At 43.5% G+C, this 288,358-nt stretch overlaps 6 protein-coding genes and 1 long non-coding RNA gene across 14 annotated transcripts in view; 3 read left to right on the plus strand and 4 right to left on the minus strand.

Annotated features, from left to right (window-relative positions):
- Nucleotides 1–38,236: 38,236 nt before the first annotated feature.
- Nucleotides 38,237–51,536, plus strand: KCNV1 (potassium voltage-gated channel modifier subfamily V member 1). 3 transcript variants are annotated; one of them, XM_081918868.1, is made up of 4 exons: nucleotides 38,237–38,446; nucleotides 42,660–43,172; nucleotides 44,600–45,126; nucleotides 50,594–51,536. In XM_081918868.1, exons 2-4 carry the CDS (start codon nucleotides 42,691–42,693, stop codon nucleotides 51,103–51,105), a joined length of 1,521 nt encoding a protein of 506 aa, XP_081774994.1. In that variant the 5' UTR covers nucleotides 38,237–38,446; nucleotides 42,660–42,690; the 3' UTR covers nucleotides 51,106–51,536. The 3 variants fall into 3 exon arrangements, with proteins under 3 accessions (XP_081774994.1, XP_081774995.1, XP_081774996.1); XM_081918869.1 differs by having other exon boundaries at nucleotides 38,237–38,395; XM_081918870.1 differs by lacking the exon at nucleotides 38,237–38,446 and adding an exon at nucleotides 38,481–38,596.
- A 63,897-nt stretch (nucleotides 51,537–115,433) lies between these two features.
- Nucleotides 115,434–159,980, plus strand: SYBU (syntabulin). Of its 4 annotated transcripts, none has more exons than XM_081918812.1 (7): nucleotides 115,434–115,654; nucleotides 118,295–118,502; nucleotides 137,691–137,891; nucleotides 147,594–147,696; nucleotides 152,967–153,173; nucleotides 157,003–157,152; nucleotides 158,159–159,980. In XM_081918812.1, exons 1-7 carry the CDS (start codon nucleotides 115,628–115,630, stop codon nucleotides 159,252–159,254), a joined length of 1,992 nt encoding a protein of 663 aa, XP_081774938.1. In that variant the 5' UTR covers nucleotides 115,434–115,627; the 3' UTR covers nucleotides 159,255–159,980. The 4 variants fall into 4 exon arrangements, with proteins under 4 accessions (XP_081774938.1, XP_081774939.1, XP_081774941.1 ...); XM_081918813.1 differs by having other exon boundaries at nucleotides 152,967–153,074; XM_081918815.1 differs by lacking the exon at nucleotides 152,967–153,173.
- Nucleotides 159,981–164,185: 4,205 nt separating this feature from the next.
- Nucleotides 164,186–179,725, minus strand: EBAG9 (estrogen receptor binding site associated antigen 9). Of its 2 annotated transcripts, XM_081919039.1 has the most exons (7): nucleotides 179,480–179,720; nucleotides 172,279–172,376; nucleotides 170,104–170,182; nucleotides 169,820–169,978; nucleotides 168,704–168,811; nucleotides 167,064–167,155; nucleotides 164,186–164,691 (listed from the first exon to the last, which is right to left on the minus strand). In XM_081919039.1, the coding sequence occupies exons 2-7, from the start codon at nucleotides 172,359–172,361 to the stop codon at nucleotides 164,571–164,573; spliced, it is 642 nt and encodes a 213-aa protein (XP_081775165.1). In that variant the 5' UTR covers nucleotides 172,362–172,376; nucleotides 179,480–179,720; the 3' UTR covers nucleotides 164,186–164,570. The 2 variants fall into 2 exon arrangements, with proteins under 2 accessions (XP_081775165.1, XP_081775164.1); XM_081919038.1 differs by lacking the exon at nucleotides 172,279–172,376 and having other exon boundaries at nucleotides 179,480–179,725.
- A 1,554-nt stretch (nucleotides 179,726–181,279) lies between these two features.
- Nucleotides 181,280–187,663, minus strand: ENY2 (ENY2 transcription and export complex 2 subunit). 2 transcript variants are annotated; one of them, XM_081919092.1, is made up of 6 exons: nucleotides 187,530–187,663; nucleotides 186,258–186,328; nucleotides 184,003–184,104; nucleotides 183,346–183,416; nucleotides 182,698–182,772; nucleotides 181,280–181,531 (listed from the first exon to the last, which is right to left on the minus strand). In XM_081919092.1, the coding sequence occupies exons 3-6, from the start codon at nucleotides 184,068–184,070 to the stop codon at nucleotides 181,455–181,457; spliced, it is 291 nt and encodes a 96-aa protein (XP_081775218.1). In that variant the 5' UTR covers nucleotides 184,071–184,104; nucleotides 186,258–186,328; nucleotides 187,530–187,663; the 3' UTR covers nucleotides 181,280–181,454. The 2 variants fall into 2 exon arrangements, with proteins under 2 accessions (XP_081775218.1, XP_081775219.1); XM_081919093.1 differs by lacking the exon at nucleotides 187,530–187,663 and adding an exon at nucleotides 187,270–187,440.
- Nucleotides 187,664–189,093: 1,430 nt separating this feature from the next.
- Nucleotides 189,094–239,912, plus strand: NUDCD1 (NudC domain containing 1). The gene is made up of 10 exons (XM_081918844.1): nucleotides 189,094–189,276; nucleotides 194,883–195,037; nucleotides 200,124–200,309; nucleotides 204,476–204,659; nucleotides 207,498–207,683; nucleotides 208,843–209,053; nucleotides 214,725–214,869; nucleotides 226,880–227,005; nucleotides 237,023–237,179; nucleotides 239,110–239,912. Exons 1-10 carry the CDS (start codon nucleotides 189,159–189,161, stop codon nucleotides 239,400–239,402), a joined length of 1,761 nt encoding a protein of 586 aa, XP_081774970.1. The 5' UTR covers nucleotides 189,094–189,158; the 3' UTR covers nucleotides 239,403–239,912.
- On the minus strand, nucleotides 225,250–226,871 carry LOC309374241. The gene is made up of 2 exons (XR_014170440.1): nucleotides 226,733–226,871; nucleotides 225,250–226,186 (listed from the first exon to the last, which is right to left on the minus strand). It is a non-coding gene; the product is annotated as an uncharacterized lncRNA (long non-coding RNA).
- A 44,323-nt stretch (nucleotides 239,913–284,235) lies between the features above and the next one.
- The window catches only part of TRHR (thyrotropin releasing hormone receptor), a 29,013-nt gene continuing 24,890 nt past the window's right edge, over nucleotides 284,236–288,358 (minus strand). The window contains exon 4 of the mRNA XM_081918906.1: nucleotides 284,236–288,268. Coding sequence (XP_081775032.1) covers nucleotides 288,260–288,268 — 9 coding nt within the window. The 3' untranslated portion in view covers nucleotides 284,236–288,259. The remainder of the gene's footprint in view (nucleotides 288,269–288,358) is intronic.

The raw sequence follows: 288,358 nt of genomic DNA on the forward strand, positions 1-288,358 counted from the left end.
TCTGTATTTCCCATTCACGACAATGGGAAATCCAAACATGACAACAACTCTTTCTCCTTTTGGCCAAAGTGGGTGGAATTTATAAGCACAGAGTCCTTCCAAATTGGATTAAGCCTGCCAGAGTGTAGACATGTACATCCAGGTGTTTTTGTGTGCAGGGCATCTTTACACTTTGGGTTAAAAAACGAAGGAAAAACTATAACTTTTTGATTTTCATTTGCATGCATAACTACCCTTTCTAAGGGATGCAGTCTGCAAATTTCAGAATGATAGTGATTCTGCCACTTTACCATTCGGGGGTGGGTAGAATAGGAATCATGGGGGGGCATATTGGGGGGGGATGTGACCCACTTTTACTCCAAGGGTCATTGGTGGAGAGTGATGATCTCTTTTACATTTGTGTCCTAAGTCATTCAGGGCTTTAAACATGAATGTGAGCACCTTGAACTGAACCTGGAAATGATCTAACAGTCAGTGCCTGACATCTAAGTTAATCAATCACAAGTAGGCAGCATAACCAAGTCTTCCCACAAACAAGCTCTAAGTCAATGGTTTTCAAATTTGCTACCTTAGGACAGTGATGGCCAAACTTGGCCCTCCAGCTGTTTTGGGACTACAACTCCCATCATCCCTAGCTAACAGGACCAGTGGTCAGGGATGGTGGGAATTGTACTCCCCAAACAGCTGGAGGGCCATGTTTGGCCATCACAGCCTTAGGAGATCATTTTCCACATCAACTTGTCTTCTGAAGTAAGAACTCCCTGCATGTCTGCCACAGAGCATCTGTGCATGAAGGAATACTATGGCTAGGCTTTCCTGATACTCCATGTGAACTGAGAATGTGCACCAGAACACACCCAACACTTCTGTACAGCTGTGCATAGCATGGAAGTTCATTAATGGTGACTTACAAGATTTAAAGGACTTCAGAGTTTTCCAGGAATGTTATTTTTTACAGACCACTGGTCTGAGTCAATATACATTAAAAATAATTGGAAAACGTTTTTGTTATATACTAAGACCACAATCCTAACCCCACATACCTGGGAGCAAACCCCACTGAATTAAATAGGACTCATTTCTGAGCTGACGCGGTTACTGAGGTATACGATTAAAGAAGACTTCCCTGACAAGCAAGTATTGTGGGAGGTAGAACTTTTTTCTGTTAATGTTTCCTATTGTTTGTTAGGAAGCTCTCCAAAGTATTTCATGCATAATCCATAGCATGTGCACACTCGAAAAAGGTCAAAGAATTTGGGGACATCATCTGCCTTGACAGAACGCAGGTGCTCTGCCCTTTTGTGAAGTTCTTCCCAAGCAAAGATCATGTCAGGTGAGGTAGCCACATGGCGTTTGGGTCACACACAAGCTTACTTATTCATGGGAATATTGACCACAGGTCTTGTGTTCAACCAGATGTACCCTTGAGCCAATACAGCAAAACAGATTGGGCTGTTGAAGGCATTAAATATTGACCACATGAAATAACAGGAAGTTTAATGTGCCTCTGCAGAAAAAGAAAAAGAAACATTGGAAGTCAGTAGGTTTTCATCCGGTGGTTAGTATAATTCAGAGGCGGTGGTGGCAATAGTTCATGCAGATTATGAAGCATGAGAAATGATAAAGGAGGCACAAACTGCCTCTTAAATGTTCCCATCATACTTTTAGTATCTTGTGCACCACTTGATCTAGCACTTGATTGTTTCTTTTTGTTTTTACTGTATTTATATCCAGTATTAGCCACCCTGAGCTGGGTCTTGGCTGGGGAGGGCAGGGTATAAATAAAAATTTTATTACTATTATTATTATTATTATTATTATTATTATTATTATTATTATCATCATCCACTTTGTATTAGACAACTTCATTCAACATCAATTATTAAACTGTGACCAAGAAACTATGGTAATATATAGTTGAGTGCTCCCCAAAAATGTAAGCCGAGAGAAATGAAGCCTCTTCCCACAACGGATCCCATCAACAACAGCCCAAAAATCTCCTTCTGCACTTATTCAACCACTCTAGATGCACAGAATTAAGCACTGATTATTATAAGATGTCTTTTAGGCAAAACAGCACTATTCAGATCTGAATGAGTGATGCATGTCTCTGTGACATGAAGTATGTAAAAATCTATCAGCATTTCTGCTTCTCCTTTCCTGTCACCTAATGCATGAATTTTGCTTGAAGTGCAAAGCACAGTATTGGGATTATAGGGGGGAGGGCGTTGATTCAGTTCACATTTCATAGAATCATAGAATTGTAGAATTGGAAGGGACCCCAAGGAGCATCTAGTCCAATCCCCTGCAAGGCAGGAATACGCAGCTGTCCCATGCGAGGATCAAACCCGCAAGCTTGCCATTACAGTGGTACTTCTGGTTACAGACACTTCAGGTTACAGACACTTCAGGTTACAGACTTCGCTAACCCAGAAATAGTGCCTCAGGTTAAGAACTTTGCTTCAGGATGAGAACAGAAATCGTGTGGCAGCAGTGGGAGGCCCCATTAGCTAAAGTGGTACCTCAGGTTAAGAAAAGTTTCAGGTTAAGAACGGACCTCCAGAACGAATTAAGTTCTTAACCCAAGGTACCACTGTATCAGCACAATGCTTTTAATAGTTAGCCTACCTAATTTGCAGTTTACAAAACAATAGGTGAATGAAACATTATCAATAATAATAATAATAATAATAATAATAATAATAATAATAATAATAATAATTTTTTTGTAGCCCGACCATCTGGCTGGGCTTTCCCAGCCACTCTGGGTGACTTCCAACAAAGATTAAAAATACATTAAAATGTCACACATTAAAAACTTCCCGGAACAGGGCTGCCTTCAGATGTCTTCTAAAAGTCTGGTAGTTGTTTATCTCTTTGACATCTGATGGGAGGGCGTTCCACAGCTTGGGCGCCACTACCAAGAAGGCTCTCTGCCTGGTTCCCTGTAGCTTTGCTTCTCGCAGTGCGGGAACCGCCAGAAGGCCCTCGGCGCTGGTCCTCAGTGTCCGGGCAGAATGATGGGGGTGGAGACGCTCCTTTAGGTATACTGGGTCAAGGCCGTTTAGGGCTTTAAAGGTCAACACCAACACTTTGAGTTGTGCTCAGAAATGTACTGGGAGCCAATGTAGGTCTTTCAGGACCGGTATTATATGGTCTCGGCGGTTGCCCCCAGTCACCAGTCTAGCTGCCGCATTTTGGAATAGTTGTATTTTCCGGGTCAACTTCAAAGGTAGCCCCACGTAGAGCGCATTGCAGTAGTCCAAGCCAGCATTTAGAATTTCCACTTCTCTAAATTTTGCAATGCAGTTTTCCAGCCAAGTAATGAATACAACTCTACAATCCTATGACTCCACTGGTAGCAGCACATGGGCAGCATTGCAGTAATGCAATTTTAAGGTCGCCAGTGCATGGACTACTGTGGTCAACCTATCCCTGTCCAGGAATGGCCACACCCAAAGCTGAAAAAAGGTACTCATAGCCATGAAGGGCACCTGAGCTTCCTGTGACAGAGTTGGATTTAGGATTACTCCAGGCTATGCAGCTGCTCTTTCGGGGGGGGGGGTACAACCCCATCAAGGGTGAGCAACTTACTGACTTGAATTTGTGGTTGTATTTCTTTGAAATGAACAAAATGTAGTGACAAAGTGAATCCCACCCCTGAAAATCAGGCTCTGGGTTGGAAAAGAGAACTGTTTGCTAGAAAAATAAAACACTCCCCCCAAATGGCACTGTGTCCCAAGTTTGAATTCAACCCCAGTTCAAAACTTGAGATCAGCAGCAGAACAAGACTCTGATCCATCTCCCAGCTCTCCAATTCATTCCCAACCTCTCACTTACCCGCCCAATTCATCTCACTGCATTATTACACTCTGCAAAGGAGACACAACACAAATGGGTGTGTGTATGTGTAATCAGTTGCATATTGTTTGTGAACTGAAAGCACCTACACATATTCATTGAATTGATTTCCATTCCAAACATAGGACAAATAAGCAAACTAGCAATCTCCACTCCTGTTTCTGATTTCATCAGAATTCTACAACATTCTAGTTTAGAGAAACTTTGTACAGGCAACAACAAACATTTTTCTAATGAGATAATCTTCTAATACATATTATTATTATTAATATAGCTTTTGTAAGGTGGGGGATAAAAAAAAACACCTAGCACAAATTTGATGACTACATGCCAATCAGTCTGCTTCTCACTCAATATTGGGCAAACCTACCACTCTAAATATGCAGAAACACTACAAGGGAAACTGTGTAACCATAGAAACTACCTTCTATCAATTGTAAAATACCTTTAGAATTATATACGAAATAAAGGCGAGAAAGACACTCCAAACTGCCAACAATGAATAGTACGTATATATGCAACAGGGAATGTATAAATGTAATAGTTTCTTAAGCACAGTGGTTTGGAATTGTAATCACAGGCCACCGAGGAGCTGCTTCCTGAACAAACCAGCTCTTCTTTCATGTGCCAGGAAAAGTAAATCTTCTTTTAAAAATGTGTTTCATAACATCCCTGGGAGCTGCTCTGTAGGTTTCCAAACTCCTTGTTTAATAGCTTGTGTTGCGTGTTTAAGACACGGCAATCCAAGGCTGTAAAACTAAGCAGGCTTTCATTTTTTTTCTGTTTCATGGTGATCTGCTTGGGTTTCTACCTCTCCTGAATTCAATTTATGAACTGTTCTGTAGGGACGGACTCAGAGGGAGGCTCCAAAGTGAAGGAAGCACAAAATCCAAAGCCCTGCCGAGTCCGCAATGAAAGATAAGGGTGATGTTTTCACAAGCCCCTGACATGGTCAAGCACAGCCCCAGCGATAGGCTGCCAGAAGCAGTGTTGATGCCCCTATTGGAGGGAATCTAAGTGAATTGGTGGAGCTTATGCCCGTGCTGCCCGGGGGGGGTGCTCCTGAGAGGGGTGTGGCACGGAGGGTGCCCTCCCAGGCACGGGATAGCCTCTCAGGTGCCCGGAGCGCGCACATGCCCTGCAGCCAGGGACGGAGGTGTCAGAAGCTTGTCCTACATTCGAGTAGGACCCTGGCAGAGACACATGTCCGACTGGCATGTTCCCTCCCTCCCTCATGGTCAATCATTCAGGAGCTTCAAAAGCTTTCTTCAGCCTGCACATCACAGCGACCGATGCCAACAGACATCAGCACACTTAGGGATTTGCAGAGACTTCGCAGCTTGTGTGACAGACCTCAGCAACTCAGCGTTTTGGCTAATCTGCTTTATTTACATATAAACACACACGGAGCACTGCAGCATGTCTCCCTCTCTCTCTAGCATCAGACAGCAAAGCGAAAAAGAACAAAGGACAATAGTCCTACGGAACACAGTAACACAAACATCCTGTCTCCGTCACTTCCCACTTTGTGGATTCAAAACATACACCGTCATGTGAAAGACAACAATCCCATGACTGCAATCATGGAGCAGGAATTCTAACAGGAGCGAGCCACCTATGGGGGAGGAGCAAGCCACTCACAGGGGTGGAGCAAGCTGCCCATGGTAGACATTTGGTGCACCACCCACCCACAACTCCCAAGCCTCCCCCAAGCTGTCAAAACAAAGGGGGAAGGGGGGGATGCCACCGGCAAAATGGCGCAGCTCCCCCCTTACTTAACCTGATGGCTCGGGGTAGGCTTGGGAGTCGTGGGTGGGCGGCGCACCAAATGTATTCCCCCTCAGTGAGGGCACCCGGGGCACCCCCCCCCCTTCCCACACCTAAGTGCATAAGTAAACATTGCTCTTTTTTCTAGAAAAAGAGGTGCCAGAACTCACCATGAACACCTCCCTCATTCTTTTAGAGTGGAAATGGCATCCACCTGAGAGGTGCCAGAACTGAGCTCCTGTGAGTTCACATGGAAAAAAGTCATATATATAGATATAAGTGTTTTAAAATTACTGATTTTAATTTTTATGTAGCTTTTTTTTTTTTGAGGGGCGGAATATTTATGAATTCTTTAGACTGTCTTGTAAATCTAGGAATAAGAATAATAGTAAGAATAAGAATAATTTATTATTTATATGCAGTCCATCTGATTGGGTTTCCCCAAACTCCCTGGGCAGCTTTCAGCAAATTAAAACATTAAGTACATCAAACACCAAACATTTGAAGTCTTTTATTCTAGAAAGCATTATATAATTGTTGCATTAAAATGCAACAGCATTAGAGCTTACTTACCCATGCTGATTTTGCATACCTGCTGAGAGAACAGGAGAGTTTTGGATTAAGGCTATGCAAAACCTCTCCTGATTTATCCATTTCCTGTTACATTTTAATACTATGAAACAACGACTGACTGAGTGGCAAGGATTGGGGAGGGTTTCTAAGACTAGAATAACATGCAAACATCCATAGAATATTTGTGGCTGACAGATTATGCTTTGGGTAACAAAAGGCCTAGCGGAAAATCGTTGCTAAAAGCCATTAGTACAGAAAATAAGCATAAGTGACTCTTGACACAGAAGTGATTATGCTTGGGTAAGATCTTTGAATAAGGATTTGATGAACACAGGTTTTTTAGAAATGAACATGCTTAGGTCAGACCATTAAATAAAGAGGTGATGAAAGAAGGTTTTCAGCAGCTAGCATGCTTAAGTCGGGGCATAAATACAGATTTTAGCATCAATGTGCGTAGATTAGAGGGTTGTTGTTCTAACCAGACAGTAAGACTAATACACACACAAACCCTCCAAGTGTCCCTATTTTCCAGGGACAGTCTGGAACAATGAAAGTCACCATGGCTTCTGATTTGATTTGACGTTTCCGAGCACAATGCAAAGTGTTGGTGCTTTCTTATGTACCTGCTAGGGTATGAAGGTCTGTGGTAAAGTCATTCATGTCATAGTTCTAATAAAAAGGAAAATGGTGACAATGAAACTGGACTTTGCTTCCTGTGTTCAGGGTTTGGTCATCCACCTTCCATGATCATATGGAGAAAACAGGAAAATTCACAGTTGGTATCAATATGATGGCAATAATGCATAATGTGCTTTGATCAGAGGAAGGAAATTATGTTTTCTCCTCTGTCTTTTTGAGGGGTTTTTTTAAAGCCTTTTGGGCTCAGCCAGCCCCCATAGCAGTCTCCATTTCAGCATTAATGGAACTAATCTACCTCATTCATATTTAATAAGAGAGGGCTCAGCCAAGTATTAACATGACTGAAATTCTCACTAATGCTTTCTGACTGTAAGTACCTTCTAATGCCTTGGTGGAATAGCCCTAAACTGCTACATGCAGTGGTTGAATAGAAAGGGGGGGGGGGTGAAACCTCCCAGGAATCAGCTTTGGAGTGCACTGTTGCAGTGGTGGAATCAGAAACTTATTTTCCACTGGTGGATTCAGTGATTAGCTGACATGATGAATTCAAAACGCACAGCAGGTTCGGCTAGATGGGAAGAAAACCAATCTCGAGATGTATTCAACTGAATCTCTCCTCGTTGCTTGGGCCAAAACTTTGCTAACGTATATCGTTGTGAATGGATAGGATAGCAGTCAGGGTCAGGCTGGGTAAGAAACTGGGATCAGATGTCACAGCAAACACGCAGAACATTTCACCTCAACGCCCGGCATCTGTAACTGGCCAGATCATCACCACAGGAATTGCCAAGACCTGTCTAGTCCAGCATTCTGTATTCAACAAAGGCCTGCCAAATTTCTCTGGGCACTCACAGCCAGGGCCGTACCATGAAATAGTCATACAGCCAATGAAATTTGTCTACATGATGGGGTGTATGGGCTCCTTCTGGGGTACTTTGACTACCTCAGGTCTCATCTGTGGCACCTAGAAGCTGTAAGAATGCAACAGAGGCCACACCCAGGTAACAGCTTAAGGAGAAAAACTAGGATATACAGTCATACCTTGGTTCCTGAACGCCTTGCAAATTGAATGTTTTGGCTCCTGAATGCTGTAAACCTGAAAGTGAGTGTTCCAGTTTGCGAACATTCTTTGGAACCCAAAAGTCTGACATGGCTTCCATGGTTTCTGATTGGCTGCAGGGACGCACCTTGGTTTGGAAGTCGAATGGACTTCCAGAACAGAATCCGTTCAACTTCCGAGGTATACATTATTATAAAGCAATCAGTCAGTAAGTCATGGGGTTAGATCAAGATTTAGTCTCATAGTCTCATTTGAACAGGTCTACTCTAAGCATGACTAAGTCTGGATCCAAACCACGGAAATTATCACTATATTCATTTCAAGTTACTTCTGTATCAAATTTGGGAGAAGGTGCCCATGTCTCACAAGAAGGAAAGGCAAGGCAAAAGGAGAAACGTTTTTCTTTCACCGCCTAGTTATACACTTAAACTGCAATCTTAACCCCACTTACCCTTGAATGCTTGTTGTGTTTGGGATAAGAAGGACAGGGCTGAGTGAACTTAAGCACCACATTTTTAAAAAGAAGAGCAATGCCAAAACTTTCTAATAGGCCCATGTGTAGGAGTATAGTGATCACACTTTATAAAACAATTGTGACTTCCCTACAGAGGAGCTTCTCACACCTTCATTGTATGGATTTTGCAGCAGATGCACTTTTTTTACTCTGGCCTTTAAAGGTAAAGGTAAAGGTACCCCTGCCCGTACGGGCCAGTCTTGCCAGACTCTGGGGTTGTGCGCCCATCTCACTCAAGAGGCCAGGGGCCAGCGCTGTCCGAAGACACTTCCGGGTCACATGGCCAGTGTGACATCGCTGCTCTGGCGAGCCAGAGCCGCACACGGAAACGCCGTTTACCTTCCCGCTGGTAAGCGGTCCCTATTTATCTACTTGCACCCGGAGGTGCTTTCGAACTGCTAGGTTGGCAGGCGCTGGGACCGAGCAGCGGGAGCGCACCCCGCAGCAGGGATTCGAACCGCCGACCTTTCGATCGGCAAGTCCTAGGTGCTGAGGCTTTAACCCACAGCGCCACCTGCGTCCCTCTAACCCGAGGTACCACTGTGTATATTAGGAACCCACCCTATTCTTCTGATTGCAACTGTTTTAATTGATTTTACTTATGGTGGGAAATAAAAATACAAGCAATATAATGCCGGTTGCTTGGACTCACAGGTGGGCAGAGTGCTATTGTACTTATGGCCAGCTTCAGACTTCCTTCAGGCATCTAGTTGGCCATTGTGCAGGATCCTGGACTAAATGGACCTTTGGTCTGATCCAGAAGGGATCTCTTTGTGTTCTGACGTCATATCATCATGCACTTGGCAAAAGCAGCACAATTTGAATCAAGGCAGAAGTCACTCCCATTGCTAATGGCATGCTCCGTTTTGTTTTGCTTTAAATCACATGAGGCAGTTATTTGAAAATTGTGCTTAAGGTGGAGAGAGAAAAAAGAACCCACCTGACATCAGTTGAGGTTTAGAGAATGATAAGTGGAAATGTATATTTAAAAACTTCCCTACATGGTTGGAAATTGCTGGCCAAAGGAAGTTTCTCTTTTCTTTGTTTTATATAAACAAGTATACATTATTCATCAGGGAAGCCTATCCTCTGGTCTCATGTGCAATTAATGAGCTGGTTCCATGGAGCAGTAAAGCCACAGGAATCATGACAAAGCAGTCCTGGCAGGTGATTTATGGACAGATGGGGTATTTTCATTTTTATATATATTAAAAAAAAACCCTAGACTAATCCTAACAACGTTTCCTTGAAAATCAGTTCTGCTGATTTCAGCAGAGTTTTGTCTTGCTAAATATGCTTAGGAGTTTCTCTTTTTTAAATATTTTTTATTAGTTTTTTTTTTTAAAAAACCACATCATTTTCAACAGTAATTAAACATACTTTTTTAAATAATATAATTAAATATGCTTAGGAGTTTCATCTGGGCATAGGATGTCATAAAATCATAGAGTTACAGAGCTGGAAGGGATCTTGAGGCTCATCTAGTTCATATATATATATACATTTTTATTGGTTTTTTTTACATATCATTTCCAACAATCATTTAACATAACTTCTTATCTTATACGATACAATGTTTTAGACTTCCATCAACCACCTCTGATGATTTTCCATTCTTTATCACTTATTCTTAATTTCTTAATTTCTCTATTACTCTTAATTATCATTAACTAATAGTTCTCTACATAGTCTTTCTTGTAATATTTCAAATAGTCCTCCTTACAGAACTTCTTGCAGTCCTACTAGCATAATCTGTTCATTACAATTGCTTTTCAAATAGTTCATATATTTACTCCAGTCTTCTAAGAATCTGTGGTCCCGCAGGTTTTTGAATCCTTCCTGTTAATTTATCTAATTCTGCATAGTCCAGAGGGCCATCTAGGCCAACCCTCTGCAATGCAGGAATCTTTTGCCCAACATTCTAACCATGGGTAGAATCTGGTGCCCTTGTTCCATTAGCACAAGGGTTTCTGCTTCGACAATGGCTCCCATCTTCTCCCTGTGCATGAACCCCATGCAGTATCTGGATGGTTGGAGGAACCCCCAGAACAGATTTTCAGGGTATATCAGGAGAAAGGAGGGGAAGATCCTTTGCACAAGCAGAAATCCCTGTTCTAACAGAGCGAGTGACCTAGCACTACTTTGGAAATAAGTCATTCCTTGAAAGTTGGATTGTGGGACAATTCATTGCAGCAAAGGTTAGGTTTGAAGTTGGCTAATAAAAATTATACATATAGCCCATAAGATTTTGGGCTGGCTACACTTTTTCTGGACATGGCACCCCAAAAGTGCTTTTGGGGGGCACAATCTTGTGTGGGTCACATGACTTCTTCGGTAGCACAAACCCGGAAGATGGCATCCCAGGTTTTGTCCATGTCATGTTGGAAGGTATGCAAGCTGCTCACCTCTTGTGCAATGACTTCCTTTAGCTCCATGAAAAAGCATAGGCTCAAATATTCTGTTAGATGAATATAGTGTTCCTTACCACCCAGTCCTGTGTGGGATGTGAGCAATTGATTGTGTATTAATGCCTTCCTGCTGCAGGTGTTTGGAAATGTTATCTGTTTGGTCCCAAGTTTTGCTGACTGATAGCACAGAGCATTCAAATGGAAAGTTGGAAGCCTTCAGACAAATGGCTGAAGAAGACACAAAAAATCTCCGAGGAGTTGGCTCACAGTTGGTGACAGCTACTGTGCCCTCAAAATTAATCCTCATGGCAACATAAAGCAATGCAACCTTTTTGCAATTCAGGATATGGTTCCACTGGGATAACTCTTAAGCATTTTGCGTTCTGATGAAATACAAAGCAACCAGGGGAAAGCATCCTATCAAAATGGCAGATTAATGAATTATATGATAACGTGAATGCCTATTTAATACATTGTATATAACTGCACGTAGGATTTACAGGTGTTGCAACCTTTTATTTGAATGATAGAATCAGTCCTGGTCATCCCTTTTTTCTCTCCCTCCAAACGGTAATTCTCAATCTGCCTCCCCTGAATATGGGAATCATGAGAAGGGGGAAGAAAAAAATAATAATTAAAATAGTAGATCAGAGTCACATGGTTCACACAAAACTTGCTGCCTTAGTAGCACACAGGTCTCTGATTGGGGGCGAGAGGAATAACAGCATACTATCATTTCTCTCAAAGGGACGCGGGTGGTGCTGTGGTCTAAACCACTGTGCCTCTTGGGCTGCCGATCAGAAGGTCGGCAGTTCAAATCCCTGCAACGGGGTGAACTTCCATTGCTTGGTCCCAGCTCCTAGCAGTTCGAAAGCATGCCAAAAAGCGCAAGTAAATTAATATGTACTGCTCCGGCAGGAAGGTAAACGGCGTTTCCGTGTGTGGCTCTGGTTTCAGTGTTCCATTGCGCCAGAAGCGGCTTAGGCATGCTGGCCACATGACCCGGAAAAACTGTCTGTGGACAAACACTGGCTCCCTCGGCCTGTAAAGCGAGATGAGCACTGCAACACCAGAGTAATCTGTGACTGGACTTAACTGTCAGGGGTCCTTTACTTTTTTATCATTTCTCTCACATCTTTTCATTTGACACAAACTCTCGTACCTTCTTCGAGTCTCTCCGTCAATACCATGTATTAGTTTTATACTACGTTTTATGCTAAGACTGGCCACTACTCTATGAAGCCTAGCAACTGTCTATTGCAACTGACAGTGGCAAGCCTGGTCCAGTAATGAGGCAGGTGGGACCAATGTCTCAGGAGGAGGAGAAAGAGCAGCAAATTGGCACCTCTGGGTCCTCAGCTTGCTTCATTATTAACTTGTTTGGGTGGCTGCCCAGCTACCAAGCCACTCCAGTGAAGCGTTTTGCTGCCCCTCCACATTTCCCCCCCTGCCTTGCTCTGAGGAATGGCCAAAGGGATCCTTCAGAGCATGATGTTCAGGGTAAGGCAGCCTCACTGAAATGAATGAGGCAAGTTATCCATCATTAACTGAATCCCCAATGGGACTAAAGAATGAGAAATGTCCTCTGGACTCTCCCATACTAGCAATGGCATGGCAGCCACACAAGTTGTTCCTATCAGCAGTGAGGAAGAGGCAAATGTCAGCAACTAGTCTAGGGCATAGACCAGGCTTTTGGAACCTTGGGTTCCCAGATGCTGCTGTACTACAACTCCCATCATTCCTAGCCAGCCTGACCAGGGATGATGGGAGTTGAAGTTCAAGAATATCAGAGGACCCAAAGTTGAGAAAGGCTGGCTGGGAGTGTATAGAAGGCAGTAGTACAGTATTGGCTCTCCAAGACCACCTGATTCTCAGGTGCAGATCAACTCATATAGAGAATAGGTGTGTCTCAACCATAGAGCTCACGGCTTATGCTCCATAGTAACTGACACAAACCTAGAGCTTGTCAAAGTGCAGCCATTACTGGTGATCTATTGACATTCCTACCATGGCCACAACCAGGTTGCAAAAACACCATACTTTACAGCGGATTGCTTCCCCCAGAGGATCCTGGGAACTGTAGTTAACTCCTTGCAGAGTTATAATTCCCAGCTCAGCAAACTACACTTCCCAGAATTCTTTGGGGGAAGCTTTAAATGTCTGCTGTGTATGCAGCCATGCACTCTGGTCACATACACACAGCACTCCAAAAGTAACTCTTACCCACTACAAAAACCATCATCCGCTGCAGACTCTGACATATAAAAATGGCGCATACATATATTGGGAGTGAGGTAGCCACCTGAAGATTTTGAAGAAGAAATAAGTAATTGAGAACTACTACAAATCTTTAAAAATATGTTTTCTTCATAAAGATAAAGATTACCTCTGGTACATTGCCTCTGGTAACATCTCAAAGGTTGCTATAGCAACCCCTGCAATGTAAATTAGCATGAAGCTTTATCACAAGATTTTTAGATTGCTGGATCTTGGGGACAAAACTGAGAACATCAATTGTAGTGAAAAATGTGCTACAAGATGACCTAAAGGGGCCAATTAATAGTCAGTTGTGGTGGTCCATTGGTGACTAGGCACAATGCAGTCTTTCCATTAACTGCTGAGCTGATAAATCCAACAATAAATGGCTACAATGGATCTTACTTTCTTTTGCACATTCCTCAATATCTAAGGAAATTTTCCTACAGATTAAAACCTAAAATCTCATTTATCGTCCCTTCAAATAAGAATCTCAAAGCACCTGAGAGACTTGCAAATATATAATTATACTTTCCATCAGTATTGTTGTTGATATTGTTACCACAGTTTATTGCTCACCCTGCTGCCTAAGGTCCGAGAGCAGGTTTTAACAATTAAAGCACAATGTTAAATTAAAACACAATTAATACACACTATTAAAAACAAATGTAAACAACTTACAATTACAAAAATAAAATAGGTCCTGAAAATATACATCTCTAGTGTCAAAAGCCAGGGTGAACAGGTGCATTTTCAGCATTCAATCATTCATTCATTTTACTTGTATGCCACTTTTCCACACGCAGTATTTCAGTACTACAACTATAACAATATCACTTAAACAACATGCAACCTCCAATAGCAAAAATAACAAAGGAGCTTCACAGTTTCTCCTTTGTCCTAGAACATCCCTCCCATGAGGTTGCTCACAGTCAGTGGCGGAGCTTCATGCTCCAGCACCGGGGGGTGGGTGGAGAGTAGGTGGGGGCGAGGCTGGCACGCGTCCTGGGGGCGGGGCATGCCGCCTGTGGGGGCGCGGTGCCCAGCGTGGGCGAGGGGCGCCCCACCGGGATTGCGCTGCCGGGAGTGGTGCGCTCCCCCTGCACTCCTCTTCCTCCGCCAGTGCTCACAGTCCCTCTCCTATAGCAGCTTGCTATAAGGTTTCCAAAGGCAAGGGGTGGGGTACCCCTCCCATTCAGCAAAAGCTGTATAATGAGGCTGGTAGACACACTTCTGTGGATTGGGAGTTCCACATCTTAGAGGCTGTTAAAGAGAACAACCTCTTCCAGGCTGCCACCTCCCAGGCTTCTGAGAGCAGTGGAAAACCCAAAACCAAGAGGGCCCAAGGTAGAGGATGGTGGAAATTGAGTGCCAAGGGTCCTGAGCCTCTTAGGTAATAAACACACACATATATTTAAGTTAATGGTTACAGGTGTGAGCAGTTTGGCTTAGGCATTGGGTGAAACCCGACTATCTCCTGATTCCTGCCCATCTGCAGGGAGTCTCCTAAGGGTACACCACCGATAGGGGGAGCACTATGATATACATTAAATTGAGGCATCCCCAGGGTCCCCAATGGGGTTGTGGCATGGCCCTAGCCAGATCCCTTTAATGGGATACCCTTAACGAGGAGAGGCAGGCAGAGGCTATAACCTCCCCTCCCATAAGCAAGGCTTACCCAATGCCTAACCGCCACTCGCTCGCCACCAACACCCTCACATCTGCAACCAATCCTGAATGCCCTTAACAATATCAACCAACCAAATATCATTTCCCATACTGGAAAGAGGAACACCATCATTACAAGAAAAGGAGGGTGCGCCCCAGGCTGTACCGCAGTTTAAATGGCCACCAGCCATGTCCCCAGCTGTCCCGATAGGTCAGCCTGGGGCGTGACATGGTTGGGAGTCCTGGTGACATGGGCAGCGCGCACACACACACACACACACACACACACACACCCTCCCACTAGGTCACTGCGAGGCCCGGATGCGCCGCCGCAATGCCGCCCACCGGGGGAAGGGAGTGGTTTGTAGTCTAAAACATTGTAGTCTAAAACACATTGACTACACCTGCTCTATTGAATAGTCCTGCCAGGAAAGGCATGTTCAACCCCTTGCAATCCAGGAATCTCAACTAAAGCATCCATGGCCATCCAAACTCTGCTGAAAAGCGTCCAAGGAAACAGAGTTCACAACCTCACAGGGAAGTTCATTCCACTGTTGAACAGCTCTTGCTGTCAGAAAGTTTTTCCTGTATACTTAGTCGGAATCTCCTTTCTCGTAACTTGAAGCCATTGGTTCAACTTGTGCCCTCCAGAGCTGGAAGAAACAAACTTGTTTCCTCTTCTATGTGACAGCCCATCAGTTATTTGAAGAGGGCTATCATATCTCCTCTAAGTATCCTCTTTTCCAGGCTAAACATACCCAGCTCCTTCAACCATTCCTCATCAGGCTTGGTTTTCAGACCCTTGATCATCCTGGTCGCTCTTCTCTGCACACATTCCAGTTTGTCAACTTGTGGAACAAAGCTCATTCTCTCATCAGTATATCTCCACTGCCACCACTGCCCCCAATCTTGCTTTTATTGCTGTGCATGTGTGTGAAAGGCCATGTATTTAAGCTCTGGGTAATAAAGCACAGACATGTTTACAAATTCATGTGTATATGTGTGTGTGTGCGTGCGCACCCGTGTGCATGTGAAAAATTCAAGAGGGGCCATCTCATTAGATTCCAATGGGGTGCTTTGAAGTCATTTCAGCACCAGGTTGGTGGGGGATGGGAATCATTCTCCCAACACCCCACCCATCTGTCCTATATTTTGCCAGAACAAAGGTGGCAACCCTAATTGTCATTTAGTTGAAATTTGGTTGGCTCAGTTAGTTGGCAGTTCTCCCAAGCCTGTGTGTTCACTTCGAACTTAAAGAACAAATGCCCCCTATTTGCAGAAATCTGTACAATTCCTGGCATAATACCGAGCCTCTTTGGGCTATATGTCATATAGTGTATGATGTGATATAATGCAAACACTAAGTAATGGTAATAAAAAATAATAAGGCATTTGCCTAAATGCAAAAGTCAGCAGAAAAACAACAGCAACATGGTTTTACAATACTACTGTTCTTCTGTGCTGATAATGTTTTTCCCCCTTCCTTAACAATGCTTTAATAATGAAAGTTACATAATTTACTATATCAACAACATTGTTCCTGGGCTTCCTGCAAGAACGGGTATTTTCAAAGGGAAACAGTGCTCTCCTGTGATCAAATAAAGGAACTGCTTGACTCGTAAAATAGATTGTTCTCCCTATTCCCAGGCAAAAAAACAGCAGAAACAAATATCAGGAATGACTGGCATGGACATAGCTGCAAAAGTACCCTTTGTGAAATACTGAAAACTTTAAATTGAAGTCGCGGCAGTAAGAAAAGAAGATGTGTGCCCTCTATTTCAGTCTCCAAATGAACACATGGGAGAGGAGATAGAAAATATAGCATCCTTCGTTCCCCCTTCTAGTACTGCTGACCAGGCTTACAACATCACAACAGTATGACCCCACTACTTACTGGCTTGACCAATCTATGAGGACTTAAGAGCAGCCTTGTTCAAGAATTTAAATTGACCATTTCAGAGATCAATTAGGTATCTGATTAACTTTCTATTAGGGGACAGGTTTGCGTGCTGAGGTCCCACAACACCCCTAACCCAATAACTCAGACATCACACATAATTTTTGTTTGGTTTTTGGCATAATTTTGGCCACAACTTTATTTTTATACAAATTGAGAGTGGTTGCATAGGCATTGGTATGACTACCTGTCCCCCCCCCCGCCTTGGGGGACAGCACTGACTCCTTAGCCAGTCCCGGAAGAATCATGGTCAGAGTCAGATGGAGCTGCGTAACAGACTCTCACTGCTCCGCGCATGTTCCTTGAAGCTTACACGGCCCGCACCCTGCCGTCAGGGTTTGGACGAAGGGGATGGTAAGCTTCAGAATTCCTTTAACGGAATACCCGTCAGCAGCAGCATTGGAGGGGCAGGCACAGCCAATCCATACCCCTCCACCAACCAATTTTTACCAATGCCTAACCGCCAACCTTACAAGTTGTGACGATTTGCTACGCAGTAGGCAAAACCCAAAGGCACACACTAATCAGCCAATTGGGCAAATTCCTACTGGGCCCTCGCACCAATGCGAGCGACCCCATGACAGGCAGAGCAAGGTCAAGCGCAAGCCCAAAACAAGGGAGGGCGGGCGGGAGATCCGATGTCCACAGCAAAAGAGAAAGAGAAAGCTGTGGACCCTGCTTATATATGGGGACTAAACCCACCCCTAAATTGGCAACATCCTTTTTGCCCCAGTAACAACTTCAACCAATCTGCTCCAGCCCATTGCCCTCAATGAGCTGGTCACTATCTGGGTTTTGTTTGGCCCCATCCGCAACACGTGCTCTCTCTTTTAGGAGAACACGCTTTCCCCCTACACCTCTGAAAATGTGGTCTGTTTTGTCTTTAAAGCAGCAATTTTAAGGAGAAAAGTTTGTGGCGATGAAAGATTAAATTCTTCAGGGGAGCAAACTCTTTTAATGCCTGGTTTTAATAATTATTTTAACTGTAATGTATTTTATTCTGTTTAAGGTATTTTTTTGTAACGGCTTTGGCTCCACAAATAACTAATATTCATAATTCATAACAGTACAAGCCATTATTATTATTATTATTACTATTATTATTATTATGCTTCCCATCTGACTGGGTTCCTCCAACCACTCTGGGTGGCTTCCAACAAACTAAAACACAATACGACCTATGGCAGTCATAGCATATATTTTTCCTTCAAAATACCTATAAACATAAACACAGCATTTCCCTCACAGTCTTCCTAACGTGGCAGAGCCATGGAGAACCTCCAAGACAAGGAAGTAGGGGCAAGTTGTGTAAGACTTAAGAAGCAGATAGAATGGCTTGGTAACTGAAGACTTGCTGATGAGAGCTTAATTGTTTGTTTCTTCTTATTAAATTTATATACTGCCCCTTACCCAAAGATCACAGGGCAGTTTACAGCACAAAGATATTAAATGAAAAACGCAAAATACCTATCATAATAACAACAAAAACCAATAACCCCCTCCCACAAACACTCGTAAAAGGCCATCAATGGTTTAATCAGCCAAAGGTCTAGTTATATAGAGGAATGTTTTTGCCTGGTTTCTCATCACTTAGCTCAGACTAAAGAGATGAGGGCAGTGGCATAGTGTGGGGGGTGCAGGGGGGCCGGCCGCACCGGGCGCAACATCTGGGGGTTAGGGTTAGGGGGCGCAAATCCACAGGTTAGGGGGCACAAATTACTTGCCTTGCCCCGGGTGCTGACAACCCACGCTACGCCACTGGATGAGGGGAGGAGTTTAGAGTTCAGCAGAATCTCTGATCTGGACCTTGTGTGGAAATTACTTCTCTCCAGCACAGGAGTGCATTTCCAAGCTTTACAGCAAACTTGAGAAGCCTGTGAACATTTAAAAGAACAGTCTTAAATATCAGTTGCAATAAGATAAATGTAACAAAGCAGCGCATTGCAAGAAAACAATGGGGTTCAGTCCTTTGTGCAGTTCAGTAAACCTTCCTCTCTCTGGTCCCAGAGAGAGATCTTAAGCTTGTTTGTCTTTGCTGTGCTTCTCTGCTGCTGCTGCTGCTGCTACCACCAGCCGTCTCCAACAAACACACCCAGGCTTCTCAAGTTTCAGCTTCCTGCTGTGGGAGCTCTGCAGCTCCTGTTTCCAGTGATGAGTCATCAGGTAGTTTAGTTCATTGAAATGGAAAAATACCAGCCTTCCCTGACGCTTCTGCCATAGTGGAACCTTTTGCCTAAGGTAAACATTCCTATACAGCATTTTAAACGCAAACCTTCAAACACACACACATATTTTGTTCATTAAACTTATAACTTTAACAAAAGCTGTCTGCAGGGCCAAGGGAGGGAGGGGGGAGCAGCAGCGTGGAGTGTCAGTCTCTTGTGACTGTTGGAATGAAGAGAAGACTCCCAGGGAAGCACAGCCAATTGGAACTACACTTACATCAATGGGTGCATCCAGACTGTTGGAAGAGCCTTGCAGAGAGTGTTGGTGAGACTTCACTGGAGTGGACAGAATAAAAAGGCAATCTGGTTTAAAGGGTTTGAGTGTCTATTTCCTTCCAAGGCTGAATCTACACATATTTTAAAAAAAACGCTGTGAAAATGCTTTTAAAAAAATGTTTTAAAATATATATGACATTTGCCATTAGCTCACCAGCACAATCTAGTTTCACATTTGTATAATGCACTTAAAATGTTATATTTGCAGCTGTATAGCTGAGTCCCAATTGTCACAGTTTAATATTATTAGTTCAATATAAGCTGTAGTGTAGTCTAATTAAAAGCTACAGAACCATCTTAGAGTAACTTGAAAAGCTTGTGCATTTCAAAAACTTTTTTTGTGGGGAAGATACCATTAATATCTTTGTTTAATATACCGTATTTTTCGCCCCATAGGACGCACTTTTTCCCCTCCAAAAATGAAGGGGAAATGTGTGTGCGTCCTATGGGGCGAATGCAGGCTTTCACTGAAGCCTGGAGAGCGAGAGGGGTCGGTGTGCACCAACCCCTCTCGCTCTCCAGGCTTCGCGCAGATCTCCGCAAGCCGTGGGAGCCCATGCTGGGCTCCCGTGGCTTGTGGAGAGTTGCCTGCATGCCGAAGGCTGGGCGCACTGAGCTCAGTGCACCCAGACTTCGCGCAGCTCTCCGCAAGGTGCGGGAGCCTGGCGCCGGGCTCCCACGGCTTGCGGAGAGTTGCCTGTTCTGGGGGTTGGGGTTGGGGGGAGCTCGGGCCTCCCCCACCCCAGCCCCGCACCTGGGGGAGAAATAATTATTTTTCCTTTATCCCCCCCCAAAAAAACTAGGTGCGCCTTATGGGACGGTGCGTCCTATAGGGCGAAAAATATGGTAATAACTGGCTTTGTAGCACACCTGTACCCCATGGCTATTGGGTTATTGGTAAATTGAGGGTCCAGAAAGAATAAGTAGAAAGTGATGATGGCAGCATAAAGGGACCCTCTCTGAAGCCATTCGGTTCAGGGTCTAAAACAGGAGTAGGTAACATATTTCATCCTGTTGACCATATTCTTTCATGGGCAGCCTTTTGGGAGCCAGTAACTGGTGAGGTCAGAGACAAAACTGAAGTGACATGTGCTTCATACAGTAGACCACACAAAAGCTAGTGATTCTAATCACTCACATACACAGACATTTTTCCATCATTCATCCTGGCAGGCAAGGGCACATTACACCACTCAAGGGCACATTACAGCTGGGCAAAAGCACTCAAGGAGGCTGGCAAGGGCTATGGTATGAGGATCAGGACTGTGGCTTGGGGAGAATCCCAAAGGCCAAAAGGAAAAGCCTGGACAACCACATTCAGCTGCTGAGCCTGAGATTCCCCATCCCTGATCTAAAACTACATAGCTGCACCACTGTTAATAGGGAAATGCTGTATTATCTTCCCGGCAGATGGGTCATTTTATTTTTAATCCTCTGCCTTACTGGTGAATGTGCTGATGACAAAGTGAAACTACGCAAATATGTCACTTTGACAAAGGAATTCAAGGAATGTGCTTTAGATCAGCAAAGACTGTAAAAATTCAAAAACAGTGTGGCAAAAAAATAGTGTTGGACACCCCACTGACAGTTGGCATTGTGCAGCAACCGCTGGATGAACTATTGAAAGAATTCAAAGCTGTGATGCATAAAATGGCAAACCAAAATGGACTAGATGTTGCTGAGACAGCAACATCTAGTCCATTTTGGACTATATCATTAGAAAATGATATAGATGGAAGACTGCCAGGACAAGAGAGTGAATGGTAGGGTTGGATGCAGTGGATGATGAAATGGAGAGGACTTCCACATAGGTACCTGGAAGAATGAAACAGCCAAATGGTAAAGAAATATCCTCAGCTGACAGAGTTGAGAAAGGACACTGCATATAATTTGAAGTGAATTTTGAGGGGAAAGCCACCAAATCTCTGGCAGCACTGTTGGAAAAAGAATGGAAGAAGAGGAAATGGAAGTAAATTTCTCCTAAGTTAGAATGAAAAACCACAGCCAGAAGGAAAAGGGATTGGGAAAGGAAGATCTCCCAGGGTGGGAGGCTGGGAGAAGAATTGGGAATCTCCTAGGTGAGAGCTGGGAGGAGCCACCTCTTTCTATGTGAGTCAAGGGCTAAGATCTACCTGTGAGAGAGGACTCTCCAGTCTTTTTCCTCTTTCTTTTTTCTGTTTTGGTTTAGATTCATTTATTTTGTTTATTGCATTGTATATGAAAAGCCTCAATAAACCATATTGGGGTAAACACACCGGCAGGAATGCCAGCCTCCCAGCTGCCTTGCAACCTTTCTGCTAGGAAGCTAATAGAGCTGTTTCTGCTGGCAATTCTTCTCTTGGTTAAACTATGGCATTTTCTATCTGAAGATGTAGAGATGAGTGGCTTCAAAAGAGTTGTAGACAAGTTCATGGAGAATGAAGCTATTGGGGTTACCCAGCATGATGCCTGTATTCTGTGTCCATGATTAGATGCATGAGGCCTCTGTAAATCTGTTGCTTGGGTGCCTGGGCAGAAGTGCTCTTATGCTCATATTTTGCTTCCAGGCATCCCACGGGCACCTGCTTGGCCTCGAGAACAGAATTCTGGATTAGACAGGCCTTCTTGTTCTTATGTATGTATGGAATAGAAGCCAGGTTTTTGTACTGATTCACTCTTGCCTGTAGTTTTTCTGCATCTGTAAAAAGCAAAACAAGACAACATTATTCTGTCCTTGGGCTCTTTCTGACACAAAACACCAAATATATGAAACTCCACAGCTCTCTGATCTTATGTCATTTTTAAAAATTACCCACCTGTGGCTCTAAAAATCCTTTCCCCTTGTAGCGATGTTATTTTTGTTGTTCTTGTTTTTACCAGCAACTCTTGAGAGGAACATGGATCATCTCTGCTGGAAACTGAACTTTATATAATTACGTTGCACGGCACTTAGGCTGTTGTTTAAACAAAGTTAAATGTGTCTCCGTTTTGGCTTTTGAAGTTTAAAATGGCTCTCAGAAGCTTAAGCATGTGAGGGAAGCACTGTGGAAGAAGACAATTATTTTAATTCATTGGTGCTGTACAATGATAGGAGAGTCGCTATGCTATGGATTTCTGAAGGGCTGTATTATCATAACAGCACAGATGCAAGGCTGCTTATGGTCTCATTTGTTTCAAATGCTGCCGTTATTTTCCTCACAGAGAGAGAGAAACTATTTAAAGAAGAAGAGATGGCTCCTCATTTCTGCCAGTAATAGGTAAATATGCATATTAATCGCACAACCGATATTAAGACTACTTGAACTTGGAATGAAATGCCTTGAAGAATTTGGAACTTCTTTCTTTAATACTTATGGTGAATATAAACAACGAAGGGATAATTCAGCCATGCATTTTGGCCCCGTAGATTTTCATTGGAGTTAAGCACTCAAGGAATCAAAGTGCTTACACTTGACTGACTTGTGTCCTGTGGAAGAGTTGTTGTTTTTAAATACAGAAAAATCTCATCCCATTGTGACTTTTTCCTGTCATTCTTGCATGGTTTTTTATTCTTAAAATGTACCCCAACATTTTGATAGAATCTTGGAAATTCATGTGTTTCTTCTGACATTTTCTGGTGTTTGCATCCTGTTGGATTCCATCTCTACAATAAGACTTTTCTCTATAGAACTTGATTATCCAGACTACAGTGGTACCTGGGGTTAAGTACTTACTGGTAATTCGTTCTGGAGGTCCGTACTTAACCTGAAACTGTTCTTAACCTGAAGCACCACTTTAGCGAATGGGGCGTCCTGCTGCTGCTGCACCACCGGAGCACGATTTCTGTTCTCATCCTGAAGCAAAGTTCTTAACCTGAAGCATTATTTCTGGGTAGCGGAGTCTGTAACCTGAAGCGTATGTAACCTGAAGCATATGTAACCTGAGGCACCACTGTAATCACTATTTATAATAAGAATTTTATTTGCCTAATATGGCAAATAGATGAAACTTTTGCTTTCAGGGCTGCCATCATTTAATTGGGCAGATTAAGCACAGTCTAGCTATTTACCATATCAAAGCCTGAAAGTTCATTCAAACATAATGCTCAACTATGGTTTATTGTTACATGAAGAACAAAGTCTTGTACTCTATCCTGTAATCCTTCAACTCAGCCAAACTTTCATTTCTGTTTTAAACCGCACTTTGGTACTAAATCAAAATCCCCAAAATTAGTAACCACTGTTTATTGGAAAAAGCCAGTTTCAAGAACTATGATTTGGAGCTGACTTACATCAGTAAACCATAGTTAAGACTAACCACACTTTGTCCCAATCTGAGCTTCCAAACTCGTCTTTGTGCATGCAGTGGACAAAGGGATGGAGGGGAAGTATATGAACCCAAGGTTCATCTAAGCTTCTTCATTTAACAGTAAACCATAGCTTAGCATAATGTTCAAATGAGGCCTTATTGTGACCACTGTCATGGCCTACTCTTCACATAATCTTACCTTATTTTAATAGTTTTAACTTTATAAACTGTCATGGAAGTCCTTGTAGACTAAATGTCCAGGATTTAATTTGCTTCTAAACCTGAAAGAACCATAGCTCAGTGGTAATGCATCTACCTTGCTTGGAGAAAGTCCCAAGTAGGGCTCACCTCCATGTAGGGCTGAGAAAGTGTGGAAAATCTGGTGAGCTACTGCCAGGCAGTACACAAAGCACCAAGCTGGATGCACCAATGACCTGACTCAATATAAGGCAACTTCCTATGTTCTCATGTTCGCAAAGGCAAGAAGGGTTGATCTTCTACTTTGTTGTTGTTTAGCCGTTTAGTCGTGTCCGACTCTTCGTGACCCCATGGACCAGAGAACGCCAGGCACCTCTGTCCTCCACTGCCTCCCGCAGTTTGGTCAGACTCATGCTGGTAACCTCGAAAACACTATCCAACCATCTCGTCCTCTGTCGCCCCCTTCTCCTTGTGCCCGCCATCTTTCCCAATGTCAGGGTCTTCTCCAGGGAGTCTTCTCTTCTCATGAGGTGGCCAAAGTACTGGAGCCTCAGCTTCACAATCTGCCCTTCCAGTGAGCACTCAGGGTTGATTTCCTTCAGTATGGAGAGGTTTGATCTTCTTGCAGTCCATGGGACTCTCAAGAGTCTCCTCCAGCACCAGAATTCAAAAGCATCAATTCTTCGGCGATCAGCCTTCTTTATGGTCCAGCTCTCACTTCCATACATCACTACTGGGAAAACCATAGCTTTAACTATACGAACCTTTGTTGGCAAGGTGGTGTCTCTACTTCTCAAGATGCTGTCTAGGCCTGTCATTGCCCTTCTCAATCTTCTACTAGGCCTGCTCTATTGGTTATCCTACAAATGCAGCAGAACAAAGTGGGGGATAAGTTGGGATGCAGAACTTTTGCATTTGCTGAAGTCGGTATGAACAAACTTTACCAAAATGAAAAAAACCTCCCAAAAGTGTAAACCACCTCCAAGAATGATGAATAAGTGGCAACCCTCTTTGCCCCTGGAAAACAAAAGAATCCTAGCACTTCTCTCGCTAAGAATCTTTTCTCTTTCGAGTGACAGTCAGCAGGCCTCAAACATTCTTGCATATCGTGTAAGAGGGATCATGAATATTTGAAGCCTGTTGTCATTCTCTGCTGAGCAAGAAAAAAATGAGATTCGCAGAAGAGGTAAATGTAACAAAGGTCAAAGGAAGCACTGAAAAAGCTGAGTCTAAACTTCCTGCCTTCTTGGGGCACGAAGGAGCTGAAGCACCAGGAAAAAATATATGGAACTTTCAACTTTCCAGGGCATGTTTTGATATTTAACGTTCAGAAATACAAAAAAGCTCTTGCTTGTGCCTCATTAGGCTACAGAATAAATATGAGGATACACTAGCCCCTGCCCCCCAGAGGGCTGATTGATATTACTGCAGATAACTTACTATATATACATTATACATGACCCCGGGGAGAAGAAGTCATCCCTCATCCCAAAATAGCATTGTGTCTTCCTTGTCTAGTGAAGATCTTTTTGTCTTCCAGCTCCTAATACACATGTGCTCACAAATACATAAACAGAAAATGCCCCGTGGCATCGTAAAGACATAGAGATACAGAGAAGTCTATGCCCAAAAAAGTCGCTTGATGTTTCACTGCATAGTACACAATCAAGTGTCACTCACTGTGGACCCTGGAGACAAAGCTGCGGAAGAGAGGATCTACATCTGGAACTGGAAAGACAAATGGCTGTATCCAATATTAGCTTTACTCAGAGTAGCCCTCCTGAAATTAATGGACTTGGCATCCTTGGTTCCATTAGTTTCAGTGGTTCGACTCTGAGTAGAACCAGGTCAGCAACAGCCCTAGCGGTGCAATCCCATACATGTCTTCTCAAAAGCAAGTGGGTATAGGATTACCATGAGCAGGCAAACAGCAGAATACGACTGAGCAGCATAAGCACCACCAAGGCAGTGTGGCCCTCAGGATGGAAAAAGTTCCTCATCCCTGTATGAGAACTAAGTAGCCACTCTTCCTGTACTTTCCATATCTGGATGGTGTCAGGCGTAGAGAGTCCTCTCCTTCCCCAGTAACATCATAGGCAAGAACAACATGCAGTTGTATTTTATAGTGCTTTTATTCAGTCACCTGGTTGCAAAACAAGAATTCATATCCCTGCACAAAGAGAGCGGTTGGCTACTCTGAGCCCTTCCTCTTCCATTCCCAGCAACATCCTGGGCACGAACGGGGAACCCCACCCCTCTTCATTCTCTGTTCTCTAATATGGAGAGACCTACAAGCCTGAGAGGAGGGGGGATTGCCCAGGCTCTCTGGGGAGGTCTCTGTTGGCTGTTCCCTCCCTTCCCCCTCTTCTTCCACTATCTCATAACTAGGCAACTCCTGCTGGAGCTGTACAGCGTCCTTGTCTCTCTCTCCTACTGAAACTGTTGAAGACAAGAGGGGCGAATCTTCCACCTCCTCCTCTTCAGAGAGAAGCTGAGGATACACTTCCTAATCCTCCTGTTCAGACCATTCCCTGAAAGGTGGGGTGATAGGGGCACAGGAGAGCCCTTCATTCCTACCAATCCAATGTGGATCAAGGTGGGTCTGTGCCAGGAGCCATTCAGACTCTCCAAGTTTTTGAAAGAAGGAATGTTCCATCAGCCTAAGGATAAGCTGCCTTCCTGGTGTTTTCTTCCCCAGAGTTTGAGAATCCCTGTTTTAAGAATTTCCCACATCAGGACCTACCCTAAACAATAATCTCCCACTCTGTCTGAACCACTACCCTTACCTTCCAGTTGAATGTTCAAGGGCTGCTACTCTCCATGCGTTAGCAGTCCTGTGAAAATGTTGCCTGTACGATTCTACCATTAGAAGAAAAATATTGGCCAGGCAGTGAAATAACTCCAGTCGTGTAAATGAGACAACGAATGGAATATGAAACCTGGCGTTATTTAATTACATATATAAAACCACGCAAATTCAATTAGAATCTCCTTATTACCAGCTGAACTCATGCTGAGAAGGAAAGAAGCATTAGCGGAAGAGCGAAACAAGCCCATAAACAGCCAAATCTAGGATGATTCCATGCAGAGACAATGTATTTATGGCTGCTATATGTTATTTAAGCTTCGATGCATGACTCAAAGGAAATGAGTAACAGGCAGCTCTGAATGCATCAGTCCTTTGCTCACACTTTAATAGGCAGACTATGGTGAGGTATAACTGCTCAAGCATTGTGCTGGACTAAAATGACAGTGCTCACAGCCTTTTTCTATAGATCAGATGAAGGTTCCATAAAGATTTGTGGAAGGGCATGAGTAGATTAGGCTTGAGAGTCTGTAGCAATCTGAAAGTTTCCTGTGAGCTCCACGGCAGAGTTGGCGTTTGCATTATTCATTGTGTAAAATACCCTGCAGGTAGTAAACTAGTAAATTCTGAAGGAAGGATTAGGGCCTAAAATCTTAGGTCTGGGGAACATTTTCCACCCCAAGGACCACATTCCCTCGAGGATAACCTTCTTTTTATGGGCTTTCAGCTATGTGGAGCATCACCTACAAGCATACACTTGAACAGGCAGGCGCATTATGTGCCCCATGAGAACAGCAAAATATCCAGACTGTACAACGGTGATGGGATAAAATCAGTTCAAATATTTATTGAAAACAGCAGGCAGGCTATGCCATGGGAGTCAGCAAATGTTGAACCTTACCATGGTGTAAGCCAAGCAAGCAAGGTGTCACTGGGGGACCAGGGTGCAGATTCCAACCAGGCAGATACCCCAGACTGAGTTTGGGGGTGCCATGGTCAATTGTCCCCTCAGGCCCCTTTTCAGGGGGTCCTGTACCATATTGATCCTGCCCAATTCCATTGCCACCCTCATACAAACAACGTTCTTCCACCCAACAAAGGAAAGCCATAATTTCACAGAGGGAAAAGGGGGGGGGGACCCAACCATGTACCAATCAGGTTGAAAGAAAAAAAATCCTTTCTGGTTCTGTCAACCAGCAACCCAACATTGCTCAGTGAAGGCCCCTAACCCAAAGGTGGGCATGTGGGAAGCGCTCAAGGCAAAATGGCCCTGAGCTCCAGGGAAAGTAGGTGTATACAGTGGTACCTCGGATTACAGCTGTCCCATGCGAGGATCAAACCTGCAAGCTTGCCATTACAGAGGTACTTTGGGTTACAGACGATTCAGGTTACAGACTCCGCTAACCCAGAAATAGTACCTCGGGTGAAGAACTTTGCTTCAGAATGAGAACAGAAATCGTGTGGCGGTGGCACAGCAGCAGCGGGAGGCCCCATTAGCTAAAGTGGTACCTCAGGTTAAGAACAGTTTCAGGTTAAGAATGGACCTCCAGAACGAATTAAGTTCTTAACCTGAGGTACCACTGTATAGGCTTTCCCTCCCTTTTGCAAGGGCTTCATGGGATTTTGCTGCAATCTATGAGCTGCAGTACCAAAGGCGTCCCATGCTTATTAGGCACGGAATGAGATTTGTAGAGGTAAATATACATTGCAAATGCACCTTTTGATGCACAGAAGCAGGGGCGTAGGAAGGGGATGTGGGGGCGGGTTGCCCCGGGTGTCATCCATGAGGGGAGTGACAAAAAGGCACACCCCATGCGTGGCGGCTTGAGCTGCTGCCACTGCGCGCAGCAGATGGCCCAGCCACACACAGCAGATCGGCCCACTGTTGCCGTGTGCAGTGGATCACCTCCCCCCCAGCTCACACCCCCCCCCCAGGTGCATGGCATGGCCGCCACTCTGGGCACGCATCCAGCTAACTCCACCACTACACAGAAGGCAGGGCAGAGACTGACATTGCCCATGTTTTCATTGTATGCATGGAGAAGAGCCCAAACATGGAAGAAGTCTGGATTGAACCTTTATTTTGAGTCAAGTTAATACCACATGGAATTTTGTACCACTGAGCAGTCAAATGTTCAAACATTCCCCCTAATTGGTGTTGCCCATCCCCTGAGCTCTTGAGAGGATTTCAGTTACACTTATAAAGCACAGCGATATTTTGAAGCATACACAAAGCTAGCAGAATACGGCCTTATGGGACCAGATGACCTATTGTGCAATTAAAGAGAAGAACAGTGCTCAGTCGAAGATGTTAATAAAGTGGTGACATATTGTTAGGGACAATACAACCTTGCCTGCCGTGAGCTATTTGAAGTGCATGGGGAGAAATACAATTTGAATAATTTATTTCTGTAGCTACAGCGGGATAATTTTTTTAAAAAAGTTATGAAAGCTCTCACTAGAAGCTCATTTAAAAAGAGCTAAAGAAGCAAAGGGCTACTTGGAATAAAGTAAAAATTAAGCCTTACATTTTGCTATTCATGAAGACTAAGGGAGCGATCCCATGCAGAAGAAGCTGGTGTAAAGCAAGCTATCATAAGTTACTGTATGCTATACAGTTGGGGGACCCTGTCTATTAATGTTATACAGGCACCATCTCTGTACGTCTTTACTTGTTAAATAATTTTTATTAATTTCAATTACAAAAATACAATATGCGCCATTTTATGTTAACACCAAATAGCAATACCAATTCAAATACAAATTAATTACAAAGTCAATTATAAATTTTGTGTGGCTTCCCACATGCTGTAGTTCAAGGTCTTATTCCCTTTAATTCTGCCTCCAGATTATTGCTCAAACCAAATACAATCCATTCCTGATAAAATCCCTTATACCGCAGCTACAACAATTAACTTCATTTCGCATTAAAACATATAATAATTTGTGAATTCGCAAGTGAAGTTCTCCTTTCTTCTTCCTGTGTGAGGTTTTAATTTCCATCAATAGTTTCTTTAATTCTTTATCTAATATTATTATGTCCATTTGAGTTATTCCTGATCCCTTTGTGCCTGTTGGCTTTGTTGACTCGAAGTTACTCTGGAGAGAGATCGCTCTCTTTGTTCTCAACTCTTCTGATTGCAGTTGTAAAATTCCACTTTTGATTTCAGGCAGAGAGTCACCTAATGTCCTGCCAAAGCCATGGCAGGCTTCCAAATTCTCTCCTCCGCACCCAAACAAAACAATTAATTATAGAAGAATGATCTGGTGTCCCACCAAAGCCCACACGAGTCTTCAAAGTCCAGTCCCTTCTCCCCTCAGTCACGGGTTTAAAAACTAACGTAAGCCCCTTGAATTGGGCCCAGAAATGAACCAGCAACCAGTTCTGACTCAAAGTAGTCCCATAGCCATGTCTAAGTTAGTTTAATAATTAGTTTAATAATTAGTTTATTAGTTTAATAATTTCAGTGAGGCTACAGTTGGCTACAACTCTCTTACTTGTCTCTACGGTTTATAGACTACTTACTACTCTCTCTCTCTCTCTCTCTCTCTCTCTCTCTCTCTCTCTCTCTCTCTCTTTGTGCAGTGCCAGATTTACATATAAGCTAAACAAGTTATAGCTTAGGGTCCCGCTCTCTTGGGGGCCCCCAAAAAAATTAAAGGGAAAAACCCTGGATGTACATTTCCAAAATATAAGATAAAAAACAAATAAAATAAAACCTACATACAGCAACAGTGTTTTGTGTTGTGTAGGCTCCGATTTGTTATGTGCAAATGGCTTTAGATACCTATTAGGTCCATAAATTACCATATAGCATATATTCAACACACACAAAAAGCGGCAATTTGTCTAGGACAGCTAGACATATAAAGGGCCCCATTACCTTCAGTAGCTTAGAGCCTCATCAAACCTAAATCCGGCTGTGTGTGTGTGTGTGTGTGTGTGTGTGTGTGTGTGTGTGTAAAGGAATTAGTGGCAGCATGAAAGATTTTTGTGAGTCTGATTACTGTAATTACATTCCACTGCTCTTTAATTATAGCTGCGTTTGTTTATTTATTTATTTATTTACCAAAAGGAAAAAAGCAGCTGGGTTCACAAAGATGGAAGTAAAATTCATGTAGAAAGACTATTATACTTTTCCAGTAACAGCATATTTTAACTCTCTGTAGGGGCTGTGTGCAAAATTAAATACATGCCAACTTGGTTGGGAAATAAATTTGTACCAAACATCTGTGCCATCTTACCATATTTCCAGCAGAATTATTTGGTCAATCAAATACACATCTAACACATTAAAATATATATTTGATAGCTTAGATGATAATAGTTTTTTTTTTTTATTAATGTGGGAATTAAATGTTGAAAGGAGGGTTGTGTAAAAACTTACCATTTCAAGATGGCTTAGAAAGAAATGCTCGCTAATCTGCCTTATGCCAAATTTATTTTGAAGTACAGTGGTACCTCGGGTTACGTACTTAATTTGTTCTGGACGTCCGTTCTTAACCTGAAACTGTTCTTAACCTGAAGCACCACTTTAGCTAATGGGGCCTCCTGCTGCCGCTGCGCCACCGGAGCACGATTTCTGTTCTCATCCTGAAGCAAAGTTCTTAACCTGAAGCACTATTTCTGGGTTAGTGGAGTCTGTAACCTGAAGTGTATGTAACTTGAAGCGTATGTAACCTGAGGTACCACTGTATAATGGTGCATATGAACTAAGTGTAAGATGTAAAGGTGCAGTCACCTTTCCGACAGAGGACTAATGGCTTCCATGTTCTAACCAGTTGCTGTGACAGTCACCAGTTTGTCGGTTGCTGGTAGTTTTGAAAGATAACTGCTCAGTTGCAGTCACCTCAAGACCAACTTCCCTCTGGTATAGTTTATTTGCTTGTTATGTAACCTAAGCCTGCCTTCAGGTACAGTTCTGTAAACCTGAATGAATCTGAGAGTAAAATTAACATGAATCAGATTCGTGTGTGTATTCTTTAAGAGGGATTCAAAGGGATTTTTAACCAGGAAGGTATCTTTATTAGTAGAACTCAGACAAGTCAGCAACAAGCTGATCGCTGCGTAAACTTAAAAAAGAGGACTGTTTAACTCTGCTAAAGTAAACCTTCCCACACTAGGCAGGGTACCTAATTTTTGCTCATTTTTGTTCTCTTCCTTCCCCTCACCCAAATCTTCAGGGCTGCCACATGATGATGATGATGATAATGATGATGATGATGATGATAATAATAATAATAATAATAATAATAATAATAATAATAATAATAATAATATTGTATTTATACCCCGCCCTCCCTGGCTCAGGGCAGCTAAAATTACAATAAAAACATAATGGGAGGCAATTTAAAATACAGGTTAAAAATACAATTTAAAATGCAGCCTCATTTTAATAGTAGCCCATAGATCAAAACATACCCAAAAGGTTGGGAAACCCTCCAAAACAGTACAGAATATGGGGTGGAGGACTATAGTAGGTGAGCACAGGTAGTAGCATACCATGGGGGGTGTGCACAAAGGCAGTTGCCCCGGATGCAAAATTGTTAGGGGCACAAAATTTCAACACCCGGTGCTGCATCAATTCAGCTGCATGCTTCCATCACTGGCCTCCACTGAAAATGGCTTCTCCAATGCGAACCTGGAAGTGACCTCTTTAGACAACAAAATGACTTTTCTAATCATAGGCTTAGAGGAGGGGGCCCAAAGATTTCATCCAAGCCAACTCCCCAATCCTATAACAATATCCTTTGAAACTTGGATTGGGATTAATGTTGGACAAAAAAGCCTTGGATCTATGGTCTTTGTTTGATGGAAGTATGCAACCTTTTAGTCTTCTTCAAAGGCTATGTGAATGCTTTGTCATAATCAATGCAATGTGTGTGTTTGGGGGGCAGGTGAACACCAGAAGCAGAGAACCTATGTTCCTCCAAATATTGTAGGATTACAACTTCTATCATCCCTAAGCACCAGCTGGGGCTGATGGAAAGTAAAACAGAATTCTAGGCTAGGTTAAGGTTAGCAGATTTTTTCCCCATGAATCCCGGGACACTTTTCAACTTCAATGGATTCTCTATGGGGACCGATTTGTAAATCTGGGGACTGTCCCCAGGAAACAGGGACCTTAGGCTAGGTGGAACTTTGATCCAAGTCCAGCAGGCCTCTTCAGAGATTGAAATTATTATTGTCACCATGAGAACCACAAAATATTCACACTTTCCACTAAGAAGCCCAAGCTTACCTCTGCCTGATGTGTGTGAAATGATCCAAAGTCTCGTGCACAACAGCACCGTTTTACATAAACAGTAGGAAAGCATTTTGGAAAAGTAACAGCAGATGGCAGTGTTACATCAGAACTGTCACTTCTGTTTGGCACATTTTCTTCCTGGACAATGAAACCAATGCACAAATAGTTTCTAAATCTGTACAATATACAGTTGTAGCTTGGATCTCAAATGCCTTGGCTCCTGAACAAATTGGCTCTTGAATGATCAAAACCTGGAAGTGAGTGTTCCGGTTTTTGAATGATTTTCGGAAGCCAAATGAAAATTAAAAACCGGTTGAAGGGATGGAGGGAAGTCACGAGCTCAGCAGAGCAAAGAATTTATTTGTTTTGTTATTGGTATGTTGAAATATTGTGTTAAAAAAGAAATCAATAAAAATTATATATATATATTTTAAATCGCCATTCCCCTTTTTACTTCTCACTTTGTTGGTGAAATCCGCATTCTGTGCAAATCTGAATTCTGAAAGAACTTCTCACATTTAACCTGGGTGTTCATGAGTATCAAGTTGACTGAGAGGTTTGGGTTAACTTTTGAAAGTGCCATCCACAATGACGGTAATGGGAATCTGCCTGTTTGCCAGTACAGCAAAGATAATCTGAGAAGATGTTTGAGAATCCCAAATTAACCATAAAGAATGCAATTATGCAAATTTACTAATGAGTTGCTTTGTTGTCATCAGTGAGCCTTATTTGCGACATCCAAGATGTGTCTCTCTTAATGATTTGCAGGCTTCCATATGCATACGACTTCCATCTGAAATATCTAGCTAATTGTACTATTTTTACACTTCATTTTTGCATTAACATGAGCACTCGCCATATGCCTCACACACCCAAGTGCTGGGTCGGCTATATAAGTTGCGCATTGTAGTTCAGCACCCTATTAAATGTTGAAGTGTGTAGGATACAACACCATATGCTGAAGAAATGACCGAGATCACAATGGAGAACCGAACTGTAAGTGAACTGTTCTGCAACCACTGTTCTGTGTAAAACTCCCTTGCCCTAGTCACTCTCAAATTGTAAAATTGATATTGACTTTGCAATTGCAGCACAACGTCTAGGCTGTATTCATCATCAGTCAATACATAATTAACAAGATGGTGTGAATTATTAAAATGTGGGGAGGTATGGAAATGGGCGGGACTTTTCTTTGGTTCCATTTATGAATGGCTATGGAACAATATCTTAACAAAGTCACAGAGACAGAGTGGAAGCAAGCAAACAGAGGGACAGGAGCCTTTCAGCTGATTGAAAGGTGATTTGATCAAAGGACTTCTGCAATGTTAGTGCAGAACGCATGGATCCCAAAAATATCTGCATAGCATGCTTTCCGTTACATGGCATGCATGGCCACTGGAGTGTGGCCAACTGTGCATGATCCTGCTCTTTCTCCACTGTGCTTGATCCAGAAGCTGAAGCTAGTGCAGAATGCTGCAGCATGACTGCTGGCAGGGGTGAGGCCTTGGAAGCATAAAACACCCTTTCTTGGGAACTTGCAGGGGCTGCTGATTTGTAACTGGACCAAGTTCAAGGTGTCACTATTACTATATAAAGCCCTTAATAATTTGGGACCAGTTTAGCCATGAGATTGCCTGGCCCCAAGTATGCCCACTGGACCACTTCAATCTGCAGAACTGCCAGTGTTACAGGTGCCACATAATACCGATTATTCAATTCTCAACAAATTCTTTCCAGGGAACACTGGAAAGTGTAGCACTGCAAAGAGGCTAGAAGTCTCCTAACAACTTCTAGCTCAAACACCTCAGCTCTGACTTTTGCTTTTCTAACTAACAGATAGCTGAGGAAGGGGGCCCAACCCATTTGGTTTCTGGCACAGAGCCACTTCCTTTGTTACCTTAATGACCCATACTTGGGCCATTACCTCAGCAGGAAGCTAGCCAGGAATTGAATCCATGCTGGATCCAGGAATGAGAAGGCAGCTCAGGCATATAGTCTATTCCACCCCACCCCACCCCCAAAAAAACCTCACAGGCACAGACTCCAGCTGTCTGAAAAAAAGATCAGTCAATGGTGCTTCCTGCTGACTGACTTAAGGTATGAATTTGTTTAGTCCTCTGCTTTGGGGATGAATGAACCATCTGCTTATATCCTCTGTGAATAATCAGAAAGGCAGAGCAGATGTTTCTGGGTCTCCCAGAGAGTTGTAAAGCATTGTAGCAGCTGATGCTCTTTTTATCTCCAGAGATCGGAAGGGAAGCACCTTCTCGCGTCTGATCCCTGGGAACACCAGGGAGCAGAGCTGAAATGGGGACAGAATTTCCAGTGAAGCGACCTAGCTTAAATTTGCATCCAGGCATAAATTTCAAAGACAGTTTATCCAAATTTGAATTGTTCTGTCATATTTGCGCCAGATAAATCCTGCATGTGTCTTTTCAGAAATAAGCCCCGCCAAGTTTAATGGGACTTACTCCTGGCTACATACGTAAATAACTGCAGCCTCAGTTATGAATGATGCTGAATTTTAAAACTTTAGAAAAACAGGGTGTACAGGCAGGGGCAGAGGAAGGGGCGGAGGGGGCGGTCGCCCCGGGTGCCACTGTGGGAGGGGTGACAAGATGGCCCCTGTCTCTCCCCAGCTGTAGAGCGGCTGAGGGTGTGCGCGGTCCATATGGGTGTCCGTACGGGATGCTGCTCAAGCAGCAGCCCGTACATACTGTGCATGTGTGGCATCCTGTACGGACTGTGCATGTGCATCATCCCATACGGTTGCCGCACATGCACAGTCTGTACAGGCTGCGCCACCCCGGATGCCGGAGAGGGTTCCTCCGCCACTGTGTACAGGTCTGTTAGTCATTACCACACCAGAGAGAGCTGCATGGTTTGAGTCTACTTTGACACTAGTCCTGGGGAAGAGAAACTTTTTCAGCCTGAGACACATTCCCTACTAGACAACCTTTGAGTGACCTCTTCCGCCAGAGGCAAAAGCAGGCAAAGAAAGAAAGAAAAATGTTAATTTTACCTTGCGGAATATCTTTGGGAGAACCAAAGGCTAAGGAGTGAACCCTACACAAATCTGGAGTGGAGTCCCTAAGACAGTTGGGTGGTGTATTGTACGCCTCCTTCTGGCAATTCCTGCAGCCAAGCTGGTGCCAAATGTATTGCTCTGCTTTCATTGGACCACATCAGGAAGGCTGAGAGGAGGGTCTTGTCTTCTGGGCAGCCCAGGACCTCCATGCACACTGTCTGGGCTTGCGCTACAGGGAGATCACTCCAGTGAGGTTTGACTGTACCCTCAGAGGCACATTCCATTATTTCCTAAGATAGACAGACAGATGCCAACAACTATACATCTCCGTCTTCCATCCAGGCAAGCAAAGAGACACAATCAGAGTTCAGGAACACATTCCAGTCAGGCCAAAGTACCCAAGCAGGGTGCAAAGCAGGCCTGGTGAGCATAGCTGTCAACCTTCCCTTTTTTTGCGGGAAATTCCCTTATTCCAGCGCCGTTTCCTGCTGCTTCCCGCTGCTATCCCGGATTGCTAGATATCCCATAGACTGTCCCCGGGACAGGTGAGGCTGCTGATCCCTTATTTTCAAATCTGAAAGTTGACAGCTATGCTGGTGTGCAGTGTGGCTGGGAAGGGGTGTGGCTTAAAGAGAGTCCCGGGGACCAAATAAATAAGTCATTCACCTGTGGAGCTTATAGCCAAGAAATAGCTGTGCAAGCCTTTGGGAGGCAGAGACATGAGAGGGCATCAGAGGAGAGAGGGAAGTAAAGAAGGACAGAGGCCAGTGTTGCCCACGGCACCCCTGAACATCATTCAAGGCACCCCAGGGTGCCACAGCACACTAGATGAAAACCACTGATCTAGTCCATGAAAGCTCCATGTTATTTGTTACCTTTTTTAATGCTACTGTTGTTTTTGCTGCAACAGACTCACAGGGTTGTCCTTCTGAAAAGTAATAGCACATGTTTAATGATAATTTATTGGTCTTAAATGAGAAGCAGTCATTGACAAGCAATCAAGATACTATTTCTCTTGTGTTTTGTATTTCAGGGTGCTAGTGGCAAGAAAAGGGGGCAAGAAACAAGAGGAGGAAAGGAACATTAAAGGTCTATTAAAGTAGGGCTGAACTTTCTCTCTGTGCTATAATAATTGAGGGGCCAATCCTATGGCAGATCTGCCAGGATGAGCAGTTTAGGATGCAGCAGAGCTCCAGATCAGTCAGCTGATTCCCCTGGAATTAAATCTCCAGCCCTGGCTCTGCCCAATCCAAAAAGGGGCAAGGCAGGTACAGGATCCAATGCCCTTCCAGCACAGACAGGTGACCTGGCAACCCACTGGGCAACCCACTGCTTACCTTCCCTCTGCCAGTCTTAGGCAGAGCAGCAGCCCCACTGCTGAATGGAATTTTGATCTGATGTAACTTTACACCAGATTAACTTACACCAGTTTGCTTTACACCAGTTTTTTGTGCAGAGGGTTGCTTTCTCATAGACTGTCATCCTTGGGTATTAGACTAGCACAGCAGGAAGCTTTAACTGCTGCCAGATCGCAATCATAAAGTTCATAATGAACTTGGCGAGATTCACTTCCATGAAAACATTCATCATTCATAAGCTGCAAGGCTGCCATCCTGGGCATTCGTCCTTGAGAAGATAAGTTCCACTGGACTCCTCGGGTTGGATTTGGAGATGTAAGAATGTCATTTCAATGGGCCAGCACCAAGCTTGACTAAGGACACTTTCAGAGTGCCACTACTTTGAAGGTGGCCTTCAACTGTCCATAAGCAATTTGAGGCTGCACAATTAAAGTGGGATTTGGTGCTATTTTACTGCAAACCCACTCTCCCTCCCCTGCCCCCCCCCAAACACACGAACTTTTGTGATAGAGAAAGTGATGAAAGCAGTGTGTAGGGCAGCAACTGTGAGATCCTATAATCTCCCAACACAATCAGAATAAAAGCTCAATAAGTTCCCAGCAAACCTTGTGCAAACAAATCAGGATGAATACCTAATAAATATTGTCTGAAAGCAACCTAAGTCTGGATCCCTTTGATTTCATTGGTGCCACTCTGTGCACGAGGAAGCCCGGCTCCCATTGGTTTCAAGCTCACTGGGTGACCTTGGGCTGTTCACAGTCTCTCACCATAACTCAGCGCACAAGGTTTTTGTGAGGACAAAATGCAGAGGAAATGAACTATGTACACCTCCTTGGAGGAGATGTGGGATTTAAACGCAATAGTCTCTGCTCCATGCATGACCAAGTCTGGATCCAAGTCAGCATGCAAGCGAAGGAGCTGCCAAACTACCGAGTACTCAGGGAACAAACTTTTCTGCAGGGCGCGCAGCCGGCTGCGGATTCTTCCTTCCTAAGCACGTGGCTCCCGCTCCAGGGTCTTTAAAAGATGTCCCGGGTGGTGAACCCCACCCTTCTCTTGCTGTCGCCTCGGAGCTGCGCTCTGATTTGCTCGTGCGCCTGCTCACGCGCCTAACCAAGAAGCGCTGCCCAGAAGTTGGCGAGCTGCAGGCGCCGGCGGCAGAGCGCGCTTGTGCGCAGAGAAGCGCGGAGCTGGCGAGCCTTCCGCCCTTAAAGGCGAGTGCCACCCGGGGAAGGCGCGGAGAGCTGTAGCCCTGCGATGTGCCCGGAGCTGCACGAGTGGAGGCAGGTAAGGGGGCGTGGCTCTTGCACCTTTGAAGGCGATGCCTGGCTGGAATAGGTGAGCTCCTGTCAATCCATCAGAGTTGCTTCTGTGTGTCGGGTTTCTTGGGTTTATTTCGCGGGGATTCGGCGGGGTCTTCGAGGGCGCAACCTTATGCATGCTTACTCGGAAGTAAGCGTCGCTGTGCTGAATGAGGCTTGCCTGCAGGTTAGTGTGCATGGGACTGCAGGCTCATCTATCTTTAACGTCCTACATACTCTGGGTTTTTGTTTAAAAAAATAATAATTTGCTGGTTTTCAGCGTTAACACTTGGTTTCGAGATGATGGATCCAATGCCATTTGGTGTTGACATCTAGTGTGTGCTTGCAAAGACAGAGTAAGTCTCATTAAAATCAGTGGAACTTGCTTCCAAGTAAACGTGCAGAGGAGTAACGTGAATCACAGAACTGTAGAGTTGGAAGGGACCACAAAGCCGACTAGTGCAGGATTTTTTGCCCAATGTGGGGCTCAAACCCACAATCCTGAGATTAAGAGTCTCATGCTCTACTGACTGAGCTATCACAGGGGTGTTGATGGATGATTATTGACCTGGTGTCTGGGTAGAGTGTTGGACTTGGACTAAGGAGATCCATGCTCTGACCTTGTGCCAGTCCCACACTCTCAGGCTAACCTACCTTACAGGGTTGTTGTTGTAAGGATAAAATGGGGGAAGCAGTGTGATCTGTGTATAGCACCTTGAACTCCTTGGAGGAAAGGTGGGGTATAAATGCATGTAATAATAATTAAATTAAGATATTGTGAATTGCTTCACAGCTGTGTATAATAATAGTAATTATTATTAATAATAAAACTCTAGTATTCTGTGCACAGGTAGGGGAAGGGCTCTAGCTCACTGGTGAAGCATCTGCCTTGCATGCAAAAGTTCTAAGGTTCAATCCCTGGCATCTCAAGATAGGGTTTGAAGTGTCCCTTGTCTGAAACCCTGGAGAGCTGCTGCTACTTGGCATAGATAATGCTAAGCTAGATGGACGAAAGGTCGGATTCAGTGTAAGGCAGCTTCCTGTGTTCTTGCCAGTTGCTTATTTTTAAGATTCTTAGAGAGACAAAACAGAATTGGTAGGCTGGTGATATAAACTGATGAAGGGATATGCTGATTAAAATGCACATTTTATTAGCATATAAATGCACATTTATTTAATGCTGCACTAATTATTATTATTACTGCTGCATAGTATTGATGCTGCAGTTTATTATTAAGTAGTTTTTAATTGTTGCACTAATAATCATGAAGTATCTAAAGTTGCACAGGACGCAGGTGGTGCTGTGGTCCAAACCACTGAGCCTTTTGGGCTTGCCGATCAGAAGGTCGGTGGTTTGAATCCCCAAGACGGGGTGAGCTCCCGTTGTTCGGTCCCAGCTCCTGCCCACCTAGCAGTTCGAAAGCACGTCAAGTGCAAGTAGATAAATAGGTACCACTCCAGCGGGAAGGTAAAAGGCATTTCCATGTGCTGTTCTGGTTTGCCAGAAGCGGCTTAGTCATGCTGGCCACATGACCTGGAAGCTGTCTGCGGACAAACGCTGGCTCCCTCAGCCTATAGAGCAAGATGAGCGCCACAATCCCAGAGTCATCTGCAACTGGACCCAATGGTCAGGGGTACCTTTACCTTTACCTATCTAAAGTTGCACTAAGCAATGGACATACAGACCAACACCCCCACACACACACATACACTCAAAAAAGAGAGAACAGTGTGTAATTTACAGAATGGGTAAAGAATGTGAAGGACTAATTGGTGCATTTGTTTTAATTTTTAAAGTGCCACGGATGTAAATTGCAGCTCCTGTTCCTTGCCAAGGTTAATTGAAAAATCCATGGAAGAAGCAAGCCCCGTTGTGTTTAATAGGGCTTATTCCTAGATAAGTGTGCAGAGGATTGCAGCCTAGATGTTGAAAAGGAAACTGCCTCATATTAAACAAAATTCCAGTGAGGAAACCTAATGTGTACATTAGCCATTGTTTTGATTGCCGGCCAATAGAACCAGTGATAATGAGCTGTCTTCTTTTTAACTGCAAGGGATTGCTAAGCAGTTTCAAGAGATCTCGTGAGTGGTCATCCCTAAATGTCATGGCATGCAACTTCTCTGCACTTGTGCTTTTAGTGAAGCATTTCCCAGTCATCATTTTTTGTTATGCAAGCAGCCACCTGGTAAGGTACCTTGTTCTCCTAGGCTCTAGCATGCTGTACAAGCTGAGAACAGGTAGTGTAGAAGGACCAAAATGGGAAATCTCTGGTCCTCCAAATGTTGCAGAACTCCAGCTCCCATCAGCCCCAGCTAGTATGGTGAATGGGCAATGGGAGTCGCTGATCTTTATTTGTTTATATACTGCTTATCCACCCAAAAGGCTTCCAAGCAGTTTACAACTATAAAATCAAGTGTAAAAGCATTACCTAATTAAAATACACAGTAACAATTCCATTGGGACTTAATTAGGATGTACAATATAGGAGCTAGCGCAACTGGTAAAACAGTTAAAACAATAAAATCAGAAGTTCAGTTTAGGGGATTGCATACTTAAACAGGTGTGTCTTCAGGGGCCGGCGGAATGCCAATATTGATGGAGCCTCTTGTATTTCAGCAGTGAGGGCATTCCCTAACACTGGTGCAGCCAGTGAAAAAGCCCAATAATTATCAGATTGTGAGAAATCTAACCAGGTTCCATTCACTGATTGTAGTGCCCTTACCAGGCAGTGGGGAGAAAGATGGTTTTTCAGGTAACCTAGTCCAGATTAATTTAGGACTTTGTATGTAAGTAGCAGAACCTTAAAACTGGCTTGGTTGCTCATAGGCCACTGCTATTAGTAGTGGGAAGTGTGCTGAACTTAGCTCCCATGAAACTGCATCTCTGCTTAACCTGCCCTGCAGTGTTGGACATTTAGTCATAAAAAAGTTACTTTCATATCTAGTACCTTATGGTTCCATACCGACTTTAAGTAACCTGTAACTGCTGCAAAAAAAACCAACCCTCCACATTCTATACCCAGAGGGATTATATTATGAAGACAGAGCAATATTTATATATTTCAAATATTTGGATCTCAAACCTTATGGTTAGTGGTCAGTTGGTTCTATTTACTACAGGAAAGGACATAGAAGATACAAACCTGAGCAACTTGATATCCTCCTAGACTTTGTTTACTTATTTCTGCAACCATAGTGGCTAGCACTAAGACACACACCCTCACCTTAACAAAAAAAGCCCTTCATTTCTTCTGATCCTGAAATCTGTACTGTGCAGTGAGGAATGGGTTCTTCTGTTGCAGCACTGGATGCAACCCAATTTAAAAAAGCATCAAAAGGTGAGAGAAATTTAAAAACCACAGCATCCAGCCAGAAAGACTTGTTGAAACAAAAATGCCTTCCACAGTTTCCAGAAATTACAAATAGTGGGTGTTTATTGTATCTCAACAAGGATGCAGTTCCACAAAACAGGGGCAGACACAGAGAAGGCCCTGCTCTGTGTTACTGGGGATGCTCCCCTGGATTCAGGCATGGGCACAAGCCCCTTTTGGGGGTTGACCAAACCAAGTTGAGTCCCTGGATTCCTTTAACGGAATGCCATTCACATAGGGATGGTGAGACCGTTCTCCCACCCCTATCACGTGAACCAGGGCCTATCCGCAACCTTGTGACGAATTGCTATGTGGCAGACGAAACCCAAATGGCCACAGCCAATCAGCCAAGTGGGGAAAATTTCTGCCGTGCCCCTGTCCCAACAACAGACAACACACGACGGCATAGCAAGGTCAATCACAAAATGCCCTAAAATTAGGGAGAGGTGGGCAGGTGTTCTGATGCACAAGCTGAAAGAGGAGGCTCTGGGATACATGCATGGGTTTATATAGGCCCCTTGATCCACTTAGACTGCGTACCATTGGCCAGATTACACCCAGCAATGAGGGACCTACCAATTGGGTGTTGTGGCTATCCAATAGACCCACCCACAACCAGGTCAGCCTCCAGGTCTCACTGCAAGACGTGCCCTCTTTTTGGGAGGACACGATCTCTCAGGCAGACTGCATCTGAGCTGCATAGGGCCTTGTATGTTAGCACCAAAATCTTGACCCAGTAGCAGATTGGCAGCCACTGCAGATCTTGCAGACAGTGCTACATGAGGAATTGAGGAAACTGCAAACAACGATGCATAATTGTTCATTCTGTTGCTTTGCCCCAGCATGGGCTCTTTGACTTGCATGTGTCATTTTCTCTAGGAGAGAGAAGGCTGCCTCTGGCAGCTGAAGAATGAAGTCCCCTCCTTGCTGCCTGTCCCTTTCTTCAGGAGCATCTGGAGAGGAGCTGGGTGAGAGCACGTCCTTTGGATCTGTGGAGTCCAGTGTTTTCTGCAGCGAGGAGGAGCCAGGAACCTTGCTGCGGCCGGTGGCCCCGTCCTTGGACTGCATCACAGTCAATGTGGGAGGGGCCCGCTTTGTGCTGTCCCAGAAAAAGCTGTGCTGCTACCCGGACACCCGCCTGGGCAAGCTGGCTGTAGTGGTGTCAGCTGCCCGGGATGTTGCCTCCAGCCTCCTGGAACTCTGCGATGATGCCAATTTGGTGGAGAATGAATATTTCTTTGATCGGAGCTCTCAGGCATTTAGTTACATCCATAATTACTACCAGACGGGCCGGCTGCATGTGATGGATCAGCTCTGTGCACTTTCCTTCCTGCAGGAGATCCAGTACTGGGGGCTAGATGAGCTCAGCATTGACTCTTGCTGCAGAGACAGGTGGGTAATCGATGGGGCCATGGGCCCAAATCCAGTAGGGCTGGGGAAGGCTTCAGTAGGGCATTGTAGATTAATTCTGCAGTTGGGGAGAGTAGAGGTAAGCACAGATGAAGGGAATTAAGATGAGGTGGTGGCCTGGGTGCCACTGATGTGGATTCTTGCCACCTAGGCAAGGCAGCAGCTGGACAGAAAATGATGGCAGTGGTTGAGTTTGGTATTGAAGTAACCCAGTTGCTTGTGTACTTGGAAAGGGGGTAGAAGTTGGGGTTGTGGATGGGCCCGCTGCAGAAGGGCTCACTGGGGGTGGGGGTGGCAAGGTGAGGGAGGGAGGAAAGCAGACAAGTGCTGGGGGGGGGCAACTCCAACAGTTTTTTTCTAGAAAAAAATCACTGGGTATACTACAACTACTACTACTACTACTAATAATAATAATAATAATACCTTATTATTTATACCCCAGCCACTCCGGGTGCTCCCAATGGAATATTAAACAGAATAAAACTTCAAACATTAAAATCTTCCCTGACCAGGGCTGCCTTCAGATGTCTTCTAAAAGTCAGATACAGTGGTACCTCGGGTTAAGTACTTAATTCGTTCTGGAGGTCCGTTCTTAACCTGAAACTGTTCTTAACCTGAAGCACCACTTTAGCTAATGGGGCCTCCTGCTGCCGCCAGCCCCCGGAGCACGATTTCTGTTCTCATCCTGAAGCAAAGTTCTTAACCTGAAGCACTATTTCTGGGTTAGCGGAGTCTGTAACCTGAAGTGTATGTAACCTGAAGTGTATGTAACCTGAAGCATATGTAACCCGAGGTACCACTGCAGTTGTTTATTTCCTTGACATCTGGTGGGAGGGCGTTCCACAGGGCAGGTGCCACTACTGAGAAGGCCCTCTGCCTGGTTCCCTGTAACCTCACTTCTTGCAGTGAGGGAACCATCAGAAGGCCCTCAGAGCTAAACAATGGGGGTGGAGGTATACTGGGCTGAGGCTGCCTAATGTAACCTTGAAACAGGTTCCTCTTGGGATTAAATGAATGTATGATCTAAAGCAGGGACGACTAGCTTGTGACTCTCTGGATGTTGATGAGCTACAACTCCCATCAGCCCTGCCAATTAGCCATACTGGTTGGAGCTGATGGGAGCTGTAGTCCAAGACACCTTGAGGGCCACTGGTTAGCCACCCCTGTTTTTAAGGCAGACTTGATGTGTAGCACGGAGGAGTTGAGGTTCATTTTAGGTTTGTCCCTTTTGCTGATCATCCGGCTTTACAGCTCTGAGGTTCACAAGAGCACACCTTGAAGTTTGTGGCCGCTGTCTTTTTGCATTTCTAACTGAAGTTGGTTGTGGTGTGCACATGCTGCCACGTGTGTTTGCATTCATTTCAGATGTACTATAAGTTTCACATTTTGTGTTTCGCTGCCCTGCACAGGTACTTCAGGAGGAAGGAACTAAGCGAAGCCTTGGATATCAAGAAAGAAGCTGAAGCACTTGATGCCCAGGAAGAGGAAGAGGACTTCTCCGGGAGCCTCTGCCCCAGATTCAGGCAGAAGCTTTGGGAGGTATTGGAAAAACCTGGGTCTTCTGTCGCTGCCAGGACTTTTGGAACCATCTCCATGGCCTTTGTCATCATCTCTATTGCCAACATGGCCCTCATCTCTGTGGAACTGAGCTGGCTGCCACCACACCTCCTTGACATCCTAGAGTACGTGTGTATTGCCTGGTTCACAGGAGAGTTTGTCCTGCGTTTCCTGTGCGCACAGAAGAAATTCTACTTCATACGGAATGTAGCAAACATCATAGACCTGCTGGCCATTTTGCCCTTCTACATCACTCTGGTAGTGGAGAGCTTGCGTGGCAGACACAGCTCCCAGGAGCTGGAAAACATGGGACGTATTGTTCAGGTGTTAAGGCTGCTGAGGGGTCTGCGCATGCTGAAGTTGGGCCGCCATTCAACAGGTAAATCTACATGGTGTAGGAAACTCTTGGGGAAATTCATTCTTTTGTGGTTCTGCCTAAGGGGGGGGGGGACTTTAAGAAACTCAGATAAGAAGCTGACTTCCATATGAGCAGAGGCCCACAACATGAGACTGGTCCCATGTTGCAAGCTAAACTTTGTAGCCACCAAACTCCAGACAGACCCTTCCCCAGAATCATTTCCAAGGCAAGCAGGTGACTGTACATATCCAAGATAGGTTTAACAGTCCATCACTCTTGATGGGGAACAGGGGTCTCCTATCAACTCTCAGCACCCTTGACAAACTACAGCTCCCAGAAGTCTTTGGGGAAGCCACAACTGTTTAAAAGTGGTATCCAGTGCTTTGTGTGAGTGTAGGGTGTGTGTGTCGGTACTCACCATGAAGTTGTTACAGTAAGTGCCATACTTTTAACATTTGGGGGAGGGAAATGTGCCGGTACTGCGTACCCCTGAGTGCCCCCCAGTCAGAGAGAAAAGCACTGGTAGTATCATAGTGCTTTAAATATATGGTGTGAATGTGGCCAGAGAAAGGGTATTTCATAATTCCATTCCTTTCACTTTATCGACTTACTGTGTCACCACAATGCCTAATTTCAACAGTGCTTCCTCTGTCATCTGATGGACACAGTCTCTTGTCTGAAAGCTGCCTTAAACCAGGTGATGCTATCTCCTGATCTCCCTCAGTATAGTCTACTTTGCCCAGCAGTGCCTCTCCAGGATCAAAAGCAGATGTCTTTCCTGCCATTTGATCCTTCTAAGAAGAGATGCTGGGCATTGAACCAAGGATCTTTTGCATGCAAAACAGAAGCTCTACCTCGGAGCTGTGGTACCTTTCCTAGGACCTTTCATCATAAGAGTTGGAAGATGTCCATTAAACTTTAATTAGTTTAATGTTAAGTAAACATCCAGTGCGCTTCCAACGCCATAAATCTTATCTCAGCAGAGAATTTCGTGCAGCGGCTGAAGAAGGCAGGAGAGTCAGTACCTTTCAATGAAGAATCCTGGAGCAAGCACTTTGGAACTCAGGAAAAAACTTTATTTACAAAAGAAAAACCCTGGCGATAAAGCACACATGCTTTTATCTCCGGCATAAAGAAAACTTTACTCTAAACTTAACTCATATCAGCAAACACGCCCATGGCCACAAACTGAGTCTGCGAGTCAGGTCAAGGGGGGAGGGAGGGAAAACACACAGGTGAACTGACTATTTATACAAACTAACTCACATTCCTGGATGCTTAATGACTTCCAGCTGCTCAGTGATTAGAGCGACTTGTTACCTCTTAACCCTTTAGTACCAACAGAAGAAAGGGACGCAGGTGGCGCTGTGGGTTAAAGCCTCAGCGCCTAGGGCTTGCCGATCGAAAGGTCGGCGGTTCGAATCCCCGCGGCGGGGTGCGCTCCCGTTGTTCGGTCCCAGCGCCTGCCAACCTAGCAGTTCGAAAGCACGCTCGGGTGCAAGTAGATAAATAGGGACCGCTTTCTAGCGGGAAGGTAAACGGCGTTTCTGTGTGCAGCTCTGGCTCGCCAGAGCAGCGATGTCACGCTGGCCACGTGACCCGGAAGTGTCTTCGGACAGCGCTGGCCCCTGGCCTCTTGAGTGAGATGGGCGCACAACCCCAGAGTCTGGCAAGACTGGCCCGTACGGGCAGGGGTACCTTTACCTTTACCTTTTACCAACAGAAGAGACCATGAGGACCATCTAGTCCAACCCGCTGCAATGCAGGAATTTTTCACCCAGCATGGGGCTTGACCCATAGCTCTCAGATTAAGAGTCTCCTGCTCTAGTGCCTTCTTAGCAAGCCACACTTTCCAAAGGAAACAGAATCTTTTCTGTATCCCACAATTGTGGGAGGATTAAGCCGAGGGGACCAGTTCACCTCAGGATGACATCTCCCTCTAGAAAACTATGTAAATCTGCCCTGAGGTCCTACAGTTCTGAGAAGCTGAATAGGCAAATGATTTTTAGGTTACCAGGGTGGGAAGTCTGTGACCCTTCTAGCTGTCGATGGACTCCCATCAGCCTCTGCCAGGAATGATGGGAGTTGTAACCCAGCAACATTTGAAGGGCAACTGGTTCCTCACCCCTGGTCTGAGGCCTAGTTCTTACAAGGAACAAACCTGTTTCTGAACTGCGCCAATAGTTGTAGGGTCCGGCAGGAATTACATGACTGAATTCTCCTTCGTACAACAACAACAGAAGAAAAATCCCTACATGCAGGAAAACTAACATGTTAGGAAGAAGACTGGCCTAAAACCTTCACTGCATCTAGTTTTCTCTGTTCAGGGAATTTGACTTGTTTGGGCAGTGGGGTGGAAGAGTATCCAATCATGTTAGCATCCTGAAGTGGTACAGTCCAGAAATAATGTTATTACCCCAACACAGGTTAATTGGACCGTCATGCTAGAAACTCCCTCTAATCACTTCTCCTAACCTTTTCATCACCCCCCTATTAGTGCTATATAAGCTAATTTGGTTGCCTGCCCGTTTCATTGTCAACCGTGAGTAAACTGGCAAGGGTCAGAGATGCCCTGCTATCAGCATTGCATTACTATTCAAAATAAAACTGGATTCATATCTGCAAACATTTGCCTAGAAGGGGTTGCCTATATGAACACAGCTATTCTGAATTTATAATACTCTATTCACTTCTTTTATTCTTGAACAGATCAGATTGGAAAGTCATAGCAGCAAGGCTGTGTTTGCAGCTGATGGGCTCAAATGTTGCCTCAGGTGAATCTGTTGTTGCAACATGTTCCCCACTTCCTCAAATGAAGATAATTCCAGGAGGCTCAGAAAACAATGTAAAACTGTTAAAGATACTGAAACACTCAAACACATATTTGTTTCTCTCTCAAACTTCCAGCATTGCAGCCAACCTCTGGGTATCTAATTCAGAAAAGATGCCAGCTTCCAGGAGACAACCTCCTTACAATAGGTTCCCATTGACAAGCTGTAAATAAACTGAGCATTATTGAACTGTTAACAAAGCAATGGGCTTCCAGCATCTGTAATTTCTTTTATTTTCAGAATCATTACAGTTTGTAACATATTGCAGGAAGAAAGAGAGAGGAAAGAAACTTTTATGTCCATATAACATATGTGATCTAGGTTAGTCAGGGGTGCCATGAAAGATAAGAGAGTCCTCTTTCCTTGCTGGTCCCTTGGAATCAATTTTCACTCATCATAGGAGGTGAGGTGAGAATTTATTTAAAGAGACAATGAGGAATATTGAGATTGAGTAAGGGCAGAAGAAACTTGCTGGTATCCAAGCCGGGGCAAAATGGCAATGAACTCTTATGGTGAGGACTTCTACTCACAATGCATCCTGGTGTTAAAGAGTCCATGTATTGTGTTAAAACATGATACCACTCCTGCAGGCAAGTTATACTTGCTACTCCATCAGACTAGCATAAGTTATAGAAAGTGCTAACTTGACACATCTTGACACTACGGCATATTGTTTTTATGTCGTATCTCCCATACATAGATTGATGGATCACCAGCTCTTGAATTGTTCCATCTCTGAAGAAACTTGGAGAAGGCTTGAGATGGAAAACAGTCAATTTTTATTTTAAGCAACTGAGATGTGCCATTAAAATGACATTCACAAGAGACATAAATTAGGTGCTATGCATTGCAAGCCTGTTTGTGCTTGGAAGGAACCCCATCAAGTTCAATGAGACTAACTCCCAGATGTCTGTATAGGACTTCAGTCTAAAAATATGAGGGTTGAGGCTGTTTTTACACGTGCATGTACATAAATTGCAGCTGTGTGGAGTACCTCAATCGAACAGAATCTTGTTTTGATGTGAAGCTAGTTGATATGAAAGGGGATTTTTTGGGAGGAGGGGCCAGGGCTGGTGATAATAAAGCTATAGTCCTGAACTCATACAGTTGGCAGTTAACTGCATCTAAAATTCATTATTTCATTTACATTTAGTATTGAGGTACAGCAGATGAATGTCAGCTCTTGCATGCAGGAAATGATTCTCAAGTACAAAATTTGGAGAGATGACTGGGTAAGCAGTATCACTTACTTAAGGACTTCAGCAGAACTCAGATGGATCCTGAGTCAACAAACTAAATATGAGCCAACAGCGTGATGCTGCTTTAAAAGGGCAAATGCTAATATGGGTTACACAGAAGTACTGCATCGAAGGCATGGGAAGAAATTGTTCTACTCTACTGAGTGCTGGTTAATTCCCAGCTACATAAGGATACTAAATATGTTTTGTTTTGGTTTTAACCGTTAAAGAAGAATAGCAGGGCTGAATTCGTTGGAAGAATTGTTCCATTCATTCAGACCCCATGTCCATCCCCTCCAAAAGCATTTTCCTTCCTCTTTTGCGATATTGGGCCTCCTCCCCTAATAAATACTGGGTGAGATGAGAGCACTTTTTCAACCCAAGGGCTACATCCTCTCCTGAGGACCACATGCCAGTGGTAGGTGGGACCAGAGGCAAAAGTGGGTGGATAAATAAATGCAGATTTTACCTTTGTACAGTAGGCCAGGAAAGGAGGCTTGTGCCCTAGGGAGAGTTTTGAGGGCCCAATAGAAAGACCTAGAGACATTTGGCCTCTGAGCCACCTCAAACCTAAGGAAATATATGTACCAGGGACTGTTCTCCCTGCCAAGTTGGACGTGGGAAGTGTCCAAGTGGGCTTTAGTTCAACCTCTACTGCTCAGAAGGCAGGAGTTCACATGACCACAGCTTTGCTCAAGGCCTCTCTATCCCACTCCATTACTGGTCCTGTTTAGCTTGTTTTACTATTGCCCTTGCAGCAGGGAGGAGAATGGGGACAAAACTAGAATTATGGGGCTTAGCTGTCATTGGTGCAGGTTCCACCTGCCGTTGGCATCCCAGCCATCCACCCTACAAGTCCCAGGGACATCAGGCTTCAGGGAATCTGATCCCTCCCACGGTGGCAGCCAAGAAGCAGATAAACAAAAAATGTTTCTTACCAAGTAATTTATTCACTATGCACAGAGAGAGCTGAAGGAATGCATTCTAACTAGGATAATGCCATTGCTCTGAGTAAAGTCCCACCCCCTCCGTCTGTTCTATTGTATGTCACACCTAATGTGAGCTTTCTGCCTCTGAGCTTTCTATTCTACTACCCTCAGTGCACGCCTGGTCCTGGGAGAGGGGAGGTCAGGAATGCTTTCCAAAGACACTGAGTCTGTCAGTGGTCTTTCCCCTGGTGCTGCTTCTTCCTGCTGTTCGTCTTCCAATATTTCCCAGCTTCTCCCCTCTGCAGTCTCTGAACCATGCCCTTCTGCAAACCACTGTTCTAAATCTATACAGTCCTCCTGTTCTTGGGAAGGTTCAGGAGAAGGGGTGGTGGTCCCCACCATTCCTCCTCAGTCCGGCCCCTGAGAAGGGGGCACCTGCCACCACTGATGGAGGCTGTGACCTGAACTGAAATCCTCTATTGTGTTGCAGGTTTGCGGTCCCTGGGCATGACCATTGCCCAGTGCTACGAAGAGGTCGGCATGCTTCTGCTTTTCCTCTCTGTGGGCATCTCCATCTTCTCCACCATGGAGTTCTTTGTCGAGCAAGGTGTCCATGGCACAACCTTTACAAGTGTGCCCTGTGCTTGGTGGTGGGCTACGACATCCATGACTACAGTTGGCTACGGAGACATTAGGCCGGACACAACCATCGGCAAGATAGTGGCGTTCGTGTGTATATTGTCGGGAATTCTCATTCTGGCTTTGCCGATAGCCATCATCAATGACCGCTTTTCTGCCTGTTACTTCACGCTGAAGATAAAGGAAGCTGCTCTCCGGCAGCGTGAAGCCTTAAAGAAGCTCACAAAGAACATGTCCAGCGATTGCACCGTCAATGTTAATTTGCGCGACGTCTATGCTCGAAGTGTCATGGATGTGCTGAGGCTAAAAGGCCGGGACAGAACAAGCACCAGAAGCAGTGGTGGTGATGAGTTTTGGTTTTGATTTCTTTAAAAAACAAAACAGCATAAGGCAGGGGTAGCCAATGTTGTACTGTCCAGATATTGTTAGACTACAACACCCATCATTTTATTACCATTGGCAATGTTTGCTGGGACTGATGGGAGTTGTAATCCAACAACTTCTAGAGAACACTACACTGTTTAAAATGTGTGTCTAATGTTTCGTCAGCCTTGATAATAAATGCTGTGTTGAATACGAGGCTAACAATTGTTTCATGTTCTCCCCTATTAAATTTCCCTTTCCAGGTTTCTGAGCATATGACAACAATTACCCTAACCCAAAGGCTTATTAAAAGCAAAAACTCTCAGGTTATACTGACTCTTACCATTTAGACCATTCATTGGCATAAAATGGCAGATTCATCTACATAAAACAATGTTTCGGTTATTTGGTAATAGTTCTTATGCTTGCTTTAATATGAAAAAATAAAGTGTTAGCAAAATGAAAGTTGTTGCACTGTTTTGTTTTATATTTTAAAGAGTTTTTTATAAAAAAAAAATAGCAAGAGATGAGGAGCCTTTACAGTTGTGTCACAATAGCCAATTTGAGACATGATTTAGTCCATCTCAGACTCAGCTTCTCTTAATCTCATTTACCCTTTTGAGGAAAGTCATACTTATAGCCTAAATCAGATGTGAGGAACCTGAGACGCTCCAGATGTTATTGAACTCCAACCAGTAGTGCCTGGGAACTGGTGGGCAAAAGGCAGGGATCCCTCTGACAGGCAGAGCCAATTAATTCTAAATTTTGGTGCCTCCCAGCATGGCCAATAGTCAGAGATGATGGAAGTTAAATATTCCAGCAACATCCAGAGGACTACAGGTCTCCCATTCTTGCTCTTACATTTGCCATAGTGACTCTCACAATGCATATCTGAAACCCTGCTCCCCCACACACACCCCGCACAAATACTTACATTCTAATCCTGTGCACAGCTACTGTGGAATAAGTTCCACGTTGTCATTTACTCGCAGGATGTATGCATAGAATTGCAGCTTTAAACAATCATAGAGTTGGAAGAGACCCTGAGGATCATCGAGTCCAACTCCCTACAATGGAGGAATATGCAGTGGTCCCATACAGGGAATGAACATGAAACCTTGGCATTAGCAGTACCACACAATCAAAATGGGGGTGTAGGAGATTGGGATGTAGGAGAAGAAGAAGAAGAGTTTGGATTTGATATCCCACCTTTCACTCCCTTTAAGGAGTCTCAAAGCAGCTAACATTCTCCTTTCCCTTCCTCCCCCACAACAAACACTCTGTGAGGTGAGTGGGGCTGAGAGACTTCAAAGAAGCGTGACTGGCCCAAGGTCACCCAGCAGCTGCATGTGGAAGAGCAGAGATGCGAACCTGGTTCCCCAGATTATGAGACTACCGCTCTTAACCACTACACCACACTGGCTCTCCAGAGACATCCACATCATACATTTAAAGCATGTGGCTCCCGACCCCAAGTCCCCTGAGGACAGCAGTTTGTTCCTTTCTTTTTCTTTTTTTAAATAATATTTATTATTTTCAGTAGATAAACATAGTAAAGAAAGAAAAGATTAACAATAATAAAAACAAAAAAGAAAAGAAAAAGAGAAAAAAGAAAGAAGATACATACAACATATTACCACTTAATTACTGTAATTAAAATTAAGTACCATCCATCATCATAAACATAGTATTTGACTTCCTCGAATCTCTTCCATCCGAATTTCTTAGTAATTATATGTAGCAGTTTCCAATATCAGTGTCTCAAAAGACCATATCACAGTCCTAATCATATTACATAGCTTTCCTTATCGTACATTTTCTAATTTATAAATTTAATTCCATTTTAATCCTAGGCCTAATTGTTTCTTTCAAGTGGTTACATATCTTTAATATTACAATATTTATTCAAATAGTCTTTAAATTTCTTCCAGTCTTCTTGATGTTCCTCTTCTTTCTAGCTGCAGATTCTCCCGGTGAGATCAGCCAGCTCCATAAACTCCATCATCTTCATCTGCCATTCTTCTACCACTGGTAGTTCTTGTGTTTTTCATTTTTTGGCTAATAAAATCCGTGCAGCAGTTGTGGCATACAAAAATACTTTTACATCTTTTTTGGGTGCAGTTTGTGCCTTTCTGAGGGGTAATTCCCAGCAGCCTTAAACTAAAGTTCCCAAGATTCTTGGGTGTCGGGAGGAGAGTCATGTGCTTTAAATGTGTGGTACAGATGTGACCTCAGAGCAGGTAGGGCTCTGAAATGATCATTGTGGTTTAATAGATCTGAGCTTCTGTTTTGCATATGACTATAGATGTATTTCCTGTGCTGGCTTGCACTGATGTCGAACTCTATATACCCTTAATAATTGATACAGGGCTGCTTTCCAGCTCCGAGTTACTCTCTAACATCAGTGTGACAAGAGGGTGCCTCTTTTTCTTTGTGGCTCACATGTCATCGACCCTCTTCTTACCAAGTCCCCTGCCAGACAGCTGATGAATGCTTTCAGAAACAGTAGCAATTTATATGTTAACGTTGATGCCCACTGGCGCACTGTCAATAGTATCATCTGCTGGCATTTCCATTCCGAGGCCTGCGGCAGTGCGTGTTGTTGCTTGGTTTCCACTCTGTGCATAGGGACGTTGTCAGCACAACTGAGTCCATAAATTAACTGTGCCTTCTGGATCTCCTTACTGCCAGGATGCAAATAGGATCTTGTGACACACCTGTGCTAAGACACTGAAAAAACAACAACTGCTCTTCGCTTGCATTTGCCGGCAAATAGGATGACCTGAGCCATACGGCCTTGTTCACAAAGAACTACCTATCTAAGAACTATCTAAGGTATCGAACTGTTGGAGATGTAACAGGGGTAATGCTTCTCTAAAACACATGTCCTTTCATTGTCCTATATTGAAAGCTTTTTGGTAGAAGGTAACTGAAACTATTAACAGAACTGTATGGAACAACCTTACATTTACAGAGCAAAATACCCTCTTGAATTATATACCCAGCACATGGAACCTTACAAAAGGACAATATGAGTGGACTCTCCTTGCCCTTACTATAGCAAAAAGACTCATACTGATGAATTGGAAAAATAAAAATGTGGCTCCCTTCTACGATTGGATTGAAGACTTATACAAACTCACAACATATGAACAACTTGCATATAAATGCAGACTTGCCATGGACAAATTCAGTGATATTTGGAATCCATTCTTACAAGTTCAGTAATAGATTAAAATCTGGTGAAGTACAATAACAACTTTGTAAAATGTACAGTTTTTGGTTTCCTCCCTTTCCCCCTTTATTTTCCCTTCTGCACGGGTCCTGTTTCTCTTCTTCTTTTTTCTTTTATTTATGTCTCACCATGTTTAGTGCACATATAATTATGTACTTTTTGAATTTTCAATAAAGATGTTGAAAGAAAGAAAGAAAGAAAGAAAGAAAGAAAGAAAGAAAGAAAGAAAGAAAGAAAGAAAGAAAGAGAAAGAACTGTTCCACTCGTAGCTCCCCTACATTCGTAGCTCCCCCTAAATAATTCTGGGAGCTAGAGTTTTGTTGAGGGTCCTAAGATCCCCTATCCCATACCCAGAGCCACAATTCCAGAGTGGTTTAATAATCAATCCCTCTTCACGTGGACTCTGAGAATTGTACATGTCTGAGGGGAATGAGGGTTTCCTAACAGCGCTCACCACCCTTAACAAATAATAGTTCCCAGGGTTCTTTGGGGGAGCCATTAACTGTTTAAAATGCTTTAAATCTATGAAGGTGGCTTAAGTTAAACAAGTGAGAACTGATGCAACCAGCCCCTCCAGGCGTCCCTATTTTCCAGGGACAGTCCCAGAGTTCCCATTTCTGCTTCTGGGATACTGTAAGCCTTGATTCGGGAAGATCAATGTGCTTTAAATGTATGCTGTGTACCCAGCCAGAAAGAGAGAGCGCTATCAATTGGCTGTAGCCAAAGCATTTTGGAGTGCGGGCTCTTTCTCTGATGCTTTGCTGCCTTTTAGGAGCACTCTTTGCTTCCACTTACGCTCTGCCCTGTTATCTGTAAACAAATCAATTACTGCAATATGTCATATGTCTCCACTGCTCTCATTCAAAGCGAAATAAATCTGGCCAGGCAGCTCTTTAACACAGCACTAGAATGCATGCTTTATGTGCAAAAGGTCACCAGAACATGCAGTCAAAAGGACCAGGAATAAGTGATATGAAAGACCGTTCTTTACCTCCAACCCTGCAGAGCTGATGCCAATAGGAACAAACAATACTGTTCTAGACAGACAAATATTCTGACCTGGTATAAAATAGGTCCTACAATCCTAGAACTTGGGGAAGAGGGTATATGTTATACTTTTTTAAAAAATGCATAGGATGTTATATTCTGTGCACAAACAAAAGGCCAGCATCTATACCACCTGATGCCCACCAGATGTTTTAAGATACAATTTCCATAAACCCTGACCATGGGCCATGTTTGTTTGAGAAAAATCCTAATCCAGAGCAACTGGAGGGTGGTAGGTTAAGGAATGCTGAACTAGACTGATCTAGCTCAACTCATGCAGGAAAGCAAAATTTTCCAAAATGAATACACTGGGGAAAGTAAGCAAGTTCCATCAAGTTGCTTGTTCGCATCGTTTGCATCTAGTTCAGCAGCAGCGTAGGCAAATTCACAACTTGCACACTCAAACTCTTGCAGATGAGAGGGATGAACTATGCAGATTCCCATAATCCTGACTCTGGCCCTAGCTGTGGTGGTGAATGATATTGTGTGCCAAGGTATCATAAAGCCCGATAATGGATTAGGACCTAGATTTCTCATGCCTAGACTCTCATCCTGCATCAGGAATCACATCTAAGGAATCCCTGACAGATGGCCAACCAACCTCTGTTTAAAAACCTGCCATGAAGAAGAGTCCACTACCTTCTGAATGGTTCCACTGTCAAACAGCTCTTACAGCCAGAAAGTTCTTCCTGGTGTTTAGTCAGAATCTCGTTTCTTGTAATTTGAACCCACTGGTTCTGATCCTACCTCCTGGCGTAACACAAAATAGCTGCTGTTGGTTGCTCAAACTCAGACCCTCCAAGGGACCCTATTTTCCAAGGACACCCCTGATTTAGAGAAGCTGTCCCAGTTTCTGATTTGATCCTGGAATATCCCACTTGTCCTTCTGATGTTCCTATTATCATTGGAGAAATGTTGGAGGGTATGGAGTTATCCAATCCCCAAGCTGTCTGAAGGCAATCCTGTATAGGGAAGCTTTTTAATGTTTTCATATATGTTGGAAGCTGCCCAGAGTGGCTGGGGCAACCCAGTAAGAATAGTAAAGTTATCATTGTGGAATGGGACATCCCTATTTTCATTGGAGAAATGTTGGAGGGTATGCAAACTTTGTGGAAAATATAGAAGGAAAACAGGTAAACTATCAACAGAGACCCCTCCATATTGCATTCATCAACTATTGCTACAGCCAAATAAGAGCAGAGAAAATGACGTCAACAAATGCAATTTTGTGAGCAAGCCATTTAAAAAGCTGCCTGGAATCTCATCATATTGTCTTAAAGTTGTTGCCCAAAGCTGTGGCAATATTGTTGCCACAGCAACCTCAACTTGTTAACCATATTGTTATTCATGAGAAACACATGAGTACTGTATGTGAATCTTTCTCTAGCAACTAGAACTAAAGCTATGGTGGAATATATTTATTTGCTGCTTAAAAAAATAAAAATAAGACCAGTACCCTGTTCTCAAAGTGGCCAATCAGATTCATTGGCTGTGGTTTGAGGAAAGCTCCAAAGATAGAGAAGATTCAGATAGAGAGACCTAGGGCCACATTTGTCTCCCAGTTCTAAGGCTATCCACCCCTGAACTAGATGGATAAATAGTCTAATCTGGTGTAAGACAGTTTCCTGTCTACCATAATGTTGGTACTCATACTATGAAAATAAAAAAGCATTTACATTCTGTGTTTGCTCCATCCATCCATAATGAAGGCAAGTTTCTTGAAGCTAAAACTTGAAGGTGAGTTTCAAAACAGCCATGCTTTTGCATAAATTCACATTTTATTCTTTAAAAAAAATGCTACAGCTTTTTTTTTAAGTACTTCAAAAAGCAGTGGCCAGATGAGTGAATTATGTGGGTTATTAGTAGCAATCACTAAGCACTGTTGCCGTTCCCTTGCCCCCTCCAAAAACAGTGCTTGTCAAACTAAAAAGCTGTCTGAGCTTCATCTAATACTGCTGTAGGGACACTGAGAAATAAGTGTCTGTATATGGGAGGGACATCCAGCTTCTAAGAGACTGCAATCTACTCACAGAATAAAAAAACTGGCAGTGATCTATCCATTTTTGGGGGGATGGTTCAGGTCAAAATTGTTGAGCTTTTTAGGGAGGAAATTTGATCTTTGGAGGGGGGTATATGGCATGTAATAAAATTACAGGGTGTGCAATTGTAGAATAATGAGTTAGTTAACGGATGTGACCATGGACAGTTCAGGATGCAAGCATCTTTTTCTGCTGTGATGGCCAACAACTTTAAAAGAGAATTCAACAAATTCATGGAGGACAGGACACTTGCTATGATCTTATGAGTGTCAATACCAGGATTTAAGTGCCTGGATCTCTACAGCTTCCTTTAATGGATATAGCAAAAGGTCACAATGAATTTGCTTAAGAAAGACATTTAATTTTCCATTCCCTGGCAACTAAGTAACAAATAATTAATATCTAGGTCATTTAAAAAGAAAAAGGAAAAACCCACTAAACAGGAAACATAGGGAATTTTGAATCCACCCACAACCTTTAATGCAATTAATGGAAACTGCATCTAAGCAAGCCTTCATAAAAGTAGTTGAAAGCAAGCATAGTTTCTAAAATGGTTTCCAATTACTTTGGAATATAATTGTCATAAGAAGAGCGCTCCAAAGCAAAGCGAAAACATTATATAAAACCTGCCAGATGGGAATGGTATGGTACCATAACAGAAATTGCAAATGAAATCATTTAACAAAAAAACAAGAATCCCTAAGGTAGATGCAACGTTGGAGTCAGATATATTTTTTAAGCTGTTCCACAAAAACAAGCCTTCATATGCATTTCAATTGCTTCTATAAAAAGAGAAGAATTAATTGCAATGATATGCATGGATTTTGACCTATGTTCTTGCAAGGTTTTTCTCCAGTTCAGTTCAGGTATTGGCTCATCTAACCAGGTGATGACGCTGCTGTTTGGTGGTTGCTTTTTAAAAATACCAGTAGATTTACAGTAAATTCAGATATAAAGTTGCCATATACACTTACAGGACCCCACATTATCTGGTTCTGGTGCTGTCTCCAACTGCATTGGGGCAGGCTGCACAACTCCTAAACAAGAAGCTCCTGATAGGTCCAATGTTGCCATGTGATGCACACGGCACATTGATGGCACTTATTAATATAAGTACAATTATTTTCCATTTTTATCACACATTTGTTCCCAAAGGAGCCCTGGAAAGCCATACAGCATCATAAATGGAACAATATGATTACAAAAGCATTACAAAATGTACAGCTACAACAAAGAAAGAACCCCTTCAGAATACATACCAAGGGTGTAAGATTTGCCTTGGACCTGAATCTGTTCATTTCCCCAATCCAACCTTTTAATCTGTTTCAGAGTAATTCTGGGCCCTTTCTACTTTCATCTGTGTTCCGGAGTCCGAGCTACTCTGTATAAAGTGAACTCTGGGTCCCCCTAGTGACTATAATGGGGAATCTAAAAATAGTTCCCCTTTTGGCCAAAGTGGATAAAATTTCAGGCACCTCCTAGGATCCACCCACAGCCAAAAGGTGGCTTAAGGCTGCCAAACCTTTATTGGCATACAGACAAAATTCTGAAAGTTTCCGTATAATAAAATCACTCAGCAAAATCTGCATCTAGCAATTAAAATACTGTTGTATAACATTCATGGATCTTCACTGCATGTTGCAGAAACCTGGCTACTATCTCCGTCTTGTCCCCATCCCGGTTAAACATTAGAAAGGCTACCTTACATTTGTCTGACTGCCACTCCCTCAAACAACCAGCTGATTAATGAGCTTAGGTCAAATTATCTGACACAAGGGGCAGTGCAAAAGAACATGCACGACTGATTCTATATGATTCTTTCCATCAATCTCTGTGAGTGGCATTTTCTGGAATCTCCCCTTTGGTATTGCTGATGGTAGCACATTTATAGTCCCCTATCTATAAATTTATCTTATCAGAATTATCTTATCAGAATTTTAGAGGAAGGAAGGAAGGAAGGAAGGAAGGAAGGAAGGAAGGAAGGAAGGAAGGGAAGAAGAAGAAGAAGAAGAAGAAGAAGAAGAAGAAGAAGAAGAAGAAGAAGAAGAAGAAGAAGAGGAAGAATAGTAGTAGTAGTAGTAGTAGTAGTTTGGATTTGATATCCCGCTTTATCACTACCCAAAGGAGTCTCAAAGCGGCTAACATTCTCCTTTCCCTTCCTCCCCCACAACAAACACTCTGTGAGGTGAGTGGGGTTGAGAGACTTCAGAGAAGTGTGACTGGCCCAAAGTCACCCAGCAGGTGCATGTGGAGGAGCAGAGACGCGAACCCGGTTCCCCAGATTATGAGACTACCGCTCTTAACCACTACACCACACTGGCTCTTATCCATCTATGCATGTTGACCTCTAGTCTTCTCACACCAATAAAGAGAGCAGCTCTTGCAGGTTGGGGATATTTACCGTATATGCCCAACAGAGCCCACACAGCTGCAAGCAAGTGCAAGAACAGGGCGACAGAGTGTTTTAAATCCCCTGATTACCAAAATGGGCCATTAGGATACTGATAAATAGCAGCAGTTGACTATTTCCATGTAAGGGATTAGAAGCTTCCAACTTTGGGTCTTGTGGCTTATTTTGTTGACATGAAAAGTCTGCAGCGATTAAAGCAGCTTCTTGTTTTTGTAAACATTAAACTTGTGTCCTCTATGTACTTCAATAAAAGGAACAAAAAATATGACCTTATCCGGAACAAGATGAGCTTTTGCCAACACGGCTGCACTCAAAATATTATTATAGGCAGATTTTAGCATAAATAATTTTGATGTTTTGATAAACAATATTCCTTTCTTTTCAATCTGTTGATGTCATTTTCAGTCTTGTTGCTTTACATTGCAGTAATCCAGATGTGTAATCATAACTTAAGGCAGCCCTGTTCAGGGAAGTTTTTAATATGTAATGCTGTACTGTTTTTAACACTGATTGGGAGCCACCCAGAGTGGCTGGGGAGGCTCAGCCAGATGGGCGGGGTATAAATAAATAATTATTATTATTATTATTATTATTATTATTATTATTATTATTATTATTATAACTAAGGCTTTGCTTATATGGGAAAATTTGAGATGGAAACGACATCTTTTATAGTGTGTTAAATTGGTAGCATTTAATCTGTTCAGTTCCAGAACTCAACTTTATCACCACACTGCAATATGGGAAACTCTATTGACATTTTCTCTCATATATGTCTGATTTTCCAAATAAATTTAAGATTGGGGAAGTGGGCATTTTACACACCTTTATAATACAATCCTATCAGAAAAGGGGAGCTGGTTGATTTTGTTTTCTGAGGGCATGGTCGGCCAATTGGTGCCAAAGAAAGATAGAACGTTTTTTATGTATGCCACAACAGCAGCAAGAATACTTATTGCAAAGTATTGGAAGACACAAGATCTACCTACCAGGGAAGAATGGCAGATGAAACTGATGGACTACATGGAAATGGCGGAAATGACTGGCAGAATCCGAGACCAGGGAGAAGAGTTAATGGAAGAAGATTGGAAAAAAATTAAAGTATATTTTAAAAAATATTGTAAAATTGATGAATGTTAGAAAGATGCTGGAATGAATTTACATGGTCTTAGCAGAAAGGTTGTAAAGAATTAAGTTAAAATGGATTGTTAATGGGTTAAAGTGTAAAATTTAAGGTTAAGTTGCGTTAAGATAAATTATGCAACAAAATCTGAGAAAGAGGGAAAGGACTTGCTGAAACAATTATGAATTAGAATACAAAAAGGGAGGTGTGAGGAAGTCAAGGAAATAAGTAAATGAAAGATAAAGATATGAAAATACTGGATGTTAGTGTTTTTAAATGTTATTGTTTAGCTGTATCGTTTTGGGGGCTTTTTTTCTCTTCTCCTTCTTTTCTCTTTTTAGTATTGTATTTTCCTTTATTTTTGAAGTATTGTAATCTTTTTTGTATTATTATTGTCTGTATTTCTTTTTTCTGTAACTGTTAAACCTTAATAAATATCTTTTTTAAAAAAAGATTTTGTTTTCTGAACACAATTTTATTCAACTTCTTTGATCTTTTCAACCACTGTGCTATGTACCCACATGTAAGATTTACACATGATAGGATTAACTTTATTCTTAAACTGAGGTCACGGAGCATGTGCCCTTCCATCATTCTTTCTACTTATTGACTACTTTCAAGGGGTTACAAGATGTTCACTAGTTTTATATCAGCTACATTTACAACTTTGTTGGCGTTATAATAGCATTAGTCAATGTATGCTGGATCAACATGTTAATTGCTGCAATTCTTGCAACTGAAGCTATTATACTTCACTTGACTTTATATCATTTGACATGCTTGCTCAAACATCTGATGTGATTACTTCTGTCAGTGTGAGATTGCTCTGCATTCATGTCTGACACACCTTGGCTCTTTTACAAAATTAGCTTCATTAGCAGCTTTTAGCACAAATCAGCTGTTTGCCCCCATTGCGGCTAAAACAGGATCCTATGCCCACACAAACGGTGAAGAATGAAATATCAAATGGTTTTATTAAATGTCAATCAACCCTCCTTTGCACATTCACTCAACTGCGGGGGTAAATGCACATGTGAAGCCATTTGTGGGGAAAATATAGAATCATAGAATCATAGAGTTGGAAGAGACCACAAGGGCCATCGAGTCCAACCCCCTGCCAAGCAGGAAACACCATCAGAGCACTCCTGACATATGGTTGTCAAGCCTCTGCTTAAAGACCTCCAAAGGAGGAGACTCCACCACACTCCTTGGCAGCAAATTCCACTGTCGAACAGCTCTTACTGTCAGGAAGTTCTTCCTCATGTTTAGGTGGAATCTTCTTTCTTGTAGTTTGGATCCATTGCTCTGTGTCTGCTTCTCTGGAGCAGCAGAAAACAACCTTTCTCCCTCCTCTATGTGACATCCTTTTATATATTTGAACATGGCTATCATATCACCCCTTAACCTCCTCTTCTCCAGGCTAAACATGCCCAGCTCCCTTAGCCGTTCCTCATAAGGCATCGTTTCCAGGCCTTAGACCATTTTGGTTGCCCTCCTCTGGACACGTTCCAGTTTGTCAGTGTCCTTCTTGAACTGTGGTGCCCAGAAGTGGACACAGTACTCCAGGTGAGGTCTGACCAGAGCAGAATACAGTGGCACTATTACTTCCCTTGATCTAGATGCTATACTCCTATTGATGCAGCCCAGAATTGCATTGGCTTTTTTAGCTGCCGCGTCACACTGTTGGCTCATGTCATATGATCCAGGGGTCACTACCACCTGATTGCAATATGCTTCTAGGGCAATGCTTAGGGAATTTCCAGAGCAAACTATGATAAATGGCACACAAATAACTCAACTTCTTATACCTTTTCAACACAACGGTACTGACTCTCCGTTAGTGAGACTAAAAAAGGTAAGTTAAAGGACCCCTGGACGGTTAAGTCCAGTCAAAGCTGACTATGGCGTTGCGGCGCTCATCTCACTTTCAGGCCAAGGGAGCTAGAGTTTGTCCACAAACAGCTTTCCAGGTCATGTGGCCAGCATGACTAAACCGCTTCTGGTGCAACAGAACACCGTGACAGACACCAGAGTACAGGGAAATGCCGTTTACCTTCCCGCCACAGTGGTACCTATTTATCTACTTGCAGTGGTGTCCTTTCGAACCACTAGGCTGGCAGGAACTGGGACAGAGCAACGGGAGCTCACCCCGTTGCAGAGATTTGAACTGCTGAACTTTTGACCAGCAAGCCCAAGAGGGTCAGTGGTTTAGACCACGGTGCCACCTGCATCTAGTGAGACTAGAAATGGTTATTCAAGCAGCTGAGCTGGCATGAATAGGTCAGGGGCTGGCAGGATGCTGATGAGTGTGCACTGGGGGAAGAGAGGCTGCATTCTGTCTCGGGAGAGGGAGGTCAGCAATTTGTGGAGAACTGTTCCAGCCAGGAGGCAAGAGTTGGAAGCTGGGGAAGCTTGAGAGCTGGAGGCTGGAGTATGGGTGGGTCAGAAGAAGAGGAGGAAGAGGCAATCCAGGCAAGTGAAGGGCCGGGTGCTTCTTCACCCTCTCCTGCACCACTGTCTCCCAGAACCAGGAGGGGATTGAAAAAACATTGGGCAGAGAAAGTTTCCACATAAACACAGTCTCCAGCTGCATGTGCATGGCCCATCAGGGGAAGGTACTGTACATAAACTGAGGCAGAAGGAGTGGTCCCCTGTTGCTGCAACTGCTCCTTAGAGGTGGACCTGAGAATAGCTGCCTAGATGCTAAAGGGGTATGCAGAGGTATGCAGTGTTAGAATTCCTGCTCCATGATTGCAGTCATGGGATTGTTGTCTATCTCATGACTGTATATGTTTTGACTCCGCAAAGTGGGAAGTGACGGAGACAGGATGCTTGTGCTACTGTGTTCCGTGAAGTGGGACTATTATCCTTTGTTCTTTTTCTCTTTGCTGTCTGATGGTAGAGAGGGAGGGAGCCATGTTGCAGTGCTCCGTGTGTGTTTATATGTAAATAAAGTAGACTAGCCAAAATGCTGAGTTGCTGAGGTCTGTTACGCATGATGCGCAAACTCTGTGGATCCCTAAGTGTGCCGGTGTTGGTTGGCATCGGTCACTGTGATGTTGGGGCAGAAGAAAGCTTTTGAAGCTCCCAAGCGATCAAGCAGGAGGGAGAGAACATGCCAGTTGGGCATATGTCTCTACCAGGGACCTACTTGAGTGTAGGCTGAGCTCCTGACATGCAGAACTCTAGAAGTGACTGTAAATGTTATCTTTGACAACACAAATTTAATTATCTTCCTTGTGAATTCCTTTGGCTGGGAAGTGCCCTTGACAGAATATGTTTAATGTCTTGGCTGATAAATATCTCAGTGGTCCAGAATCAAAACACTTCCCTGTTTTTGTCCCTCCTCACATCTAGAACAGGTGCATAGGAGTGCAGGTGGTGCTTAATTTGAATGTACCAACCTGTCATCATCACTTGCTTTGGAAATGGCTTCTCACTCAAAGAGTGCAAGTGAGGAGGCATCAAAAGCAGGGAGGGGGGAGAGGAAGTCAGAGGCATCCAGGAAATGGCAGGTGATCCCTTACTGCAGTGTGGGCTTCAATAGTTGCCCAACAATGCCAACTTATAATGCCAGCCCGACAACTGTGATGTGCTACACGTGAGGCAGCCCTGAAGACAATTTGGGAATTGCAGCTGTTGCAAAAGTAAATAAAAAAGTCCTTTGGGATTTGGGAACTGCATTTTGCAATCGGTGATTCTGCCATATTAAAAACCTTTCCCAAATACTTTAATATGAGCATTTCTGTACACATTGCAAGGCAGATCACCAGCCGAGTAAAATTCAGGGAAGTGCAGTTTTTTGGAAGATGGCTGTTTCCGTTTACATGTTGTTTCAGAAAGTGTAAATGATAAGTTTGCCTTTAAAAATGAACTGATTCGAATTTCTTCCTTTTCCTTAGTTTTGCAGTAATTCTTCTTTTTTTAGATTCTCCTGACAAGGCAATATGCTTGATGGAAATAATCTGCAGGAAAACATCCCAGTCACATCAACCGCAAACTGTAATAGTTTTTTGAAAAGGTTGTTTTTAAATGAGATTAACCTGATTTTCTTATCACAGTGGCATGTCTTTCTTAAACAGCTCCTATTAAGCTAACTAATTGGCAGCACATTTTTTTTCCAATTCAGTGCTCAAAGAGACAGCCCCCCCCCCTCTCTCATATATATATATATATATATATATATATATATATATATATATATATATATATATGGGGGGGTGTTCCAGCAGCTATTTACTGTCCATAGGGAATTTTCAAGACTAATCTTATGTCACACTTTTCTTTAACTGGCATTATCTGTGCAATCATGATGATATGTGTTTATAATAGATGTCAAGTCAGGGTGAGCATCTCTCAATAAACAAGTGACAGATAAGGATCAGTCATGCAAACACATAAAGAAAATGAATAGGAGTCCTTGCAAAATTTGAAATGGGTTTTGAAAGCCCTTCTGTCAAAGAAAGGCAGGGTGCTTCTTCGAGATTTTGTATGTTTATTTCTTTTTGTGCAAAGATTAAAACCAGCAGGGTCTCACAGATACTTACCTTAACATTTGCCCCTAGAATGGAAGAGAACTATTAGTTGGCAGAAGCTCTATGGAGGCATTCAAAGGTTCAGGCAGTGGAGATGTGCTAGCTGGGTCTGCAACCAGAGAGAAACTTTGCAGTGGGTAGTCTGCTATGTTTGGGTAGGTCTTTACCCAATTGGCAGAGCAATCCAAACATCTTTTGCATTAGGCTGGGACAAGGGGAGCTCTCTCATCAGCGGGAAAGAGTACCCCAATGCACCAACCCAAATGGAGCTCTATTAAAAGTCAAGTCAAGCAGCAGTAAAAAGTAAAGGTAAAGGGCCCCTGGATGGCTAAGTCCAATCAAAGGTGATTATGGGGTGTGGTGCTCATCTCGCTTTTCAGGCTGGGGGACCAGTTTTCCTGGTCACGTGGCCAGCAGGGCTAAACTGTTTCTGGTGCGATGGGACACTGTGACAGAAACCAGAGCACATGGAAATGCCGTTTACCTTCCTGCCAAACTGGTAACTATTTATCTACTTGCACTGGTGTGCTTTCGAACTGCTAGGTTGGCAGAAGCTGGGACAGAAACACGGGAGCTAACCCCATTGCAGGGATTCAAACTGCCAACCAATTGGCAAGCCCAAGAGGCTCAGTGGTTTAGACCACAGCATCACCCGTGTCCCTTCAAGCAGCAGTATAGTGTTAGGAATATAAGTTGTGAGTATTTTCTGTCCCATTTACAACCCTCCCCTCTTTCTACCCCTTTTGCAAGAAACAGACAACACAATGCTAAGTAAATTTAAAATTATTTACTTACAGATTCAAAGACTTGATGCTTGTGTTGTTCCATGCAGCTGCAAGGAGAACACAGGCAAAATACTCTTGGGCAGAAAATACAGAAGGTAGTTCCAAACACATGGTCTAAGCTTGGGAGCAAGTGTATGCATTTCATCCTTCATTGGTTACCTGGTGCAGAGAGAGAGAACAGGAAGAGAAGGATTCACTTCCTCCTTCATCGAAGAAGAAGGGGCATGACCCAACTGAGTCTAGGAACACAGTTCTATTGCCCCCTTTGCTGCACCAGCCCAGGAGCTAAAGAACAGGATGGTAAAATTCAGAGAATTTCAATGGATAGCTATGTTTTGGTTCACATACTGAAGCAAATAAGGAAGGTTCATTAAACTGTGAACCAAACCAAATTTCACTCTCATCCCCATTGCATTAATTTTCAAATATCTACCTTACCAAGAGCACGAGAAGCAAATGTAATTGTTTAATTTGTCTCCCCAGATTATTAATAGGGACACAAAACTGCAGGAAGTTACAGAGTTCCTGTAATTCTTCCTCTTTTCTTCTACAAAGTCCACTGCATTAACAGCTTTAGGCAACTTAATATGCCATTACTTGTAAATTTGTGTAATGCTCAGACTTTGAGTCTGCACAGCATTCTTCTGACAGAATTTCAGCTCATTTCCTGCTCTCTCTCGCAGAGGGAAATCTAATTATTGACATTAGCTATATATGACAATTCTGTACAGTATCCAGATTTTCAACTACACCCCAACAGAATAGATTTTTTCTTTTTTAGTCACAACTATTATTATATATCCAAAATACTTGTCCCCACATGCTGGTAAGCCCCACTCCATTTCCACAGCTGGGGTGCTAGAACAGAGAACCCCATGTAGAGTAATCAAAGTAACATTGCAGCTGACGTTCAGGGTTGGTGGTCGTACGACAGCACACAGTGTAACAACAGCTGAGAGATTGGGGGGAGGGGGCTCGTTTAATCTCACTGTAAACAAGTGGTACAGTGACAATAAAGTATTTCTATTTTCTATTTCTATACCTTCACTGACTGACTATCAGCTCCTGTACTATCTTCAAGATCTGCTATATAAAGCTGTGAACTACATTCTGCTGTTTAGACCCATTTGATAATTCAGGGGGAAATCCCATGGCCACTGAGGTGAACAGATTAGCATGCAACAAATCTCCAGCTCAGCTGGCTGGTTCCCAGTTCAGCTGCGCTCAGTCAGCATTTAGTCCCCAACCGACAATATACAGGAATAAATTGCTCTTCCCAGCTCAGCCAGGGCTAAGTCAGAACTCAGGAAGCTGAGCCAAAGCCCTTCCAAATTGGGTCCTCCCTTAAAGAGGGCATGTATTGTGGTGAGACCTGGACAACCAACACCCTGTGTTGTGGGTGGGTGCTATTGGTCAGCCACAACACTCAATTGGTAGGTCCCTTGAAGCTTGGTACAATCTGGCCAATGGGATGCAGTCCAAACGGTTTGAGGGACCTATTTGTGCCCATGCACGTGACCCAGAGTTTCCTCTTTCAGTGTGTGCATTCGGAACACCTGCCCACCTCTCCCTACTTTTAGGGCTTTACGCTTGACCTTGCTATGCCATCGTGTGTCGTCTGTCATTGGGACAGGGGCATGGCAGGAATTTTCCCCACTTGGCTGATTGGCTGTTGCCATTTGGGTTTCGTCTGCCACATAGCAAATCGTCACAACTTGTAAGGTTGCGGACAGGCTTTGGTTCAGGTGATAGGGATGGGAGAATGCTCTCACCATCCCTATGTGAAGGGTATTCCATTAAAGGAATCCAGGGACTCGATGGTTTGGTCAACCCCTGAGAGGGGGTTGTGCCCATGCCTGAGTCCAGGGAGACATTTGGGTGGCGGAGATAGCCTGTTCCTGGCTCTCCACTTATCCAGGTGTTCACCCTTGACTGACCTATGCTGAAATCCTGGGTCAGCGCTACCTGTTTGCTGGTTCCTTGCTAAAGTTTCATGGGGGACTTTGTCAAAAGCCTCATTGAAATCAAGATACACTATGTCCACAGCATTCCCCTGATCCACCAAGCTTGTAACTCTATCAAAAACAGAAATGAGATTTGTCTGACATGACTTGTTTTTGAGAAACCCATGCTTGGTCTCAGTAATCAGACCATCCTTTTCTGAGTGCACACAGACAGACTGTTTAATTATCTGTTCTAGGACCTTTCCTGATTGATGTCAAGATGACCAGACAGTAATTACCTGGGTCTTCTCTCTGTCCCGCCCCTTCTTGAAGATGAGGACAACATTTGCCCCCCTCCAGGCTGCAGGGACCTCATTTGTTCTCCAAGAATTCTCAAAGATTATAGACAGAGGCTCTGAGATTATTGTCCCTGCTTGTCTTCACTGCTGTCCCACAAATGAATAGGCTGTCTGATTCTAAATGAGTTATGTGGAAGTGAATTGCAGAGAATTCAATTGGGCTTCCAAGTAATGTGTTTAGAACTGGGCAGGCAATGTAAAATGTGAAGTTGGAAAAGGAGCTATCCGGGAAAATTAACTTTTGATATTTTTATGGTCAATGGAAACATGCCTAGCAGTGATTGGTCAAGCTATGGGGTGTGGCCAATTCACATTTCCTTTTCTCCAGTCCATCTCCCATATAGCAATGGTGGGCTTTAAGCTTTCCAGCTAGTCATCTACTCTTGCACACACGTGCATTCGCAAAGAGAATGAGGGAGATGGGGTACATTTATTTCACCTGCACCAGAACCAGGAGCGACCCCCAAACCAGCTAGCTTGCCATAGTTTTTAGCCTCTCTGGGAGCAGCGAACGCAGTTGTTGTCAAACCGGCCTCTGTTTAGGGCTGCTCCAAGTTGCTCTGTGACTTACTCTAATAACTTTATGGAGGAGGAGGAGGAGGAGGAGGAAGAGGAGGAGGAGGAGGAGGAGGAGGAGGAGGAGGAGGAGGAGGAGGAGGAGGAAGAGGAGGAGTTTGGATTTGATATCCCGCTTTATCCCTCCCCTTCAGGAGTCTCAAAGCAGCTAACATTCTCCTTTCCCTTCCTCCCCCACAACAAACACTCTGTGAGGTGAGTGGGGCTGAGAGACTTCAAAGAAGTGTTACTAGCCCAAGGTCGCCCATAAGCTGCATGTGGAGGAGCGGAGACGCGAACCCGGTTCTCCAGATTACGAGACTACCGCTCTTAACCACTACACCACACTGGCTCTTATGGTGAGTTACGGCACCTACTTTTGTTGAAACAAAGCAGAGGTATTGATCCACACCAGGGGTCTTATACCCATTTGTACTGGGCAAAGCTTCCACTGGAACTCATGGGAATTTTCAACCCTAATGGATATAATAGATGTGGGGTCTCAATATGGATTGGGAGCACTCTGTTGTTGCTTTTGTTAAAGTATTTGGAGGCAAGAAAAACTATTGATAATTTACTGCTAGTGCCTCGGAGAGCTACTAGTAGATGATCTACCTACTGCTTACCATCCCTAGGAAGGAATGTAGGAAATCTGCCTTATCCTGAGTCAGACCATTGGCCCATCTAGCTCACTACACTAAATGGCAGGAGCTCTCCTGAATTTCAGACAAGAGTCTCTGCAAGCCTTACCAGGGAATGCTAGGAACTGAGCCTGGGGATTGAGCCTTCATGCAAAACACATGGCCTGCCTTACAATGCTTCACTGGTCTGTGTAAGCAGGACTTTCCATCCAGGACTTGGATGAAAAATGGCCAAACAGATTCAATATTTATGTCATTTGCATCACTATTTGACAAAAGTTGGCTCCTCTCAAAAATGCAAATTTCTTCAGGTCAATGAATAGTGAACCAAAATGCAATTCAGCCTTAGCTTTAACTCCTGCAGTGAGACGACAGCTTCAGCCCTAAAACGATTTGAAGTTTGTTGACTCAAATACTGATGTTCCAGTTTCACACATGCAGACTTCCAGGCACTGTTCTCTCTTGCACTTTTGCAAAGGAGTAGAAACAGACACGCTGAGTCAATCTCAAGCTTGACACCCTTCCCGAATTTGCAGATTTAAATCTGACTGCATGTCAAAGGAAAAGAATAATGGAGATTAATTTTATGTCAGGTGTTTTTTATTTATTTATCCCCAGCTAACAACATTTCAAAAACTTAGATTCACTGAAAGCAACAAGGTGCTTTCATGATTGGTATCCCAAATACTCTTTTCATTTGTAACAGAGTTTGCATTTTAATTTAATTTAAATCATTTTTTTTAAAAAATGTGGATATGGTTAATTGCAGCATGCACTGCGGAGGAAATTGTTCTGAATTTTGAATTAATTTCAGTCAACCCTTGCAGAGGTAGCTGTTGAATTCTGATGATCTGGCAGACAAGCTTTTTCATGAGCCAGTGAACAGGCATGATAAAGATGGATTTGGTTGCTGGATATTTTTATTATTATTTTGTATTGACAAACACAGCAGTTAAGCTCTCCCACACTAGAAAAAGAGAAGTGGATATTTCTGAAGGCTCACCAGACTCAATGGGACTTACTTTTGAGTAGGTGCAGGAAGTTGCCTTATACAGAGGCACACCACTGCTCTTTCTACGTCAGCACTGACTGGCAGTCGCTCTCTAGGGGTTCAGGAAATGGTCTCTCCTAGCCCTACCTGCAGATGCTGGGGATTGAACTCATGACCTGGTTGTTCTATGATTGAGCTGCAGCCCTTCTTCAGGGTAAAGGATGTTTGAGAACTTCATTATGCTGGACAGCAGCTTCGTGAGAAGAATTGTCTGGCCTGGTACAGTCCCTAACTGCATAACTTGCCTCCTGTGCTCGGAAAAGCCAATTGGAACCCCCACACACACACCCTTTTAGTTCAGCACTATGGCTTGGCAAAAATATGTGGTCTCAAAAACGCAACCAGCAGGTTCCCTCTTGATGCATTTAGCAATAGCTGGGAATATCTGACATGGCGAAAGCCATTGTCTCAGATAACCAGATCCCAATGCATTTGGAGCCTTATAGGCTAACAGCCCAACCTTTGGGAAAGGGCTTCAGCACAGTGGTAAAACCTCGCTTTGTGTCCCAGGTTCAGTCCCAAGTATGTCCAGGTAGGGCTGAGAGAGCCTTTTGTCTGAAACCCTCCAGAGTTGCTTCTAGTTGGTATGTATAGCTGAGCTAGATGGACCCATGATCTGGTTCGTGATTAACTGTACATTGAAATGGAAAATAGCTCTGAATGCGTATTGCTAAAGAGGCATGGAAAATTCCATTGAAGCTCAGAAGAGCTCTCTGGGTAACCAAATAGGTTTGGTCTGCCCCCACAAGGGTCAGTTATTAATCTGTGTATTAGTATTTGGTAGAAGGAATAACAACTCTGCCCTTTAGCAAAAGATAGTGCCTTTCCCCCTTTTTTTAGACCTCAAGGCAGGTTGGGAACTGTATGCACAGCAATATTCTAGTTTCTATTGGCTCTGCCTCCTAGAGAGGGAAAAGACCTCTCTTCCATTGGCTCTGCCCAGACAGGGATGAAACCTCCCTTCCTCCTTTGTTTCAGTCTAGTGCTTGCATACCTAGAAAGAAGGGTGAACTCATTTGTTCTTACATAACTCATGAACTCCAAAGAGAACATCTTTTGGGAATGTGATTCCAAATCATGTGTCTTGGAATCATGTGCCTTGATTCTCTTCAGTAAATCTATGAGAGCTTTGTGGAGTTTTGTGGAATACTATCCAGATTGAGAGAAAAGTCTCAGGACAGAATAAGGTTGATAATTAACTGGCTGGCTCTCTCACGTGGTGTTTTACTTTAGATCATGTGAGAGGTATACAGTTACAAATCATCATCTTGAAGAGAGTTATCTTTCTCTGTAAGCCACCAAGGACAAAGGATGTGATAACAGTTTCTCTCCAGGAGAACATAGCCTTAGGCTGGAATGCAGGCTATGGGAGCGAGAGAGCTTTAATTTCAGCTCTGATCATAGTTATTTTATATTTTTAAGAGGCTGAACCTATGCTTGGACAAGCATGTGATATTATGCAACTATTTGGATGTATCATCACTTGTTTTTGTATCTGTTTGGAACAAGTTCTGTTAGTAAAGCTTTTAAACAATATTTTGGGTCTGGACAAATTTTATTCCAAGAAGTGTCAGTTTTTATTCATCCTACTGCTTCAAGCTATGAGCTATTAATATATGCAATAATTCATTATAAGACCTCTTTGTGTACTTCTGCGTTGAGCAGAATGAATGCTGATGCGTACTCAAATACATGGCAAAGCAACTTTGGATGTGAGGCCTTTCGGTGTTTATTCGTTGCTTGTAAGAGGTCCATTGGCATCATATGGTATAGATGAAAGCTTGCAATAAAGATGGGAATGCTGATCTTCAACCACTGTCCTAGGCTATATATGTGTCTATACTTGAATTTATTCCAATGTTTCTTTCAATAGCATATCAGTAGCAAAGGCAATGCCTTGAAACAATTGTGTTTGATGTCAGCAACTGGACACACCAGCCAATAAGCTATCTGCTCCAACATGCAGAAGCTGCTAACTAGCTAGCTTTGGTTTAATCCCAATGTATTTTTTATTTTTGTCGTGGAAGCCTTCTTGAGAGAGGGCTTTTTTATTCTTAAAGACAGCCTAATAAATGATTTAAATAATCAATACTAGAAATATTAAAGCAGTATGCTTTTAAGAAAATCTTTAAAAATGGCAATTTCTCCTGGATTTTATTAGAAATTAGGATGTCTCTCTTTTTCTTTTAAAAGAAAAAACACACGAATGGGATGGAATTGCACATAATTTATGAGAGGCTGTAAGATTTCTATCTGCTGTAATGTTCTAATGGCAATTATTAGTAATATGCATCACTGTGAAATGTACTTTTTGAGTGGCTTGACTGTGATGCCAACTTCTGTCCCAAAGCAAGCAACAGAGTGCAAATGCAATCAGAAATCAATTACTAACTGAAGAGCACACTGCTTTAAAGTTTGATGTCTCCCCTTACGTGATCCATTATCCAAATTGTTGGTGCCAAGGTTCTGTCTCTAACTGTCTAGCTTAGAACCAATTTGACACTGATGTAACTTGTGGCTGCATTTATTTCTCAGCCTGCTCTCAAAGAGGTTTACACAACGTGCCCCCAAATTATTCTGTCTGCTCTTCAGTGAAAACAGGTAACTGATGCCTTAGTTCTTCTTTATTTTTAGGCCTGTTATATTTATCCCGTATGAAGGCTGCAAATCTTAATTGTTGGAGAGGGAGGGGAAAGAGGAAATAACAGGAAGCAAAAGCAGGACATGTTTTACAAAGGTCTACCATTTGGCAGAGTAAGGCAGGGGATGCTGGTTGCAATGACAAATTGTTAGAGACAGAGCTGTGTGTGCCGCCCCACCACCACCAACCCCCTAAGCTCAGCTGCTGTGGAGAACATATCCTGTCACCAGCACTGAAGTCAGATTCAAGTCTTAGTAAAATCAGCTCCTATACATGAAACAGAGTAGGGCACCATCTTGTTCTTTGCTTCAAGCAGCAAAATGGCTTTGGCTCACCGTGGACTTCCTGACAAAAGAACCAGAGATTGCTAGCCTTATCATGAGGGAGGGATGTGCAGCAGCCACCTCAGGTGGCAGATTTCAGTTATTGTTGTTGTTGTTGTTGTTGTTGTTGTTGTTCCAGTTACAGTTAGGTAGCCGTGTTGGTCTGCCATAGTCAAAACAAAAAAAATTCCTTCCAGTAGCACCTTAAAGACCAACTAAGTTAGTTCTTGGTATGAGCTTTCGTGTGCATGCACACTTCTTCAGATACACCTCTGTGTATCTGAAGAAGTATGCATGCACACAAAAGCTCATACCAATTATTATTGATATTGTTGCAATGGAGAGATCAGCAAAGGCAGTATGTAGGATACCGTGGTTCCCTGAAATCAAGAACTTAAAAAGGCAGTGGGAGAAAGCTTGCAAAAACCTTTATAAGTCTACCTCCCTTCCCTTTTAAGTCCCAAATCTCACTCTTTGCTCATTAGCTGACCGGCAGAGGTCAAAACCTGCTGCCTTGGCTGTGCAATTTTGTTCCCTGCTGGAACAGGGCAGCCCAATCAATGGAAGATTAAACCGTGTCCTCTCAACCAACAGCTGACATCACCAATGACATCAGCTGGTGGGTGGACATGGTTTGCAGAAAATGGCATGGTGGGCCAAACTGGACTTGCTATCTGCTCTAATTGGCATAAGAAAGCAATAGGATCTAAGAGAGAATGACCAGAGTGCTCTCCTTACCTTTCCACATCCATGCTAAACCACAGTCACCTCTGGTATGGAAGCTCATTAGCACTTTGTGGACTTCACATGCATGCTGATGTTTGGGTTAGGAGTCTCTGTCAGCACATCCCTGCTTCCATTTGCTCTTCAGGTGAGCATAGCTTAGTCAATTTCCCCTAACAGCCCAAACAATATCAGTGTCTCTATTGCCACCAATTGCTACATGCTGACAGTACTGTACATCCAAATTTTAACACCCAGTTTAGAGGACCCAGTTTCTTCAAGATCTTAATAATAATAATACCCTGCCCATCTCGCTGGGTTTCCCCAGCCACTCTGGATGGCTCCTAATAGAATATTCAGAACACAATAAAATATCAGACATTAAAACATTCCCTAAACAGGGCTGGATCATACAATATACTGGATAATAATAATAATAATAATAATAATAATAATAATAATAATAGGATCTCAGTTTTGCACAAGACCTCTATATCCATTGTTAAAGGGGGTGAAACCAGATAGGAATAGATGCTGCCCTCTCCTCAACCCATGAAAGCACAAGCCTTCATTTTGCCCATTGTGAAACATTGCATGCTTCTGGTAGGGCAATTTTCTTGAAAGGCAGAGGTCCAGAAATACCTGCACCCATGTCTAGAACAGAATAAAGTAGCGGAGAGCCAGGGGAGTGGACAATGAAGGCCAAAGCCTCAACACAGTATGGAAACATTCTCTCAAGGATTTTCCACTGGTGAGGACAGGAAACAGCATAATACTTTGAAAAACCTAGGACTAAAAACAGTGTGAGTTGGTTGTGTGCCAGTTTTGCATACAGGAAGAAATGAATCTGAACACCCCATTTGCAACATAAACCCAAAGCACTCGTGGTTTCTTTGACAGGACAGTGACAGCTGTCTCATTTTAATTAATTAATGTAGCTAGTTTGGTTGATAGTAACTGTCAAAACTTCAGTAGGAGAAAGTGAAACTCGTTATCCTGTGCTTTGATTCTTAAATTATCTGAGGTTTGCTTAACAAGATAAATACCTAGGAAGCAAATATTATGGAAAGCTGAACCTCGGCCCATTGGGATTGTGTCCTAATTTCTGAGCGAAATGGCCAATTAGTTTGCAGTACAGTCAGCTCTGGGACTCAATAAAGTACTGCATTGAATGGTTACCTGGAGCTTTTCTATGCATGCTTATTGAGAGAAATTTGCACTAAAATGCTGATGGGTGATGGGAGAAATGAGAAATTTAAGTTGACAGATTTGTTCATCCCTAGGGAGTGATCCCTGATATAATATAGGACCTTTACAAATGTGTCCCTGTTTTGTTTGTGAAATGTGGCAGACTACACACTGTGCTTACGGATGCCGCTCACATGCTGTGGTAACATCAGAAGGAATTTGCATACATGACCCCTACTTCTCATCTCCATCTGGGTGTCTGTGGATTCGAACTCTGCACTACCAGTTTTATTTTTGTTTCATTTCAATCTTACAAGTAGAAAAATAATACTCCTGGAAGCATCGTTTTGCCAAAAGTCAGCACAAGTGCTGATTATCTGCAGTGAAATACCCTTCAATTATAAAAATGGTAGAGGGAGATTGAATCTGGTTTTTTCTCTGAAGCTGGAAGAGAAGTGAGAGCATCTGTTCCTATTTTCCTCCTTCTATCCACAACGTTTGTCATTTTGTGCCATGTGGCAGGAACACCGGGATCACAGAGGTGGACAGGGTTGCCTTGGGAAAGAGAAATATGGCTTCCTAACTCTTCTACTGAGATGTCTCTACGTTTTGATCCGGGATATGAAGCATTAGCTAGGCTCCTCTGGGTCATTAAACTTTAAATAATGGGTTTCCTTGGCTTAATCCAGAGTTCCTGAAACTCTTATGTCATTCTGAGAACTGCTAGACATTATTTTTCAACTAGCATACAAGCTATCTTGACTGTGGACTTGCAAACTGTACAGTTCTAATGACTCTTTTGATCTCCCACCAGACCAGTTTTCCAGCCCTATCATAAGGCAAAATGAGCCAGCTGCCTCAGGCAATGGTTGCCGATGGGCACAGTGTAGAGGCAAAATGCTGGATGACAACACACAGTTGTGACGCACATAGCTAGCCTGCTGCATTAGGTATAATGAAGGTTGCTGTCTGCTCACTAGTGCTGAAGTTTCTGTGTGTGCAAAATGTCTTGAGCCAACCCCAGTTGTTTTTCTCTCTATGTGTGTATGTGTGTTTGTGCCTGTATATAAACTTTTAAATCTAATACACCCAAATAAAAATATTATAATAAAGAGTAAGCAGGAAGAAACAGACTATAAAATTATGCATGGTGTAAAGCAGGTGGATACAGAGTTTTCTTCAGCTCTCGTAATACTAGTATCTGAAGAAATGTGCATGCACACGAAAGCTTATACCAAGAACAAACTTAGTTGGTCTCCAAGATGCTACTGGACAATTGTTTTAATATATTTCAACTGCATCAGACCAACATGGCTACCTACCTGAATCTAATACTAGATCAGCAAAGCTGAACGGTGAATTCAAGTCGGACCAAAGGCAATATTTGGAATTCTGTGAACTTATGGAATTTGCTACCACAAAACGTATTGGTGGCCACCATCTTGGATAGATTTAAAAGTAGAGTGGGCAAATCCATAGACAATAAGGCAAATTAAAGGCTACTGGTCACAGACTACTTCCATGCTTATGAATGCCTCTTGCACAACAGTGAGAAAGGCTCTCGTATCCCGCTTGTGATCTTTCTATAGGCATCAGGTTAGCCATTGTTAGCATACTGGACTAGAAATGCATTTGGCCTGATCCAAGCAGGACTCTACATTTATCTTTATTACTCCTTTTCTAGACCTCTATTCCTATCCCACTCCCTCGAGTAGCAGCCATTTTGCATGCCTTGTCCCTTCCTTCACTAGTCCCTGCCAGTCGCTTTGCTATCATAACCATTGCATCCATCTAGAATGACAGGATTCCCTGTTAACTATGGATAGCAGAATGAAACCCGGCATACTGGTGGAATGCAACAGATTTAAGAGTGGGAGTCTATATAAAGGATGTCCTTGGAATTGGCTCCTTTCTCTCTCTCTCTCTGCTGCTGCTGTAACACTGTTTCTCCTTCTGTTTAGTATTTCCTTTTATCTTGTTCAAACTTCTCATTCCAATTCCCACGTTATCTGACATACTATGGAATCCTGGGCTTCACCAGTTCTCTTCCACCACCACCACCACCTTCACCAGCGCTTCCATTTTACTCTAAAGTGTTAGGGGTAGTAAACCTGAAAATTTAACATATCCCCCACAGAGAGATGTGTCTTCCCCCCACCACCATATTCTCTAGCATGCATCTATTTATCACAGATGGCAGAATCCATATGAGTTCGTCTCTTTGCTTGGCAGTGATACTTAGCGTGGTTCTTACAGTACCTTCTGATTTGGCTGAGCTGCCAGAGCATCAAACTCAGCAACGACTGATAAATTATTGTCATCAACTAAAGTGGGGAAGTGCAAGGATGATAATTAAACTTTCTTGCACCGTTAGTGGGAGTGTAGCAAGAATGTGAAGCTGTGCAAGTTCTGCTGTATATGAGATAGGAGATCAAAGCCTCTGATCAACATTTTGTACATTATTTGATCAGCGGGGGGCGGGGGGTGGGGAGAAACGGCAACAGGCCAATGGCAAAATACCAAAAAGATGGTTGCCATAGAGACCTGCTTTTGCTATAGCTTATACCCTGAATTTTCAGTATGGTTCATTTGCTAGACAGGTGATTCTCATTCAATTCACCAGCTCGGTCTGTAAAGCTGGTTCATGCTGGAACAAGCCAAAACGCCATCTAATTTCCACAAGAGCACTCTCCCCTCTTGCAGCTTCCAGCAGCTGGTATTCAGAAGGATACAGCTTCCAACCATGGAGCCAAAGCATGGTCATCCTAGCTAGTGGCCAATGGTAGCCTTATTCTTCATGGATTTCTTTAACTCTCTTTTAAAACCATCCAGATCTGTGCTCATCACTGCCTCTGTGTGGGAACGAGTTCCTGAATGAAGAAGTAAAAGGTAAAGGTACCCCTGCCCGTACGGGCCAGTCGTGTCCGACTGTAGGGTTGTGCGCCCATCTCACTTAAGAGGCCAGGGGCCAGCGCTGTCCGGAGACACTTCGGGTCATGTGGCCAGCGTGACGAAGCTGCTCTGGCGAGCCAGCACCAGCACAGTACACGGAAACGCCATTTACCTTCCCGCTATAAAGCGGTACCTATTTATCTACTTGCACTTAAGGGTGCTTTCGAACTGCTAGGTGGGCAGGAGCTGGGACCGAATGACAGGAGCTCACCCCGCCGCGGGGATTCGAACCGCCGACCATGCGATCGGCAAGCCCTAGGCACTGAGGTTTTACCCACAGCACCACCCGCGTCCCTGAATGAAGAAGTACTTTCTTTTATCTCTTCCAAATCTTTCAACATTGGATGTCCACAAGTTCTGGTGATAATAGAGACAGAAACTTTTCTCTACCCACTTTCTTCATGTCATGAGACAAAGTGCAGTGACCGCCTCAGGCGGCAGACTCCTCAGGGGCAGCAGATTGCCATGTAAATATTTACTCATCTTTTGTTCCCGATATAGGTCTTCACGTAACCCTTCTTCCCTAGCAGGGAGAGGGTGCCATTTTGTGGTTTGCCACAGGTGCCAAACCGTATTGGGCTGTCCCTGACAGCATGTATAATTTTATAAACTTCTACCATGTCACTTTTCAATCATGCAGTATATAACTTTTGTAAATAAATAAACACATTTTATTTCATGATTGCAACTTGCCTGAGTAGTGGAAAGCTTATGGGACAGCCTTTAATAAAGTCATTTTCATTGTCTGGAATGGGTACTGGAGACTTGCGCTGTTTTTGTAATAGTTGAATATTTATCTACACAAATGAATCCATTATTATCCCCCATGAACTTGTCAAGTCCCCTTTTAAACCCACTTACATTATTGCTGTTAACATGCCTTGGAGCAGTGTGATTCAGTAGTACTCCATCAAGGGGAAATCCATTTGGCTTCTTCTGTATTTCTGTATTAATTATTTGATGGGATGTCCAACAGCATTACTAGTAGTGTTTTGTAACCTTAACCATAGTTACGTTTTCAGTACTGCATTTATTCCCCACTCCATGCCAAACGTACAAAATACATTTGTCATAACCCTGTATTGTTTATAAGCAAAAGAGCCAGAACGGTATCCTGGTTCCCACTTCTGCATGCAGTTCATGGACTCTCAGCTCAGCTATTACCAAAGGTTTTATTCCAAAATTCACTATTCAGCCTAAACATAAATCATTTTACAAGGTTCACACTTGTCAGGAGTGCATGCAGGAGCCAGGCCCTGTGACCAGTAGGGCTTCGCAGGACTGGGGCCTTCTTCCGTTTGTCCACTTAGTAACTCATTGGTGGCAAGAGCCAGGAAGGGATATAAGGTCAGCATTTCCCTTCAGCTCTTTGCCACAGGAACACGCTTCCTGCCTTGGGCTTCTTGCTTCCTAATCCTTGGACCTCAGCTTCGTGACTCCCTGCTTCTTGATCCTCAGACCCTTGACTTTGTGACTCCTTGCTTCCTGACCCTTTGACTCCTGGACTCTCATTCCTGCTCCCACCCTGCCATCTTGCCCCCGGTCCTAATGTCCTCAGTCAGGTCTTTGATCACCTATAGACCGGACCTTGACAACACTTCACAAACTAATACAGAGCTCTAGGGTACATGGCTAGACATAAGCCAAGATGTTGCTCTAACACTTGATACACACCCTGGAACTCCCCTTTTGAAGAGTGGGGTAGACACAATCATTTGTGCAGGTCTCATCTGAGCCACAAAACTGGGTAAACAAGTGGCCCCTCCTACAAGTAGGCTGGGTTTGCTCATGCCACTGCAACTGGTGTTGCATCCCTGATGGTGGTGGCTCCTTGTCTGGCCTAGACTCAAGTACCTCCTCAGAGGTATGACTGCTTCACCAGTAAGAGGTGAGACAATGACTGATTCAGACACCTCTCCCACTGTGCTTGGGATATTTGCTATTCCTGCCGTGGAGCTTTCTCCTGACTACCTGCTCAGCCCCTCCCCAATGTCCAGATCAGCACCTCCCAAGCCACTGTACTGCTCCTCATGACTGGTTTCCAGAGTCACATCTCATTCCCCCATCCCTCTGACCAGCCCTGCCAAGGTGTTTTCGCAAGACCTCCGTATAACACTGCTCTCCCCTCTTGTGGTATCAGCAGTGGAGGGAGAACATAACCATAGGAGACAGTAGCCACCATCTGCCTTATTCTCCATCATTTTTTCTAATCTTCTTTTAAAGTCATCCAGGTTGATGACCATCACTACCAACTTGGTGGAACCTGAACCAACACATCCCACTTGCCATATGCTGTGGCCTGACCCACAGACTGAGAGCCCCAATGTCTTCTGCAGAGAGCAGAAGAATGGTAAATGAGCCTCTAGTTGGCCATCTTCCATGGCTGGTGCTTTATGACAGGTTTCACGGGACACAAGTTGTGCATGTTTCCATTAGTTCAAACTTTTATTACCCCTTGAAGACACCACACTTACCCAGACTGGTGATGGTTGTTGATACAAAGGTCTCGCTTTCATGAAAATACACTCTGAAAACAACAAGGTGCATTTGAGTTGTTCTCAACTGGGGGGGGTGCTCCCTTGAGGAGTAATCCTTCCTGAGCAGAAAGCCACTTCTCCCGTAAATGGATTGTGCTCTCCTTGAGCCAAACATAAATGCATCAAATCCCCATCGTCTTATCCTTAATAATGCTAGTCACAAAGAGGGGGATGAATGGAACATCTCTTGAGATGATGAAAATGCTGTGCACTTTGTTCAGAGCATTCTATGCTGCTGTCACTCACAGTATTTTCTTCAGGATGGCAAAAAGTAAGAAGGCTATGCTGTTAAACTACAACAGGACTGACCTTCCAGATATTGTTGAACTACAAGTCCCATCATCCCTGGCTGTTGGCCACACTGGCTGGGGCTCATGGGAACTGGAGTCCAGCAACATCTAGAGGGCCAGAATGTTTCCACCCTGAACTCCAGCACAAGCAACCATAAGGTGTCTATTTCTTTCATTTTTCAATGAATTCTGAAAGCACTTCATTGTAATGATTGATGAAAGCTGATTGATGGATGCAGAGACAGTAACAGGACATTTATAGCATCTTGAGTGAGCTGTCATACATGGACAATGAATTGTGATTAGTTTGGTGGGTCACAAGTTGTGTACATCTGATGTAGCTGGACTTTAAAAAGAAATGATTACGAGCAAGTAACCCAACCATTATGCCCTCAAAATTAGATTATTTTTTCATCTCATATGGATCAGATATAAGTTACAATCCTATTTCAATTTAAAAGTTGCATTTAGCAATGTCATCCAAATGCGGTTGGGATATGCTTTGCTTAATCATGCAGGAAAGACTAATTATCAAGGGTTATGTAGGTCTTTAACTAATTCCCATTTCTTTTCTGCCTTGTTCTCTCTCTTAAAAAACAAAACAGAGTCTTTGTTAACTTCTCCAATTGAATGTCTAGATACTGATGAGCTAACAGTTCAATAGAACACATTAAACAATACAAGTTTCATGTGATGCATTCAGTATCAAGCCAGCAAGATGAAGTTTGCATAAGATGCAAATGCCATCAATAGCTGCAACAAAGAAACCCATTTTATATTTGCTCAGCCTGTCTATAGATGGGAACAGCATTGTCTACAGTGTTTATGTTTTTAATCAAAAGGCATTCCCATTTCTACTTTCCCTTCTATGGTCTACTTAATTAAGTTGATCTTTGCCTATTGAAATAGCTTACTACTTTCAAAACATGCAAGAAAGAAACCTGTTTGCCATTATGTTTCTGATGCTTTCTAATATTTCTCTCGTGTGTGTGTTAGAGCCACACTTTTCTGTGAGCTATGCACTGGTGAAAGCAAACCCAGGACCTTCTGAATTGCCTTCTGCATCAAATCAAAGGTTCATCTTATTCAATATTCTTTTCCAGCAGTGGCTGCACAAATACCCCAGATACCTAATAAGCATGGTGTGACAAGGATGACCGTTCTGCCTCTGGAGTAGAGAGGGTACACAGCATAGGAGCCAGCTCCAGGGGGCCATGGGTGCTAGAGCACCCACAATAATATACAGTGGTACATTGGGTTAAGAATTTAATTGGTTCTGGAGGTCCATACTTAACCTGAAACTGTTCTTAACCTGTGGTACCACTTTAGCTAATGGGCCCTTCTGTCACTGCTGTGCCACCGCCGCGTGATTTCTGTTCTCATCCTGAAGCAAAGTTATTAACCCAAGGTACTATTTCTTGATTAGCAGAGTCTGTAACCTGAAGCATCTGTAACCTGAGGCATCTGTAACCCGAGGTACCACTGTAATTGTGGGGGCCAGGCACCCACAAAGTCAATGAGAAAAGCCAGCAGGTGGCAGTGCTGCTGCTTCTGAGAAACAAGCGGTTCAGCGCCGCCCTCCACAGCCAGCCTGCGAGGCACCCTTTTCCAGGGGGTGGGGCCTTGGAAACTGAGGCAGGGTCTCTTTGCCTCCAAGCTTGAGCCCCTGCCCACGGAAAAGGGTGCCTCACTGGCTGTGAAGAGGAAGAAGAGGAGCCGCCGCCACCAAACGCTGCCATGTGGATGTGCAACGTCCCATACACATGCCTGCACATAGTGTGTGTGGCGTCATATGGAGCTCCAGTTGAGCATTTCAATTGTTTATTACCAAGTTTACAACAGCAGAAAAATACACAGGAAACTGACTTTCAGCACTGGAATTCTAAGCATTGAGAGTTTTGCAACAATAGAATCTGTGGCATGTTATTTTTGCAGATTTCCACTGTCTCTCCGATGTGCATATAAGGTCATCTCCAGACTGCCAGTCTTTTGCAGGAGAGTTTAATCAACGCACTGTAATTTTAGGTTTGCACGGTCATTTAATTCATTCATTTCTTACATTTGTAGCCCACATTTCCTCCAAGGAGCTCAAGGTGGCATACGTGGTTCTCTTCCACCCCATTTCATTATCATGATACCCCTGTGAGGTGGGTAAGGCTAAGAGACTGTGACTGGCCCAAGGTCTCCCAGTGAGCTTCATGGCTGAGCGGGAATTTGAACTCTGAAACACGCTTAAAAATGTCATCCTTACCTGTGGCTGAAGAAGGCAGTGAAAAGCCATCAGCCCTACAGCACAATCAGTTTCCACAGATGAAGTAGAGGAAACTGTTCACTCAGAAAAAGATCTCCAAGAAGATGACTGTGTTGTCGTAGAACATTTCTTTAGGTTACAGTCAGTCCAATATATCTGAAGGAGCGTCTCCACCCCAATTGTTCTACCCGGACACTGAGGTCCAGCACTGAGGGCCTTCTGGCAGTTCCCTCATTGTGAGAAGCCAAGCTACAGGGAACCAGGCAGAGGGCCTTCTTGGTAGTGGCACCCGCCCTGTGGAACGCCCTCCCACCAGACGTCAAAGAGAACAACAACTACCAGACTTTTAGAAGACATCTGAAGGCAGCCCTGTTTAGGGAAGCTTTTAATGTTTGATGCATTGCTGTATTTTAATATTTTGTTGGAAGCCGCCCAGAGTGGCTGGGGAAGCCCAGCCAGATGGGCAGGGTATAAATAATAATTAAGAATAAGCATAAGAAAAAAGCAATCAGTTACCCTAATACAAGAAAAACTACTTTTAAAAACAACAACAACCAACAACAACAACCTTTTTGCAGTTAGGAAAGTGATGAGAAAATGAACTGATTAGAGTGGGATAGAGGAATGATTAATGGGAAGGTGTATAAAGACCACACAAGCAAACCAGGGTGAATAGGAGGAATGCTTATTGTCACAGAATCTCCTTGAAATGCTCACTAGAGACAAAACATAATCTAACCACAGTGTAAGTTACCTAGCTTCCCCTTATCATATTCTAACACAACACAATGGCATATGTATCCATACATAAATATTCAGCCTGGGCATGAGTTTTTCCAGGATCCGTGTAGTAATAGAAACTGAAAGGAATGAAAAAAATATTTTTATAGCATGATTTCTCGATGGAGGAAAGAGACTGTAGACCGTTCTGCTAAGCCAACTTTCCAAATGGTTAGAAGAACTATAGCCAGAGGTTAGTGAAAGAGGCTGATGTAATGCTGTGGTCCAGGGAAGAGCAAAAACACACACACAAAAGACCCAGAGATAATTATAGCTACTTTGGGATGGTAATGAATAAAGACAGTCACAATAATGAGGCAGTAGGCTTTAATTGGAGGAAAATTCAAACTGGAGACTAAAGAGAAAAAGTCACTTCAAAGAGCTGAATGGAGGGCACTGCAGAAGCCAAAGCCATTCATAAGCACATAAGCAGAGGCTGCTGGATCAGGCCAATGGCATATCTAGTCCAGCATCCTGTTCTCACAGTGGCCAACAAGATGCCTGTGGGAATCCCACAAGCAGGACCCAAGCATAAGAGCACACACACTCCTCTTGTAATCTCCAGTATTCAGAAACAGTACTGCCTCCAACTGTGGAAACAGAGCATAACCACCAAGGTTCACTTAACCCTGGTTCTGTCAGGAACTGGGTAGAGGAGGAGCTATGGTGGAGACCGCCTCCCCATCCTGACTCTTTGTCAGGAGTGCGTGCAGGAGCCAGGCCCTGTGACCAGTAGGACTTTGCAGGACTGGGGCCTTCCAAATTTGTTCTGAAGAGGCAAGGTGCGGCCACACAGGTGAGGCCGATTGGTAATTCACAGCACCTGGTGGCAAGAGCTGGGAAGGGATATAAGGTCAGCATTTCCTTTTGGCTCTTTGCCACAGAAACATGCTCCCTGCCTTGCTGTGTTTGGCTCCTTGATACCTTGCTTCTTGATCCTCAGACCCTTGACTTTGTGACTCCTTGCTCCTTGATCCTTGGACCCCTGACTTCATGACTCCTTGCTCCTTGATGCTTGGAACCCTAACTTCATGACTCCTTGCTTTCTGACTCTCGGACCCTTGGCTTCTCGACTCCTGGCTCTCTGACCATCAGACTCTTGGCTTCCTGACTCCTGGCTTCTGGACTCCTGTTCCTGCTCCCACCCTGCCATCTTGCCCCCAAGTCCCGACGTCCCCAGCCGGGACTTCGACCACCCATGAACCGGACCATGACACCCTTCCAGGGAGGAGGGGGAGGAGGAGGAGGAGGAAGAAGAAGACAGTATAGATTTACAACAGGAGGTTGAGGGAGGTCACAGCTCAGAGGCAGATGAAGGGGAAAGTTGGAAATAATGGGAGAGCCAGAGCAACACCCAGCTGACACGTCATAAGAAAGCATTGCAGACCCACCATCTCCCAGAACCTGGGAAGCCTTAAAAGCAGTAGAGCCAAGAGTTCAAAGACAGAGGGCATTTAGCGGCACCCATAGAGGAGGTGATGATGACGGCGAATGAAGAACTGGGAGAGAAGGGGTGGGTAGAGATTCCCTCGGGACAACAACATTATCCAAGAGGCTGGGTTCTATAGCCTCTCTCTGTAAAGTTTGAAATAAAGAAAAGGACAGTAAGAAACTTATTTGTCTTTATACTTACCTGGGCAACCAACTGGGAGTCAATGACAGCATCCTGACAGGTTCACACACAGATGCAATAGTGTGCTGGGGCAGAGTTGTGGAGCTGCTCTTCCAACACCATCTCTGAACGGAGCTGGGGCAGAGCAGGGTAGCACAAGGCAGTGCCAGTCACTTCCACAGCTCTGGATCCTACACAAACCAATCTAGCACCTACTATTTCCAGGTGTGCAATCAATGAAGCACTTGCAACAACTGGGGACCACTCCCCCTCCCCCAATTTATACACCTTCTCCTGCTAGGCTGCTCACATGCAGCCAGAGACTATGCCTGTGTGGAATCTGCTTCTGGTCTTCCCACTTCAGTTCTCTACTGGTTCAGGGAGACAGTGGTGCAGGGGAAGGTGGGGAAGCACCCGACCCTTCACTTGCCTGACCTGCCTCTTCCGCCTCTTCCTCCTCTTCTTCCAGCTCTGATTTTTGCCTCCTGGCTGGTACAGGTCCCTACAGACCAATATATCCCACTCTGCCAAGTCAGACTCCAACCCCCCTTCCCCTGATGAACACATGTCAGTATTGTGCCAGTCCCTGACACATGTATGGGGGACCTATCACCCTCTGGGCATTGTTGGATTCTCATTGTATTGAACCATTGGCCATGGTGGCTGGGGCTGATGGGAGTTGGAGTCTAAACAGCATTTGGAAAAGCAGCATTTGGACAGTTCCTCACTCAGACTACTGACTTACCAATCTGGTGGGTGGGTGGAATCCTCCAGATAAAGGCAGCGGCAACCCGCTTCAAGTTTTTCTTTCTTAATACAATGAATCAAGGATCTGGTATTTTCCCCCATGCATTGCTTCTGTGCCTTCTGCCAAGTAAAGGGGGCAAGTGGAATGAATGTGCATGTGTCTTTCCCAATTAAAATGAGTCCCATCTATTTTTGACTCGGGAGGCACCTGTAGCAGATCAGCCCTGGGGGACACTTTGCTTGCCTGTCACCAATTTGGAATTCTTGCCGTGTGATGTTGTTGATTCCAGCCTTCAGCAACATAATCCAATTAGGCGCATCTCAAACATTGGGGAATATCCCAAATTCGTGCAGGTAGCAGATGTATCACTTCAACATGCAAATGATGTCCTTCGCAAGGCTGACAACCATGCACAGAAAATCTTAGGTGACATGATCCAGTCCTACAGCTTTCAACAAAGACACAAAGTGAAGCACAGAACCTATTTGTGCTCCTTGTGCGATAGCATTGTTACGAAATGTCACCATTACTCATGGTATATATGTCAGAAGAGTCTAGAGTATTTATGCATTTCCCTAGATGGTGCCATATTACAAATTTAGCGGCAAACAACATTTAAGAAATTGGAAGAAAATGTCTTGACCTTTACAAGAAGTTCTTTCATCAGCAAGGGAGGCCTTGCCATGCAAGATGCCTGTGGAACACCCACCAGCAGGATTTGGGTGCAACAGTGTTCTCTTCATACTTAGAATTCCCAACAATAGAATTCAGAGGCATGTTGACTCTAGCAAAGTAGTGAGAACATAAGGGAACAACATAAGACAGGGCCAGCTTCATGGTAGCACCCTGTTTATGCAACTCCTTATGCAGTAGCAGCCTATGTGGTAGGGTAGAATTGTCGGAGCTTCCATACGACCGAACTGTAATGGCTCTTCTTTTCCATACTTCGGAATCCATCGAGGCTTTGCTCTGACAGTGATTAACGACCTAAGCCTTTGATGAGGCTTCAGGCACACTCCCCCATTATGCAGAGTATCCAAACAGCAGAAGGAAATATGTGCTACATTGCTACGTTTATTTTTATATACGCAGAACAGAAAAGAATACGCGTCTGCTCTCTGTGAGAGACAGTGAACGACTGGGAACAAAGAAACAGGAAACCAGTAACATCAACATCTGTCTCCCATCCCCCGTGAGACTTCCAACAGTCTGGAATGTAAACAGAGTCTTGTGACTCAAAAAACTGCACAGTGGCATAACAGAAATCTAACAAGAATAACCCTCCCAACACCAGTCGCTTACCTGGATGGAGATGGGTCCAGGTGATGGTGAGGTTGAGGCCATGTTGGTGTGCCAGTTTGAGCACTGGATTGGCTCTGCCTGCCAGAGCACCCTTTGAAAGCTCATTTGGGGGTGCATGTTGGAGAAAGATGAGGAGAACAACAGGCAGGTTAAGCAAGAGAATTTGTTGGACCGAGTTATTTAGTTATGTCCCAACTTTCATCCAAGGAACTCATTGGTTCTCATTGCCCCCAATTTGACCTTTCAACATTCTGTGAGGTAGGTTAGGCTGAGAGATAGTTACTGGCCCAATATCACCCAGTGGGTTTCTTGGCTGAGGCAGGATTTGAACCTGGTTCTTCACAGTCCTAAATCATCCCTCAACTATTAAACCACACTGATTTCCCTTGATTCCTATTTTCTTAAAACATACACTGAAAAGCCAGACGCTATCCTGAGACCTAATGGAGGCAGGTTGTCATTATTCAGTGGTGAATAAAAACACTTTGCACATGCCTAGAGGTGATCTTCTTTTTTTAATTTCCCAGGTTCTGGAGCTGAGTGCTGAAAACAAATTCTACAACCCAAATCTACATGCCCTGGAGCAATATTAAGGCAGGGGGGATTTTAATTCTGACTATTCTCACTGGTAAACGAAACAGGGTTTGCAAATGGCACAGTGGCAAACAACAGCCAGTGCTATGTTTTCTTTAATTTCTGCTCTTGATAGATTATATTTCTCACACCCCTGTTGCATGCTGGTGTGAAGGCCACGGTGTGACCTGGTGTCAGCTATGCAATTAAGAGAACCATTTCTAAGTCACACAGCTGGCCCTGGTGCATGAGAAATTGGCTTAGAAATCACTCTGCGGATTTCTTTTTCCGTGCATGCTCCTCTAAGCACAGCATTAGCCTCCCCTTCTGTCACTTCCCAGGGGCAGGAAGAGAAGAGAGAGATGAGAGAGGAGTTCAGAGGCTTGTGGAGTGTTGCCTGCAGATACTGCTGCTTGAGAGTGAGAAGTGATCTCTTGGGAATCTCAGCAAGAACATTAAGACCACCCGAGTCTCAACCCCATTCTCCAGAAGTACTGCTGCTGATCAATCATTGATTCCTTTTCCCAAAGGGTCCCAGCAACAGCTGAACAACAAAATAGTCACAAATACACTTGAACTGCCAACCAATGATTCATTATTTATTTCTACACTGCTTCAAATTGACAGTGGTCTACCACTGGTCTACCACAGCCAGAGTAGACACTACTGAGCCAGATGGACCATTGGTCTGAAAGAGATATGATGCAGCTTCCTTTGTTCCCCATGTTTGTTCCCAAGTCATGTAAGGCTGCATGGGAGTCCTCATGATCCCTTGGTCAACCTCCTCCCATTCAGGGAAATGGTGCCATGGATTCTGAGCAAAAGGACAGAATTCTCCCCAACAGCAACCCCGGGCAACCTTCAATGGTGGGCCCATTTGGCTACCACCTCCCAGGCTTAAGGAAGTCATGCTGCCATCATCCTCAAGAGTCAAAGGATTCTGGCACAGAAATCACATTGTAACTACAGCCTCCTCAGTGGTTACAAAGGAACTGTCCTGGTCAGAGACATATCTAGGCCATACACTCTTGCCAAGGAGATGTAGTGGTGCCCTTGGCAAAGAGTGAAGCTGAGAGAGAATATGGACCAAAACTCAAAGAGTTTGCTTTTCGTTGCCTTTCACACTCCACCAATGACTATCTCTGTGGCCATCTATATTGGGTCTGCTATGATCCACCTCCCCTCCATCGGTCCATCGGTCTACCTGCCTTCTTACCTTTCTACCTCCCTCTGCTCCCTGCTTTCCTTTCTCCATCCTTCCTCCCTTCCTTTTTGCTTCTCCTGCAACTCCACTCTCTCCATTCTTCTACTCTCTGAGCCCAACTGGGCACTGCTGGCCAACTGGGGGGGGGATCCCCACAGGGCTGCTATGAAGGCCTATGTCAGATACTGGATTCCTCCACCCGGGTGCCCAAAGGAGCCAACGTGTCTTGCCCAGCCACACAGAGCAGTGGACTAGTTGCTTGCAGAGTGCCCAGGCATTCTTTTAGCCACACCAAGCCAGACCAAAGTGGAGTGGCGCAAGTTTTGCATTCCTACCCCTGGTAGGTGCCAACTTCATCAACTCCTAGGTACACCACTGGTTCTGCTGGATCAGGCCGAAGGTCTACCTAGTCACAGCAGCCAACTGTACTACTACGAGCAAACAGGACATGTGAATGAATCCCTTCTCAATATATATGTTGAGACCTGGCCCAAACACTCCTAAGTCCCACTGATTTCAGTGCAATTTAAGTTTTGTCTGTACTTGGAACCCTTTTTATTCAGCAGGAGTTAAGTAAGCAGTCTCCTTCATCATAACATTTCTTTTTAGGGGATTTATCCAGTTCCCTCTCTTGATATTATTCACATGCCATCTGGTGGCCAGTTTGGAGATTTCTCCACCAAAAGTTCCAAAATCTTGCATATCGGGGCCGTCACTTAATAAATAACTTAATTTTGTCTGACCTGCTCTAGAGTATGTCCTGTCTAGTTTCCATCTCCAATACATTTTTGTACTATATTTAATGCTATATTAGTACCAAATTTGGTCAGCATAATTCAGATGGCAATCTACATTTGCAATCTGATTGTACTCTGGGACTTACTTTGGGGTAAATATGCATAACCAACCTTTACTACGTCCATAAAAGTGAAGATGACATTATTCTCCCCTTTGTGCCATCTTGCAAGTAACATTCCACAAAAGTTATGACCGTCCAAAAAAAAAGTTGTGTTCACTATCTGCCCACTCATATCTATGTCAGGTATCTGTAGCCTGAAGAGAATTGTGCATAGCAAGGAGAAAGAGGACAAAGAATTATTTCTGTCTGTCTCATAGCACTGGAACTCATGGACTTGCAATGAAGCTCAATGTTAAAAGAGTCAGGGCAGATAAAATAAAGCACTTCATGCAGGAACTTGCTCTCATGGGAGGCAGTGATAGCCAGCAACTGGGATAGCTTTAAAAAATGTTTAGACAAATTCAAGGAGTACAACCCTGTCAATGGCTGGTAACCATTATGACTATGACAGTCAGAGGCAGTGTGTTTATAAGTACCAGTTTCTAGAAACAATGGGGGGGGGGTTTGCTCAGGTCTTGTTGGTGGGTTTCCTCCAGACATCTGATTGGCCACTGTGAGAACAGGATGCTACACCAGGTGGACCAATGGCTTGATCCAGCAGGCTGTTCTTATGTTGTCATGAGAAGCTGCTTTTGTCAAGTTTTCCTATGTGGACTGCTGGAGCCAACCATACCTTTTCACAGAGTGGCAATTTAGAGACCTTCCCATAGTGCTTTTCGAAGATCGATGGAGATAATTTCAGAGGGCATTTTTCAGATGCTGACATTAATTCGGATGTGTTTGCTGTTGGCAATGATATTTGTATTTTGCAGGGTTTATTTGTACACAGGAACAGCCCAGCAAGGCCAGAACATGCCCAGTGGCAATGGAATGCTAAAGACTGTTAGAGGGAGGGGGTGGAAAGCACAGGGGATGAGGAATGTAATGGAGTATCCTGGAAAAGGTATGGGATGCCAGCTTGGCCCTGTGACTGCTGGTGTCCAAGGTCATGGGTGCCATGCAGCGTGCATGGCCCTGGCACCAAAGTTTGTGGGTGCCCAGGCCCTTCATGGGGAATTTTGTGGGTGCTCAGGCCCCAGGGCATTGGCACCTATGGTTCCAGCCAGCCAGGAAGAAGAGCACTCCACAACGCTATATTTTGTTTCAGGTCCCATTTGTTCCATTTCCAATGTTCGGAAATGAGTGCTGTTGTGTATGTAGCACCACCTCTGAACAGGAAAACTCCTTTGCAAACAAAACTGATGAAAAAGGGGGAGGGACCCAAAATAAAAGCCCATTGCGGACTGAGCATGCTCAGTGACCATGGAATGCTGATTAATAGTTAAGAGGACAAAAGTGGATAATGTGAAGGGGAAATGGAATAGACTAGCATCCTAGACCAGAGTCCTTGACATTGCAATGTTTTATGGCAGACCACACTTGTTGTCGTAATTTATGCTATGCTATGTGCTTATTTAAGCCAAGAGGGATATAAAAATATAGTAAGCAGCTACACCACAATAGAATATTATAAAACAAAAGAGCTGAATGTGTGTAGAGATGGTTCACACTTTTAAACTTGACACGTAAATTGAGAGATACAATCTAGTGTCAAGAGACAGAAGCAATATAAGTGCACAGGTAAACTGAGCAAGAAGCTGCATGCAGGGCCTGCCTGGAAGGAGACACATCTGTAAAGAGCTACATTCATTTTGTATACAGTCCTATAAATGGCCTTCTGCAAAACAAAGCCCATTATCTGACCTCTAGGTGTCAGCATTTACTCTCTTTCCTTTGTTTGAAACACAGCAGTTTCATACATTCTCTTTCACTGCTCAGAACATAGTACTATCCATGTCTCCAGGTGTGCTGGCTTATGGCAGGCATGTCCAAAATCCATTTCGGGGGGCTAATCCGGCCTGCCAGTCGATTTAATCCAGCCCCATGGCAGTACAGTGGTACCTCGGGTTAAGAACTTAATTCGTTCTGGAGGTCTGTTCTTAACCTGAAACACCACTTCAGCTAATGGGGCCTCCCACTGCCGCCACGCCGCCGGAGCACGATTTCTGTTCTCATCCTGAAGCAAAGTTCTTAACCCGAGGTACTGTATCTGGGTTAGAAGAGTCTGTAACCTGAAGCGTCTGTAACCTGAGGTACCACTATATATGTTGCTCAGCAACTTCAATCCTAAAAAAAGCTCAACTTTGGTCCTCATCAAATCTGGCCCTCTTTGAAAAAAGTTTGGGCACCCCTCGCTTAAGGTATACAGCTTGGCAGTTGTGGCACAGAATTAAATGTAGCACTGCCACAAACATATTTCAGTTTGCCAGATGGAACCATCCCCCTTTCCTCCCATGTGTGGCTGTTCTGGGGGCTTCTCCCACCCCACCCCCTGCTGCCGCCACCAAAGCCAATTTGCAGGGCAGGGGAGGAGAGGGGAAGCACCATTGTCCAAGCACAAGTCCTTGCACAGAACACCCACTAATGGGACCGGTCAGATGAATCCCACCCATAAAATTTGGAAGTGACCTTGTAAGACATCTAGGTTAGGGTTACCAGATGTCCCCGGTTCCCAGGGACAGTCCCCGGGTTTGCAAATCTGTCCATGGACAAATTCTGTCCCTGGAATGTCCCCAGATTTGCAAATCTGTCCCCGAGGAAACGTGGCAGCCCAGAGCCAGCCTGGTAGTGCAGTTGGCTCTGGTTGGCTTCAGGCGCTGCTCGCTGCCGCCACTGTAGCACCCTGCTTGTGGTTAACGCTTAGCTGGAATGAAATATTCAACGCAGCAATAGAGAAATTAAAATAATAATTTATTTGTCAGACAAATAAATGAGAGGCACAGTGGTATATGGTTACCAAGCTCTGGCCTGGGCTCCTGCCATTATGGCCAGCACTTATATTCCCTCAGCCCAGCCTCCTTGCTCCTCCTTTGGCTGCCTCTGTCCAATCAGCCTGGTTGAAATTCCCATTGGCTGTTTGCTAGAACCAATCACAAAAGATACACCCATTTCCTTTTGCCTTTTATGGGAAACAAAAAGCTATATATTCTTCTATCTATAAATGACAAATAAGTAGTCATATATCTTACATTTATCTCAACAAGGAACCTTAATTACCAGCTCACCTCTTGCCCTCCTTGCCCTATTGCCCTCCAAAACAGATGGTTAATAGTTTTAAATTTTTATCTTAAACAGATGTCAGAGATCTTGAGTTTATCATTGAAAGATCTCCTTCTTTTGGAGGTCTTTAAACAAAGGCCTGACAACCATATATCAGGAGTGCTCGATGGCGTCTCCTGTCTGGCAGGGGGCTGGGCTCGTTTGCCCCTCTGGTCTCCTACAGCAATATGACTCTATGAAATAAGAATTTAACATTTCTTTCTTTCTAGATCCTTTGCATAATTACATTTAAGCTAATATATTTCATACATTATCATAGGTAGCCTTTTTAAAAGAATAAACCTTCTCAAAGTAAAAAGGAACAGTTTACAGCCTCAAAATAAAATAGGAAGAAATCTCTTCTTCTGTTTACACCCCATTCTCCAGCCAAGCCAGCTGCTTTTCCATTTGCTCTTGGCCTTTTAACCTTAGGAAGATATGGCTCATTTTACTATTTACCAACTCTCAATTTGTAGGGTCAGTGTAACCTTGCTCTTAGCCTGTAATTCCCTTTTTTACGACTTTGAGAATTGTTTTCTGCTATAAATCAGGGGGCCCCCTTGTCCAGGAGGATAAACATTTAGGCAGCTGGTCTTCTGCCTGGCATAAAACATTTGAAAATCTTTAAGCTCATTTTAAAATACGGATCCTGATTAATATATAAGCCTTGATAAAAATGCAGGCTATGATTAGATGCCTCACCACCACTGCCGAAGGAGAACCGGGATGTCCGGCAGTAGAGATCTCCTGCCCCCTTCTGCCTTTGTTTTCACAGATCAAGGGAGGCTCAGGAGTCAAGGGTGGGCAGCCGTTGCCCAGGAGGGGCACAAGGCATGCGGTTTCTCTGCCAGGCAAGGTGCAAAGCCCTTCTTTTGCAACCTGTGAAACATAAATGCACAGTCAAAACAAAGGGGGGAGGGGGAAGAGATTGAGGGAGGTTCAGTAGTCACTGGCGGGCAGTGCGCTGTTGCCCAGTTTTTTAAAAACTCTGCACATTTATGTTTCACAGGGTGCAAAAGAAGGGCTTTGCACCTTTATACAATAGGCATGTGTGCTTGGGCCCAGGGTCTTTGGCCTCACCATCCCCACTACTGAATCCCTGTTGCTACTCAGCTTCAAAAAAAAAAAAAAAGTGTCGCAATATTCATTGAAAAAAATCTGGTAACCATAATCTAGGTCCCACCTGACACTTATATTTATATCAGTATCATAGAACTGTAGTGTTGGAAGGGATCCTGAGGGTCATCTAGTCCAACCCCCTGCAATGCAGGAATCTCAACATGCGGTCTCCCATCCAATTTGGAATCATACCAGGTCCTGCTTAGCTTCGCAAATGTGCCAGCAGTTTTATTGCTGCACCAGCATACCACTTTAAATAGTCACGGTTATCCCCAGAGAGTCCCCAGTTTGTTAGGGATGCCGATAGTCAATAATAGACCTTTATTCCCTTCTCAGAGCTACAATTCCCAGAGTGGTTTAACAATCCATCCCTCTTCCCAGGGAATGCTGGGAAATGTAACTCTGTGAGGGGAATAGACATCTCCTGAAAATGGCAGGCTTAGCTTTTGGCTATCTAAAATGGAAGTCTTGGCATTTAGCACAAAATAAATACCACCCAGCCACCTAAACGTCAACCTCGTCTTCTGATATAGCGAAATGTCAGCACAAATGGGGAGTGGGATGCTGGTACTGAACACAACATTCCCTCTGCACTTTGAGCACCGAAGATCCAGCTACTCTATATGGGTGCAGTTCAAATGCTCAACACTGTTGAGGCAATGGATGGTATGTTTAGAAAAACAGCAGAGGGGAAATATCAAAATCTAATAGTCAGTTTTATCAATCAACACACAGTTGATTGTGTGCTTTTTTTTACATTTTTTCCACATCTATAAACTCCCTGATGCATTTCAGATGAATCCAGAAACTCTGAAACGACTATTTAGCATTCATTCACTCTACTTAGCATTCATTCAACACTCCCTCTTGCCTCACAAATGGGAGGTTTTAGAGAAGCAGAAAGATGTTATTTAAGGTTGTATGAATCACTGGATTTATATTGAAGATTTTGGCCAGGATTCAAATAATGACCTTAGGCTGCCCAAACGCTTCAAAATACCCGGCAAGATTCCTTTTGGTTGTGCTTGGAACAGCAGACTCCATCGTGTCATATCATAAGCTGCCTCTGAAAGTCCCTTGAGTTTCAAAAACCCTTTGCCATGTAGCGTGGAGGACTGCTGTTTTACCAGAGATTTTCAAGAATACATAAAGAACAAATGTAACAGTTCTTTGAATCCTGTATTGCTTCCAATCTTAGGGCTGTTTAGTACTGCTGAGGCACAAGTTTTCCACCATCAGCTAGAAGCATTTCATGTAGTGCTACTGTATATTCCTTGTGAAAAACTGGTGTTACCGTTTGTTAGATTCTACTACAGTCATACCTCGGGCTGAATGTGCTTCAGGTTGAGCGCTTTTGCGTTGCACTCCGCAGCAACCTGGAAGTAACAGAGCACATTACTTCTGGGTTTCACCGCTCACGCATGCGCAGACACTCAAAATGACATCATGCGCATGCGCGGAAGCTGCAAACCGCAATCCGTGCAAGCACAGACGCACCATCGCATCTTACGTTCCATTCAGGATGCGAATGGGGCTCCGGAAAGGATCCCGTTCACATCCCAAGGTACCACTGTACATGTTTAGTTAGAAGTCTCTCCTGTTCAGCAAAAACCTTCTAACACTGTCCCTTTAATTAGTAGCTTCCTCCTTGCTTCTTCTTTTTTTAAAAAAGCGTCTACCTCTTTAATTATTTCCTTCCTGTTCCCTTGTATAGCTGCAGTGTTCCTAACTTGGTCATTAGACAGTATCTATTTTCCTGATGGGAGAATTAATGAACATATTTCACATCATAATTATCAATACCAAGACTTGGAAAGGGGTGGAAGGAACTACAGATAGCAAAAACTGACTTAAATCACTGACAACCCTTGCAGTGCTCTTATGTGAAGGAGAAAAAAAATGTTTTAGGAAAACATTGATGATCATGGATCGTCACGCTGAGAAACCCCTGATACACCTAAGAGTGAACCAAGTTTCTCAGGAACACAGCATGAGAACCATTCTGCTAACAAAAACATTGATAGTAACTGTGGCTTGGATTCTGAGATCCCATGAATCAAACTCCACAAATGGGACTCTCCCATTGGTGGAGGTGGGGGCGCATGATCTTCATTTATTGTCATTTTTACAGTGTCTTCTGCCCCTTTGGCACTTTCTCATCCTTTGCTGAATCAAAAGAATTCTTCCATTCAAGCAACTGGCTGTAGTCCAGCACACTTCAGCCTCCTTAATTCAAATGCCCATAACCCTGAACTGTAGCCAAATAAATCAGAGTGCTCTGCAGGTATCTCGCTCTGCTCTGGCAAATTGCCTCAGCATCTCTTGTGGGATAATGATGGCTTTGGGAGATGCTCACTTTACCATTGGCATTGTTCCTGAGTTTCCCAGCCAATCAGAGAGCCCACATGACTGGGGGGGGGGGGCGGGACAGGACGGGAGAGAGAACATGTTGCAAAGCCATTTAATGAAAACTATTGATCAGTTTTCTACATCATCCTTGACCATTTCTTCAAACTCAGCTTCAATAAGGCTACTCAGTTTGCATCCCTGAGCATTGCCTTCCATAATGCAGTACGTGGAGTTTACATTTCCCTCCCTCCCTATATTTATATATAAATGAGGTGCACTCTGCTGTAACAAATGTGCTTGAAGATGAGACTGGCATAATGGGGTCAGTGTGCTGCTGCCTTGAAGTGCCACAAATTTCCCAACAAACCTTCACCGCTGAGGCTGCCTCTTGAGCATTGTCTGCTTCTGCTCAGAGCCTGCCGTTCGGTGTCACATGGAGATCTGCCAGAAGCCACAAAAGCAATCTTGCATGGAACCTGATGTCATTCATCCCAGAGACTCCCCCATGCAGCAACCTGGATCCAGCTGAGATGGGTTGCAAGCTGACACAGAAGGTGGGTGGCAGGAAGATATCTGCATTTGTTGCTTAACATAGCAGCTTGCTTGGTTTTTAATGAATGAGCAGGCTGGTTCTAGGGCCTAGTGGTGGACTTTGGGTGATGCTACAATTTGGCACATGGGATGCGGGTGGCACTGTGGGTTAAACCACAGAGCCTAGGACTTGCCAATCAGAAGATCAGTGGTTCGAATCCCCACGACGGGGTGAATTTCCGTTTCTCAGTCCCTGCTCCTGCCAACCAAGCAGTTCAAAAACATGTCAAAGTGCAAGTAGATAAATAGGTACCACTCCAGTGGGAAGGTAAACGGTGTTTTGGTGCGCTGCTCTGGTTCACCAGAAGCAGCTTAGTCATGCTGGCCACATGACCCAGAAGCTGCACGCCGGCTCCCTTGGCCAATAAAGCGAGATGAGTGCCGCAACCCCAGAGTTGGCCAAGACTGGACCTAATGGTCAGGGGTCCCTTTACCTTTACAATTTGGCACACACACACCTGCTTCTCACACTCCATTCTACAGCATTGTTGTAGCACCCCAAACTGGTCATGTTCTCCTAAAACTACCACTGCTAGGGCCCCATTCATTCATATCTTGAATGAAAATGGGCTTTGTGCAGTGGTGGAATGCCACTGGTCTCCTGCCCTTTCACCCCAAAGATAACACTACACTGTGATCCATTGCAGTGCAGAAAGCTGGACTAGGATAAGATAGGGGAACTTTTTTCAACTGCATCTCTGGTGTATAACATTCATGGGGGTAGAGCACATGGCAATGGCAGGCAAAGCCAAGGCAACAGCAGGTGGATCAATAGATATCACTCCTATCTGCATTCTAGCCACACAAAATCCAGAGGTTTTCACACACTCCTTCGTCTTTTTGTGATCCATTGGGATGGCCACCACCATGAATGCCCAAGCAAGGAGAGGTAGCAACCAAGATGATCAAGGGCCTGGAAGCCAAGCTTTATAAGACACAGTTGAGGGAGTTGGGTATGTTTAGCCTGGATAAGAGGAGACTGAGAGGAGATATGGTAGCCATCTCCAAATATCTAGAGGGCTGTTACATGGAAGATGGAGCAGGCTTGTTTTCTCCTGCTCCAAGAGAATGACCGGAAGCATTACCGGTAACTTCAAGTTCCAAGAAAGGAGATTCCAACTAATCATCAAGAAGAACTTTCTGACTGTAAGAACTGTTAGACAGTGGAATGGACTCCCTTTAGAGGTCATGGACTTTCCTTCCTTGGAGGTTTTTAAGCAGAGATTGGGTGGCCACCTGTTATGACATTTCTGCTTTCCAATTGATTTGAGTAGATGATCCTCAGCGTCCCTTCCAACTCTGCAATTTTATGATTTGAGGTCAGTAACCCCTGACCAAGCAGGTTAACCTGGAGGAAGATAATGCCAAACACCCAAGTTGTCTCTGCAAAGCATCATGATACCTACTGCTACTTCCAGGATCAGAGGCCCTATGTTTCTCTGAATACTAGTTGAACATGGCTATGAGCTCAGCAGCAACAAGATGAATGAAAAATGTATGGGAAATAGATACTTTCCTTTCTTTCCATCCTTTGCAGTCATTATTTTTTTGTTTCTGCTCATCAGGTTCCAACTCCCCTCTTGGAATGAATTATTTATTCTGTTTTTCTGTTGGAAGAATAACTAGACACAGAGAATCCAGTATTGCCTCCCATTGCCTGTCACAGAAAATAGTTTTCCTATTTACTCTATGGTTGACATTAAGACACATGGCTAGAATTAGTTGGCATTTCGCCCCAGGTATGGTGGCTAATTGTGACTAGCCTGATAACATGCATTATCAGGTAGCCAACGTGGTGTCTTCCAGATGTGGTGTCCTCCAGATGTGATGATCCTCCAGATCTCCTTCTCCATCTACCACCACAGAGTTATGACTGAGCCAGAGTTGTCCTAATGCACAGCTCAGTGTCTTGGACACCATGTTACATCAGGGTGTGTGTGTGCTTCTTTTTTAAAATGTGTGACAGCTACCAGATGTGCATATGATCAGAAGCAGCTTCTCTGGGAAGTGCAGAAGCCGAAGCAGCAACGCTTATCACCATGGAAACACGGGGAAGGAAAAGGATGATTTAGTACGGAATCTGGGTCCTTCTCATTTTTTTGTTCATTTCATACTTCCACGTTGCTGCCTTAGCTATTGCCGTTGCCCTCATGCTCTGCTTGTGGGATTCCCATAGGATTCATCATTGATGGTGGACATCATCTGCCCTGTGGGAATGGAGCAAAGAGTCGGATACAGGAGAGAGGCAAAGCTCACATGAAGGCCTGATCCAGCCCCCTTTCCTCTCGGGACAACTTTTTTATTTTATGTCATTTGTTTGTCTGGGTAATTTAAAATTATAAACTGCCTGGAGCGCCTTGGCAGAAGGTCAGCGTATGAATGCAATCAGAAAACAAATGAATAAATGGCATCTGTCTATCTGCTGTGGGAAAAGATTTATGAACTAGGTAGGGCTTTGGCCTGATCCCTTTTAGACACTTGCTGGATAATTCTCTATGCTGCGAGGCTTCTGCTGACAGTTAAAAAACACCCACTTTCCCACAGTTAGCCAGAGTTTTGTGACTGGTGATTTTTATGTAGGATTATTGTATGTAGGGGTTGTGTGTGTGTGTGTTGCTATACACTGCTTTGATTTTCTTTTAATGAAATTGATATATATAAGCATTTTTATAAATAAATAAATAAATAAATAAATATTGATCAACAGCTAAATAGAATCAAATAACTGTAGAATCTGAAGATACCTTGAGGGTCATCTAGTCCAAACCCCTGCAATGGAGGAATCTTTTGCCCAACGTGGGGCTTGAACCCACAACCCTGAAATCATGCTCTACCGACTGAGTTATCCCAGTTTGAATGGATATAGATATAGATGTATGAATGAATACAATTCATGAAGTTAAACTTTCCCTTGAAGTAGTTTGAGTTGTCAAACAGAGAGAGAGAGAGAGGGTTTCAATTCCACAAGGGACTTAGAGTTATTATTCATGACACCACGAGTGAATTATGCTGTATGATAAACTTTCTGCTCTGTCCTTGGTACTGAAATATGAATAGGTGAGTTTGAGCAGATGAAGGGCTGCAGTACATTTATTGCATGTAAAAGCTTATTTTTTTTTCCTATTTGTGTAATATGTTTTATAGTTGTGCCAACAAATGGATTATTGGGCGGGGGGGGGGGAGAGAGAGATAGGCAAAACCAGAAAACAGGCTGCAATGGAATGGAATGACTGGCATCCTGAACAGCTATGCTCTACGTCGCAACGTTTTGTTGCAGTACCCACGTACAGTAGCTCATTAAAGAGAAATGGGAAGTGTTGGCTTCTAGCTTGACAATAGACTTACACATTTTTGATCTGTACTTATGCTGCCTTTAGCAAGCCATTGCACAGTCTAGAGAAGAAAGAGAGGGCAACCTTTATTTTATTTCCATCTCAGCATTTGGCTTCAAACCATTTGTCAGTTCAAATCACTGGTCAATGAAGCAGCAGCAGTAAGGAGAAGACTGGAGTGCTAACATATAGCATGCTGCCTAGGAGGAAAGAACAGTTCATGAGCCAAAGATGGGTGGATTTCCTTCCACGGTGTGTTTGCATGCTTTCCAGAAGGCCATCACAAGGACAGGATCCTGCACTCAAATGGAGGGGAGGAACATAGTACTGCAAGTCCCAAGAAGCTACTGAAGGTAATGGGGCCCTTTATATATCCAGCTGTCCTTTGTCAACAACAAATTGTCGCTCTTTTTTGTGTTGAATATATGCTATATGGTAATTTATGGACCTAATAGGTATCTAAAGCCATTTGCACATGTTGCCATGAACCAGTCTATGCAGAATGTAAGCACCCTATATATAGAAATGAGCAAACCAGTGATATTTTAGGGAGCAGGCTAGCAGGCGGGGCCCATTGCTTACACCGCAAGAGCCTACACAACACAAAACACTGTTGCTGTATGTAGGTTTTATTTGTTTTTTATCTTATATTTTGGAAATGTACATCCAGTTTTTCCCCTTTAATTTTTTTGGGGGGGGCCAAGAGAGTGGGGCCCTAAGCTATAGCTTGTTTAGCTTATATGTAAATCCGGCACTGGCCCCAACACATGCTGTTTTCCTTTTTTAAAGATGGCGTATTTTTTTAAATAAAAAAATAAGTTATGGTCACCCCGCTTCTCTGAGCAATGAGAAGCTTCAGGGGTGCAGCATTTACCCCGTATTTGGTTCTTCTTGGAAGGGCACTAAAAAGCTTATTGGGGTTCTATTGTATTTGCATTTATTCACAGATGCTCAGGTTGAACATAGATGGAGGCACAGTTTAAAACACTGAGAAAGCCTACTTGCCTCCACGACAGATCTCTAGCAAGACAGCCAGCACCCTAAGGCCTGGTTTGCATGCAGCATTAAACTATGGTTTCAAACTTGGGTGGCTAACCTCCAGGTGTTGTTCGACTCCAACTCCCATCCAATCCCCAGCCAGCATGGTCGGTTGCCAGGGATGATGGGAGTTGTAGTCTGGCAACATCTGGAGGGCCACAGGTTCCCCACCCTAGTTTAAAATGAACTATGGTTGAGCCTGCACAGCCACTTTGCTCCTCACCCATTTCTGAAGTGTAGGGGGGAATCAAGCCAGAGTCTGGTTTGTTATGATGACCAAACCCAAACTTGTGGCTTCCTTCTTCCAAGCAATCTATGAGTGTTAAACCAAGAACACACCCTGGATTCTGCTTGTGATTTGGAAGGAAACAAACCAGACACTTAGGCTTACATATGTATATCAACAAGCTTGTTCCCTCCCTCACATGGCACAGTCAAGAGTAGCAGAGATTCAAGGTACTCATGCATGTTAAACCATAGGTAAAGGTCCAGTCGTGACCGACTCTGGGGTTGCGGCACTCATCTTGCTTTATTGGCCAAGGGAGCTGGTGTACAGCTTCTGGGTCATGTGGCCAGCATGACTACGCTGCTTCTGGCAAACCAGAGCAGCTCATGGAAACGCCGTTTACCTTCCCGCCGGAGCGGTACCTATTTATCTACTTGCACTTTGACATGCTTTTGAACTGCTAGGTTGGCAGGAGCAGGGACCGAGCAACGGGAGCTCACCCTGTCATGGGGATTTGAACTGCCAACCTCCTGATCCTAGGCTCTGTGGTTTAACCCACGTCCCCATGTTAAACCATAGTTTGTTGTAAATAGTGGTTTTATGTTATGTGCAAGCCAGGCACAAGAAGATGCTTACAAGCCAAATTCTGTGGTCACATCCACACCATTTAAATCCTAGACACCTGTATGAGAATGCTCCCTGGCAGGACACTGGCTGTAGTTTTAAAGGCTTGCTTCCCATTTAGCATTAAATGATGTTAATTATGATTTTGCTTTTTCAGAACATTTAGCATTCCCTAATGAGCAAAATAAAAGCCTGTATCTCTGCTTAGTGAAAGTAGAGTTTCCCTGGCAATGTGGGTTCTTTACTTGCAGGGTTGAGACTTCCACAATGATAAGGCTTCTGGTTTTGACTGGTGTCATTGCAATATGCACTACCTTCTGAAACATGGCTCTGGAAGGTGCTGGTATTCACAGCAGGTTCTCTGTTATCCTGTCCTCAAGCGGAATACTTAGTGATATTTCTGGAGAGATAGAGAATTAAGAGAGCGAGAGATAATCATCTTGCATGAAAAATGAAAAGCATAGATTGTATCTGACAAAGTCATCCCATTAATGCAATAATAATAATAATTTATTATTTATACCCTGCCCATCTGGCTGGGTTTCCGCAGCCACTCTGGGCGGCTTCCAGCAAAACACTAAAATACAACAACCTATTAAACATTAAAAGCTTCCCTAAACAGGGCTGTCTTCAGAAGTCTTCTTAAAGTTTGGTAGTTATTTTTCTCTTTGACATCTGGTGGGAGGGCGTTCCACAGGGCGGGTGCCAGTACCGAGAAGGCCCTCTGCCTGGTTCCCTGTAACTTGGCTTCTCGCAGCGAGGGAACCACCAGAAGGCCCTCAGCGCTGGACCTCAGTGTCCAGGCAGAACGATGGAGATGGAGACGCTCCTTCAGATATACTCGGAAATGTACAGGGAGCCAGTGTAGGCCTTCAAGACCAGTGTTATATGGTCTCGTAGGCCGCTCCCAGTCACCAGTCTAGCTGCAAGGCATCCTACCTACACAACATGACTTGCTCGATCTCTCCTCTCACTGTGTAGGCCCTGTTTCCCCCACCCCTACCCCCACCCCCACCCAAAAAATGTTTGGGAGTTCTCCAACCCTCTGGAGAAGATTTATGGGCCATATGGGGAGAGGAAAGGGAGAATAAAGTCTGATGTGCAGGTAGAAATCCTTGTGCTAATGGGGCATCTTCTTTAGATGCAACTCTCTATTTATAGCTGTGTGGTCCACTGTTTTGTACAGACAGGGTATGTACAGAGAACACTGAGGTCTGTAGTCCTACCCCAAGGAATCTCTGTGAAGGAACTCTTGATTTCAAGTCAAAGGGCAGGTTTTGATCTTGATTTCCAACATCACTCACACAGTTTGTGTGTGAGTCCACTTCCCAACCCAGGAATAAGTGATAGCTTTCTGTTCCAAGGCCACCCACCCTATGAGGCAAGGTGAGGCGACTTTCTCAGGCAGCAGGATCTACAGGGACAGCAGATCCAGCCTCCAAGGAACACATTGTGTGTAGATATTTATTCCTGCCCAATGCAGAGTTTCACCCCCCCCCCTTCCCTGGTGAGGGATGCCATTTTGCTGTTTGCCTCAGTTGCCAAAATGTCTCGGATTGGCCCTGGTCCATTCTATAGGAGAACATTAAGGGATGGGATCAGGGATTAATTTTTCTCTTTGGGCCTGATCATTCAAGTTGTTAAGCAAAGGCTGGGTGGTCATCTGTCAGGGATAATTTAGTCGTGATTCCTGCATTACAGGAGAATGGACATTACAGGAGGGTGGAGGAAGGGGGTGCGGTGGGGGCAGGTCACCTCAGGTGTCACCACTGAGGGGGGTGACAAAATGCCGGGTGGCACTCACTGCGGGACCTGCAGCACGCCTGATCCACATGTCTCTCCTAGGAGTGATGTGGTGGCTTGGGCACCCACAGACTGCGCGCTGCCCCAAATGGTCTGCCCACTGCCTCTCCCTCAGCTGTAGGGCGGCAGTAGGCAGGCAGACTCCTCAGAGGCCCCACAGAGCATCCTGCCTCCTCAGAGGCCCCACAGAGCATCCTGCCCCAGCTCGCCTGAGCCCACAGGCAGCTGGCCCCGCCCTCGCTGGCAGCTAGCCCCACCCCTGGGCACAGGGCACGCTCCAGGTGCCCACTCAGCGTGCTCCACCACTGGTTGTACTAGATGACTCCAACTCCACAATTCTATGATTCAATCAACAAATCAATCACGTCTCCTCTTATCTGGATTGAGCCATGCCCTGGGCTCTCTTTTTTGGTCATGCTGGAATGGTGGCTCGGTGTGCTAACTATGTGCAACCAAATGCCGTTCATCCATAGACAGGTAGATGTTATTTGCAGGCATTCCCTTAGGCAGTGACAGCCATCTGTAGCAAGTGAGAAAAGGCTTGCTAGGCCTTCAGCTCCACTGCATTTCCAGGTGAAATGCCCCCCACTAATGATGCTCTGGAGAAAAGGTCTGCAGAGATGAGCCTACTATACCCAAGTAGAGTACAATTGGGGATCTAAATGCATGATTTCAAATCCTGAAGACCAGCTGCCTCTTCAGACCCTCACCTCAAGTGTGTAAGGGTTGGGGGGGGAGGTCTGGCAGAATAATATTTTTTTTTTATTTATACCCCGCCCTCCCCAGCCAAGGCTGGGCTCAGAACGGCTTACAAGCAATAATAAAAACAAGATGAATGATTACAACTTAAAAACAAAAATAAAATACAACATTAAAATAATGGAACATTAAAATATTAAAATGTAGCCTCATCGCAGGAGGAGAAGGAAAAGAAAGAAGAAGAAAAAAGAGAGAGAGGGAGGGAATCAAATTGGCTCCAATCCGAAGGCCAGGCGGAACAACTCTGTCTTACAGGCCCTGTAAGACAGGAACAACTCTGTCTTACAGAAATCAGATCCTGCAGGGCCCTGGTCTCATGAGGCAGAGCGTTCCACCAGGCCGGAGCCAGAGTTGAAAAGGCCCTGGCTCTGGTTGAAGCCAATCTAACTTCCTTAGGGCCTGGGACCACTAGGGTGTTGTTATTTATGGACCTTGAGGCTCTCCGTGGAGGATACCAGGAGAGGCGGTCGCGTAGGTACGAGGGTCCTAGGCCGTGAAGGGCTTTAAAGGTCAAAAGCAGCACCTTAAATCTGACCCTGTACTCCACCGGGAGCCAGTGCAGCTGGAAAAGCACTGGGTGAATATGCTCCCATGGCAGAGACCCCGTGAGGAGCCTCGCTGCAGCATTCTGTACCCGCTGGAGTTTCTGGGACAGCTTCAAGGGCAGCCCCGCATAGAGGGAATTACAGTAGTCAAGCCTGGAGATGACCGTCGCATGGTTCACTGTGGCCAGGTCAGGGCGGGAAAGGTAAGGGACCAACTGCTTGATGCGGCGAAGGTGGAAAAATGTCGCCTTGGCTGTTGCTGTAACTTGAGCCTCCATGGAAAGGGAGGCATCAAGGATTACACCCAAACTCTTAACGGAAGGCAATGGCACTAATTGGGCCCCCGCAAGAGAAGGGAGTTGGTTCCTCATCCCCATGCCATCCCAACCTAGCCATAGGACCTCTGTCTTCGAAGGATTTAGCTTCAATCGGCTCCCACGAAACCATCCAGCCACAGCTTCCAAGCATCTGGTCAGTGTGTTCGGGGCCGAGTCAGTGTGGCCATCCATCAGCAGATAGAGCTGAGTGCCATCAGCATATTGGTGACAGCCCAGCCCAAAGCTCCGGATAATCTGGGCCATGGGGCGCATAAAGATGTTAAAAAGCATCGGGGAGAGAATTGCGCCCTGCGGCACTCCACACACCAAGGAGTGGCGCGACGACATTTCCCTCCCTAGTGCCACCCTCTGTCCCCGACCAGAGATAAAAGAGCACAACCAGTTACGGGCTATGCCCTGTATCCCCATGTCTGCAAGGCGGTAGTCCAGAAGATCATGGTCGACCATGTCAAAGGCTGCTGACATGAGGAGGCAGTGGCTGAAAAGAGCTAGATAACAACTTTACTGTTGTTATTACATCATTCACCCAAACTGCCAGTTGACAGCAAGCGGGGGGGGGCTGACATCATGGGGCTCAGTCCCAATGTGTCCTCAGAGGTCCTCAGCGGGATTCCTGCCTAGCAGGAAAAGGACACAAAGGGCATTCTAGATTGAGGGCAAGAAATCCTTCTTGGTTAATCCAGGCAACATGTCAATATCATGTTCCTGTGACTAGACGTGAGTGCGATTTTTAATGTGCAAATCTGTTTTCACCTGCCTTGAGAACCTCTTTGGGAAGAAGAAGACAAAGGAGGAGGAGAGAGGGATAAAAGTCTCCTAAGTATAATAATAATAATAACAAACGCATTGCACTGCAAAATTGCAAATTGACATCCTTTCTGAAGTCGGCAGCCTACTTGTGTCAGCTTTGACCTACATTGCAAGGGCCTAAACATTTCTTTCCTTCCTGTGCAAGCCTAAATTATTCACGTCAAGGAGCAGGATTTGCTCGTGCACTGCATAGTTTTCCCATTGTCTGATGGTTCCAAGACAGAGAAGGGCCCACAGAATTGCTTTTCCTGCCTGGTGAAATGGTCCCTTTCAATTTCTGGCTTTCTTCTCTTCGGGGACCATACATAATATACACTCAATGCAACTTTTGTGACCGATCTTCTAGAAAAAGAGTCTGGTGGCGTCTCAGGCCATCTACACATTACTGTCTTAAAACACAGTGAGGTCATTCCCAACCCCTGTTACATTTCAAGTCACATTTGTGTCTTGCTGTACACAGTAGAGAGGGGCAGGGATGTGTTCATGCAATGCATGGACCTCTTAGGTGTTCCTGCATCTGCAACACAATGATCCTGATATTCTTATACATGAAGCTGTCATTTGTGCATGCACAGTGGCTATCCCAAATGTACACACCTCAGCTTTACTGAGAATTAAATGTAGCTTACAATTTCAAATTGGATGGAAGCTAGTTTGATGGAAAGCCTATCTAACAGCAGTTTCTCTCAAGAAACTACAGGACTGCGGCTAATGTGTACACAGCTTCAAACACCAGCAGCGGGAGTGCATAGGAGCCAAAGTAAATGGTCATGTGCAGACAGTCTTAGTGACAACACATGTATTATGGTGCAAGCCTTCTGTCCAACCCTATTGCCAAAAGAGACAACATTCTCCTTGCAGGCAGCAACGCCACATTTCTGGATAGCCAGAAGAGGGTATCAGAGAACAAGCTATCCCTGGAGAAGAGATAAACAACTGTGTCTGTATTGTCTGCCCATCTTCCACTTATGGAGATCAAGCCAGGTATAATCACCAAATTCACATATTTATCACAATGGAAATGTTCCATAAAGAATCTTTGGACTCAGTTAGAAAGACCTGTTTGCAAATGTAGATACAGTTGAGGTATTTGGTTAAAGAATAACATGCAGCTAGTAAGGTATAATAAAAGGAAAATTTCCTGGATGCCTAGATCCAGGTTTGGGCCAAGTACTCTTTGGTGAGAGAGCCACAGCAGAGATTTAAAGTCACAAAATATGCAGCAAAGAAAAGCGTGGAAATATAGGTGGTTAGACTTTTAAAAGACACCCTTCATAGTTGCTTCCAAAGTTCCCCACCTCCCTTAGCATAAAAAGAGACAAATGAGTTACTTACAAACTCTTCCAAAGTCAGTTTCATGTGCTTTTCCATAAAGCAGCAAGAAAAGACTGGCAGTATAACTTAGGTTACAAAATGGTAAAATGTTTTAAAATTATTTGTATAGAAACCCAAAGATGGCTTGCTTAAGCCACATGGTCTAAGTTTGGAGCATCCAGCTTAGACCTCCTTACTGGTAAGGTTCACATGGTGGAAGAGAGAAAACAAAGAGTTTGGGAACTCAATATGAGGGAGGGTGACGGAACAGCTTAATCTATAGTTGTAACTCGTTCGTGCGGTAATTAGAGTTAAGCATGTTGGTTATCTGAGGCTGGAGAGATATTGGCTTTAGCATAAAATATCAGATATTGGGAAGCAATTTAGAAATAAAAAATGACAATAATGCATGACCCAAAACCATGAGTCAGGAAGGAACTGGCTAGTGTTACTTTATATGGATTTTGAAAAAAATGAAAACCTCCTTTGTCATTGGTGATTTGTAAATTGTTCTCCAACACCTGATGTTTATGCCAAACTGTAGGTGTAAATCCACATTGCATGCCAGCAGAAGATATGGCCAACTCTCTCTCTCCTCTCTCTCTCTCTCTCTCTCTCTCTCTCTCTCTCTCTCTCTCTCTCTCTCTCTCTCTTTCTCTCTTTCTTGTGCACACACACACAAGCATACAACCTTGTGTCCTCAGCAGGTTCATGTAGATAGCTAAGGTGGGTTGTCTCTCCCTCTTCATGCATTAAATGCTAGATCTCATTACCTGAGCAGGAGCAATATGCATTCCCAGCAGAGCACTGACTCCACTCATTCCACATTAGCACTATGTCCACATTAGTGTTTTATTTTTACCATGACTGCTGCCAAAATCCATGGAGTTTAGAAAAAATCCACTTGGGAGGCTGAATCAGACCCCCCAAAGTAGGGGAACCCCTAGCTGCTTCTGCCCTATCCAAATACATGGGTCTCCATATAATGCCCCTCACCTTTTAGCTAGAGTTTTGTGTGCATGCATACATGTTTATACAGGCAAATACGCACATCTGGGTATGTAATAACTTGAACATCACCAGATATGTATTATTTATTTATTTGATATTGTTGGACTCCAACTTCGTCAGATTGCCCAGCATCATAAGGAGGTCCACAGGCTCCCCAACCCTGGTATAAGGAGTCAACGTGTAATATAATTCCATGCTGTTCAAGACTAGTTGTCTCTTGTAGTCAGTAATACACTTGAAGCAAAGATCATAGAATCATAGAAGAGTTGGAAGAGACCACAAGGGCCATCGAGTCCAACCCCCTGCCAAGCAGGAAACACCATCAGAGCACTCCTGACATGTGGTTGTCAAGCCTCTGCTTAAAGACCTCCAAAGAAGGAGACTCCACCACACTCCTTGGCAGCAAATTCCACTGTCGAACAGCTCTTACTGTCAGGAAGTTCTTCCTAATGTTTAGGTGGAATCTTCTTTCTTGTAGTTTGGATCCATTGCTCCGTGTCCGCTTCTCTGGAGCAGCTGAAAACAACCTTACTCCCTCCTCTATGTGACATCCTTTTATATATTTGGACATGGCTATCATATCACCCCTTAACCTCCTCTTCTCCAGGCTAAACATGCCCACCAGTGTCAAAGCAATGATTCTTCAACATCAACTTCATTGGACTGATCATGTTGTTTGGATGCCTGATTATTGTCTTCCAAAGCAACTACTCTACTCCGAACTTGAAAATGGAAAGCGTAATGCTGGTGGTCAACAAAAGACTCTCTCAAGGCAAATCTTAAAAAAAAAAAAATGTAGTATAAACACCGACAATTGGGAAACACTGGCCTGTGGCCACTCCAATTGGAGAACAGGCTTTACCAAAGATCTCATGGGCTTTGAAGACGCTCGAACTCCAGATGAAAAGGAGAAACATGCTAAGAGGAAGGCATGCTTGGCAAACCCTTACTCCCGCCCTGAAACCTATACCTCCATTGTGAAAGGACGTGTGGATCCAGAATTGGCCTCCACAGTCACTTATGAACTCACTGTTAAAACCATGTTTATGGAAGGCAATCTTACTCGGCTATGAGCGATCTCCAAAGAAGAAGAAGAAGAAATACTCATGATATTTAGTGTGCTCTTTTTCCAAACTCCTCTAACAATGCTAAGATTAAGGACTTTAAAAACCAAAATAGAAACAGGTTTAACTTGTTTACATAGCACACACCTGAAACAACAGTGAACAAAGAGTACTAGTCCCACTTCTCTGTTAGCCAACAAACACCTGAAATCCAATACCTAGCTTGCGAACACTGGATCCCATGTATGCCATTGTGGGATAAAAGGGATCGCATGAAGGATTATGCTATTGGTGGCTGCTAGCCACAATGGCTATCTATGTTCTACCTCCACTATTGGAGACATAGTGTCTTTGAATGCCAGTTGCAATCAGGGAAGAGGTGCTGTTGTACTCAGGTGCTGCTTGCTAGCTTCCCATAAGCATCTAGCTGGCCACTGTGAGAAGAAGATGCTAGACTAGATGAGCAATTGTCTTGATCCAGCAAGTTCTTCTAATCTTTTGAAGTTGCCTAATCTTGCCTCAACTTTCAGAATCCCGCTTGCTGAGAATCACAATTAGGAAGAGTGCTGCTGCTCTCAGGTGGACTTCCCACAAACCTTGCTTGGCCACTATAAGAACAGGGTACTGGACTCAATGGGTCTTTGGTCCGATTCATCAGAGCTCTTGTAATGTTCTTACCAGACTTCTGGCCAAATCCAACTTTGTTGTTGTTTAGTCGTTTAGTAGTGTCCAACTCTTCATGGCCCCATGGACCGGAGCACGCCAGGCACTCCTGTCTTTCACTGCCTCCTGCAGTTTGGTCAAACTCATGCTGGTAGCTTCGAGAACACTATCCAACCATCTCGTCCTCTGTCGTCCCCTTCTACTTGTTTGGATTCTTGGCAGGGATACTGGAGTCGCTTGCTGGTTCCTGCTCCAGATGGATCACGTTTGGTCAAAACTCTCCACTATGACCTGTCCATCTTGGGTGGACCTGTCCATCTTGATCCATGAAGGGGCAAATCCAACTGGAGAGAGTTTATCATTATCTGGATCAGCAAACACTTGTTTCTTTAAAAGCTAATATTTGCAGATCACTACTTTTCATCACCATCTAGTTTGCTTTAAAGCTGGCAGTTTTTCAAGAGTGTTTTTCAAGAGTTTTTCAAGAGTCTGGAAATATATCTGCCGGTCAGGTTTCCTTGTAAGATTAAATTTATATAAACAGAAATAGTTTGCATTATTTGAATAAACATCCACAAATTTATGAATAGAATATATGACAGATAAGGTAATGATGAAGACAGAAGTGCCTGGCGTGCTCTGGTCCATGGGGTCACAAAGAGTTGGACACAACTAAATGACTAAACAACAACAAAGGTAATGATATGTATAATTTTTAACATGCAGAGAATAACAAGTGCAAACAAATCAGAGAAGGGAGCTGAGGGAAGTCTCAGGAGAGAAGGAGGGATGGGGAGTAGGGGGATAAAAAGGGGAAGAAAATGATGCAACTGATTACTTGGATGGATAATTTGTTTTGTTGAAATTGTTTAATAAAAATATTTTTTAAAAAAAGAAGAAAGAAATAGTTTGCATTGAATGTTAAGCTTACAGCAGTCTGGGATTCTGCAGCAGCCAATTACAATTATTTGGCACAATTCAGAAGTCACAATTTAGTGTAGTACATCAGTGCCCCTGTTCTGATGTGCAATGCTACCCAAATGCCCACCTGCAGGAGTGAGCAGAGCTACTTGCAGGGATTATGTGGAATTGCACGTCTTTGTGGAGCCTTTACTAACACAGCTGACCTCTTCAGAATATGTCCTGTCCCAGTTCACATGATCTGCACTTCTACATGATTTCCTGCTGGACTGAAAGGCTGACCGGAGCTGTTCCATTTATCCCACCCCTGCCACATGGTTCAAAATTTCACCTTACCCAGGAAGCCCAAGGAGCTATCCAGAAGACCAAGAAGTGCTCTTTGTTAGGAGCGGGTGGCAGGCTTCAGGCTTGCAGGGTCTATTGTTCTTGTGGTTTTGGACTAGAACCCTGAGATCTACCAGCCAGAGCCAAGCACAAAATATATATAGATACACACAGAGACAGAGAGAGAGAGTTTGGAATGGTCAACTTTTAATAATTGCTTTTGTTACCATGTAATGTCATGAGTTACAAAATAGCTAGAAAAAACTATGAAGTTCTGAAAAGGCTTCAGTTTATTTGTGTGTTTTTTAATTTTAAAAAGAGCCATATTCATTACAAAAATGTTTCAGGCATTTTGTAGGACTCCTCTGGATAAAAGCCCTTCTCAGGAGTCCTCAAAACTGCATGATCCACTTTGGGATCAAGGCCCTCTTAATTAGGCTCCTTATGCTTAGAGTATGCAAACCTCCAAAAAGAGAACGGGAAAACCAGCATGTCAGGAAGGATGCCACACAAAGCTTACAGTAGCTGATCAGCAATCTGAGAAGAAAAGCAACCAGAGAAAAGAATTACATGAGGTCAGGGAATCTGTTTTTTTCCAAGCACCAAAACAGAATGGAGTTTGCAGTTATCACACACACAAATCCTTTCCTGAAGACTGCAAACATTGTTTATTTCAGCTATGTAATTTAGGGCCATGTTGTTGTTGCTGCTGTGGTTAATTGGGAGTTGGAAATCCTTGCTGAACCACTGCAAATCACCCAGAGCCCAGCAGTTGATCCCCGTCTGCTTCTCTGTCCATCCTTCTCTAGATAGTAAGGAAACTGTCCGGCAAAAAGTCTTAGGGAGCACAGTAGCTGCTCAGCTCCCTATCTCTTACAGGGCTGTTGCTGCTGCTCTTTCTGGGCGATCCTGCAAAGTAAGGGAGTGCTGAACCACTTTTCAAGGAGGCTGCCAGCTGCTCCACCCCATTGGGAATGGGGAAGGCTGAAGCTCAGGGACAGAGCATCTCTATGCATGTGTAATTGCCCAGGTTCAATCCCCTCCAGCATCGCCAGGTAAGACTGGGAGTGTCCCCTGCCTGTGGCATTGGAGAGACACTTCCATGTGTCAGGCAGCTTCCTGTGGTCCTACGAATGAGGGCAAAGCTGGTGATGGCTGCAGCAGGACTGCTGGGGGTGGTGGTAGAATTGGCACTGAGGGGGCACCAAAGGTGGCCATCCCAGCCCCCGCGCTATCTATACTGTGTAGTGGTTAGAGAGCTGGACTAGGACCTGGCAGAGTTGTTGTTATTGTTTAGTCGTTTAGTTGTGTCCGACTCTTCGTGACCCCATGGACCAGAGCACGCCAGGCACTCCTGTCTTCCACTGCCTCCCGCAGTTTGGCCAAACTCATGCTAGTAGCTTCGAGAACACTATCCAACCATCTAGTCCTCTGTCATCCCCTTCTCCTTGTGTCCTCCATCTTTCCCAACATCAGGGTCTTTTCCAGGAAGTCTTCTCTTCTCATGAGGTGGCCAAAGTATTGGAGTCTCAGCTTCAGGATCTGTCCTTCCAGTGAGCACTCAGGGCTGATTTCCTTAAGAATGGAGAGGTTTGATCCACCTGGAGCAGGAACAGGCAAGCCACTCTAGTATCCCTGCCAATAAAACTCCATGAACCTGGCAGAGACCAAGGGTCAAATCCCCACTAAGCCATGAAGCTCACTGGGTGACCTTGGGCTAGTCCCTACCCTCTGGGCCCAGCCTACCTTACAAGGTTGTTCTGGGGGTTAAATGAGGAAGCTCCTCAAGCTCCTTGGAGAGGCAAAAGGTGGGATAGAAATGCAATAAATAAATAAATACAAACAAATAAAAATTGTGTGTCACATTCCTGCATATTACCAGAGTGAAGGGCATCAAATCCACCCTCAAAATGTATGATGCAACTACAGTGGTACCTCCGGTTACAGATGCTTCTTGTTTCAGACTCCACTAGCCCAGAAATAGTGCCTCAGGTTAAGAACTTTGCTTCAGAATGAGAACAGAAACCCTGTGGCGGCGGGGGCAGGAGGCCCCATTAGCTAAAGGTTAAGAACAGGTTCAGGTTAAGAACGGCCCTCCAGAACGAATTAAGTTCTCAACTCGAGGTACCACTGTATTTGTTTAAAAGATGGCAGACTTCAATCCTTTAGAAATGGAGGCAACTGGGTTGGTAAATTCCATGTACTTCTTCCATTAAAAAATAAAATAAAGTACGGTAGTTACAGGCGTGTGTTGACAGTACTGCTTGTTCTCAGCTGATTTCTCAAACACCTGCGATCTCCGCTTCGCTCCAAGACGAAAAACTTCCTTCCTTGGAGGTTGGACGGGCCCTCCGTCATGGATGTTTTGGTTGAGATTCTTGCAATTGGGGTGGACTAGATGACCCTGGGGGTTCCCTTCCAACTCTACAGTTCTAAGACGACACCGCGCGCTGCTCAGAGAAAGAAGTGGGCGCAAGAGGCTCCCTCCCCAAAGCAAACCGAAGCGCCCCTCGGTTCCCTGCCCGCGGCGCTTCTGCCCTCTGCCAGGAGGCGTCCACGGCTGCAGCAGCGCCAGGCAGCCAAGCGGACCAGGCAGAAGCAGCCGGCGGCAACGGCGGCTCCACGTGTCAGGGCGGGGCGAGGCAGCGCTCGGGCTGGGCAGGGCTGGAGCTGCTGCGCGCTAGCAAGGGAGCGAGCGAGGCAGCGGCAGGCAGGCAGGAGGGCGAGCGAGCGAGCGAGGAGGCTGCTGCGGCATTGACGGCGCCTCGCCTCTGCCTCCTCCCCTGGCGAGCAGCTCTGTGTCCCGCGCCACCTCCCACCGCAGCTGCGTCGCCGGGTCCAGGCGGGATGGGACCCCTCCGGGAAAGCAGCAAGGTGAGCGCACGGCGGAGGGGCTCGCAGGTAGGACGGGCTAGGGGCGGGATGGGACACCTCGGGGACAGCTGCCAGGTGAGGTAAGAGGGCTCTCCGGTGGGGCTGGCGGGGAGGATGAGGAAATCAGGTCCATGCACGTGCAGCCCCCAAAACACGCGTTCGGTGTGTCGCGTGTACGTGTGAATACTTGCCATAATGTGTGCGAGTGAATGCGGGGTGTTGTATGTGCTGGCACCGGGGTTCAAGCTTTGGCTAAGGCAGGAGCGGTGTTTAAGACTAGGATACACCAGCAGAAAAAGTGGGATGATGGATATTTTCACTTTCCCCCTCCCCTCCCCTCCTCATCTCTAAAATGCCCAGCAACAGACGCTAAAAGAGCAAACGCTGCTGAGTCCGCCCCTGATGGAGTCTGACATCATTAAGGCAAAATTTGTGGGATTCAGGGTGTGTGTATTTATTTGAGGAAGTGAAGTCGAACACGGGGGATGGAGATGTGTGGGGCAAAGGCAAGGGATCGGGGTGAAGGAAATTCATAAGTGGGGGTCCCCAAGCAAAGGGGAGATGAAAGGTGTCTCTCGCCCTCCCCACCTTCCTTGCAACAGCATCACCCAGAAGAGTGTCCCTCGAGTCCACCTCTGATGGAGTCTGACATCATCACTGCTGCTGTGCCCCTGCCGCAGATTTTTCGCTGGAGTGGAGATTTGGGGGGGGGGGGCAGAGCAGGGAGAGACCTAGCTCACAATTACGTCACCCCAAAGCTGGGAAGGCTGACCAGAATCCCCATTTTCTCTGGGCTGTCCTTCCCCAACCTCTTTGCATTTGCTGGAACCTCTTGGGGGCTGTAGCCCTGCCGATACAGGTGGCAAGGATGCTGCAAACGGCTGTGATAATTGCCTTTCAGTGCTTTTCCAGCTGATCCAATTTTAGCACAGTAATTGCAGTGCTGGTACTTGGTTGTCTTTGCATAGGATCTGTGCATCTCCAGCCAGCCTGGCAAACCTTTCGCTTTTAGCTGTTGACTTCTGCTTTTTTTCTACCTCTCCGGCAGGGGAGTGCACTTCTGTGTGGATACTCCCACGCACACATTGATCGAACAAGGCTAACCCCCATCTGCTAGGTGTGGATACAAGTGGGGCTTTTTATGGTGATATGTTGGACTGTTGCACAAGAGCAAAACTCCAGCATTTACAGATTGCTGGAAAAGCCCTGCGAGCCATTTTGCACATTACAACGGAGTTGCCTCAGCAGCAGCAAATTGCATCTTCCTAGCAAGTAGACCATGTGACGAATACATATGCTTGCAAAGATGCTTGCCACATCAATGTCTGCATGTGACATTTCCCACATTCTCGCCTCGTTTTTAGCTCTGCTCAGTTCAGCAGTGGCATAACAGCCGCTGCAAATCACTTCCGCATGGGCAGAACCACAGTTAGGCTGTGTGCACGACATACATTTAAAGCCCATCGTTTAACCTGCACAGAGCTACAATTCCCAGCGCCCTTAACAAACTACAGCTGCCAGGATTCTTGGCGGGAGGAGGGAGGTAATGTGCTTGGCATTTATGGTGCACAGAACCTTAGTACAGTGGTACCTCGGGTTACATATGCTTCAGGTTACATACACTTCAGGTTACAGACTCCGCTAACCCAGAAATTGTACCTCGGGTTAAGAACTTTGCTTCAGGATGAGAACAGAAATCGGGCTCTGGCGGTGCGGCAGCAGCAGGAGGCCCCATTAGCTAAAGTGGTGCTTCAGGTTAGGAAGAGTTTCAGGTTAAGAACGGACCTCTGGAACGAATTAAGTACTTAACCCGAGGTACCACTGTATCATGTTCATCGTCAGTGTAGTTTCAGTCTACATCAAGGAAATAAGATAGGAAATATCCAGCCAGTCCATCTGGCTTTGTACTGCATCCAGAATTTTAGGTCCAGGATTTTAGCTACTAGCCATGATGACTATGTTCTGCCTCCACAGTTGGAGGCAGCAATGCTTCTAAATACCCTTTCCTGAAAACTACAAGAGGGGAGAGTGATCTTGTGTTTGGGTTTCTTGCTGGGGGTTTCCTACAGGCATCTGCTGGTCCACAATGAGAACAGGATGCTAAACAAGTTGGGCCATTGCCCTCATCCAGCAGCTTTTATGTTCTTACATTGTACCATTGAGATGGCCCTTCCATGTGGCTCACTGTGGCCAACTGGAATGCTATCCATGGGCAGCTCCACCTGAGCAGAAGCAGTTTTTGGTGGGGATCATACCCATTTGGAAGGGACCCCAAGGATCATCGAAGTCCAACCTCCTGCAATGCAGGAATAAGCAGCTGTCCTGTATGGGGGTCGAACCTGCAACCTGGGCGTTATCAGACCATGCTCTAGCCCAGTGTTTCCCAACCTTGTGCCTCCAGATGTTTTTGGCCTACAACTCCCATCATCCCTGACTAGCAAGACCAGTGGCAAGGGATGATGGGAATTGTAGGCCAAAAACAGCTGGAGGCACAAGGTTGGGAAACACTGCTCTAGCCAACTGAGCTATCCAGGGGTGTTAGCTGACCTGCTGACTCCATACATTGAGCCAGACCTTTGGGTGGGGCGGGGCTGGGAAATACGCATGGACTGATGTGCCCGTTTTCTCTGTCATTGGAAGGAGCACAAAATGCAGGACAAGGAGATCTGCCGCAGCCGCATTCCTCGCCTGGTCCTCCGGCCTCATCTCCCCCAGCAGCAGCTCCGCCACCAGAAAGTGTCCCCGGCGTCCGAGTCACCCTTCTCGGAGGAGGAAAGCAGAGAATTCCACCCCCTCAGCTCTTCTGGAGGGTCTGCAAGGACCATCAGCAGCAACAGTTTCTGCTCAGGTACTAGAAGAAACAGTGTGTCTGTGGCAATGCTGATATTATAGTCCAGAGATGGGGAACTAATAATAACAAAAACAAAAATTTTATTTTTACTCCGCCCTCCCCAGCCAAGACTGGGCTCAGGGTGGCTAAGACCAGATATAAAACAATTGATTAAGATACAACTTCAAAACAAGATTAAAATACAACATTAAAATGCAGCCTCATTTCAATAGAAACTCAAATCGAAAACTTTTTGGGGATGAAAACGTCAAATCTTCACCAAGGCCAACTATCCAGACTGGTCATACAGGGAAGCCCCCAAATAGGAGTTCCATCACAGAAGGAGAAAGGAAAAAGGAAAGAGGGGGAGGGGATCAAGTTGATTCCAAGCCAAAGGCCAGGTGGACAGGGACGCGGACGTATAAAAAATATTGGGGGGGCCCGGGAAAGCTCATGAATAATAAATAAGCTCATGAATATGCAAATAAAGTGGCGCCGCCTCCTCGTGAGCGAATAGGGGAGAGCGTGCTGCGCCTATTAATCAGCTCCAAAGGAAATTGGGTGGAGCTTTTGCTCGGGAGGGAGGGCAGGAGGCATGCAGCCCGCCCCTCCCTGTGCATTTTGGGCTGGGGGAGGGGCGGCGATGGCGCTCTGCTGGAGGGGCGCCGGAGATTATTGGGGGGCGGAGCCCCCCCAAACGAATTTTTGAGGGGGCTCGGGCCCCCTCAAGCCCCATGGAGTCGGCGCCTATGCAGGTGGAACAACTCAGTCTTACAGGCCCTGCAGAAAGAAATCAGATCCTGCAGGGCCCTGGTCTCATGAGACAGAGTGTTCCACCAGGCCAGAGCCAGTGTTGAAAAGGCCCTGGCTCTGGTTGAGGCTAATCTAACTTCCTTAGGGCCCGGGACCTCTACGGTGTTGCTATTTATGGACCTAGTAGGCATGATAACCATGGTGACTATGTTCTGCCTTGACAGTTGGTGGCAGTGATAACAGTTTCTGAAAACCATAGAAGGGCAGTGCCCTTGTGCTTGAGTCTTGCTTGAGCATTTCCCATTGGCATCTGGGTGGCCACTGTGACAGCAGGATGCTAGATTAGATGAGCCACTGGCGTGGTCCATTAGGTTCTTCTTATGTTCTCCAGATATTGTTGAACAGCAAGTCCCATCATGCCAGGCCTTTGGCTATTTGGGAAAGGATATGGGGTATTTATTGGAAAATGAAAGTAATGGACACATTATAATTGCATGTTCAAGGGAATGTCTTATCAGATGTCAAGTAACTGTACAGTGGTACCTCGGGTTAAATACTTAATATGTTCCGGAGGTCCATTCTTAACCTGAAACTGTTCTTAACCTGAAGCACCACTTTAGCTAATGGGGCCTCCTGATGCTGCCGCGCCATTGGAGCACAATTTCTGTTCTCATCCTGAAGCAAAGTTCTTAACCCGAGGTACTATTTCTGGGTTACTGGAATCTGTAACCTGAAGCGTATGTAACCTGAAGCATATGTAACCCAAGGTACCACTGTACAATCTTTAGAGGAAATCTGAGTGCAGTGCTGCATAGGGATGTTTTTAATGCTTGATGATTTATTATGCTTTTACATTTGTTGGAAGCCACCCAGAGTGGCTGGGACAACCCAGTCAGATGAGCGGGATACAAATAAAATTATTACTGTTATTATTACTATTATAGGAGGGGGTTGGGCCTCCGCTCATATCAGCCACTGCCATCATGGTCAATGGTCAGGAGTCATGAGACTTGTAGTCCAACAACAACTGGAGGGCTATAGATTCCCCACGCATTTTAGCCCAATTGCTTTTCCTCTCTACCCAAGAAAATAGAATAACTTTCCTAACGGGGTCAGTGGTAGCAAATATACCAACTGAAACCTGTAGAAAATTAATCAGTTTGCTGCATTGTGGGAGCCTAGGAAGCCAGGTTCAGCTATATCAGCTTTGTCTACACTGAATGACAGCAGCTCTCTCTAGGATTTTAGGCAAAGTTCCCTCCCTGCCTGGAGGTGCTGTGAGTTGGACTTGGGATCTTTTGTATGCAAAGCAGATGCTCTTTCACTAAGCTGCAGCCCTTCTCCAGTTACAGTACTTTGTCAGAAATGTATCCCAAGAGGCACCAAATATATATTGTTCCACATTGCCAATTGCCTGGCTCCATACAGTGGAGCTTTAGAGAGAAATAAAGTCACTGTCAATGAAACTCAGCTCTGAGCACATGAAGCATGTGCCGCTGACTGAAATCAGATGTTTCTGTTTGGATTAGTAAGTGTTTATCTTGAACGCTGCATGAAAAAAAAAATTGGCATGCCCATTTTAAACAGAGCTGAGGTTTACACACTTGGAGAATCTGAAGGGTGAGGTTCACCCAGGAGCAGCTTAGATCTGTGAATTTAAGTTTGCATGTGAAACGAGAGGGATAATTGGTTCAGGAGAGTACCGATTTACAGTTTCAAAAGATGGTTTCTAAAGAGAGCTTATATCCAAAGGTGTTTCTAATCCCTGTCTCAATTATAAGTGACGCAGCAGATGTCATGCAACAACACTGATTCGTGACACTCAACCTCCCACTGATTCACTGTGTCACATGTGTGGGTCAGTAATCAAATAATGACCATCTAATACAGGTGTAAAGGGACACAGGTGGCACTATGGGTTAAACCACAGAGCATAGGAATTGCCGATCAGAAGGTTGGCGGTTCGAATCCCCGCAATGGGGTGAGCTCCCGTTGTTCGGTCCCAGCTTCTGCCAACCTAGCAGTTCGAAAGCACATCAAATTGTAAGTAGATAAATAGGTACCGCTCCGACGGGAAGGTAAACAGCGTTTCCGTGTGCTGCTCTGGTTAACCAGAAGTGGCTTAGTCATGCTGGCCACATGACCCGGAAGCCGTCTGCGGACAAACGCCGACTCCCTCGGCCAATAAAGCGAGATGAGCACCGCAACCCCAGAGTCGGTCACGACTGGACCTAATGGTCAGGGGTCCCTTTACCTTTTAATACAGGTGTATGGAACTTTTGGCTCTCTAGATGCTGCTGAACTACAACTTCCATCATCCCTGGCCATTGGCCATGCTTGCTTGCTAGAGCTGATGGGAGTTGCAGTTCAGCAACATCTAGGGAGCCAAATGTTTGCTACCCCCGGTCCCATATAAGCAATGTTGAGTGTGGAAATTACAGCGTGCAAATGAAAATACAGTCTTGCCCCACCTCCATACCCTGCAGATATTGATACTAATTAGACTAGTGGGAATTTTCCTATAACCACACAGTGGCTTAGTGATTCAAGTCCAAAGACAATTTGGAACAATTGTCCAAAGGGAGAGTGTACAAGGTGGCACAAGGGATTTCTTAGTTATAGGGGAACATCTATATTGCTAATAATGTACACTGGCTTTCTAAGAACTCAAGTCAAACCTGTATGCAACATCACTCTTCCCATTTGTGGTTCCTAGAAACTGGTTATTTAGAGTCCTACTACCTCTAACAGAGAGGGATGCGGGTGGCACTGTAGGTTAAACCACAGAGCTGAGGACTTGCCAATCAGAAGGTCAGCGGTTCGAAACTCCGCAATGGGGTGAGCTCACTTTGCTCAGTCCCTGCTCCTGCCAACCTAGCAGTTTAAAAGCATGTCAAAGTGCAAGTAGATAAAAAGGTACCGCTCCAGCGAGAAGGTAAACGGCGTTTCCGTGCACTGCACTGGTTCGCCAGAAGTGGCTTAGTCATGCTGGCCACATGACCCGGAACCTGTACGCCAGCTCCCTTGGCCAATAAAGCGAGATGAGCGCCCAGAGTCAGCCATGACTGGACCTAATGGTCAGGGGTCCCTTTACCTTACATCTAACAGTGTGCTAGATCATGGCTGCTAACCACTGATAGCCTTGTCCTCCATGAATTTGTTCAATCCACTTTCACAGCTATCCAGTTCAGTGGCCATCGTTGCCTCTCCAGGGAGTGAATTCCATAGTTCAACTTCATTCTGTGTGGAGGAAGTACTTATTTTTGCCTACCACTTTAACATTCACAGCTTCCCCTGGTAGGACTTATAGTTCAAAGAGGGTGACAAGGATTCAAAGCAGGCCTCCGGCTCTGTCTTTCAGAGGAGAGGGAGCGGCTGTTCAATAAGCCCCGAATGACAGTGCACGACAGTCACAGAGCCAGGACTCCAGTCATAATTGATGCCAAAAGCAGCCCTGCTAAGCTTTTCACAATTGGGCAGGAGGAGAGCTGGATTGGCAGGGCTGCTTAAAGAAAAGACTTGCTGACTCATAAAGTATAACCACATGTGTGGAGAAGTTATAGCCACCCTCCCTGCTATACCCATCTCTTTTGCTTTCAGCGCTTCTCCAGCGTACTCCCATTGAAAAGAGGGGTATGATAGCAGACAGTTGCTAGCTGGTTGTGGTGGGGGTGGACAAGTGAAAGTGGGGGTGGGGCTGTGGTTGTCCTGCTCTTCTCCCTTCTTATGACTGCTCTGCTCATTGAGTTGGTACCTTTTGGGTCTCTGCTGTGCTGCTCTGCTCTTCCCCTAACTCCTTGACTGGCTAGCAGGCAGGCTAGATATAGTGAGGAGATGAAGAAGAGTTTGGATTTGATATCCCGCTTTATCACTACCCGAAGGAGTCTCAAAGCGGCTAACATTCTCCTTTCCCTTCCTCCCCCACAACAAACACTCTGTGAGGTTAGCGAGGCTGAGAGGCTTCACAGAAGTGTGCTAGCCCAAGGTCACCCAGCAGCTGCATGTGGAGGAGCGGAGACGTGAACCCATTTCCCCAGATTACAAGTCTACCGCTCCTAACCACTACACCACACTGGCTCTCAGTAGCATAGCTATAGCGATAAAGTAGCATAGCTATAGCGATAAAGCATCTAATTTGGGTTCAGAACATCCCAGGTTCAATGTACAGCAGATCTGGGGACCCCCAGTACAGTCATACCTTGGGTTACAGACACTTTAGGTTGCACATTTTTGGGTTGCACACCGCACTGAACCTGGAAGTACCAGAACGGATTACTTCCCGGTTTTGGCACTCGCGCATGCGCAGAAACACTAAATCGCACTTTGCGCATGTGCAGAAGTGCCAAATCATGACCCGCGTCCACTGTGCTGGGAATGTCCCCAGTCTAAAGCCTTGCAGAATGTAGCCAGCCAATGTAGACCAGAGCTTCTCAAAGGGTGTGGCAGGAGAGAATGGCAAGTGTGGCAGGAAGATTCAAGGAACATGAAAGAAGCATTTAAACATTTCAGTGTAGTATGGTAGAGTATCAAAATATTATTATTATTATTTTGCAGAATATGGATAGGTATCTTTTGAAAATGAGAGCGAGAGTCAAGATTATTTGTGTTGATGAGGAGATGAGAGTTTGTTTGTCTCAAATTAGGCCTAATATAAATGAGATTACCCAGCAAAAGCAAGTTCACACCTCTCACTGAGGTTGTATACATACTTAAGATCCATGCTTTTTTTCCCCTTAAAAATGTTTAGGGGTACTCTCATTTTGTCTTAAGAAAATCACAATTTTATAGTTCATATCAGGAAAAATAAATACAAGACAAAAAATAAATACAAGACAAAAGTACAAAGATTCACAAAATGTTTAGGGGTATGCGTCCCCCTTGTGCACTGCTTAAGGTAAATATGTAAGAGGATCATTTATAATTATATTTTGGGGACAATTTGTGTTCTTACGTAGCTGCATTGTTTATTATTATTATTATTATTATTATTATTATTATTATTATTATTATTAATATCCTGTACCAGCACTGCTGATTGTCCCCCTGACTTATGTATTTCTTATCAATTAAAAATCAGTCTGGCACGAGCAAATTTTTAATGTGAAAGGGTTGCCCAGAGGAAGGAAGTTTGAGAACCAGTGATGAAGACAATATTGAGCTATATGGATCAAGACATATAAACGACCCCAAGTGATGATAACATAGCTCAGGTTACAGATGCTTCAGGTTACAGACTCCGCCAACCCAGAAATAGTACCTCAGGTTAAGAACCTTGCTTCAGGATGAGAACAGAAATCGTGCTCCGGCGGCGCAGCGGCACCTGGAGGCCCCATTAGCTAAAGTGGTGCTTCATGTTAAGAACAGTTTCAGGTTAAGAACAGACCTCCAGAACGAATTAAGTTCTTAACCCGAAGTACCAATGTACATTGGCTTCCAGTACGTTTCCGAGCACGATTCAAAGTGTTGGTGCTGACCTTAAAAGCCCTAAATGGCCTCGGTGCTGTGCAGCTGAAGAAGCATCAGCCCAGACCTTGAAGTCCAGCTCTGAGGGTCTTTTGGTGGTTCCCTCATTGTGAGAAGAGAGGTTACAGGGAACCACACAGAGGGTACTTGCACCTGCCTGGTGGAATGCCCTCCTGCCAGATGTCAAACAGATAAACAACTATCTGATTTTTAGAAGACATCTGAAGGCAGCCCTATATAGTTTTTAATGTTTGATGTCTTACTGTGGTTTTATAATTTGTTGGAAACCGCCCAGAGTGGTTGGGGCAACCCAGTCATATGGGCAGCGATAAATAAATTGTTATTGTTATTATTAGAGCGTATGCCCCCTTGGACTCGCTAGGACTTATTTCCCCATAACACTACATATAATAATAATAAGGATGCATAGGATTCTCTGTGGAATAGGATTTATGCATGCTGTATAAACATCCTGCAAACGTTTTGAAATGAGGCTACTCTGGATTAATTCATTTGTAAGTGGCATCCTTGCTGATAAAATGAGAATAAGATTTCTGCGTCTGCATTTTTACACATTTTTTAAGAGAGAGAGGGTATGGCCTGTTGATCTCAGAGGGGCTGCAAAAGTCACAGGAAGATGTTGGGCTGTATCCAACTAAGTTCTACTCAGAGTAATCCATTGGCATTAGACAGGTCTATTCATTTCAGTGGGTCTACTCTGAGCATGGCTAACATCAGCTGCCCCCTATTATTTCTTCTATGAAATTATTGATCGGGGGGGGGGGGGAGCCAGCTTTCAAAACCCTCATTTGTTCCAGCCAATTGCATGTGGAGCTCGTTATAAAACTTCCAGCTGGATGCTAGGCTTCGATAAAACGAAACAAATGCTTTGGCGTGCGTGCTGTCTGTCATCTGACATTGAAACAGGCACCCTCCTGCCTTCCCCCTCCGGTTTGGATTTCAGCTGCAGGGTTCATATGTCAAGCAGAGAGAAAAACATTCTCCCAGCAGCAACGCCTGCCTCATCAGCTGCCGAATATTTCACCACATCAGGTCTGTTATCCTTGTGAGTTGCATAGTAGGGGCTGCTTGGGAGCGGTTCTCTACAGAGTGCTGCATTTACCTTGTCCACCTGGAAAAGGGGATGTCCGCAAAGCATTGTCAGCTATTCAGCTTTGAATGGCCCTTTCATGGCCTGGGTGTTCCAGAGAAAGGCAACCCAAAAGAGTGTCATAGAATCATAGAATCATAGAGTTGGAAGAGACCACAAGGGCCATCTGCAGCCCAGAATTGCATTGGCTTTTTTAGCTGCCGTGTCTCCTGAGCACTCTGGAGAACGTAGGCTGTGGAGATCTGCCTGCAAGGTAGTAGGACATGTGTGGCACTCACAGCAAATGGGACATCTTTTTCACACCAAGCATTACATTCCCTAGCACACGCCAGTGATTGGCAGTGCAAGAGGCAAAGGGTTGGTAGAGTATCTGTGGGAATGTTCAGGGAGGCAGGAGAGGATATATTGTTTACTAATATCCTTCCTAACTTGCGTTAGCAAGTTTCTTTACTTAGCAGAGTGTTTTCCCTTCCCCTTTATACAGCACATCAGATAGCTGGTTGCAGGCTTGTGTGAGCCTCTAACTAGTATACAATTCAATCTGTCTCAGATTGAATTGTACATTCCTGGTAAGCTCCCTTGAATCCCTCCTAAAAGAATAAAGACACCACAGTCTTATTCATAAGTAAGAAAAAGAAAGTTTACTCACGATCAGGCAGAGCACAGTGTGATCTCTGAAGGCAGGCTTAAGGCTTAAAGTTACAAATATGTACATGTGGATCTACCCCATATGAGTGAATAATCCCAGTGACTGCAAGATAACAGTCCAGCGCTTCACCCAACAAAAGGAAGATGGAAAAGAGAGAGAGAGTTGCAGTGTGACTCGTCCTTTTGTTACCTGGACAGGTTAGGTCACACCCACCTTCTGTCACATGCAAAAGGTAGGATGTTCCAGCCAGGAGGAACAGGAAGTTTTGACTGGCTGGACCAAACATTCCCTTGCATGTCTTCTCTAGCATCACAAGGAATGTTGTACTTGACTGCTCCCAGCAGATTACATCCCACAGTATCCAGTATGGCACTTATCATCATGTAGTAGCCTATATTCCAGGAAAATCTCTTCCATCCAAGCAAGCAAGCAAGCAAGCAGGAGACATCAGAACAATTCAAAGGAACAGGAGATATTCACATTAATTGCTTCATCTTGTCCTGCACACCACTGGCAAGTGGCCCCTGGGTGGCTGTTGAGATGAGAACAGAATATGGCCCTCTGGCTCAAAAGATCCCCCACCTCTGATGTATCCACTTACTACTGCTGCTGCTACTACTACTACTACTACTATTTTAATTTATATCCTACCCATCTTGCTGGGTTTCCCCAGCCACTCTGGGTGTCTAACAACATATATAAAAACACAACAAAGCATCAAACATTAAAAAACAAAATATCCTATATGAGCAACAAACAAACCAATAAATCAATAGAAACCAATAACAACAATAACAATACAGTGGTACCTTGGTACTCGAATGGCTTGGCTCCTGAACAAATTGGCTCCCAAACGCCACAAATGTAGAAGTGAATGTTCTTGTTTGCAAACGTTTTTCAGAAGCTGAATTCCAACGCTGCTTCCTCAGCTTCCGGTTGAGTGCAGGAAGCTGCTGCAGCCAATCGGAAGCTGTGCCTTGGTTTTCAAACCATTTCGGGAGTCGAATGGACTCCCAGAACGGATTGAGTTCAAGAACCAAGGTACCACTGTAATGGCAATAATAAACAGTTTACAATTGCACCGAAATTAAAACAACCACCAACCCCAACTGAACATTTAACCTTTGGAATAAGCTCCATTGAACTTAGTGGGGCTTGCATTTCTGCAGATGTGCATAGGATCCCACCGTTAGGCTGCAATTCTTGTATACATTTGCTCAAGAGTGAGCCTTGTTGAACTCAGCAGGGTTTGTTTCAGAGTGTGCATATGCCTAGGGTCAGAATGCACATGAATGAATATGGAATTATCTTGCCTGGCAACTCCTGGAAAACTGATATAGTCTTGCAAGAGCCCTTCTGCAAAGCAGTTTCCCTCATCTCAGTGCTCGGTGCACCTGCTTGAGAAGTCACACCCGATGACTTTCGCTTCTGTCTTCACCTGCTTTGTACATCAATCACCACAGTGAGCTGGAAGAGAGGAGCACCTGGCAATGTATGCCTCATCCTTCCCCACTTTATTTCATTTCTTTTTCAATGCATCTGCACATAGGACTCGGTGCAAAGTTTGAAGTTACACTTTACAATTTATTTTAAAGCTTTTGAAAGCATCCTTTGGCACTGATGGATGGTTGCAAAGCTCATCGACGTTAGAAAACAAAAGCGCACAATACATTCATTGCAAGTTAGCTCTTAAGGGCCTTCATTACAAACTTAAAACTGGCTTAATATTTATTTTCTCTTTCTTTTTTCTGTATATCATTTTTATTAAATTTTCTGTTTTACAATTTAAAATACTCATTTTACATCCTTAAAATATCAGTGACTTCCCTTCTTCTCTTTCCATGGTACATTTTACATATCATAAATCCCTGCATATTTTACAAATACTATACCCAGTGCTTTTTTCCTGGGGGACACAGGGGTATGCATACCCCTAAACATTTTGTTTGGCCTCATTGAGGGGGCAGTATTTCAATATGAGTAGGAAAATGAGAATGCCCCTAAACATTTTTTAAGGGGGGGGAAGCACTGACTACACCATTCAGTATTCTATTATTGCACCCATCAAAACTTATTTACACTGTTGAATTTATCTTAATGCTGCCAGTGTTTTCTTTTCCCTTTCTAGGGCACCAGGAATTCTAGGGTAGGGAGACTAGGGATCTGTAAAGAGATCATTCTTAGTGCAGACCTTCCAAGTGTCCCTATTTTCCAGGGACAGTCACGGATTCCCAGAAACCATCCTGGTTTCTGATTTGATCCCAGAATGTCTCACTTTTCCTTAAAGTGAAGGTAAAGGGACCCCTGACCATTAGGTCCAGTCGTGACCAACTCTAGGGTTGCAGCGCTCATCTCGCTTTATTGGTACAGCTTCCGGGTCATGTGGCCAGCATGACTAAGCTGCTTCTGGCAAACCAGAGCAGTGCATGGAAACACCGTTTACCTTTCTGCCAGAGTGGTACCTATTTATCTACTTGCACTTTGGCATGCTTTCAAACTGCTAGGTTGGCAGGAGCAGGGACCGAGCAACGGGAGCTCACCCCGTCACAGGGATTCGAACCGCCGACCTTCTAATCAGCAAGTCCTAGGCTCTGTGGTTTAACCCACAGCGTCACCCGTATCCCTCTTTTCCTTAGGACGTCCCTATTTTCATTGGGAAAATGTTGGAAGATATGGAGATATCCAACCCCCTCAGCCAAGCAGATAAGTGATTATACATCATGTTGGAAGCCACCCAGTGAGGCTGGGGCAACCAGTCAGGTGGGAGGAGGTAGAAAGGTGTTTTTGTTTTTGTTTTTGTTGTTGAATAAGAGGTCCCTATTTTCATCAGAGAAATGTTGGAGGGTATGATAGTGCCTTCACCAGACTGCAGTTCCAGGATTCTTTGGGGGAAAGCCCTGAAAATTGCACTGGTATAATACCAGTTTCAGATTGTCAGAAGTGGTTTCATGTGCTTCCTTGCACATACAACCAGTGACAGAACTTAGGCTGGATCTAAACACATCAAAGAGGCGTGTCTGTAGCGTTGTAAATTTAAACAGGGAAAACAGGTAGAGAAAAACAGGACTCCACATCGCCATCTGGCGACACAATGTTATATCGCATATACAACACACATAAATCGCTTTTTCTTTACCAGTCTAGCTGAGCCCTTAGTCTTCATTCTCTTGTGAGCTGGAAGGGGGGCTGCAGTCCAGCTAGTTCAGCTCCCTTTTTAAAGTCAATGTTTGGTATATCTTGGCTGTGGGTCCTGGAAGACCTGCTCCCTGCCTTGCAAACCTTTTCCCACCTGGCCTGGGAGGGTGGAGACCTGGCTGACTCTAGCCAAAAAAAAAAAGCTGAGGCTGCTGAACAGACTCTCGGGCTATCTTCCCCCTCGCCACACTGGTTCAAGTAACTCTTGATTGCATATTTACTCCACCTTTCCCTCCAATGAACTCAATGCAGCTTCTTCCTTGAATTTATCCTCCCAGCACCCTCGTGAGTTAGATTAGGCTGAATGATAGGAGCTGGCTGAAGGTCACACAATGAAGTTTATGGGGATTGGAATCTGATCAGTCATCCTCTGGCACTGCTTTGCACTAGCTCTATACATGCACATGGTCTGTGCATTGCAAGCAGATCCAGATCTGGATTGGGATGCTAGGTTTGGATCATATTGAAGCTTCATATATGTTAAGAGAGTTTAACTACCAGGAGCAGGAGCCTTGAGCAGGTTACTTTCTGTCTCAGTTCCCCACCATTAAAATGACGGTCTAGTTTAGTGATGAATGCACTTTTCTCATTGCAATTCACTACTTATTATTATACCCTGCATTCTTATAACATAGTTTGAGGGCTGGCATCCATGAACAACTTCCAGGACCCTGACACTGCCCATATGGACAAATGTCCGTTTCTCTCGGTTTCTCATTTTTTTCAGTCTTAAATTCAGTTCACCACAAGAGTTTGTGATTTTTTTTTTAATTAAAAAATTCTTATGAAAAGTCAACAGCATTTTGGTATGATTTTTACCTACTACAGTGGTACCTTGGGTTACATATGCTTCAGGTTACATACGCTTCAGGTTACAGACTCCTCTAACCCAGAAATAGTACCTTGGGTTAAGAACTTTGCTTCAGGATGAGAACAGAAATCGTGCTTCAGCGGCACAGCAGCAGTAGGAGGCCCCATTAGCTAAAGTGGTGCTTCAGGTTAAGAACAGTTTCAGGTTAAGAACAGACCTCTGGAACGAATTAAGTACTTAACCCAAGGTACCACTGTATATATATTTTATATGCATTGTCACCTAATCATAGAATCATAGAGTTGTAAGGGACCACTGAGGATCATCTAGATCCTTCAATCTCTGCAAATCAGGAATGTGCAGCTGTCCCTTTCGAATCCGTAATCAGCGTGTGAGCCTTGAAACCTGCTTTTGGAGTTCCATTTGGGCCATCTTCATAGTCAACTCAACATCATGTCATCTGTAAGCATCATTTTTGGTGGTTTGGGGAAGAATAGGGCCTGTTCTTAATTCCCAGGCAATTGAAGATTTATTTATTTTTTATGTGCTTGTTCTGCAAAGGGATTAACATCCTGCCTGAGTTGTCAGCCAAGTTATAGCTGACGTCTGTTAGAAACTGTTTGTAACAGACGGCCTTCTGAAAAAAGGCGGGGCAAACATTTTGTGCCATCCAAGATTAAGAGTTGCCAAGTCATGAAAGCAGAAAGCTGACAGAATGAACCTTGCTTCTTTTCTTTTCTTTTTTAATAACAAAAAATGCTATGTCCAAGTGAACAGAGGAATAAGAGCTGGTGATAACCAACTCGTGGTTTGATGGTACCACCAAGTCCCATCCTTCCCTTTTCCTCTTAATTTCTTCTGCGCAACGATAGTCATAGCCTCAGGGAAATGTTATCTCCGGTTACGAATGGACGACATGGAAATTTCCTCTCCGTTCCAGTCAGGACTCTGGCTGTGCCTTCACAATCTGGTAAATGCTTCTTACGCTGCTATGGAAGTGTCTGTAGATGTGTTGCTCTGATATATTTTATTTTTTAAAAGAAAGCGGTGTCTCTCCCCACGCTGTAAGGAATCTTGTCAGATTGCTGGACCTTGAGCAGATTTGCTAAGTTTCCAGCGTGGAGATGCATGAGGTCTTCAAGATACTCCAGAGGTCAGCCCACTGTCCTTCTAGTGACTGATCCGGCAGTGGGATGATTTGTGACAAGGCAATGGAGGTAGGCAGAGAAAATGCATGGTCCATGGCCAGGGGTTATGGGAAATGTAGTCATAAAAGGTCTGGAGGGGCACCAGGTTGAAGAAGGCTGGTTTATATATGCAGGGATGTAAACTGTGTCCTACATCAAGGAATGACTTTGCTTCTTGTGATGGGCAGTGCACTGCTGCTATTTTGGGTGACGGCGAAAATTTTGATCCTGCAAAAGATCTTGAGTTCAAATGTACATCTGATACATTTATATGCATTGCTGGGGGAGGTGGGGAGGTGGAAATGTCTCTGGCAGAATGAGCTGGGTCCTGCAACTGTCCAGATGTACCGTATATTTTCCATGTGGCTGCTTTGTGGGGAGGGGTGTATATTAGGTATATCGTTTATTTAGAAATAACAGAAGGGTCATAGGAAAGAGGATTGCATGCAACAAATCCTTTCATTGTCTACAGCTGAATTCAAAAGCCTGGCTTAGTTATTGGTATGTCTAAAGGTCATTAATGTTGATAGGAGCCAAGAGGAGGAATTGTTGCCTGTGCCAAGTTCAGTTTGTTCCCATGATAAGCAGCCTGATGTCTGTGAAAGCTGGAGAGCTTAAGCAATTTCAGTTAAAATGGAGGAGTTGTGAGGCTGAATTTAGCTTTCAGGGCTGGAGCCATGTTTGAGAGGGCGCAGGAGAAAATGCCGCAATTTCCCCCTTCTCTGTGAGTTTACCAGCCAGTAGGAGGAGGTAGCAGCAGACTGCACTGATCCAAGCAGTGATGGGTCAATGCAGCCCACCAGTTTGAATTTCCCAGAATGCCCTGGGCTTCTGCCATGTTGAAGGCTTTGTAGAAAATTAAAATGGCAGCTTGGACCCATGGTCCTGCTTGGTGTCTAAGCTGGGGGGAAAGAATTAGAAAGGGATACAGTGAAGATATCAGTGGTGTGCCCTAGCAGGGCTTGTAAGCCCTGGCAGTTTCCCAAGGGAGTTGGGAAGCTTTGTGTGGTAGTCTCGTAATCTGGGGAACTGGGTTCGCGTCTCGGCTCCTCCACATGCAGCTGCTGGGTGACCTTGGGCCAGTCACACTTCTCTGAAGTCTCTCAGCCCCATTCACCTCACAGAGTGTTTGTTGTGGGGGAGGAAGGGAAAGGAGATTGTGGAAGAGTGGCAGATGAAGGTGATGGACTATATGGAATTGGCGGAAATGACTGGCAGAATCCGAGACCTGGGAGAAGAGTTGGTGGAAGAAGATTGAAAGAAATTTAAAGACTATCTGCAGAAACACTGTAAAATTAATGAAATTATGTTGGATTGAAAATAAGTGGCATTAGCAACAAAGTTAATAAGAATATGCAAAAATGAATTGATAATGGATGAAAATATAGAGTTATAAAATGTGATGATATAGAGTTAAGATAAATGAAAGAGGGTGAGGATTTGCTGATTTGATTATGTAAATGGGAATACAAGAATGGGAGGTGTGAGGAGGTCAAAGAAACAAGCAAATGAGTTTAAGGTTATGAAAAACGGATTTGTTTTTAAAATAGTTTCTTATTTTCTTTTTGTTCTTTGTATGTTGTATTTTTAATTTTCTTTTTTCATGTATTTTTGTATTCATATTTTTGTAAAATTTTAATAAATATTTCATTTAAAAAAAGGAAAGGAGACTCTTTCCTTTTGCCACTTTGAGACTCCTTCGGGTAGTGATAAAATGGGATATCAAATCCAAACTACTACTACTACTACTACTATTCTTCTTCTTCTTCTTCTTCTTCTTCTTCTTCTTCTTCTTCTTCTTCTTCTTCTTCAATGTACATAGACATTATAATGTTGTAGAATTGAATCCCCTTGTGAAGGGTTCAAACAATTAGCCTCAGCCACGGGCATAGTGTTTCCACCAAATGTAGTTTCCACCAAATGTATTTTGTTCCAGTAGTTTCTATCCATTGAAGATAGGGGTTCCAACTGTTCCTTATTGTGGTGGACTTGACCTTCCATGTTTTTTTCCTGTAACATGACTGCAACAATGTCCGACTGAATAAATTCAAACAAATTCCATGCTTCTACTGTCCATGTTTCTCTGTCTTTCCAACCTAAAGCTATCGTTGCCTTTCCCACTAAAATCATAGCTTTGAAGGTAAGCTGGTCACCTTTCTCTGTAGCCATGTTTCCAAGTATACCCATAGTCATGAAATCAAAGTCTATTGAAAGCTTCACTAATAAATTAATAACCTTTAGGGTTTTATTCCAGAATTCCTTTACCTGTTGGCATTCCCAGTACATATGGGAAAACCATCCCTTGGCTACCCCCTTGTGAATTCTACACTGCATATTTCTGACTATAAACTATGCAGTGATTTAAGTTTGGGAGAATGTATCCCCTGTGGGATGTGATACATAAGTAGCAGTCAAGTACAACATTCCCATCTGCAATATGGGGACAATAAGGATTGCAACACGGTACTGTTCAAACTCTGAATAGGCTAAGTGTGGATCTACCGGGGGGGGGCACTATAAATAGGTCAGAAATTAAATCATTATAACCAAAGAAAACCGCTATGTAAAATCTCAAAGAGGGTTTTTTTTTGCTCTCCAGCACCATCTGGTGTTGCATGTTTATAATGCATTCAAAGCACTGGTTGTTGACTAATATAGCTGAGTCCTAAATGTGTTATATGAAGTTTTTTTTTTTTATTTTTTTTTATTCATGATGAAGTATTATGAAGTACAGTATCATGAATTATTATGAATTAGTATTAGTATTAATAGTATTATCCAAACAATAAGGATTGCAACAAGGTACTACTGAAACTCTCAATGAGCTACATTTTTATTTATTTATTTATTATTAAAGATTTTCTTGTTTTACAGAAGTATGTGTAATGTCTCTCGTATTTTTTTCCATGTAACATTTTTACAAATCAGTTTCATTTGTTGAGACATTAGGAAGAAAAGGGGGGGAGGGGGGGGAAGATGGATGGGGTCGGGTGGCGATGTTTCTATTTTGCTTAATGTATGTAGGCTATATGAAGTATTATTATTATTAGGACAGGTGGCACTTGATTCCTGCATTGCAGGGGGGTTGGACTAGTTGACCCTTGGGGTCCCTTCCAGCTGTACAGTTCTATGATTCATGGTGACAGAAGATACTTTGCACATGCTTTATATAATAGTGCTTTATAGATGTTCCTTGAAAAAGAGGGATATGAAATTGGCTGTGAGTGTTCAATGCTTTGAAGCACTTCTAGACTGAGTATGAATATATTCTGCATTGACTCCTGCAGATTCTCTTTTGAAGGTCTTCTTCCCTCCTCACTGGAACAAAGAATCCCAGTCCCTCCTCTGAAAGAGAAACCTGGAAAACTGTGCTGTAGGTCTTGAAGGCTTTCCCTTTTGCTAATGAAATATGATTCCCTGTAACGCAGCAGCTTGTTGCCAACACCTGCTCTGTTTACTTTGACCAGGCTGTCAGCAAACGCATCTAGCTTACAGCTCTCCTAAACCATTTCCAAACTTCGCAGGTTTCCTAAACTTGGTTGCACACCAGTGAAGCTTGTGCTTTAAAAACAAAGCAAAACAAAACTTGGCTAGCATTTTGGAGACATAGAGAAATCGATGTGCATTCCACTTTTTTGGCATTTTCCCAAACTGCTTCTGAGAACGACTTGCCTTTTAAAATAATTGGATGAAGATGGGCCATAGTGGAAACTTGCCCCTTAGGCCAGAGGTGTGGAACCTCAGGCACCAGGCCAAACCTGGCCCTCCAGGGCTATCTTATCCAGCCCCCGAGGCTCAGAATGTAGGTATTGCACAACAACTCCTTTAACAGAACTGGGAGGACCCTGTACTGTATTAATAAAGGAACATATCTGTGGTGTTCAATATCCCTTGTGAAGAATTGTGGGATGATATCAATTTAAATTGAGGCATTGACCAGATTTGATTCTAGTCTTCTAGCCGCCTTTAGTTTGTAAACCAAATTTAGCCTTTGGTTTGTAAACCCGAATTCATTCTCCAATAGCAATTTCTATATTGCTGATTCTTACCCTTTGGAGATGTCTCCTTACCCAGTCACTGTTTTCTCAAATTGTACCAGTTGCCTTGTGCCATCGTCAGCTTTTCTATGCAGAGAGAAAAACTGGCTTGATTGGAAAATATGAATGGGAGACTGTGAATGATGCATGATTAGAGGAATCATTCCCTATATTAGGAAAGTGTCCTCCTTCCAGCAACTCTTGCAGCCAAGCTGGTGCCAAACATATTGCCTTGCTTTCCTTTGGACCACATCAGCAAGAGCAAGACTTGTCTTGTCGTCTGGGAAGCCCAGGACCTCCGTACACACTGCCCAGGCTTGCAACCCAAGGGAGGCCACTTAGGTGCTGCTAACACAGCGATTTGACTGTACCCCAGAGGCACACTCCATTGCCTCTTGAGAGAGACGGGTGCCAACAACAACATCCTATCCAGATTTGGGGATCCAGGGTGCCTAACTGGAGGTGGTGTAGCAGAAAGGAGTCAGGGATGAGTAGAAAAGCTCTTTGCACCATCCCCACAATAAACAGGTGGAAACTGAGAGGTGCGCATGCTGCTCTGATGCTGTCAGAGAAGAAGAAGAAGAAGAAGAAGAAGAAGAAGAAGAAGAAGAAGAAGAAGAAGAAGAAGAAGAAATTTATTATTTATACCACGCCCATCTGGCTGGGTTTCTCCAGCCACTCTGGGCGGCTTCCAACAGAATATTAAAATACAATAGTCTATTAAACATTAAAAGCTTCCCTAAACAGGGCTGCCTTCAGATGTCTTCTTTAGTTGTTCTCTTTGACATCTGGTGGGAGGGCGTTCCACAGGGCGGGTGCCACTACCGAGAAGGCCCTCTGCCTGGTTCCCTGTAACTTGGCTTCTCACAGTGAGGGAACCGCCAGAAGGCCCTCAGCACTGGACCTCAGTGTCTGGGTAGAACGATGGGGGTGGAAATGCTCCTTCAGGTATACTGGACCTGGAATCTCCCCAGCAGCTGAGAGTAGCAAGCTGCTTGGAGGCTTGGCCAAGTCAGTTTGATGCCCGAGGAAAAGGACAAGATAGCACCACATAGACACCTCCTTTCCGTTTACAGAATCCCACCAGGCAGGCAACTGAATCTTATTTCTCAAATGGCAATGGGAAATGGTAGAATAGGAATCACATGGGGAATGATGGAGGGCCTCAGCACCTGGTGTTTGGGGCTGCTGCCTCATAGGCCAAATGGTAGGGCTGTCCTGGGAGTGACAGCCCCACCCCCATTCCCGGGTCACCTGCTTATTTGAGAGGCTGTTGCTTTTCCCCTTCCAGCCTGGGGATGTGTGAGGTGCAGACACGTGGCGCAGACACATCCCTCAAGACAGATTCTTTCCCCTTCCAAAATCCTGTCAGTGGGTGAGGGATTGCTACAGAGGCATTGCCACTGAAAGGAATGAAGGTTGGGGGCAGGAGAACAGGGGCATGTGTCACGAGGTGTGTGTCCCCTCCCCCAAAAGCCAAATCTACACTCCTAATAATATGCTCTTGGAGATTAAGGAGGCTTGCTCCCTAGCCTATTCAATGATAATTCTCCTTTTTCACTCTCTTCTTATTCCCTCCCTGTTACAGAGCAGAGGCTTTTCTGTGTCCCTGAACCATACCATAAATAAAAGCTGTATATCAATCCACAGTTCAGCAGGTCTCCTTTGACATCACCAGGAAGCAGCAGGTTAAGGAATTCATGGTGGCTTTTTTCTTTCACGGTCCTTAGATGTCCAAGGAACCAGCTGCTGTCCCCAAAATGTGCCCCTTCCACGTTTTTCAATACAGGCACAGAATTCCCCCCACAGAAAGCAAATGTCTTTTCTATCTAGCTATTGCAGGATTTACACACATGCTTCATTGGCTGTGTGATATACTTAACAGATAGTAATAATAATTAAAAGAGAACAGTTCTCCATCATCTGTTTTCAGTCGGACGAAGGATCTCTCCTGTAGCGCATTTTGGTTTTATTTTTTGCTTTTGCTCTCCTGTTTGCAGATGACACAGGTTGCCCCAGCAGCCAGTCCGTCTCTCCAGTAAAGACTCCTCCTGATGCTGGAAACAGTCCAGTTGGTTTTTGTACAGGCAATGATGGAGGAGACTACACAAGGAAGAAATTTAATTCGGGAACAATGGGGGATGGAACTCAACAGCCGGCTCGATATAAGAAGGAAACAAAGACAAGCTTCATAAAGCCAGGTAAGATCACGTTTGGGTCTCTGAATTTGCCAGTGGCACTTTTGCTTTGTCTCATGACAGGTGATGGTCAGAATGTCTCTAAAATTGCATGCAATACCCACTGCTTGTAAATCAGATACTTTGCCTACATTTACATAGCTATGTGGATTGCTAGATCTTTGCAATTGTTTAGATGCAATGATGCAAAATACTACGAAGTGTTGTTTTTAAAAAACAGACAGAAAATTACAGACGAACAAAAAGGTGACAGTGTCTTCCTATGGGGCCTGGTGCAGTAGCTAGAAGATCAGGAAACATTTGAACACTTTGATTGATATACAAACTTCATTTGAAGCCTTCTAGGAACTGCCTGGGTTTTTTGTCATTTTGTTGTCATTGTCTCATCATTCGGGGGTGTTTTGCTGCTAGGATGAAAAGATCTTTTCTCTCTGCTTTGAGATGTATGATACTAGCTGACAAATGGTCACATTGTTTTGTTTTTCTCATCTGTCTATTAGTTAATTGCCTTGGGTTTCTTCCAAATTTTGTATTGTGGCGTTGTTTGGGCTTTGGTCGACCTTGTTACAGCTAAGATCACTAATCTCAGCAGAAAATTTAATGAAAAAAGACAGCTTCAACCCGTTATTATCACTGTTCTTATTACGATTGTTTAAATTTATATACCACCCTTTGTCAAAAGACCACAGGGCAGTTTACGACACCGAACACAAATGTCAAAATGTAACATAATATCTATATAATATAAAAAGTGAAGCAGTCAATTATAGTCAGAAATACGTAACAGAATGCAGATTCCAATAAAAGACAGATTCCCATAAAAGCAAAAACATAAAAAATAAGCAACGAGAAAATCAGCTGCAGGGTATCTGAAATACCCCCCACCCCAAAGTGTAGAAATATACAGAATTTTCTCTCTATCCAAGGCTTAATCCTGGCTCCCACAGAAAATTACAAAGCCTTCCAGGTCTCACCTGTGATCTTTCCTTCCATCTCCCAGTCTCTCACTCTAGGAATTATTCATGGGTGCATACTGTTCTATTTTTGAGTTAACTTTCTGCAAGTGCAGGGGAGATTGACAGAAATGTGTTGCTGTGCATGTGTCCCAGTTTGGGTGTATCATGTACAGTAAATTCTGCGTTTCTGAACTGGGGTGGGGGCTGGGAAACCTCCTGGAACCGCTCCTAAGTCTGGATGCCAGACGTTTCTTCACTATATTGTGTGGCTGTAAACCACCTGTGATGAATAAAGTCAGGGCAGTAGCCAAGCAAGCACCCTTTTAAGCGTCAGGAATGCTTCTTGTAGGAATTGTTCTTTTTCCCTTTTATTTTAAAAAAGTTAAGCTGCTGCTCAGCTAAAAACATCCAAACCAGCTAACAAAACACATGCTAACAATGATACAAAAGCAAACATAATGCTAAAACTCGGGGGGGGGGGTTATTTTTTAAAAAATGGCAACCTATAAATAATAACTAGCAGAAGCAAAAATATGAAGCGGTTCCAGATGCACTTCAAAAAATGAAGACTTCCAGAGAAAGGAGGCCTTTGCCAGCGTTCTAAAAGGAACAGAGGCAGAGCTAGCGTCCTGGGGGTGGGTGGCAATGTCACCCCCCCCAGGGATGACACCCAGGGCAGATCGCACCTACTGCACCCCCTGCCTCCTCCAGTGAAAAGGAAAGTCCCTTAGTGAGGGAAATAAGCAGCTTTGCTGCTGCTGTAAATAAGGCTTCTTCCATGTCTTCAGCTTGCTATACTTCAGACAACGCTTTTGTCAGGCAGGTAGGTCCATATGAGAGCTGGCAGCTATTAAATTATCCTGTGCGCAAGGCTTTCTCCTGCCTGCCCGTCCCTCCCCAAATCTGCTCTGAAACTTCCTTGCACTGCACAGCTGCGGAGCAAGCCAATTGAGCGCCTGTAATCTGTGCCCAGGGGCGGGACCAGCCACCCACAGGGGCGGGGCAAGCTGGGGCAGGATGCTCTATGTGGCCTTGGAGGAGTCTGCCTGCCTCCTCCCACTCAGCCACCCTACAGCTGAGGGGGAGGCGGCAGGCAGACCGTTTGGGGCAGCGCAGAGCCTGCGGGCACCCAAGCCACCATGTCACTCCCGGGAGAGATGCGTGGCTTGGGCGTGCTGCAGGCCCCGCAGTGAGTGCCACCCAGGATTTTGTCATCTCCCTCAGTGGAGACACCCAGGGCAGATCGCCCCCACTGCACCCCCCTTCCTATGCCCCTGGCACTGATGGGACCCTGACTTAGCACTACACCAAGTCCCTGGATCCTATGTTTAATAGCTTTCCTTCTTCGTTTCACACTATTCATCGCAAAGTCAATCAATGTGTGATTAAGCTAGAATTACTTGAGTTTTACAGCACAATGCTATCCCTGTCTGCAGGGAAATTAGTCCCATTCAGCTCAGTTGCATTGCATTGCATCACAGCCTTCTCCCTCTTTGGGGAAACTCTAGATGTTGCTGAACTACAACTCCCATCAGCCCCAGGAAACGTGGCTAATGGCTTGGGATGATGGGAGTTGCAGTTCAGCAATATCTGGAGGGCCAAAGGTTCCCCACATCTGATTCATTAGGATTTGGACTTTGATGTGTGTGTTTTGAGACATGGTTTGGTACTACAGCTCCATTGGCCTCTCCAAACAGAATGAAAAAATTATGAGAAAATTGACCAATCACTTTAAAGCACACTGGTTGGCATTTAATGTTTTCCTGTTTAAGAGACACAGACATGACTTTGCAAGAAGAGCTTGTGATCTGTAGGAAGTCACGCAAGGCATGATGCTTCACATTCATCCAAAAGTATAATATTCTGTTCTTGGAGGAAAACATGCTTGGCAAAGTGTTTTATAAAAATGACATTTGTAATGTTTTGCTTGGATCGCTGCTCTTTGTTCTCACTTTGCTGCAAAGATCAGCAAATTGGGGGGAATAATGTGTTTGCTGTTCGGACACAGATACAGAATGTGCTAAGTTGAATAGTGCCTTTGTCATGGGAATGGTTGAGTGGCTTTTGGGATAACAGTTATGCATTGACCTATTGTCAAAAGTGAAAATGCTGCTTAGTCCATTCTTACTGGAGATTAGATTTTGAAGATAGGGTTATGCTGTTTCACCATTGATACCGAGAAAGTTGTGCTTTTTTGAGAGGTTTTGTGTGTGTTTTCCACTTCATTTGTTCTTGAGCAGAAAAAAATGTTGGCCCTGCTTTCATTTCCATGGAAAAGGGGATTGATGATCTTACCAGTTACTTCTGTTGCCATTTATTTTATAGCAACTGTCTTTGCTCTTCTGCAGAAGGAAAATTCGGGAGAAGGCACATTTATGTCTTGTTGTTTGCTGTCATTTGCTCTGGCTCACTTAATTTCGTCCTACAAGTCCAGTTTTATTTGTTCATACATGACACTGAACACAAGGACAAGGTATCTCTTCTTATGTACAAATGCTTGTGTAAAACAGTATACGCTTGTTTATTTATTTGTACAGCTCAACTGTTGTGTACAGAGGTATACAGACTATACATTCGTGGAACTTTAAATGCAAATAGCTGTTCAAGTGAACCACTCGATGGTTTGTCCACACAGGTGCACAAGATTTTCCACACACTGAAGGTGAAATGTGAACACCCCTTGTTTCAATTCAAGAGCACCACTTTTTTCAGTTCTGCCTTTTGGCTGTTGCCTCCAGGATGCTAGTGTGATGCTTAACAGCTTGTCTTCTCTTTCCCCAATGGAAGTTGGGCTCCGAATATACACATGTGGCAATACTTGACAGGATTGGTACTAGGATGGCCATGTGGCCTAATTTACAGAGGACCGTCCTCTACCTGAAGGGTTATCTGGTCCACCTCTGACGTAGAACCAGAAGAATGTGCCTATCAGTGCTAAGCACCTTGACAGCACACTGAGCAGGCACATCGCCCATCTGCCTTCAGTCTTCCCCCAATGGAGAGATGAATTGCATTTCTATTTAAATTACATTCACGGTTTCTATTTTTTTCTGTTATATAATTTTTATTAATTTTAAATTACAAAAATCCAATATGTGCCATATTATATTAATACCAAATGGCAATACCAATTCAAATACAAATCAATTACATAGCCAATTATAAATTTTGTGTAGCCTCCCACGTGCTGTACTTCAAGGTCTGATTCCCTTTAATTCTGCCTCCAGACTATTGCTCAAACCAAATACAATCCATTCTTGATAAAATCCCTTATACCATAGGCACGATTCCTAGAGTTGCATCTATATACCATACAGCTGCATCTTTCCGGGCGTGGGCCATAGCTTTGCGTGAATAATGCCCCAGACTCAGTCCCTAGGATCTCCAAGTAGGACTGGGGGCAAACCCTATCTGACATCCTGGGCGATACTGATTTGGATAGAGTAAAGGTCAGACTCAATATAAGGGAGCGCCTTGTGTACCTACGTAGATATAAATTAGCATGTGCAAATTGCATGCAAATTTCTGTCCCCTTTTACTTCCCCTGCTTTTTTAACTGCTGATACGTAAGTGGCCACCCTGAGGGATATGTCTTGCTAGATGGAATGACATTGGTCCTACAGGCAACACAACAACCCCCAAGCAAAGAAGGACTCTAAGATGAGATGGACAGAGATTCAGAGCTATATGCGTTTTCTAACATCAATTTGCCTCTTCCCAGTTACTGTATTTTGCAGAATGATGCTGCGTCTACCACCAGTTGCTCCTAACAAACAGCATTGTCTGGGTCCTTACACGCCGTGAGCCTTAAGGCAATGGCTTCCTGTTCAGTCCTTTGTTTTCCTTTGCACCTTCTTGAAATGGGTAGTGTCCCTTCTGGTAAGCCAGCCTGCGCATCGCGATAATGTGCTGTGCAGATTCCCCAGAGAGAAGGAGATGCTGCTCATTTGCTGATAGGCTCCCCCGTTCGTCTCAAGTCTGTTGCCATGGAGCTGGATAGCTTTGCTTACTTGACCTGCTAACTTGAGGAGTTATTAAAGGATCTGTCTCCATGGATACGCCTGCACGAAACTATACTCCACAGAAGGCATAAAATACACACATCTCTCTGCAAAATGTGCTCTTGTTTTTTTGTGTGTGTGTTTTTGTACAGTGATATACTTTCACCTTTTTCTGAAAGCTTAAGTAAACACACCCCCTGAAATGTAAGCAATGAGATAGACACTGTTTCGGGTATCTTCCATTTCGTGCTGAAGGAGCCACTGGTGAATATTAAAATACTGTGAAATGATGAGTCTAGAGATGTTGAAGCTGAAAGTTGCCTTTTGTGAGTGGGCACATTGGGTTTGCCACCATATATATATGAACGCCAATTCCTGTGTTCTGTCTTTGAGACAATATAATATGAGCAGAGAATGGGAATTAGGGTAGAGCTAAGCAGAGAGAGATGATGGAATACCATCAGAATACCAATAGAAAGGAGATCAGGGATGTAGTGGCAAATTCAGAAGTGCAGGATCAATTCATGATAGCCATAGCCATGTCCCCTCTCAGTTACGCCCCTTCTAAGATCTTGCAACCTAATTATACCGTTATACCATAATAATAATAATTAGGATTGCCTTGCAACAGTTTCTCCATGCCTTTCAGCTACATCTACTTTTCTGTGCCTGCACATGGGCAATGATTTGGAGTGCTCTGATATCTTCTTTCGAAGTGACTTAAATTGAAACAGAAGCACCCAGTGCTTCCAGTGCTTCTAAATACTGTACTTGTCTTTGGAGTATACAGTGGCTAAAAAGCTCCCCTTGGTTTGATGCCTCTTGCAGGCTGGAGACAGGGTCTCTGCTACAGAAATAGTCAAAGGTCTTCAACCACCTGCAATCCCAGACACTACTTCACTCTGTTCAACTTCATTCAGTAACATACATACATACATACATACATACATGTATGTATGTAAATTGCTTTGCAAAAAAAGTGTTTATTAGGAGCAATTAGCAGCAAAACATTGATGAATGAGGACTTAAATTATTTGCGTGTTCAGACCCAGAGACCTCCCTCCTAAATAAAGACACATTTGACTCAAATTTTAGTTTTGATTTTGGGCAGAATTTAAGCCACAACTTTATTGATTACAGAAAAGTGAGTGGTTGCATAGGCTCTGGTTCGACTAGCTCCCTACACCCTTGCAGGTATCGCTGACCCAGGTCAGCCAAGGGTGAACACCTGAGGCAGGTGAAAAGCCTGGGAACAGACTCTGTTCACTCCCCAGATGCTCCCCTAGACTCAGGCACGGGCACAACCCCCTTTCGGGGGTTTACCAAACCAAGTTGAGTCCCTGGATTCCTTTAACAGAATACCCTTCACATAGGGATGGCGAGACCGTTCTCCCATCCCTATCACATGAACCAATGCATATCCGCAACCTTACAAGGTGTGACGAATTGCTACGCAGTAGGCGAAACCCAAATGGCTACAGCCAGTCAGCCATGTGGGGAAAATTCCTGTCGTGCCCCTGTCCCAACGACAGATGACACACGATGGCATAGCAAGGTCAATCACAAAATGCCCTAAAATTAGGGAGAGGTGGGCAGGTGTTCCTGTGCATGAGCTGAAAGAGAAAGCTCTGGGACACATGCATGGGTTTATATAGGTCGCTCGATCCATTTAGACTGCACCCCATTGGCCAGATTAAACCCAGCAACGAGAGACCTACCAATCGGGTGTTGTGACTATCCAATAGACCCACCCACAACCAGGAGGTCAGTCTCCAGGTCTCACCACAACACATGCCCTCTTTTAGAGAGGACAAGATATATCACAAACTGATGTGAAAATGCAGAGAACTGAATTTAAGGTGGGGGGGGGGACCGAGATTAAACCAAACCTGACAGATTCGCTCATTCCTAGTTCCAAGTGCTCAGCTCTTTAAAAAGAAAAAGAAAAAAATGGGACCAGATTATTTATTAACTTGTCGGCATACAGCCCAGCTACAAACGTACTTGGCTTGAAATGGTTTGGAATAGCTCCTAAGTACATCTGTTATTGTTAAAATGTCCTTATATGCTTGCAGCAGCTGCCTACTTGAAACTGGCAAGAAAGGCCGTTGCGCAACAAAGTTGAAGGTAGCACACACCACCTCCAGTTGTGGTCCATAGAAGAGACCTGCGCAATTTCAACAGAGTGACAATTTGCGATTTCATGCAAGAACCTCTGTTCATAGTATGTATCCCTAGCCTGCCGTCCAATCTCTGTTGCAGTTCTTTGGAATTAGACATGAATGTGATGCATTCCCTGGGACAGCAATACTGTTTGGAAGTACAGCAACTTCCTCTTTCCCCTTCGCTTAGCTGTGATGACATTGAGCCAACAAAAATATGTAACCGTTGCCATAAGCACTCCACACAATCTGCCGTTTATTTTAGTAGGTGGAAAAGGTTGACCCGGAGCATGGTTTTACAGCTCGTCTGTTTACTTCCATTTTTCCTCTCATCTCCTTTGCTGAAATCTCCTCCTTTTGGCCCCACAATATATCCCCCCCCCACATTGTTGTAGGAGACACCTAGTCCATAATTAAAATGTCATAATATGTCTAAAGATGGAGAATTGAGGGGGACTAGAACTACTTCTATCAGGTACATCAGAAATGGGGGACCCTGTGTCCCTCTAGATGTTTTCAGACTCTATCTCCCAGCCAAAATGGCCTATAGCCAGAGATGAACGTGTTTGTCATCTCAACAATATCTAGAGGGCCACAGGTTCCCTATCCCTGAAGTACATCTTTATGCATGTTTAAAACCCTACCAAAGTAAGGGAGATTTAAAGTTCAAAACCCATACCCTTCAACTGTCCCGCTTTGAGTGGGACATCCCGGAATTACAGAAGTCATCCAGCTTCTGACTGGATCCTGGGATGTCCTGTTTCGGCTCCCACAAGAGCACATCCTCCAAAGATGCCTGTTTGGGTGGGCCATTCTCTCACGCAAGTCACCTGGCTTCCACAAGAGCGCAGCCCCGAAAGACGCACACCCTGATTTTTCTCTGCGACATGTTGGAGGGTATGCAGATCCCATGTGCAGTTGCATGAAAGTGGGAACACTGTGGGACTTCCTTACTTCTCAGCAATCATATAGGACAGAGCAATCCAGAAGTGAGAGGAGGAAGAAGAGCTAAAGGCAAATTGACCCCCTTTTCATATGCCCTTCTGTTCATTTGTTTGTTTTAAACAGTTTCCCCCTTATTCATTCCAATGGGAGGGAATTAAACCTCACAGACTCCAGGGCTGGCCTTCATTACTTTCCAGTGTTTATGTGTTGGGGGCTGGGGGAAGAGAAGGGCGTTGGGGTACTGCAGACCCACAGCCTCTCTTGGCATGCCCTCAGAACATTTCCCCTTTGCCCTTTCCAGTGTTGAGGCGCTGGTTGCAAACCTTTTTGCCACAGGAACGGGAACCCTTTTGAGAGTGAGGGCCACGTTCACTTCCTGGGGCCACATAATGGTGGTGGGTGGGGCCAGAGACAAATGTGGGTTGGGCAACGACTCTACCTTTCATACAGTAGACTAGTTTCTTCACTCTGACAGATCCCTCTCTATCCTGAAATACAGGCCGGAGGCTGCCCATCTCTGTTTTATAGCAATGGCAGTGTTCCCAGTGTCCCTGTGGTCCCAGGGCCATAAGATTGCTCTCCATTTGAATATAACTCTGAACTGGATTGCAGCTATGGCATTTGCAGATAACAAGCCATCTAGCAGCATCTCTCAGGTGTTTTCTGAAACTGATCCAGCAAGACAGTTGGTTAGTGCTGTTCCTGCCGAAATGAATGGAATCTGCACCAACAAATTACTTCACACCTTGGAACATATTCAGCATCTTTCTTAGAGTCATAGAGTTGGAAGGGCCCACGAAAGTCATCTAGTCCAACCCCCTGCAATGCAGGAATCTTTTTGCCCAGTGTGAGGATCAGACCCACAACCCTGAGATTAAGAGTCTCATACCCCACCAACTGAGCTATGTTAATTGTATTTTTTTTAAAAAAAAATGTTTCTTCCCGCTTTTGATTTTTTGTTCAATAAATGGCTCAAAGAAAGAAGGAAATGCATGGGCCAGTAAGGGAAGATCGTTTAGAACCAGTGAGAGGTGTTCCACCAAGTGCCCAGAAATATGCAGCTGTATTTTGAGTTAGTCACAGTTTCTGAACAGTCTTCAGAGGCAGCCCCCATGTACATTGCTCTTCAGTAATCTAACAAGGTTTACCAAAGCTCTAGTTGGTGTGCAGGCCTCAGATGGTAAAAGGCCCTCATCCTGCCTTGGAAGATGAATTTTGATATTTCTTCTTGTGTGCTTTTGTTTCTTATTGGTCTTATGTGTTTTAAGCTTGTGTTTGTAAACCACTGTGGACTTTTTTTTTTTTGGAGAAGTGGTAAACTTCAAATAATAAAGGAAATGAATGCTATAGTCAGCCTATACTTATTGTAGACCTGGTGGAAAAGTAGATCTCGGCTGTTTCAAAATGTCTATATTGTAAAAGCCAAGCTTTTTTAAAAAAAATCCAGAATAACGTTTGCATCCTTTTTCTTTGAGGAAATGTGAAGAAGCTGAAACGGATCCACCCTTAACATTTTGCAAAACTGCAGGCTTGGTTTCCAAATTCCAGTGGGAGAGGCAAGGAAGGATGGCAGTGATTCACCACATCAATCCTTGAGCTACGGTTTCCATCAGACATTTACTCTTCCCTTTCCTTTTCCAGGAAGCGAAGCTGATTTTAGCTCCTCAAGCAGTACAGGCAGCATCTCAGCTCCTGAAGTCCACATGTCTGCTGCTGGAAGCAAGAGGTCATCTTTTTCTCGCAAGTACGCAACAGCATCTTTGCCCAACTCCCAGCCTGTGAATGTTGCTTCTGTTGAAGATCGGCTTGTTTTGGTTTGGGTGTGGAGGATAGAAGTTGGAGGTGGAGGTTGACCAGGAGCCTTCCCTCAATTCATTTCTGTCTCCTCATGTTGTTGCAAATGCGTTTTGTGGTACAAACCAGAATCTGACATCTAGGTGAGGGCTGATATCTAATGCAGAGATATTGCTTCCAGGGGTGCCCAAACTTTTTTCAAAGAGGGCCAGATTTGATGAAATGAACATGCGTGAGGGCCAACCAAAGTTGTTGAGCTTTTTTTAGGATTTTACCCCAGGAGATAGACTGCCACAGGGGCTGGATTAGGCCCCCGAAATGGACTTTGGACATGCCTGGCTTAATACCATCGTGTCTAAGCAGTGCACAGCAAAGCTACAAACAAGATAAAATCTGTTTACATCAATCATAAAATGTGGGGGTTCAACACCTGTTGAATGTTGCTCAGCTGCAGAGAACTGGCTAAAGGACAGGGATGAGGAGAAAAGATACCTCTAAATTTAATGGCAAATCATAAAAGGCAGAAGTCATTTAAAAACAGCAGTGGAACTTAGCATCATATTTGGTTGGATAGAATTGTTTTCTGCTTCTGTCTAAAAGACAATAAGGAGGCAGCCAGGCAAATCTCTACATGAGGGATAGGCAACTATCTAGGTGTTGTGGAACTTTAACTCTAGAGTTATGCGCTCCATCCAGAATGGGCCAATGGTCGGGAATGATGGGAGTTTGAGGATTCCAGGTTCCCCATACCTGATCTCAATGTTTTAAGTATGCCACAAAAGAGGCTGTTCCTCAGTATTCAGCACATTCCATTTTGCAAGCCAGCAAAGCAGATAAGAAAAACACAATTAGGATTCAAAATTGGGGAAGCAGCTGGACGTATAGTCCCTTAACTGTACCCTGTCAAAGCAATTAACCTTCATCCTCTCTGGTCAGCACACATTTTTGGCAGTAATGTTTTGCCAGTGCAGCATGGGCTTTGCAGTCAGTTGAAAAGTTGTGACACTGGTGTAATACCTCTGTTGTTGCATACTAAAGGCTATGGGAGCCTCTGATGATTGGCTGAACTTGCCTTATGTCACAGAGCAGGGAGAAGAGATTCTGGCAGAGTCAGAGGGTCAGGCCATCTGGAAAGGGCTAGAGGAGGACTAGGAGAACAAAGAAGTAAGGTCCTAGGTAGGGATGCAAAGGCCCCGGAGGGCATTGGAGGAGGGAGTTCAAACTTAAACGAGAAGATACAAGATTTGGAAAAACAGTAGCAACAGAGTGGATGGGCACTGCAGTTTCTTTTGCAGCAGTACTGCTTTATGGCAGACTTCACTTAGGGCAATTTACTACATTTTGCAGTGCACAGTCTCCATGTGTGTATCATGAGATCATGATCTAGTATGTAGGGTTGGGTGAGATCTGATTTTCAACTTTGTGATATATCACCAGCTAAACATTGCAATATACTGATATATTACAATGTCTATAATAAGGATGGAGCAATGTAGAGGCATTGGCTGGCTGCAGTTTTTTCCCCACATTGTGATTTTTGCATAGCACATTCACAATATATTGCCAAGTCAAAAATGGTGAAACCAATATCATGATATGGACTTGAAACTGGTTTTAGATGATATATCACCCAGCCCTAACACACATCATGATTCGCAATATATTGCCAGGTCAAAAACTATGAAACTGATATCATTATATGAACTTCCAACCAGTTTTGGACAATATATCAATACAACTAGCAACTAACTCTTTCTTAAAAGCATGTACGTATGGTGTGTTTTTATATATACCCCCACTATGGCAAAGCTGTGGAGAATATGACTTTTTCTAGTTCATTACAGAACATTCTATAATTAATAAATCATTCCTGGTTAATCACAGGAGCTCCTGAGAACAATTTGCTCTGCCCTGGCAATGCAACGAACATCATCTCTCCCATATGCTCAAAACATACAAGCTGCTATCCTTGCTTACAGCTATGAAAACAAGCCCCACCAAGTCTTCCACATTTCTAGGGATGCCATATTTCAAAAAGTAAAAACCAGGACACCCCGAAAGTCATTGAGCATTTTTTTTTTTACAAAAATGCAACCCCCCCCAAAAAAATCAATTTTTCGATTGACTTGCCTAAGATCCACCTGGAATGTGGTTCACCTTGACTATGGTTAGTTGAAACAAGTGGACTTCATAGACTATGGTCTGAAGTTGGCTCATTTCCACTAACTATAGTTAAGATTATTCACAGGCCAGAGTTTGGGTGATGCTGCAAGCTGCAATTAATTTAAAATCAAAGTGAAAGTTTCTGAACTCCCTTGAGGCTCGCTGAGGGTTTATTTAGTTTTTAACTTGAGAAGCAACTTTGGGAAGCTGTGATTTTGAGTGTGGGTTGGCAAATGCTCCATCCTTTTTCCACTGGCCATTTATCCCACTCAGAATCAACCCCTGCTATCCTCCTTCCTCCTGCAGGTTTCTAGCTCCATAATTTAAATATACCTGGAACTGTGTGTGAGGGAGACAGCTTGTGGGGGACATTTTGCAAAGAAGAGCATTGCCCTGAACTCTTCAGAGGAGAGGCAGGATAAAAATGCCATAAACTAGCAAAGCTTAATACCTGGAAAATGCCCCTCTTTTAGACAATAAAATAAAGTAAAATCCACTTTCCCCTCCTTCTAACAAAATTCTCCACTGAAAGAAGCTTGATACCATAATGAAACAAATTTGCTGGAACTGGGAACTGGATTAACCTGAGTCACACAAGTAACTTGGTCACCTTCATGCAGTTTCTCCTAAAAGAATTGCACCCTAGGATATTTGAGTTAAAGCTATTTATAATGATCTTTTAAAAAAGAAAAAGGAAAAAAAAGTTATTTGAGCAAGGAAGTGAAGAGGGGAAGCCACAGAGCCAAGCCTTAAAATCCCCTCGCTCAAGCTCCATAAAATATCCTTTTCAAATACATCCTTTGAGCCAACAAGGCAAATTACGCTTGCCAAAAATATCTCTGCTGCGCCATGTGTGCAAAATGCAAACAGGTTTTTTTTCTTCCTCTTTTACTGTTTTCCTCCACTTGCCACATTTTTAGAGTCTTTAAAAATATATATATACTATTTGGTTTTGGTTCCTGTGCAAGGGCAAGGTGCAGTTGTGAGAGATTTGCTCAGCGTATCAGTCCAGTACAGCTGTCTAGCGTCCACGACAGCTTTCCATTGTGTCCACATAGGCAAATCAGAGTGGAGCTAACCCAACCACAACCTTGGGATGCTGCCTTGCTGCAGCACAACTCATTCCGCCATCTGGTCTGTATAAAGTGTTCCATGCAAAGAGAGAAGGAAAACCAGTTCAAACGCTTTCTAAATTCAGAGCTTTCTGCCTCGTGATTTGCGGTGTATCTCCTGCGCTTCCTCTGGCTTTCCCCCCTTCTGCTCTCAGCTGTTGCCGTCTTTGATCTTTTTAAAAGAAACGGTTTTGGGGTTGCTTGTTTGTTTTACGTCCAGTAGGAGGTGAACAACAGGTTTGACAGAGCCTGCTTTAGAGACTTCCCGTGCTGCTAATTTCCATTTATACTATTAACCTAATTTGTATTCCCCCCTCCCCCCCCCACACATTGGGTAGATCCCATGTCAGCAGATGCAGTGGTGAAGATCCTTTGAATTTTGCTATCTCTCTTAAATAATAATAAAAAAGGAGTGGAAAGTTCTTAGAAAGTAAAACAATAAACATGGCTTTTACAGTATGTTCTCCTAGAAAGTGAGTTTTTCAGATGCTATGCCCTCTTATTTTCCAGCTTCATTTTGCAATATTTACAATGTGTAGATAGAAAAGTTGTTGTTTTAAAAAGCATTTAAATTAGGGTGATGCGTATAGAAAGATAAGCATCTAAACAGGGTAAATAGGTTTGGGACAGTAGCAATTTTACAACATCATGGTAAAAGCCTGAAGATGAAAAGTAAAGTCAAATATATCTAAGACATCTATTTTCTCTTTCTTTAGCCTTTGAATTACTTCCATGGACAGTAATAATACTTTTATTTCTCCAGCAGTAGATTTATTGAACTTGTCTCCTGAGTTTCCTGGTGACAACTATAGCAATTGCAGGTCTTTATAGGACTAAAACTAGTTAAGAGGCAGCTAAAGGCTGCTTTAATCAGAGGTGTTAAATTCAGATTGACTGAATCTATCATAATGAGCCCTTTGCCTGAAATTTACTGTGCCATCCTATATATGTCTACCCAGACATAAGCCCAGTGGAGTTCAGTGGAGCTTACTCCAAAGTAGATGTGCATGGGATTGCAGTTGTAATTATGGTTTGACATCAATACAGCGGCGATCACATCTCCAGTGGCTATTGCATCACAGAAATGGGAGAGCATGCATGTGCATATATCTATTTTTAGTAAACGTGCACTATTAGTATCTAATACATATTAGAGCTACCACCCAGTTAAAGAAATCTGAAGCTGATTCATTGCGTGAGGTTTAGCCGGTCAATCAGGTGATTAAATCTGCATAGGTTTGCAAATGAATAAAAACAATAGCTGTGAAGAAAGGAGCATTCTAGTCATTGCTGTTAGGTTGGACGCTTCAAATGTTGTTGGACTCTCATAATCACCAGCCAGCATGGCCAGTAGTCAGGGATAGTGCGAGCTTGAGTTCTACAACATCTGGAGCCATAAAGGTTCTCCACCTCTGTTTTGGAAGATGCTCGTGTGCCCCAAAAATCACTGCCTTTAAATGAACTTTCCCTCTTATGTAGAGTGGAAGGATACCTCTTTGAAAGTGGTGACAACTACAGCTGTACCTTGGGTTACAGATGCTTCAGGTTACAGACGCTTCAGGTTACAGATTCCACTAATCCAGAAATAGTACTTCGGGTTAAGAACTTTGCTTCAGGATGAGAACAGAAATCGCGTGGCAGCGCAGCAGCAGCGGGAGGCCCCATTACCTAAAGTGGTACCTCAGGTTAAGAACAGTTTCAGGTTAAGAACAGACCTCCAGAATGAATTAAGTTCTTAACCTGAGGTACCACTGTACATGCAATTTTAATTATTTTTATTTTTTAAAGCAACATTTAAAAAATGGATGCCCTGCCCAATTAATTTGGGATACCTTTTTCCACCAACCAAGAGGCTCTTAAACAGATTAATGCAACTGGCTGATTGTAACTCTGATGTATATTTCCCTCGTGCCCTATAACACATTGTTTTTGCTGTCTACTCCAGCCGGGGTCCCCACGGACGGAATAACGGAGCCGTGTCTTACAAGTCTGGATCTAGCCCTCCTACCACGTCCCGCGAAAAGGACTTCCTGTCAATGCTGTGCAAAAATCAGTTGAGTCCCATTAGCACCCACCCGAATTATGAGGCTTCTTCGGCCAGCAGCAGCAATTCAGGCTCATACAAGGGAAATGATAACAGCCCCATTTTGAGGCAAGTGAGCTTCTCGCAGCTTTTTCCTCTCTCTGCCCTGCCAATCACCTAAGCCCCCCTCCGTTCACAGCTGTCATCAGAATCTCCAATTGTAACTGAAGGTTTTCTTCGTTACATGGTACATCAGGCTCGTAAATTCTCTAGGCGTTTCAGTGACATCCTTTAGGCATTTGAACAGGTGTGGTGGCAGTGACGACACCATCAGCGCACCCGCCAAACCAATTAATTTCCCTCCGAGGGAAGAAGCTTAGCAAAAGGCTGCGTATTCCTTGCTAACTCGACAGTCTACAATAACGGATAGTATAGAATTTAACCCTGCTTGCCATTGCCTTGACCTGCAGCTGCTGCAAAAAGAGCCTCTGGTGTTGTCGCATCGTGTGGTGTCCTTTGATGTGTGACCCTCCTGACCTTTGTGTGGCCACTTCTTCACTTGATGTCTTTACTAGAGGCAGATGGGTGTTGCTTGCTATCTGCTCCATCTAGAGCACTTAAGTATGCTCCAGGAAATACGATGTCCAGGAAGGGCATAGCTCAGTGGTGGAATGCCTGTTTTGCATGCACTAGGTCTCATATTTGATCCCTGGAAGCTCCAGGAAGGGCCTGGAATGTGCCCTGCCTGGAGAGCTTCTGCCAGTCATTTCTCACTCCCTCACCACTGAACCTCCTCGACCTCCCATTTTTTGTCCCCCCCCTGCTGTGTCCCCACCAATGGGACACACCACACACACCCTCCACTGTCCTGAAAAACCTCTTAATCCCAATTTTGTTTTATTCCTTGGTAGATTTTAGATTTTAGAAGGGACACGGGTGGCGCTGTGGGTTAAGCCACAGAGCCTAGGACTTGCTGATCAGAAGTTGGCGGTTCGAATCCCCATGACAGGGTGAGCTCCCGTTGCTCGGTCCCTGCTCCTGCCAACCTAGCAGCTTGAAAGCATGTCAAAGGGCAAGTAGATAAATAGGTACCACTCCGGCGGGAAGGTAAACGGCGTTTCCGTGCGCTGCTCTGGTTTGCCAGAAGCGGCTTAGTCATGCTGGCCACATGACCCGGAAGCTGTACGTCGGCTCCCTCAGCCAATAAAGTGAGGTGAGCGCTGCAACCCCAGAGTCGGCCACGACTGGACCTAATGGTCAGGGCTCCCTCTACCTTTACCTTTAGATTTTAGAAACAGGCAAGATTCAATGTGGGCGCACAAAGTATTTTTTAATTAAAAGGGCCAAGACTCCTTGCACTCTGCTCACTCTTTCTTCCTGCCCAGGGTAGCCCTGCTCTCTGCCTGCCCCCCAGCAGCTGCTACGAGCTGCCCAAGGGAGGAGGCCAGCTGTGGTGGCCATGGAAAGGCAACAGGATGCACCCTCGCAGCCTGTCACTCAAGACAAGCGCCAGCTCATCCTCCTCCCTGAGCCCACTGGTGAAGGGAATAGAGACATTCTGGGATCAAAGCAGAAGCCAGGATGGCTTTCGCAGTTCTGAAGCTGTGCATGGAAAACAGGGACACTAGAAGAGTATGAGCTGGATGGACCAATGGTCTAACCAAGCATATGGCAGCTCCTGTGTACCTAATGTGAGGGTCGCAGCCATGGTTACAGTTCTCCTTGTGCCATTGGCCAATCAAACTCCCAAGGTCCTTCTGGGTTAAAACAAAAGGCATCATTTGCTCACCTGGCAGTGCATGTGCTGCTCACCAAGCGTGCAAATGTTTTCACTCCTTCTTTCATGACAGTGAGCAACCAGAAGACTGTACTATGGTTTCCACGTTGGTGTATAACTACATTGTTGACATGCAATGGTGCGGTGGTGAATTCTGAAGTGCAGGCCCTCTTCCTGACAACCCCCAGAGCTATGCCCCCAGAGCCACTCCTTCTGAGACCTGGCAACAAAAATAAAGTTGTGGCCAATGCAGACGTTATGGCTTCAAAACGAAGCCATTTTCCCTCATCCGCTGCTCTTGGCTTTGCTGAACATCCAGGCTGATTAAGAGTTCGGCGGGGGGGGGGGGGAGTCAGAAGCTTGCTCTTTATATCTGGTGATAATAAAGGGACTTGAGAGTTTTTCAAAATAGAAGCAGACCTCGGCTATGCATGCTTAGCATGATGGGCAGGTTTCTCTCTGAGAAAAGCCTATTTGTCTGGCCTGCAGAGGACTGGCAAATAGCAATTGCTATCATTTAACACTGGCAAATATCAATTACTATCATTTAACACATGTGCCTTTCCTTCTCTCCGCCCCACCCCCCAGCTGATCTATGAAATAAGTGCTGGTGGTGCTTTGTCCTGGCCTGTCCCTACTTCACTACACCACAGGTTACATTACAGGTGGGGAGTCAGTTTGGGTACTGCAGTTGCAGGCAGCGATGTAGGGAGCCTGCTGGAAGATGCTCCAGGGAAAATGGAGAAAAGCAGCCCACTTTATTGGAAAACACTTAACTACATCTCTAGAAGGTGCTGAAAACTAATTAGCACATGCATGCCAACAGGTTCTCACCCCCGCCAAAAGCGTTCCAACAGCATCACAGTTGTGGATTCTTCCTGATATTTCTGAAATCATTTGTAGGCAGTTTTTGTTGCTTTGTCGTTTACTTACTGGAATGGTGGATGAGACAATGTCTGACTGCGATACAGGCAGCCAGAAAAAGGTGCATTCTGTCAACAGTCTGCCTCCAGTGTCAGACTGGTGGTTGACTCAATTACTATCATTTAACACATGTGCCTTTCCTTCTTCCCCACCCTCCTAGCCATATGTTTAAAAGTGGAGTTTTAAACCCTAGTTAAACATGCAGTCAGGCGGAGGGAGAGGAAATGTGGGTCCCCTTTTCTCTCTCCCCCCCCCCCCCCGGTCCATATGCTTAATCCTGGGGTTTTATATCCTGATGAAATATATGGTCCGAGGCAGGGAGATAGACGCAGACTGCCTGCATGTCTCAGTCTCCCCCCTCTTCTCACTGCCAGACTGTCCCTTGCTTTGAGAGCCCTGAATCGTTCTGATGGACTTGATCTGTTCCAAGTAGATCTGGGGCCGCCTCAGTCCTATGCACCCGAATCCAAGGTTAACCAGGATTGTCCCAATTTGGTTTGGGATGAAGTACAGAGGCCTTACTAGGGCCTTTTAGGTAGGAGGGCCTTTTTGGTGATGGCACCCATATCGTGGATGTTGCCCTCTAGGTGTTGAACTGCAGCCCCCATCATCCCTGAACCTTGGGATTAACCTTGAATTTTCAGAACCTTAAAGCTGGCCCAGTAACACATGGGAAGCTGTAAGCAGCTGAAATATTTGTTGATGGCATCTGTCCCCATCAACAGTTTAGCCTCAGCAATTTGCACAACTGGCGCTTCCAAGGGTAGTCTCCCACATGTCATGATGTAGCACTGTTTATTATGAGTTAGTTTATACTTTTATATTCCACCTTTCCTCAATAAGCCCAAGGTGGCCAACATCAGACATAAGCAACCTTTAAAAAATAACTTGACCACACCAATAAATAGTGACATCATCATTATTAAGTTCGTTGTTGTTTATTATAACCTCACTTCACCGTAAGGTCCCAGGGTGGGTTGAATATTAAAACACAAAATTAAAAGCAGTTTAAAACAACTTGCAATCACAAAAATACAATAGAGGAGCCATACCACATTATGAAAAAAAGATTGTAAATCAGTAATGACAATTATTTCACCTCAGCAATTTAAAACAGCTTCAAAAAGGGAACAACCATTTCAGTGCAACTTACTCCCAGGTAAGTCTGTACAGAATTGCAACCTAAATCACCGGTTCTTGCCTTAAGCAGAATGTAAACCTAAAATTTGCAGGCACAACAACATTTTTCTGTTGTAGGCGGCCGGCAAGATACACCTCTTGTGGAGAGAACCACGGCATCAAACCACCTAGCCCAGAGCAGTATCTGACCCCTCTACAGCAAAAGGAGGTTACAGTGAGGCACCTGAAAACAAAACTGAAGGAATCTGAGAGCAGACTGCAAGAAAGGTAAGAGTTTCTACTAATAGGGCCTTTTCAGTGATGGCACCCTGATTTCAGATGCCCTTCCCAGTGAAGCTCACTTAACATGTACATTAAGTGGCTTTAGTGCTGGGGTAGCCAACGTGGTTCCCTGCAGATACTGTTGGACTACAACTCTTCTTATTCCATCACATTGGCTACCCTGGGTGAATGCATGGATGGCCTTCAAAACATTGCTCCCATCTTCCTGGATCATTGGCCATGCTGGCTGGGGGCTGATGCAAGATGGATTTTACCCCCTCCAATCTGCCCCAGAGACTTGGAGAAACCCTCCAGAACTGATTTGAAAGAAGGGGGCAGGAGATTGCGGGGGTTGGAACTGAAGGGGACTTTCATTCACACCACATTGGGTTTCATCCATAACGTTCTTGCTTAAACATGAGGACAATCAATGGCCCAAGAAACAGTTTATATCATGGGTAGGCAAACTAAGGCCCAGGGGCCGGATCCAGCCCAATTGTCTTCTAAATCCAGCCCGCAGATGGTCCAGGAATCAGCGTGTTTTTACATAAAAGAATGTGTTCTTTTATTTAAAATGTATCTCTGGGTTATTTGTGGGGCGTAGGAATTCGTTCATTTTCCCCCCTTCAAAATATAGTCCAGCCCCCCACAAGGTCTGAGGGACAGTGGACTGGCCCCCTGCTGAAAGGGTTTGCTGACCCCTGGTTTATATAATAGTTTTGTTATAAAAGCCAATTTCTTGATATATGGGTATCTCTTTACTCTACCACAGGAGTAGGTAACATGGTGTGCTCTCACCATGATTGTCAGAGATGATGGGACTTGTAGTCCAACAGTATCCAGAGGAGTTAACCATGTCTATGAGCTGACCATGTCTGATTCAAGCAGAAAACGTCTACCTCCCTTCATGCATCTTGTTCACCATATCTTTTCCCTCCTAGCTTGGTAACCTCAAAAGGGCAGGTTCTCCTCACAGGAAATGATGCCTTGTTTTGTTTTGCCTTCCATTCAGAGAAACAGAAATCAAGGAACTCAAATCTCAACTTGCCCGCATGAGGGAAGACTGGATTGAAGAAGAGTGTCATCGGGTGGAAGCCCAGCTTGCCTTGAAGGAAGCAAGGAAGGAGATCAAACAACTCAAGCAGGTTATCGAAACCATGAAGAACAGCTTGGCTGAGAAAGACAAAGGGATTCAGAAGTATTTTGCGGACATCAACATCCAGAACAAAAAGCTGGAGACCTTGCTCCAGAGCATGGAAATGGCACAGAACGGCTCTTGTCACGAGGATCACAGCCTAGATTATGTGTGTGGGTCACCTGATAAGTCTTTGACTCCGAGTGCGGCCTACTCCAAAATGGCTGACAGCATGCTCATGGAAGACCACTCTGTGGAGGATATGGCAGATAGCGGCGTATTGCTTAGTGACGACGTGGCCAATGGGAACGATGTATTTGAAGAGACAGCGATGGACGCCACACTCGAACTCTTTACACCTTCCCCCTTAAACCATTTGGATCTCGTTAAAAACCTCACAAACGCCAAAGAAGAAGATGACAGCCACAGCCATAGTTTGGCAATGGAGCAGGCAGTTCAGGCTGATGTGTTGCTGTACAGCTCAAGCATGGAGCAGCTGATTCAGAACATATTCAAGGCGCACGAGGGACGCCCCATCAGCCCTTCTTCAGCTTCGAAAGAATCCGATGGATCTGGTCTCGAAAGCATCACAGACTTGCTCGTGGACTTGACTCCATGCGATCCGAATTCCGCTATCCTTTTATCCCCGCTGGAGTCGGCACACGATGCTGTGGATTCTAGGTATTACGAAAACAGAGTCATGAAGGAACTGGACTTCACAGACTATCACGCCGAAGGCTTTGGGAATGTCACGAAGTTGTCTGAGAGGAGCGTTGTGAAAAGATACTGGAGCAGCAGCTTCTTCGTCGATGCTTTGGCCGTAGCCGCTCCCATCCTGCCAACGGTAATGTGGATGTTCAGTACACAGCGAGGAGGGACTAACCCTGTCTACAATTTCGGAGCATTGCTTCGAGGATGCTGCCTGGTTGCCTTGAATTCTCTCCGCCACGTACCCGTCAGCGTCCGACCCTAGAGGGAATTCTCCTGTACAGTTGTGCCAAGAGGCTGAGTTCTGGTGGGTGTGGTTCTGGTTGCGTGAATATAATGTTGGGTTCTGTCCGTCCTGCTCCTAAATGTTTGATTTGCACTATATTTAGTTCAGAACATGTTCATTGTTTGAAACTGAAGAAGAAGAAGGTGGCACAGAGACTTTCTGCTGCTAAATGTAAACGCAAGTGCATTTTTATTTTTTAAAAGAAGCATGCTAAGCACTTCTCGTTCTGTCGTCGGATGTGTGGATTGTGATACCAAATTGTTTTCAGATGGGAGGGGAAAGTACACTCTTACAAAGGCAGCTTACATAAGCCTCGCATGTATTGTCTGTCTGTGCTTCTTCGTGGTGCTTTAATTATGTAATTGCCCCCTGCATTCCACTGATCCTGTGTACAAGGGGACCGTAAACCAAAAATTAAAAAGAGAGGGGGAAATGTTATTGCAGATGGGTGGGTGGGTGGGGAGTCTTGAATCTTGTTATTAACCACGTTTATAAATATGATTGTGAATATATTTTATGAAGTCTGTTCAAAGTCTTAAATGAAGTCTTACTCGGAACGTACTGTTGTCACACAAGTGTATGAAGGAATATTTTAAATGTATGTGTACTAACTTATTTTTTTTTTCTTGTTAAATAATCTTTTAAGGAAAAAGAAGAAGAATGCTTTATAATCACAAGCTATAAGTAAAGCATGTTGAAACTGAACTGGTCTCTTTGATTTAGCTGGGCGTGGATGACTGCGAGAGATCTGGGTGCTCGCCTCGGTTAGAAAACAAGTAGGGATTACACAATGTGTAGCCAGTGGCTGAGGGCCACGAGATGTGGCTGGACTGCAATTCCCAGCAGCACCGGCTGTCATGCTCAATGGAAGATATGGTGACCTTAGGCCCTCCCACTGTTGGTTTGTGTCATGAAATTTATACACCACTTGAATACGGGGGGGGGGACCCCTCGAGAGGATAAAACAAGAAAACCAAGAAAAATGTACAACTGTACTTTAAAACACACAAAAGTAAAAATACTAAAACAGATTAAAATTACCCCAACTTCCTAAGCACCTGTGTAGGCTTGTCTAAAGAGTTGGTTTTTAGCAGGTGCCGGAAAGAGCAGTGATCTCAATAGTCAGGATGCAACACTAAACATTCAGGTTCTTACAAATGCAAAACGGGCATTACATGGCACCTGTAGTAGTCTCAGTTCGGCTGGTTGATGCAGTCAAGTGGGCACACGTTGGGTAAGGTATTGTAGGTAAACTGGTTCTAAGTTGTTAAGGGCTTTAAATATTAATAGTAACCTCCTGAACACGGCTTCTTCCGATTCAGATATTATGGAGAAATAGAATTGAGTGTGATCAGCACCTTGCTCTGAAACGCCTAATGAACAGCTTCATGTAGATATGAAATAGTGCTGGAGATAAGATAGTCCTCTGCAGCACCCCATAACATAGCGGTCAGGGGGCCGAAAGGCACTCTACCAATGCTACTGTCCGACTTGGTCCTGAAGGTAGGATTGGAATCAGTGTAATAATACAATACCCCACCTCCCCAAATTCCAGTTCCCTGCTGGTGGTATCAAGTGATCAAGATCAATAAGCAGGAGCCAGTCACACTCCCCGTATCCTGCTCTCCATCAAGGCAACAAAGGGCAACTTAGCTCCGTGGCCAGGACTAGACCCAGATTGGGATGGATCTAAATAATCCTTGGGGTGTCCTCCAAGATTGCCTGCAGCTGCCTGACTACAGTCCTTCTCTCAAAAGGGGGTATTTGCAATTGGCCATTAGCTATTGAAATCTGAAGGATCCAGGGATGGTGAGATTTATAGTTCAGCAACATCTGGAGGGCCAGATCCCTCACATCTGGTTAGTGGTCAGGGAAAGAAGGTGACACCCAACATCTGGAGGTCCACAGACTCCACAGCCATAGTTTAGGCACTTGCCAATGTTATTGCTTTTGCTCATCTTGAAGCAAAGCAGCATACAGTGGTACCTTGGGTTACATATGCTTCAGGTTACAGACTCCGCTAACTCAGAAATAGTACCTCGGATTAAGAACCTTGCTTCAGGATGAGAACAGAAATCGTGCTCCGGCAGCACATCAGCAACAGGAGACCCCATTAGCGAAAGTGATGCTTCAGGTTAAGAACAGTTTCAGCTTAAGAACGGACCTCCAGAACGAATCAAGTATGTAACCAGAGGTATCACTGTACAGTGCAGTTACAGTTCCTATCGTGACCAAAGAAGACCTTGTTAATTACCACTTACTGCACTCAGCACCCGCCCTCGTCTTTACCACCTTCAGGTAAATTAGGCCTGGGAAGCTTGTGAGTTGTCTACAGAGATGCAAGGAGTTTCGCAGCTGATCTAAGGGCAGGAAACCGGTTTGTTTTAAACATGGATATGAAGTGGGAAATATAGGATGATCTTTCGCACAAAGGGTAAATACACGTATGCACTGAATTGAACTTTCCTGCTGGTGTCATACACTGCCCTTAGTTAAGACTCAGGATACTGAAAATGAGTCCTACTGGAGCAAACGGGATCTGGGGTTCAGGGAAAGGTAATCAGTGAGCATGAGGACCACTTCGCAATCTTAAGTTGCTGTCTGCTCATTTCCCCATCCTTGCCCTGTAACCACCACCCTGGTTCTGGCTAGCCTAATAAAATCCTGTTAAAACCACAGGGGAAATTCCTTGCCCAGTTCTGCTTACAATGACTGTGGCAGAGAGAGCAGGTTTGTGGGGTTCTAGTCACACTGTTGAATTCATTTACTTTATATAGCTGTCCTCATAAGAGGAAGTTTCTGGACAATTCACAAAGGCAAAAGAAAACCACAGTAAAACAATAATATGTATGACTAACTAGGTGGGACTGTGAAAAGGAATATCTCGTTCAGACCAATGCACTGAAGATGTGCTTTCTTATTAAAGGGCAACGTCTGCCTCTCCACATCTTCCCACAAAAGCCACTTTTATAAAACTTCATTTTTTCTTTTCTAAGAGACTGAGTGGGTCAAGTAGAGAGTGTAGCCAAACAACATTCCCTTAAAGCATGTAAGAAACAAATTCCACTGGTTTTGATTATTTTATATTCAGCAAATATTCATACACATCCTTCATGTACAAAACCCAGAGTTTAATTACCCAAGTAATATAACCACCAGGACAACAAAAAACAATAATCATTATATTGGCCAAGATATTATTCAGGGACCCAAGTCTATAGACTATTTACAACTGAAATCAATTCACTCTTTTGGGAAAATTATGTATTGGGGCTGTAAGATATAACCTATTTAGTTGGTAGATAACTAAAGATTTGGGAACCAATTTAAATCTGAGGGCAAATTAACTGGGGGATAGACTGATTAAATGCATATTTTTAGGTGTTGCTGTAATAGAAATGAAAAAAGGATTCTTTCAAAAAATTGCTGTGATCCAAATAAAATTGCTACTAAATCCCATTAATTACTGACAAATGCTTACATATTTCTTGTAGTGGGTGACTATCCTGCTGGGAAAGGGAAAGGGAAAAGACCACTGGATGGTTAAGACCAGTCAAAGGCGACTATGGGGTGTGGCACTCATCTCACTTTAAGGCTGAGTGAGCTGGCGTTTGTCCACAGGTTTCCGGGCCATGTGGCAAGCATGACTAAACTGCTTCTGGCACAACAGAACACCATGATAGAAGCCAGATCACACAGAAATGCCATTTACCTTCCCACTGCAGCAGTACCTATTTATCTACTTGCACTGGTATGCTTTCAAACTGCTAGTTTGGCAGAAGCTGGGACAGAGCAATGGGAGCTCACCCCATCATGCAGATTCGAACCACAAACCTTCTGATCAGCAGGCCCAAGAGGCTCAGTGGTTTATACCACAGCGCCACCCGCATCCCTGCTTATACACTCCAACACATTTGATATGGAAGCCTACCTGAAAAATAGGGCCGGTGATACACATTAAAATCTAACATAGGAATCTTACCTCCATTTATCTACACGACAAAGGTAAAATGTAGGCTGGCCCTCAGCACAAGCACCAATGCCCCTATTTCATAAGTGGCAAATTAAACATGGAACTATGAGTTCCTAAGCAAGCAACCTGGGAAAACAGGAGTCCATATAAGTTTTTCCAGCTGCCTTCAGCTTTGACAAACAGCCCAAGGATTGGCTCAGCATGCTAAATTAAGCGATACATACTAGAGCAATTCATTCCGGTGCAATCAACTGCCCATTTTTTCCTTAGTGAGGCCAGCTTCAAGTTGATCTGACAACTCAATATTTCCATGTGACACACTCTTCAAAGTTTTGGATGTTTGGCATAGATGCAATGACCCTTCATTACCAGGAAAGGAAAGGCTTCTTTGCACTTGGGCTGGAAGAAACCTGATCGCATGCATTGGAGTACAGTCCAGCTTTGTAGGTAGAGGAAAAGCCCATCTGCCTGCCGGGACTTACACAACTGCCTCGCCCCTGAGACTTCAGCATATCAAAGGAGTTTTGTGCCCTTAAAACTTGGATTTCAAAGTTCAGAAGCAGCCACTGATGTATTAATCTGCATAAGCAATGCCTAGATCACCACCCAAGCAGTTCTGGAATTTTTCATGAAAGCAGGCAGACACCTGTTGCCTATGTTTTGGAAGTAGAAGTTGCTATTTCAGCTTAACCTTCCAGCAGGGCTTTTATCTTGGGAATTTAAAGATGCAAGAAAGCAAACATCACCACAGGTACATCGAACAAAGCAAGATAATAGCAACATCTTCTTTTTTGCCTGAAGTCATGGCTGGCCTTAAGTAAATTATCCTTCTATGTACGACACCGTCAGCTTAACTGGCTTCCCTAAAATTTATAATGAGGCACTTAGTACTGCAATAAAGGCAGGGTTTTGTGAAAACAAGCAGTGAAGCAACACATTCTTTAAAATTATTTAATTACACACCTTTCTCGTAATGAGCATAATAGACAATAGATTGCCATCATTCAATTATTTACACCCTTTTCCCTTTAGCTTCAAAACAGGCATTTGAAGAGTTTATGAAGTAGCAGCTCTTCTTGCAGTGGGAGTGCACGGGGAAAGGGCTTCTGCAGGAAACACTGTCCCAACTTGATGGGATTAAATGGGATGATGCTGTCGCTGTTTGAACTGTCCAGTTGCTTTATGGAAGAACCAACCGTCTCTTCCAAGATGGCTTTAAAATAAGTAGTGAGCCGGAGTTCTAAAAATACTGAGATCAATACAAAATGATGAAGCTGAATTCTCTCCCCACTGCTGGCTCCGTGAGACCAAGGCAAATGTTGTTAGGACAGCTTCACACCAATTTTATTTTGTTCTTTCTTCATTAACCGCTGTGCTTCTTTCTCCATTTTCTTCCTTTGTTGCTCAGCTGCCCTTTTCTCCCTTTCTGCTATTTTCTGCTGCCTGCAATTTGACAAAAAATAGAATTGCATCAATGGATGCAAAAGATGGAAATGACTTTCCATCTAATGGATGCAAATACTTTCCATATACAGAAGGTGCACAAATATAGTGACACAGAATTAATGGCTGCCTGAGATGGGACCAATAGAGGCCCACCCATGGAATATAATCTACTTTCCAATACAATTTAGAGCTAAGCAGTGGAACATGTTAACCAACATAAGCTTGGTAAAACAGATGTGAGCATTGTTTGAAGTAAAATTCACCCCTTCTCGTAGCAGTTGGGTAAGATTTCAGACCATGTATTGTGACTACTGCATGGGAAACCATCCATGGCCTTAACACTAATCCTCAAGAAAGTGAAATATAAGGAACGGTGATTATTCTTTAAGCAAGAATGGGAGAGGCTTGGATGTATACTGAGCCCTCTGGTGGCTAGGGAAGGTATGATTTTAAGGATTCAGTATTTCCAACAATTTAAACTATTCTTTGCCAAGTATAGGGTCGTACCCTGGTTCTCGAACGCCTTGTGACTCGAATGTTTTGGCTCCTGAACACCACAAACCTGGAAGTGTTTTGTGAACTTTTTGGAAGCCAAATGTCTGACGCCTTCTGATTGAGTACAGGAAGCTCCTGCAGCCAATCGGAAGCCATGCCTTGGTTTCTGAATGTTTTTGGAAGTTGAACAGACTTCCAGAACGGATTCTGCTTGAGAACCAAGGTACGACTGTATATTATAACAACAACCTTTCCTGCTCATCTTTACAACTATACTTAAACAAAACTCATCAATGCTTTTCTACCAATCAGAATGGGATTTTGAATGAAGCGCTGTAGCATTCTGTTCAGTACGCTTCAACATTTTTTATCAGCAACTTAGATGAAGCGGAATCCTTAGCAAATACTGCAGATCCCGCCTTTCTTCCATCATGAAAGAAAGATGGTGTACATGTGGCTCCAGTTCAGGCACAGCTTCTTGTGCCTTCAAACCACGCCGTTTGGGTTCTTGTGCTGACTAAGTACGCAATAGGAAGGTATAGAGAAGCTGTCATTCATAAACTCTTAGCTGAGTCGGACCCTGGATATGCCCTTTACTCCACTTTTTATTGATAAATAGTATTTTTTACAAGTAAGCAAACAAAAGGGGCTGCATTCAATATTTCCACTGGTGTAATGAGACTTCTCTTCCCTGTGCACACTGCAAAATCTGCTCTAGAAGGGCCCTCGAACATCTGGGGATGGCGGGGCGGAGAGAAGAGGAAGCCCCGCTGCATGCATGAAAGTCCATCATGCCAGCAGACCTGAAGCATTGGATATGGTCCATAATTTTTATCCTGATTTTAAACCAAATCTGCAAAAGCAGAAGAAAATAGAACCGAACAATAAAATGTTCAAATTAAAAGCAGAAAACAGACTTAAACAGAAGCAATCAAATGCCTGGGTGAATAGAAGATTATTGGCCTGGTGCCTAAAGCGCTGGATATGTGACAAGTGAGCAGCACTGGGAACAGCATTCCAATATTAAAGTCACAAAAGTGTTGGGGCTTTTCAAATTGCAATGATTTTACTGTTATGAATCTTCACAGTAATTGTATTGCCTCTTTATACTTGGGGTTTCTGTTTACAGTGGTACTTCTAGTCACGCACAATTTGTTCCGGAGGTTCGTTCTTAACCTGAACTGTTCTTAACTAGAGGCGTGCTTTCACTAATGGGGCCTCTTGCTGCCGCTGCGCTGCTGGCACACGATTTCCGTTCTCATCCTGGGGCAAAGTTCTCAACTCGAGGCAACTCTTCCAGGTTAGCGGAGTTTGTAACCTGAAGCATTTGTAACCTGAGGCGTTTGTAACTCAAGGTACCACTGTATTTTTTAATTCTCTTATATGAATGCTGTGCTCAGTACAGTGAAGAGCTTAGGTGACCTTAAACTTGCACACTTCCCAGTCCCTCTGGTGAGCTGCTTTCATTTTCTACTCGCCACAAGCCAATTTCAAACCCTGGTTTATGAAGCTTGCTGGTTTCTATAAGCCACAATTAAAATTTAACTGCTTGAACATGCTTCTGTTCAAAAACAAGCAACGGGTTGCATCCAGTGTTCTGTGCTAATCAGTCCACTGACGCAATTGTTGAATGCACTGAAGTTCACTGTGCCAGCGAAAATGACCCAATAGCGGCTAATAGCTTATGACTGTATCAGAAAAGGAAAAGGGGTCAGGGAGGAGCATACAAGCTGAAGGGTTCATTCATATGACAATGAACTATAGCTTAGTGTTACATGCAAACACGATTAAAAGTGCATGCTCCCTGAATCAATGCCTGCTAGTTAACAGCAAATATTTGCAGTACAGCTAATTATAAGATTGTGCAAATTTACCTAAGAACCTCTTCGGCTTGCCAGGAGGCATCTTCCTCTTCTTCCCAAGCATTTCTGTTTTCCTGCCATGTCTCCAAGTCTCCCAGTTCTGGCTGGAAAAGGACAAGAATTCAACACACATCTATAGAGAGAGACTCAACTTGCTAAATCTCAGAAAACTGTTATTCCACATTTGGGGTGTGTCATCCAATTTATAGGAATGGAATCCTAGTTAGGCAACAGCAACTCTACCACTCTCCACAGTACTTAATGAAGACAGCCATGTGTTGAATGAACTTCAAAAAACCCAGAAGCATTTTCTGCTTTCTAGTGCTGGCCAAGACATTATTAATTCCTTTACTGTGTATACATCACTCTTCCATGTTCCTGCCATACTAGATTGTAACATTCCCTTTGGGAACATCTGTCTAAAACTCCTGAAGTTTTTACTAGCAGACAAAGCAAACTATCCCAGATGTCTTTGTCACGTCCTAGTTTTTACACACATGAAATCCTAAATTTATGTCAACGAAAGGTATGATATATAGGATTGGATCCAGAAAAGTTCCCAAGAAAGGGAGTTAGCACAAGGTGAGTTTTCTTGCTCCTCTTTCCTCAGCATCTTCCAAGGATTAGGGGCACCCTGATGAATGGGGTGGGCTGCAGAACAGGGTGAACTGCAGGAAGTCTTCAGAGAAGGTGTTTCCACCTGATTTTCCACAGTCCCCCTTTCAACCTCAACTCCCCCGCTGAGCACAACACACCCTATTCAGCAGAGTCCCCTTGACACCCATGGGAGCCTTTTGGCAGGCTTGGGAGGTTGACAACCACTTCCTTTTATGGGCAATTGTCTAATGCATCACATCCTTTTCATGGGAGGTAGTGGAAAATCACCACACTTATCGATAGAGAGAACAAATGGATGCACTGGTTTCGTTCTTAATTTTGATAGAAATACTTGTTGCATGTAATAGGGCAGGCATGTCCAAAGTCCATTTCAGGGGCCTAATCCAGCCCGCTGGTCGGTTTAATCAGGCCCCTGTGGCAGTTTATTTCCTGGGGTAAAATCCAATAAAAAGCTCAACAACTTCAATCCTAAAAAAAGGTCAACACCTTTGGTCAGCCCTTTGGCTGGCCCTCACGCATGTTCACTTCATCAAATCTGGCAGTCTGGAAAAAGTTTGGATACCCCTGTAATAGGGGTTAAGGGGGAAGTGAATGAATTGAAGCAATCCTACAATTTGAAAAGCTGGGGGAGCAGACTGGATCAACCAATACTGCAGCTGGGCTAACATGCCATGGAGAACAATAAGCAGGAAAGAAAGTGTAGTGAGCCATGCCTGAAGCTACTCTACAACAAGCCACCAAAATAGCTGGTCAATGCTTGGAAGGGTGAGGCTTTGGCAGTTCAACCATTTTTATTTTGCAATTTAGCAGGTCTTTTGTATTATGGGAGGTAGGAGTACAGGTAGGAGTGATATAATCAACAAGTTTCAAGATACACTCTTTGAAACAAAGTGCTGCCTTTGGAAATTTGGCATTGGAAAGTACCCTTAAGAGACATTCCAACAACAACCTGCCTCTGAAAAAGCAAAATTAGTTACACATTCGTCTGAGATAAAACAAACACAGAAAGTGATCAGTACAGAGAAGATACTTACAGACTGATGAATAAAAGGAGTGTCTTGTGTTGCTGCTAATCTACTAGAAAATCCTGCACTGACATCCTGGTTCCCAAAACTTAAGGGTTCGCGTTTTTTAACAATAATCTGAAATATAACATTGGAGAAGAAAGAGAAAACATATCATAAATACCTCCATTATTAACAGAATGAATTGCAAGATTTTCAGCTTATTAGCCTACTGTGGCCACAATGAATCATGCCTCATGACAATATGATAACTGACTACTTGACAATAAGATACAGACTCACACCCGCACATCTGTGAATTGGAAGGAAACTCGTGCACACAGGCATTCCCACACTTCCCAAACAATGAACCACTCTGCATGACCTTTAGACTTATGCTGCTCACTCTCCCTCCCAACCTCTTGCAGCCAAATGATCAGAAGCATCTGCATCCAATTTTAAAATATGATTTCCCGTTATGTCCGAACTTTGGTAACGCTGCTTTACTTAAGCTCTAGTCAGCGAGAATTTAGCCAGGATTAAACCATGGTCTCAGATTTCAGTGTGTTTCCACTAACCAGAGTTAAACAAACTGGTGTTTCCCATGTTTGGGCAAAAACAGAACCCCATGGCCTGTTTAAAAACAGAAAAGGTGCTTATGATTTCCTCTTTGTGCATTCCAAGGAGAAGAAAAGGGACAAAACCAAAGCTTATGAAGGCTCGTACACTTCTGAACCGAGTCAACACTGCTCTGGAAAGCTTAATTGAACCAACTCCCTTCGTATCATACTGTCGCCAGTAAACATACAAGCCAGTCACCTGATTACAAATCAAGTTCTAAGCTACAGAAAGGAGTAAGCTTCCTCTGAAGTCTCCAAAATTTGATACAAGCAGCAATAATGCAACTATCCATGCTGGTGTACTTGTAGCAACCCAGACTAGCCAGTTAAGAGATCAAGATGGAGTAACACCTTTAATTTTGCATGTTATCCCTCTGCCACATACAACCATGTTGTTGCATTACAATACTAAAATGCACCAGACCAGCTGATTCACACAAAGAAATTTCCTCTGCACCAAATACTAATAAGGACTACTTTATAAGATGTTACATAATGTTTGGTGTCAAGCGTGCTTGAAACCTACTTTCTGTGTTTTCCTTATTGTTGGCGTCATGTCCTTAAAATAGTCAGGCTCCATTTCTTCCAAACCATTTTGCTGATTGGCCACATCGCCATTGCCACCTTCAATCTTCACGCTTGTAGGTGCATCTTCATCCCACGAAGTCCAGTCTTCTACTTCTGACTAAAGATGAAAACAGTGAGACTTCAGCTTTCTATTTGCAGCTTGACACTCATAAAAAACAATCTATATTTGACTGAGCCACTTGGAATTACTATTGTTCAATCACTGACATTAAAAGGTATTACCTGCTTTGGAACCAACGAGTAATCCACAGTAGTTGGTAGAGTTATTTGATCTCCACTAAGTTTTCGCCCTCTTCCAGTCCTGAAAAAGAAAGACAAGGATCTTCTTAGTTCTGAAAAGACGAACACTAAAAGCTATTAGTAAGGCTAAATATGTTAAAGAAAATGATTGAATGTAGCTAAGTGAAAATGCAGTGGATTGAAAAGGTTAGTAATTTTTGTGTGAACAAGCAAAGATTAATATCTGCTTTTGAAGAAGTGCTGGTCTATATCTTTTTCTTAATTTAAACCTCCCACTACTATCCTAGTTACTGTAGATGTCTCTCAGCTGATGCAAGTGATTTCCTTCATAAGAATCAACATACCTGACTACTTCTTACCAAGGTACAGACTCCTGCTTGCACATCTGTGATTTGGAAGGGAACACATACACAGTGTGATGACATCTAGATAGTATGGACTACAATTCTCTTTGATTCCAACCATTCCACATGCTGGCTGAGGCTGATGGAGTTAGTGTCCATACCATTAGGAGAGCATCTTATTAGCTCCCCCTGCTTTACAATATATAAAAAGAAGAGGTCACTTCCTTTTCCAATTGCTCTTCCTCCTGTGGAATCTGGCCATTAAAATCCTTGTGTTGGGACATTAACTGAAGCAGTAGCCTGAATAGTTTCTCTGTACCAAAACACAGGCACTGAAGTGTGTAAAGAACTTTGAACTTTGAAGAGAGAACTGTGCCTGGAAGACACAGCTTTGAGTCTTTAGTTCGATAAAGTCTTGCTAAATTTCTTGAATAAAGCAGCCCAAATGGATGGAACAGTGTTTAACATTCTTTATTGTATGCATGCTTCTCACTATTTATATTGGGGTGATGGTGAGTGAGTGAGTATAAAGCCAGAGAGAATAATAAGGGAGTGGGAATGGGATCTATGCTGTAACTACCAAAATCTTCACATGGACTGTACTTTTGTTTTCTAATTTATAAGTAAAGTGTTAATATTTTCAAGGTTCAATCTTGAACCAAATTAAAGTTCATAGAACCACTACTGAATGAAAACTACAGAAGCAACAAGCATACTTCTACATTTAAAAAAAAAAAGTAGTAGAGGGGTAGCTTAGTCGGTAGCATGAGACTCCTAATCTCAGCGCCATGGGTTCAAACTCCACTTTGGGTGAAAGATTCCTGAATTCCGGAAAGTTGGACTAGATGATCCTTGTGGTCCCTTCCAATGCTATGATTCTATCTGCATGCCTCAATTTGTCCATGGTTTTTTTTTTTTAGCTGGGGGGGGGGGGCAGGATTGAGTAACAGATAAAGATTCATTGGCACCTTAGACCAGTGTAATTACTGCTGCAAAGACTTTCTGAAATTGTTTCTATTTGATGTTTATTTACAGTATTATCTAGCTATGTTTATTCAGCAAGAGGAAAAATATTGAGTATGCAGATAACAAACAAACAAATATTGAGGACAGAAGATCCAGTGACATGAATACAAGATCTAGTTAGCTCTGGTAAGACCCACTCCTGAAAAGTATTGTGACACCTACTGCTCCCTGGAACTGCTTGACTTTGTCCCTAACAAAGAATGCAAGACTTTTTACTCTTCTCTCTGTACTCAGAATTTTATCTACTTAATTAATTCCTCCAAGGAGCCCAGGGCAGTAATGCAGATATGTCAGCTAATTAAAATGACCTCATCATGCATTCAAAGGTGTAGATTCTGGCCCACAAACACTAATGCCACAATAAGTGGCTTAAGGTGTCCCAGCAGTCTCTGTTGCTTTTGCAGCATAGCATTTCCTTTTTCCAAAGAAATGTTTACATTGTTAGCTTCTATGTTGCTAAAAGTGTCATTTCAAACCAGAAAAAAAAATTGTTCAACATTTCCAAGTTCCAGAAAAAGTTATATAGATGACATGAAAAAGAAGAGGTGAAAGTAGGTGCTTTAAAACAACTGTCAAGGCTATTTCTTAGCAGTCCAAATAAGGAATAAAATGATATATATATATTTTACAACTCTTTTAGGTACAACTCATTTAAACGTGTAACCATGCAAATTAAGGTAGAGCTTTACACAGCCTGAAATTAAATAAGAAAACAAAGTTCTTCACAAATGAAGAGGGGAAAAACCTTACAATTAAACCAAAATCACATGCAAGAGAAGCTATTTACCTGCATATTAAGCGCTTAAAAAAAGACAGTACTGCTGCCAGGCATGTACAAATTTTAAAAAGACGGAACTGTGTAATGGCCATGGTGAAAGTCTTCACCTGCAAAAGAATTAATACAATTATGCTGACATGTATTACACAACTTTTTACTACCTTATGGATGCAGGAACAAAGCCAGCACAGTCCCATTCGCTAAACCACTCTTTGGCTGTAACATCCAAACTAGGCCTAACCAGCCCTTCTATGTTTATGCTCACTGAATTCATGAGTTTACATATTTTTTTCAGACCACCTTCAAGTCTTGCTTTTTTACCAAGGAAAGCAGATATTAAGAAGCCAAACTATAAGCAGCCTCTTGAAATTATCAGGTCCAGGGGAGAGGCGGGTTCTCTAAACTGCCTTTGCACTTCACTCCCTAAGCCCCACAAAGATAATTTGGAATCAGACACTTAAATAGTCCAAATAAAAATGGAAAAACTATAATTCAAGTGTGTGGTTCTCTTCTTTATCAAGTTCCACAAATGGTTTTCAGTAACTGCGGCATCAGGGCATTCAACTTACTATTAATTTTTAAAATCACAAAAAATTACTAGCCTGCCTGCCCTATGTTAATAACTTCTGACACATTAACAGCCTGAAGTGAACAAAAGAACCACCTCTCTGCCTCAACCAAATATTCCCTGCATGGAAGCAATTCTTACTTGCCATAGTTTATCAACTGAGTTGATTCAAGTGAGTTTCTACTGCACTTCAACAGGGCTTCACAAGAAGCTAATCTGAATTTTTTAAAAGAGGTTTATACTAATTAATGAAAAGTCAATCACACATTCTGTTTTTCACTTGATTTCATTAATGCAATGAATAGTATTTTGGATCTTTTTATGTCTCATTCACAGACAGACTTAAACTGGAAAATACAAATATGAACTTTCTCCTGTACTCCCACTCTGTAAACATACAGCCCATAATGCTTACCATTCTGGCAGAGTTTATTACAGTTCAGAACAGTCAGTGTTACCATGAAGTCAGTTAACCCTACATTTTCTCATGATATGCAACACTAAGCCTGCAATCCTGTACATATTCACCTGGGAATAACCATCAAGGAATTCTTTCAGACAGAGAAAAATAATTCTCAGACAATGACTATCACCATTTCAGCTTCAACAGTGCAATCTTGTGAAATAATTGAGAGTCCTACAACTCAAAATCTATTCTATTATACAGAAACTACTTTATAGTTCTCCCAGGAGCTTTACAGCATATTTGGAATTTTGTTATCTAACAAGGTCTTGTCTGTATGTCACAATGCCTATGATTTTTTATTCTTACAAACTGTATATAGGAATTGCATTTTATGACCACAAATAACTTTATTAAGACAGCATGGGGTTGAAGCATATCCTCATATCCCATAATATATCATAAGTGTACTGTAAAGGACAAGAAGAATAGAAGAGTAAATAACATGATGGAAGGCAATAGTGGCAGACGGGCAATCCTGTCCTGTTACTGCCTTGCCCTTCATTTAGGAGGGAAAGGTGCTTCATCATTCAAAAAAAGGGGAGGCGGGAAGCTCTTAATGCTCAGCAGCAACTGATACTCCAGTGGCTTATCTACCTGTGGAAACTTCTGGAATTGGCACAGCAACGAAGTTTCTGAAGACATTTCAAAATATATAAGTGTACTGTGAGATTGCCAACATTTCTTCCCCTTGGATGGTCAACCCTCTTTTTTCAGCCAAGTGTATAAAGCTGAATTCACACAAGTTAAATAGTTGTAACTCAACTGTGTGAGGCTTTATAAAGGTCAGTAAGAAAAATGTACAAATAAGCTAACTATACACATATCAGGTGTATCAGGACAAATAACCCCTCCAAAAAGATATATGTAGATTCGAAGATCTAGGTTCTCCTGGACTGGAGTTAATGTATAAAATGAACAGAAACCAATCAATGTCAAAAGCATTATTTCATTCACTTCAACTAAGTAGGCTTGTATTATTATATTTACTTCAACTAAGCATGCCTAGGTTTGCAGGCCAAGATGGAGGAGTTCTCCCTGAGAAAGAATAAAAGTTTATCTTCACACCCCTTTCCCAATTTGACACCAACTCGGAACCGAGGTGGGGGGATATAACCCTATAGTAACACAGTTACCTCAATAAGCAAAGGGTTCACATACACCTAAGAGGATGGAAACAGAAGTGGTAAGTTAGGTGATCTGTATTTTCTCAGGGATAAATTCAGTATCTATTAGTAACAGATGTTGAAGCAATACCCTGAAAATCACAAGGATTCAAATGCATTCTGCAGAGTTAACAAGCATGCAACTGTTAAATGCCATGAAAATAATCTCTCTCAACCAACAGCTCCAACCAGTTACAGCAACTAGATAAGAGTGGCATTATAAAATAAGAACATAAATTTAGAACAATCAGACATTCATGATGCTCCTCCCCTTTACCCGCCAACCAATGTACACTGTAATGAACTAGTAAATACTAGTACTAACTTAAGTTATGGAGCTAGCATTTCTCAGAGTATGTAAAAAAGGGCTGAAAATACAGTATCAGTCTCTGAAAATGTCCTTCTACCTTCTTCCACAACTTAAAGACCCTCCACTGCAAGGAGGTAGTCCTACCATGTACCTTAAGCATATCTCAGATTCAGTGAGCCCCTGTCATTGAATCGTAGCTCCCAAGAGAACATCTGGCTGCTACCCAGAAGGTTAATGGTTTGAGCTCACCCAGAGACGGCTGTGGGCAGGACTCCTGAATTGCAGGGGGTTGAATTGTAAGTTGAGTCTGTTCCAGCTTACAATTCTATGATTTTATGTCCACCAGTCTCATTTCTTCATCTTCTTCTTCATCATCTTCTTCTACCTTCTTAGTCTACTTTCCTGGATTGTTCTGAAGTGTAAATGGCCCATAACTCTCTGCACAAGTCCTCACAAGCCATACCTCAGGTATATAAGAAAAGTTCATCTTGGTTGCCAAAGCAACACACAGTTAGCGAATTCTCTCCAGCCTACTCACTTTTCTCCCTTCAGTTAAAACTGGTCTTTTGGCCTATAGTGTTTGCCATCCTTTTGGACTTCCCTTTGTCATCTCAGAAGCCATGGGTAATCCAATACAACCTCTTTAACATTGTCTGTTGTAGGTTGTTTAGAGAGCTAGACTATATGGTGGCCACGTTTGTTGATGACACCAAATTAAATGGGATGATTAAATGAAAAGGGATAATAAAGAGTTCCACATAAAGAGTTGAATGGGTACTAAAAGAGAAAATGGTGTTTAGTTAAGCAGGAAGTGATGCACACTGGGGAAGAAAATCCTAGTTTCATATATACAATGACGGGGCCTGATCTAGTGGCTACTACCCTGGCAAGCAATCTTGAAGTCATGTTGAATAGCTCAATGCAAACATCAATCCTGCATTATGAAAATGGCAAAATCCATGCTGGAGATGAACAGGAAATGTATTAAAATAAAAAGACCAATACTATAATGGCCTTATACAAATCTCTGATCAAACTTCATATGGAATACTGTGCACAGTTCCAGTCACTGCGCCTTGCTGTGGTGGAAAAGGTGCAGAGAAAGACAACCAAAATTAGCAGGGGCCTGAAGCTACTCCTCTAACAAGTGAAGGATGCAATGGTTGGAGCTTTTTCATTTAGAGCAAAGGTAAATAAAGGAAGGATATGATAAGAGGTTTGCAAGTTATGCCTTTGTCCCAGTAAAAAGATAGGAGACCCTCAAATTATAGGCATTGCCCCTACTTTCTGCCTGTCCTTGTTATCTGGTTTACCCCATTTAGCTATACAGGTACAGGAATTCTTCTTTAGCACTATAGTACTTAATTTGTTCAGAGCAAGGGACAGTTCTTATCAATTAAGAGAAAACATGGTTCATAACCCCTCATTCTCATAAGGGAGTAAAGGTAAAGGACCCCTGGATGGTTAAGTTCAGTCAAAATTGACTATGGGGTGCTGTAAGTGGACAACTGTATTATTCCCATTAGCCACTCTTCCAGATAGCTTGGAAATTCATCTAGGGGCCAAGAGGTGTTTTGCTTTTTCAAAGTGACAAAATATATAGATTGAATATAGCAAACCCTTAATTTCTTTCAATACAAGTAGTAATCATCACTACATACTATAATGTATGCTAGGCATATGAACGTCTCTTGTGGATTTTCATGGGTGCAAAAAAAAAATTGTCACAAATGTCAACTCATACTGCTCAAAAAATGGCTATTCCTTAAACAGCAACTCCCACTAATGTCCAGCATTCCTAATGTGTCACAACCAAAGTGAGTCAAATGCATAAAGTAGAAGCTTTGCCTTTTAAATATCAACGGTGTAACGTTCAAGTTGTTCAATTTAAATGGAATCTAAAATATATGACCCTGTATTTAAAAACAAAAAATCTGGTAGCCACAATTACCAAGACTCATGAGTGATAGCCAGTTTCCCTTCCAACCAACATCAAATTCCACTGAGCTCGCTGGGACTTGCTTCCCAGTAAACATGCACAAAGTTACTGTAATGCTTATCCTAAAATTTTAACTATCAATATGACATGCCCATGACTTAAGAATCAATCTCATAACTCAAACTTATTTAGCATAGAATAATAAACTATACAGCTCGAGGTGCTATTATGAATCAAATCTAGGGGAACAGGTATGCAGTAAAGACATCTGGACAGTTGAACATGGAGTTTTTCTCCTCAAATACTAGGTCAATACAACAGTTTACAGTGAGTGACCCCTTCCTTGACCAGCTTAAGCATGCTGGACTTGTCTGAAGTCTCATCCAGTATAAGGTAAGGTACCCCTGCCCGTCAGGGCCAGTCGTGACCGACTCTAGGGTTGTACGCTCATCTCGCTCAAGAGGCCGGGAGCCGGCGCTGTCCGAAGACACTTCCGGGTCACATGGCCAGCATGACGAAGCTGCATCTGGCGAGCCAGCACCAGCACCGCACACGGAAACGCCTTTTACCTTCCCGCTATAAAGTGGTCCCTATTTATCTACTTGCACTTGGGGGTGCTTTTGAACTGCTAGGTTGACAGGAGCTGGGACCGAACGACGGGAGCTCACCCCGCCGCGGGGATTCGAACCGCCAATGATCATAAGTCCTAGGCACTGAGGTTTTACCCAAAGCGCCACCCACTCATCCAGTATAACATGCATTAAATACAGCCAAGGAGCTTTTCTCTGCATCTCACATGATCAAGGTCAGTTCTCCCTATCTCTAGATATAGTTCTCATAATTTGTGATACCAGAAGTAAGTTCAGTATTTCTTTGAAGAAAAAGGCAATCTCACAAGTGATGCATATAGGTAGGCACAGTAAAAGTTCAAAAGAAGAAGAGGAACTATAACTTTTATCTAGTGATGCACATCCCCTAATGCTTGAAGTTTTATTTAGCTGCACATGTCAGAGGGTACCCCCAAACCTTTTTAAAAGGTGGGCTTTGGTTCCAAGTGGGAAGCACTGTTTTATAAAGAACTACAGTGGTACCTCAGGTTAAGAACTTAATTCGTTCTGGAGGTTTGTTCTTAACCTGAAACTGTTCTTAACCTGAGATACCACTTTAGCTAATGCGGCCTCCCACTGCTGCCGTGCGATTTCTGTTCTCATCCTGAAGCATCTGTAACCCAAGGTACCACTGTACAACTATCACTAGTATTTATAGTACCTAGTTTAGAGCAGCTTCCAACTTTTACTCAACTCATTCCCACAAAAGGAAAACCAAGCTTATCAATTGAGCTTCAAACAAGGTTATGGCCTTTGACTCAACTACAGATGCTAATTACAGTAACTAACCGGTGCCAGGATGTTTACCATAAACACCGCTAGATTGATGCAACCGTGTTTTCCACACGTTTACACTTTACTGCCATTATCCCTGCCTGTATTCCTTCCAGTTTCATTTCCCCACTGACCTCAGGAACTAACATATTGAATGTGTCTTGAATCTATCAAGAGGCTTTCAAGCCAAGGTTGGATGGACATGTGTCAGGGATTCTTCAGTCACGATTCCTGCCTGGCTTTGCCTAAATTTAAACCCCACTGGCCTACTACCCTTAGCATCACAAGACTGTCATGAGAGTGCTTGGACTAAAATTGTCAACCAAAAGCATTACTTTTCTGGTTCATCACCACAACAGTTACTAACACTGGGCTTCAGCGAAGCAAATAATTTAATTAGACAGCGCCTGTATGATATCGAGCGAGAGAATAATTTGGCCACAATAAGGACATTTTGTCCATGGTATGATTATTTTCCACCTAGTCATCTTGACACTTTGGCACCCTATCTGCAAAATTTAACAATTCCAAAGTACAGACGTGCTTTCACTTTTGCAAGATTGAATACACTGCCTTCGGCTGGACTTCAGGGTCAATTTCAAAAAATTCCACCAGAAAAACAGTTATGTCCATGTGGAGATGGCAGTATTGCATCAGTTACTCATGTGCTTCTGGCTTGCATTCCTTATAAAGATTTGAGGACCGAGGTGATTACCCCTTTATTATTGTCCATGCCGGGTCACTCAGTCACTGCTACTGTGTCCTTCCTTTTAGCACATCGAGATGATCAGGTGACAGGAAAAACTGCAAGGTTTTTAGTGGGGGCAATTAGAATAAGATCTATTATTTGATTATTGATGTAAACCCCCAAAATGCATTTTCTATAGCTAAGTTTCCACCTCTGTCTTCAGTACATTTTATTTTATTGCTATGGCTAGTGGCTGTTGCAAATAAAGATTCTTTTTCTCCTCTCTCTCTCTCCCCCTCATAAAGCAAAAAGCACATGCCCGAATAAACTCTTATTTTCTTTTTGCAGAACACCTCCCGCTGGCTTTCCACAACAAGGCTGCGACTCTTACATTACAAGGTGAGAAAGGGGTAAGAACACCTTTTGGGGCTTCCCTGGTTAGCTGAGCTCGGCAGAGGGGAAGCGGGTGTCTGGCAAGTTGGAACTCCTCGCTCCGGCGGAAGAGCAGCCACTGGGAAGCGGGGGGAGAACCGCGGCTGGCCAACCAGCGGCCGCCCCATCAGGGCTCGCAGGCGGGCCGAGGGAGGGACGGGGCCCGCCTGCTTCCTCTCCGAGCCGGGGAAGCAGCTGCCCAGCTCACCCCCCGGGACGAGGCGCCTCCAGGGCGGGCAGCGCCTCCCCGGCGCCCGCTCACCTTGTCCAGCGCCAAGCGGGAGAAGAGGCGACACGACGGCGGCGGCGCGAGCCGAGGGGGAGCCGCTTCCCTCGGCGACCGCGGGCTCCCTTCATTCAAGGGCGGACGCGGCCTCCCGCTCAGACGTGGCCGTTGCCGCCGCTGCTGCTGCCGCCGCTGCTGCCATCGCTTGCTTCCCTCATAGGCCGTTGCCGCCAGCCCGGCCTCGCTGTCACCTGGGAGACCCGCTCGCGAGCTCGGACCCGCCTCTTCCGGCCGCGCCCCGCCGCTCTCGGCCAACCAGGCGCGGAATAGCGAGGAAGAAGACAGGAAACGGAAAAGGCGTTTTGCGCAAGCGCCTCAGTGTTCTTGTCTCCGCCTTCCGAGGCGTCATCTCGCACTTTGGCCCGAGGAAGGCGCGCGGGGGGAGGAGAGATGGGCGGGGCTTTAAAATGAGAGGCATGCATAGCCAAAAGAAAATTAACTGTCAGGCTGACAGAAAAATGCAGTATTAACATTTTATTTGTAATTCACTTCAGAAATTTAAAAACATGGGGGGGGGGGACTCGGATGGCTTTAAAACTGACACAAATGATTACTTATATACACATAGGCATCCGTTTGGGACGTGGCACGTTACTCTTTTATGATGTATTCTGTGTTCTCATTTTGTATTTTGTTCTTGCAAACCGCTCTGTGATCTTGAAAAGAAGGGCTGTACACAAACTTAAATAATTATTAATAATAATAAACAAGTAGTGACAAGTTACATGTCATTTAAATGTTATCCCAGCCATGTGGGTACCAGCAACTGCTGTTGCAAATGGCCCATTCTGTTCTTAACTACTGGTGCTGTTTGAATTCCATGTACAGAAAAATAGTTTTGGCCGCTCTTGCAGGAAATACACCATAGAATTGGAAAGTATCGAAGGGACCACAATGATCCTCTAGTCCAAACCCCTTCCTCTTGTGTAATAAGGCTGTATCCAATACTAATCCTCCTCAGAGTAAACCCACTGAGATTAATGAACACGATTTAGAGCCATTGATTTTAATGGGTAAAGCTTAGTTGGATACATCCCATAGTCTGCAACCTAAAGTATATTTGCTCAGCATTAATTCCACTGAATTACCGGGTAAATAGGAGTTTCTAGATAACATAAGATTGCAATTAAAAAATACCATTGGATAAAATGGATTAGGATTTCAAGGTTCTCGATCGGGGGGGGGGGGGCAAGATGCACATTTTTTCTCCTTAGCTGTGCCATCAGGACCTTAAAATAACATCAGAGGAAGATTTGATTTCTGAGATTAGTTTCTCATGGTCTTACAGGCAGGCATACTACCTTATTTTGTTGTCAAATTTGCCTTAAAGATCTAGCTTCCATTGCCATGACCTCATATCCCTCCCAAATCTTAACTGCTTCTTTTAAAAACAGCATCTCTTTCAACTCAGCATCACAATTACGGTAAGTACTATAGGCAGTGTTTAGCTATAGTATAGCTATAGGCTAGGGCATCAAAATATATTGATGCTCCCAGGTTGGGAAAGGGTAGGCTAAGAGAATACCCATCTACCCAAAATCCTACCCATCACGGCTCTGCCCCATCCTGTATCATATGGGCATCCTTCTTTTTCTCTGCTGTTAACCAAATACTTTATCTAGCATGTGTTCTACTGTTATTATTTCTACTACTGCAATTTTAAGAGACATTTGGAATAGTTAATAGTGATGAAAAAGATGTCAATCACGTTAAGCGACACAATAACCTTTTAATGGCAAGAAATGGCATCTCTTTCCAACATACACCCACAAGTAGTTCATTTTATTTTTTATTAAAATAGCAAGAATTAAGAAGTCAATGTAGCAAAGTACGCTTCCAGTAACTAAACATTAAAAAAAAAGTGAACTTTCAACCCTAAAGCATGGAAAAACGTCTTCCAGTTTCTGGCAAGATTCACGTAATACAACACGGTAAGACTCAATGGAAGAAATCAAAGGCTGGCGTGTTGAGCGAGGAATGTTCTTATTCTTTGTAGAAGCTCTTTCTTTACACTGTCGGGTACCAAGGCTGGAAAGTAAAAATAGGCAGCAAAGATGAGAGTGGGGAAAAGATGTGAGAAATCAAGCTGTAGCTACATTACATGTGACAACAGGAGCTTACAAGTGCTGCAGTGCAAACACCATTTTTATAGAATACATACAAAGTGAAGAGCCCAATTTTATATCCCTCGAGATTCATCCTGTTTAGCCCAGATTAATAACAAACCCCATGAAATCAGAACTTTGGCTCTACAAAGCTCAACAGCCATGTATAGTTCCGGTCTACTGGGAAGTTGGTATCTCTGGGTTTGTCCAAGTTGTTGAGCATCTGGCAGGTCGCAATTTATAGCCCATGGGCTGTCTTTGGATTGATGGATCATATGAACTTTTGCACAGTGGCACGTTTGCGTCATTCTCTTCTAAGAGAAATCCCCAAGCCTTAGTCTTTATGGGTTTGTAAAAAAATGCCAGGCAGTCAGGCTAGGCTGAATTAAACTTTGATGTTACCTGAAATTATTGTATCTGTTTTTGTGTTATAACTCAATTCTATGTCCTTTAATTATTGCCAGTGGTTTAATTTGCTGTGATCCACAATGAACTCTGCTTGGACAAAACAGAAGAGGCTCTTCCAATCACTGAGAACTAATTAGGATCCAAGCCATTAATATGCATCAGGAAATACTGAACTAGCTGAATGCATTTTATGATAATATTGAGGGTGCATGTCCAGTTGTTACATGAGACTAGTTGCTGGTGCCAGTGTTTCACTCAGTACAATTCTTTCTTTCTTTCTTTCTTTCTTTCTTTCTTTCTTTCTTTCTTTCTTTCTTTCTTTCTTTCCTAATTGCCTATGGCTGATCACATTAAACACATTCAATGCATCTCTTCGCAATTAAGTAAATGAGCACCGTAAATGAGCACCATTAGGTACATGCCTCAAGATGACAGAGAATCTTGTTTACAGTAAACCAATTGCGGCATTCTCCTAGATCAAGGATGGAGAAGGTGCATCTCTCCAGGTGTTGTTGCACTCCGACTCCCATCAGGACCAGCCAATATGGCCAAAGATTAGGAATGATGGAAGTTGAGGTCCAGATTCACTTTCCTTGTCCTAGATGCAGCAGTACATAAATCTCAGCCAGATACACATCAGTGTTCTTTGCGTATGTGTCAAAGCAATGTTACTTCTCTTACCTCTGCCTTTGGGAGTAATTTCTGCCACCAAATCGTCAACCGTGACATGCTCTAGGCCTTTGTCTTTGATGACATCTAAGCAAGGTTACACACAATACTTCAAATTAGAAAATGATACTGGCCAATATGAAAAAACTCAACACATGTATTAGGGTTCATTCCAAAGCGCATTTACACATTTAACTTTAAGTGATCAGATGTGTCATGTCTGCATTGGACCTATACAGAAATAGGAAGGAAAAATATACTTGAACTAGTGACCATATAAAAGTAGGAACCTTAGTCAACCTAATTCTGAAATCATTATCAGATTTAGCTTGTTAGAAGCATAGCCTGGGTATAAATATAATAAACAGAAAAATTAAACTTTTTTTAATAGAAATTTTAAGCAGCTGATGATTATGCGCTATAGGGTGGAATAAATCTTCTGGGAAATGGACATTTTGGTTCTAGAAGGAACTGGGTCTAAAATGCAGTGCTTAAAACTGCTAGAATGGAAGATGGAAAGAAACAGTCAGGTGGTTTTTTTTAAAAAAAATCTATCAGTATTTTAAATGCAGATATATAGGCACTCACTTCCATATGCTTTGTACTTATGGCTTAGCTCTGTCAATACATTCACAATTACCGAGATCAACCGACAATTACCTTTGCAGTGTGCCTTCAGCTGGTCCTTCCAACCACATTCGATTAATTTGGCTCTCAGTAACTCTTTAAGGCTGTAAAACAACATGTCGTTAGAGGACAGTAAAGTAAACCGCATTATCGAGCCCCAAATATAAACTACCACACATAAGAGAGATTAGCACAAACAAATGCTTGGAATGTGGAATCTGCACTGGCCAAACCTAATCCAAGGGTGACACAGCTGTAACCCTCCAGATGTTGTTGGATTGCAGCCATGCTAGCTGGGGCAGAGGGGTCCAACAACCTGAATTAGAAAGCTAACATGGACCCAATAAGCAAAATCCCAAACCAGCTATATTTGTAGTTTTTTTTACTCCAAGTGATTAAGGGCAGCATGCATGGTCCCTACCACCCACCAATTTTATTGTCTCTACAATCACACTTAGTTAGGCTGAGTGATACCATCTGGCTACAGGTCCTCCTCTCCATCTGTGAGAACAGGATGCTGGACTAGATGGGCCACTGGCCTGATCCAGAAGGACTCTTCGTATATTAACACAACTTTTTCCCCTAGTAACAAACACAGAAGTCTCCAATCCTAACCATGTGGGGTTAAGACTGCAGCCATAGTGATGCGATATATTCCTACATGTGGAACAAGAAACAAAGCCCACCTACCGTTCTCGTTCTCCTGTTTCGATTAGCTTTTGGTTTATGCTTGCTCTCATTTGGGCATCTTTATTCATTTTTTGGGGAGTCTATCTGTGAACAACCGATCTACTAAAAATAAAATAAAATGCAGAGATGAACCTTACTGAGACACAACATCCACCATCCATCTAAACTGGGTGTACACAAAAAAGGTGAATATAGCCCATGAGTGGCTGCTTGCCAGAGACTTGGGAAGAAGAAGAAGAAGAAGAAGAAGAAGAAGAAGAAGAAGAAGAAGAAGAAGAAGAAGGAGGAGGAGGAGGAGGAGTAGTAGTAGTAGTAGTAGTAGTAGTAGTAGTAGTTTGGATTTGATATCCTGCCTTTCACTCCCTTTAAGGAGTCTCAAAGCGGCTAACATTCTCCTTTCCCTTCTTCCCCCACAACAAACACTCTGTGAGGTGAGTGGGGCTGAGAGACTTCAAAAAAGTGTGACTGGCCCAAGGTCACCCAGCAGCTGCATGTGGAGGAGCGGGGACGCAAACCCGGTTCCCCAGATTACGAGACTACCGCTCTTAACCACTACACCACACTGGTAACAGGAAAGTCTCAGAAGCTGACAATGCATGGTTGGATGGGCAGGGTTTGATCAGGGGGGAATCGCAAAGTACACAGACCTGTTCTGAGATTTTCCAATGTTTTGTTAGTTGGTTCTGTTTTTATAGTTGGATACTACATAAATCCATTCTTTGCATCTGACACAAGGACCTCAGTGGCAAGACAACAACTTCCGTTGTTGATTCAAGAGCCAAGCACAATGATTTTCTTAGACCAGAACAGTGAGATCATACGCAAGTGCAATGTTTTATTAATAGTTTTTTTACGAATTCCAAACCACTCCCAATAAATGTGGCTCTTTGTTCCCAATATTTTGACCTGGTGCCAATCCTAGGCACATTTACTGGAACGAAGTCCTATTAAATTCAATGCAATTAATCCCAAGTAAGTGTATACAGCCGTCTTTGCCAGCCTGTGCCCTCCAAATGTTCTGGAATACATCTCCTATCATCCTTGGCCAGCACTAATGGGAGATGTGGTCCAAAACAACTTAGTTCAGTGCACTGCAGCATTAAAAAGGACCAGGGAGGAGTAAAACAGCTTAAAGCTCCTCTCTGGAACCACGTACATTTTTGTGGGCTCCGTAAGTCATAGTTTGGCTTAGCATATTGTGAAAATGAGCTCATTGTTTTATTTATTATGATAGTCAATTTTTTTCTGGCAAAACTAAACATGGATTCCCCCCCCTTCAGTTAGGAACAGCTGGGGACAGGGAAAATGAGTGTGGGCTTTTGGCAGGGGGTGTATCTTCCTGTCTGTTCCATCCCCCCACTCATTTAAAATCAACCCTAAAGCAACCATTAGCCCCAAAGAGGAAGGTACACTACAGGAAACAGTCTTGTTTCTTCTTTGAGACCACTAACAGCTGGGGGCAATTTAAATTCAGGAAATACTGTAAAATGGAAAGGGTTAAGACTCCCCCCTCCAACATCAATCTAAATCTCTCCTCCCACCCTCTAATATTTGTTCTTAATAAAAAAAATCATTTTAGAATCCCAATAATGGATACCCCACGTTTTTTATTATTATTATTATTAAGGATTTTCTTGTTTTACAGAAGTGTAGTGCCTCGTATTTTTTTCTTCTTCTTCTTCCACGTAGCGTTTTTACAAATCTGTTTCATTTGTTGAGGCATTAGGGGAGAAGAAAAAAGAAAGAAAAAAGAAAGGGGGTGGAGAGAGGGAAGATGGATGGGGGTGGGGTCGGGTGGCGGTGTTTCTATTATGTTTAATGTATGTATTGATTGATCTGCAGCTTTGGGCAAGCAGATATCAGATGCACCAGCACTGGGCTGAAAGTGTTGATTGATGAAAGTCTCTCGCTGTCTTGATGTGGGAATGGTGCATCTCAAGTTAGATAAAGAGATTCTCCTCCCCTCATGCAGGCTACTGCCTGTGCTCCATTGGACCCTTGATCTTCACTGACCGTTACTGGTCCTTCAGTATTTCAGTTAGGGATCTGTTCCAGCCCTGCTCCGAGATACTGGGAACTTAACCTGGGACATTTTACATATAAAGCAAAAGCACCGTCTATGAGCTATGACTCTTCACTTCATACACAGAGGAGTATATAAAAGTAAATGTAAGTTGTGAGGGGAAAAGTAAAAGACAGGAGCCAAAAAGTGCACGTTTGGAAATTTTGGTCTAGAGGAATGACGAGAAACTTACGTTTTAAGAAAGGAACACACACTATGCTGTTCCCAAACGGATTTCAATCACCAAGGATTTCAGCGCTCCCTCTGCAAGGAAGATACAACTGATAGTTTTAAAACTGATCAGAAATAATGAAGCAAAGTCATTATGATAACGAGTCAAATTTAAAAGGAAAAAACAACAAAGCATTTGTCCTTCAAAACCAGGCATAGGAAAACTTGGCCCTCTAGTTGTTTTGGGACTACAGCTCCTATCATCCCTAGCTAAAAGGACCAGTGGTCAGGGGTGATGGGAATTGTAGTCCCAAAACATCTGGAGGGCCGAGTTTGCCTATACCTGTTTAAAACTGTAATGCTTTTAATGCAATTGATGGTCACTATTTGTAGTCACCAATGATGTCTTTCCACCCCTGTCTTTCTGCATTTGCAGAGAACATAGGAAGGCATATGGACAGAGCTCAGCAAAAAGTAGAAAACAGAAGCTGGAAGCAGCAACGGGAGGTCCTTTCTTAACCTGAAACTGTTCTTAACCTGATGCACCACTTTAGCTAATGGGGCCTCTTGCTGCCGCTGCACCGCCAGAGCATGAATTCTGTTCTCATCCTGAAGCAAAGTTCTTAACCTGAGGTACTATTTCTGGGTTAGCGGAGTCTGTAACCTGAAGCATATGTAACCTGAAGCATATGTAACCCAAGGTACCACTGTAAAGCACTTGGTGAACAATCCCACTCTGCACCACAGAGGATCAGAAAGATCCCTATTTGAAGCCCTGTACAACTGCTGCCAATAAATCATACTGAAAACCAGGCTGGTCAATTGGCTTATCGCACGGCAGCAAAACCAGAAGCGCATACACTGGTGTACCAATCAGGCATTATGTGTTCTCAGACTGGGGGAAACTCCGGCGTGCACACGCCACAGTCACGTTTAACGTGAGAACGCACCCTGGATCACCATCCCATTTTAAATGCGTGCACGTTTCTAGTTGCCTGGCCAGCAAATTTCCAAAACACGCAGATGCGACCTACTGAAGTCAGGCGAATTTACAGCCACCCCGATTTTACACTGGGGAACTTGGATCTGAAAGAAAGAGCCTTTCTCGACCCCCGTATCTGGAAATGGGGAGGGGGGGGGGAAGAGAAAGAGAGAGTAGTCAATTCCAAGTGGGGAGATCGGGAAAAGAGAGAAGGAGGGAGAGGAAAGGGAGCCATTCTTCAGTCTAGGCGACCAAGACGCCGCCTCCTCCGCTATCACCCCCCACGCCCCTGCCGCCGACAACTCGGATTACCTGCCCCGGAGGAGACCCGATCCCTTCCCGTCCGGCTCCCGAGACCAAGACTTAACAGAAATCTCAACGCCCTGCCTAATCTTTCCCGCCGCAGGGATGCATGGGAAATGTAGTCTTTGGTTGCGAACTCTGCGAGCACTGGTTAGGCAAAAGAACTACAACTCCCAGAAGGCCCTCCAGCCGCTCGCCTGCTTTCCTCGAGCCCCACCCCCCCCGCCTCGAGATGAAACTATGTCTCCCACAATCCCTTTCGGCAGCTTCGACTCGGGCAACCCGCAGGAGGGTGTTTTTTCCACGCAGACTTGCGCGGGTTCAATTCAGAGTGGTGCAGGCATAGAAAGCAGGCGGAGGAGGAAGGCTGGTTTTCGTGGGGTCTAGGTTGCGAAACTTCACCCGGGAGTTTAGGTGTCACTCAATTCAGTAGGAGTTAATGGATTTGCTCCCATCGAGTGTGCAGCTTTCCTTAGATGCAAATCTTTGCTGATTTCTTTCATATATATATATATGAAAGAAATCAGCAAAGATATATATATATATATATATATATATATATATATATATATATATATATATATATATAAAATATATTATATATATATATATTATATTTGCTTTCGTAGATTTTCACGGGTACAGGAATGCAGGTTTTGGTGTCCTCGGGTGTCTTCCCGTGTAAAAGTTGGGGTGTCTAGGCGACGTTTCGACGAGGTCTCACTCGTCATCTTCAGGCTGGTGCTTTCGGCTTCTTGTTAAGAGAAGCCGAAAGCACCAGCCTGAAGATGACGAGTGAGACCTCGTCGAAACGTCGCCTAGACACCCCAACTTTTACACGGGAAGACACCCGAGGACACCAAAACCTATATATTATATTATATATATATGATTTCTTTCATATATATATATATGAAAACCATATATATATATATATATCGTTTTTCAAATTAAATTTTTACAGAGATATATCACACATAAATAATAAAAAACACGATTCCAAGGAATCTCTTGAACTTCCATCCTCCCCTTTGCGGGTCCTATTATTAATCCTTTCCTCCCGCATCTTTTATGATAATCCAAAACCTTTACCTCTTTTCCGTTATGTCCAGAATTCAACCTTCCAACTACACGTGATAATTCCGATCCTACTAACGATTTTAACTGTTTACAACGGTCTAAGGTAAGTTATAAATTTTCCCCATTCCTTCTTAAAATATTGGTCTTCCTGATTTCTGACTTTTAAATCTTTGCTGAATTCACTCCCAGGCAAATATGCCTAGCTAAAGCTAAACAGGGTTAATTAATACGTAAGAAAAGCACGCAAGTGTGTTTAGCAAACTTAATGGGCACCTCATCAACTCTTGTCACTAGGAAGCAAAAAAAACAACAACACCAAAAACCCTTTGAAAGTGCAGTTTACTTCTGAGCAAGGTCCACAGGATTAGATTGCAAGACGTGCAATCATAGAGTTGGGCACCCGAGGGTCTTCCAGTCCAGCCTGGAGCCTAGAGCTACTGAACTACATCTCCCGGCGTGCCTCAGTACCCAGGATCCTTTGCGGCCGCGAGAGGCGCTTCGTCGGCCGATCGCGACGCCTCGCCGTTTCAACAACAACTTTATTGGTTCCCGGGCGGCATGGAGGCGGCGGCGAATTGCTCCCTTCGCGTCAAGCGGCTGCTCTTGGACCCCAAGTTCGAGGGATACAAGTTGTCGCTGGAGCCGCTGGCCTGTTACCAAGTGGGCCTGGACTCGCGTGAGTTCCGTGGGGGAGAAAGCCGTGAGGGGCCTGGACGCCTCAGTCACCACCCTGGGGGGGGGGGGGAGGAAGGAAAATGAACCCCCTTTCGAAACTAGAGCAGTGTTTATTGGGGATGATTTGTTACTTTTTATTATCTTTACTATTGCCTGTAAGACAGGCGGGCTAAAAAGTACTGGAAGTTTTCTCTTTTTAAAAAAGCGATGGGGGTTCCTGCATTGCAGTAGGGTGGGCTAGATGAAGCTCATGGGCCCCTTCACTACAATTTTATGATACTGTGATATCAGATCCTCAAAGTGTCCCTGATTTAGAGAAGCCATCCCGGTTTCTGATTTGATCCCAGAATGTCCCACTTTTCATTAGGATGTCCCTATTTTCATTGGAGAAATGTTGGAGGGTATGGAGTTATCCAACCCCCGAGCCATCTGAAGGCAATCCTGTATATTATATGTTGGAAACATATTTTTTTGATGGTCCTAAATTTTTATTCTGTGCCCCTGCAAGCAGCATGACATTCTGTGGAGGTAGTGAGCTACTGTTTGCAATTCTGTTAAATATTTACCCTAGACCTTCCAAGTGCCCCTATTTTCCAGGGATGTCCCTGATTTAGAGAAACCACCCGGTTTCTGATTTGATCCCAGAATGTTCCACTTTTCCTTTAGGTTTCCTTATTTTCATCGAAGAAATGTTGGAGAATGGAGTTATCTGACTCCTGAGCCGTCTGAAGGCAATCTTGTATAGGGAAGTTTTTTAAAACAAACAAAAAGTTTAATGTTTAATTATGTGTTTTTATGTGTGTTGGAAGCTGCCAGAGTGGCTGGGCCAACCCAGTCAGATGTGTGGAGTGTAAATAGTAAAATTATCATTATGGAATGGAACGCCCCTATTTTCCATTGGAGAAATGTTGGAAGGTATGTGATATAAACTCTTGACGATTAAGAGTTAATGTTACAAACCCTTCCTCTGCCAGGCAGGCCTGGAGCCTAAAACGTATTGCATGTGAGTGGGGTTTTATTATAATTATCACAAAAGTTTAATAGGGATAATAATAACCCCTCTAGCTTTCAAATGAAGCTGAAGGTGGTTGGCAAATCCATATATATATATATCAGTTAGGTTGGCATCCATCTGTCTCAGGAGACTGGTGGTGTGTGCCCGTGGGGATGAAGTTAAAAACTGTTGAGTGACTGGCAAATCCAAATATTTATTTATTGAATTTGTATGCCACCCTTCTTCCGAAGCTCTCAGGGAAGTTTACAGAATAAAAATGCAAACATGCATAACATAAAAGCAAATAAAACAATACCTGCTCCGCACACAGTTTAAAAGCCATTTTTGTTGTTGTTTAGTTGTTTAGTCATTTCCGACTCTTCATGACCCCATAGACCAGAGCACGCCAGGCACTCCTGTCTTCCACTGCCTCCCAAAGTTTCGTCAAATTCATGTTGGTAGTTTCGAGAACATTGTCCAACCATCTCATCCTCTGTCATCCCCTTCTCCTTGTGCCCTCAATCTTTCCCAACATCAGGGTCTTTTCCAGGAAGTCTTCTCTTCTCATGAGGTGGCCAAAGTATTGGAGCCTCAGCTTCAAGATCTGTCCTTGCAGTGAGCACTCAGGGCTGGTTTCCTTCAGAATGGATAGGTTTGATCTTCTTGTAGTCCATGGGACTCTCAAGGGTCTCTTCCAGCACCATAATTCAAAAGCATCAATTCTTCGGCGATCAGCCTTCTTATGGTTCAGCTCTTACTTCCATACATCACTACTGGGAAAACCATAGCTTTAGTTTGTTCAGGTTACAGATAGGTAGCCGTGTTGGTCTGCCGTAGTCAAAACAAAAAATTCCTTCCAGTAGCACCTTAAAGACCAACTAAGTTAGTTCTTGGTATGAGCTTTCTTCTGCATGCACACTTCTTCAGATACACTTCTTCAGATACACTCAGTGTATCTGAAGAAGTGTGCATGCACACGAAAGCTCATACCAAGAACTAACTTAGTTGGTCTTTAAGGTGCTACTGGAAGGATTTTTTTTTGTTTTAGTTTGTTCAATTAGCCAAAGGCCACACTACAGTGGTACATCAGGTTACATATGCTTCAGGTTACATATGCTTCACGTTACAGACTCCGCTTACCCAGAAATAGTGCTTCAGGTTAAGAACTTTGCTTCAGGGTGAGAACAGAAATTGTGCTCCTGCGGTGCGGCAGCAGCAGCAGAAGGAGGAGGCCGCATTATCTAAAGTGGTGTTTCAGGTTAAGAACAGACCTCCGGAACAAATTAAGTATATAACCCAAGGTACCACTGTATTGAAATACTGCAATTTCTGTGTCTAGCACTAATCTTTATATCAGAATATTGATGTAGAAAACTGAAACCATTAATAATTCCAAAATAGCCATCTAAACTAAAGCAGCATCAGAAATAAACTGGTGGGGTGGGGTTTGGTGGATGATAAGGGGGTGTTTATGAAAATCTTTTAACAAGGTATGTTTTTGCCATCCGTCTGGGACAATGGTGACGGGGCATGCCTGACATTTCTCACTGGGTTTCACAGGGCGATTGCTGCTAGAAAACCTTCCTAAGAGGCTCAAGGGATAGGAGGATCTTGATTATAAGGCCAGAAAGGGCCTTTAAGATTAATGGGTGTTGGTGTCAGTTGACGTCTTCAACATTTTCATATACAGGCCTTGCTTTTAACCTCACCATGCAACACTTTTTTTTAAAAAAAAAAAGACTGATCCTGCACATGTTTACTCAGAAGCTAGTCCCACCATGCTTTGTTGTTGTTTAATTGCTTAGTTGGTCGTATTTCCTAACTAAGTCTGCTTACTATTTGCATCCTTAGGCTGCAGTTTTGTTTGCTGAGAGTAAATCTGATTGAGCTCAATGCTTCTGAGAAAACATGTTTAGGATTGCACTGTAAGTTATTTAAAATATAAGCAATTTTTTAAAGTTGAAAAGCTCCCAAGTGGGTTCATGGTTTTTCTCTCCAAAGGAAATCATGGACGCTATGTGCTAAGCCAAGAACAGGACTTCATTACAGCTCATGGTTTGTTTGGCAAGACACAAACCATGAGTCTGAGTTAGGATGTAACACAAGGAAATCCACGACTTTGCTGCTCCTCTGCTATTAAGTGGTCACAATTTTCTTCCTATGCACCAGCACACAGTGAATGCTCATCTTTAAACCATAGTTAGCTTCAACTGTTCTTTAAAGCAGGGGCTCCTAAAGTAATTCATGAACCATCAATGGTCCATGAGTTTCATCCAGATGGTCCACAGTAGCAACTCTGCAGAGCAGCATAGCTATGTGTGTGTGAAGAACAGTGGGTGCAGAGGCTGCTCCATCCTTCTTAGAACACAGCAGTCTACCCAGAAGGTGAGCAAGAGGGGCTTGAAGTGATGGGGAGAGGAGAATCTGCCTTTTTCCGAAGAATAAACCCACAGCTGGCAGCAAGACGATGGAAGGTCTCCAGTGCGGAAAAGAGTCTGATAAGCCACTTGAAAGGAGTGGAGAGTTGATACATATTTTGCATCTGGCTCAGCACATTATGATTGCGAAACAACAAAAAGAAAAATCATTTTAATTGGTCTATCGAGTACCTAATTTTCAAGTGGTTGTGGGGAGAAGAGTAAAGGTTGGGAACCACTGGTTTAAAATGTGTTTGTAAGCTGTGGCAGGTTTGATCCACAGGATGGCAGTACAATGCAGAGAGTTGCCTTGGCTATCATTTCTAAAGCTTTCTGCTTAAAGATGGTGGTGAGAGAAGATTTATATATTGAGAGAGAATGTTTATATATATTGGTATCTTGGTGCACAATGAATAGCCCAGAGGCTATAGAAGACCACCCAGGTTCTTACACCTGTTACTGGCAGGTCACCTGATTGATACTTTCTAAGGAGAGGAGTTGTGGCAGTTTATAGATTGTAGATGTAGCCCAAAGCTTGCCTTGTTCAGGAGACAGAGAATGGTATGAAACTACAGTGGTGCCTTGCAAGACGAAAAGAATCCGTTCCGCGAGTCTCTTCGTCTTGCGGTTTTTTGTCTTGCGAAGCAAGCCGCTTAGCGGATTAGCGCTATTAGCGGCTTAGCGGGCTTAGCGGATCAGCTAATAAGTGGCTTAGCGGATCAGCTGATAAGCGGCTTAGCGGATCAGCTGCTAAGCGGCTTAGCAGCTTGGGAAAGGGGGGGGGGAGGAAAAAACCCCGAAAAAATGTCTTGCGAAGCGAGCCCATAGGAAATTCGTTTTGCGAAGCACCTCCAAAACGGAAAACCCTTTCGTCTAGCGGGTTTTCCGTCTTGCGAGGCATTCGTCTTGCGGGGCACCACTGTATTTACACACCAGGGCCAGGGCAGTGACTCAATGGCAGGTGAAGAATATGAAGTAGAGCAGTCACTGCCTTAGTCCCATAAACCCAGTGACCTTTATGGGCTCATTGTTGAATCTGACTTGAAGAGGAAGCTTGGGGTAACCAGAATAACTGAGTCTGCTATACTTGGGTAGAGGAAATATGCTCCAACAGAGCTGTGTGTATGAGTGGTATAGAATTACATAGTATCTTCTCTCTCTAACTTATTTTCTTCTTTAGTGTTAAGTGTATGAACCTTGGATTTGTGTGCTTTCCCACATGCAGCTTCAAGGAAGATGCTGGAAGCATCTGTTTCTTTTTTCAACTCATGGTTTGTTTTGTGCAGTCAAGGAACTGCATTTAGTCAACTGTAGTTTATTAAAATAAGTCAGAATCATTAACCAAAATTTAAGTTGGCTCGTTTCAAAAATCATAGGTAACAATAAGCACACTTTGTCTAGTGTTGGCAACAACCTATGGTAAGTTGGAAGCTGAAACAAAAGCTTCCCATCTCCTTGTGGCCATGCTGGAGGACATCAGCCCTTTGGCTTGTGAATGTAACACAATGCCATGATTTAGCATTCCTGGAAAGATGGCCATTCCGTTACTGCCTGATAGTGGTGATCACACAATACTGTATGCAATTTTCTTGTATTTCAGCTAGCAGTTCACCAAAAGTTATGTATAAATTGGGTATTGGGAAACAGGACCTGATAGCCTAGAACATTAGCAGTGGAAGTTTCACTGTTCCTGTTTGTGTGTGTGTGTGTGTGTGTGTGTGTGTGTGTTCATAATGATTGCAAACCTCATGAAAATATTATGCGAAATGACATGGCCATAGCACTTTGAAGGTCTGCCAGGCTTGATTATGGCTTTGTTGCCACTTTCTCTCTACGTTTTTGGGACACCAAACAAATGTGAAGCTTTGATGACAATAGGGAAAAGAACCTAAACCGTTTTACAGAGTTGTCTCTTGCATATGTACAACTTAAGCTAGAGGCAGCAGGTGGCACTCTGGGGTTGTTGTTGTTTTATCAGATCTGCTTCACCGTATTTGATGATGATGATGATATAGTTTGAATAAAACATCTAAATTCAGTAAGTCAGAGACTTAAAGGACAATTCTATTTTTCAATGAAGTTACCATTTTGAATTATAGGTCCCAAAGAATTATTATCTATTAAATGTAACTTGAGATTTTTGTTTTTAATGGATGCAGGATCTTACATTTTCTGGGTTTGTGTTTTGTTTTTCAGCTGTAGCAGAAGTCAAACTTCGGGATGATCAGTATACCCTGGATCACATGCGTGCCTTTGGCATGTACAATTATCTACACCTGGATCCCTGGTACCAAGATAATGTTTATTATGTTGATCAACTTGGAAGAGTCATGAATTTAAGCATTACTCTGGTAAGGATGCCATGAAAAAAGAAATAAAAAGTTGAGTCAGTCGCCTCAAACTGAAGTCCATTGATTTCACTGGTTCTTCTTTGAGTATGACTTAGTCAGATGCCACCAAGTAAAAACAGTGGTACCTCGGGTTAAGTACTTAATTCGTTCCGGAGGTCCGTTCTTAACCTGAAACTGTTCTTAACCTGAAGCACCACTTTAGCTAATGGGGCCTCCTGCTTCCGCCGGAGCACGATTTCAGTTGTCATCCTGAAGCAAAGTTCTTAACCTGAAGCACTATTTCTGGGTTAGCGGAGGCTGTAACCTGAAGCGTATGTAACCCAAGGTACCACTGTACTAGTATTCATAATATAAACATACTTTTTAACATATTTCTTTCAGTAACTTATGATGCTTGAATATCATTAAACATCTTTGTGTTTATGATTTGTAATTTAAAGAGATTAGACACTATAGAATTGATTTTTTTTAAAATGCACTTTTGACCTTAAATATGGGCATTTCTGAATTCCATTAATTGTGTGATCCAATAAAGATTACACATTCTCCAATAATGTTGCTATTTCACTATTCATTGCTATTAATTAAGCTACCCAACACATTTGCACGATATTAACTGCACTGTATTTCACCTTAGGTAGTCAAGAATTGCACTCACAGGGTTATGCACAGTTTAATTATGTCTATTCAGTTAGTTGCACAGAGCAATACTTTGCACATTTCTTTTTTCAAATTTGAAGTTAGAACTGAAGCTGCAGGCTTACTAATTGCTTAAATGGGGTCGTCTGACAATCTTGCCATATCTAATGTCTGTTCAAACAGTCCCGGAAGGCAGATGTACGACATGTGCTTCCATCTAATCATCACTCTGTGCTTAGGTTTCTGCATACTCAAATGATTTTGCTTCCAGAAGCTTTATTTGTGATCCCTTCCAGAGCTGGCACACACACTTATTTGTGAAATATCCTGATTCTTCTCAAAGGCAGTGATACAGATAGAGAATGCTTTGGGTTTTACAAAGAAAGGCAAGCCTCTGTAGCTATCCCTGGCCAAGCTTGGAAGGCAGTTGTCTGGAACGGAGAACACCTTCGCAGAAAGTGCTGCCATTGTTTATAAAGATCTGAGTACAACGTACTATTAGGAAAGAGGCAGGATTGCTGGGCAGACATGGTGGATGGGAACCGAAAAACTAAGGAGGCATGGCCAAAAACAGAATACGTAGTAGGCTGATATGAGCAGGAAGGATGGATGGAGGAGGCAGGGGTTAGTGGAAAGCGGTGCGGAACAGCAAGGAAACTCAAGCAACAGGTTTGGGGTAATGCAATTGACAGAAAATGGGCATTCGAAGGTATTCTGTTAGTGAAGGTTGCTGAACTTCCTGCTTGAGTGCAGTCTGTTGAATAATATTGCAATACAGTGGTACCTTGGGTTAAGTACTTAATTCATTTCAGAGGTCCGTTCTTAACCTGAAACTGTTCTTAACCTGAAGCTCCGCTTTAGCTAATGGGGCCTCCTGCTGCCACTGTGCCGCCGCTGCACGCTTTCTGTTCTCATCCTGAAGCAAAGTTCTTAACCCAAGGTAATATTTCTGGGTTAGCGGAGTCTGTAACCTGAAGCGTATGTAACCCGAAGCGTATGTAACCCAAGGTACCACTGTAGTACTGTATAACTTTCAAAATAGTGTGGTTAAGAAGTAAGGCAAAGATGGAAATAATTGTTTCCACCCTTAAGGATTGTGAGAGATGGATAATGTGCTTTTGTGACTTGTTTGCTGAGAAATGTGCCCCTGCCTCAATAAATAATTGAGGAAACAAACATGTCGCACTTCTTACTCAGAATTTGTTATAGAAATGTACAGAGAAGTATAAAACACGTTGTTTCTCTGAACCTTTTGGAAGTATTGTTTTTTTAATTAAAAAAATGATTGCCGTAAAAACAGTTTTCACACACACACACACACACACAAATCTTTCTCCACTCTGAAAGCAAAGTTATTTCTTTCCCTTTCCTTCCAAACAATTATGCTGGTCATGATGGGATGAGCTTTCCCTTCCTCATTTCTGCCATATCCTTAGAAATTGCAGCTCTGGGTGAGGTGCTGCCCCAGAGTTATCTGCAAACTGTTTCCAGCAAGCAGGTCATGGTGTCATTCTGTGTGGGTATGTGCCAGAAACACTGTGCTCATACTAAATGCTAACTATTGAAGAGCTGTTACCTTGGAGACCATGATGCTGAAAGACTTTTTTGGTCCCTGAAAAATGGAAGCTGACTTCAAGAGGGAACTTGATATTTAGGCGAGAGTGTAGGTTGTCTGGGAACAAATCATCTTAGTCCCATCTGTAGCGGAGAGGGCATCTGAAGCATCTAGTTTTATCATTCATGTCCAAGAACATTAGGAACGAAGCCTATGCAGCCTATTCTTCCAGTCCATTTCCAAGTACAATACAAGGTGATAGTTATTACCTAAATGGCTTGGGACCAAAGTACTTGAACAGCTGGTCTCTCTTAGGTGCATCTGCCTATCCTTTAAGATCAGCTATTGTGCTTCTCTCGTGTGTGCCATTTCCTTCTAAGGCAAGTGGTAGCATGCAAGAAAGCTTTCGCTGGTTGCTCCAATACGTGGAAATCCCTGCCTCACAGAGTTACATTAGTTTACCCATCATTTTGTGTTATACTGGCAATTCAAAACATTCCTTTTTGAATGCAAGCCTTCAATTCCATTGTGCTTATAATTTGTTGAGTCTTGAGTGCTGTTCTGTATATTCCTTGGGTTTCTGCAGTTTTTTTGTTTGATTTGCTCCATGCTTGCATTACTGTTCCGAGCCACTTTGAGCAATCCCTTTGTGTATGGGAAAGCAGGGTATGTATTTTTAAAATAAGAATAACTCACAAAACTGAAGACACACACACACACTGCATTTTGCTTTGGTCAGAACCTAAGAGCCCTACTGGATTGAACCAAGATCCATCCAGTCTAGCATTCAATTTCTTGCTGTGGTCAGCCAAATACTTCTGGGAAGCAGAGCATGAAGGTAACAACCCTTTTCCTCTTGATGGCTAAAACAGAACTGAAAATGCATATATTGATATTTTTACCATGTTGAGACAACAATTTTTAACACAGTTTATAGCAAAGCCTGTTTGCTCAAAACTGCATAAAAACACCCGTTTATATCTTAGTCTAAACTATGTATCTGAAGAGTGCGCTAGAATTGTTTTGACTTTCTTTGTATACTCTTTAAATGTTGCCTTAGTGCAAACACAATATCATCTTTTTCTTTATACGTATACATTTTTTTAATGACTAAGGAAAAAGAGATTCATTCAAACAGTAGCAGTTGAGAGATGAGTAGCCTTGCCTTCCTGGCTTCCAAACATTGCAGATGCTTCTGGTAACCAGGAGAGGCAAGGCAGCAGGCAGGTTGGAAGGTGCAGTGGCACCACATTGGATTGACTCTGCCACTGCACCCGCACCACACTGCATCCCCACCGCTTTGCCTCTCTCCCTCTTGGTTACTGGCAGCAGTGTCCTTTGCACTAGGAAGCCACACAAGTACTGCCACACACACACTGCATTCAGATATAAGTAGTGTTGCTAACTGTAACAAAATAGTCAAACTTCTTCCAGTGAAAATGTTTTCTCTAAGCATGCCATCTTCAGATTCATCTTGTTTTAAGATACTTATAAACCGACTCTCATTTTAACAGTAAAAGCATTACAAGGTTTTGCTTACAAGGCTTGCAAAAAGAAAAAGTAGAAGATAATACCAAACTCTTCCATAAATCCCTAAACTGAATAGATAGGCACCGCATGTTACTCAACGTATTTGTAGCTTTCAAGCTGGCATGACCTCTTCCCTCTGCCAAAAGATATACATTGTGCACAGGACAAGCACTTGCATTCAGAATGTGGTTCAGTGGTAAGAGTGCATGCAAATTCAATCCACAGCATCTCTATTTAGGGTTGGGACAGATCCCTGCCTGAAACCCTGGAGAACTGCTGCCAATCAGTGCAGCCAATCCTGAGTGAGATAGAGCAGTGGTATAACATTGTATAAACGAAGCAACTGCCTTTGTTCCCAAAGGAATTGCCCCATAGTCAGTAATTTGCAGGCTGGCTTTGTTCCATGGGTTGCCAGTTCCCAACCTGCTTCTAATCTAGGGAAGCTGAAGCCTTTTCACAATTTATCAGATAACTGCAGTCTGGATCTTTTACATTCTTCTCTTCATGTTTTTATTAAGTGTATAATTAATGTAGCTTGTTAAGTCTTAAAAACAGTGATTCATAATAGCAGGGATGATTTAATAACACTAGTAAATTAATAAAATTCTGTGTAATGGCAATTAGTAAGCAACTCTCAATTTCCACAGCAAAGATATATATATGATGGATGTATCTTATTAGAATAAAAAGGCAATTGTACCAACCAAGCTATATCCCATATATTTTTTCAAGCCATTGCAAAATTGTTGGAAATTGTGAAATTAGTGTTACATGGCAATACTAATGCATGCAATTGTAAGTAAGTTACTTATCTCTGGAACTGTTGCTTCTATCATAACCTTTATGTAATCCAACAAAATCTTCTTTGGGACCAGAAGAATATTATACCTGGACATATTTGAGTATCATTTAACACCCCCTTCCAGAAAGGTCATACATGTGTGTGCCACGAGAAAATATGCATTAAATATGCCTTGTTTCACCTTTCTAATATTTGTCTTTCGTATTTGGATATATCTATCTCTTTAAACCTACACAGAGTCAAATAACACTGAAACTTTTTTTATGGGATTAACTGGATCTTCAAAATTATTATTGTCATGTACCAGCTGTAGGTTTTTCTTAACATTCGCTCTCCTGGTATGAATTTCTCTAGGGCTCAGTTCATATGTCATTCTTCTAATAAGGGGATGGTGGCAGTTTGTTATCCTGAGATAAGGATGAGGTGTCTCTTCTCCTTGTATTCCAAACTATTTGCTGATAAAATATGTGAACTTGCAAACATTTGCCAGCAACATTTGTTCATCAAGGTGTGATTGTCATTCGTCTAATTTCAGCTCTGTTTTTGTTTCCTACTTGCAGGACACTGCCTTAAAAAAGCCCAGAGAAGTATTCAGGCTTCCTGCGGACTTGATAGCTTGTGATAATCGCCTTTGTGCATCTGTACACTTTACATCTTCCACCTGGGTTACGCTTTCAGATGGAACAGGAAGGCTGTATCTGATTCGAACAGGAAAACGTGGTGATGGTTCATGTGAAAAGTGGGAAGTAAGTATTGTAAAGCCTAGCTTTTCTATTTCCAGATGGTTGAATATGCTTAAGCAAAGCTGGAAGTTACTGCCTCCTGCTCTTCCAGTGTAAACCAGCTCTTTCCCCTCTTATTGCATCTTGAAGGTCTTCGGATCTCCAGAACCTTAACTTGGGTCATCCTTCATTTGTGCAAGAACACTTGCCAATCAGGGTTATATGGTATCCAAGCCATGCTACCTTACTTAACATGTACAAGAGTGGTCTAGGAAACGCTGCCAGCTGGAGAGGAGAATGTATGGCAGAGAAGGTGAATTTTGACTGTAGAACAGGGAATGGCGCAAGAGACACTGAGAAAGTACAGTGGTAGCTCTGGTTGTGAACGCCTCTGGTTGCGCACACTGCGGGTTATGAGCAAGCTCTGATAACCTGGAAGTAGTTTCTCCCAGTTGCGAACTTTGCCCCAGGATGTGAGCGGAAATCGCGCGTCAGAGGCCCGCACGCAATGAGAGGCATGCTTTCGCTAATAACGCCTCATATTATGAGCAGTTTCCAGTTACGAACGGACCTCCGGAACGGATTCAGTTCGTAACCAGAGGTACCACTGTATGAGAGAGTGAGAAACATCTTTCAGGATTAGCTGAAAAGTTCAGTATGTGGTTTTAAATAGTTGCCACCCAGAAATCTCTGAGAAGCTTACAAGCAGGCATGAAGGCAGCAGGTACCCATTGTGGTGCCTTCCTAGTTTCTGATACTTGGGTATACTGCCTCCAAATGTGGTGGTGTCGTTTGGACAGGCTTCTAATGGCAAGTACATTTTCCCAAAAAATATATATAATGGTTTTATTCCAAGCCTCAGAGAAAAGTGATCTCCCTGATCTTGTACTGAGCCTCAGTACAGCTCAGAAAACAGCGAGATGTGGGCAAGCAGGGACAAAACCTTTTCTCTCAGCATGTCCTAAGCTTGGAAGCACAGGGGAGGGTGGGGCTCACCTCTACAATCTTGCTGGACTTTGTAAGCACTTCAGATACCTCTAGTTGGAGGTGTCATGTTATAATCTGGACCCCGTAGGATAGATGGCCAGCACACCTTTTGACTGGCTACCAAAGTCAGCCAAATTTTCTTCACCCTTGCATTTTGTTGCCATGCTGTATCTGTAGCCTGGGGTGTAACTTCACATCTGGATAGCACATCCAGAAAGCAATCGAAGTTACTCAGATGAATCTCTCCTGCTGATATTTCTTAAGTGAATTTGAAAACAGATGTAGAAATGCCAAGTGCTGAAGCTATGGTCTTCTTAATGTCTGAAGCTGCTTGATTCCAAGTCATTTGTTTACTGTGATTACTTGTTTAAGACCTTTCTATGCCCTGCAGCCTGAGCTTATGGGAACTCGGCTAAGCGCTGCCTATGACACACTAGTTCTGTGTTGTACTCTATGGCTTCTCCCACTACATTCAGTCTTACCAAGTCAAGGTAATTATAGTAAAAGTACATTTGAAGTGAAGTCAAGCAAATATAAGCACATTAAGTGAAAAGGCGTATGAGAAGTATGCATCTTTCTAAAGTGTCTTGTGGGGACCTTGCTGCCTTTCGAAGTGTGCCTTTCATAGTCACTCTGTGATTTTGTTGATACTTGAAATGTGAAATTTGATTTTGTTTGCAAGTCATAGATCTGCAACCATAATTCATCAGGAGAATTAAGTATTAATATAAACCGTGGAAGAAATTTGTGGATTCCATATTAACATTAATAGCGTTTAGATGGGCACTAATCCTAGCTTTATACCATAAGTGGTTTCATTGAGCATTGAAGAATCCACTTTGCTTGCTTTATTTCCAAGCATCCTAAATTGACTATCTGAATTGTTTTTGCGAGAGAATAATGAAGCATAGAGATTGTTTCTCCCCATTGCTTCCCGTTGAAAGACACAGTAGCAGCAGAACATGTCATCTGTGTCCTGCTTTGAGGGCTCAAAGCACTTTGTGTATGTTGGTTCATTAACAACAGTGTTACGATATTGAAGCAATGCTGCTGCAAAGTCCTAGCATGAAAAGTAAACATGATGGGAATGTTGAGACTGTTCGTGGGAAACAGAGGGACAGTTAATTCACTGTGCGAAGCACCGGAATTAGCTCAGAGTGAAATATGAGCTCTTCCGCTTATTCCTGTCCGGGATGTACAGGAAGTGTTAGTTTTCAACACTGCTGGAGTTTGAAGAGAGCAGTCATGTTTTTTGTAATGCTGCAAAGACAGAAATAAAGGCATGTAAATACGTTTCTGTCTATCTCTTTCCCCTGCCAGGGGGGGCAGCAAAGAGGGTGTGTTCTTCTCACGTTTGAGAAGAATCGCCTATCGAGACCTAGCCTGCGCTTGCTGAGAATGCAGCCAGGGAGGTCAACAGGGAATCAAGCTGGGTGCCTGGGATTGTTACCAGCTTCTCCTGAGAAGAGCTTGAATTTCCCGACAAACAGCACTACTGTAGTCAAGTCATTATTGTACCTGTTTTGAAAATGGAGGGGTTGAAATGTAAATTAAATGGTGATGTACATAAACTCACCTACTTACACAAACGTATTGGAAACGTATCTTACTGAGCAGGTGAAATGCTTCAAAAGAATACCCAGCACTAAAGCCACCCAGTCATCAGTAATCTGATAACACAAAGAGCCAATAGTGACCCACTGGGTCATAAAAAGCAGCAACTTCCAACTGGCTTCTCCGTCTGGGCAGTCGGTATTTCAGACATGGACTGAGCCTCATTCAGATAATCCATCCCCATTTCCCTTCACTTCACCCAACTCTGACAGCAGCTGGTTACTAATAATAAAATGTTATGCAAATTAATTTCATAATCATGTATGGGGTAAGTCCAGTAGGCAGGGATTGTATGACTTTTGCCTTGTTCATTAAAAAAAACCAACCCATTCCTGGTTCTAAGATAATCGCACAGCTAGGGTAGGATATCTGTGCATCGTATAAAAAGTATGTGGCACAAAAGCTTATATTCAGACTTTCCACGGTCTGAAATCTCTTTCAGTGCACAGGATATCTAAGTTATTAATGCTGCTTATCATTGGGGACTGTTTAAAGAGAAAGCTGATGGAAGGAGTCTTGCTTGGAATGCTTTTTCAACTTAATGGCATATATTTTCATTGTAAGGCCTTACTTATCTAGATGTACTTTATGCTGTGGGGAAAAGCTTGCTAGTTTGCAAACCAAGCTCATGCTGATTTTCCAGATGAAAGAGTAATAATCTGTTTCCTGTGAACAGTTGTGTAAAAAAGCAAAGTTGTCCTAAGCAAGTGCATATACAAATTTTCAAGCATTAGTATAACTTGAATTTTATTTCCGTGTCAGTTTACAACAAAGGCCATATAATAAAACTTTGGGGGCGGGGGTAATACAAAATCTAGGAAAATACAGATACTGAAACCTAGGTAACAATGGTTGCAAATGCTTATTTATTGATTAAAACATTTATATGAGAAGTCAGCAACTTCCTTCTTCCCTCTGCTTGTTCAATGATGCTCAAAAACTGCTCAGTGAATACACTGGTGCTTAATGGTAACAGAGCATGATTGCAGCCAATTATTCTACCCATTTTTAAAAATACTTTTGACTAAAGTTGATGACAACTCATAACCCTTATTCAAAACCCATTTCCTTCTAATTACGGGGCTTAAAATGCAGAGTCATTATCAAGCCTGTTTCTTCGGACTGTACATTGCCCACACATTTATTAGACAGTGGAAATTATCTAGTTTCCAGGGGTGGTGGGAATGTCAGATTTGTAGGCACCAGAAACAAATTATTTATACGCATGAAACAAGTAAAAATGGGAAGAAAAATCTATGCTTGAAATGAAAATGATGCTATGCTTTCAGCGAATTTTTAAACCTCTCATGTAATAACACTCCCAGTACCAATAAAGCTGGATGGATGTCTTGGAAAAATGAGTGTTGTGTGTACCTTATCAGCATTTTCCAAAAGGTAATAACTCTTGTGGAACCAGGTACTAGAGCAGAGATGCCACCAAAACCCAACATTCCTGTGTCATCTTCTCCCCCACCCCACTCTGCACTGTATTTTTGTCTCATCCTTGAGTTATCTGTTTGATCTGAAACATGCCTTGTGCATTCAGAAGGCATGACACAGTAGCATTCACAAAGTCCGTCTCTTCTCAGATACTATTCAATGAAGAATTCGGGAGTCCCTTTGTTATAGTCCACAGCATCTCCTTTCTGCAGTCTGATGCTCATTCAGTGGGCGTACTACTCCTTCGCGTAGAAAAAGATGAATTGGATGTACAAGGCAGTGGCTTCCATGTTTCCTTGGAATGGGTCACAATTACAAAAACAACCAAGGAGAGTAAGTATTTTACTTGCCGTTGCTTTCTTTGTGTCTGAAAAAGAGACTCGTACTCCTTATATGTTTAGGAAATTGCCTTTCCAGTGGCTCGGGTAGCTGGAAATAAGTTTGCCATCTTTTTGATAGTTGTGTGAAGGATCTGAATCTGAAGTCATTTGGGGGACTGTTGGATCCCTGAGAATCAAAACAGTCATTGAGGAAGGCAACAAGCATCTTGTAAATCAAATTTAAATCAGTGGGGCTGACTTCTAAGTCAATGGGTGTCTTGGAAATGTGGCTGCTGTGTGCCCCTTGTTAGTGTACACATGGAACTGGAACCAGACATTAAGGACAGATGCAAGCAGCACATTTGCAACTTCTCCTTTCTCCCTTGAAATAATTATGAGATACTAATTGCAACTCAGTTGTCAGAGCACTGATCCTTCTGTAGTCCAAACAGCAGCATCTGTGCACAAGAGCTGGTATCAGCAGCTGCAGAGGGAGAACCCACATTTTGCACAGAAGATAAACAAGTCTTTAAAAGGGAAAGCACTTTTATTTATTTTTAAGGTATTTTCAGACCACCTTTTAGGGCCAAACCCCCAAAACAGCCCAGTGAGGACCGAGCCTTCTTAGAAGGCATTGAATGCAAGTTTACTGGAGCAAACGTTAATGGAATAGAGGAGTTATGGAAGGGGAAGGAATGGCATGGAGCATCCTGAAGAGGAGAACTCCGCATGGCATTTTGTAATACCAAATCTGTGATTTGATATTGTCACAGGACAATAGTTGCCTTTTCACTTAGTTAGCTGTCTCCTGCAGGACTTGGGATAGTTGCAGCATGATGATGTTTTACCAATACAGTGGTACCTCGGGTTACATACGCTTCAGGTTACAGACTCCGCTAACCCAGAAATGATACCTCGGGTTAAGAACTTTGCTTCTGGATGAGAACAGAAATCGTGTTGCGGCGGTGCGGCAGCAGCGGGAGGCCCCATTAGCTAAAGTGGTGCTTCAAGTTAAGAACAGTTTCAGGTTAAGAACGGACCTCCAGAACGAATTAAGTACGTAACCAGAGGTCCCACTGTACTATTGTTCCCACCACCAAAATACTGTGTACCCTGCCTCTCTGTTAAGTATTCTGGAGATGGCTAACAACATACGTTACCAAAAAAATCCAATGCCCACAGTAAAACCATTGTGATACTGCTCTTTCCTGCTGGTACCACTCTTCCTTCAAAAGTATTTTTCACTGCAGTGCCACTCTTTCATATAGACAAATGACTCCTGTACATCCCACATGAAGGCTAAAGAGTAAGAAGATCAAGGCAGTATTAAGTTCTCATTCCCCTCCCCAGCTGATCAGTACAGAAATACTCAGTGCCCTCAGGCACCAGCCATGGCTGGCTGGAACAGAAACTCCATGTTTCCTCGGAGCCATCTTTTAGAATAGCTTACCTGCTGGTGCAAAGAACCTTGCGGTAAATATTAATATGGCCTTTATTTGTATTCCTGTGTTCAACAGATCCTGCTGTCTTCCTGTAGCAGTTATTGGTATCTAATTTTCTGCATTTCCTGAGGTCTTTCCAACACAGTACTGGTGGTTACTTTTAAAGGGGGGGGCCTGGGTTTTAATTACAAACCACAAAAGAGCAAATCTAGGAAAGAAAAGGCTAATGAAATAGCTAGAAGACTAATAGAGAATTGCCTCTTTTAGAGCAGCAAAATGAATTCGTATTGTTATCAGCCTGGATATTTATTATGTAGCTGCTTCAGGTTACTGAAAAGTGCTGTATTTATTTAAGTGTATGTATTTAAGGAGAAAACAATTCTTAGAATAATACTGTATCAGGGTTTTCACTGTTTTCTGAAATATGCTTATTTTTCAGGTAAGCCTCTGTGTGGGGCTACCCAGTTTTGCAAGCTATGTCTGGCATAAATGGAAACACCTAGATGGGTGGGGTGGGTTTGCATACCTGCAGCCAGAATCCAAGGAAAGCCCAGTGCATGCTGGCATTTTTGTGCAACAACAGAGGAGTGAGATGCTAGTTATTAGAGGGGACATCTTATGAACAAAACAGGCTACTAAATTAGGTTAAGACGGGCTCATTCTAGGGACCTATTCTTCTGTAAGGCTATACAGAGGGGCAAATCCTTAACAACTAGCCAAGCTCTCTATTTGCAATAAAAAAATATTAGCAAGGATGCCTCAGAGGATGTGGGAAGTGGGTAGAAGAGGCTTAGGACATACTTCCATATAGTTTTTAGTCTGAATATGACAAGAGGAAGCTCGGCATATGGAAACGAAGAAACTCTCCAAATTGGCAACAGATTTAGTTGTCTTTGGAGAGAGGGAGGTAATGAGAGCAGAGCCAAGTGTACCCAGGAAGCTTAAAAGCAGCATGAATCCTCTAGGAATGGGGTCAGAAATGGTTTCTGGAGACCATTTGCCTAGAAATAGTCTTCATTACAGTTCTGCAGGTGAGAGTCAACAGTACTATGCTAGAAGGCTTGTCGAAGAGCATTAACCTCGGAGATATTTGTGTTTGTTTGACTTCTTTCTCGCACTGTCACCCCATGACGCTGCAATCAGATAGAATTGACTTTTTTCAAGTAGTGCTTTGGGGGTTACCTTGCAGTCTGTCATGCCAGGAATATTGAAAGCCTGCTAGATTGAAAAGCCTGCAGACAGCTGTCTCAGCGTTTCTGCATTGACTTTTTGTATGTTCAAGGTCTTCCCAACTTGATTTCTGTTAAAGACAACCAGCCAGCGGGTTGGATTTTTGTCCTTTAAAAACTGGGACGAGCAGGGTTGGGTGGTGTCAGCACATTCAAAGGAATTGTTTCTCTTTCGATCAGGTGACCATGGGTATGAAATCTCCAAGCGTCGAGTTCTTCAAGGAAAGTCAGTTCCGCATTATGCAGCTATAGAGCCAAGTGGCGATGGCCTGATGGTTATTTCGTACAAGCCCTATGCTCTCACACAGAATGGTGAGGATAAGCACGACAAAAGTGAAAAGGAGAAAGCTGAGGAAAACAAAAAAGGTAACCTTGCATTCCTGACAATAGGTTAGACAACTAGCTCATTATTTATTATTGCTTTATAAATTTCTATCTCACCTTTCAGGGCACACTAGGGAGCAAAGCATGGTCTAGGAGCTTATATTTGTGTTAGAAATGCAGTGCACTTTACATTCAGTGCTGTCTTAAGTGTTAGTAAAGGTAAAGTAAAGGTACCCCTGCCCGTACGGGCCAGTCGTGACCAACTCTAGGGTTGCGCACTCATCTTGCTCAAGAGGCCGGGAGCCGGCGCCGTCCAAAGACACTTCCGGGTCACGTGGCCAGTGTGACGAAGCTGCTCTGGCGAGCCAGCACCATTGCCGCACACGGAAACGCCGTTTACCTTCTCGCTATAAAGCGATACCTATTTATCTACTTGCACTTAGGGGTGCTTTCAAACTGCTAGGTGGGCAGGAGCTGGGACCAAACGACAGGAGCTCACCCCGCCGCAGGGATTCGAACTGCCAACCTTATGAACAGCAAGTCCTAGGCACTGAGGTTTTACCCACAGCACCACCCGCGTCCCTTAGTAGTAGACCCGCGACCCGTGTTAGTAGTATGGTTTTAAAGTTATCTGTGCAGAAATCAACCTGTCAGTTCTCCAAATGAGCAAGATGCAGCTTGTTTATTTGGAAGGGTGAATAGCTTGATGGTCATTACCTGAGGATTCAGCAGACTTAACAAGTACATGCCTCAAGACAAAAGCTGATCACCTGCAGGGATTAGGAAAATTATTGCTTCCCCTCTCCACACGCTCAGCATTTCACTTAATTGATTATATGATGCTGCGTTGAAACAACAGGGAGTGCTTGGTATGTTGGATAGATTACAGAGGGTAATCTTAGTGTGATGTTTCTGTTTTATGCAAGGGGTCTCCTCTTAACTTCTGTTTTGTTCTGGCACAGGTTTTCCATGTTAAGGTAGAAAGATTTGCTCAAAAAACTTCAGGAAAAAAAACAGGGAAGGGGAGAGAGAAAGATCTTTTTCTGAAAATTTCCAGGTTTTTTCTCGCAGGCCTTCACATCTCTACCAGGTCATAGCCTTAACATTCCAGCCACTACACCACCCTGCCTGTCCTACAGGTGTGCTTAGTGTTGCAGTTCACCATCAGTGATCCATTCCTTTTTGTGTTCTTGGTTTGTAGAACCTCTCTACTACTGGCAAGAGACTGAAGATGATTTGACGGTTACTTTTCAGCTACCAGAAGACTTTGCCAAAGAGGACATTCAAGTCCGTTTTTCTCCAGGCCATCTCAGTGTCGCACTGAAAGATCCCCTCAGCCCTGTATTAGAAGGAACACTTTTTTCATCGATTGATCACGAAAGCTCCACGTGGATAATTAAAGAAAATAATAGGTATTTCTTGCAGTACTGAGTAGTCTGGTCTGGTGTCTGTATAGCTGAATGCCTAAGTAGCTCAATAGCCCTGGGCACTAAAGTGTGTAATACTGTGAACCTGAGCTGTCTTATTAGGTGTGCTTCCTTTCCTTGCAGGCTGCTTCCTTTTCTTCACGGAAACAGAAACTGGTCACAGTTAGTCATACGTAGACATTTTATAAGGAGAGACAATGGAATTTGAACAGAATTTGAACAAGGAGGAAGGGCCTTCCACTATTTCCAGTACATTTGTTGCTCGATAGGAATTGCTGATAAATCATGTCTTCTCTTCAATGAATGCTTGTGATTTAATACTATTACCTTTTGTGCCTCTAAGCAGGCTGCTGCAACAGCAAAGTTAGTGGGTTATATGCAGTTGTTGTTGTTGTTGTTAATTAAATTTGTATACCGCCCTATACCCGCAGGTCCCAAGGCGGATCACAAGATAAAGTCACAATATAATATATATATAATAAAAACAATATAATATAATAAAAACAAAAGCAACCCAATAATCCCCCCCCCTAACACATTTTAAAAGTGCATTGGATGTCAATCAGTAAAAGGCCTGGTTAAAGGGGAACGTTTTTGCCTGGTGCCTAAAGGTGTATAATGAAGGCGCCAGGCGAATGTCCCTGGGGAGAGCATTCCACAAACGGGGAGCCACCGCAGAATATTATTATTAATTATGACACTTTAGAGTTCAGCATGTATGTATTCACCATTATAGCAAGATCTATATAGATTGATTTATCCAGAGATCTATATAAATCCAGTATGTAGTCTTAAATAAAGGAAGAGAGTAACTCAGCACTGGATGCTAATGTAACTTGTTCAGTCCATTTAATTGGAACAATCATTAAACAAATGTCTTTCATTAGGCCGGTTTCAGTATTGGATTTCTCTGAGGGGGGTTAATTTATTTTAATGAAAGCAACACTATTTTCATACCAGTGAGGAGAACTATAGACTGGAAATTAAAATGCTTTAGCTCACCTCGGCATGGATAACTTAGAGATGTCTACTGTTGCTTCAGATTAAAGTTTTGAAAATCTATCCAGTTTTCCAAGAGATTTTTTTGGTTGTTTTAACAGCCTTAATCAATCATTTTATTTGTACGCCAAAGTTAAAACTGTGCTCAAGGCCACATACGGCATGTAAATAATTCCGTAACTGCAAACATAACAAAAGTAGTCATAAACGATCTCTTGATCATTTCGGGATTGAAAAAAGCCTTTTCTAATCATATCATATGTTGATCATGAAAGCGAAAGCTCTTTCCATCTAAATTAACTTCTTCAAAACAATGGGATTATTTCAATGCTTCTATCCCCATTATCTTTCTTCCAGCTGTCAGTGTTTCGGGTTGATTTGGCTGGCTTTTCTTTCCACAAAGCTAATTAAGACATTTGCAAGGATCATTTTTGACAACAAATGTGTTTCAAGTTTTTCCTCTGACTTAAGTGTTTGAAAACAAAGGCGTGGTATGGGCTACATTTGGTACTCTATTTTTAGAAATGGAGATAAGTGCATACTGATCCAATCTTCCAGATTCCTTTTCTTTTTCCTCCCTTAAAGCTTTTTAAAATACTGCTTTTTCTTGTCCCCCTTTGTTTTCTACTCCTACCTTCTAATAGGCAAAAAAAAAAAAAGTTTAACAGATATTTCTGTATAGGAGAAGGGGTCCTGGAAGGGCCATAGCTTGATTCTATAGAGCACATGTGTTGTATGCAGCAGGTCCCAGATTCAAGCCCATCATAGCTTTGAGAACAGCGCACTTAGCCAGGTGGCCTTGGTTGAACTAGAGATCAAAACGAAGTACATATTTGAAACATATCTGCTTCAGACCATGCTCAGTGACATAATCTTTTGCATGCACTTTGGGAAGCCTCATTTAAAATCTATGGCTGTTTCCAGAGTTTCTTTTGCAGCCAGAACACTCCTCTCCTGAGAAGACCTGTGTAATCCTGGTGTTTTTGGGTGAAGACAACAGCTTTGGTTGTCCATCCAAAATAGGTTGGAGTTCCTGCACCTCTTTTCCTAGGAAGAAAGCACTAACTGTTTCCCAAATAAGCATGGTTGTGACCAGGATGCACACTCCGTTTAGAACTTGGAAGTATTGGAAGGATAAACATGATATTTATCATTGCTCATATTGCAGTAATTAAGAGTTCTGGCTTGGATGCTAGCATCTGTTCTGCACGCAGGACAGAGCTCTCCCTCTGTAGTCTCTGTTGCCCCCCAAGAATTATTTCCTGAAGACTGGGGAACTGCATGGGATGTGGCGCAACACTCTTCTTGCTGCACACATAACCTGGCAGAGGAACAGGAGTGATGGTCCCAGCAAAAACCAGACACTTCTGTGCACAGATTTGCCTCCTCCTACTTGCACTGAAACAACTTTTTGGCGTGATTATTAAATATATATATATATAATTATAGTGTGGAATATACTATGACACAGTAGGCATGCTAATTAGTAGTATTCTCCATTTTCCAACAGCCGCCTAAAGCAGGTAACACACCGTACTCAAATCTTCATTGTCCCCAGTTTGACAATGCCTTCTTTTAAAAATAGAAGATGCATACTACGTAAATGTTACCTTTAGACAGTACACTCTCATGGTAAAGATTGAGAGGACATGAGTTATGAACTTCTGGATACTATAGCAGTGGCTTCCCTGCTGTTCCACGTGGAAGATGGTTTCCATCAAGGTGGGTTTGACACTTGAACCTGTAATAGATCTTAGCACTCAGATCTGCAGAATCATCTTAGCACAGGCATAGGCAAACTCGGCCCTCCTGATGTTTTGAGACTACAGTTCCCATCATCCCTGACCACTGGTCTTGTTAGCTAGGGATGATGGGAGTTGTAGTCCCAAAACATCTGGAGGGTCAAGTTTGCCTGTGCCTGTCTTAGCACCTGCTAAGTTACAGGAAAATGAGAAATGCTAACAGCACTTATAGTCATACATCTTAAGACGGAGGACTCATAAAATGTTGCAGTGAAATGATACTACTTCAGCTGTGCATGTGGAGACCACATGTTTGAAAGTTTGCATTAAAATCATGCAAACAAAGCAAGTTGGGCCATGCATATGTATGAGTGTAAACTTAATTTGCATCCTTCAAAAAAAGAAAAGAGAATGAAGCTGGGTTTGTTCATTTGTACACACTATGTTTGCAGCACAAATTACCTTCTACATTATATATCTACTAATTTAAGAATCTGTGTACCACCCTTCACCACATGGTCACTGGATAGATTATAACTTGTCAGAATATACACATACAATGAGATACAGCGAAAGTGGATGTACTTAAGTGGATTTAATTAAAAACTCAATTTAAAAAATTGACCTTCCAGGTTCACATTGTAAGCCAGCACATTTTGCCTTCTGACGCAAAGCCGTCCATCTGTGTGGCATTACTTTGCCAGTTCAGTTAAGGGAGTATGTTGTTTGAGGGAGGATATTGAAGAGCACCCTCAGTGGTAGGCCAAATCCTAGTGACCTCTGGCCCTACTATGTTAATTGATCAGGGTGTTTTTGTAAGAGAGAGTGTGTGTATTTATCATTTTGATATTTCATATATACAGTGGTACCTCAGGTTACAGACCCTTCAGGTTACAGATGCTTCAGGTTATAGACTCCACTAACCCAGCAATAGTACCTCGGGTTAATAACTTTACCTCAGGATGAGAACAGAAATCGCGGGGTGCAGCAGCAGCAGGAGGCCCCATTAGCTAAAGTGGTACCTCAGGTTAAGAACAGTTTCAGGTTAAGAACAGACCTCCAGAACGAATTAAGTTCTTAACCCGAGGTACCACTGTATTTTAAACTGTTGAACTAGCCCAGTTGCATATGCCTGGTGGTCTTCCGAGGAGTGTACACTTCACTTTTCTGTGTCTCAATTAACCTAATTAATGTTAGCACTTATGGAAGACTTGGATGTCTGGTGGTATGTACAACTGCATGCTTAAGTAACAGACGTTACACTGCCCTTCAAAACTAATAGCCTTCCGAATATGGCTTCCATTGGTAGCAAATATGTGTTGCTTTATGTTAATAACCAATATATGTTTAAAAACATGCATACAATTGAAATCATAATACAAGAACCTGTTGATATATGTCTGATGCAATAAAATTAAGACACCAACCAAAAACCAGTAACCCAGCAACAGCAGCCTATACAAGAAAAGCTTTCAGTTATAAGCCAAGGAGAAGAAATGGTTTAGTGACACGTAACTCGTTAGGATAACCCTGTTCAGAGACGTCATCTCTGAATACCAGTTAATGGAGGCAAACAGCAAAGGAAGTCTATTGCTTCGGGGCCTGCTAGAATCACCAGGGTGGCCACTAATGGAAACGAGGCGCCTGATTTGATAGCTTGTCTTCATTTCTCATACTTAGTAATTCGTCTAGAATATAGATACAACCAATAAGGGACTGGAAAGGGTTTTTAGTGGGGAGGATCTGATGGTGTAAGAAATTCAACTTGGGGGCAGTTTGGCAGCTAACTCCAGCTGAGAGAGGTCAATTTGATTATCTGTTTTCATCTTGTTTTCATAATTGGTTTGGAATTGCTCCGGAATATCTCAGTAATAGTACCAGTCGTGCCACATCTGCGTCTTACCCATTTGATTTTTTTCCCCCTTCGGTGAAGTTTTCATTGGATAGTTAATGCAATATTTAGAAGAAGAGTGACCTTTTAATAATGGGTATGGGGAATGGAGGAATGAGTGGCTAATCTAAATTATGAATTTATAAAGCCAGAGTGGCTTAGTAATTATTAGCTTGTGATTAAGTGCCAAAGTGAAGTATTAATTCTTCAGCACTAAACAAGTTACTTCCCTGCGAGTTCCACAATATGAATTTATCATGTACGATTTGGAGTACATTTAGAGAGGCAAACTCTCTAAATGGGAGATTTATTATGTTTATATGGCTCCTCTTCTTTGCTGAATGCAATGTAGAGAATATTTCCTCCCCCATTTTTATAAATTAAAAGGCCGCTTGCTGCATTGAGCCCTGGATTTCAGCAACTTTGGAAAGGTCCAAGGGGCAGCCATATGGCATTCTGACAGATGACGGTATAATATCAATCTAACTTATATGTACAATTTGGAAACAGATCTACAAGTATTGCTGGAAGTAGGAGGTCAGAATAGAATGGAGAGAACTGCCTTTAACTCTTTCATTATGCGTGGTTCCAAGTGTCAATTTAAAAGCTTTCCTACAATTTTCTAGCTAGCTAGTACATGAGCCTCTTGCAGGTTTCCTGTTAAAGTCAAACTGCTTTGGCATCTTGGGGACAAAGCCATTTTACTATGGAAGTAACAAAGCCATTGTGCATAAATTCCAAATTCTCCCATGTAAATCAGGAACCTTGTGCAAGTGGTGCAGTGTTGCTCTGTTTTATTTAAGGTGAATCTCCCTTTCACTGCAGCCCGCAAAGTTCCCTGTCTAGATTTTGATGAAGATTTTGGGGGCATAGGTGGGGGAAGTACATGTGTGTAGGTGGGGAGGGACAGGGAAATATAGTATGAGCTACCTTTCCATTCCTTCAATGCTAGATACTACCTGTTACTGATAATTTTGTCTCATGCATCAAATTTACCAATATTCATCTCTTTATCTCTTTGCAGCTTGGAGATTTTCCTGATTAAGAAGGAAGTAGGACCTTCATGGCCAGAACTGATTGTTGGTGACTCTCGGGGGGAATATGTCATGGATCCAGCCAAGAGTGCCGCAATAGCTGAGCGTCTGACGCATCTAACCTCTGATGAAATGGTAAAGTGCTGATCAAAGAGAACTCTTTTGATTCTAAGAGGGAAATCAGTCTTACCAAATTGCAGCAGAATCTTTAAATCAATCTCACTGAAGCGAGTCCCATAAGTCAATGTAACTTACTACCTAGCACGCATGTGGATGAACAACCTGCAGCCCTCTGCTAATGCCCCTGGCCACTGCTAAATTTCACTAGCTGAAGACTGAGAGGACTGCAGCTGCAGGGGGGAGGCACACAGGAAGAGTCACCCCTTTCTGCCTTCTCTTTGCTGTAAAGTGGGGGCCCGCAAGGGCCCTGTGGGAGGTTAGGCTTGGGACATTTCCTAATCTGGGGTAGGGCCCCTTCCTAGCTGGAATCTCTGCCCCTGGCTGCCCAGTGGGACCCTAGACATTCAACACTGGCTGACACTCATGGTGGGCGTTTGTTAAGCAGTTGTGTGGTTTGTCCTGAAAGCTCTGAGCAACTGTTTGGTGGGTTGGGAGGAGTCTCTCCTGGGTCTGTCCTTCAGTCCAGTGGGGAGAGATTGTGTGTGTGTGTGTGTGTGTGTGAGAGAGAGAGAGAGAGAGAGAAAGAGAGAGAAAGATAAAGAGAGAATGTATGCGTTCATGCGATGTGGCCCTTGAACACCCATCTACTGTTGCCCTTTATGCTTTGAGCAAACCAGGACAAGGTTGTTATGATGAACAGTTAAACTGCTAAAAACACCAATGCCACATTGAGTTCCCACTCCTTGGGTGGGTGTCATTGTTTTGCTTCTCACCCCAATCTCCAGTGGCAGATCAACAATGTGGAGTGCTGGTGGGAACACCTGACAGCGTCCATTTGCATAATTATATGTTACGACCAAAGCTGGGGAAGCTTTCAGTTTTCTATGGATTCTAAGACGTATTTAACTCTGAGAAGCCTGCACTGATTTCACTGTTGAAACACTCAGGTATAGGCAAGTGGTTGGGCTGTGTGGTGGCTGACCATATTATGGCTCAATTGTTACCCTGATGACGGTACTTTCTTCAGTATATTTACTTCCTCAAAAAAAAAAAAAAGAGAGAGAGAGAGAGAGAGAGAGATGACAACAATAATTTAAAGCATCTATTTCCAAGGCTCTAGGCTCTGCTATCACAGTGATTAGATTAGCGTCCCAGGGCACCTTTCAAAGGCTATCAAATGCCTTGTGACGCTAAGCTTTTGTGGGCTGAAGCTCTTTTCAACAGCTTCAGAAGATACTGAGATAGCATGCCTTCTGATATTTCACAGCTGATAATAGGGGAATTTTTTATCCAAGATTTCCATGCACTACTTGTCTCTTCCACATCCAGGGAGGCACAGGAGGAGTCAGGTACACATAGCTTATCTATGAAACAGAGTCTAGGAAGTACATCAGGAACAGAAATCTGTGCATGTTGTTACTTGAACAAAAAAAGCCAACACCCATGTTTTCAAATCTATTCCTTCTTCACCCACAGGCATGCATATAAAGGGTAGTTTTTTTAAAAAAAAATCTTTCTTTATTTTGACTGAAAGTTTGATAATGTGCTACAAATTCATAGGAAGTGTTATTTAATATGCTTTTTGTCTGAGATGTATCTTCATACTTGTTATAATGTTTCAACTTAATCTTCTAGGATTCAAAATATTCTTGGAAACAACTGAGATGCTGTAGTACATTATTTGTGCTACAACAATGTGCAAACTTTTGAGCTAGACTTGATTCTTCTTGATAATAGCCAGTGTTTCATGAATGAGCTTTTATGTGGAAGCATCTGCAGTGGGCACACTTAGGTTTTTGCTGCATGCTAAAGACTTTTCAGCCAAACCTTTCTAAAGTAGCTGTTGGCCATGCATTTTATTCTATCTTATGAGTCACTGGAAGATTCAAATAATTGTGGGATCTTTTGCCCCAACCCCAAGGCCGACAGGCCTTGGAGTTCTTTAGTATGCCAAGATGTCTTTTGTCTCCAGAGACCACTGTACTCATGCTGAGTTTGGGGCTCCTGTTATCACATGATTCCCTCTGTATGGTTATGCCACAGTAACCTAATTGGCAAATAATGCTTATGGCTCTTGTAGTGTAAGGATCCTGCCTATACCCCTATTTCCCCTTGTTTTGATTTGCTACTGGGGTTGTTCCCCCCACCCACCCCAGAACTCCTTGTATTGCCCTTCTGTCCCACTAAGAAGAAGTAGTAGTCGTCGTCGTAGTAGTAATACCCCTCCCATCTGAGTTTCCCCAGTCACTCTGGGTGGCTTACAGCATATATTTAGAATTGTAAAACATCAGACATTAAAAAGTTCCCGATACAGGGCTGCCTTCAGATGTCTTCTAAAAGCAGGCATTGGCAAACCTGACCCTCTAAATGTTTTGGGACTACAACTCCCATTATCCCTAGCTAACAGGACAAGTGGTCAGGGATGATGGGAGCTGCCTTCAGATTTCCTTGACATCAGATGGAAGTTGTTTATTTCCTTGACATCAGATGGAAGGGTGTTCCACAGGACGGGCATCACTACTGAGAAGGCCCTCTGCCTGGTTCCCTGTAACCTCACATCTTGCAGTTAGGGAACTGCCAGAAGGCCCTCAGTGCTGGACCTCAGTGTCTGGTCTGAATGATGAGAGTGGAGACGCTCCTTCATGTATACTGAGGCAACACTTGAGCAGGCATAGGCAAGCTTGGCCCTCCAGATGTTTTGGGACTACAACTCCCATCATCCCTAGCTAACAGGACCAGTGGTCAGGGATGATGGGAATTGTAGTCTCAAAACAACTGGAGGGCCCAGTTTGCCTATGCCTGCTTTTGAGGCAACACTTGCCTGCCTTCCCCTTCTGTGCTGCCTTTTCCTTCTCTGCCTGTTTCTCTCTGCTGCCTTCACTTTCCCTCTGTATCCAATCTCCCTCACCTGCTTGGTTCTGTGTTTCACTGGGCTGCTGCACTTAACCTGTTCCCCAAAATTTCCCTTCTTGGGACCTGCTATTGATGCTCCACTAGCTGCCCTTTGGTCCTCTGGCTGGTTGAATGTTTCTTCCTTCACCGCCACAGTGCCCTAACACTTCTGATCCTCCCAGTTCTCCTTCTGGGCAGATCATGGAGCTGATATTTTTGCTTGGGGTGGGATAAGCACTGAGTCAGCAGTATTGTTCCTTGCTTTGTTTTGTTTTGTTTTGTTCTGTTTTGTTTTATTATTATTATTATTCTGTTAAATTATTATATAGTTTGTATTTTGCCTTTTAAGGGGAGGGGTCATGGCTGCCTGGGAGTGGGCCTCAGCCAATAGATTGGGTGGGGCAGGTTCCACAGGGGGGGATGTATTGGGACACCCGATCTCAGTGATCACGGGCAGGAGGAGGAGTTATGCTAAGACCAGACCATGTCATTACCGAGGAGGCAGGTTTAGTCGTTGTTTGAGGACTATCCCTGCCTCCAGGTCTGGTCCTGACCGGAAGGATACAGTAATCAGCAAGGGAAACCCACATGACCTGAAAGTGTTGCTGTGCAATGCCAGGTCAATGATGAATAAAACCACTGCCATCCACGACCTGATTGTGGATGGAGGATTTGACCTGGCATGTGTGACAGAGACCTGGTTGGGCCTGTCCTTGCCGCTGCTTGCCCACCAGGTTTCTCTTACGCACAGCAACCCAGGTCATGTGGGCGGGGAGGGGGGGTTGCAGTGATTTTTAGGAAGTCATTAGTCTGCACCAGGCGTCCTATTGGGAAGACCCAGTTTTCTGAGTGCATGTTCTGGAAGTTGGGCAATAGGGGCAGTACAGGATTCCTACTGGTGTACCGACCTCCCCGCTGCACCAAGGATTCCCTGCCCGAGCTGCTTCAGGTCGTGGCGGATATGCTCCTGGAGACACCTAGCTTGGTTGTCCTGGGGGATTTTAACATCCATGCCGACACGACCTTACAAGGAGCCGCTCGGGACTTCGTGGAAAGCATGGCCTCCATGGGGCTGTCCCTGAATAAGTCTGGCCCAACTCATAGCCACGGACATGCCTTAGACTTGGTGTTTACCTCTACGGATGTTGGTGATCTGACATTAACTAAAAGCGAAACAAAAGAAGTGCCATGGTCAGATCACTTCCTGGTGCAACTGGACTTCTCCGCAACCCTTCCCCTCCGCAGGGAGGTGGGACCGATTCGGATGGTCCGCCCCCGCCACTTAATGGATCCAATCGGCTTCCAGAGAGTGGTAGGGGATGCTTTATCCCAAGTTGATGGCCTTTCAGCTGATTCCCTGGTGGCCCGCTGGAATGCAGAGTTAACCAGGGCAATTGACTGTCTGGCTCCGAAGCGCCCTCTCCGATTGCATGGAGCCCGGACAGCCCCGTGGTTTTCCCCGGAGCTGAGGGTGATGAAACAATCGTTGAGACGGCTAGAGCGCCGGTGGCGGAAAACTCATTCTGAATCAGACCGGACACAGGTTAGAGCTCAACGTCGAGCCTACCAAGTGGCAATGGCGACGGCGAAGAGGGCCTTCTTCGCCGCCTCCATTGCATCTGCAGAAAACAGCAGCAGGAGACTTTTTCAGGTGGTTCGCAGTTTATCGGAACCACCTGTACCACCGGGGCCTGGTAGGGACCCCAAGATCTCCTGCAATGCTTTTGCAAAGTTTTTTGCAGATAAAATCGCTCAGATTCAGAAGGAGGTAGACTCCACCGTGGGAGCAGGGCCAGGGCGGGAGAGTGCTAGAGTTCTGTCTGGTCCTGTTATATGGGATCAATTCCAATCTGTTACCTCCGAGGATGTGGACAGGCTGCTTGGACGAGTGAAACCGACCACCTGTCTCCTTGATCCTTGCCCATCCTGGCTGATAAAAGCGAGCCGGGAAGCGCTGGGCGATGGGCTCTGTGGGGTGGTGAATGCTTCCCTCTGTGAGGGAGCCTTCCCAGACCCGCTGAAAGAGGCGGTCATTAAACCGCTTCTTAAAAAAACATCTTTAGACCCGGCCAATTTGGCCAACTATCGCCCAGTCTCAAATCTGCCATTCTTGGGCAAGGTGATTGAGCGGGTGGTTGCTGAACAACTCCAAGCACGCCTGGAGGAAACGGACCATTTGGATCCCTTCCAATCGGGATTCAGGCCTCACCATGGGACTGAAACTGCCTTGGTCGCGCTGGTTGATGATCTCCGGCGGGCTAGGGACAAAGGTGAGAGCTGTTTCCTAGTTCTGCTGGATCTCTCAGCGGCCTTTGACACCATCGACCATAACATCCTTCTGGACCGTCTAGAGGGGCTGGGAGCTGGGGGCACTGTCATACAGTGGTTCCGCTCCTTCCTCCTGGGCCGTGTCCAGAAAGTGGTGGTGGGGGGTGAGTGTTCAGACCCCTGGGCTCTCACTTGTGGGGTGCCTCAGGGTTCTGTCCTCTCCCCCATGCTTTTTAATATCTATATGAAGCCGCTGGGAGAGATCATCAGGGGGTTTGGACTGGGTGTTCATCAGTATGCAGATGACACCCAGCTCTACCTCTCCTTTAAATCAGAACCAGTGAAGGCAGTGAAGGTCCTGTGTGAGTGCCTGGAGGCGGTTGGAGGTTGGATGGCGGCTAACAGATTGAGGTTGAATCCTGACAAGACAGAAGTACTGTTTTTGGGGGACAGGAGGCGGGCAGGTGTGGAGGATTCCCTGGTCCTGAATGGGGTAACTGTGCCCCTGAAGGACCAGGTGCGCAGCCTGGGAGTCATTTTGGACTCACAGCTGTCCATGGAGGCGCAGGTTAACTCTGTGTCCAGGGCAGCTGTCTACCAGCTCCACCTGGTACGCAGGCTAAGACCCTACCTTCCCGCGGACTGTCTCGCCAGAGTGGTGCATGCTCTAGTTATCTCACGCTTGGACTACTGCAACGCGCTCTACGTGGGGCTACCTTTGAAGGTGACCCGGAAACTGCAATTAATCCAGAATGCGGCAGCTAGACTGGTGACTGGGAGTGGCCGCCGGGACCACATAACACCGGTTCTGAGAGATCTGCACTGGCTCCCAGTACGTTTCCGAGCACGATTCAAAGTGTTGGTGCTGACCTTTAAAGCCCTAAACGGCCTCGGTCCTGTATACCTGAAGGAGCGTCTCCACCCCCATCGTTCAGCCCGGACACTGAGATCCAGTGCCGAGGGCCTTCTGGCGGTTCCGTCATTGCGAGAAGTGAGGCTACAGGGAACCAGACAGAGGGCCTTCTCGGTAGTGGCGCCCGCCCTGTGGAACGCCCTCCCATCAGATGTCAAAGAGATAAAGAATTACCTGACATTCAGAAAACATCTTAAGGCAGCCCTGTTTAGGGAAGTTTTTAATATGTAATGCTGTACTGTTTTTAACACTGATTGGGAGCCGCCCAGAGTGGCTGGGGAAACTCAGCCAGATGGGCGGGGTATAAATAATAAATTATTATTATTATTATTATATACCATTACAATGCCTCCAGCAGCAGTTTTTATTTTGGCTGTTGTCATTGTATATATATATGATCCTTTTGTATACCACTTCAAGGTTTTTTGGATGTTAGGCTATCTACAGATATTTTTAATAATAATCTAAAAAAAGCAAACTGTTGTACCTGCAAAAAAATTCTTGGTAAAGAAGATATATTACCTTTATTATATTTTTAAAGAGTGGAAAATTTGCCTAGTTCATTCACAAATCAAATGCATGGCAAGAAACGTACCTCATTAGGTTGCACAAAGCAACTTTTCATACGCGTCAGCAAGAGAATAATTAGACAAGCCACTTTTTTCTTAAAATACTCTTTCGCATAATTGTATCACATAAGAGGCAGGCATTATCATACTGGAGGAATCTGTACAGGCCTTGATTTTGTAACAAATAGACTGATTAAGAATTATGTGTTTAAAACTGGCTCCAGTCAGCTGAAATTAGCCAGCCATTACTGTCTCCATCTACTAACTACCTACCAAGAAGATAGGGGTGGGAAGGGGAATTTCACACGGTTGTTTTTGGGCTTTGAAATCGCAGCCCCACCAAAAGAAAAATGAAATGAAGCCAGATGATAAATAAATGGTATGAGAAAATGTTCTCTTGGGGATGATTTGTACCCAAAAAAATTCTTTGGGTTGTTACTGTTTAAATAGCTTACTGGGAAATTTTAAAACTTTAAATCCTAGAAATATTTCTGTATATTGCCTGCTGGAACACAATGTTAGCAGCAGTAAACACCGCAGGAATTGGTGTGTGCGTGTTTTCAGAACAAAAAGCACACTGTACAGTGGTACCTCGGGTTCAGAACTTAATTCGTTCTGGAGGTCCGTTCTTAACCTGAAATTGTTCTTAACTTGAGGTACCACGTTAGCTAACGGGGCCTCCCGCTGCTGCCGCGCGATTTCTGTTCTCATCCTGAACAAAGTTCTTAACCTGAGGTACTATTTCTGGGTTAGTGGAGTCTGTAACCTGAGGCGTCTGTAACCCAAGGTACCACTGTAATTAAAATTGTTTTGTTTGTGAGAATGGTACGGAACGGCCATCAATTAAATATGTGTTAACTTTTTAGAAACAAATTAATAGTGAATCATATTTTTAAATGCAGTGCACCATTTATTTCATTTTGTGCTGCACATACTGTGCCTGGAGAACAATTAAACAGTTCACAATAGTAAGACCATTAAACAGCTAAAATGTGAAATGTCAGATCCATGCTTTTGTTCACTCTCATAATATGTATTTGTTTCAGTATCCCTCCACCCAAAAAAACACTCCCAAACCCCAAGTCACTATATGCAAGGCTGTAATAACTTTGCTGCAATTCTATTCAAGATCTTTGTATGACCTACTTAGGACCAAGCATGCTTTGACTTGGATTGCAGAACCCCCTGCACCTGAAGAATCATTTAAAAGTTACCAAGAGAAAATACAGAGAAGATGATGCTGCAATGCCGCTGTTGAGAAGGTGTCATTGCCTCATTGCGTCAGCTGCTCCTGAAGTCAGATGTTCATAGCTCACATTATAATCAATAGGATTAAATGCTGCTCCCTGTGCTCAAGTCACTCAAATCCCCTTCATTTTCAGTCCTAACCTTCATAATAATTTCCTAATCTCAGGTTTCAGCACAGTGGTGGAACTACGATAAAATTCTGTTTCTTATCTTGGTTATGAAAGAATCTCTCATCCCAGCTCTGAAGAAGCCTGTGATGATTGACATCCACTATGGTGATAATCCTTGAAAGCAAGAATCTTTAAATAGATTGATTAGCCCGGTGGAAAAACAAATGCACCTTTCAGAGTAATTATTCAGACATGGTGCAGGCATAATACTTAACAAGCCACGGTTAGTTTTAACCTTGTTTACCAACCCTGTTTAAGATCCCGAGCATACTATGAAGATAAAGTTTAGCTCAGCCTTTGCCAACCTTCAGATGTTTGAGATAGAGTCGTGCTTGCTAGGGTTGATAGTTGTCATCCAAAACATCAGGATAGCAATAGATTTATAAAAACTGATTAGCTTGTCAAGCTAAGTTTATTGGAATTTGACCTTTAATCTTATTGTGCTGCTTTATTGACAATGGAATCTGCTGTTTTCCTTTTCTGGTTTCTCCCCCCCCCCTTTTTTTAAAAAAAGAGTGTTTCCCCTATTAAATGAGTCATTTAAATTTCAAAGATTTTAATATTAAAAACATTTCAGAAGTCTCAGTGTAAGAACCTCAGATTCATATATTCCACCCACCCCCCTTATAACTATCTAGGAAACCGTGGTTGAAATCTGTTACAGATCCTTCACGTTGTTTCACTCGGGGGGGGGGGGGGAGAAAAACCTAATGTTGGATTCATAATACCTTTGACCAAGGTTTCACTTCTGTGAACCATAAAAATTTAGACATGGGAAATGTTTGGTCTTGTAAATTAAAAGCAATGAATCTAGGGCAAATGGTTTCTGCGCTGCTGAGCATTATTTCTCAGCAGAGGCCCTGCATCCCAGTAGCTAGTCTAGTGTATTAAAATAATAAGGAAAATGGTATAGTGTTGCTTTTCCGAAGCACATCTTCCAAATTCTGTTTGAACTGTCAAACACATCCTGAAAAAAATTGTGTTCCACCAGGCTTATGCCTGCAATTAAAAATACATATTTCCATGATAGTTGATGAACTCTGATTTTATACACACACATACAATAAATCGCTTTCATATTTTTAAATGATATATATATAAAATATTCATATATGGATAAAAGTAAATTCTGCTCTCAGCTTTTGATTTGCTCTTTCTAATCTCAGTCAAGTGTTTATCTCCTTTAAGAGAAATCAGTTTTCATTTGGGAGTAATTGAGAGTGGTGCAGCAAGCTCTCTTCCAGTAAATGCAAGTTTCCCAGTAAGTCAATATCCTCTTTTATCTCTTCGTATTTCTTTAGAATACTTACATCCTGCTTTATAGGCTCAAGAAGCTCTCCAATGCTATTTACAAAATAAATAAATCAAAAATCAAAATTGCACTCAAATTGAGTGCAGGAACAAAAAATATATGGTGTCCATATGGAACCTGGATAGTTTTCCTTCTGGCATTCCTGTGCTTAAAGATGAAGATTCCTGGCTTGTTTACATGACCCTTGAATATTCAGTCAAGGGTAGCATGGCAACTGGCAAATTGCAAACAACTCCAGGGAACTAATTTTTATTCATCTTGCCTGTTCATGAACAAACTAAAATGTTGGCTTTTCTTGTTACCCATTTTTGTCAGCTTCCAAAGTGAATGCATTGCTGGAGCATATAAACGCCAACCCAACTTAAAATTCTCAAGCCGATTTGTTATATTCCTCATTCATTTTACAGTTGATTTGACCTCTGCCTGTGGCAGTACTGCTCATTTACACAATGCAATATTTGTTCCCGGTTCACAAATTGCTTTATCGTCTTACTTGTCCTTGCGTCGGGCCTGTGCGTGTGGTTTTTCCGTTGTACAGATGGTCCGCCCTAGAAGTCATAGAAGCCTCCCACTCTGAGCAGTTGTGATTTCAAGGATTCACTGGGAGTACTGGGTAATTTGTGTTCAGTGCCTCCATAGTGAAAATAGTGTCCTTGAAACTTGTGCTAGAATCATAGAATTGTAGAGTTGGAAGGATCATCTAGTCCAGGGGTCTGCAACCCGCGGCTCCGGAGCTGCATGTGGCTCTTTTACACCTTTGCCGTGGCTCCAGGGTGGATACTAGCGAGGGGAGGAGGTGCATTGTGCGCCCTGACACTCCCCACTGTGGCAGGCGCTGTACTGGCTGTGACGTCGCATGGGGGCAGTGCGTGCGTTAGTCACGCACCGTCCCGACGTCACCTTCCCGCCCACCCGCCCACTACATTGTAAGGGGCATGTACGCTGGTTACTGCATTGAAAGGGGGCATGTACGCTGGTCACTGTTTTGAAGGGGAGTGAAGAACACACACACACACAAAAAGGTAACTTGTTAATTTAATGTTTATTTCTATGAGGAGGAGTAATTCTGAGGGGTCAAACAAAGAAATAATAAAAAAGTGACAAAAAAGTTATTTTTATAATGACGAGTTTTGCGGCTCCCAGTTTGTTTTTTTCTTCGGAAACGGGTCCAAGTGGCTCTTTTTGTCTTAAAGGTTGCAGACCCCTGATCTAGTCCAACCCACTGTAATGTAGGAATATGCAGCTGTCCCTTATTGGGGACTGAACCTGCAACCTTCGTATTCTCAGCATCATGCTCTTGTTAGAATTCCTGATCTATGATTGCAGTCATAGGATTGTTGTCTTCCACATGACGGTATGTGTTTTGACTCCAGAGTGGGAAGTGACGGAGACAGGATGTTTGTGTTACTGTGTTCTGTGAAGTGGGACTATTGTCCTTTGTTCTTTTTCTCTCTGCTGTCTGATGCTAGAGAGAGAGGGAGCCATGTTGCAGTGCTCTGTGTGTGTTTATATGTAAATAAAGTAGATCAGCCAATATGCTGAGTTGCTGAGGTCTGTCACGTGCATGATGCGCAAACTCTGCGGATCCCTAAGTGTGCCAGTGTCAGTTGGCATTGGTCGCTGTGATGTTCAGGCTGAAGAAAGCTTATGAAGCTCCCAAACGATCAACCAGGAGGGAGAGAACATGCCAGTTGGCCATGTGTCTCTGCCAGGGTCCTACTAGAGTGTAGGATGAACTCCTGACAGCTCTAACCAACTGAGCTATCCAGGCAGCATAGCTGTTACATTTTCTTGTGCTAAAGGCACATACAAATATGTACAGCTAGCTTGTTATGTGAAGAATTAATTGCTGTCCCAGCGGTGGTCTGAAATGGTACAGCCCAAGGAGGATTGCCATGTTGCATTTGTTCCTTGAAATCACTCCTATTCCAAAAGTTCAAGAAGACCTTGTTTCAACTACCTTTGAAATATTGTATTGCATTAGTGGGTATTTGCACTTCAAACCCCCCAAGCTACCCCAGAAGAATAAAGACACAAGGACACAGAATTTAGGTTAATGTTAATGGGCAAAATTTAGGCCGCAACTTTATTGGTTACAAAATGTGAGCGGTATTGGCTTAGGCACTGGCATCAACAGACTACAGTGGTACCTCGGGTTACATACGCTTCAGGTTACAGACTCTGCCAACCCAGAAATAGTACCTCGGGTTAAGATCTTTGCTTAAGGCTGAGAACAGAAATCGTGCTCTGGCGGCATGGCAGCAGCAGGAGGCCCCATTAGCTAAAGTGGTGCTTCAGGTTAAGGACAATTTCAGGTTAAGAACGGACCTCTGGAACGAATTAAGTACTTAACCCGAAGTACCACTGTATATCTGACTCCTGCCCGCCTTGGAGGAAGTCTGGAAGGGTAAACCACCAGTAGGGGGAGCCCCATCAATGTGGATCAAGTCGAGCTCCCCCGGGTTCCTGCTGGGGTCGTGGCATGGCTCTAGCTTGTTTGAACTACCTTTGAAATATTTGATACAGTACATATTGTATTGCATTAGTGGCTATTTATCATATTAGTTTTACTGTGTGGCTATTTTTCCCACTCACCCATTTTACATGCCCTTGGAATGCCTAAAAATCTAAATAATATTAATTTTCCATTTAGAATCCAGACCCTAACAAAGAGAACCCTCCGTGCAATGCCCAGGAACTGGAAGAATGTGACATTTTTCTCGAAGACAGCACAAGTCTCTGCAGATTTGACGGTAACACCTTCAATGTCACCCATGTGGTAAGCACAAGATAATAATCTTGATAATAAGCATTTCTTAATTACTTGCCTACCAGCAGAGAACTGGATTGCATTGTGGTCTGATATTATTAGTCCTCCACCACCTACCTGCCAGGCCTGGACTCCGCTCATCAGGAAAGAGGAGCTTCGAACAGGCTCAAGACATAGTTTGGTCTGTGTTGTAGAATAACGTAATGTACATGCAAGTTGTGTAAGAGATACTAAAAAGCAGATTGTCCTTGAATATAAAGAAGAAGAAGAAGAGTTTGGATTTGATATCCCGCCTTTCACTCCCCTTCAGGAGTCTAAAAGCGGCTAACATTCCCCTTTCCCTTCCTCCCCCACAACAAACACTCTGTGAGGTAAGTGGGGCTGAGAGACTTCAAAGAAGTGTGACTGGCCCAAGGTCACCCAGCAGCTGCATGTGAAGGAGCGGAGACTCGAACCCGGTTCCCCAGATTACAAGACTACCGCTCTTAACCACTACACCACACTCCTTGTGGCATTGTCCTCTCTTAGCTACTATGTTTTGTTCCATTGTAAAGCATATTGGTAAATTTTCTTTATTTCTGTGTACAAGATTTGAAAAACTTACCATTCTGAAAATTTATTTATTTGCATAGTTTATATATTGTACGTTCCATGTAGATTTATGGTCTCGGGGGCCTGAAAGTGGTTGGTTCTGTTTGTGGCAAGGAGGTGAATGGGAGAGACGCGGGGGGGGGGGGGAGAGAGAGAGAGAGAGAGAGGCCAAGCTTTCTATCCCTCTGCAAAGGGGAGAGAAGGGTGAAAAAAACTTGTTTCTAGCCTGACTGCTGTGCAAGTCGTATTGATGCATCTGGCAGCTTCTCTGCTACAATTGTTTTAACTGTTTATAATGGATGCGTGTGTGTGTGTGTGTGTGTGTGTGTGGTGATGATGATTGGAGGCGAGATGTAGCTGGGAGCGGAGGAGCTGGAGAGTGCAGGGGGGTCATTTGCAGTGGTTTAGAGTAGGGCAGGCTTCCTCAACCTCGGCCCTCTAGGTGTTTTTGGCCTACAACTCCCATGATCCCTAGCTAGCAGGGCAGGGATGCTGGGAATCGTAGTCTCAAAACATCTGGAGGGCCAAGGTTGAGGAAGCCTGGGATGGGGCAGGTAGGGAAGGCCAGGTAAAGGGCATATGGCACAGGCACTTAATGGCTGTGCCGTGTGCCAACCCCACCACCTGGGGCATTGTGGTTGTCCCATCAGCCAGCCATGGGACCTGCAGCTGCTGCTGTTGAATGCCAGGTCAGCTCTGAATAAGATCTCCCTCATCCATGATCCCGATTGTGGATGAGGAGGCTGATCTGGTCTATATCACTGAGACCTGGGTGGGTGAGCAGGGTGAAAAATATATAGGAGAAGTCAAAGCAGCTGTAGAATTGGGGGCTGGCATAACCTGTTTTACCTGTCCCTTCTCACTATAGGCTGCCCCATTCAGCAGGGTCCCCTGATTTGGTGCAGCATTTGAGGCAGCCTAATGGAGAAGGAAGATAGGGGAATCAGCTTAACCTTCCATCCAACCCTTTATGTTTATTTCATTGGTTGAATTTATGGCACAGCTTTCCACACTGGACTTCTTAAAACAGCTTTTGCATCAAGTCTTTGTAGGAAGCATTCAGAATGGGTATTAGCTGATCTTCGAGTTTTAGCAGTGATTTAGCATTTGAAGTCGCCGATGACGAGATCCCATTCCCAGATGCTAGAAATACAAATCTGTTTTTTTTAAAAAAATATATGTATATATCATGTATCAGTTCTTCTGTTATCACTTCAAACACTAACTTAAGGAGAGACAAAGTCATATTTTTGATCTCATTGGCAAACTTACTATCTCCTACATCATGCCAGGGTATGGCATATGCCCCCCACTGCTTCCTCCAAGATTGAAAATTCTCAGAGCTAGTAAGGCAATTCTTTATTTTTATGGGCTGTTACTTCTCTGGGATTTGCTACTTTATGCCTTGGCCAATGGAGCCATGCATCTTCCCTTTATTAGTATTATTTATCTGCCTACCGCCAGTCTCAAGATATGAGCTCAACCAGTCAAGTTATCTGTCTTTCATTCACTTTAGCTGCTCTTAAAGAGGATTTTCTTTTCCTTCTCTTTCTTGACTCCTTTTGTCCAGGGAAAGTGGTGCACCTTTACACCCCAGTACTTTAGAGATGTACCGCTTTCAGGAAATTAATCAGTCTTTTGTGCACTATTAGGTTCAAAGTTTTCTAAATAAAGTAGATTTGATAAATAAAGTAGATTCGATGTTCATAGTTCTTTATATAATAGTCCATTGTAATATCGTTCTTCTAATTTTGATTTTTCAGTGCACTTTCTCTCCTCCTTTATTAAATAGTTGCGTGTGAAGATAACAGCTCATCTTGTTTGCATCTAAGCCAAAAGGTTGCTGCCATTCATTATTTTAAAAACAAAAAACTTGTAGAAATCACTTAACTGTGACAGCAAAAGAGGAGTGCTAGCATAGATAACAAGCAGTGAATACATGTTCATGAGAAAGGCAAACTCCCCTTTATGCAGTTGTATCAAATAATTACCAGTTGGCAACCAAGGAAGACAGTTCAACGCAAATGGTTTTGTACTTAATGCCTGTTTGTCACATTTGCTCCTTTCGAGCAGGATGCATACAGTTGGTTACTACTGAAACTAGATGGGCAAGACACTGGTATGTAATTATGCCATTTGCTGTGGGGAGAGTGGGAACAAAACTGCTAGCACATTTGCAAAGCAGGGTCTGGTATGGTTTCAAAATGCACATTTTCCTTCCAGAAATAATCCCTAGGAATAGAAAAGCATGCACTACAGTGTTAGCCTGAACAATTTGCATTCTTCAAGCTGATCTATCTTCCACCCAAAGACATGGCAGAACTTAAACTTCTTTCACTAGTATAGGATGATAAATGCATATGAGAAATAAGCACAATGTTTGTCTTGCTAGATCAGACAAGAGATGATTTAATCCAGCACTCTGTTGGCCAGCCAGACACTGATGAGCAACATACAGTGAATATAACTTCCTGTTTGTCTGTATCATCTAGCAACTGGAAGTAATGCTCTGCTAAATCATGCTGCTTCTTTTTGTAGTCATTGTGGCCAATAGGTGCTAGAAATGTGCTTCTTGAATTTTTCTAGCCCTTGTATGTTTTTGTGTCGTCGTTTCCCCCCACCCCCAAAGCTCAACCCCACAACATGGTTCTTTTACTTTTTCTTGCTTCTATGATTGGGGTGGTGTGCTTTTTTTCTTTCAATTTCATTTGCTTTTGTTTCTGTGTGTCCATTTGCCACTTGGAGGGCGTATATAGTATTTGGAACAACATCCCCATAGAGATTGGTTGTCTGAGATCAGGTGCCACTCAGCTCCTTTTGCCTCCCTCTATAGAGCAGGCATATTCAACAGGTAGATCATGATCTACTGGTAGATCACTGGACATCTGCAGTAGATCACTGGTAGATCATTGGCTCCCCCCAAAGAAGCTGAACAATTGTGGCTCCCCTTAAAAAAGCTCAACATTTTACTTCCTCTCTGAAAAACTCAACAACTTTGACCCAACCCCCAAAATGGGCCTTCCTAAAAAAAACCCTCAAGACTTTGACCTCAACCCCAAAAAAGAGAGTAGATCACTGCCAGTTTTTAACTCTGTGAGTAGATTGCAGTCTCTTGGGAGTTGGTCACCGCTGCTCTAGAGCATTGCTTTAAAATAAGCTTTCACATATTGCAACTTGCCAGTCATCTATGGAAGCCCAGGAAAGGGTCAATTAGACACCCTGTGTCTGCTGTCTGCCTGGGCCTGCAAAACCAAGGGCATTCTCAAGCACCTGAGAAGCCAAACCAAGCAGCTGATAGCTCATCAATCACAAACTGCCAGAAGCTTGACAATGCAGCTTATCTTGGTGGGCTTCGTTTCAAAGTTCCTCTGTACCATCTCCCCACCTCACTTGTGTGTTTTTGTTTTGTTTTTCCATTTTAAGCATCAGCAGCCAGGTCTTGTTGCGGGCCCCAGCTCTTCATTGCAGTCGCCCCTTGCCTCAATTTTTCTAGGTGTCCATGCAGCTCATTCTGCCCGATAAAAGTTGACCTTTGGAAGCAGCAATACAAATAGACAACTTTAGCAGATAGACGTGCTGCATGAAGATTTGCCACCCCAAGGCTTGTCCAAGCTCGGATCGTCTGCATTAGCTGCCCATGCTTTGAATGCTGCTTGAATCCAAGAACAGCCCTGAATGTCGGGCATTATGCATAGTTGCACAGAGGCAGCCACTGCTCAAAGCAGTCTGCCTTTTACTTTGAAATTAACTGCTTTCGAGAGTATCAGTGAATTTGGAAACTTCTAATGTGATTCAGACAGGGATTCTTGGTGCAGGGTTCCTGCACAGACAGAAAAGTGCAGTTAGCTGTTGCCAGCTACTATTGATGTTAATTAACAATTAAATGTATTCTTTCTATATAAAAACAGAGATGCACATTATTTTTGCCTCTAGAATATAGGCGTGGCTGAATCTAATCAACATGCTAGATAGCATTATCTTGTTTGGATGTATGTTTTATCTTTGCATGCAAGGTAATGTAACCAGTGTTTTTTTGAGGCACAGGACTACTGTAATGTGAATTCATCTTGTCTGGCCAAAAAAAAATCCACAACCGATACATCTCTTTTGCCAGAGATGAAGGGAAATAGCTGCCATTAGTGTCTCTTTATGTTCTTTTCTGCTTCTCCTAGTAATCAATGGGTTGGTATCGACTGCTTCTATTTTCTTTTTGTGCCTCAAAAATAATTGCCCTCTTGCAAACTGTAATTAGTTTTTTGCAGACTAGTTTAGAATATCAGTAAGCTTGTCCTCTCTGCCTTGCAGGGCTTTTCTGTATTTTAAAATTACTGGGTAAACTAGGTGCCTTTAGCTAATTTTTGGCTGATAAATTTCAAAGCAAGCAACTCTTCCCTCCTGTCTGTTGATGAGGGAGAGGAATCTCTTTTTCTACTATCCGTTGATGCAGATTCTCTTCCCACTCCACAATATTCTGCAATCTCTTGCCCATTTGGGTCCAAGTTCCTACCTCCATAATTTACACTGAACACATGAACCAAGAGTGTATCTGAAGAAGTGTGCATGCACACGAAAGCTCATACCAAGAACTAACTTAGTTGGTTTTTAAGGTGCTATTGGAAGGAATTTTTTTTGTTTTGACTATGGCAGACCAACACGGCTACCTATCTGTAACATGAACCAAGGCAGTCATTGACTACGCTCAGTAGTATGGTGCTGTTACTTGTGCAAAAATTGCTTGGGCAGTCATGGTTGTGGAGAAGGACCTGGCTTTCAATCTGTTGCATGATAAGGTGAGGAGAGGTGGTCAAGAATGGTGTGTCTTGTAATCCACCAACAACTGGAGGGTCACAGTTGTTCGCTTACAGTACAGAACAAATTTCAGTGTCATAACAACAACAACAACAACAACAACAATTTATTTATACCCCACCCATCCAGTTGGGTTTCCCCAGCCACTCTGGGCAGCTCCCAGCGGAATACTAATAATGATGATGCTGCTGCTGATGATGATAAAGCTATAAAACATCAAACATTAAAAACTTCCCTAAACAGAGCTGCCTTCAGATGTTTTCTAAAAGTCAGATAGTTGTTTATTTCCTTGACACAATGGAAGGGCATTCCACAGGGCGGGCGTCACCACCAAGAAGCCCGCTGCCTGGTTCCCTGTAACTTCACTTCTCGCAGTGAGGGAACTACCAGAAGGCCTTCAGAGCTGGACCTCAGTGTCCAGGCTCAACAATGGGGGTGGAGACGCTCCTTCAGTTATACTGGGCCGAGGCCCTTTAGGGCTTTAAAGCTCAGCACCAACACTTTGAATTGTGCTTGGAAATGTACTGGGAGCCAATGTAGGTACAGTGGTACCTCAGTTTAAGAACAGCTCTGTTTACAAACTATTTGGTATATGAACTCCACAAAACCAGAAGTAGTGTTCCAGTTCATGAACTTTACCTCAGTCTACGAACAGAAGCCGAATGGTGGAAGGGCACCGGCGGCGGGAGGCCTCATTAGGAAAAACATGCCTTGGTTTAAGAATGGACTTCCGGAACAAATTAATTTTGTAAACCAAGGTACCACTGTATTTCATTGTAGATACCCCTCCAAATGTCCAGGTCTCGGAAGTCAACAACTGCAAGATTCTATGGTTGCCTAATTCCTGACAACAGTTCTTCCATTTTAGAAACAAATATTGCTAATCTTGTGCAGTTTCCTCTCTTGTTACTCCTTAAGCCTAAAACTGATACTGCAGGGAGTGAGTTGTGTGAAGGGGGCATCACACAGTTACCAGGAGTAGCACCGTGTTGCTGGTCCTGACTTGGACATCCATGTAGACTGCTTGCCAGGAAGAAGCATTTGCACAAATAGCTGTTCACTCAGACTTCTTCACTGCATGCAGTTGGTGTTAACTTGTACATGCCCAGACCCTCCCAGTGTCCATTTTGAATGACAAAGAATAATCCTTGGGACCAACCTGCAGCTGCCCGAGAAAGCTAGCTGATCTCTAACCCTCTTGTGAGCACCAGGGTGAGTGGGTAGGTGCATGTTTCAGAGGCAGCCTCATTATGGAATTTTCTCAAAAGAAGCTTGGCAGGTTGCCTCTGGTTTTATCTTTAAGTAGCAAAAAGCTTTCTGTTCCAGTAGGTGCCGGGGAGAGTAAGTGGAATTGATTTTGGAGGCTCTGTCATGTGCTGCTAGTATGCTGTTTTATGCTTTTCTGATCAGGGGCTTTTCATCTCTCTTTAGATACTGTGTTGGGCTTTTTCTTCTTCTTTTTTCTTGTGAGGTTCCCAGAAGGTTCAGGGAACCATATGGTAGGAAACAAATCTCAAAACAAATTGAATGCATGCACAAGAAACATGTCTATCCTGAAGGCTGTCTAGCAGAGAAGCATCTTTGTGTCCCGCCTCCCATCTATACTGGGTTAATTTAATGTTTATCAGTATGTAGCATATTTTAGCCAACCACCTCTCTGGATTGCACTTCATCACCCCTTCATATGGGCTCCAGTTGGGTAGCTTAAGGTTCTCAGGCACGCACAATAGAATCAGGCACAATAGAATCAGGGAAGCCAAATTACAGGGAACCAGGCAGAGGGCCTTCTCGGTAGTGGCACCCGCCCTGTGGAATGCCCTCCCACCAGATGTCAAAGAGGAAAAACAAACTACCAGACTTTTAGAAGACATCTGAAGGCAGCCCCTGTTTAGGGAAGCTTTTAATGTTTGACAGACTATTGTATTTTAATATTTTGTTGGAAACCACCCAGAGTGGCTGGGAAAACCCAGCCAGATGGGCAGGGTATAAATAATTATTGTTGTTATTATTATTATTATTATTATTATTATTACTACTACTACTACTACTACTAAAGTAATGTATTCATTAGGTTTGTCTTATTTCATTAGGAACTATAATGAACCATGAGAATCCCAGTAAGAGAGACATCTTCTTGATCTTAACTTGTGTGGGGAGTGTGTACATTTAAAGATACTGGGTAGAAGGAGAAAAGGGCGGGGGGAGAGGGAAATAATATTAATAACAGTAATCTGTTTTGAATTAGTCCATGGAGAAGCTTACGTTTCTCTACGGCCTTCCATTCTGGTGTTACTAATGCAGAGTTGGATTAGAAGTAATGTGGATTCAGGCATTATTTATTCAAGAGAGTCAGCATATGATATTAGAATCTGCCAGCAATGTTATTACTGCGGACAGTGCATGATGTATAGTCAATGGGACTCTCAGAATCATAGTAGAAATACTGATTCCCTGACCTAGAAAATCATTTCTCTGAAAACGTTACCTTTCTCAGTCTCTGCTGTTCATCCGCAGCACGGGGGTTGGGGGTGGAGTGTCATCCAGCGACTGGTGGTGCTGAGATTGGGAATACAAATGTAAACGTGTAAAACGGGCAAGTCCTGATATCAGTGGCGTTACAGTTTTGCCTCTTTGCAACAAATAACAAATAATGTCCAGAGAGCCTGCTTTAGAGGAGAAAACAAATGGGTCATAGTCACATGGCAGAGATGCTGCCGTGTGCAGAAAGATTTCTGCATGAAACCATGGAATGCTGTTGCCAGCCAGTGCATACATTACTAAGCTGGATCTGACATGGTCTAAGACAGCTTCCTCTGTTCTTAAACTAAGAAAATATTTAAAAAGGGGAAAACAACAACCCTGAAGTAGATACAGAATTTAACAAACTAGCCGAATAGCAGACGGGTGCTTAAGCCCCCAGTTCTCTCGACTTCAGATGTCGGCTAGCCCTGCCTTTGGTTACAAGTTGCCGTCTTGGCTGAAACAGCCAGATTGTCCTTTTTTTCTGAAAAAAACAGCTGCTGGCGATGTAGCCTTTGCATCTAGCGGATCTACTTCAATCCTTCTCGGCGTGCAAAGCAGAGCGGTTTATTTTCATGCCATTAGACGCCTGAGAAGTAGGTGCTTAAATTGGCTTAAACATTATCTTTACAAAATGGGGCTGTCATGGTCCCAGACCACTCAGAGATCTAGACAGCTGTCCTTGCTGCTTTTAGGCACAGGCTGTCCTCTCTTGGCAGATCAGAAAAACCTTGCTTGTCATGGGAGAATAAATAAGCCCTCCTAACTCCCGGCACCCATTGCAACGTCCTCCTTCCAGAGGTACCCTTTGCCTTCCTCTGGTTCCTCTCTTCCTCCCTGGCTCCTTCTGAGACTTATAAGCCATCACCCGCCACCCTTGCTTAGCTGCTGCCCATCCTGACTGGTTGCTGGTTGGACTACTTGTGAGCAAGCAGCCATTTCTTCCCCCACATCCTCTTTTGGAAGACGTGGCACTTGTGGGTTGGTGGTTTCGTTTACCGTTATAATTGTTGCTGTTGTTCAATGTATATAGCAAGCCCTGGTAATTCACCAGTGGGTTTTGAGAAAAGTAGGTGTCGCTGGTAGTCTTTCTAAAGGAAGTTTTGAATTTCTGTTTCTTTATTTTTATTTTTGAGTAACAAACACTACATAAATATTACCGTTAGGGGGGAGAAACAGGAAACAGAGGTGCAAGTCAGTGCTTAGATACTTAAACAGTAATGTCTAGCAATAGCCTTAAGTTCTATATTAATACTTGTTTTACTTCCCCGTCCTGAACGTGCCCAGTAATTTCATAGTTTAAATGGGTTCAGTCCTGTCTGAAACTTCAGAATCTGAACAAATTTAAAAAGTAAAGATTATATTCAGACTAAAATGATGAATGTATTCAGCTGTGCTGTATGGTTTATGTGCCTATTTATCGTACCTATCAGTTCGAAAGCACGTCAAAGTGCAAGTAGATAAATAGGCGGGAAGGTAAACGGTGTTTCCATGTGCTGCTCTGGTTCGCCAGCAGCAGCTTAGTCATGCTGGCCACATGACCCGGAAGCTGTATGCCGGCTCCCTTGGCCAATAAAGCGAGATGAGCGCCGCAACCCCAGAGTCGGTCACGACTGGACCTAATGGTCAGGGGTCCCTTTACTAAGAGTCCAAGGTAGCATGCATTTTGACCTCATGATGACACAGGAAGCTAGATTATACAGTACTGTGAAATAGCCATTAGCTCATAGTCAACCAGCAAGTTTCATGGCCGAGTGGAGGTCTGAACTTCAGTGTCCCAGCTTCTAAGCCAACATGTCCCCCTGGCTGTTAGGAATAGAATTTAGGGTAATCTTTGAACCATGAGGAAGCGGTTTTGAATGGATCTAATCTTGCACTAAAACATTCCTTGGTGTAAGTAAACCACCGTTCATATCTATGTCAGGGCAAGGGGGGAACCAAAACTGACTATAGCTCTGCTGGTCCTCCACAGTGCATGGATACCTGCTCTATCAATTTTCTTTCACCCCCCTCCCCCAACTGCTGTGAAGCTGCTAATGCTACATATAAGCAAGAAGATAAGCTTTACATTTGTGCTAAAAGGATCCCCCCTTTTTTTGTCTGCAGGTGAATCTTGGAAGCAACCAGTACCTCTTCTCAACAGTGGTGGATCCCAAGGAAATGCCATGCTTCTGCTTACGCCATGATGTCGATGCTCTTCTCTGGCAGCCACGCCCAGATCAGCAGGACAAATGGGAGCACATTTCAACCTTCAATGCCTTAGGTATGGGAGAAAGGCTTTTTGAAATAGCATTTCTCTTCCTTATAAAGCTGTGGTCCATAACTCTTCCAACACTTCCATGCAGTATCTCTGATCCCATCCATAACAGAGCTCTCTGTCTTTCAAAACTCGATTGATAAATCGCAGAATCTTTCAAAGCAGCTAAACGCTAAGCTGACTTCCGTAATGACTTAAAAGGGAATAAGCAACCAACTGACAATGGGGGGGGGGGGAATCAGTATAATCTTAATTACTGCCTCCTCATCATAGCCAACTAATTGAGAATGGAGATCTCTAAAATCTTAATTACTATCTCATCAGCAAGCCAAGTTTCTTCAGAATTAAATAGAAATTAGTTTTATGGATGAAGGGTTCTGCAGTGCCATCTGGAGAACACAAATAGAATCTATGTCCACAAATAAAAAACATATTTCAGGGTTGTGTGCAGTTAGGTTGTAGGTAGACCCAATGGGTCTAAGTTAGTCATGGCCATTAATTTCTGTGGGCCTGCTCTCAGGAGAACTTAGTTCGAGACAACTCCCAGAACAAATTTGAGGATCAATTCCAAGTTAATTGCTCCAGAGTGGGGGGAAATCCATAAAAAAATTCCAGGCATTCACTAACTTGAGTGGATTTCACTGAGCACACTACTGGCAAAAGGAGTGCTGTAGTATTGCCCATCTTATACCCTTTGGAAGATTTCAATTCAGGATTGTGTTGATGTAAAAAATACAACAACACTTTAGGGTTTGGGTTTTTTTAGCTGGCAGTCCCATGTTTTTATTCTTCAGTGTGGAAATTAACAGGGAATTCTAAAGCATTTTGGCTTTAATCATCCCAAATTTTTTAATGAATAACACTTTGTGGTGAATTTCCACATCTTTGGGCCACTTCATATACTGAATTTTTCAGAGACCGGTATATTTCCCATTTCTACACATATGACTGACTGTATTTAAAAGGGCTCCTTCTGTTCCAAAAGAGGTTGGCTATAACTTTGGGATTTGTTTGCTTTGCGTTGAACAGCAGTCTGTGGGAGGGATTCACCTTAGGACTCCCTTGCTCAGGGACAATGACATATTCTCATCCCCCCGTTGCCCCCCAGATTGGCTGAGGCAGGGTCAAAAGAACCCTCAGATCAGCGCATGGGAAGAAGGGGGGGTAGTTCCATCTGGCAAGCTAAAACATTTATCCAGACAGAGCATTTGTAATGGAGCAAGACTGAATTCCACCCTGTGTTTTGAAAGTTTCAGCTATGGCGTTTAGTATAGAGGTTGGGTGGTCCCAAAACAAGTCCAGGCCTGTCTCACACACTCCACTGTCTCTCAAGGCAGACGGATGTCAACAGCAGCACCAGCAGCAGAAGCTCCCATCAACCCTAACTGGCATGCCCAATGGTCAGGGATGATGGGAGTCAGCCCTCCCATATCAGGAAAACACATTTGCCCCAGCTGCAATTCTGAACAGTTTCAAAGGAGCCACACCCAAATGAAGGGCAATCCAGTAGTCTATTCCTGAGGAAGAAATACTTGCCAATATATATTTTTGCATCTTCTTTCTTTAAAAGAAAAGAAAACTCTGTGGTTGACCTCTATTTGAGACCTCTATTTGAGAGAGGATGTAGCATAACTAAAATACAGTGCTACCGAGGGTTAAGTACTTAATTCATTCCGGAGGTCCGTTCTTAACCTGAAACTGTTCTTAACCTGAAGCACCACTTTAGCTAATGGGGCCTCCTGCTGCTGCCGTGCTGCCAGAGCATGATTTCTGTTCTCATCCTGAAGCAAAGTTCTTAACCCGAGGTACTATTTCTGGGTTAGCGGAGTCTGTAACCTGAAGCGTATGTAATCTGGAGCGTATGTAACCTGAAGTGTATATAACCCAAGGTACCACTGTAGCCCTGTCTTCTTTTTATTGTCTGTGTGTGCTTCAGGTTATGTGCAAGCATCAAAGCAAGACAAGAAGTTTATGGCGTGTGCCCCAAATCACTCCTATTCTGCCCTTTGCGAGTGCCTGCGACGCGTGTTCATCTATCGGCAACCGACTCCTCTGTCTACTGTTCTCTACAACAGGAAGGAAGGAAGACAAGTGGGGCAAGTTGCAAAGCAGTTGGTAGCGACTCTTGAAACCCATGACCCCGTTTTGGGGTTCCAGGCAACAAACGAGAGATTGTTCGTTCTGACGACGAAAGTGCTCTTCATAATAAAAGTGAACACTGAGAACTAATGACCAAACGTATCTGTTATCGTTGCATTCAAAATTGGCTCAAATAGTGACTGCATAAAAAAATTATTAGGAAAGTACAGAGGTATGCTGTAAGTTCAAAATCAACATTTATCGCACCATGACCAAAATGTATCTTCGCATTTGCCTTGTATTTAATAGAGAGAAGTTTTCGGCTTTATTTTTTAATAAACAGTTCATTATTTGTGCAAGGTTGCAGTTCTGTTAAGGAAGTGCAAGGAATTTGTTTGTTTTTCTCTTTCCAGCAGGTGCTTCCGTGAAATGGTTAAAATAGTTTCCAGTCACATATTTTTTAATAATAGCTGGTTGAAAGTACATTGTGCATTTTTCTTCATTTTTTTTATTACAGCAGTGTCTTATCTGGCATGCTAAGACAAATCACTCCATATATATGTGTGTGGAAATCTACCAAAATAATCAAAATGTAATTTGCAGCCTTAGTTAAAAAGGCGGGGTTATTTGTTTTCATTTTTGTTTTGTTTGCTTTTTCATCTGCATTGGCTCATCGGATAAACGATAGTTAGCACGAACATCTTACTTTCCTCTGCTATTTTTTTTTTAATTAACTCTGAAACTTCTCATTATGTGTAAACTTTGATTGTGTTTGGGTTCCAGATGAAAATCTTCAACCTTTTTAGAAATAAAGTGGGTTTTTAAAGAGCAAACAAATAAATAAATACATAAATAATACTGATGTTCTTGTCTTCTTTCCCCCGACGTTGAGGTAGGAGCTCTGATTTGAGGGAGAATAACTAGGGGTTTGAGGGCACTCAGTTCTACAGCTGCTATTGCTGTCTGAAGGTAAGAGATAATGAATCTATACAATGCCATAGGTGAGCCTCTTATGAGAAGAGGAGGTTCAGCACTGTTGCAGAAACAGGCAGGTAGCTGCTCTGCAACTGTTCAAAGGCACACATAAAATCCACTTCAGTATGATCCAGACGCGGGTGAGATCTTTGAAAAATTAAACCATTTTGTGGACATGATAGAAGCAAGATGCACTCACCTATTTTTCCTTTCGTCAGCCAGCCCTGCTGCGAAGCTAAATTTTACTGTTGGAGCAAAAGCTCCTTTATAAAATAACAATTCATTAGTTATATAATAATTCCTCTCCAGAACACAACAACACATTTATTTATATGCTTCATAAAATTTATCGCTTGATGGTTAAAAAAACACCTGCCCACCCTCAAAGCTGTTTACAAAAAATTAAAACAATAAGATCAGGAAGAATTTGCAATACTTTAAAACAAACAAAAAGTTAAATACTAAAACATTAAAATTCATGTCAGCATTTATGAAGCTAAGAGTTGTGGGAAGCCCGTTTTCTCTGTCTCTTGTGGCAGAGAAAGAAAAACAAATAGCTCCCTACTCATTTTTTCACATAGTCTTCATTATAGCAGAAAAAAAAGGCAAGCATGGAAAATGTAGCTTAACTTCCAAAGGTTACCAACGGGTTTTATTTCCCTCTTAATGATACTTCTGTACACTTTTTGGAAATGGAATAGTACTTGCAATGAATCATAGTTTTGCAGCGCACATCTAAATCTCGTTCAACCCAAGCATACAAAGATTGATCTCGACATCTCGTAGTGTATCCCCAGCAAAAATAGAGAACTATCCTAATTCCAAATGCGGTTGGATCTCCCATTTCATACACTGTGTTCCACAGCAGGAGGGAAGAAATGGAATGACCCACTTCTGTTCCCACTGTTAAAGGACACAGAGATTATTGTGGGTCTAATTTAAACACATCCCTCCATAGCAGCAGGGCATAGCTTATCATTTGATAATAGCAATGGGTAAAATAATTGACTTTGGCAAGTTATTATTTACTGTTGGGCGCACCCAGTGCTTAGCCTGCCACATAAAAAAATTTGCATCCTAAATACCATGTTATCCATTAATTGACTCCTAAAGCAGGATGGCACAAAGGTTTCAGTCTGAGTGTGTTACATGTGCTGTAATGCAATTTGGGGATTAAAAGGCTTATCCTTGAGTTGTTGCTGTTGTTTAATCAATCAATCAATTAATTAATTTTTGTGCTGCCCTTCATTTGAAGATCACAGGGCAGTTTACAGCATAAAAACACAAAAATGCATGACATAATAACAAATTAACCAATACCGACCAAGGTTTGTTGCTCCAAGCCACATGACCAACCACTGCTAGCCAAGAGCAAAAGCTTCCAAACGTCTCCTCCCAGCCATGTGGGAGGAAATGGGTGAAGATAGGAAGTATACAAATCCAGGATTGGCGGTGGTGTCTTTCTGGTTTAGCGTGATTTGTGAACATCACCACTGTGAGGAGCAACCTCATGGAGATCAGACTTCTATATCCACCTTGTCCTGTCAAATGATAAGGAGAATAGCTCTACGGATTAGATACAGGTGTGCGGCAAACTTGTTTTCTGCGTGCATCGGATGCCATAACAGAAAAGGCAACAAGGCAGCATCTGAAGAAGGAAAGGGTGCCAGTTTTTAGTTTTTTTAAAAAAAAGAAAAAACCATAACAACTTAGTTCAAGGAGCAGGTTTGGTTAGGCTGGTGACTGGGACCAGCTTAGTATGGGTAGCACAACATCTACGGTTTTGCTTAAATGGATTGTGCCTGATTTACAAGCAGAATATCACAGTCAAAACCTCACAACCCAGAACGACCCACATTTCTCTCCAGAGCCGTTTTGGCTAGCTGAACACCTCCAGGAACTTAGGGGAACTTCGCATGGTACATACTCCATTTGGCAATTTCAGCATTGAGTGTGACTGGGGCACTGGAGGTTAATATGGACATATCAAACTTCCAGATCCCCAGTGCCAACTGTACATATTTTAACTTTGTGGAGTAATGTGTTTGTTCTTTTTTAAAACTTCAAATAAATTGTATTACGGCAAAGCCGTATGAATTGTCGATGTCATTAAAACTTCCTTTCCAGAGACTGCCACTGACTAGGAGCAATAGCTCAAAACGCGTAGGACATTTTAATTTACAAGGAAATAATTTACAGCAGCAGCAGCTGCTTTGTACAGAGATGGAAAAAATGCAATCCATTTCCTGCCACTGTGAAATTTGGTTAGCTACGATGCATCGAATGAATATCCATTCAAGCCGTAGCTTCTTCCTGCCAAAGAGAGTTTCTGAAAGTTATTGGGAAAGTTCAAGAGACATTGGGAAAGTTCAAGAGTTATTGGGAAAGTTCAAGTTTTTCTGGAAATAGCATCTGGCAAGAAAGATGCTACAGAATGGGCTGGGCACCTGTGACCCTCCAGATCCCTTACAGTGAAGGCTGATCCATTAGGATGAGTGAAGCACTGTCCCAGCAACCTCAATCTGCCCCCAGCCAACCCTCACTTGCCTGCCTTCCACTGTTGGTCTCCTTACCGTCTACCCTACCAGTCCTCATGGGCACAAGCTCTGGAGGGTTAGGAGAACCCCAAAAACATCACCAGAGAGGAGGGGAGATTGTTCCAGCAGGCAGGCAGAAAGGATTGCACTGGCAGAGAACAATCATATTGCTGCACCATTGAATTCCCCCCACGCAGTGAAGGTTCATGCTTAACATTGGGGGAGCAAAAGGGCGTCATCCAATTGAGGAGTGATTTGAGAGAGAGTATTAAGAATTGGTGTCTTGAGTTTGCCAGTGTGGTATAGTGGTTAAGAGCGGTAGTCTCGTAATCTGGTGAACCAGGTTCAATTCCCCGCTCCTCCACATGCAGCTGCTGGGTGACCTTGGGTCAGTCACACTTCTCTGAAGTCCCTCAGCCCCACTCACCTCACAGAGTGTTTGTTGTGGGGGAGGAAGGGAAAGGAGATTGTTAGCTGCTTTGAGACTCCTTAGGGTAGTGATAAAGTGGGATATCAAATCCAAACTCCAACTCCTCCTCTACTACTTCTTCTCCTTCTTCTTCTTCTTCTTCTCCTCCTTCTCTTCTTCTTTATTCCCTATTGTATTATTTTTGGATGGTAACCATACCCACAGATCCACAGAAAACCATGGTCAAGGAAGTCTACTCATAGCCTTCCTTTGCTGGATGCCACCCTTAGATTGTAATGCTGTGGGGAAGGAACGGCTTGTTTTTATTGATTGCTGTGTGCACAACTCTGAAAGTCTTTGGGGAGGGAAAACATTTCAAATAAATATACTAAATGGAATCCCCATGGAATCATCCATGCTGGTGACTTCTGGAGTTATGTTTTGTAACACTTTCAGGAAGTCACGGTTTGGGGACAGGGCCTAGGAATATTGTCAAAAGCTATTTCCGTTGCAGCATTTATATGCATTCTGGCCATAGCTGGACTCAGCCCAATATTTATGAACTGTCCACCAAGACACCCTCCCTGTTTGTTTTCTACAAATTTTTTACCCTGAAGTTGGCTGGGCTATTATTCATTGTGAAAGGTGTCACACTGAGTTTTTTTCAAAGTCTGCTCATTTAACTTTGCTGATGGCAAGACACAGACTTCCTGCTCAAAATCCAAATGCTACGCTACACGATCTCAGAGTCTGCATTTTCTTTTTTTCCCCTGCAGCACATAAAATGAGTGGATAGTGGGACTCAGATCAGCCACTTTGGCTAACCCCTCTTTCTACCTGTACACAACCAGATTCCAATAAGCAATTAGGCTTAATAATAGAGCAGGAATGGAGAATCTGTGAGCCTGCAGATAGTGCTGGACTACAGCTCCCATCACCCCTGACTGTTGGTCATGCTAGCTGGGGCTGATGGGACTTTGAATGCAATAATATCAGAGTATAATAACAGGTTCCCCATCTCTGCAGTAAAGGAATATATGCCTGCAAATTTTTCATTCTCCTTCCTTTTATCAGTCTTGTTTCAGACAGTCATTGTACTTCCGACAGCCTATATTCTAATAGTGGGTGGGTGTCTAATAAACCCCTATTTAAAAAAAATAATAAAACAAAACAAATCACAGACAGAAGCAGTGGCCTGGAATGAGCTGTCTTGGAATGAGCCATAAGGAACTGTGAGGAGTAGGGAATAGCACAGACACCACGGAGGCCGTTGACTATTAGAAAATAAGATTCACTCTAGGCAAAATACCTGTGTAATTCACAAATTATTAAGTCCCTGCCATTCTGCATAGCTCCTGTTGGCAAAAGGCAACAGAGAACATGGTTTAAAAAGAAAGGAGGGAGGGAATTGCCTTAGCTGCTGCTGGCTAGAAGATGCAGCAATTGTTACTGGGGATAATTAGGAATGAAGTAATCAAGTTTCCCCATTAAGTCATCTTACTTAATTCCCCTTTTTAATAAATGTTTAATTTAGATTGTAAGCCTGCAGGTATGAACACCTGTCTTGTACAATCTCGACAGGCTACAGAGAACTAATAATCATTCTGGCAGGCAGGTTTTCTTCTGAGAGAGCAGAGATAACCACTCAGACTGACTTGTGGTAAAGGCTGTCTTCTCGTTGGTGGTGGCAGCTGGTGACCATTGGGGATCGCTAGAGCAGAAGGCATGGAGACCCAGAATAAGTGGAACCAGAGACAAGGACAGGGACTGCCCCATTTTGCCCTAAGGGACCGACCTCCACCCCTTATTTAGCAAGATGACAATACAGTTCTCCAGGACGTGATTGCTCACCCTGGAATATTGTAATCATGCCTCTGGTTTAGTGAGAACATTGGGGGGGGGGACGTGACCCACCAGGAACTCTTCCCCATTGGCACAGAGGCGAGTTCTCCATATACTGTATGTTTCTCCTTGAAAATTGCCTGGGCTAGGCATGTGGACTGTTGTTAAGAGAACAGCAGAGGTAGAATACAGGTACATTTCTAGACCAGCTTCCTGTTTTCCACAGTGGTCAACTATAGGCCTGCAGGAAGCCCCCATGCAGGAAGCTGGCTGGGACCATACAGCACTGGTCCTAAAGGATCTACACTGGCTCCCAGTCAATTTCCAAGCACAATTCAATGGCCTTGTCCCTGAAGGAGCGTCTCCACCTCCATTGTCCAACTCGGACAATGAGGCCCAGCTCCGAGGCTCTTCTGGCAGTTCCCTCACTGCGAGATGTGAAGCTACAGAGAACCAGGCAGAGGGCCTTTTGGTAGTGGTGCCTGCCCTGTGGAACATCCTCCCATCAGATGCCAAACAGGCAGCCCTGTTCAGGGAAGTTTTTAATGGTTGATGTTTTATTGTGTTTTCAATATTTTGTTGGGAGCCACCTTAGAGTGGCTTGGGCAACCCAGTGAGGTGGGAATCATCATCAACAACAACATCATCAAGCACAATTCTCTCCCATTGCTGTTGTAGCATACAGAAAGACCCAGGTTCAACGCTTGGCATGTCCAGGAAGGACTGAAAATTTCCCTGTCCGAAACCCTAGAGAGATGCTGAGCTAGATGAGCCCATGTTCTGACTTGCTTTAAGCCAACTTTCTGTGTTCCAGTGTAACTGCTGTTCAAAGACCGGCTGTCTCTGATCTTGGAAGGAGTATATGGTAGCCACTGTGGCTTGCAGCCATTGACAGCTGTCTCCACCTTTTAATCCCTTTTTAATGTCATCTGAACTGGTGACCATCACAACTCCTCCCAGCTCTTCCTTTTCCTCCGTCCTGAACCTTCCAGCATTCAGCTTCATCAGACGGCCCCGAGGTTCTTGCATTATTAAAGGTAAAGGGACCCCTGACCATTAGGTCCAGTCGTGGCCGACTCTGGGGTTGCGGTGCTCATCTCGCTTTATTGGTCGAGGGAGCTGGAGTACAGCTTCCAGGTCATGTGCCCAGCATGACTAAGCCACTTCTGGCAAACCAGAGCAGCACACAGAAACACCATTTACCTTCCCACTGGAGCGGTACCTATTTATCTACTTGCACTTTGACGTGCTTTCGAACTGCTAGGTTGGCAGGAGCAGGGACCGAGCAACGGGGGCTCACTCCGTCACGGGGATTCGAACCGCCGACCTTCTGATCAGCAAGTCCTAGGCTCTGTGGTTTAACCCACAGCGCCACCAACGTCCCATCTTGCATTATTAGAAGGGGTCAAAAACCTTACGTTCTTCACCTTATGCAAAATTTTATGCACCTTCCAACACCCATGCCCCGCCTCACCTCTTTTCTAAACTCAACAGCCCCAGATGAGCCATAGATCAAGCCCAGACCAAAACTGCAGCACCCCTGAGATTATGCATTGCAGCAATCCTGTTGTGCCCCCAAGGGACTCTGCCTTCCAGTGTTTAATATTAAGAGCAGGTGTGCTGCGTTATGTACTGCTAACTGAGCCTGGAAATGAAGTTCGCATTGGCAGAGGCTTAAGGACTCCCTAGACTGGCATTAATCTCCATTATGGTGTCACTCTTGTTTAATGCTAAGACAAGTTGATTGAGGATGAGAGACTGCAAAGCACATTGTTGTGAAATAGCAGCATCCAGCTCTGGCTCTCTTGATAGCCTCCCAATAGAATACAAACAAACAATGACCAGAAATTGCCAGGTAAAGATTTTGCAACGAGGCACAATACATTTGGATGTATAATGGACTAGTTTTAAAAGAGGTTTTTGTAACAGCAAAGGCTGCAGGAATCTCAGCGTCTCTGATTTGTAAAGAGTTCTGCTGCAATCCTCACTCCATTCACCTGGGAGTAAGTTCCTGGTGGATTCAATAGGACTTATTTATGAGTAGGCATGGTGAGGCATGTCAGTGTTAGGGTTGTCACTGGAAGATAAATAGCAACAGTAGGAATTTGAAACTAGCTGAAATAAAAAGATTTTCCCTAGGAGAAAAATCATTAATTCATAACTGATGTTGAGAAGTTGTTGCATATATTTTTTAAGAGTACAGTTGTACCTTGGTTTTCAAACAGCTTAGTTTATGAACAACTCGGAACGCGAACATCGCAAGCCCAGAAGTAGGTTTTCCAGTTTGCGAACTTTGCCTCGGAAGTCTGGCATGGCTTCTGTAGCTTCTGATTGGCTGCAGGATGCTACTGCAGCCAATCAGAAGCCGCTCCTTGGTTTCCGAACATTTCGGAAGTCGAACGGACATCCGGAACGCATTATGTTTGAAAACCAAGGTACGGCTGTATGAAGAAAAGCTTTGATTTTACTTCTAACATTACAAGCTTGAAAGTCCATTCCACTGGTTTTCTTTTCTTCAGACTTCCCCTTCTTATGTGTTTCTTCTTCTTCTTTTTAACATATTTATTTATACAACAAGAAAAAAAACACAAATTACAAAAATAACCATAGACACATAATTTTCTTGGCAAACAATAAAACATCTATTGGTCTTACCACTAAAGACCCAACTTCCCGTCTATTCCATATTTCAAATTCATATTACTTATTGCCAACACACATTTTTTTCATAATTAAACTTATTCTCAATAAATCTAATTTCTTCTATCTACCTAGCAACTATTACTGAAGTTCGTCGAATGCTGCAACAGAATTTAAACTACTATATTTATTTTTCAGATATTCTTTGAAAACCTCCCATTTAGAAACAAATTCCTGTTTTGATTTATTCTTTATTTTTTCTGATAAACCATCTAATTCGGCATATTCTGTCAACTTTTGGATCCAATCTTGTATAGAGGGGATTTCATTACTCTTCCATTTTGCTGCAATCAAAACTCTTGCTGCCGCCGTCGCATATAAAAAGATACCCTTCCTCTTTTGTGGAATATCCAAATCTGTTATTCCCAGGAGGTAGGCCTCTGGTTTTTTATTGAAAGAGATCTTTAGCATTTTTTGCAGTTCTGCATGTATACTCTCCCAGAATACCTGTATTTTCCTACATGTCCACCACATATGGTAGAATGTTCCTGAGTCTCCGCATCTCCAACAATTACTTGACACATTTTTATATATTTTTGAAAGTTTCCATGGTGTTAGATACCATCGATGTTGCATTTTTTGAAAGTTCTCTCTAATCATGTAACAGTTTGTGAATTTCCAATTGATCTTCCATAAATTTTCCCATTGGGCCATGGTTATTGAATGGCCAGAATCCTGGGACCACCTCACCATTGCCACTGTTACCTCCTCCTCCTTGACTGTCCAGTCAAGGAGGAGTCGGTAAGTTTTGGAAAGAGTTTTTCTTTTAGAATTTACAAGATCAGATTCAAATCGGGAAATATCTACTGAGAACCCCTTTTCTTTGTCAGATTTAAATTTTTCAAATAACTGATGGTATCAGAACCAGTCTGAAATGTGTTCTCTTATTTCCTCAAATTTTTTAAATTTTATTTGGTTATCTTCATTTTTTAGAAGTATTTTATATGTTGGCCAGCTTTCCTGAGTATTTTTCCATTTTACTGCTATGGCTTCTTATGTGTTTCCATGGTTTGAGATGGGGGTGAGGCTTGTACTGATTTCTGGGTGTGGGTGCGGTTTGTGTAGATGGGACATGCCTCAAGAAGTGTTTTTCAGCTTCTGAAATTGCCATGAGGTTTTTCTTGGTTGATACAAATTGCAGGAAGTCCTGGAGGATATATATTATCTAAGTCTTTTCAATCTGGGTTTGAGGACTGGACCTGCCTTTGTTGCCCAGACTGATGATCTGTACAGTGGTGCCTCGCAAGATGAAAAGAATCCGTTCTGCGAGTCTCTTCGTCTTGCGATTTTTTCGTCCTGCGAAGCAAGCCCATTAGCGGCTTAGCAGATTAGCGCTATTAGCGGCTTAGCAGCTTGGGAAAAGGGGGGGAGGGGAAAAACCCGCAGGAACTCGCAAGACATTTTCGTCTTGCAAAGCAAGCCCATAGGAAATTCGTTTTGCGAAGCACCTCCAAAACGGAAAACCCTTTCGTCTAGCGGGTTTTCCGTCTTGCGAGGCATTCGTCTTGCGGGGCACCACTGTATTAAGAGCAGGACAGGGAGGATGCAACTCTGTTTCTCCTTGTTATAAATATATTATCAGGATCAGGACTCCCTGATCCTGAATGGGGTAACTGTGCCCCTGAAGGACCAGGTGCGCAGCCTGGGAGTCATTTTGGACTCACAGCTGTCCATGGAAACACAGGTTAATTCTGTGTCCAGGGCAGCTGTTTGCTAGCTCCATCTGGTATGCAGGATGAGACCCTACCTGCCTGCAGACTGTCTCATCAGAGTGGTGCATGCGCTAGCTATCTCCCGCTTGGATTACTGCAATGCACTCTATGTGGGGCTACCTTTGAAGGAGACTCAGAAACTGTAATTAATCCAGAATGCGGCAGCTAGACTGGTGACTGGAAGTGGCAGCCGAGACCATATAATACCGGTTCTGAAAGATCTTCATTGGCTCCCAGTACATTTCCGAGCACAATTCAAAGTGTTGGTGCTGACTTTTAAACCCCTAAATGGCCTCGGTCCTATATAGCTGAAGGAGCATCTCCACCCGTATTGTTCAGCCCGGACACTGAGATCCAGTACCGAGGGCCTTCTAGCGGTTCCCTCACTGCGAAAAGTGAGGTTTCAGGGAACCAGGCAGAGGGCCTTCTCAGTAGTGGTGCCTGCCCTGTGGAACGCCCTCCCAGCAGATGTCTAGGCAATAAGCAACTATTTTACTTTTAAAAGACAACTGAAGGCTGCCCTGTTTAGAGAAGTTTTTAATGTTTGATGCTGTATTGTTTTTAATATTCGGCTGGAAGCCGCCCAGAATGGCTGGGGAAACCCAGCCAGATGGGAGGGGTATAAATAAATTATTATTATTATTATTATTATTATTATTATTATTATTATTATTATTACCTTTTTTAAAAAGCCAATTGAATTAAAACAAAATAAATATATATTATTGGCGTCCATCTGTCTCGAGAGAAAATGGAGTACTCCTCCAGGGGTGAAGTCAAACCACTGCATTAGCAGCACCGAAGTGCAAGCCTGGCAGTATGTAAGGGAGGTCCTGGGCTGCTCAGATGACATGACCCCTCTCTTGGCCTCAGTGTGACCCAGTGGAAAGCTGAGCACCAGCTTGACTGCAGGAGTTGCTGGAAGGAAGCATGCAAGGTGCCATCCAACCGTTTTAGGGACTACACTCTGGATTTGTGCAGGGTTTACTCCTTCGCCTTTTCTTCTCCCGAAGATATCTCACAATGCAGTGGAGGTTTAGAATCAGTTTTCCTTCTCCTAGATGAGCTACCTTCCCAGATTGACGAGCCCCACCTGCCCCTCACTTCCCTCTTCAGCACATCCAGAAACCACCTTCTTGACCTTTGGACCCACTTTTGGTCTCATCCACTCAATCTGCCCAAACCTGTACCACCAAACTCCCAGAGTTTCTTTTGTAAGGATTAGTTGCCTTGATCTAAATGATCTTAAAGTTAAAGACATCTGAAGGCAACCCTGTTTAGGGAAGATTTTAATATTTAATGCTGTATTGTTTTTAACACTCAATTGGGAGCCACCCAGAGTGGCTGGGGAAACTCAGCCAGATGGGCAGGGTATAAATAATAAGTTGTTGTTGTTGTTGTTGTTGTTGTTAACAGGAATTTCTCTCCATTTCATGCAATGGCATTGTTTCTTCTGGTAACTGATTTTAATTCATGTTGTGTTAATTTACCAGATTATTCTGTTTTCTCTGTCTTAGGTTGAGCTTGCAAACCCAGATAGTGAAATATAAAATAAAGTGTTACTGGTTGCAGGACTTTTGAGAAATGTCCATAACAAGACAATGAATTAAAGCTAGCAAGTGTACGTTTGTCTTGGGAGCAAGAAAACCATGAGGTTCCTACCAGTGAAAGGAGGATGGTGAGTGAGGCACATTCTACTGAAGAGTGAAGATGGTTGGAATATGCTAGTCATAAATTGCTCTCATGGTCTTTTGCCTCAGGCTACTTGTTGGGGCAAGATGGAATGACATAAAAGAAAAGCCACATTTGTTGTCCAGCACAGAAACCAAAGAGAGAAACTCCCAGCTGTAAGCCTGAGGGAAACTCTGAAGGCAAACATTCAAAAGGGTCCACATTGCGTTAGACAGGAGTGCCCTGTTGTAGCTTATTTCTGTATTTTGATAATCTCTTCTTTCCCTTTTGGCAATAACCATTCTCTACAATCTCTCCCTTCTCCAATGAATTAAATTTTTATTTATTAATGGCAGTGGGTTTTGTGAAAACCAATCCCCTTGATGCTTTGTGCTTTATTTATTCACAGAATCACAGAACTGTAGAGTTGGAAGGGACCCTAAATATTTGGGTTTTAGCTCTTTGACCGCATCAGTTTCAAACTGAGTGGGTAAGAATGAGGGAGCCCAGGCGAACGTGTTGTTTTCTTCCAGCTCAATAGGATCCATTTTATTTATTTATTTATTTATTTTTGCTTTTCTTTATATCCTGCCTAAATCATGAGGAGAATTCTATACACTTCATTTTCTCAAAGCAAACACAGTACAAGCTAGAGGCTAGAGAAAACTTCATAATCAAAAGTTAAAAGGGTATTTTATTCTGCAAAGAGCAGGCAGCAGAGGAAATAGTAGTAGCCCTTAACAGAAGGTTCTGTGTGTGTGTGTGTGTGTGTGTGTGCGCGCGCACACACACACACACACATTCTCACATACATACATCCTGATGCAACATATGGAATCCTTAACCAGCAAAGCTGAACATTTGCAGTATGAAGAGTTGTGTGTGCAGGCATCCTCCCACACAATGGACCATATTAACTTTAAATAATGAGACATGACAAGTTGTATTTTGGGTCAAATCAGGCCACAACTTTATTGACTACATATGTAAGAGGTTTGGCATAGGCATTGATTTGAAACACTCCCTCCAGTCTACCTGCTGGAAGTACTTTATTTGGGGTCAGTCGGAAGAGAGGGAATTCTTGATGAACATCAAAGAGTAGCTCCTCCTCTGGATTGTACCTGTGTGTCCAGACAGAATAATTTCCCCTGGATCCCTTTAATAGGCTACCCCATTTTCCAGAGGGGCAGACAGAGGCTACAACCTCCCCTCTGTCCAAGACTACGTCTACCCATTGCCTAAACTAAGATATGAGGATGGTGAAAGCCACGTGGCAGGAGCCAATTTGCCGATGTGTGTGTGTAAATGTGTCTTTCTCTGTGTGTGTTTATTTATATGTATATATATCTGTAGTATCTTGGCATAGCTCAGGACTATCATTAAAATTTCACAAATAAAGCACATGTACGAACTACTGTGGCACTGGTTTCCCATTCTGTCAGTTGCAAGAGCACTGTCAGGCTTCAGGGAATTTGATCCCTCCACCGGTGGCAGCAAAGAAGCAGAAAAACAAAAAGAGTTCTTACCAATTAATTTATTCAATATTCACAGAGAGAGAGGAAGGAATGCAGTCTCTATTAAATAATGGCATTGCTCCAAGTAAACTCCAACCCCTTCTGTCTCTCCTATTCTATGTCATCAGCTGATCTGAGCTTTCTGCCTCTCTACTTTCTGTTCTCCTACTCCTAATGGCCATCTGGTCCTGAGAGCGGGGGGGGGGGGGGAGGTCAGGAATGCTCTCCAAAGACACTGAGTCTGCCAGCTGTCTCTTCCCTGGTGTTTCTTCTTCCTGCTGTTCCTCTCTCAATATTTTTCAGCTATTCCCCTCTGCAGCCTCTGAACTATGCCCTTCTGCAAACCACTGTTCTAAAGCTATACTGTCCTCTTGTTCTCAGGAAGGTTCAGGAGGAGGGGGGCAGCCCACACCATTACTCCTCAGTCCAGCCTGTGACACACACAGAGAGAGGGGGGCTATTATGTGGCACAAAGCTGAAGCTGGAGAAGGGTTAGGATGAGAGGAGCATTAATATCTCGACTCCACATGAAATGTGCACCATGCTGTAGCCAAGATTGCAGCATCAGTTCCAACCATATTGCTGAGCATTTTCTGACTGAAAAGCTCAAATGAGCATCACACTTGCTATGGTATTATCTTTGCTATCAGAAATGAACTGAAAGGACAACCAGCTGCTCTAGTTAATGGTCTCTCAAAGAAGTAACATTAGCTGCTGGTTGGACAGGCTATCTGAAAGCTCGCTACTTGCCACCCATTAAGACCCAGGCTTCCCTGTATTTATCAGTAAGTGTGAATGAACAATCTCTGTGTTGACGGAAGCCTAGGCAACACACAAACTCTAGGATGATTTTGGCTGGCCTCTCAGTGACAGCAGCAATTGCCATTCTTGGTATGAATGGGGAAAGGAGAGGCACAGCAAAGCATGAAAAATGAAGAAAGAGGGGAATTGCAGGTGTAGGGAAACAATTTGCTGAATTTGTGCTGTTGTTTCAAAATCCAATGTGCACTTTTCAGACTATGCTCTTCTTTAGGGCAATGTTAAGAACAACAGAAATTGGCCATTAAACCTCCAACAAAATCCCAAGGATATATAATTAGCACACATTCATTCTCACCCTCTATTCTTTTAAAATGCTAGAAGCATTTGAAAATGGACCATTTTTGATTACCACAACATTTTGGTCTCTGCTGGTGACTTTAGACAAGTTGCTCCACCAGGAAAATATTTAGATATAAGTTATAGGAGATTCAGTTACATGCTGTACTGGGCACACTCTATGTTCAGGCCTTTGAGTGCAGTTGCCACTTAGAAGATACTATCAGAGGGCCAGATACAGGACAAGGAGCAGAAAAAAAGGGCAGCCTAATTTTGGGCAGGGGTGATAGGCTAGCTAATGCGGTGGACACAGGCAGCAAGGAAAGGAACCAGGAGCCAAATTTGACAATGGTGGTGGATATTTGGGGTTGCAGAACAGCTCCATCAAGGACACATGCAGTTCACATATGCATTGGGAGAAAAGGGAAAAGGAACTGGGGTTTTTAATGCAATACGTTTAGGTGCCCTATAAATGCAATAGCCACATTTAATTGATAATTCTATTCTGTGAGCCCAGCCCATTACGCTTTCAACAGACCTGCAAAGTTAAGACCTGTCAATTTGTTCTCCGACCTACTTACTCATGTAATGTTTATGGAAGAGGAAGAAAACTAATAGGCTGCCTAATGCTCCAAATGAGATTTCAATCAGAGGCTGCATACTGTACCAGAATGTGCTTTCCAGATGCTTACTGCATCCAGCCTCTCTCCAAGGTGCTGAAAACCCCAGTGTCTGCTGTTTTCAGCAGCAAGGAAGAGAGCTTTCAGGCATGCTCTGCAATACCAATGGTCTCAGTGGGACTTAGGAAGGCTCCAGTTCAACTCATTAACCAGCTACAGCCTTTTCCTCCCTGCCCCTTTCTATCTACTCTCTTTGCTTTGTCAAAAGGAAAGTTGGGTCAAGGTGCAACTCAAATCCTACGGAAGTCTTCACCCTCTTTGCCATTGCTTCCTTTCCATCTCTACTCATGCAAGAAGTCAGTTTATGTTATGAACTGTTCTTATTTTGGGCCTTGGGCTTCCAGAGAAGCAGCTGTTTTCCAAAGCATGTCAATATATCCATTGAATATTGAATTATGCATGTATGAACTGCATACCTCAACTTTCTGCAGAGTCCAAATCACTGACATGATTTAAATACAGAATCAGCATTTTTATTTCATAAAATTTATATACCACTTGGTTGTAAAAAAAACAACAACTCCAAGTGTTTTACAAAAATATACGACAATAAAATCAAGAAAAAATTACAGCCCTACTTTAAAACATACAAAAGTTAAAATACTAAAACAGATAAAAATTATATTCACTTTCTAAGCACCTGGGTAAAGCTAAAGCTAAAGGGACCCCTGACCATTAGTTCCAGTCATGGCTGACTCTGGGGTTGCGGTGCTCATATCGCCGGCGTACAGCTTCCGGGTCATGTGACCAGCATGACTAAGCCGCTTCTGGTGAACCAGAGCAGGGCACGGAAACACCATTTACCTTCCCGCCGGAGCGGTACCTGTTTGTCTACTTGCACTTGGACGTGCTTTCGAACTGCTAGGTGGGCAGGAGCAGGGACCGAGCAACGGGAGCTCACCCCCTCGTAGGGATTCAAACCGCCGACCTTCTGATCAGCAAGTCCTAGGCTCTGTGGTTTAACCTACAGCGCCACCCGCATTCCTTAAGCACCTGGGTAGACTTAACTAAACAAGAATGTTTTTTTTATCTAGTGTCAATATTTAGTCACCTGTAACAGTGAATTAAGAAAACCTCTCCCCAACCCCCCATTGCCTTTTTCATTCCTATTTTAAAAGCTGTGCTAACTATTATGCACCCTCTCAGTATGCAGCTCACTTCTTCTACTGCCTTTCCCCTGCATGGGCAAGTCTCACTTGGCTGGTTATTGACAATCCTGATGCCATTTGATGTGCTGAGCAAAAGGTACATCTGTTTATCTGCTACATGAACAGCTGTAGAGCTGATAGAAGCTGCCGTGAAGTGTAACCAGGGTTTTTTTAATACAGGGCACAAAACTGCATTCTAGACACAGCGAATCAGATAGGGCAATTGTGCATGAACAGAATGTTAGAATAGTACAGAGTATAAGACAAGGCTCCACACAATCATGTGGATTTTAAATGGGAAGTCGTTTTGCCAATAGTTTGATATCCTTTAAAATAAAATAAAAAACACATTAGACCAGGAGGGTTGTGCCAGTGGGCAAACTAGAGAGATTACAAGCACCAGAAAAAGGGGACAGGGAAAACAACAGCTATTTAGGACCCCATGGAATACTATTGCCTGATGTCCAGACAATTCATTTATCAATCACAGTCTTGACTTCACTTTCACAGGCGGGAGAAGCCAGTCTGGCTCATTTCACAGAAATTGTTTAGAGGTGTATCTGCACACTTTTTTCTTCATAGCTTTCTTTCTGGGGGGTTAGAGACTTATATTTTAAGAGAAAAAGAGAAACCCAAGCATATCCTCCTCCCCCACCTAGGGGTGCCAGTGAAGGCTTTCACAGGCCCCTCACTGGTGCCCCCTACATTAGACTAGTGCTGGGAAGAATTTGTGCAAGCAGAATTATTCAACTTCAACAGGAACATGTGTGTGTGTGTGTGTGTGTGTGTGTGTGTGTGCATGTAATGTAGCTGAGAGCATATTGGGCTTACCTTTTTATCACAAATGAAACAGTTCACTCTCTCCTCTCTCTCATCCACTATCAGTAGTCTTGGATCTGAAAGAGTCACAAATAGAAATGACTTCTACAAGTCTATCTCCTGAGCATTCATACTGGCGTAAAAGCAGATATCTGAGTTCAAGTCCCAGTCTAGATAGATGCCATTTAATTGTTTAGCAACTGAATCTGATAGGGACTTAGTGAGCTCAGACCTCATCATCTTGATGTACCTCCAAGCCATCACCAACTTCAAATTCTTTGCTTGGAGGTCTCATCTGCAAGGCTACAGTCAGAATTCCTCTCTCCACTAACCCAACCAGTGTACCAATTACGGCATTCAAACTGGAAAATTCCTTTTCCAATGTGTCCCTTCTGGTAAATATATCCTCTGCTATTTGTTTTGTTAAGAGACATTGGTTGTGTAGAAGTTCCCACAGTGAAAGAGTTTCAGTCTCTAGTAGACCAAAATTGTTATTATGCATTGTGGAGGTTTCATTATATGGAGGAAGGTGAGATTGTCTGGGAGCATATACATCAGCTCCTAAGAAGTCTGAATCAATCGACCAGTTAGCTAAGCTTTCATTAGAAGAATAGGTAGCAAAAAAATTTACTTGGCATATGGCATCTCCAGACCATTATTTTCCTAGTGATCTCTCCCACAGTCATTGGCTCAAGCTAACCTAGCCTGAAAACTGACCTAATCACAGCTTGTGTCAATACCCCCATTCCTCTTCCTAATGAAAGATATTAGATGCTGCCATGTCTGAATAGGAGTGAGCTGGTTATCTTTGCTGCTAAATCTTCACCGCTGTCCCTCCAGTTGCCTCCCCTTGTAACTCCTTTGAAAGGCTGAATTGTTTCCAATGAAAAGCAATCCCAAGGGAATGATCTGTGAATCCTACTCTGCCTTCTGGCTCAGAGGCCTGGACTGAGGCAGTTTGACTCCAACGTAGATTCATGCAGTCGACATACAAGGAAGCTTCAGAATATTGATTCTACAAAGCTCTTGTAGAGGGAATTCACCAGGTGAAATCACTCTTGCTGACAAGAATGAGCATTGCACCAATTTGTCTCGCCCAGACACAGAAATGTGGCCTTTGTTCTGCATGGAATAGTTATGTAATTTCCTAAAAAAAGGAAACAGGGAGAAGAAATTGCTGACTTACACGTGTAACATTTATTTATTTATTTATTTATTTATTTATTTATTTATTTATTTTTATTCTTTGCTACCTTATATACTACCTTTTCTTCCCAGGAGCTTGTGGGGGGCTACATGGTTCTCCTCCTCCTTGTTTAATTCCCACAACAACTTTGTGTGATGATTAGGCTAAGTGGCAGTGACTGGCCCAAGGCCACCCAGTGAGCTTCATGGCTGAGTGGGGATTTGAAACCCAATCTCCCAGCTGCTAGTCGAACGCTAACCACTATATCCCACTTGTGCCCAGAAAAAAAGGTGTTGGTATTCACCATGAAGTTGTTAGAGTGAGTGCCACACTCTGTACCCTTGAGTAAAGGTAAAGGGTAAGGGTAAAGGGACCCCTGACCATTAGGTTCAGTCGTGACCATCTCTGGGGTTGCAGCGCTCATCTCGCTTTATTGGCCAAGGGAGCCGGCGTACAGCTTCCGGGTCATGGAGCCAGCATGACTAAGCCGCTTCTGGCAAACCAGAGCAGTGATGCCGTTTACCTTCCTGCCGGAATGGTACCTATTTATCTACTTTCACTTTGATGTGCTTTGAAACTGCTAGGTGGGCAGGAGCAGGGACCAAGCAATGGGAGCTTACCCCGTCGTGGGGATTCGAACCGCCGACCTTCTGATTGGCAAGTCCTAGGCTCTGTGGTTTAACCCACAGTGCCACCCACGTCCTGTACCCTTGAGTACTCCCAGAAAAAAATTAACCACTGCCTGGGGGAAATCTACATTCCTTCAGATGTTGGCAATCTCTAACTCCCATCAGCACCAGGATAAAAGATCAGTGATAGTGGAGAGCTGTTGTCCAACAACATCTGGAGGCCCACAGGTGACCCACTTCTGCTCTAAGAGGATGGCATTCCACAGCCAGGGGACTATCACAGAGAAGATTCTCTCTACACCTGCTCCTTACAGGCAGGCTCTATGTAGGAGCAAATAGCAGCTTTATGGGAGAGGCAAATCCCAAGCCAGAACATGGCACAGAGGGAAAGGGAGAACTTTCCCTGCCCTGAGCCATGGTCCAGATCCAGACTGTGCTTATTTTTGGTTCAGAAACTGCATCCACATTGCCGAGCATGCTGGAACCAATACTTCTGCCAAATAGTGTGTCTGCTAGCCCTGAGGTCATATTAAAGCTTTTTCTATTATGCTTGATTAGTGATGGGTCTCCAGATTTTGGAGCTATGGCTCTCCCATAAAGCAAATTCTGTTTTGGAATTATATGTATGCATAAGATTTAGTTAGGTCGTGCTTGCAGTCAGTCTTTGGTCAAAGTAAAGGATTTATACAAATTTTCAGATCCTTCCCCATTGCACAGAGGCGTCAGCTTACTTACACAGTCTCCTTCTTCATCCTGAAGCTTTGCAAACAGGAGAAACGTAAACAACTCTTTCCTCCCCCTGCGCAGCCGAGTTATTAAATCTGAAGCCTTTGGCTGCTAGAAATCTCACTCCCCCCACCCTCTGCATTTCTTACAGCTTTTGTTACCACGGTCAAGCATGAAAGTACACTGGGCAATTTTTCAGAATTTCTCCTGCTCACAGAGCTGTTTGCCAAAAACACAGTCACCCGAGAATAGGTCTGTGAAACTGCAGGCTGCATTTTTGCTACAGCTTGAGTGGACAATCCTATGTGAAGAACCAGCGGGATGAGCTGTTTAGGATGCAGTGGATCTCTGGCTCACCTGGCTGATTGCAGGCACAGCAAGGCTCAGTCAGTGTTTAGCCACCAACACTGGCTCAGTCAAAGATTTGCCAGTGTAACTTGGCCATCCTTGTTCTGCCAGCTGAGCTGTAGCTGGCTGAATTAAGGCCACTGTACATGCTCCAAAATGGGGTGTGACATGGGCCAGACCAGAGACGGGGGATTTAGGTTGGATCCTGTTAGCTATTTTTCTGAGTTGAGTCATGCAGAGGGATACAATGGTTTCACCCTCAAAGCCCTAGTGATGAAGTAAACTCTACATACAAGACTCTTTACTTGCAGGGTGGCAACTATTACAAGCAGTGTTATTTATGCATAGCAAGTCCAATACAATGTGTTTCTCTCCCTTGAGCCCAAGAGAGGGTCTTCTTGCTTCTGAAACTCCTTTGAAGCAGTCCATAAATTATAGCTTTGTCTGTCCTCACCAACTCCTCCCCTCTGTTTTCCCTCTGCCAGGCTTAGGCAGAGCACCCCCCCCCCACCCTATTGAACAAGGTTTGGATCTGGTGTAACTTTACCCCAGCTTAACTTACACAGGTGTGCTTTATGCCAGCTTCTTGTGCACAGAATTGTCCCCTCAGTCTATGCACATTCCATTTCTGTGTATCAAGGGACCTTGCCATTATTGCTTGCAAACAAATCTTAGTTAGTCAATGAATGTGCACATGAGAAAGAGCTGACAACACCAGGTCCAATCTCTGGGTAGGTGTTCCAAATGTGTGTTTTCTCATTCACACATTGCTGTTTTGAGTGCACATCTTAGATCTGTGTGACGTTCAAGTCAGTCCTAATAGCCTCTTTCTATAGTGGAGTCACTTCTCAATTCTAGTCTTCTTTTTCTTCTTCCAGTTCTGCTACCTTTCATGCTGTTTGTACAGTCATACTTTGGTTGTCAAATGAAATCCGTTCTGGAAGTTTGTTCAACTTCCGAAAACATTCGACAACCAAGGTGCAGCTTTCAATTGGCTGCTGGAGCTACCTGCACTCAAGCGGAAGTCGCAGAAGCCGCAGAAGCCACTTCGGACGTTTGGCTTCCAAAGAATGTTCGTAAACCAGAACACTCACTTCCAGGTTTACAGCGTTCGGGAGCCAAAACGTTTGACTCACAAGGCGTTCGGGATCCAGGGTACAACTGTATTATCCCAGATGTCTAAACCTGAGACTCTTTTATTCAGAGCCTTCATTTACTCAACCTACTTCTTCACTGATCCACAATCAATCTTTCTTCAATCTGCCTCCATCCTTTATCAAGGTAACAATGCTGGGTTCTTTAAAGTTTTGGAAGAAAAGCAAAATCTTAGCATCTCTGAATCAAAGGCTTCTGTCACTCACTAAATTTCTGAATAGGACTAAGCAACTAACTTGGAGGGCTCTTGTGGCCCAAAACACAATAAACAAATCAATTGTTTCCATGTCTCCAAGGCAGCAGCAACACTCTTTATTTTTAACAAAAGGAAAATCAGACATCACAAAAGTGTGTCAAGTAGTTACTTCTGTCTCTGTGGAGCATCTGCTTCTAGAAGATGAAAAACTAGGTTTTACAAACCTTTTCATTAGTTCTGTGTCAAAACAAGTAGGGCTGCCATACGTCTGGATTTTCCTGGACATTACCGGGATTTCAAAGGCGGAAATGGATCTTAGGCAAGTCAATTGAAAAATCATGGGTTTTTGTGAGAAAAAGCTCAACAACTTCTGGGATGTCCTGGTTTTTACTTATTGAAATATGGCAACCCTAAAGCAAAGGAAGAAGGCATGTTTTATTTTTGCAGACTTGCAGAATGTCTTGTTTGCTGGAGTTTCTTTTCTAATTTTTGTAAGAATGCAAGTAACAAAAATGAACAGTCAAGGTAAAAGGAAAAAAGAAGAAGCATGTCAGTTCATAATACCATGAAGAAAATTAGACATATTTAATTAAAGCCAAGAGTAAAGGAAGAAGAAAATAAAAATAAAAATTAGAAGAAGGGGTTGGGAAGGGAAGGCAGAGGGAAGAAGGTGGAGAAGACTGACTGGCTACAGTTGAAATTCAATTTTAGGTACTAAAACATGGCTCTGAAACAGCAGTAGGTTGGGGAAACAGCTACCACAACCAAGTACCAAAATGTGCATGAGTGTGGAATAATTTTTATGCACCCATCTTTCAACCCATACCCTCTTCTGGCAACTTTAGTGTCAGAAAGTGAACTTTGCAAAATATCTGAACTTCACAGAGATTTGACACAGCACTGCTCTTCAATATTGTCTATGACCTCAGGCCTAGATTGATTTTCCCCCCTGCGTATTTTACTCACACTGTATTATTGACTATTCGACATCATATACAGCAACAAGAAAAATGTACTTAGCTGGATAATATATATTGTACCATCCAAAAAGCCTTGTTTACTAAATTAATTTCTGCTTTCTCTTCCATCCTATGCATGTTTACTTATTCACGGCATGTTCCTTGCAAATCAGAGATCATATAGGGCAAATGATGATGTCACAGCACCTCATAATCAATTTGAGCAGTTTCATTGATTTCAGGTGCTCCTTTCAAAGGAAACAAACTTAAAAGGGTGTGTAAAATTTATCGGTGCAGTCCATATTGTTCATTGCTGCTAATCTAATCTAGCAATTCTGAATCTTGGGGTGATTCCTTGTTTTCCTTATTGCTTTTGGCAATCACTAGACATTCTAAGATGGCGGGAGGGAGAAGTGAAGGCAGAGAAATTGCTAAATCCCAAACTCTCCTGTGCTCAGCTTAGTAGAATGGAAGGTGTGATTCATAGTTCTTCTTTCTCTCTCTCTTGACTTTTTATATTTCCTCAAGCTTTTCTTTCGGAAGCTTTTTGCTCTCATTGGTCTCAGTGGGACAGAAAATTTGTATGCTGTCTGGCATATTCCAACCCCCATAGCATTCTGGGGGCAGGTCAGGGAATAGATAGATTTTAAATCCAGTGGGTGGCACTGTGGTCTAAACCACCGAGCCTAGGGCTTGCCGATCAGAAGGTCGGAGGTTTGAATCCCCGCAACGGGGTGAGCTCCCGTTGCTTGGTTCCAGCTCCTGCCCACCTATAAGGAGCAAAAGGTAGCATTTGATCACAGCCTCCTTTTTTTCCTTTCTTTTTAAAGAAAGCAACCCATTGAGTGACTGGAATCTGAATGCATTGATAGATAGGAGATAGACATTTATTTCAATCTATTTTACTTGTTAACAGCATTTATATGCCATCCAGTGATTGAGTCCTCTAGGTGGTTTAGCAGTTAAAATAGAACATGATAAAGCAGAGAATAAAATCAGTATTTAAAAAATAAATAAATCTCTGTGCATATTCTGCTTCATTGAGGTGTGTCCCCCCCCCAGACACTTAATTTTTTGCTTAAGAATACAGGAAGCTGCCTTAGACTGATTCAGATCATTGGTCCACCTAGCTCAGTATTGTCTACACTGGCCGGCAGTGGCTGTCCAGGGTTTCATACCTGGTGATGCTGGGGATTGAACCTGCGCCCTTCTGCATGCAAGGCAGATGCTTTCCCACTGAGCTACAGCTCTCCCCTGTAGGTGGGTGGACTATATTTGTTGAATGCATGAATATACACATGCTTCACACAGAGATACAATTAACATGTCAGGGATAAGGCAAAGGCAAACCTTTCCCCTTAATTTGCTTTTGTTTTTTCTCTGCTTATTTTTGTGGGCAAGGAGGTGAATATGCAGTCCCTTGCTTATCTGCAATCTGAAGTAAGACGGCCCGGAAAAGCTCTACAGTGCGATTAGGGTGGCTGTATAAGTTGGGCAGCCCACAGTCTCCAGGAGGAAGGGAAGGGGGTTTTCATTGCTACATGTTCAGTGCACATGGCATTTAAAACAAAAGCAAAAGCACCACACACAGAGAAATAAATTAACCATAATGAATGCAGCACACAATTTACTATGTCAGAAAGAAAGAAAGAAAGAAAGAAAGAAAGAAAGAAAGAAAGAAAGAAAGAAAGAAAGAAAGAAAGGTTAAAATCACACCAGCTACTGGCGTTCAAAGAGCAGATGGAATTGTGGGAGTGTTGAATCCAACCAGTGGTGGCTGCAGCCCATTAGGACTTGTGGTGCAGAAGGCAGGGAGGTCCGCAGTAGGTGGAGCTACAGCCAATGACAGCTAGAGCCAGAACCAATGAGAAGTGAAGCCTGGTAACTCCAGTGCGGCTGCCATCTTCATCTTCTGCAGCATTCCAGCAGCTCTAGTGTTTGTTTGTTTTGTTTGTTTAGCAGTGGTTGCCTTTTGCACTTGTCAGGCAGGCACAGCAACAACTCACAAGTATGCATGCCTCTCTGTGTGCATGCATACCCACAAACAAACAAACACTGTAAGTACCGAGAGACAGCAAATGGAACTTGGCAAATGCTGTCAGAGAGAAATCATTCTGAAGATTTTATTACAACACGGTGATAATGCCCATCAGATCCGAACAATGTGAGGCCAATTAATTGAGCCAATTAGTTGATACTTGACAAGTGCACTGCAGGGGGGGAAATGCCCCCTTGTGTGCATTTAATGATCCAACCTGCTTTTGTCAACCCCCCCCCCCCAAAAAAAATCCTTCCGTTACTCCACAATGTATTACAATACAAGCAGGTGCAGCTGATCTACGGGATTTGTTTTTAATCTTGCCTGGCTCAAGCAGATGGGCTCTCGGTGGAACACAGCGAGCGTTTAAGAGGCATCCCTCGCTTCTCTCCAACTTTGATTAATTTAAAAGGTTAAACTTCAGTGTCAGCAAAACATTTCCTTCCACCCCTCTCTCTGAAGCTTTGGTCCTTCTGGGGCTCTTTCGTTTTGCATCTTTATTTCCTTGACAAGAGCCTCCAAACCTCTCTAGCGCTTAAATGTTTTGTAAATTAGGGCCCGAGTAGCTCATGATTCATGGAAAAGAAAGAAAGAAAAATCCCAGATTCAATTCTAATTGAAAGCGTGCTCAGCATCAAGCAATCAGACTGTTGGCAATATTGATTAGCTGCCGAAGCGTTAAGGGCCCCTCCGCATTGACTACTCATCCATGGAGGCATGAAGAGTTCCAGTTTTAATGAAAATACAGTTTTTTCCTGTAAGTAAGGAGGACACAATTTTTAATTTGTGGGCAGTTTGGTCCAGGGGTGTGGCTCTCCTAAGGTGAGGAAAAGTTGAGCATCCATTGCTGTTGCATGAAACATGCCATTTTGTTCAGCTGTTGAGCGAAATTAACAATCCTAGGTACATATTAGGAAAGTGATGAAGAATCAGTTGCCTTCTGATGTTGCTGAACTACAAAACCCATCATCCCTGACTATTGGTCATGTTGGCTGGGGCTGGTGGGTGTTGTAGTCCAACAACACCTGGAGGGCCACAGGTCCCTCAGCCCTGAATTATGGCACACTCATGACACAAACGGTGGTGCTCATCTTTTGATTGGGTGGGTAGGACTTGCCCTTATTCATATGTTCTTGAATGAGCATTCTATGTATTTTGTATTGCTCGTTGTGAATTTTACTGGACTTAAATTGAGGCATCTAATTATAAGCCTGCATTTTTATCAAAGCTTATATATTTCAATCAAGGCTTGTATTTAAAAATGAGCTTAAAAAGGATTTTCAAATGTTTCATGCCAGGCAGAAAACCTTGGCTATCCTCCTAAGACAAGGGGCCCCCTGATTTATAGCAGGAAAAACAATTCTCAAAGTCATAAAAAAAGGGAATTACATACACTGCCCTTGCAGGTTGAGAAAACACAATTAGGAATGGGCAAATAGTAAAATGATACCTTCGGCCTCTCTTAAACCTTGAGCTGTATTTTCTAAGGCCAGAGGCAAATGGGAAAAAAAACTTCTAGCTGACAGAAGAAAGAGCATTTTTAGGAAATCTTCTAAAGCTGTTTCTTTCTTAAACTGAGAGAGTTAAAAAGGGCAATAAATGTTGGGAAAGGCAACTGGCTTGGCTGGAGAAGAAGAAGCTTCTTCTTATTTTATTTTGAGGCTGGAAAGGAGGGTGAAAGGGGGAGGTGTAAACTAAAAGAGGCTTCTTTAAAAGCTGTTTTTTACTGAGTTCCTTTTTACTTTACAAAGGTTTTATTCTTTTAAAAGGCTACCTATGATAATGTATGAAATATATTAGCTTAAATATATTGGCTTAAATGTAATTATGCAAAGGATTTAAGAAATGCTAGATTCTTAGAGTCATATTGCAATAGGAGACCAGAGGGGCAAATGAGCCTAGCCCCCCTTGCCAGACAGGAGACGCCATCGAACACTCCTGATATATAGTTGTCAGGCATTTGTTTAAAAGACCCTCAAATGAAGGAGATCTTTCAATGATGATTAACTCAAGATCCTTGAAGATAAAAATTTAAGATTAACCATTTGTTTTAGAAGGCAATAGGGCAAGGAGGGCAAGAGGTGAGCTGGTAATTAAGATTCCATGTAAGATATATTATTACTTATTTGTCATTTATATATAGCTCTTTGTCTCCCTTATAAGGATAGAAGGAAATGGGTGTATCTATTGTGATTGGTTCTAGCAAACAACCAATAGGAATTTCAACCAGGCTGATTGGACAGAGGCAGCCACAGGAGGAGCAAAGGGGGCTGGATTAAGGGAATATAAGTGCTGGCCAGAATGGCAGGAGGCCAGGCCAGAGCTTGGTAACCATATACCACTGAGCCTCTCATTTATTTGTCTGACAAATAAATTATTATTTTAATTTCTCTATTGCTGCGTTGAATATTTCATTCCAGCTAAGCGTTAACCACAAGCAGAGGTGCTACAAAATTGCTTTCATTTGTTGTTGTTTATCTTGCTAAAACACTTGGGGCCTTTTTCTTTGTTATAAAGTGACTGACAAATGTGATAAGTTAATAGTAATAGAACTTGAGACATTCAGAAGTCATTGGGGTGGATGTGCATATGCCTTCATCACTGTTGTCACTATTCCCAGCTGCTTTCCATCCTCAAGAGGCTTCCTACACAGGTAACTCCTCATTTACATGGGGGTTGCGTTCTGAGGCACTAAACAGGTCAACAGGATGCACATAAACCCAGCCCGTTCTGCCCTAAAAACAGCCCATGCGTCAGTGGTCATGAGCATGCTGTTCCTGCACAAATGGGGAGTTGCTTGTAGTTTATTTATTTATGGGGTTTACATAACATAAAGGTCCTCTGGGCAGCTTACAACAGATATGCAAAAACAAAACAAAAACCCAACAGCAAAACCATTAAAATTATCAAGGTTACAGACTGCTCATCGAGAGATGCATCTATCCCTGCTGTTTATTCCTGCAACAATTCCCCCTGCATAACATTTAAACCGGTCCTCCTTGGTTAGCCAAGCAAAGACTTTTGCTCAATCTCCAAGACAAAGATTTGCAGCACATATATTATGAGGATGGTGAGAGTCATAGATTAGGTTCTCACAGACCCCAGCTACTAGCACAGTGAATGATTCATGCACCATTTTCTCTTCTTATTATCATCCTTGTTATCAAAATTAGGTTTTGAATCCCTTTAGTCATTCTTCCAAAGAGACAGTCTTCAGTGCACCTCAGTGACATTCTCAATCTTTTACAAATCAAATAAATGCATGTCTTTGCTCTTCCGCCTCTCCTGCATGCCAGCTGAGCTGGCAAGATGGGAAGGCTGCCTTTATGCCCCTATAGATCTTTTGTTGCTTAAGCGTTTTGCCGATATTGGTTACTTAAGCTTCAGAAGGTTACGTTTTGGCTGCCAGTCTCTCAGCATTGCCATTTCGAACCCTACTTGCTGAAATGAATATTCACATTCTGTTCTCCACCCTGGATTCTAGATGTGCCAACTAGGTGTTCAAGCACATGAATTCACTTTCAAAAAGAGCAAATGTGGTTGGCGTATACGGATTAGGGTGGCTCCAGTTTGTCGGTATTTTGTGGGAGGGATTGAAACGCACCCACCAGGAAAGTGGATTAAAGTGCTCTGCCACATTAGTACAACAAATCCACTTAAAGAGGGAGTGGGGGGTAACCTGACCTTTTGCGGTTAGAAAAGTGATGAGGAAATGTGTTGAAAAGGGTGGAATCAACAAATGGTGAATGGGAAGGTGGATAAGCACCTTGCAAACAAACTAGGATGAGCACAGGATGCCTGGAATGCAGGAACAAATCAGAAGGAAGGCTCAGTAAAGACCAGATACAATCTAATCTCTGTGTAAACTCTGTGCAAGCAATTCAGGATGAATGCATGGATTACAGCCTAAGGATCTCTCTGGTTGGTTTGTTTTCAAATAGGTTTCTAGTCCATATGGTTGTGAAAATAAATTTGACGTAATGGGAGGCGGTGAAATCATGTTGCAAGGAGAGGTCAAAGGAATGGGAAGCTGTTGATGCTCAGCAAAACACTTCCAGTTCTTCCTATGACTAGCAGGTATGGAAAAGGTGCTATTTTGTACAGTGCCTATTAGCCTGCCTGATTGGTGAACCAGAAGGCCTGTAATTCAGATCTTGTCTCTACAGTGAGCTCACATGCAGTCTGGGGCATATAGCGGAGACCGAACTACTAAAAGGGAATGTAGCAAAAATAGGAAGTTTGATGATATTGCAGGGAAAATAGGTAATGTAAAAGTTGAAGGACCCCTGGATGGTTAAGTCCAGTCAAAGGCAACTATTGGGTTGTGGCGCTCATCTCGCTTTCAGGCCAAGATAGCTGGTGTTTGTCCACAGATAGCTTTCCGGGTCATGCGGCTAAACCACTTCTGGCACAATGGAACACTGTAACGGAAACCAGAGTGCATGGAAACCACATTTACATTACCGCCACAGTGGTATCTATTTACCTACTTGTATGGATGTGCTTTCAAACTGCTAGGTTAGCAGAAGTAATAATAATAATAATAATAATAATAATAATAATAATAATAATAATAATAATAATAATTTATTTGTACCCCGCCCATGTGGCTGGGTTTCCCCAGCCACTCTGGGCAGCTTCCAACAAAGATGAAAAATACACTAAAATGTCACATGTTAAAAACTTCCCTGAACAGGGCTGCCTTCAGATTTCTTCTGAATGTCAGGTAGTTGTTTATCGCTTTGACATCTGATGGGAGGGCGTTCCACAGGGCGGGTGCTACTACCGAGAAGGCCCTCCGCCTGGTTCCCTGTAACTTCAATTTTCGCAGTGAGGGAACCGCCAGAAGGCCCTCGGAGCTGGACCTCAGTGTCCGGGCTGAACGATGGGGGAGGAGACGCTCCTTCAGATATACTGGACTGAGGCCGTTTAGGGCTTTAAAGGTCAGCACCAACACTTTGAATTGTGCTCAGAAATGTACTGGGAGCCAATGTAGGTCTTTCAAGACCGGTGTTATATGGTCTCGGCGGCCGCTCCCAGTCACCAGTCTAGCTGCCGCATTCTGGATTAGTTGTAGTTTCCGGGTCACCTTCAAAGGTAGCCCCACGTAGAGCGCATTGCAGTAGTCCAAGCGGGAGATAACCAGAGCATGTACCACTCTGGCGAGACAGTCTGCAGGCAGATAGGGTCTCAGCCTACGTACCAGATGGAGCTGGTAAACAGCTGCCCTGGATACAGATTTGACCTGTGCCTCCATGGACAGCTGTGAGTCCAAAATGACTCCCAGGCTGCGCACCTGGTCCTTCAGGGGCACAGTTACCCCATTCAGGACCAGGGAATCCTCCACACCTGCCCGCCTCCTGTCCCCCAAAAACAGTACTTCTGTCTTGTCAGGATTCAACCTCAATCTGTTAGCCGCCATCCATCCTCCAACCGCCTCCAGACACACAGGACCTTCACCGCCTTCACTGGTTCTGATTTAAAAGAGAGGTAGAGCTGGGTATCATCCGCATACTGATGAACACCCAGCCCAAACCTCCTGATGATCTCTCCCAGTGGCTGCATGTAAATGTTGAAAAGCATGGGGGAGAGGACAGAACACTGAGGCACCCCACAAGTGAGAGCCCAGGGGTCTGAAAACTCACCCCCCCACCACTTTCTGAACACGGCCCAGGAGGAAGGAGCAGAACCAGTGTATGACAGTGCCCTCAGCTCCCAGCCCCTCAAGACGGTCCAGAAGGATGTTATGGTCGATGGTATCAAACGCTGTTGAGAGATCCAGCAGAACTAGGAAACAGCTCTCACCTTTGTCCCTAGCCCGCCGGAGATCATCAACCAGTGCGACCAAGGCAGTTGCAGTCCCATGATGAGGCCTGAATCCTGACTGGAAGGGATCCAAATGGTCCGCTTCTTCCAGGCGTGCCTGGAGTTGTTCAGCAACCGCTCGCTCAGTCACCTTGCCCAAGAATGGAAGATTTGAGACTGGGCGATAATTGGCCATCATGGCCGCATCTAAAGATGGTTTTTTAAGAAGCAGTTTAATAACCGCCTCTTTCAGCGGGTCTGGGAAGGCTCCCTCACGGAGAGAAGCTTTCACCACCCCACGAAGCCCATCACCTAGTCCTTCCCGGCTAGCTTTTATAAGCCAGGATGGGCAAGGATCCAGGAGACAGGTGGTTGGCTTCACTCGTCCAAGCAGCCTGTCCACATCCTCGGAGGTAACAGATTGGAATTGATCCCACACAACTTGACTAGACAGGACTCTAGCACTCTCCTGCCCTGGCCCTGCTCCCACAGTGGAGTCTACTTCCCAAATCTGAGCGATTTTATCTGCAAAAAAACTTTGCAAAATCATTGCAGGAGAACATGTGGCCCGTACTGGGCCCCGATGTCACAGGTGGTTCTGATAAATTGTGAACCACCTGAAAAAGTCTCCTGCTGCTGTTTTCTGCAGATGCAATAGAGGCGGCGAAGAAAGTCTTCTCGCCGTCGCTATCGCCACTTGGTAGGCTCAACGTTGAGCTCTAACCTTTGTCCAGTCAGATTCAGAATGAGTTATCCGCCACTAGCGCTCTAGCCGTCTCAACGATTGTTTCATTGCCCTCAGATCTGTGGAAAACCATGGGGTTGTCCGGGCTCCATGCAATCGGAGAGGGCGCTTCGGAGCCAAACAGTCAATAGCCCTGGTTAACTCCACATTCCAGCGAGCCACCAGGGAACCTTCTGATCAGTGAGCCCGAGAGGCTCAGTGGTTTAGACCACAGTGCCAACCACATCCCAGCCAGCAGGGAAGATAAAAGATTGCAGACACATCATATACAAGAGAGAGGAGAGTAGGATCCATCATCCCACCTATCTGCTTTATGGTGAAGGCGTCATGCATGTTTACCAATTTCCACAGGGAGATGTTCCTTCCAGGATTCGGGTGGTGGTTGTCCATGTGTCTACAACCTCTCTAAGAATATAATTCAGCTCTCCTTCACAACACAATGATCAGAACAGCTAACAATGTCGATATATAATTTATCAGCCATGGACATTAGAGTTATCTTCTGCTGGGATTAATGACCCGATTCACATACCCTGGAGCTGTTGTTATCTAAGATCTCATCAAGTTCCCATAGATGCAGCTAATAACATTTTTATTAGGCTTCATGCACTTATTTTGAGATAGAAATCATTGCTCCAGGCACAGATATGCAGAATATCTTCAGAGATGATGTCAAGATGCATGGATGTGTGTTGGGGTGTTCTCTTTTAAGTGTCTTAATTATTTTTTCCAAATGTTATATTCATTTTGTTTTTTTAATAGAAACTTATATACCCCAACAAGTCAGAACACAGAACACAGCCTCATCATCAGCATATAAAAAATGATCAGGTTTCAAACATATCATAAAACCTAACCCTAAAGGGAGCAATATTTAAAAAAAAAAACAAGCAAAGAAACACTAGGAGAAACTAACTATCCAAACTGTTATTTTTGCAGTGTGCTGAGTGTTAAAGACACCATCATCCATGGAATATCAGGACTACGCAAATTATTCCTAGGGACAAAGTGTCACAAACCGATGAATTTCAATGGTTGTTGTGTATGTGTGTGTGCACTTTATTTCTAACCTGCCCATAGCCCTCCAGGACCTTTAAGCCGTTTAGAAAATACGTAAAACAAATTATGTTATTTGTTTTCAAATAGCAATAAAATCACAATATGGATGTAAGTTGTCATATAACTGATCTCTCTATCCCTTTATAAATACAGTAATAGCTTCTCTATCACATGCTAGAAATAGCCTCTGAAGTGGTTCACAATAAAAACCAAAAGAAAATACATATGGACCCCAGATTAAATCACGACATAGGACCCACAAATCCTAAGTCTTTTAAGGTCTCCTTCAGAACTTGCCTGGTAGGCTTTTAAAGGATGACAGTTCCACAGAAGTTGTTGCATCACAGAGAAATCCCTCCTTCTTGAAGGCTGTGGCTTGAATGAGGCTGTGGCTTGAAGATCTATTGTTTTAAGGAATCCAAACATTTTTATATTAGGGAAAAGGTCCCTCTGCTTTTCTTTTAGAAACAAAGCATCCAGAGGGCAACAGCCAACATCATGAGAGCAGATTTACCCTTTCTATTCTATCTCTGAAGTCCCCTGCCTCTCAAAATTCTGGAGGGCTCCTTAACCACATTTTATACCTCCACCCAAAAAAGTACCCAAACAGCCTGTTGGTAGGGAAAGGAAAACTAGGTATGTAGGAGGAGAATTCCCTGGATCCAGGTTTGGGGCAAGTACTCTTTGTTGAGAGAAGACAAACAAAGATTTAAAATCTACAAAGTAAAGTGTGGAAACACAGGTTATTAGAGCTTTAAATATGGCCTTCTAAGTCCCTTCCAAAGTTTCCAACTTCCCTTTGCATAGAAAAAGACCACACATTTGGTTAAAAATGGATAACTTACAAACTCTTCAAAGGTCAGAATCATGTGCTTTTCTATACAGCATTCAGAAAACCCGGGAAGCAAAACTTGGGTTAGTTCCAAAGTGGTGAAAGTTCCTACATTATTTGTATAGGAACATGATTATGGCTTTGTAGAAAGGCTTGGAGCAACCAGCTCAGACTTCTTTACACACTGAAGTTCACATGGTAGACTGAGGGAACAATAAACTCAACTTCTTACTTCCAAGGTGAGGGTGAGTGACCTAGCTAAGTGTGGCAGGGCAGCTTACTCTATGGCATTAACCCCTTCATGTATTAATTAGACTTAAACACTTTGGTTATATGAGTGTCAGGGGCTAGGGAGAGTGCTGGAGATTGCCTCCCCATCCTGACCCTTCCAGGGAAGAGGAAAGGGAAGACTATAAATTTGCAACAGTGATTTGCGGGAGGTCACAGCTCAGAGGCAGGTGAGGGGGAAAGTTGGGAAATAATGGGAGAGGAGGAGCAGACAGAGCTGGAGCAGCAGCTGGCTTACATGTTGTCACTAGAAAGCAATCCAGACCCACCATCTCTTAGGACCCGGCGAGCCTTAAAAGTAGGAGAGCAAAGAGTTCAAAGACAGAGGGCACTTAGCGGCACCTGTAGAGGAGATTATGATGATGACAAATGAGGAAGTGGGAAAGACGGGGGGTGGAGATTCACTCGGGATAATGCCATTATCCAAGAGGCTTGGTTCTATAGCCTCTCTCTGTAAAGTTTGAAATAAAAAAGGATGGTAAGAAACTTCTCCTTATCTTTATACTTTCCTGGGCAACCAGCCAGGAGCTGCTGACAGCACCCTGGCAATGAGGCAGGCTATCCTACACAGCCACCATTGATTTAAGGTAGCCCCAGATCCTATATCCTTTTCAGAAACCTGCCATGAAAAATCCACTTTCCACAGGTTATCAGCTTTAGCCGCAGTTTCAGAGAACAACCTCGAACTTTTAAGTTCTTTTGAACTGGAAATAATGGATGACAACTGACTGTCAGGAATGACAGCTTGTTAACAGTTTCAGAGCAGCAAGGAGCCAACCAATAAACTCATGTGGATTTTTCCTCCAACACTAGCTGTCAGTCTCTCGATCTTCATTTGAAGACACTTTAGGCAAAGCACAGCATGAATGATGACCTATTTTGTCCTTTAAAAATATGCAACGTAACTAAATGACCTTGCTTTCATCTTCATTATATCCATTGCTTTCTGCATCATATTGGCCACATTAAGCCAGATCTAATGATATGATAGAATTGTATTTATTGCCAGCATCAGAAACAGACTGCCAGCTGAGAAGTTATAAGCCTGAAAGTGATCTCGGCTGGGAGGCAACTGCATCTCTTTGAGACGGAAAGATGTCAGATTTGTCTGGAATATGTCCTGCATTTCCTGAGTACTTGAATGTCACTACCACAGGCTTTTGGTAGACATTGACTTGATGAAGGCAATTTGTTGCCTTTAAAATATTAGGATGATTCTTCTTGGCCTGTCTAGTCATGGAGCAGATCATAGGAACATAAGAAACTGCCTTATTTGAACTTTAAAATAACCTTTTCAGGGGTCAGCAAACTTTTTCAGCAGAGGGCCAGTCCATTGTCTCTTAGACCTAGTGGGGGGCCAGACTATATTTTGGAAAAAAATATGAATGAATTCCTATGCCCCACAAATAAGCCAGAGATGCATTTTAAATAAAAGGACACATTCTACTCATGTAAAAACACGCTGGTTCCCAGACCGTGGGTGGCCAGGATTTAGAAGGCGATTGGGCCAGATCCGGCCCCTGGGCCTTAGTTTGCCTACCCATGCTTCAGATCATTGGTCTATTTAGCTCAGTATTCTCTACACTGATTGACAGTGGCTCCTCATGATATCAGATGATGAGTCTTTTCTCAGCCTACCTAGAAATGCCGGGCATTGAACCTGGAACTTTCTCCCTAAAAACCCTGTGTTAATGGAAAAATATGAGGGCTCCCTTGGACAAAAACAAAGACACCAACCAGGATAACTTGGAGCAAAACAGCAGCCTGTAGGCTTGGCCTTTATTGAATACTGTCACGACAGGACTCCCACCCGCAACAAGATGAAGCAAAATGGAAGCCCCGAACAAAAGAAGACCCCCAACTTTAATTAGTTACTAACCCCCCCAAACTACACCCCTAAGACTACATCACAACTACATCACAAAAAGGAGGGCTTGAGGGAGGAGTTGTGGTGGTAACCTGAGTGCCCTGTCACCTGGCTGGTTCCTCCTTTCCCCCTCCCCATGAGTATTTTCCAGGTGACAAAGGGGAGCTTGCAGTTTCCTGTCCCCAGAGGGAAGAGCTGATCTTGTCCTTTGTTCCAGTCTTGCTGAATCCACTCCCATAAGCAAGTTCTTTGTGATCTTGATGGTCTTCTGTCTAGGACCATCAGGGTTGGCAAAGCAACTGGGCAGGGCTCCTATGTATGTGCTTGTATGCTCAATGGATTATGGCTGCCCTGTATCAAACCTTCCCCATTTTGTAGTCCTTCCTTCATGAAGTAAAATAAAAGTGAAACAGTGCAGATCCGATGTATGGTTGATTTTCTATGAATCTATAACAGTAGCGTAGCGTACGTAGTGTGTGTGTGTGTGTGTGTGTGTGTGTGAAGTTTGCACAAACTGAATGATGGGGGGGGGTCCTGTGACACCTGAAAAAACATCTGCAGAAGCTGGGTTTAATTTATGCTCTGATATATTTTTCCAGGGTAGATGTGATCTTTCCCAATTAGCCTTCTTGCAACTGTAGTGGCATTCAGGAAAGCTAGGCATAAAATATCCCAAGAGATAAGAACAGAAGACAGACCTGCTGGATCAGGTCAATGGACCACCTAGTCCAACACCCTGTTGTTACAGAGGTCAATGTGGCGTTTGCCCTCCTATGTGTGTGACATCATACTGGGTTCGTAAGGAAAGGGTTAACTAATTGTAAAATGACTAACCAATGGGAACCCAGGGGGCAGAGTTAATTGTGTATAAGGTTTAAGCACAGAGAGAATTTGTTAAGAGGAGTTAGAATGGTTGAGAAGACAGTCTGGAGTTAGAAGAGAGAGAGAGGATAAGTCTGTGGGTTGGGCTAGTCTGGTGTGAGAGAGGGAGAGAATTTGTTAAGAGGAGTCAGTCAGACACTTGAGATAATCAGTCAGAAGGTATTAGGAAGGTATAGGTCAGTAAAGAAACAAAAGTTAAGATACTGACAAGTGTATTATCTGAGAAACCATAAACTTGTTAATGTTTGTAAAATAAACTTGTTTTTTTGGTTCACTTTTAACAACTGACTGGACTCAGTATTTTACCAGAGAGTAACGGGTTGGTGGCAGTGGGGAAGCGAGCATAGTGGTGGCACAGGGATCAATAGACCACTAAACGTCTGGGGACAAGATGCTTTTGGGGAGCTTTCAAGCTGGACATGAGTTCAACAGAATTCTGCTCAGCAACTGATACTCAGAGGCATGATGCAACCAATAGAACAACTATGAAGACATGGAACAAACTGGCAACATTGGGCCTACACCATGTATCTTGCAAATTGAGGGTGTTTCCCAACTCCATTCATAAGCATAGCATAGCTCTGTGCGTGGAGGATGGGATTTCACAGAATCATAGAATCATAGAGTTGGAAGGGATTTTGAGTGCCATCTAGTCTGCCCCCTGCAATGTAGGAATCTCAACTAAAGCATCCATGACACATGGCCATCCCGATGGAGGCAAAGTGGTGGGGGTGGGGAGACTTCCTGGATGCCAAGATCCAAGTTTGGGGCAAGTGCTCTTTGGTGAGAGAACCACAGCAGAGATTTAAAACCACAAAATAGGCAGAAAAGTAAATCCTGGAAACATTTATTTCATTAAAATGTATATACCACCATCTGTGGATCTCAGGGCACTCCACAACATAAAAACACAAGAACACAAAGCTTACCGATTTTCATCAGAGAAATGTTGGAGGGTATGGAGTTATGTGACCCCTGAGCCAAGGAGATTAGTAACTATACTACCTTTAGAAGACACCTGTATAGGGAAGTTTTTTAATGTTTAAAGTTTTGTTATGTTTTTATATGCTGGAAGCTGCCCAGAGTGGCTGGGGCAATTCAGCTGGATGGGCAGGATATTATTATTATTATTATTATTATTATTATTATTATTATTATTATTATTACCACCCCTATTTTCATGAGAGAATTCTTGCAGGGTATGTTCTCTGTAGATAATTGTGTCTGAAATTTACGGTGCAATCCTATGCGTGCTTCTTCTGCAACATTGTGCTCTATGGGAATGACTCATAGTAAGCGTGAAGGAAAAGGTAGTTCATGATGTGCTAGCATACTAATAATGAAGAGGTGTATACACATGTAGTTGAAGTTATTCTCTAGGCATTTAGATCAATGCTTGTAAAGGTAATCTTTACAGTTGCTTGCCTCTCATTACAACCGACAAGCAGCACTGCTTATTCAAACAAAGAGTAATAGATTTTTGACACACTGGGAATGATTTCTCAAGAGGCTAAGTACTTTCTGTTCTGCCCCAAAGAAGTGCAATTACTCAGGTTCATGATTGGACTGATAAGACAAACCTTTCATCTCCTTTCAGCAATTTATCAATGCATTCTTCATCTTACCGTTGCGTTTCTGCAGATATCTTCTGCAGGTATATGTCTGTGTAGGAAAATACATTTAACACAAGGCGGATATTAATAACCTCACATTTTTTTATCTGGGGGTTGTGCACGTCCAGCAGGTAATAATGTTATTAGTTAGTGTGATTTGGGCACCTCTCCTGCATTCATGTGTAAGCTGGCACGCCCAGAACCTCAATAAAATTCACAGCTCTGCAATAATCTGCAGGAAATAAGCGAGTTTGTTTTTTCATGCCTTTTGACCATTTTTCTTGACCTAATTCCTGGCAGGATATATTGCTCAGCCAAGACAAACTGACAAAAGGAATGGATAACTCAACTTATCATTTGCAATTCCAGCTTATTACATCGCTGCAAAATTTATCACAGGAATGCAATCAAAACTCAAATAAAGCAAATGTAGTGGGGAAATATGAAACAGGCGTGCGATTCAGAAGCAGGAACTTAAACCCACTATCAGGCCTGTGGAACAATGGTAGTTTTCTTGACCTGACCCTTGGCACTGTCTCATGTCACTGTCCCTTCTCAGACACCCTCCTCTTTCCTGGGACACCCAGAGTACCCAGAGTGTCTCTCAGTTGATAGCAGACTCTTCATACATACATATCACGTCCCATCCTGCATCTAGGCAAGCAATAGGCATTTAGAGTTCAATGACACATTCAAGGCAGGCAAAAACACTCAAGGATGGGGCGAGGCAGAGCTGGTGAGCTATACCTGGAGGCTTCCTTATTTCATTATATTGCTATGTTTGCTCCTTTCCTGTGAGAGATTCCTCCTGGCCAGTTGTAATACCCCACAAAATATGTCAATGAACGATAGATGATTAGCTGGCCTCTCTTGAAAGCGATGCTATCATTATCACTCCTTTAAGTCAAAAATAATTGGTTCTGAAAACGTCAAAGATTTAAAATGCTCTACAGTTTTAAAATGATTGAAGTACGAATTAAAATTCAATATTAGGCTTCTGTAGAAATATTCCAGTGCTGCCAAGTTGAATTAATGGTTGTTCATCTCCTGTGATTTGTGTGAAGACAGTAGCACAGACTCTGGTATCTAAGTTTGTATTAGCATATCAGCCTATATTTTAAACAACAGGCAAAATTCAAAGTGTTGGTGCTGACTTTTAAAGCCCTAAACAGCCTCGGTCCAGTATACCTGAAGGAGCGTCTCCACCCCCATCATTCTACCCGGACACTGAGGTCCAGCACTGAGGGCCTTCTGGTGGTTCCCTTACCGTGAGAAGCCAAGTTACAGGGAACCAAGTTACAGAGGGCCTTCTCGGTAGTGGCACCCACCCCGTGGAACACCCTCCCACCAGATGTCAAAGAGAACAACAACTGCCAGACTTTTAGAAGACATCTGAAGGCAGCCCCTGTTTAGGGAAGCTTTTAGTGTTTGATGGACTACTGTATTTTAATATTTTGTTGGAAGCTGCCCAGAGTGGCTGGGGATGCCCAGCCAGATAGGCAGGGTATAAATAAATTATTATTATTATTATTATTAGCCATCATGGTTGTGATAACATAAAATATTAGTATACTAGTTGAAAGGAGGAAAGGAGATCCTTATTTCCCTCACAGAGCTACAGATTCCAGAGTTTTCTGGAGAAAGAGATAGATCGCTAAACCTGTCTAAGAACTGTAGCTCTGTGAGGGAAAATATGGGCCCCCTGGCAGCTCTGAGCACAAACTACAGTACCCAGGATTTGGGGGGAGAAGCGTGACTGTTTAAAGTGGTATTATACTGCTTTCAATATATAGTGCAGTTGTAGCTTTAATACAAGTAAATGCTGGATTTAACTGATTCAGGAATTTACCCATTATATAAATGTCTCATGCATCAGTCATTGCTTTTATCCACATAATACAATCCAAGATCATTAAAAACAGGGGGATGGATGACTCCCAAAGACTCTTGCTTGAAACAAATAGCACCTCAAAGCAGATCATGCTGACAGGAAAATAGGACATTCTTCTCACATTAAAATTAATTGTTTTTAATGCAAATTTGTGCCCTTGAAGGCTAAAGCTTTCAGTTAAGTTTATTATAAAACATCTGTGCCCATCTGAGGCCCATTAATAATTTGGAATAATTATTTAGAATAATAATTTAGAAACTGGAGTATGAGAGGCATTGGCGTTTTGAAGAATTGCTAATAAAAACAGGAACAAAATTCACAAGGAACATTTTATTGGGCTAAGACGGCTGAATGGCAGCATCAAAACACAGAAATTCTTCTTCAAGCATCTTCTCTCAATGCTACTGAGATATCACAGCCTTTATCATTCTCTCTGGACAATGCCACCTGTTTGTAAATAAAAATGATTTATTAATTTTTTTAACATTGCAGAGTCTTTATTAGCAAACACATGGGGAGTAAATGACCAGCAAGATGATAGTTTGCCTTCATATAGCGAGTGTGCTGCAGTGCTTAGAGTACTGGGCTGGGACCTGAGAGACCAGGGTTCAAAGCCCCGTTCTGTCATGAAACTCACTGGGAAACTTTGGGCCAGTCGGTGACTGTCTCTCAGCCTAACCTACCTCACAGACTTGTTGGGGAGAACCATGTTACACCACCTTGAATTCCTGAGCAGAATGGTGAGCATAAATGTATTAACAAATAAATTATTTTTTAAAAAACACAATAAAAATAAAATACAGCCAGATATCAGCGTTATATGCATCTAATATCCACCAGAAAGCAAGAAGATCATTATAGAAGACTGTGTGCAGTCTATGAAGCATTTCATGCAAGCGTCTTCTCCTCCTTACAATGGAAATTGCAGTCTGTGTGGAGATTTTTTTTTAATGTAAAATGTAGATAACTAAACATTATCATGATTCCCCTCCTCCTCCACAGTCTCCTCAGCAACCCAATAAGGATTAATGTCTTTATAATGTTCATTCCTGTTTCCACACATAATTTTCCTAAGCTGTTCCATCAGGCTTGTGTGGAAGCATCCATCCATGTGGGAAAAAATTACCAAGCCTGTGGACCAGGGGTGGGGAAACTCAGGCCTTCTCTTTCAGGCTTCTTTATCCAACCCTCAAGACCATAGGTAGGCAAACTAAGGCCCAGGGGCCGGATCCGGCCCAATCGCCTTCTAAATCCGGCTCACGGATGGTCCAGGAATCAGTGTGTTTGTACATGAATAGAATGTGTCCTTTTATTTAAAATGCATCTCTGGGTTATTTGTGGGGCATAGGAATTTATTCATTTTTTTCCTTCAAAATATAGTCTGGCCCACCACAAGGTCTGAGGGACAGTGGACCAGCCCCCTGCTGAAAAAGTTTGCTGACCCCTGCTCAAGACCTTCTTCAAGCTATGGGCTCCTTCCTAAAGGTAAAGGTAAAGGCACCCCTGCCCGTACGGGCCAGTCTTGACAGACTCTGGGGTTGTGCGCCCATCTCACTTAAGAGGCCAGGGGCCAGCGCTGTCCGGAGACACTTCCGGGTCACGTGGCCAGCGTGACATCGCTGCTCTGGCGAGCCAGAGCCGCACACGGAAACGCCGTTTACCTTCCCGCTGGTAAGCGGTCCCTATTTATCTACTTGCACCTGGAGGTGCTTTCGAACTGCTAGGTTGGCAGGCGCTGGGACCGAGCAGCGGGAGCGCACCCCGCCGCAGGGATTCGAACCGCCGACCTTTCGATCGGCAAGTCCTAGGCGCTGAGGCTTTAACCCACAGCGCCACCTGCGTTGCCACCTGGGCTCCTTCCTAGACCACCCCAGACTTCTCCGTAAGCCATCCTTGTAATTGGCCCTCACTCTGTAGCGCTTTGACCAGGATTCAGTATGTTCTTCAGCTGTGTTGATGCCTGGGGAAAATGTGCATCACTAGGATTGTGTGTAAATCTCTGACTTTTGTGCAGCTGGAAGGTAGCCTACTCTACAAAGAGCATAAGAACATAAGAAGAACCAGTTGGATCCATAGCTTTCAACATTTTCCTTTTTTTTAAAGGGAAATTCCCTTATTCCGAATAGGATTCCTAACAAGAGAAGGGAAAAGTTGACAGCTATGGTTGGATCAGGCCAGTGGCCCATCTAGTCCAGCATCCTGTTCTCACAGTGGCCAACCAGATGCCTGTGGGAAGCCTACAAGCAGGATTCAAGCAAAGGAATACTCTTCCCTCCTTTGGTTTCCAGCAACTGGTAATCAGAGGCATCGCTGCCTCTGACTGATGGGAAGGATTCCTGCCTGAAACCTTGGAGACCCACTGCCTATCTGTGTTGATAATGCTGATGCAGAGGGGCCAATGGGCTCACTCATTATAAGGCAGCAATAATAATAATAATAATAATAATAATAATAATAATAATTTTTTATTATTTATACCCCGCCCATCTAGCTGGGCTTCCCCAGCCACTTTGGGCGGCTTCCAACAGAATATTAAAATACTATAATACATCAAACATTAAAAGCTTCCCTAAACAGGGCTGCCTTCAGATGTCTTCTAAAAGTCAGATAGTTGTTTATTTCCTTGCCATCTGGTGGGAGGGCGTTCTACAGGGCAGGTGCCACTACCGAGAAGGCCCTCTGCCTGGTTTCCTATAACTTGGCTTCTCGCAGTGAGGGAACCGCAAGAAGGCCCGCGGCACTGGACCTCAGTGTCCGGGCAGAACGATGGGGGTGGAGACGCTCCTTCATATAAGTATGTGGAGAAAGATAGTATTAAAGAACTGTGTGAATAAGGGCTGGAACATATTGTATCGTGTCCCTCTGAGACATACGGCATGTGTGGAGAAACTTTGTAGCCTGGGGTGGGGCAGATCTTTATCTCTCTCCAGCTGCCTACTTCCATCCCTGGGCTCCATTGAAAACAACTTCTCTGTGCGAACCAGGAAGTGACCTCTCTAGACAACAGAACAACTTCTTATTTTCTTATCTCTGTGGCCACAATATCCTAGGTGACGTGGACGCCATTAGGCAGTTGAACATGCATGCATACTCCATCCATTTCCCTTCCACCCACCCCACTCTGCACAGCCCAGGTGCTGGCAACCCACGCTATGCCACTGACCACTGCTATCAATGCAAACTGTTTCCTGCTTTTGGAGCAATTGGGAGCTCAGTTTTAAGCTCCTGATTGTTCCTTTATAGCCACATTGGAACTTGCCCCATACGTGACATCAAATACGACATTGGGTGTGGGGCAGGTGGTTTTGGATTGTGAGAAATGCCTCCTGGGCCAAACAGGGATCACTGCTGGGTAAATTTGGCCCTTGGCCCTACTGTCTAACTTTGCCTTGGTTCTCATCACAGTTCTCACAGTTTTCATTCTGGAGCTAAAGTGGCAGAGAGAGCTAGAGAGAGATTTATTTGATTGCTTCTTAATTAGAGCCATGACAAAGCTTCTTGTCACAAAGAATAAAATCCTGGCATCCATCAAAGAACATTCTGCGTGTGTTTTCTCACTGGAGCAAGAATGTCGATAACAGCCTGTTTCTTGTTGAGGATGCACTGAAGGAATTTAGGATTTCATTTCTTCACCCAACCAGCTGTGCTATGCACCATGTGCAGTAACAGTGAGAGATATGGACAAATAGAGGCAGGATACTGCATTACAGTCCTTTCACTTTAATTTCCCTTCCTTGTTAACAGTCAGTTTCTATCCTGTTAATGATCAGCTAAGAGATCTCTAGCAGTGGTGGCAAGCATTCATAATGTGTACATGATTTTTCACAATTCACCAGTTTGCATACATTCACCTTTCTAGCTCTCTCGCACTCATTGCATTTCTTTTGCCATCTGTGATGTAACCATGTACCCACATCAAACTGATTGTGTAGGGCTATGCTGTCATTCCACTACATGATTCCATATGGATGATCCAGAAAGAGCACTCTCTTGCAGTTTCTTTCAATTTGTTCGTTTACTGTAAATGACTTCATCATGTGGCTAAGTCAGATGTTGCGGTGTGACATCATCCTTTCATAATGTGATTCCTAACTGGCTAGAATTATCAGTGAGACTGATCCTGGAACTCTCCCTCTCTTAATTGATATGTTTGCTATGAGTGCCATCACCATGTAACCCTATTAGCTTGGCTATATAATATGACATAATCCTTTCATTATATGGATTCCTAATTGACTAGAATCACCCACGTGACTGATTTGGAAACTAATTCTCTCTTCCCTTCCCGCCCCCCTTTCTAGGATTGTTTGCTATCAGTGATAGGATCGTGTAGCACATCAGACAGGCTATGTTGAATTGTGGCATCTCTCTCTGTCAGTATGTGACTGCCATCTGGGGGGAAATAGCAATTAATGGGTTCGGAAATGGAGAAAATATTCTCAACATTAAAATGGTCCCCCTTCCCCAGAGAACAAGATAATCTTCTGTGTGGTGTAGCTATGTAGTCAGTAGGGGCCTGTGCAGTGGTTGTTCTCCTGGAATCCAAACATGTTTTTAGTTTTTTATCTGGATATAAGTGCCATTGAAATGTCCATTTCTAGAGTATCTATGAATGTCCATTTCTAGAGTATCCCAAAAGTTAAATGGCAATATAATTATAGATCACTGACAGCAGGGAAATAAGAAGGCATTGATTCCTGTTCCAGTGCACATTTGTCTCATGTAGTGCTGTGATGGGATGCTATGAGTCTTGCACATGACTGTGGCCTGATGGGAAGTCTTGCTCCTAAGCTTCGCTTCTGTACATAATGCTGCACAAACCATCCTAATATTAAGACATTCACTCACCACTTTAGAATGTTCAGTTCACACTGAGTTCAGGAAAACATTGTCCTATGACCTGTTCCTATATGCATAGTTGATCACATCTACGAAACGTGCTTGTTATGCTCTTTTAAGTTTCCTATATCAATCATTAGTAATTGTTTTAAGTCTTGCTATATTAATCATTGGTTATAATTTAATTAGGAGGTTTTCATGCCTGTCTAGTTCTGCGTTCCCTTTCCCAGTCTTTAATCTATTGGTGATTAATGCAACCTTTGTTTTGTACTTGTGTTAACCAATCAGCAATAAGCACATATGTGGCAATGTAGTAATAATCAATAAAAGACTCTCCTTGGGACTTGCTCGAGCGGATGCCTCCCAGATGACACTCGCTACCTGTCTGTCGTTATTTCAACCCAACAGTGCTGTTTCTGTTCCAACGTAGTTCAGCTTCCAACAAAAAAACCCCTACAATATTCATCTTGCTGTCCACTATGGCAGAGTTTTTCATAATTATTTGTGATATTGATTACTTTGTTATTACATTATTCCACAATGTTCATTCCAATGCAAAAGCCGTTCATTTAAGGGCAAAGCAAACTTAATGCAAATAGGTGGGGGGGACCCATCAGTCATATAAATTTTGCTGATAATATTCACTGGGTTGATTTCCATTCGAGACATGAGATGAATAAGCAAACGTCAATGATTTCCGTTTCCGTCGCAATTCTCTGACATCCCTAATTGACAGTGATAAAGTACTCCAGCCATCAGCAGAATCGTTCAAGAATTTGGCTGTCTTTTTTATATCGCTGATCAGAGAAACACTGGGTGGTTTTCCACATCAGAAAGTTTATTTAAATTTTTGTATTCATGGAGCCATGAAAAGTAAATTGGCATCATGCAGCTCCCATTACTGAGCATACTGACAACAGCTATCACCATACTGTTCTTTCTTAAATTGATTTCATCCTCTCTAGGTCAGAGGTAACCAAGGAAGTACCCTCTGGATTCTGTTGGACTACAATATTCCATCAGCCTCAGCCAGCATGGCCAATGGTCACGGATGATTGTATTCCAGCAACATCTGGTGGTCACCATGTTGGCTACCCTGGTCTAGATCAATAAGTACAAAGTCACCACTCAAAAATACTTTCCTCAAAATTAGGCCTCATAACAGTAACTGAGCAGATGATTCCTTCTAGAAACAATACAATATACAATATTATAAATAAAAAGTGGGCAGTAAAATGCACTTCTTCAGACCTTACAAAATTCTGTACACACTAAAACACATAATTCGAGCAACAGAAACACAAATACAAGAATAAAAATATTTAGTTCAAGCTCAGAGATGTTTTCCAACAGACACTTTCACAATGCTTGAACTATGAAAATGAGATTCATGAATTTGAAATGCATGTTATATTTAATCACATCAGGTTGGGGGAAAAATTCAAAGGGCAATATATTCTTCTGTACTTCAGAATGAGCTTTGCACACCTAGCGATAAATCATGATATTATGGTAATGCTTCATATGCAAAGTTGTCTGCAGTTTTGCATACCTAATTAATTCTGTTTCCACTTATATGCAAGCCACATTCAAACAAAAATGTTCACCATGTAATATTTATATGGCAAAGTCACCGCATAGAAAATATGATTCAAGTTTTCAAAACAATGCACTATATGGATGTATGCATGTATTTCTGGTAACGACTTATATATCCTGGTTTCCAGACATAGGTTCTCAAAATGGCGAGCTTCTTGAACCTTGCAGGCCCCTTGCGAAGCACTGAGCTACATACCACTTTGAAAGGGGCTTAGCAAGACCTGGCATTCACGAGAAGCCCCTTTCAAAGTGCTGCCTTCTCAAGCGGGTCCTGTGGAACACTTTGCAAAGCACTCCGCAAAGACCTATGGGAGGGGGATCACAAGCGATTGTGAGGTGTGTGGACCCACCCACCTGTTAAACTTGGTCCATGACCTGTAGGGTAGATGATTCCAGATCCAGTTCCCCACATTTGCTTTAGAAAGATTTAGGACCGTCAGTTCTCTTTGGAACATTTCTCGTGAGCGATTTTTGATGACTGAGAATGGGCTGGCATTCTGCTCTCAGGCTCATTTGAGTCCCACTTCGCCCAATTATTTCTTGACGTAACACACACAGTTAACAGCACACATAAGTATTTGCACTAATGTGCTTGTAGCTAGCTAATTTTGGCTGAGTTAAGAGGAAGTCAAGAGTGGCTCCCGCCATTTAATTTTCATTTTAAAAGCTGCTCAAGGGCCTGCAGCCCGAAAAAACATCTCGGAGCCTTTTGTTGGAAAAGTGCCTTTCTCGTCTCAGTATTGTCTATTTCACTGGAACCAAAATTATATCCTATGTCACAAAGGGCCCGGAGTACAATGTAATAATATTAAAAATAATAATCTGAATAATGCTACTTTGAGGCTGTGCAAACTGGTCTCTGATTCAAGTTCACTCTTTGATTCTCGTTCTCTCAATTTTCCACTATTGGTCGCTTCCCCCTTTTTTAAGAGCATGTGACAAAGAGAGAATGAGACTGTGGGGGCAGGGGATTCTGCCTGTAATTTTATGGCAAAATCCATCTGCTAAAAATGGCTAACTGCTATCACAGCAAACCCTCCCACCAAACATTGGTGAACTAGCTACATGCTATGGAATATTCACAAATATCCAAAATTATGAAGGTGAAGGATAATTCACAAAACGTTGACTGACCATGGTGACAAATACTGTTGAGCAGTGCGGAAAGAGACAAGGCCTGTTTTTCAGGGACCAAATAGGGGTCAGACTGTAGCTCAGCGGTAGAGAACATGCTTTGCATGCAAAGGGGCCCAGGTTCAATCCTTCGCTTCACCAGATAGGACTAGAACAGACGCATGTCTGAAACCCTAGCTGTCAGTCGGTGTGGACAATACTGAGCTAGATGAAGCAATGGTCTGAACTAGTGAAAAATTGTGGTACCAGAATGATGGAATGTTAAGGGCTTGCTGGATCAGACCAATAGCCAACCTAGTTCAGCATCTTTCTCTCATTGTGGCCACCAACATGGATGGCTTTAAAAGGGGATTAAACAAATCCATGTAGGATAAGGCTATATTTGGATGTGTTCTGCCTCCATAGTCAGAAGCAGTATGTTTCTGAATGCCAATTGCTGGAAACAACACAAGGGCACAGTGCTCTCGCACTCAGGTCCTGCTTCCAGGCTTCCCACAGGCATCCAGTTGGCCACTGTGAGAACAGGATGCTGAGGAGCCCTTGGCCCAATCCGGCAGGCTTTTCTTGTGTTAGATGGCCTCCAGTGCAACTTCCAATGATATGATTCTCCCTCATGGTAGGGCTGGGGCAGAGTAGGCTGCATGCTGACAATGATCATGGGTGAGTCAGATAGTTCAGCAGGAAAGAAAGAGAGGAGTTAGGATGCTGCAGAAATAAGACCAAGAGAAGGGAGTGTCAAGTGGTTCTATCCTAATACTTGGACGAGGGACTATATGCAGAGAAGCTACGGGAGAAGGGAATCATGAAACAGAATGCCAAGATGACAAGGAGGCCCCAGAAGAATGGGAGCTGAATTTCACAGAGCAAATTCTTGAATTGGGTTAGTGGTGAGAATGCTAAGAGAGTAACAGGTCCTTTAACCCTCTTCACAGAGGAAGCATACATATATATACAGTTGTACCTTGGAAGACAAACGGAATCAGTTCCGGAAGTCTGTTCGACTGCCAAAACGTTCAGAAACCAAAGTGCGGCTTCCGGTTGGCTGCAGGAAGCTCCTGCAGCCAATCGGAAGCCACAGAAGCCCCGTCAGCCGTTCAGCTTCCAAAAATATTTCAAAAACCGGAACACTCACTTCTGAGTTTTGATCATTCAGGGGCCGATTTGTTCGGGAGCCAAGGCATTTGAGATCCAAGGTACAGCTGAATATAACATTGCTCAGAAATTTTAATTGTACTATTTGCTATGGAATGAAAAACTATTCCCCTCACTTTGCTCTCAAGATCCCTCTGTAATTACAATTTAATCATTTTCAACTACAGTTGCATATGAGGCAAGCAACAGTAGCGGTCGGCCAGACTGGTATATTAAAACCCAAGAGAGCACTGCTGCTATGTACATTTTAAATCTGGAAAAGAAGCTTACTGCTACAGTGTAAATGTTTGCTTCTCTGTCAAGCACATTCCTTTCCTCCAGTTCTGCAGAGCTGTTTGCCCTGAGTTACTTACTCTGAAGGAACATCCATATTATCTCCCAAGTGTGTTGATGTGTAGGCTTATCTATATGAAGCCTGTGTGGAGCTGGCTCCATACCCATAATGCACAGCTTCCTTCCACCAGCAGGGAACACATCTGTGGGGGAAAGGGGGCAGAAAACTGCTGTGCCTTGTGAGCCATCGTGGGGGATAGAGGGTGGGCAGCTGCACCAGGAAGAGGAACAAATGCCATTTTTGGTATTGTATCTCTGGGAGGGGAATGGGCGTATCCTAACAACTCTCAGCACCTGGGAGTTCTAGTCCAAAAACACGTCGGGATGCAAGTTTGGGGAGTCCTGCCCTGGATAATTAATTGGGCAGCTTTCGTTTCATAGCACATGGTTTAGAAAGGAATGTGTAACAATGCACACACTTCTGCCATTTGCCTCTTAGTTTCCATATAGCAAGCATAGTTTAATGAAACGAAGCAGCTTCCCTGTGGTGTGAACAGGGTCAGCATTTGTAATATCAAGCTCGGTCACATCAAATATAACTAGAAAACAACCAGACTGGCTCAGAACTGGGTGGCTCTGCAAGATCAAATAAAGTAAGAGAGACAGAGCAGATGTAGGCTCCAACGTCACAGCACCTGAAAGGAGAAATTGAAATAATGAGTCACCTGAAATGTCAGAGGTGTGTGCAGCAAGGAGGGGAAACAAGTCATGCAAATGCAACCCAT

This window comes from Podarcis melisellensis, assembly GCF_964234715.1.
Source record: "Podarcis melisellensis genome assembly, chromosome: 7".
Lineage (NCBI taxonomy): Eukaryota > Metazoa > Chordata > Lepidosauria > Squamata > Lacertidae > Podarcis > Podarcis melisellensis.

Excerpts from the sequence above, each read along its gene's own strand:
- KCNV1 (XM_081918868.1), top strand. The coding sequence starts at position 42,691 with ATGAAGTCCCCTCCTTGCTGCCTGTCCCTTTCTTCAGGAGCATCTGGA. Across the intron at positions 43,173-44,599 it reads GACTCTTGCTGCAGAGACAG|GTACTTCAGGAGGAAGGAAC; the intron begins GTGGGTAATCGA and ends TGCCCTGCACAG. Across the intron at positions 45,127-50,593 it reads GTTGGGCCGCCATTCAACAG|GTTTGCGGTCCCTGGGCATG; the intron begins GTAAATCTACAT and ends ATTGTGTTGCAG.
- SYBU (XM_081918812.1), top strand. The coding sequence starts at position 115,628 with ATGGGACCCCTCCGGGAAAGCAGCAAG. Across the intron at positions 153,174-157,002 it reads GATAACAGCCCCATTTTGAG|GCGGCCGGCAAGATACACCT; the intron begins GCAAGTGAGCTT and ends TTTCTGTTGTAG. Across the intron at positions 157,153-158,158 it reads GAGAGCAGACTGCAAGAAAG|AGAAACAGAAATCAAGGAAC; the intron begins GTAAGAGTTTCT and ends CCTTCCATTCAG.
- EBAG9 (XM_081919038.1), bottom strand. The coding sequence starts at position 179,574 with ATGAAGGGAGCCCGCGGTCGCCGAGGGAAGCGGCTCCCCCTCGGCTCG. Across the intron at positions 170,183-179,479 it reads CCCGCTTGGCGCTGGACAAG|GACTGGAAGAGGGCGAAAAC; the intron begins GTGAGCGGGCGC and ends TTTCTTTTTCAG. Across the intron at positions 169,979-170,103 it reads ACTCGTTGGTTCCAAAGCAG|TCAGAAGTAGAAGACTGGAC; the intron begins GTAATACCTTTT and ends TTTCATCTTTAG.
- ENY2 (XM_081919092.1), bottom strand. The coding sequence starts at position 184,070 with ATGAATAAAGATGCCCAAATGAGAGCAAGCATAAACCAAAAGCTAATC. Across the intron at positions 183,417-184,002 it reads GAAACAGGAGAACGAGAACG|CCTTAAAGAGTTACTGAGAG; the intron begins GTAGGTGGGCTT and ends GTTGTTTTACAG. Across the intron at positions 181,532-182,697 it reads AATTACTCCCAAAGGCAGAG|CCTTGGTACCCGACAGTGTA; the intron begins GTAAGAGAAGTA and ends TTTACTTTCCAG.
- NUDCD1 (XM_081918844.1), top strand. The coding sequence starts at position 189,159 with ATGGAGGCGGCGGCGAATTGCTCCCTTCGCGTCAAGCGGCTGCTCTTG. Across the intron at positions 209,054-214,724 it reads ATAATTAAAGAAAATAATAG|CTTGGAGATTTTCCTGATTA; the intron begins GTATTTCTTGCA and ends ATCTCTTTGCAG. Across the intron at positions 227,006-237,022 it reads CCTTCAATGTCACCCATGTG|GTGAATCTTGGAAGCAACCA; the intron begins GTAAGCACAAGA and ends TTTTGTCTGCAG.